General features: G+C 40.7%; 1 protein-coding gene across 1 annotated transcript; it reads right to left on the bottom strand.

Annotated features, from left to right (window-relative positions):
• Positions 1–82,611: 82,611 nt before the first annotated feature.
• Positions 82,612–252,147, bottom strand: DDX10 (DEAD-box helicase 10). Its single transcript, XM_033053165.2, has 18 exons — positions 251,933–252,147; positions 247,586–247,646; positions 247,216–247,346; positions 245,351–245,509; positions 244,784–244,904; positions 243,493–243,682; positions 241,412–241,538; positions 239,937–240,099; positions 238,679–238,763; positions 223,525–223,626; positions 214,876–214,963; positions 209,253–209,341; positions 202,213–202,693; positions 148,750–148,863; positions 146,422–146,583; positions 130,113–130,169; positions 93,319–93,452; positions 82,612–83,507 (listed from the first exon to the last, which is right to left on the bottom strand). Exons 1-18 carry the CDS (start codon positions 252,116–252,118, stop codon positions 83,318–83,320), a joined length of 2,640 nt encoding a protein of 879 aa, XP_032909056.1. The 5' UTR covers positions 252,119–252,147; the 3' UTR covers positions 82,612–83,317.
• Positions 252,148–282,513: the final 30,366 nt, after the last annotated feature.

The raw sequence follows: 282,513 nt of genomic DNA, 5'->3' as shown, positions 1-282,513 counted from the left end.
ATTCAGCAATTCTGGGGTGCTGAATTTTGCACTCTGCATTTTCCTTTCTCTGTGCTAGGTCAAGCAGCTGAAAGTAGGTTGTTGTGTTTGAAAATTCAAAACCTCAGTTATTTACCACTCTGCTGTGCAGGTTTCCATCCCTGGGAGCAACGCCTGAGAAAAGACACTGCACATCACGGAGTGTGGTGGGGCAGAAAAAAGCACTGTGTGAAAGGATCAGATTTTCCATGTGAGACATTTCATTTAATTCTGAGACAGACTTCACTCTGCAGGCCTCTTCCTAAGAGATCATTTTGTACATATAACAGAAGCCAAATTCCCCTTGTTTCTCCTGTATGTATGAGGTGCCCTGTAAAATAAATATCAGTTACACAGCAAATTGCCTTTACTATGCTGTGCACAACTTTTTTTTTCATCCAGTCAATTACCTGGCTTCATGTAGAGAAAATTAGCAATAGCATAATTTCCTCTGTCTCTCATGGACAGAATTATACTGTCATTTACATGTCAGACACCTGTGGGGTGCCCAGGAATGCTGTGAAGCTTTCAGTCTGTCTGTTCCCAAGCTTTTTGACCCAAGCACAGAGCTGCAGCCATTTTGCTCAGAAATAACATACCTCCCAAATGGTTACAGCCATCATTAACATATAATAAATAATGTTTAAATAAAAAATACTAATTTTATTCTCTCTATTCATAAAGCATAACTGCTCAGATTGAAGGTGATTATGTCAATAAACATTTTGGCACCTCTTCTGTGGGGAAAGGGTAAGAGAATTGGGATTGTTCAGCAAGGAGAAGAGGCTTTGGGGTGGTTTGATTTTGCCTTCCAGTGCCTGAAGAAGGTGACAAGAAATATGGAGAAAGACTGTTTCCAAGGGCATGTAGTGGCAGGACAAGGAGGGTAGGTCTAGATTAGACATTAGGAAGAAAATCTTGACTGTGAGGGTGATGAGGCATTAGGACAGGCTGTCCAGAGAAGCTGTGGATGCCCCATCCCTGGAAGTGTTCAAGGCCAAGTTGGATGGAGCTCTGAGCAGTGTCAGCTAGATAATCTTTCAGGTCCCTTCCAATGCAAGCTGTGCTGTGATTCTATGAAATAAAAACTCTGAGGGACAGCACAAGAGGGCTACTAGACATCAAACAAATCCATGGGAAGCAGATGTCATCAGCAAGATACTGAAAAAGACAATATAGGCTGATCAAAATGAGATTTGTGGATAAGCAGTGTGATAATGTGATCAGATGCACAAAATACTGAGGATTTTATGGGTTTTGCCTTGAATTTTTCTGAGAAAATCAGTCAGCAAGAAAATCAGTTTTCTCATGTATTAAAACGTGTACTTTTGCAGCCACCACAAAGCTGAAACCCCACTTAACTCTGAGATTTCCTCAGATGAGCGTAATATATGTCACACAGTCAAATTTCTAAGAAAAAAAAAATCTTAGCTTTATCCCCAAAGTAAGCAGTTTTGAGGAAGTCCTCTCCAGGAGTTTATACATACTGGAGGTGCATCTGCAGCCTGAGCCAGGTCTGTGCAAGGGCTGCTTGCTCCTGGAGTCCTGGTGTGCTTGCAGTGACAAGCACACACCCTGCAGGAGAGGGAGGTGACTGAATCAAGTGACAGGTATGCAGAAGGTGGTGCATGAATCTTCAGTCTAGAGAGATTCACAGAACATTGTTCCCAAAAATGGAAGAGCTTTTAGAAGCTTTTCAGCACTGAAGGCAATGGTAATTACAGTAGTTTCACGAATACAAGCCGCACGGATTATAAGCCGCACTTCCGGTGCCTCGACAATGTTGCTGTCTTTGTCAATAGATAAGCCGCACCCCGAATATTAGCCGCACTTTCATTCGTTGCGAGAATCCGTGCGCAGCTTTCACAAATTGGCCAATTAGTAACAGGATCGTGGCATAGCGGGCTTTACTGGCTCGGGGCGGGGCCAGGAAGGCTCGGCCCGCTCATGGTTGCCGACGGGGTCGGGTGGCCCAGCTCAGCGCCACGGCTCGGCGGGGCTGGCCGGGTGGTGCTGCCGCCACCGCCGGGCTCGCCGGCCACCCCGCGCTGCGTTTGCTAGCCCTGCCAGCAGGGCTGCCGCCGCCGCCAGGCTCGCCGGCCGCCCCCTCCCGTCTGCACCGCCGCCGCGTTTCCTCGCCCTGGCCGGCACTGTAGGCCCCCGCACCGCCGGGCTCCCCCACGCTGCTGACCCCGATTCTGCTGGGCTTCCCCCGCTGCCAGGCAGCCCCACCCGCCGGCCTTCCTGCTTCTGCCATGCTCCCCTGCACTGCTAGCCCCAGTTCTCCCGGGCTCCCCCGCCCTGCTGGCTCAGGCTCTGCCACCCGCCCCCCACACTGCTGGCCCCGCCTCTGCCAGGCTTTCCCACCTCTGCCGGGGCTGGCCGGGCTCCAGCTTGGCTTGGGGCTGCCGCGGGCTCTCACTTCCGTGTTGGCAGCTTTTAGAATTTTGTTAATGTATTAGCCGCCCCGGAATATTGGCCGCACTTCCGGGTTTCCACCAAAATTTTGGTCAAATTGGTGCGGCTTGTATTCGTGAAATTACTGTACATTCTTACCTCCAGCATGGTTTGGAAAGGTTCTGATTCTCTGCCTTGGGGTACAAGAGCAAATAAACTTGAATAATTCTGGTTTTCCTTTTTGGCATCACACACACTGGCTGCTCAGGACTCTTCACAGAAGGCCTACTGACTGACTCAGGAAGGACAGGAATCAGTGTTTTGTCTCCATAAAATATCCATGGTGGGTAAATATCACTGTCCATGTGCAGCAGATGTGCGATGTGAGGGCTGGCATAGCCCCATGGTAGTCAGCAAGGCTAGAGAAGGAAAGCAGAAACCCTCTCCAGTCAGGCCACGCTGGGGACTGCTGCCTGGTGCTGGGTACCAGTGTTCTCTCCTACTGCAGCCAGGCTGTCCCTAGCCCTTCCCCTTACCTGGCCACGGCTGGGGGGGTTGCACTTCTCCACCTTGGCTCTGACAAATGGCTGCTTGGTTTGGATGAGCAGGTCTGGCAGAAGCAGACCTTCCGCTTTGTGATTTGCACAGCAACTTCTTGAAAGCAAAACCACTTTGCAAATGAACTTTTTAAAGCCACAGTAACTTTTTTTTTTCACCCCTGACAATATTTTTAAAACCCAGAGCTTTTGCGATTTCACTGCACACACCAACCCTTAGCTCCCTCCCCCAAATACACAGATTTATGAGGAAGCACAGCAGCTGTTAAAATGTTATGCACAATTAGCAATAGTGGAAGCTTGTTTTCCACCATATTTCAAATCAATTGAGATACAGGACAGGGCAGATTTGGTTGTTAATAGCCTAGCTGCAGCACAAGGGGAAAAAAATGTTATCATTTCTTCAGGTAACTTTTTTTTTTTTAATTTGGTTTTGCTTTTTTGATAACCAGTGAAAATAAAATGTACACTCTATGGTCTCTGTAACCTAATGCCATTAGATAAACCAGTGGAGCATATTTTCATTATAAACTACTTTCAAAATCACACAGAAAGTGAACTCAATGACAGAAGGACAACAAAAGGATTAGAGTAAAGGAAAGGTTTTAGGACTTTTTAATTTCTCTTGAGGAGAGATTAATTGTATCAGAACCTTCTGGGCAGTGCTTCTGCTACAGGCGACACATGGAAAGAGGCACTGCTGGTAGGCAGCCTGCAGGCCACTTAGGATTTATTGCATAGGTCAAACCAGACTCTAAACACCAGGAGACTAATAGGGAGACAGCTCAGGTCTGTGCAGCACTGGTGTCTTGGTGTTGATTAGATTAATTCCTTAGTGTGTGGGCTGCTGATTTGAACCAAACTTTTTCCTAAGGTGGAAACCTGAAGAAAAAATTTTGTACACAGAGAAAAGGCAAGTGTCCCAAAGCAAAAGAGGAGGTCACAAGGTGTGAGCAGAGCGCAGATACAGAGGCTGCAGCCTCCCTGGATACTCATTCTATGTAATCAGGCAAGGGACTGTGTCATGTCCCAGAACTGGAGCACTGTTGACAACCAGTGGGATCCTTCTCCCCACCACACAGCTGGTGGATATCCCCATCACACCTTCCAGGGGATGCTGCAAGCTGAGCCATGGCCTGGGCTAGGGAGATCTAATGTACACACCTTGATGGCAGGGTAAACAGTTTAAGACAAGAAAACAAATTCCCTTCATACAGTAGACATCCACGCAAAGTACGAAGCATTTCCTGGTAATAAATATTTTTGCAATGTTTCAATTGCTGGTGAAACCAGAAGGAACTGGCGTTGTGTGAGGGTGCTTAGATATGGACAATGACTAGCAGAGGTTTCTGGGGTTTCTCCTAGCTAAAATTCCAGCAAAATCCCTGGAATCTCCATCATCACCAGCACTTGAAGGTAGCCACTGGGGCACCACATTGCCACAAAGCCATGCTGTTTAGGAGCACCTCTTGCATTTTCACGTTTTCATTTAATCCCACTGCAAAGAGCATTGAAGAGATGTGAAACATCTGTACAGCTCCCCAGCCCAAATGCATCACCACTTCACTGAGCAGCAGGGCTGGCCAGTGCCCAGGGAAGGGCCAAATTCACACAAATCCACAGGCAAAGCTCTGATGAAACACCCAGACTTTGTACTTGGAAACATGCAAATTAAAAGATCAATCTTATTTTTAAGTTTTTTCCTCCCATTGCCTCTCTGGAAAAGCTCTGAGTCTGTTGACAACTGTCACTTAATTTAGTTCAGTAATTGCATTGATGTTCATTTCCAACACTTGCAGCTTTTTGTGGCCATTGTTTGTTGCTGGCTTCACAGATGATTCTTTTTTTCTCTCATTCATCTTCTATCCTAGTTCTACTTCATAGTCACAGTCTGGCAGGATTTGTCTTTTCCAGACTCTGCCTTCACTCCCATCTTGTTTGTTATTATTTCACACCATCACAAATCCTGCATTTGCATTTTGCAGGCAATGAGATTGTTATGGATACCTGGCTTTGCTGCTCCACAGGCAGAACTTCATTTAACTGCTCTTCTCTCTTTCTGTTCTGCCATGCAGATGGAGGTTTTAAGACTGTCCTTCTAGACTTTATGACCATGAATAAGAAAACTCTAGTTTGAGTTTAGGATTACCATGGTGAGGGCTTTTTTACCTACCCCTTTGGATTCAGTTATCCTGGCAATTTTTGGCACATGTTAGTCAGTCTTTGCTGATGTTAATTGCTGTTTTGTTGGGATATGTTTAGAAGCACAGCATCCATTGAGAAATAGGGAAAATAGTGTCCTTTTGTAGCAGCAAGAAATGCAGACTGGGATCTAGTTTTTAACAAATATATTGCAGGGTGATCAAGCCATGGAGGCAGAAGTTCTGAGCTGCGTTGCTGTCTGTGACACAAATTGTATGGACAAGATTTTTCTCTAGTTATATCTTAAATATTCCACTTCAGATAGAAATGGTGCTGGCAGGATTATGATCTAGACTGTTAGTATTATCACACAGAAAACACCAGCATTATCACACTTCATATCGCCTGATTTATTCTTTACTGTGTCTTTCTTGTATTCTGACAGCAGCAGGCCAAATGTTTTAACATCCTCCCGTTCAGTCATTTGGGTTTATTTTACAAGAAGATCCGGTGATACACTCTACAACTTCACACCAAAGATGTGTAGAGGCTCTAGCCACATGATGCCCAGTCTGAGGCCAGAAATAAGTTGCCAGCTCTTTCATGCAGCACTTCTGTGGGTGCATGGAAATGCCCAGCTGATCCTCTGCTGTCTGTGCCTGTTCCATTCCCTCTAGGTCACACCTATCTCTGGGAATTTCCTGCTGTGACATGACCTCCCAGAAGCTCTACTGTCATGTTGGTGTGTGTGTGTGTGACAATTTTTGGTCACAAAGCAAGTGTGAAGGATGCAAGGCCTTTGATCTGAGCCCCTCTACCACAGCAGCCATGAGTGTCAGCGTGCCTTTTTGTCTGTGTGGGATCTCTCTGCACCAAGTAGAATGCTGAGCACCACCCCTTTTGGCTCTCATTGTTAAAGCTTTCCTGATCAGGAATTTAAAGCCTGAGGTCTGTGCTCAAATCTGGACCTGAAAGCAATGGTCCAAGGAATGAGAGTTTCACACTGTCCATAAGAATTATGTCCCCATGGAGATCACTTGCATTTGCATCTCCTCACCTTATCTGAAACTGCTTTCAGCTGCCTATTTCCTTCTGGCTTGTGCACCTTCTCCTCTACCCACTGCTGATAAAGTCAGCAAGTTTCCCCTCCTTATGCTGTGCCAGATGAAGTCACAGTTTACAAGCCTGCACTTATTCCAGAACTAAAGGACACTGGGGAATTTTTTGAATTAGAAAGAATATGCCTTTCCCAGGGTGTTATGAATCACCCTGAAGATATTTATCTTTGCCAATTGCCTTTGTGTATTTTGCCCTTTGACTTAGGATGGTGAGGAAAAAAATTCTCTGGGGTGAAATGAAAATAAATTGAAATAGTTCACAGATTTGTCTTTAACATAATCTTAACAAGATCTTGCTTTACAAAATTTCTAAAGAGTCTTTCCATTATTTGATAATTGCAATTATAGTATGGGGATTGATTAGTTGTAGAAAAATAATTATACACCAAATTAAAGCAAATTCAAATAGACTCAAACTGTTGGCACCCATTCCTGCTGTCTCCAACAGTAAGAATTAATTTGACCAGGATGGTTATATCACAAAAATGCTTGAGTTCAGATTAAAAAAACCATGTAATTTATTTTTTGGCATTGCAACAATGAATTTTCTTGAAAGACTTAATTGTGGGGCAGTGCTGACTTGGCAAAAGGCAACATGTGAGATATTTGATTGCAAAAATCAATAGCTAAAAATAAAGCAGAAATTGATAAAAATCCTCAGAAAGATCATTTGCCCCATTTGACAGAAATTGATAAATCCTCAGAAAGATCATTTGGCCTATTTGCATAGCTCAAAGATCTGCTGCTTAAATCTAGCAAGGCAGAGTGGACCTCAGGATGAAGCAGACTTCTCTTCAAACCCCTAGAACAGGCAATCTTTATTAAATGCATTGGCCCCCTAACACAGCAGTAGTTTTATGCAGGTGTGGCTCAGGGCTGGCACAAGAGATGTTCAATGCATTAGAATTTGAACAGGAAACGTGGTGTGATCAAAGTGTGCAGGAATCAAACAGAAAGATGCCAAAGAAATGTCAGTCAGACCACACACACCCCAATTCCAGCTGCAAACATATCCAGACTGCAGGAAGCCAGTGTCTTAAACAGTAGCCCCTCTGACTGTGTGAAGAACCTTCTATCAGTTATGTGCCACATCAAAGGACAGGAAAAGCACAAAGGTGAAATCCTTAACCCTCTCTCTTCTGCTTCCTGCCTTCAGCCATTATAAAGTACAATTCACTCTCACTGATATTTCCTGATACAATCACAGAGGTGCTGGGGGACAGAGCAGCCTGGGGACAGCTTACCCAACCTGTTGACACCCAGCAGCCATGCAGTGACAGGTGGCTCTGAGCTGCATGAGTTAAGTGACAAATACCCATTTTAGAGCTGGCACCTTTCAAAAGAAATCAGCATAAACCCCAGCACTGCAGTGCAATCCAAAGGAAGTTACACTCCGACTGCAAGGCAGAAACAGCTTAAAATAAAGCAGTGAAGTAATCTGCAGAGCTTGCCTGATGCAAACACCAGCAGTGGGCTTCACATGGAGAACCTAAACTCCTTCTCTCCTGCACAGAACCATGTGGCAGCAGCAGCTTTTTCCCCTTCCACCTTGCCATTTGCCACCAAACACCACTATTTGCTCACACTCATATCATAGTAAAGAAATTAAGAATAAGGCCCCAGGTGCTACTTTCCTTTCACACCTCCAACCCTCCTTCCAAATAAATATAGGCACACTTGAATCAAGGCTCTCTTTCTGTTAAATACCTTGGCAGAACTTGAAATACTCTCTTAGGAATATCCCTCTGTCTTACATTCTTCTCCTTCCATTATCAGATACAGGATCATGTAACAATGCTGCTACATCTTCCAGACCAATAAATTTTAAAGGACTTTGAGAGTAATGGGTGATTTGGCCCCAGTGACCTTGCTAAACTACAGACACATAAAGAACAGCAGTGACCAAAGCACCAACAGAACAAATGTATAATCACTACTTGCTACACTAAAACCAAATGTTATTTCAGCTCTGGTTTCAGCAATTAAAATAAATGATTAGAGAAATTAAAGAAGTATTCAAAGCTCAAATATGTTGTCAGACTTTGATCCAATTATTTTATTAGTTCATCACAAGCACAGCAAATAACACCTGCAAATTAGAACTACTCTGGATTGCTAGGTGCCAGCAGAAAAAAAATTTGCAGAGATACATTAACTTATTAAAGTATGCTATTAAATGTCAAGGAGAATATCATAAAAATGTTTAATTTATTGAATAACTGTATTTGCTGAAGGGCATCAACATGATAACATTAGCGTTTTACACAAATTTCATCCTGCAATATAGTAACTTTACCTCTAAAGCCTATTATAGCTCTATTCCCTAGGGCAGAGGCTGGAGAACTGCCATTTAATTGCCAGGGTTATAAATTAAAGGAGTGCTTGAGTCAGATGTCATCCAGAGCTTACAGACTGAGCAGAGTGGGTAGGAGATGCTGACAAGGAGCTTCCCAGTGGCTCTCGCAGCACTCCGAACATAATTAATCCTGCTGATCTTTTATGTGCATCTGCATTTGCTTTGTATTTAAATTAAATACAGCTGTGTGCACTGAGGTGGGCAAAGCCTGGAGAGCTAGGAAACTGAAAGCATGAAAGGAAAAAACAGTGATTTCTGGTTTTTTTGGCTATTGTTTAGCACATTGCAGAGGGAAATGTAAGTCTAACAGCTTACAGAGTGCTACAATTCCCCCAGGTGTTAAGAATTATGTTACAACCCAAAGCAGAGAATCATTTCTAGGAAATATGTGAAGACAGGATTGCTCAGCACATGGAAGTCAAAATCCTAATTGGGAGAAGTAAAATAGATCAAATTCCCTACTAATGACAGAAATCATCCTGGAATGTCAGTGCTGTGCCTTGTATCTACAGACAGGGAATAGTGACAAGCTGAAGACATTGGTTAGAGCCCATCAAATTCACCCACAGGAACCAGTTTATTCATATTCACCTGCCTGCTCCTATGATTTAAGCTGTTTGCTTGCATTTTTCACCAACATGTTTTGATAGATCAAAAAATAAAGGAAAAAAAGAGCACAGTATAGTCACTGCAGGCCAAATTTTATATTTACAGGTTACACTCAGAGAGGCAGTGTTAATAAACAACAGCATTGCTGCTGCAGATGTCACCTCACCTTTCCCTTTTTACTTACAATCTTGTCATAACATGAGGTTTTTCCCTTCTTTTTCCTAAAAGAGATAGTGTTTTAATCTAACAAAGTACTCAACCAGCAAGGTTAGGGATGGAAATCAAGGTTTGTCAGTGGTGAGTGTTGATCCTTGAATGAGACATCTGATGGCAAGGCCATTTGTTTCATTATGAAACCAGGTGATATAATAGCACCTAAGTCTGAAGCCAAGGACATCTACATTTACTTCCATTTGTTTCCACACACTTCCATGTGTGTTGGGTGCTGGTGGCCCAGTTCACCAGAGGAGCTCTGTTCCAGCCAGGCTGAAGGTTCCCTCAGAGCCGGTTATTCAATGCTGAGAGTGCATTACCAGCCAGAGCAATTTGCCATTTCTTTCCCATTGTGATAATTACAATCTTATGTCTGAGAGTCAAATACAAGATTTAAGAGCTTCCTTTCATTTAAGTTCACCTAGGCCACTTGCAGAAAACAGCCATAAATCAACACTACAAAAAAAGTCTGAATCATTCTGATGAGCAGTAACAAGTTATATGGATACATTTGAAATTCAGTATGGCTGGGGGAAAGCTGCCTCCACTTTCTACTAGGTTTGTGGGAAGTGGATGCAAAATAAAAACTGAACATACACATATTAACATGGACACAAACATAAAAACTATAATATATTTTAATTAATCCACATTTTAAAACAAACATCAAACACACCCTCAGTAATTAACCAAACTCACATAAGTGCTAAGGGCTATTTCCACAGAAGGTCTTTGTCACTGCCACATTCCTGTTTGCCACAGCTAGGCAGGAGACATTTGCAGTCAGGAGTAGCAAACACAGCCCTGAGCTCTCAAGCACCAGCAGAGGAGGTGGAGGAGACTCCAAGGGACTGCCACGAGCCAGCCCCTGACATTCTGAGTGGATAAATCCACCAAAGAGGAATGTTGCAGAGCACAAGTTATGGTATTTCTCTTCAGAGATGAGACTGCATCTCTGCAGCCTGAGTGATGTATGGGAGATGAGGTATCACAGCCTACAGACCCAAACTAAACTGTGGCAGTGACATTCCCTATGGGAAACCAGGGCAACAACTGGAGCACTGGCAACCAGGGACAATGTCCTTGTTGGTCTGAAGTATTCAAATCCTCATATTCCCTCACAGGAACCGCTCCAGACATTGTCCTGGGATAGCCCATTTCGAAATAATTGCATAAAGCCACCAGAGTGCTTAGGAGCCGATGTTCCATGTATGATACATCTCTGGTCACGTGGGAAAAAATGCAGGTTTGCGAAAATAAAAATCGAGGACTTTCGACACAGCCAAGAATAAAAATTAAGGCAAACAATGTTGATGCTTACACTTCCTGATGGCCAGGGTAAGCTAGCACATGGCCAGCTCTTCATTTCACCAATCCTAGGACAAAAAAAGACTGAAACCTTTCCCAGTGTTTTCATAATCTTGTAAAGCTTGCCAGGGGAGGATTTGATTTTCTGTGGGAGAACATCCTAAGTGACCTTTACAGGTAACTGTCTGAAGCCTAGGAAAATCCAGCCAGAATTTTTCCCAGGCTGGATGAGCCTTGCTCTCTGGCTCCTCAAGGATGAGGAACCCAAAACAAAAATTACACACCTGCAGCGTACGTGACGCTAGTCACAGAGTGTGTTTCTAAGAGGGTGTTCCTCCTCTGCCCAATGAATTGTCTCTAAATTGTTTTCCACAATGTATGCTATTTAAACCTATGAGATCCTTAAATGAATGCTCTTTCTTGCTCTTCAAAGAGTGCAATGGCATAATCAGCACAAAAATTTACTGAGAAATGTAAGTTATTTCCAAACATAGCGAACTAATTAGCTCAATAAGTAAAAACAAGATGCAAGCGAATACAATAATAGATAAAGGGTAAAGGCTGCAGTTTCAGTCAATAATTCAGAAACAGCAGTTATATTTCTTTCAGAAATTAAGCTAACCCAGGGAAACTAGGAAAAGATGAGGGAACCCTGTCCTCCTTCATGAAAGTCTGGAAAACCTTGGAGTATCCCAAAATATGCGAAGATACTGAAAGCTTCATTTTTCCCATAATAACTAGAGGATATAAATTGTGGGAAAACAATGGTGCAGACAGTTAGAAAATTGAAGTTTTTGCACTGTGGCAAAGAATCCTGGTCATATCAATCAAAGACAAAATCTAAACAGGAGGAAACCAGAAGGTGCTGAGGAAGCAAAATTGCCAGAAGGATGTAGCAGATGCTGAATGGAGTAGCACCAGTGTGCAGAGTTACCAGTGAGACAAAGATTTTGAAAATTTAGCCGTGATGCTGCTTAGTGGTGGGTAAATTGAATTTGGCTTATATGTGCTGATCAAAATTTTATTTTGTTGCAGGAGCTGGCAAGGATCACTCAAGTAAGCTCTGAGCTTGTGAATTTCCAACACACACTGTAGGATGCACACGCTACAGTCCCCCAGACACCCAAACCATGCTTCAGTAGTCCAGTCACAGCATTTCCCATCCTTATAGGCACTGGTTGGGAGGGACCTTAAAGATCATCTATTTACAACTTCCCTACCATGTGCAGAGTACACCATCCACTAGACCAGGATGCTCAAATCTCCCTCCAATCTGGCCTTGAACATTCCAGGAATGGGCATCCACAATGTCTCCTGAGCCCATGCAGATGTTTTGAGCAAACTGAGGGAAGTTACTCTGAATGGCTGGTAGCCAACATGCACTTTTTGTGGGCTCTGAAGCAGCCTTGATCGCCCTGATACAATCACCTGTGGTAGGAGAGGGTCTAACGTGCTCTAAAGCCTGCCCTATGCATCTCAGCTTCATCAGAGAGGCCAAGAGGGAGTAGGAGGGAACCTGGAGGGGGTGGATGGCACTGCTCTGCTGCCTCTGGCTCAGAGTCAGGGCAGCTGGCACATGAATGCAGAACAGCTGCTATAGGATGAATGCGTATGGATGTCTGCAAATGTGCACACAAGCGGGGTTTTACTTATAGGATGAAAGCTGTTGTGTTTCTCTTTATGACAAAAGGTTCTTCCACACACAAGGCTATTACTCTTCACTTGTTATTCACCATTTACCTATTTTAAAACTTTCAGTTCTCTAGTCAGGCCATAGACACACTGTGGTGTAACAGCTCAGTTATACCATATGAATAATGAATTTCTAAGGTTTACCAGACATCAGCACGTTCCTCCAGACTACCAACCACTTATAAATACCAACCACATTTGCAGAAATCCCTGCTGATTCAAAACCATTTTCAAATAGGAGCTGGCACATTCGTCAGATTTTGTATTCCCAGTAAATAATTTATTCAGCTTCAGCATCTGGCAAACAACAGAAGAGAGTACTAAAAAGTCAGCAAAACAAAAAAAGAACTGCAAAAAACTTTCTTTTTTCTTCCTTTTTTTTTTTTTTTTTTAAGCTGGAGATAAGATGAAGCAACCAAAGAGACTTTTGGTAGCCCAAAGATACTGTTACTTGCTGAAAGGTATTTGATTAACCAGCAACAATGATTTGCAATTCTATAGCATTTCTCACAAAATAACCACCACAGAGAATTTCAATGAGCTTCATCTCTGGGCTGGCCAGCAAACAAAAATGATGAACAGCTCAGTGGTGTTTTATCAGTCAAAGGAAGGGATGCAGCTGGCAGAAGCAGGTTTAATTTCTGATTGAGAGGAATGACAGAGTTGAAACCTGAATTGACATTTTACAGTGTTAGCTAGACAAGAGGCTGCACAACTATGTGAACTGTAGTCCATCCTCTATTTGTGCTCCCTTTCTCTCTGACCCATAAAAGTACAAAAGTACATGTAAAAGTTGCTAACATTTGCAATAAAAGCATCCTGGGCAAATCACTGAGGAATGGTTTTTGCTGCTCTCCATATTAGACAATGTGAACATTAGCTGTGAGCATTTTCAGAATTTTCCTTGGGACTGAAATAAATCAGGCTGAAAGAGGTTTAGAGGTCATCCAGCTCATCATGATGCACCAAGCAGGATTGGCTCTGTCTCTGCCTCTTGAAAGTCCCCAGTGATGAAGAACGGTAGCCTTCTCCAGAGTGCAGCAATCCACATGGGTAGCAAATGCAGCCTTACTTTCAGTTAAATGTCCCTTGTTGGAATTTTTGGTAATTTCTTCATCCTTGTAATGGATACGGATTACATTGACTGCCTTCAGTGCAGTTCTGACTTACATATTTGCAGATTATTTGGTCTCACTTCAGTGACTTCTCTAATTCCTTTTGTCCAACACAGTTCTTCCAGCCTTCAGTCAGAATTCATGAGTTTAGATTTCAGGCGTTTTATTACTCTCCCTTTCCTTCTTTGCAGCTGCTCCACTCTGAACTTGTAGAATGGTACTCGCAACAGGACACAGCGCTGTACCAGACATCTCAGTGGAGCAGTGCAAAGTTTTTCTTCATATGGCCTATGGCACTCTGTTTGTATGTCATTGTTTGGTGTGAGCTGTTTTCTTGTAGTTTCAAAAATATAATATTTTGCCACTCATTTAAGTTTAAATTAATATTGACTGACTGATTGATTGATTGATTGATTGATTACAGGAATGCAGCTTATTGGCATTCTTCACAACTTGCTTTTGCACCAGATCATTCTAATCTCTTTTTAGATAGAAATCCAGAAGTATACACCTAAGAATATATAGCCCAGACTCTCTCCCTCAATGCACAAAGTGATATTATAGAACTCTTTTATCAGATACACCTCAGCTGACATCATTAAAGGAACTTTTAAAGCACAGCAATCAGAAGAATTGAAATATTCAGCTTAGTGAGTTGCAGAAATCTGTATGCATAAACCTTGTGTACAGGAGCTACTGAAACACTGTTCACTGAAAGAACTGGAAGTCTGCTTAAGGAATGGAAGATTCGGACTGGCCTACAAGTGACAGCACAATATACTAGTGAGTAAAAAAATGGAACAAAAAATAACAGATAATATGATGGTGGAATCATGTAAGCTGGTAAAAGAGCAGGAACCATTCTGCTTTAATTATCCTCTCAGTCCAGCTGAAAAACAGTAGAAATTGCTATTTGAAAATAACCAGTAATTATTTTAAGTGAAAAAGTATGCATTGCCAATGTCCATTCCCTAAAATGGCAATTTGCAGACAAGGTAAAACAAAAAGTGAATTCACAGCAAATTTTCCAGGGTAGTAAAATATTAACTCAGCTTATTATAGACAAAAAAGAAAAAGCAATAGGCAATATCCTCACACTTCCAGTTCTGTTCTGTAATAAATGTCTTCCCAGGGAAGTGTATTAGCAAATTCTGTCGTGTAATCCCAGCAAACAGTCCTGATGTGAGAGTTTGCGGAGGTGCCAGTACAGCCCTGGCAGTGAGCTGCTGATGCCCTCGAGTGCTGCTTGCTGTGGTAGTGCCAGGGCACCGCAGGAGCCACTTGCATCTCATTGTTCGGGGTGTAGTGAGTGATGTAGAGTAATGAGACATGACACTGAATAAATTGATGGAATGAGATACAACAGGGAGAGTGGGACTGAGCCCTACAGACGAGACCTTTGTGTTGGTTAATCTGAACCTTTAATTTAATTAGATTTACATGCAATGACAGCAGGGCATGAGGGCACAGTCAATCTCTGAGCTGCTTTCTGGGAGACACTGCTCACCCAAGATAAAATAAAATGTATAAAGGTCTTTTATGTAGGGCATGCTGCAAGTTCCTTTATTACACTTTTTATTACTATTATATACATTGTTCCTAATAAATACAGGGACTCGCTCTGGGAAGCAGCAGAGGACAACCTTCAGCCTGGAAGCAAGCAAGAATATCACCTTGATTTGTCAGAGACACAGAAATAAAGATTTGATCCAATCATTTTAGCACCTAAAACAGACACTGGCATCTGGGTTCAAAAGAGTGATGAGCAGTTCCATCTGCACATCAGCCAGCGCAGACAGACCCTGGCTCTGCCTTGGGACAGTGGGGGCATTCACTGCCCATGCTCAGACCACAGGTGACCAGCAGCTACTAAAGGCAGCCCTTGCTACACAGAAGGCTGAAGTACTCCGCTCTGGTACTGTACTTCCAGCCCACACCAGGTACAGAAAGGTCTCACACAGGGTCACACATTACACTTGAGTACAGGGACTAAAACTCTGACAACTGTTCCTTATGTCCACTCCTTTTTCCTCGCACAAGGATAAGGTGTCTAGCTGCTATTGTGAATCATGTTGCAATTACCTTTTAACTTCTATTTAAAGAAAATGTTTTAAGCATTACAATAATGTAAATCCTTGCATTTTTCTGCAGAGCAAACAGACATTCTACCTGCACTGGTGGGAAATTGGAACAGCTCTGAGGCTGTCCCTACCTGGTACCTTCTGGAGCTGAAATTCAGCACATGAAGACTGAGCAGATACAGTACCATGCCTGCAAAGTGAAGGGTGAAAGGAGATGCAAACAAACAATTCTGGTTTAGCACCATATCTTGACTGAAGTAATGTCAGAAACATCCTTCTTAATTGATTCAGTCAAATCAGTCAAAAACCACGCACTGACATTGTCTTGATACAGAGTAGAAAAATAGCTTCTCTTCTGCTAATGCTGCTTTGTGGTCCAGGTTGGACCCAGACCTTGTATCCTACAATGACACATTGCCAGTGTGCTCACCCATATTCCTCTGAGGAGCAGCTTTGCCTTTCTACTGAGATGACTTTGGGGTGGAAGAGAATGGGACTTGTGAAGCCAGTGCAGAAAAAAGAGGGTGAAATTCAACACTATTCAGTGAAAGAGATCCTGGGACTCTAAGATAGGGGAAAAAATCAAGAAGAGGTCTTTGCCAGCACTTGGGAGGTGTTCACATCCAGTGTGTAGCTTCTTTCCTCACAGAGAAAGTGAGCACATGGTCTGTACATGAATCCAAACAGATGTGGAGCATTTGGATTTGATGTTTTAATTTGCATCTCTTCTTCATTTGCTCCTTACAATGCTCTTGAAACTACTGAACTGAGTCTGACAGGCTGGAATTTGGTCTTGCTAGTGGTGCATTTGAGCTTTTCAGCTCATACCTTTCGAACCTTCACAGACAAATGCCTGCTCTCCCTCCCAAGACACCCTGCATGCAAGGCTTGTACCAAAGCGTAGTGCCTCTGGAGCATTTGAGCAGAACCTGTTTGCAGAAATGTGTCAGCAGGCAAGATTCACAGCTCCCATGTTATCCTGCTAAAGCTGATTTCTGAACTGTGACACAGATTTCACATGAACAACACAAAAGAATATAACAGCCACAACCCCAGACCTTCCCATACCAAAGCAGGGTGGGTGAATTGCTCTTTTAATCTTTTCTGTGCACCCATCTCTACAGCAATCAGATATATTTTCTCCTTATTTTCTGATTTCACTTCAATTTATACAGAGTTTCTGCTCTTGCAAATCCCTGGACTTTGTATGTACTACTTTATTTCAGTTCATCAATCTCTGCTTAAATTTATAGTAGGTCTAGATCCCTTTGTAGCATTTATTATCTCCATTTATTCTCTGGTCTCAATAACACTGCTACTTTCATTATCCTGCAGCTTCCTCTCTCTTTAAGATCATTGAGGAAAATATTCAATGAAATTGGATCAAATAAAATCCCATACAAGCTTCTCAATAATTCAATCCATTTTGATTCATTAGAGCACACATTTTTATTTTCATATTATGCCATTATCTTCATAATAAAGTTAATCCAAACTACTTTTTAACTGCAAAAATCCAGAACATACTGCATGAAATTATTTAAATCCAAATATATTGCAATTATTGCTCATTTATTAACTAATTTTACAACTGCTTAAAAATGAAGGAGATTGTAAGACTTCTGCATTGTAAATCCAGGTAACTACTTGTTCATAGGTCTATTATTGTCTAAATGTTTCATGAAAGCAATTAAGTTCCCATTTTCTGCCAGGCCTGGTTTTATCACCAAACAGAGAGATCTAATTAGCATAGAGCAAGATAGATTCAATAATTTAGGAAGAATGTCATAACAAATCTTCATCACCCAGATTGCTATACCACACCCCTCACCAATGTCTCTGAGCACATCAGTAATAGGATCTGTTCATTCATGTTTAAATCACAAATGCAAATATGTCAGGATATTCACTGATGTTAATGCAAACTTGCAACCCTGTAAAGAAAAATCACAAAATAAGCAAGTGCAGAAAAAGCTTCTGCGTGAGCCAGAACACTCAAGCACATATGCAATAGTGTCATAAAAAAACCAAGTACCTGCTGCCGATGACAAAAGCAAAAAAGGAAAGAAAAAATAATTAGAAACCAAATGGCAAACAGACTTAATCAAGAGCCAGTGTAGTGTTGCAGAACATATGGTTGAAGTCTTCATTTCAGGCAAAATTGGAAGCATTCAGGCACCCTGATGTATTCTGCAAGAGTCCATCACTCAGAGATGTTCCCTGCTGCACTTCACAGGGGCCTCCCAAGGGCCTTCTCAGTCCAACTCATTTCAGCATCAGAGGCACCCCATTTCTTCTGCAATATGGGGCACCTCCCCACTGCCACATCAAGATGGCAAGAGAAGCATCCACTCCAGTGGCATCTCCCCAGCCCTGCTAGGGCAAGAGAAGTGGAGGTAGCAGCTGAGGCAACACATGCTTGGGGACTGAAAGTCTGGCTGGGGCAAAAGAGTGGAGCAGAGGGAGAGAAATAATTTTTCATGGTAAGAGAAATAACTTTGGTGTCAGAGAAATAACCTTTTACATGGTAATTAATATGTTCTGTTAATACAGTGATACATCCTGTTTATACACCATATCAAAATATTTTCATATCTTTGCTTTAAAATAGTTGTGAAACTTGGCCAGACCAAACATTTCTGTCATTCCCATAGATCTCCATCCTTCCTTCTGGTCAAGACAGGAACTGTACATCAAAAGAGGATTGAAGTTCAAAAGCTAGTGGAAATCTTGGGAAGTTGCACAGGCATCCAGGATTGAGCAGTTGAGGACTTCCCACAATCTAAGGAACAGGAGTAATCAGAAAGATGAGATGTGCATTTAGAACAATTTAACTTTCTGAAGACACTTTTTATTGATGACATGGATGAGAGTACTGAGCCTTTCATCAGTAAATTTGCAGATGACCCTCAGCTGGGAGCGTGTGTCAATCTATTTGAAGGTAGGAGGGCTTGCAGAGAGACCTGGAATGGTTGGATGGATGGGCAGAGTCCAATAAGATGAAGTTTAACAAGACCAAATGTTGAATCCTGCATTATGGCCAAAATAACCCCCTGCAGTGTTACAGGCTGGGGATGATGGCTGGACAGTGCCCAGGCAGAAAGGGACCTGGGGGTGCTGGTACAGCCGACTGAACATGAGCCAGCAGTGTGCCCTGGTGAAGGCCAACGGCATCCTGGCCTGTATCAGGAATAGTGGCCAGGAGGAGCAGGGAGGTCATTCTCCCCATGTACTTGGCACTGGTGAGGCCCCACCTCGAGTGCTGTGTCCAGTTCTACTACTACTGTTGCCTGTGGTGAAAGAGAATTGCACATTTGAATGTACTGTATTTTCACAACTGTAAGGCACACTTAAAATCCTAAAATTTGATCAAAACCCGGAAGTGCACCTTATAATCCAGTGCGCCTTATACATGAAAACAGTTTGAAAGTTTACCATTAACTGATACTGCGCTGCACCTTTCCCAAGCAAAAATGGGTTGAAGTGGATTTGCCTACGTTGTTTAGACTAGGGGATTGTTTGGGTGTGGCGATTTTGACGATTCGAGCATTTTTGACCACAATAAACCAATCAGAGAAAAGCTCTTGCCTACCTGGGGATGAAGGCGTTATTGAGGGGGGGTGTTAAAGGGGAGACGGACACATTTCCTTCATTCTACGCGCTTGCTGACCTCGACCCCAACTTTTCGCAGTATTAGTATGCTGTGAAATCAGAAGTCCTGTAAGTCCAAAGAGACTTCGAAATGGCTCCACAAAGGAGATTTGCTTACGAGGCAGATTTTAAATTGAAAGTGATCAACCATGCAAAAGAACATGGAAATTGAAACTGATGACTCTGATGATGAAGATACGGGTGATATGGGTTCAGGTTTGCTGGATGCCGCCATCACCCAATTGATGATTTCCGATACGGAGGATGAAGAGTTCAAAGGTTTAATGGAAGATGAATAGAGCCGACTGAAAAATAAAGCTGTTTAAAAGTTTAATAAAAGTGAGTGATTTTTCTCTGTATTTTTTTTCAGTGTTTTGATTCTTTTTAGGCTGCATTTCAAGGCTACACCCATCTGTGAAAAATGTTTGCAAATTGAGCACCTGCCATTACAGTTAATAATTTGTTTGTTTGCGAAAGTTGTGCGCAGATCAACGCTGCAAAAAAAAAAAAAAGTGCACCTTATAATCTGGTGCACCTTATATATGAAAATAGTTTGAAAATTTACTGTTAACTGATACTGCGCCTTATAATCTGGTGGGCCTTTTGGTCATGAAAATACTGTAAGTTTGACCTAGTGAGGTAATCATGGGTTGATACACATAAGACTGCAACTCTGGGATGAATTGAAGGAGAATTACCTGGTTCTGTGGCATTAAAGGAGAGAGCTGGAATATGTGCCATGCATTGACCATCGGATGCAGTACAGTGTCATGCATTTGCCTCTTGCTAGTGTTACAGGCCAGAGGCTTACTCAGCTTCCCAATAAATTAAACCAATGGGGCCTTTTGATGGCCTAAAGCATCTGTAGTCACTTAACCTTAGCATTAACTTCAGCAGTCCAGCTGCACCGAAAATAGAGATGGCTCCATAGAAGCAGAAGACCTTCTGCAGCATTTTCATTCCTGCCTGGGCTGTTTGAAGACCAAGATGCCATAAAGTAGCATGACCCAGAAAAAGAAACATGGGCTGGGTACAAATCACTCTGTGGATCCTTGCAGCTATAGGATCCAGTACTGCAGAAAGCGAAACTAGCTAAACATTATCATCAGTAAATAAACAGCCAAAATACCAGTGCAAGAGCCACAGCTCATTACCCCTGTAAATTGCTGCTCCAGAGAAATATCACAGAGTAAGCATAAAAATAACTGAGCATGGTTTTGCTGAGCTCACTCACTCGTATTGCCCCAGCACAGAGGAAAAAAAGGAAAAAACTCATCTACTTGCAAATCCTCTGCACAGAATCATGTTTACAGTACGTGACTTGCTTGTGACTGGAACCTACACAGAAATTCCAGCTTCTTAGCTGGATTTAGGTAGCAATACGATTTATGTTCAAGTGTATCAAGCAGCCATAGGAAAATAGATAAATCTTAATTTTTTTTTTTTCAGTTTAGATATATGGCCAGGTTCTTTACTGTGCACTCTCAAAAAGAGGATATAAAACAGAGGACAGATTTGCCAACTGGTTTTTCAGCAACACCTGTTGTTGAAAAATTTATTTGAGTCCAGTTGAGACAGATAATTTGACTAATCTTCCTCTCTTATTTTAGCACATCACATTTGACAGGACAAGACAAAATGGCCTTAAGATATGCCAGGGTAGGTTTAGATTAGATATTAGAATTTTTTTTCGTGGAAGGGGTTGTGAAGCATTGTGACAAACTTCCCAGGAAAGTGGTGGAGGTGTTAAAAAAATGTGTGTTAATAGCACCTGAGGCCATGATTTAATGGTGAATATGGTGGTTGTGTTCGATTGATGACTGGACTTGATGATCTTAAAGGTGTTTTCCAATATGAACAATTCTATGATTCTAAATTATGTTGGTACGAAGATGTGGAACTGAAAACCACTGAGGCAAATGTATGGATTTTTTTTCCCCAAGTATTTCTATATCCAGCCAATTTTCAGAATTCTGGGATGATTGGATTTATTTTCTTTGAAACAACCTAATCTCTGTAAGACCTCTGGTAATTTTTACAGGAAGATTCAGAGATCTATTTCTTATTTCTATGTTTCCTTGCTTATCTGAAAACAAGAGACTTCTTAATGATCATAAAGTGCCCTTCCAGACATAATGTAATAAAGACATCTCTCTTTCAGGAAAGGAGACACTTTTTCCTTTTCTCTTATCTAAATAGCCTCTCTAACATTTGTCTTTATTGAGTATTAGCTGCTCACAGTTGTCTCTCAGTTCATTTCTCTCTCTAAACTCTGGTTAGGTATGCCCTCTATAGCTTGGTTGCCATTTCAATCACAGGGCCCAGTGGGTATGTTATGTCAATACAGTGATATTTGCAGTCTCCTCTATCTGCATGTGTTTTATGGAACAATTTGATACCAACTGCACAAGTTAGGCCTCTGTGCCTTATGAATGTTTTATTCTCCATCACCCACCAAGTGACATAACTTTGGGATTACAGAATGAACATGTACAGACATTTTTGCTGTTCTTTTGCATTGCAATTCTAGTTGAACAAAGAGGAGTAATATTTCACTGACTACAGCAGCAAGAAAAGTTGTCTTTTGGAGAAGTGAGTTCAATTACTGGCACTGCCAAAGCAATTCTGTGGCTTTGTCTGCCCTGCCCAAGAGCATATGATGCAGAGGTTCTTGATTCACTGGTCCTCGATCGAGCTAATTCCTAAAGCAAACTTCCCAAATAACAATTGTCCTCTACTCCCAGACCTCTGCTGCACTGCTAGAGAAGCTCATGACATTGACCTTACAATGACTGTTACCTGAAGTCCCATAATTTCTAACTAATTCTGAACAATTGAGGGCAAACACTTCATCAAATACATATATGTAAGGCCAACATTTGCAAATTTTGGTGTGAGGTGGAACAGCAGTAAAGATACTTCCACAATGTCATTTAGAAGGGGTCAAGAGGAGCTGAATCTTCTCTAAAAACACAGAGTGTGACTAATGTGGACAAGTCACACTTGGGCCCTTAGCCAGATGCAGTAAGTCAATGGTAGGCTTCAAAATGCAGTTTAGTGAGCACTGGTGTGAGCAAGTCTTGTATCAGTAGTGCTATCTCTTTTTATTTTTTACACCTCATGAAAGACAGGGCTTCTCCAAAGCTTAATACTGCTCTGTTAATTAACTAATATGTGAGCAGATGTTAACTGCTTCAGAAGTGCCAAACATTTCTGCTGCTACTCACTTCAGAGTCAGATGTGTCTAGATAGGATTTTTTCAGAGCAATGGGCAGGGTTTGAGTGCTTAGAGGGGGAATTGTTACTGCCTTGAACTACAGCTGTGTGGTTAAATCTCCATACCTGGCTTCAAAAACTGCCCTCAAGGCAGGGCTGTATTCTGCCACTTCTGTGTATAGAAAAGACAACATTCACAGAGTGCTGCAGAGTATAGACCATAGCTAATCAACACTGCCTCATTAATCTCATCCAGCTGAGAAGAGGGACTGGTTTCTATCACATTTTCAAGTGATCATAGAATCACAGAATGATTTAGCTTGGAAAAGACCTCTAAGAACATTGAGTCCAACCATAAATCTGATACTGCCAGGTGCAACATCTACACGTTTTTTAAATACCTCCAGGGGTGTATCTCCACCACTTCCTTGGGCAGCCTATTCTTGTTCTTGACAACCTTTTCCATGAAGAAATTTTTTCCTAATGCCCAATCTAAACCTCTCCTGGCACAACTTCAGGTCATTTCCTCTCATCTTGTTACCTGGGAGAATAGACCAATCCCCCACCTGGCCACCCCCTCCTTTCAGGCAGCTGTAGAGTGATGAGGTCCCCCCTGAGCCTCCTTTTCTCCAGGCTGAACACCCCCAGCTCCCTCAGCTGCTCCTCACAGCACTTGTGCCCCAGACCCTTCCCCAGCTCCGTTGCCTTCTCTGGACACGCTCCAGCCCCTCAATGTCTTTCTTGCAGTGAGGGGCCCAGAACTGAGCACAGGATTGGAGCTGTGGCCTCAGCAGTGCCCAGCACAGGGGGAGGTCACTGCCCTGCTCCTGCTGGCCACACCACTGCTGTTGGCCTGCAGTAAAAGGGGACTAAAGACACAGAGTTTGAAAGTCTGTGTGTGACTGATGTAAGCTGAAGCCCCAGAATCAAATGCAAGTTACAGAAAAATGAAAATCTAAAGCTTACTGAATAGATGAAAGGAAGAAAACTTTCAAGCATCACACTAACAGGGCTGCATTTTGTAAATTGCTGTCAGTTTGGTCTGAAAGGATTAGGGCTGATTCCTCGCTTCAAGTGATGACAGTACTACAGAGCTACATTTTGTTGGCTGATTTCTGAAAAAAAGTCTTTCCCTCTAATCAAGCACTGCTGTAAACAGCAGTCTCTGACCTACCACTTCTACAGTTTGAATATGAATCTCCACACACGCATCTAAAATACCATGTGATATTTACCAAATTTCTCATTCTATTATAAAATGTTCTGCATGAAAAATGAAGAGCATCTAAATGACCAAGCAGGCAGTAACTTTGCACAAAGTGATTCTTTACAGCTCACTCATCCCTTGACTTCTGGTTGTGCTGCTGAGAGACAAAATGTCAGATGTGATCTTTGACAGGCAACTACCCAAAGTGCCCTGCAAAGTTTATAACTCCAGTGCAGAAAAGCTTTCAAATCAATGCAAGTCCCGCTGTTCCATCCCCACAGGCTATATACTTGCAGAATGTGATAAGCTAAGCAGCAGTAAATGCATTCAGGTTGAGATCTGCAATTAAAAGCCAGTTCATTTAAAAAGTACAGTAGTTGTAATATCATGACATGAGCTGTACCTCTTTCCAAAAGGAGAGATAAAAGCAAGTTCTAATTACAGTCTCCTTTTTCTTAAATATGCTATATCACTTTGTGGTAGTTGCACTGCTCAGAGTCCAAAAGGAGTACATGAATTCTGCCTAATAAAGTTTTCCCCTTGGATCTTTTTAGACTATGTTTGGGCTTCTGTAAAACCCCAGTTTGTAATTCAGGAACTGGCTGTGTATCACCACTCTCTCCATATCTTTGCTAAACACTTGTGCACCTTGTGATGATCCACACAGCCTGCAATAAATACAGAGGTGCATGAGGAACATTCCCAGGCCTAAAACACTATTGAACACTCCTGAATATAAGCAATTTCTGTTTACTCAAGGGTTCAATGCTAATTATTTTTATTTTATTTTTTTTTACTAACTGATCCAACCAAGGAGAGAAGAAAGAAAAGGAAAAATAAATAGTTTTCCAAACATTTTCAGGACTAAAATCAAAAAGTCTGTAATCCCTACTACAATACAAAAAAAAACCTATGAACAAACAAAAGAAAACCCAGATCACACTGAAGCACCTGTCAATTCCAGGGAGTAAAAAAGCTAATGCTGCATTTCACCCTCCTAACTCACAAACCAGCTGCCAAATTGACTCCCAGAGGCTGGTCCAGATATGGCATAAAAAAGAACCCTGACCAGTGGGGGCCCGTCAGTTCCCAGTCAAGACTCTCCCTAATCTGCCATCAGTCACAGAATAGGATTGTTATTATCCCAACTGCCAAAATGTTCTGGAACTCCTAAAGCTGTGTCCAGAGATTTTCAAAGTGTTTTTTATCCTGCTGCAAAATACAGATGAATGACCCTGCTGAGTTCCTCCTAGTAACATTTTCCCTTTAATCAGCAAAAGAAAGACAATGCTCAACTTAACTCTCTTTCTCCCAGTTTAAGAATCTGAAGTGGTTTTAGGAAATGTCACTCAGATATGTATTTGAAATCCAGGTGCAGAGGTGTTCAGGAAAGCTCAGTATGACCATGTTCAGGATCTCAAGACAGTACAATTTTTTTTTTATGAAGTGAACTTCACATTAATGAAATCTTAAGAGACATCCTGTGTTACCTAAAATAAAACATACCCAGCCTTCCACAACGCTAGGGAAGAGAAAGCTGTTTAGTACTCAATATTTTTATAACATCTGGACTAATAAAAGTCAGGCTTTAACTTAAATTTCTGGGATTTACTTTACATTACAGTAGAACCAAAATGTAATGGTTACTAACAAAACCCACAAGACAAGTCAGTTCTTGCCCTTAGGCAAGAAGAAAAGTTTTCATTTTAAAGAAACTTTGGAATTATTAGCATATAACTATTGGCTGTGTGCAAAGCTACTGGGAATCTGCTGTTGGAGGCAGAGACCTCTGTCAGGAGCACGAGGCATTGAGCTTTTCTGGTTGCTGCTTTATTTCCCAGTAGAATTTAATCCTTAAAGCTCTCTTTTGCCAAGCACCTGAACATCCAAATGACCACTTTTATATCCTCTTCCCCCATTCCCTCAATAGCCGCAGTTCCCTCAGCCTTGCCCTTCTAAGCCTAAATGGAGCTGATTGGGGCACAAAATCCCAGGTAAGCTTTATGAAAGAATAACAACACCACCACCAAGAATTCCTGATGGATGTCTGAAATAAATCGAAATGAAGTCTCTCCTGACCTCTAATACTTTGTGTTTGTCATGCTGCTCCTGAACTTGCAATCCTACAGTCAAATCCAGTCCTGATCAGACAGCATAGGTATTGGACTTACCTGACTTAAGCTCTCAGAAAGAGCACTAACCATACGCCACAGAGACACAGTCTGGTTCCACCTCACTGCTTTCTCAGAAATAGTTCCACCAAATCACCTGGATCTTCTTGCTCCAGTGACTCCCCATCCTTTCAGAAATTGCCATTGCTCATGGTGATCCAGCATTCCTTCCTGGACCCTGCAGGGTGCAGCCAAACAAGCTATAAGGCATCACAGATGTATCAGCACCCTGAAATAACCCTCTCCTACCTTTTTTGTTATCACCCAAACCAAATCCCTGAGGACCACAGTTCTTGCTCTGGATCACACTTCTCATATGCCAGGCTGCCTATTTCTTCCAAAGTTCTCCTGAGATGTCTCCAAGCCAATAATTAGAAATATTATTATTTTCAGCAATACCTCACCAAGAACTCAAAATTATCAGTTCTTCTGCAAACCTTACCCTAATTGTTGGCAGTCATCCCTATGAAGTAGTGCCAGGAAATGTTCCCAACCAGTGGAACTGAATCACCTGAACTGTTAATTCATTAGAATACTCTTTATATAGTTTTGCTCCAGGTCATCTAGAAAGTTCCCAAATATTCCCTGCTGCAGGAAATAGAATGGCTAAGAAGTAGAGTCAGCAACTGGCCCCAGGGTGAGAATTTAATGCCATGGAAAAGGCATCCCCTATTGGGACAAGTTCCAGGCATGTTTCATTTCTTTACACAGACATAACCCCAGGGTTTTCCACAGGAAAATAGATGAGATTCAAAAGTAAACATAATAGAAGCCATCTGGGGTAAAATAAAAGAGAGAGAAAAAGTGTTGGTGCTGAGATCCTCACCAGAAATACCATCCCTTTTCCATCTACAAAGGCATTTACCTGAGATCCCCCAGCATCATACTGTGAGAAGCAAGTTCACCACTAAGATGCAAACTATCTTAACTTGAAAATCAATGCCTTGAACTTCATCCAGACCCAAACTGAAAGCCAGGAAGGTTCAAGAGCATAAATGGTACCCCTGAGGAAAGCACAGCTGAGTCGGGAAGCAGCTGCTTCATTCCCCAGGCAGAGCACATTGCAAGGATTGAAACTCAGAGGGCACAGCCTGGATCACTGCAGCACTGCTTGCATCTTAAAAAAAAGTGATAATTCTGTGGATAAGAACAGGTAGGAAAATGGATGGGGCCTGTTCAGCTCTACATCAAGAACCACCAAGGACTCATCTTGTCTTCCATTTAGTGATTTTGGCTTTAACAGAGGAACTGACTCTCAGGTTTTGCTTCACTTATATGATTTGTTTTCTATTTTTGTCCACAAGAAATTTTAATTTCACCTAACTCAGGCTAAATATCAATCTGATCACTCTTTCCCCATAGGGAAGCCTTGGCTATCCCTTCCTCAAGGAAGAGAGGGGGTATGTCTGTTCCCAGCTTGCTGGTCAGAGCTTGTGCTTGATGAGCTGCTACAGTGATGGACAGTGGTCATTGGAGAGGTGTGAAAATAGACTGTGTCAGGCTGGGTGTCCAAACACAGGGCTAGTAGGCCCTCAGCTTTGTGCTGCCATGGTTGGGGGCTTAGCTGGCAAGCAGTAATTCTGCATCAACCCAGCAAACCCAAAAGCATGGTCTCCTCATTATCCTGAAGTATAAACGATGAATCATAACCCACATCACCTCACTACCTAAAGAAGCAAAATCAAACCTTTTTTTCTGCAATATTCGTGATGTCACTGTGGAACTCACAAGCACTGAACACTGTGAAGGCTGAAGGGCTGAGCAAGTTTGAGAATTCCAGGATTATCAGTCATTTGTGGCCATTAAACTTGGCAGTATACACAGCACCTTACCACACCATATGGACAGGACCATATCCAGAAAGTCCTGAACCAGAGTGCTGGGATCAGGGCTGTTACTTGAGGGCAGTGGTTATTCTTACCTCCTTCATCCAAGCAGGCACTGCTGGCTCTTGGTGGAGACAGTGTCCTGAGGCAGCAAGGCCAGTGCTTTGGAAACATCTGGGATGGGCTACTGTGTACATGGGAAGAGCCTGGTACAAAGGAGGACTAAGATTACCCACAAGAAGCAATAAGGATTACAGAGTGTAATCCAAACATTTTTCCATGAGGTGTTTAAGAAAGAGAGCAGCCCTTTCTCTCCTTGACCATTTGAAAGGCATCCAGGTGTCAGGTCCTTTGCTATGTAATAGCAAAAAAAGTCAATAGGTACAGACAATAAGCTGTTCAGAGATGGTCTTTCTTTCCTTGGAGCTGTGTGAATGTGCACTTACAGTAATTTCACGACTATAAGGTGCACCCTTTTGACTAAAATTTTCTCTCGAACCCGGAATTGCGCCTTATAGTCCGGTGCGCCTTATCTGATGTACAAAGTTGTGAAAGTTGCCGACTCCAGGGGGTGCGCCTTATAGTCCAGTGCGCCTTATGGTCGTGAAATTACTGTACTTAAAAATTAGAATTTTATCTGTGTTGAAACACTGCAACAAACTCAGTCCACTTTCCTGCTCCAAAGAGTAACTGATGAGGACTATTGGAATGGTGCAGAGCTGTACAGGGCTTGAGTTTTCTCAGTGAGATGAACAGCTAGGAGGTGCTTCACGAATGAAATGCCCATTGATTTCAGCCTCCTGACTCAGAATCCTCTGCAAGTGCAGTCAGCTCAACAGCCTGCTCTGCTGACTTGCTTGTGTCTTCCCCACAGGACACTTCAGCAGCCTTGCATGTGCCAGAGGGTCCTTCTGTGCCCAGCTTAGCCCAGCAACAGAAGAAGTGGCATGTGGACACAGGCTGCCAGAGAACACAGAGGTCTCACACTTTTGTTGAAGGGCACCATTCATATGGCTGATTATGACAGGACAAAAAATTGAGAAATGAAGAAGTATGCCTTGTCACAGAAGTAAGCTTGATACAGACCAGTGCTCACTAATAGTTAAAGATGATTACCCATCTAATTCCAGCACATCATATTTTATGACACCTAATTTTGACAATTACAGCAAGGAATGTAAAAAAGAAGTCTGACAGAAGGGGATGAGAATATTGCAGGTAAAATGAAGAATTAATCATTTTTACAGAATTAGCCCAGTTACTGCATGTTAACACTTCAGGCCCTGGTTTGATTAGCCAAAATTACATGCACTTAACCTCTTGTGATGCAAAAACAATTTCATTAACTTCTTACTAACAAAGCATGACAAATTCATTTAAGTAGGGAAATTAAAAGAGGAAAGACCATGTCTGCATCTAAGCTGGACAATCAGCTGCCTTCACCTAATCTACTATTTCCAGTTCCCTTTTAACCCAAAAGGTGTAAAATAAAATATTTCTCAGAATAAAATACTCTACTGAGACAAATGCTTTCTAGTTACCTAAGCTTGCTTAACCTGCCAGAGGACTGTGAGAGACACCTAGATCCAGTACCCACTGCAGTCAGTTTATGACCTTTCCTTGACTTCAGGAAGGCTTCAGGCAGAAGTTAATGTTCTTACTCAAAAAATATGGATCCTCTTGGGGAGAAGAAGGGCTACAGAAAAAGTCTTGAAAACAGAACTGAAAGAGAGCTATGCAGGGCTCTATGAGCTCTGAACTCTGGAGTGTTTTCTCTTACATATAAATAGTTTTTGGAGGGTATTTATCAGAATAAAAAAGCAGAATATCTGAAGGTTTTTGGTATCTTAAAGTCACAGCTGCTTACAAACAAACAAAAGAAAGGAAAGTAAAAATAAAAAAATAGCCATAATTGTTCCAACATTAACCTGAAAGAAGCAGAAACTTCCTTTTCACCCACGGTACCATCAGAATACACAACGTACCACAGTTGAAACAACTCTGATGATACCTTGCTAGGTTAATAACCAGAGCAGTAAGTATGAAAATAGTCTCAATAAGACGCTAAAGATGACAGACAGGCCTCCATTTTAGTTTGAGAAAACAGGAAATGATAGGGGACTGTCCTGGTTTGGAGGACAGGTGTCTGCTAAGAAAGGCAGGAGCTTCTCTTTGAAATGGAGAATGTAAACCCCCTCCCTCCAATTTATTATAATTTTGGAATTAAGGGGCTCTCAGGCAAAGATATGGGAACTAGGAATAACAGTCCTTTACTAGGAAAATTAAAATAGAAATACAATAGTACAAAGAACAAACCCCAAACCCTGACAAAGTCAGAGTACAACCTGACACCCCATCAGGCAGGGTGTTGGTAGCAGTCCCATTAAATGGTGGCTGCATCCTCCTGCAGTGACAGATGTGATTCAGTTGAAGCAGTGCTCCTGTACAAGGTGCAGTTTCCCTCCAGAGGTCCAGTGGTGATGTGGAGAAATCCGGTTTTCCTCTGGAGTCCAGTGGAAGAAGGGCTCCCTTCGTGTCCCAAAATCTCAGTTTTTATCTTGGTAAGAAAGGCTTGGGTCTTCCCCTTCCCAATGTGATGAAGTAATTTTATCAGTCACACAGTGGGACTCAATGGGCCATTAGCAGAAAATGACTCGCTGGAGGAAGGATGGGTTGTGAAAAGATAAAGAACAATACCCTGCCTGGTTTCAATGGATGGCCCATTAGCAGAATATCTGCCATGGAGATAAAGATCACTGCCCCACCTGGTCACAATACATGGTGATAGAATAGACACTTTTGGTCACACCCTATATTGCAACCCAAGACAGGGACAAAAGTATGTTTCCTGCAAACAAACAGGAAAGGTCACTTTCATTAGAGTTGACCATTAGCCACAAGTGTATCCAAATGCAATGTCGAGAATCCTTCAGGCCTGAAGGATAATCAAATTATTCTAAAAAATACAACAATATATGAAAGAAAATTCTCCTTATTAAGGTCTGCAATTGGATCTCTAACTGAAGGAAAACAGGGACAGCTGGAGGGTAATAGCAATCCTCTAAAACACAAGAGATAAGGAACATCTGCTAGCAGGGACCTGAGTGAAAAAAGACCTGTCTGTGAATGGACATAAAATATTAATATTCCCATATCTAAGTTCCTCTAGACAATGGAAGAAATAAAGAGCAGACCTTGAACAAGCAAGAGTTTTCCAACAGATCTCTGTTCTGTGAAATTTGAACCCATATTTCACAGCATGTCATGATTCACAGGATGCCTCTTCACTACTGCACTTCCCAAGAGGAAGCACAACACAGAGCCCTGGAGACTGTGACACCCCCAGTAGAAGGGACTAGATTTCAATGCAGTAATTTTCTGCTGGTTGCCTGCTAGCTTGTTTTTGTTTCCCTGTGTTATTTTATTTCTGCTTCTAATCTGTGTACATATTATAGTTAAGTGGCCAGATCAACAGGGACCTCAGCAAGGCACTGAACACACAAAAAAAAAGGCTAATGGACCCCTTGACACTTTGCTGATGCACATTTTGCATGTGTGGCATGTTTTCTCATGGTGGCTATCTTCCCTTGGAGAGGAACATAACTGGAACTTACAGCAATTTTAGCAACAGAATATATAAAGGAATAGAATTCTTCATGATAGATGTCTGCCACTGGCATCACACTGCATTAAACTGTTTCATAGCCACAACAAGCTTCATTTTGGAAGCAAGAGCTGTGCATTGTTTGGAAGGCTCTTCCTTGTCTGCTGTAATGATGGGGAGACACCTTTCCTGTTTTAGCTTGATTTTGCTCCTGGCCTCTTCAGTTCTCATGTGATTTTGTCTGTTTTCAGAATATCCTTGTTCTTCCCACCAGCATTTTCATAGACTGCAGTTGCATCACCTTCCAGCCCCCATTTAACCAAGCTAAACAAGAGAATTTCCTTTAGTTTTTTCTCATACAACGCTCTCTTCATTCTCATTACACACAGTAATTCTTCTCCTGACCTTTTCCAGTCCAAAGGCAGAGCTGCACAAATGGTCCAGACACACTCAGGACAAGACTTTGCAATGAATCTTACCATCTCTGCACTGGAAATAGGGGAATGTTCCCTCTTACATGCCTGCAGTACTGCTAGCATCACACTTGGATCACAAGTACACCAAGAAGTTTCCTCTGGAAAGGAAGCTCACTCCTCAGCTCACAGAACAGCTGGCTCAGGTGGCTCCTCCTTCCTGCAGTGCTAAGGGGCTCAGGCAGGACACACGAAGCAAAACCATTCTGTGAGAGGAATTAAGATGCACCCTGCATCTTAATGCTATATAGTAAGCTAAAATTGATGGCTGGGCATCAGACCTGTGTTATCTACCTGCAGCAAAGTCCACATTGCCAAATTTTTCTGAGTCCCTCTCTATTCAACCCGAGGTTTGATGCACATTCAAACCTGCTGACGTTTTTCTCCCAGCATGAGCTACTGAGCAATTTTAGAGATACTGACTAATTTTGAAGCCACACAGGGGAAGATTTACATGCTAGGTATGCTGCAAGAATTGCAGTGCAATGGTTCTGCCAGTAGAGAACAAAACCATAATAAAGCATTGATGTCTAGGTAAGCCAGCAAATACACCTAGAAGACATCAGCATCACAGCTGATGTAAGTCACATCCACAGACCTCCTCAGCACTTGCCTACAAACTGGTGAAAGTTTTATAACACTGCACGTGTCCTTCCCTTTGCAGTGTGATGGAGAACCTAATAGAACTTGTTGGCAGAAGTGTGAGTCATCAAAGATATGGGGAAGAGTGAAGCTTGGCTGCAGTGGGAATCGAGTGTTCCCTGGACAGGAACACCACCACACTCTGGTAGGCACAACAGGCCAAATGAACTGGAAGGGAGATTAGGCTCAATGTCAGACATCACATCAAACTCCCTGTGCTGCCTGCAAAACTCTGCTGCAGATGTGCAAACCTCTTCCCAGACTATTTGAGAGGAGGCAAAAGCCACTGTTTTTTGGCCAGATTCATCAGAGGGATGAATCTGAATGCATCAAAAGAACAAGGAAGAAAGGCCTGGTGTGTCTCAAGCACACTCAGCTGAGGAATCTGTCATCAAGAGCAAGGCTGGAAAATGCCTGGGACTGAGGGCGAGCAAGGAGAGCAGCTCCCAAAAGGAGCAGTGAGCCAGTGTCAGCAGCTCTCCAGCAGCTTCACTTCACAGGGGTTGCAGCAATGCTAAGCCAGTCTCAGGTGACAGAGAATATTTCATCAGCAGGTACCCAAAATGCTGTACAATGGACAACCCTGACACATAAGATATTTTCTTGTTCTAAAAAGAGAAGTGCACAAGCAGCAATACAGGAGCCAAAGCCAAATGATCAGCCAGGAGCAATTGTACTCATCAAATTTGTACTCATCATGAGAACTGTGAAGCAAGGGCTATAAGCAGCCACTATCATGAAGAGGAAGCCCTAGATGCTGCATGCTCTCTGGGCATTGATCAATACTCAAGCACCTGGGACTGCAGCTATTTATCTACTTATTTATTTTACAGCTTTACAAAATTGTTCTAAAGTGCCTCTCTTTGCCTTCTATTTCCCCACAGATGTTTCAATATAAATTATAGTAATTACGTATGGTGAAGAGAGTAATTTGCTTTAACAATTGTGTGAAGGGTAATTGCTATCAGCTTCATGAGATTTCTGTCCTGTCCAATTGTCCACATAGTTTGAATAATCTGTACATCATGGAAGTGTGGATGTAGAGAATATGCTCAAGGGATAAAATTTCCATGAAAGTTTTCTTCCATTTGACCTGGAGCTTTGGAACCAAGCTCTGGGGGAAATCGGAAAGAGGTGCTAGAAAATACTTTCTAGAGGCAGGCAACAATAGAGATAAAAAAACCCTGCAGCTTATCCTCATAACATTCTCACATAAGAGACAATCAACAGAGGCCAAAAATTTCTGTCTTCAACAAAAATGACAGGACAAGAAGAATTTTAGCTGAAATTTTCTTTCTAAGGCATGCAAGAGCACTTTCCAACACAACTTTCTGGAGCTGGAGTTTGAGATTTTTAGCAAGGCATTTGGAAAAGAACCTAAACCATTCATCTCCCATTCTAATGCGTTAAATGGTTCTCTAAAGAAAGATAAGAAAGGTTCAGTTTAAAGCTAAATAAAACACCTTTTATATTTTTAAAGCACTGTCTGCAGGCCTCTCACCCCATTGAGTCTCATCTGAGCAGCAATATTACAATACCTATGACTGATTCTGCTCAAGTTTCTGCTGTGGCTAAGCCAGTTAAAATACAGAAGAACTGTGTGTTCTTATGCATATGGGTTCCTCAATTTCTCTTTATCCTCACAATCCCTTTTTAGTGATGTCATACAGATGTGAGTTCAGAGATCAACAATTTCACTTCTTAGCATTCCCTTGTTCCTTAAGAAAACAGAAACTGGAGGAACCCAAATCTATATTTGAGTGTTCCTCACTAAGAAGTGTAACCACTTCATGAAGATATTACATTATAGCATTTGTTTTCCAATGATTTCTAGCAGTTGTTTTAAAAAGGTTAGATTTTGCTACCTTTTTTTTTTTTTGAGTTGTTATATTTTTGTCCCTGATGCCTGGAAAGTTGATAGCAAATGTGATTGCTCTGATATATAAATAATACCTTTTGACTTCAACTTTTCAGTTATTTATGGCAAGCATAAACCCAGCTATTATTGTGTGACCATGGCCTTTTGCAATAAATATTTCCTCTTTCTCTGTGGTGCTTAAATCTCCCCTTCATGCTCTGCATACATTTTTTAGATAAAACTTTCAGCCTACCATTCAGGATTGGCACTCTAAGACCCCTCTCATCCCTGTGACCCCTCTCTGCATTCTGAATCCATCTCCTATGGATCACTCAAGCACAGATCAGCTGAGGTGGGAAAGCTTCAGAGGTCAGCTAGTCCAATCCCCTGCTCAAAGTAGGGTCACCTAGACTGGGTTACTTAGACCCATGCCTGGGTTGGTTTTGAGTATCTTCAAGGATGGAAACTCCACAACCTCTCTGGGCAACCTTTTTCCGGCGCTCATCTCTACCACAGTAAAAAAATGTTTCTTCTCACATTTAGATGGAATTTTATGTTTCAGTTTGTGCCCATTGCCTCTTGTCTCATCACTAGGACACTGCTGAGAAAAGCCTGGGTCCATCTTCTTTAGTCCTCTCATCATGTATACACTGAATAAATCCCCCTGAGCTTTCTCATCCTCAGGCTGAACAGTCCCAGTTCTCTCTGCCTCTCCCCATGTATCAGACACTCCAATCATTTAACCATCTTCATGGTCTTCTACACACTTGCTCCATCATTCCCAGTATGTCTGTCTTGTGCTGGAGAGCCCAGAACTGGACACAGCACTCCAGGTGTCTGCTAAGGCTGAGCAGGAGGGAGGGATCAACACTTTGCTTAATACAGCCTGGGATGCTAGAGCTGGGATCAGTGTTTCTGGCATACCCCATGGAATGGCATTGATATTCCCCTACCACCATAACTGACAGCTAGCCTGGCTGAGCAGCCTTTTCCCAGATACGTGATTTTGGATACTTACAGCAACTCTGACCTGCTGATTCCTTCAGAAGCTTTTCCTCCTCTGTCATTTATAGCTGCTAAGATCCCAATTTGTAATAAAGGTTTTGTTACTAGGTAGCAAGTACCTGACCTTTCATTTTGTACTGTTAAATTTCAGTTCATTTCAATTAATGCGGTGTTCAAGGTCACCCAGTTCTTTCTGAAGATGGTTTGAGTATCTTACATTTATCCAACACATAGCCTTTCTCATTGTAAATTTTCATTACCTTTTAAAAGTCTGTCTAGTTGGAAAGCCTCTGAAGTATTACACTCTTTATTAATTTTCCTGCCCTTTTTTGAAACTTTTGTTATTTCTGCTCTGTCCTTCATCTTACCTGCAGTTATGCACCCTGGCAAAGCATCATCCCCCGATATCAAGAGGAATGCTTGGCACCACCCATTAATTTTCCATTCATAAAGAACAAGGTGCATGTTCCTTGCAGCAGGAATAACCTAGGTAGGTACTGCAGGCACTTCCAAAAATACCAACCAAGATCAAACCAAACTTTCAGTCTGGGCTGTTAAATCCACTTAAGAATCATTCTTGTGCTTCTGGTCTACTGTAAGTACAAAACTAAGGCAGGTAGCTGCTCCTTACATCTGAAATGCTAGCGTGGTTCTATCAATATAAGATGTAGCATTTAAGCTACATGCTGTGCTAGCCAGAGATCTTCACTGAGCTACAAATGATGACTGAGTGACTTCCTAAGGTCTTACAAATAAATCAGAGCCTAAAACCTCAATATACAGAATGGAAAGTGTTGTCTTCCATGGATATATTCTTGCTAATGGAATTGCAGCTGTGATTTCTTTACTCCCTTTGAGAACCTCTTCAATTGATTTAGACATTAGTATGTAGGACATGTACAGGCCAAATTTTAAAAAATTGAACTTTCTTAGCAAGGTGATGGTTAGATTATTTACCAAACTTAAAACCAATTCAAAACCTTTTAAAATCTTAATTATTTACAATTTAATTCTTAATTCTTGGGCAATAGCATGACTAGATACCAGATACCAGATAATGTGATAAATACCATATATTCTCTTTGGGAGTGGAGCCAAATGCAGGGAGAATTGTTAAAAGCAATACATTTTTAGAAATTGAGAAGATTATGGCATAGCCTTGGTCAACACAGTTTGCATGTGAGGCTTAAAGCACGCAATATGGTTTTGTCTCCTTAAAGTTATTTGTAGCTCTGTGGTCAACATGGGGAAGTCATCTTTCATGAAGTAGTTGATAGATGTACTTTTTTTCTCCACTTTTCCTTCTTCAGACTTTTTTTGAAAAATTGAAAAGCCTTTATTGTGAAAACACATTGAAGTATCAATGTGTGAAAACACACTTGAGTTTTGAATAGTTATCAATAAGCAGAGAGTAAATCAAGACTTCTAAATTCAAATTGGAAGGTATCAACCTTGAGAGACTTTTTAGGGGAAAGGAAAAAAAAAAAAAGATGAAGGGCAATATTTGCTTTGTTCTATGAAATCTGAAGACAGACACACTTTCCAGCACTTGAAACCTTGCAGTCTGTCCACACTGAAAACAACAGCTCTGTTACCCCTGCATGAGAACTCATCACACTTTGCCTTTTAGGTTACATTTCTGATGTTATTAATTTAGAGGGAACTCTGCACAATCAAGCAGCCTGTGAGCTTTAAACACTATCAGCCTTTACCAGGTGGCCAAGGGGCAGAGGCAAAGGGCTGGCTGGAAATTGTCTCTGCTCCACAGGGACTGGCCACCAGAGACCCTCCATTAACTTCCACACTAGGAAAAGTGATTAAAATGTGCAAGATGTGGTGAAATGAGGAGCAGCAAAGCTGTTCTTGTGTCAGCAGGCTCAGCACAGCCAGGCAGCAGTGTGCAGCTTGCCCCAGGTGGGGAGCAGAGAACACATCTGGCCTGTCAGCACTGCCCAGGGGGGAAGGAGGGTGCCAGGGAGAGAAAACTAGAGTGAAGAGGCTGAAGAGACATGGGAAACTAACTGAGGAAAAGTAAGGGAGGAAGGGTGCTCAGAGAACCTCCTGATCTGAGGGAAGACCTCCCTGGAAAGTCTTTATAAAGGCCACTTTTGGGGGAAAAACAACTAAACAAACAAAACTAAAGGAGAAAAGAATAAATGAGCTTGAAATTATCTGGTCACGTCTGTCAACACCCACATCCCTGCCCCAGCACCAGAAATACTGCAGATAGTCCCATTCTCAGCAAATGGGAGGTATAGGAGGTTGGTGGCCAGGCAAGGGAAAAACAAGGTCTGACATTTACCTTGGCATGTCATGAGAATGCACTTATGGGTGGCTACCACCCAGCAGCTGACACAAACATGATCACAAGTCATTTGTGGTGATCGTGTTTTTCAGATTTTTTTCTTGGTACAGACAGAAACACAGAATGGGTAAGGCTGGAAGGGGTGGCAGTGAGGTTATCTGGTCCAATCTCCCTGTTCAAGCAAGGTCATCCTAAAGTACATTGCATAGGATTGCATCCAAACAGCTCTTGACTGTCTCCATTGAGGGAGGATTCCACAAATTCTCTGGGTAATCTGTTCCAGTGTTCAGTCACCTGCAGTAGAGAAGTTCTTCCTCATGTTCAGCTGGAACTTCTGTGGATCAGTTTCTACCCATTCCCCCTTGTCCTATTGCTTGGCACCACTGGTAAGAGCCTGGCTCATCTCTTGGCCCCTCTCAGCCATCTCTTCTCAAGCTGAACAGCCTCAGCTCCCTCAGCTTTTCTTTATTAGAGGGATGCTCCAGTCCCTTCATCATCTTTGTAGCCCTCTGCTGGACCCACTCCATGCCTCTCTTGTCCTGAGGAGCCCAGATCTGGACACAGCACTCCAGATAAGCTGACAAGAGGTGAGGTCACCCGGTGATGTTCTAGCAGCACAAAAAAGCAGCACAATAAAGCCTGGAAGCGCTTGTCACAAAGTGCAGACAGCATGAGCTCGGAGCAGACTGCAGCAGAGAGCAGTTCAGTATGTAGAAAGCAGTCTTGGCCACCTTTTAGGAAATGAAGGAATTGGGGCAGATCCAACTCATGAGAACGTGACAAAAATACCAACTCCCTGAAAGAACTGAGAAAGGACACTACTGGGATAGCAGTGTCAAGTAGGGAAGAGGCAGTCGCCCTCACAGCAAATCTACTTTATCACAAAAACAGCACTTCAGTGACTGGCTTCACAAAGAGCTGCTGAAGCAAAATTGATCAAACAAAGCAAAGCATATCATGCTTGGACCAAAGAGGAACTATTTTCCTTTGACCCTGGAAGCCAGAAGTTTGATCAACATGTGCACAACACCACAGTAAAAATGGCTGCAACAGGTATCAAATCTCCTGGAAACGTCCTTTGGTGAAGTCTGGCTCCTTTACCAGCAAGATTTTGGTTCGTGGTCCCATAATTACAAAACAACATTAAAAAGGAGAATGAAAAAGTGTCTTGTAACAGATTCTTTCTCACATAATGCTAAAGAGGAGAGAGACATGAGAACAGAAATGCATGATATTGTAACAGTCAGCAAAAGCCATGAGAGGAAGATGATGAATATGATACAAGTGAACCGTGTTAAAAAAAGAGGTGTCATCAGGCCAGTCTGCACATGAACAGCAAGCTCCCTGCAACGTTTATGAATTTGAGGATGGAAAAGCAGTTCCATGTGAATAATGAGCATAGCTAAAATTGATTAATTGACTTCAGGAAATTTTAACTCTTAAGGAAACAATGAAAAATAAAATATTATAAGGAGTTTTTTTTATGCAAAAAACCCCTGCAATCCAACAACAACAAAGCCAACAATCAAACAAACAAACCCAAGAAGACACATACTTTTCTGACCCTACATAAATTCAGAAAACAGGACACATGTTTAGAATTTGCTGCATTTGTTTCAAAGTGCAAGAGACAGAATTGCAAGGAGCTGCTAATAATTTGTGTACTCCTCATGGAGTCTGGCAGAAATTGGCAACTGATTTGTTTGAGCATAGCAAAGCTCTGTGCAATGATAGATTATTATTACTGTCATTTTTTACCAAGTAATTCAGCTAAGCTTCACATTATCCAGAACGGCAGTGAATGACATAATATAATATTTGCCAAACCTCTGATGAGCTTGTTTTGAACACATCACAAGACACAAGACACTTCCAAGACTGCAGAGGGTCATGCTTCATACAGAAGTTGCAATCCATATCAAATGTATGCATGCCTAAGCAAAATCAGATGTAAAAAGCCAAGAACTAGAGTCCCAGAAGTGCCAGCCACAGGCTTCAAAATCTTCACACATGCTTGCTGAAGAAGATTTTGAACTGTGCTCATCTTCACTGGAACCAGCTGAGCACAAGGCTGTAGTGGGTACAGCCCCTTTCAGTTTTCCAAGGACCAGTACTGCCCATCAGAAACACTTAAATGTTGCCTACAGTCCCAAATTCCACTTCTACAGAGCTGTTGGCCAATGCCAGCTTGGAGGTCACCCAGCCACATTCATATGCTTAAAATTTCATGCCTCCCTTCTGACCAGACATGTCTTAATCATAGAAAGCACCATCTACCACCTCCCAGCGGGAGCAACTGCAATATTAATTGCACAAGCTGGAAATCATAGAATCATAGAATGGCTTGGGTTGGAAGGAGCTTTAAAGGTCATCTAGTTCCAACCCCACCTGCTGTGGACAGCACCTTTCACTACACCAGGTTGCTCAACGCCCCATCCAACCTGGCCTTGGATGCTTCCAGAAATGGGACATCCACAGCTTCTCTGGGCAACCTGTTCTAGTGCCTCACCATCCTCACGATAAAGAACTTCTTCCTAATATCTAATCTGACCCTACCTTCTTTCATTTTCAAGCCATTTCCCCTTGTCCTGTCACAACATGCTCTTGTAAATAGCCTCTCTCCATCTTTCTCATAGCCTCCCTTCAGGTACTGGAAGGCCACAGTTAGATCACCCTGAAGCCTTCTCTTTTGCAAATGAAGCTGCAGAGTCAAACCCACCTTGAAGAATAATATTTTAATTACGATGTTTTATGCTTCCATGGGCTGTGCTGTATCTGCAAAATTAATTCTAGATGAAGCTGATGTGGATTGGAAGATAGTGTTTGCTCTTGAAATTTGGATATATCTAGGCCAAAGCGAAGGCATAATAATGAGCAGGCTTAAGAGTCAGCAGAGAGAAGACCCCCATTAGCAGATGAATATCCATGCAAGGACCGATCACCCCTTGATCAGGCCTTTCCCACAGCTCAGCATATGAGCATATTACTGCACAGGTGTTATTGAGAAATGCCTAGCACAGGGGAAGTGATGGCATTTGTCAGTCTTTTGTCTATTTTCTTTAACAGAAGAAGCACCAGAAGTCAGTCATTTTCTGCCCTACTCGCTCTGCACCAGGTGTGGTGTGAAAGAGCAAGCAGCTTTCCTTATTTTGGTTACATAGCTATGAAAAGAGATTAGCTCAGGTGGTTAGAGCATGATGTTATTAATGCAAAGGTTGTGGGTTTGATCTCTATATGGGGGATTCACTTAAGAGTTGGACTAGATGATCTTTGTAGGTCCCTTCCAACTCAGAATATTCTATGATTCTGTGTTTCTTGTAACAAGCCCCCAGTTCTTCCAGGAGCATCAGGATCAAATTTGGTGTTGTTCTAAATGTGTGAGTAAAGACCAGAAAAGACAAAGAAAATAAAAATTAACCATGGGGAAAGGTTATCTCTCAAAGCTCCCCGAAAGGGTACATTATCCCTACACACATTTTGACAACAAACCCAAGTACAAACTCCAGTGAGTTTGTACATCATGGATAAATCATAGACTTGTTTGAGTTGTATGGGACCTTTAAAGATCCTCTAGTCCACTCCTCCTGCAATGTGCAGGGACACCTTCCACTAGAAGGTTTCTCAGAGCCCAGTCCAACCCAACCTTGAATGTTTCCAGTGGTGGGGCACCCCCACCACCTCTCTGGGCAACCTGTTCTAGTATTCCACCACTCTCGTTGTAAAAACATTTCTTCATAATATCTAGCCTGAATCTATGCACCTTTAGTTTAAAACCCCTTGTCCTAGCATACAGGCCCAGCTAAAAAGCTTGCCCCCATCTTTCTTATAAGCCCCCTTTAGGAACTGGAAGGCTGCTATGGGGTCTCCTCAGAGCTGTCTCTTCTCCAGGCTGAGCAACCCCAACTCTCAGCCTGTCTTCACAGGAAAGATGCTCTGGCTCTCTGGTCATCTTTGCAGTCTCCTCTGGACTCTGTCCAGCAGGTCCCTGTCCTCCCTGTGCTGGGCCCCCAGAGCTGGATGCAGCACTGCAGGTGGGGTCTCACAGAGCAGAGGGGCAGAATCCCCCCCTGACCCTGCTGCCCACGATTGGATGCAGCCCAGGACATGTTTGGCTTTCTGGGCTGAGAGTGCACACTGACAGCTCAGTTTTATCATGTCATCATTGAGGTACAGATTGTCAGAGCCAAACCAGCTATTACAAGGTTTATGGCAGTATTTATTACTGAATGAAAAATTTTAAAAATAAGAAGAAAAAAAAAATCTTCAAGTTGCCCCAGAGCAGAGGTAAGCTGTCACACATGCCTTTAAAAACAACCTCACAGAGTGCTCCACTTCAAAAGCTAGGCTTTCCTTGTAGCCTGTAGACACAACAGCAGAAGCAGTATGGGAAGGAGAATTGTACCAAAAGGAAGAGAGATCCAGTGGCCCAAAGATGCTGAAGCAAAACACCTGAACTGCCAACAGGAAGACTGTCTCAAAAAGAGCCTCCTTGCTGAAGATGAATAGTGATAACTACATGTATTTATCAGGTTACTCCTCTTTGAATAACTGAGCAGTGGGTGGGCACACATTTCATTAAAATGGCAAAGGCATTCGCCTACCATAAACCAAAAATATAAACATGAATATGAAAGGCCATGAATTATGCACTCTGCTGTCTTTGATCATCAGGTAGGGAGGAGAGCTTTAAAAATTACATTCAGGAATCAGCTCCCATTACCAGAACACCTCAACATCACAAGCATCAAGTAGGAGTTGATCTCATAGCTCAAAAACTGCTCAAAAACTGATCAAAAACTGATTTGTTGCTGGCCTTTACAGTAAATACTTGAAACATATCAAGTACCTGTAAGATGTGCACATTTCTCAGTAATCAGCTACGAAGAATAGCTTATCCATATCTATAGAAAAAAAACCCCTCCAAATTAACAAGTAAGTTTTGAGTTAATAAAAGAAAAATTATTTTGTATTTATTGATAAAGAAATAAGGAGACATAAAGACTACTGCCTGTTGGTAGTGATCTCAGTGCAGGAATCCTTCTACCACACAAAGCCATGCAGACCCCTGCTGGGATCCTCCTTTGTAAAGCAAAGAGTCAGGGTCTCATCTCTTGGGCCAGCCATTGCTCTAGCACCATAGGGTTTTTTTGTGCGGTCCATTCAGTGAGCACTGGGAGGCTTCTTCACAGTGGAAACGTGCCATTACACAGAAGTAGCTGCTTGTAGATGGGGAGGGAGGAAAAAACTGAATGTCACATAGCCTCTCACTTTAGTCATGTAGCTGAAGACCTGTGATTCCCCCATCACTCACTGAGGTGTTCCCTATGTACAGCCACACAGTTCCCAGGGGAATCCACTGTGTTGGCACTGCTCACACCACTGCTGCCCAGCTCCCTTCTCCCTCACTACTGCAAACTGGGATGACGGAGGAAGCCTGTGAGCTTCCAAGCACTAAAACATCCTGCAAAATCTGCTGAGTTCACTGAGAGCCATTTACTCAATAATTCACTTAATGCATCAGGTGGGCAAGAGAACCATACATCAGCTCCAGCTGTCAGCTTCCTGCACTGATTGTCCCCAGTGAGCTGCCAGGCTCCTGTGCTCCTTCTGTACTTGTCTGCAGGCTCTTGCATCGGGTCAGTCTCAGACCTGCACATGAGGGAACCATCAGTCACCTGAAAAGCAGCAAGGCTCTGACATTCACATAGAGACAGGCAATTTCAGTGAGCCAGCAACACAGACACGACTGCCTGTGCCCAGATAATTTAGAGTTGAGAAGGGCCTGCCTGCCAGTCTTGGTGCTGGGAAGCAGCTGCCAACTCCTCACTCATTTGGGGCTCTTTAGATGAAATGTTTAGATGTAGATGCAATGACCTGAATGAATGTTTTTCACCTTTATAAGCAGGCAGATCACCTTTAAATATAAGGTGAGAAACACCTTTTATTTTGTAACTCTGAGCTTTGAAGTGTTTTTCTTGTCTAGAACAGGAATCAGTGAGGGTTCAGGACAACCAGAAGCTTTCTAGAGAGGCAGTGCCCCAGACAGCATTGCACCCCATGGAGGGGAAATGCATCAGGCCTCACTGCCCAGCTCAGCTGCAGGACAGACTTGGTGCAGGAAGAGCCAAAGAATAGGAATTGCAGGGAGAACAGGCAGCTCAGGACAAATCACATTGCTTCTTGCATGCTCTGTGCACATGCCAGACATCACAGCTCTGCAGCTTGCTGGCTTCTGCCTGTGGTGAACAAGAAACCAAGTTTCCACAGGATGCTGCCAGGTCTTTTTCCAAATGATGCTCTGCCCTCTTCCCTCTCCAGACTTTGGAAAAAGTAGATGCAGGCAGCCCTGAGCACTGTGGTGGGTTTCAGGTAGGAGAGGAAAGGAGGAATAGCTGAGATGGCTCATTTCAGGGACCTGGCTGTTAGGAAAGGAGGACTCATTCAGTTCGTTCTTCTCGTTCTGGCAGTGTTGAGTCAGAAAGAGGTGTGTGGGCTCAGGGGATTTATGAGGGCAGTGCTTGCAGAGCTGGGAAGACAGCAGCCCACCAGAAATACAATGTCTGTTCATGGAAACTGGGTATGGTGAAAGACACGACAACTACATTTGCAGTTATTACTTGGAACAACAAAGAAGACAAAGGGCAAATAATGTCTTTATCTATACTTCTACCTATTGTGAATAAAACACTCCCACTTCTCACATCCCAACAGCAGAGCCCCCAGGCCTTCCATACAGCCTCTGTACCATTCTGCAAAGCTCTGCTCCTCAGGCAGAGCTGGCTTTGCTCCGCCCTGTGAAAGCTCTGCAGCCCAAGCAATGCCTGGGGTGTCCCTGACCATGCTTCTACAGGAAAACATTTTCCAGAAGAAAGGGCTGCCATACATGTGTGTGTCAGGAAGTGAGGGTGGAAGAGGAAGATCTTCTTTGAGGTTGTGCTTGATGGAAGCACATGGAAGAGATGGAGGAGAAAATGCCCTCTTTAGCTTCTCCCTCTTGCTATGCATGAACATGCCATCTGTCTCCACAGCCTGAGGAATGAGAGAGTAAGAAAACTCAGGGAGAAAAAACACAACTAGAGGAGATTTCTGAGCCTAAGAGCAGCACATTCAAGTGGACCAAATGGGAATAAGGGATTTTTAACATCTGGAAATATTTTAGATCACAGAAAGAACACCATAAAATGTCTACAGGTTAGAGAAAATAGAAAACAGGATGAAAGAAGTCACCCTATTCTTTAAAATTGAGACAACTGTTCATATGGTCCAGTTTGAGCACTTTCTTCATCAGCAAACTGTGCAGTCCAAAAATATAGATACATTCAAAACTGGCTGAAAAAGTGCAGAAGAAAAACGTATACAGGAGTTTTAATACAAAATGAACCATCTTTGGTTCTTTCTGTTCTTCAGCTACAGATTGCTGGATCTGGGGTCTTAGGGAGAGTATCACTGCATGTTTGACCTCTTCTCATGCTCTTGTTATTGATCAATGTCAGATCCAGGTCTTGATCTGAACAGAGCTTTGCCTGACCTTGCCCATCCCCAGCAGATCAGACAAGATCTTGGAAAATCCAGTATGTTCCTTTTTCTCCTCTTCCTCTTCTTTTTGCTCTAACCAAGGTAACTTTTCACCAGAATATACTTGGAAATGATAGATCAGTATGATGTAAATTTGGACAAAATGGCTGATTGATGTGCTTGTCAAATCCCAGGGGATTAACTCATTTGTGATAAATGTTAGGGAAACAACACAGGGTCTCAGATGAGAAAGCCAGGTCATTGCTCGAGACACAAGGTACAGCAGGTCTGTGACCATTCCACATCCAAAAGCAGCTCAAAAGCAGAGCACCATAGAGCAAAGCACAAATGTGAAATGACAAAGAAACCCCACCAACATTTTTGCAAAAGCCTGTTCAGAAGTGTGAGGGGAATGGGATGTGAGAGAGTCTCCACTTTCCTAATGCTAGCAAGCAGTTCTCCAATACATCTGCACTGGGCTAAATGCAGGGACTCTGTCTTTGAAATAGTAACTTATCTAATTAAAAAATGTTGGCTTCATTTGATACGATCTTTGCCCTGCTGCTCTGAAGGAGAAGCCAGCCTCATAAGCAAGTAGGCAAGGAACCTGCCACGTTCCCCCCAGGACACAGACAATGACTGCATTGGCATTGCTACCATGATCCCACAGCCTCGAGAGGGCTTCAGGGCTACAGGCAAGGTTTCACTGTGACAGTGACTGTGACTGATCTGGCACTAATGATGTGGAACACAGCAACAAAGTTCAGTGTCCATGGCAGAGAAAAATTTCAATACATACTCCACATCAGAAGCAAAGAAGAAGAAGACTATTAACTAAAAAGGAAGATATAACCCTTCTGCCCTTGACTGACAAAACTGCTGGATACACCCCTAGGCAACCACTTGGATATTGTCTTTGGAGCTGTTAATTTCCACAGGAAAAATTAATTCTGTTTACTCCTTTAAAATGCCATTATAAGTGTTAATTTGTACATCTCCTCAGCTGTATTTTCATCTGCACATTGCACTGAAAAGTCTCTACAACAATGGCATGAGCCTAATGACAGGAGACTATTAAATGAGGCAGCCCTCCATTGAATATAAACTTCCTTAAACAATTATTCCAACCCCACCAAACAAATTGGTCTCTTAGGGGAGAGTATGCTTTTGCTGAAAAGAAGGCCTGCCAGATGAATGCTCCAAGGCCCAGAGCTGCTCCACAGGCACACGGCAGGTGGATGATGTTGCTGTGTGCCTCTCGCCGTAGCCATGGCATGCAAACAACAATGCTGTCTCCCTACAGCACTGCACTGGTCTACCAGGAATTCCTCTGAGCCCCTTAGAAACAGTCATGTGATGTTGACACATCGGTGGAGGAATGAACTGCAATATCACTGCAAACTCAAATTCATTTAATTCGGTTCCACAGAAAAATTCAGCAAGGCTTTCCATAGTCATCACAGGCTGAGACAACACATCTCAATGTTCCTAAATAATGTGTTAAAACCAGAAGGGTTAGGTTTCCCTTTAGATTCTATGGTTCTTTTGTCAGTATTTAACATTACTGATCACAGCCCCTCTCTTTTCAACCATGGAACATGCACTGTAGGATTTTCACACAGCCTGTGCCACACACTGTGTCAAAGTTGTTGCAGGACAGAGAGCCTTCGTGTTTGGCAGGGTGCTCTTGTGAGATCCCTACAGCAGAGACATCAGCCCCTGGTGTGATGCCAGTTTTGCCCTGGGGGCTTTTAGCATGGCTGGAATGTACTCCATATCCTCCCTTTGTGCTCAAGGTGTGTTTCTGACAAACACACGTCAAGCATCAGCAGCTTCCTTAGGACAGGGCATTGAGAACCACTCAGGTAGCATGATGTGTTTTGATTCACCAGCCCTGTACCCAGGGTTACTAGTAGGGTTATCTTTTTTTCCCTGGTCCTAGTCATATCTTGTAACATCAAAGCCAAGATCACTTACCTTAGTTCCAGTGCCAGCCACTGCAGCCTTATGTTTTCTGATTTGCCTTCTCATTGGTCCTTTTACTTCAGCTCCGTGTGAGCAGGGTAATTCCATTAACTTTTCCTGTAAGATGATGAATTTTCATGCCACTGCAGCAACCTGTGAGAAGCATCCTTAACCAGTCCTTACCCCCAAGAGAAATGGTTATCATCTTGGACAACTGTGACCATTCTTCATTTCCTCATGAGGAGCACAACCAACCCAAACTCGTGCAGACATGACTGTCCTTCATCGATGTCATAACTAGAGTTTTCTACCCCGGTGATCTCCTCCAGTGTATTGGCATTTTTGTTCTGAGAATGTTAATAGGGGTCATCACCAGGCAATGGCACAGAGTCCAGAGACAGGTGTACGGAGATTGGGTCAACCCCATAACGTCAGTAAATCATTTTTCAGAACAGCAGTTTCTCCCTGGCCAACATCACTTCCTATTTATTATGACTTGCTCAGCCCAGAGGAACAGACAGCCACCTGGAGCCTCTTGGCTGTTTCTGGAGCTTATTACTGGATGCACATCAGAAACAGTTTAATCTCCTCAAAAAACAAGACCTAGGATTAATGTGGTGTGGTTTATTTTTAGGCTCCACTTTCCATCCAGAAGCCCTTGCCTGTAGTGACAGAAATTATGTACAAATCCTATTGGTGTCAGTGATCATATGTATGTGCACAGCCATGTTTTCAAATAAAATCAGTTTAAAAACTCCCGGGGCTGATTGTTTTCTTGGAGGGTAATTTTTCCCTGCATAATTGCATCTTCTCAATAAATGGCAGCAGGTTGATGCAAACAAGCCTTGCTGCCTCTAAGCTCTCGAGGTCCCTGCACTGTTGTCTCTGCAGGTCTATACATCCCAGGTTTTTCTGCAGAGGCCTCTAGTAACACACAATTTATTGATCTGCAAATAGCTTGGAAATTCAAATTACAACCATTGCACTGGGAAAAAAAAAAAAAACATGAAGTTCTTTTCAACTCCTGTGCTAAGAGAAAAATCGTGAAGTTTAGTAAGAGACAGGTACCTGCTGAAGCTTTCCTTCCTTTGTATTTGTTGAATATTATTTTCCACGCCATATTTCATCATGAGCAATGAGGGCTGATTTATGAAAACTGCAGAGAAGTTTGAATATTTTCTTGCCTTCCTGGGAAGTTCTGACATGGGCAGAATTTCTTGTTTTACTGAGGAGGTAAGGCCACAAGTAACCAAACAGAACAGGTGGAACTGGCCTTGTATTTGAGGGGTTGGGTAACCACAAAAATAGTCAGAAAAAAAAAAAGTCAGAGAATATCTGTGATAGATTATCCTCTTTTCCTTCCTTATTGGTAGGTTGCAAGAATATGCCATGTTGCTGAGCTGCCCAAATGCCTGCCATCATCTACACAACACCATGGGCAAGTCAATAAGTAATGCTCAGGTGCCCAGCCAGTTACATCTGCTCAGGGCTGTGCTGGTCCCAGAGGTCTGTCCAGGACAGAGTCCCTGCTGTGGCCCTCAACCAGAAAAATGAATATCTGAGCAGGAGAATGGAACATTGGTCAGGTGAACCTGAGGCTGTGGATGAGCTCCCATGGGAAGCAGGGACCATTACTATTTCACTTTGCAAAATGTGGCAAAATACACCCCCTTGTTTTTTGCCTTTTCTAGCATACAGCAAGACATATAATTAGACAAACCAGTCTCTTCTCCATTCCCCAAATCCATAATTTCTACACTGCAAACTGATCGAGAGATTGAGCAAACTTTATCCACCAGATATTATTGAGGCCTCATCAGGTGCTGCTGCCATGTTTCCAGGTGCTCTAGGAGGCCAGTGAAATACCTGAACCTACAGAGAACAAGGTACAACAGGCACCATGACCTTGGCTGTCATCACTTCGTATCACTTCATCATAAACTCAGTATTCTCCTTTAGAGAGAAATGTTTTAACATCGATTTGCAATATTGAGTTGTATTTATCTTGAAGGTCACAAAACAAATAAATCCAGGAAGATGGGTTGATACAGTATTAAGTTATCCTATTTGGAACCAGAGTAGAAACAGGAAAATCATTTCACTTGTATGTTGAAATAATACTTGCTGTCACAGTCTGGTTACTATTACCCTTCTTCCTGCTGCCAGAGCTCCCCTGGATGAAGAAGAGCTGGGACCATTACTCCACTCTGCTCCTCAAGAAGTAATCTGTAGATATCCCAGTGGTGATCTGCCAGCCTTCCCTTCACAGGAACATGCTCCTTGACTGATGACTTGGAGGGTCAATGAGTAGGCATAAGTGTGGGAAAGGATTCTGGGATTATTCTTGTCTGTGAGGCGGTAACATGCACCTTGCTTGTTAGAGGTTGTTAGAGCCTCTGAACCCCCTCTCCTACTTTGCTCTGTGTCCCACACAGATCCTACTTACGCATCAAAGACAGCAAAAATAGTGGTCATGACCTACATCTCCAGACCTCATGCTTTTTCATCCTCTTCAATTCATGTCTCGTTCCCTCCTGAGCAGGTGCCTCTAATCTTATTCTCTACTGCTGTCTGCATGTCCTGAGGCTCAGCTTCACTCCTGCACCTGCATCTCTCCACTGTCTTCTAAAGCCTTTTCTTCTAGATCAGTTGTTAATCTAAATTGTCCATTCCAAAATGGTGTGAATTTGAAATCAGGGAGGAACAGAGAAAGAAATAGAAAAAGAAGAAGGGGATATGTACAAGACCTGAGGCTCACCACATCCCCTTTCTGCTCATCTCCAAGCGCATGTTGCTTCCAGAGGCATTTGTTCTTTGCAGCTGATGGTTTCATTTTTTTTTGCATAAAGTGCCGTGCAGTATTATGGCATTTTGGAATTAATAATGAATAATGCAATCTCTCACCTTCCCACTGGAATAAAATCATCATTTGATTTGTGAATAATTTACTTGAACTCCCACTAAAAGACTTCTGTCAGAGATGGAACATATTTTTTTTAATTATTAGCAGTTCTTCCCATTAAAATAAATAAAACAATATGTTGACTTTCTAAATGACCTAGTGTTATTCAGAGACAAGTGCAGAGCAAGTTATTTGATGAGGCTGGTAATCACAAATAAATTAATCAAATTTTCTTCTTATAAATTATAAACATTTTCTAGAGAACACACCAGAAATATCTTAAATAAGAGCTTTAAGATCACAGAACAGCAAAGATTTATTTTCCTTCCCTCTGACATTTCCTGAAAAAGGTAACTTAGCAAAGGATCCAGATTCATTCCATGATAAGGTGAGTAGAAGTTTCTGGTTCATCTCAGCCAGTGTTGAGTGAGATGCAGAGTCCTCGTTCAGGCCACAGCAGCTGCAGCTGGACACCTCTGTGCCTTCCCTCTTCCTCCAAGGAAACTGCCAGGAATTTGCTGTTTGGACAGGACATGTGATTTCTTTTTTCTTCTCTTTTTCTTCTCTCAATAATATAAATTTAAGTTGTAAATCTTGTGTGATAAAATTCTCAATGCAGTAAGCAAGCTGTAGTTCGATCAGATGACTTCCAGCTGGAATCCACAAAGAAGTGGTGATAGAAAAGCTGCAAGTAACCAGAGACATTTAGGAGAACAGTGTGACAATATGTTTTACTTCTGATAAACTGAAGAAACAGTCTGAAATTAATATAAATTTATTCATGTCAGAAAATTTTTCCCAGATGCAGAAAGACTAATACTATTAAAAGATCTCCAGAAATTTACTGCCTAGCCCTATTGGTAGTGTTCTCATGAGGATGATGTTGAGATAGCAAGAAACAGCTACATAATCTGATCAGAGTTTTCATAAATTACCTGTTAAAAAAATACCTTAAAGTCTTCCCTGAACAGCAGAGGAAGGGCCGCTTGCCTCACTAGTTTTCATTCTCCTTCATCTTGTCGCAGAGTGCTATAAAATCTACAGTAATTAAGTTTAAGTACCTATAATCAAGGATCTTGAAGGAGGATATATGAGAGAGTATAAGCAGCAGTAACTCTGGTGCCACCAGTGTGACAGTCACAGGTGAAGAGGAGCCAGGAAAGAGGGCACAGAGCCACTGGCAGAAGGAAAATAAATTTCCATTGCTCCTCCTCTGCACCCCTGCAAAGTGACTCCCAACCCTGTGTCAGGCTCCAGGGCACTAAAGCCATGAAGGCAGCTTTGAAACTTGACTCAGAAAGATGGCTTCTCCTGAAAAAGGCCAAAACAGCAGTTTGTCCAGTGTGTGATCCTCCTAAAACCTAGTACGATCTCCAAATCCCTTGGACATCTGTTAAACAACAAACACATGCAGCAAAACACGCCTGCTCCTATCTCAGCCCCATCTCCAGTCATACAGAGTCTACTGCAAACAGAGCCAAGACCTTTTCCTCCCAAACACACAACAGCTTCTGGCTAGAGTGGTGAGCCAAAACAAATCACTTGGGGATAGGAAGTGCAGTAAATACACCAACACTTGGCTCATCTCACCAAACACTCACAGGGAGGGGATAAAGGTGGGATGGGTGGTCCTTGTGTACACTTGAAGCTTCTGATTGCCCTTCTGTCAAAGACATAGCTTTATGCAATTTTCATATTCAAACTCTTTCTTTTAACCCTCCAAAACTGATTGAGAAAAACATACATGTAATCCTGCTTCTAGGAAAAAGGCATTTTGTAGTCTCATCACAGCCAAAAAATCCATTTCAATTCAAAACCTACATGCAGCCAGGCAAGGGCTCCTAAAGGCTGGTTTGTTTTGTTCTTCCTTGGTCAAGTTCAGTCAGGAGACCTCTACACATGTGGCTCAGGCAGGAGTCTGTTGTCCCTGCCAGGGGCTGTTTTGACACCACCCACAACAGAGAGCTCTGAGTGCCCTGATCCCAGTCCCACTGCAGTGTGCTTTGCTTTGGTCCACAAGGTTATTTCCTGAAGCACAGCAGCCACATCTCCCCTCCTTACACAGACCCCATGTGCCACCCACCACTCCATGGGATGCTGGCAGCTGCCCCTGGCCTGCACCTCACCTGGGATTCCCTGGCTAAGGAATCCTCCATCTCTGCAGAGCTCCTCAGGACCCATGAGCTGCCTCTCCCTCTTCTGAACTTCTCTTGCAGCAACCAAGAGGTTAAAAATTTGTCATAGATGTGTGAAGAAGCAAACATCAAGATGGGTAGGATAGTTGCACAAATTTTTTTCCTCCAGAGGGGAAGGCTTGTTTGGAAGGGGTTAAGCCTTTCCTAAAATACCCAAGAGACTTAAAATATGACTTTCAAATCTTTATTAATCATATACTTTTCAAAGATTTTCAAAAAAATGTGCAAAAATATTTTTTCTCAGTGGTGACTTCTTCTCTGCCAAATCATAACAACATCACAAATAATTTCAACAGTCTGAAAGATCATTTTTTAAAGTAGAAGGTAATGTTTTTCATATGCTTATAACTTCCAAAGCAGTAGTTTATACACTCAAAGAAACACAGTTTAAACTAACAACCAGGTAATAATGGGTACTCAAGACCCTGTAAAACCAGAGTAGGATAGAAATTCAAGTGGCAGTCTTACTGCATCAATCAAATATTAGTGCTAGTGACCCTCTTTTTCCCAGAGGGCTTGACACTTCAGATTTGAAAAAGTTGATGAAAAGATCACAGAGATAAATCTGGAAATATATTTAAACTGTGGAAGAACAGCAATTTAAATTATGATAATATGACCTATTAAAGAAAGAAAGTAAAATTTCCCAATTGATTATGTTAAAAGTTCAATTCCACAAGGACTTGAAACACCAGTTATGTCTCAGTTTTGAGGAGGTGGAGAGAATATGGACCTTTTTTTCTCCCAGCTATTCCATGGCTATTTACAGAAGTGATCCTGTGGCTGACAACCTTCTCTGATTTTCAGACCCCTAAAATTTACAGCAGAGTGTCCCACTAAAGAAAACACAAACCTGGTCACAAGAGGCTTGCTTTCCCTGTTTACCTTTACTGATCTGTCAGGAATAGTTTGTGGGAATCAAGGCTTTAAGGAGAAGTAGTCCACCCCTGCTGAGGACAGATGCTGCTTGGATGCTGAAGCACTTTGCTGTCAGCTCTTGGCATGCTCCAAGCGTCACCTGCATTTGGATTTGCACTCCCATGCAGGCACAGGTCCTGGTGAGCCTGTGGGTGGGAGGAGAAGCTCATCACCAGCAGCTGTAATTAGCAGGATGCTTCACCCTTAATGGCAGGATTAGGCACCAGGGGCTGCTTTGCTACATAAGGAAAGATGCAGTAAAAGGGAATGGACCTGCCTGTGCTATAGCAGGACTGAACTGAAGGCCCATACTGCCAGATTTTCTCTAGACACTCATTCCTGCTCCCATAAATCAGGGTTTCTTTGGAGGGGGATGTCCAGCTGTCCTGTGCTTCCTCTGCTCCTGGCAGCTTGGCCCATCATTGGCACCTCCTCCTTCCCTTCACCCTCTGCTGATGGATGGGGCAAGGAGAGCAGAGCCAACAGCCCCAGGCAGCCTCTTTATCTCACCTGAGTGATTAGTTCTACTTCATATGAGCAGCTCAGTATTTCATTCTCTCCCCTGCACAAGGTAGCAGAGGCAGGGGGCAGGCAAGGGCCTGCCATGAGGGAACTGTGGGATTCAAGCCCTTAGGCACAGTGTCAGTTTGGCCCTTCTCCTCCCAAACTGCTAGTTGTTTTAGATGTTGTATTTGGGAGGTTTTAACATGAAGTCTAATTTTTATTTATTTGTTAAATTCCAAAACTTCTATAATACTCACGAACCAGAATTTTTACATTCTGGCCAGCAAAGTCATCCAAATCTTCTGCTGCAGGGACCAGGACAAGCAAAGTTACTTCACCACTGTTATTCTCATCCCTGATATTCACCTTCCCTTTTTATGATTTATGCATTTATAGCAGCACAGCACCACTGAGGACAGTGCACATCATATTCATTACTGACACAGGACATCATGCCAATTATTCTTCAGTTCTCTTTTACAAAGAACAGGTAGAAAGCAGAAGGTGTTACAATTCTCCTATCTTCACTTTCACAGCTTCCTGAAACGCTTTGTTTATTGTTGTCATTTTAAATGTTGCATGATTATCTAAGCACTAGAAAACCAGAACTGGAAGGTTACATAGACATTATACAAGCAACAAACTCATTAATTATTCAGACTAGGAAAGTTGTTCAAAACTTGTCCTTTAACATAATAAACGTGTAGAAGGCATGCCCCTGCTGGAAAGTGTCTATTTCCATAGCACTGGATATCAGCTCTGCCCTGTGTGCCCCCAAATTAAAGAAACATATCCATTGCCATATGACTAGAAATTACAAGAGTAGGCCTGTGCTGCAGAAAAGAGAAGGGTTATGCAAAGAATTAGATCAGTATGACTCATCCTGAACATTGGGTTTGAAGAATGTTAATAGTACTATTGAGTATAAAGCTGGCTGTTACAGTTAAGATTGCACTTGGAATTTCCATTATAAATCCTATTTTCGAGGGTTTATAACTTGGCTGTAGAATAAATTCAATCACAGCTAAAACTCAACACACAGAATCTCATCACTAGAAGCAAAAGGTTTTTTAGAGAAAAATCCTTCTGGTTGTTTGAGGTCAAGGGAAATGAAAAAAACAGTGGAATCATTAAGGGAGAGCTGAGGCTTTTCTGCCCTCCAGTAAATTACAAATGACCTCTGTATTTAAACTCAGGATTTCATAGGTCATTAATTAGGAACGGAGAGTGCTATCTCTAGGTGTATGGAAGTACAATTAATTAAAAACACTTGATCTGTTACCCTGAAATATCTACTGGGAGGCACATTCAACAACTTTTTCAAAGTTTCAGTATAAGTTTTGACATTCAGAGTACCAAATTTCAACACAGGCATTAACTAAAGAGCTTTCATCAATTTCTGAGCCACTAATGATACCACATATCAAGCATGGAGGTGCCTCCAAGTACATTTGGCAAAGTCATCCTGTTGGCATCAGGATGGATCCCACAGAGGCAGGCAAACGATCCAGACTTCACAAGTCAGCTCAGGTACATTCATGTGTCAAACTCTGTCTGCATCAGAAGTTTCCCCAGTCTTTCCTTGTAAGTTGATGTTGGGGTGTAATCCCAGCAGGAACCAAGCCTCACTTGCAGCCACTCACTTGCTCCCCCACCAGCAGGATCAGGGAGAAGATCAGGAGAGGAAAAGCAAGAAAAGTCATGGGTTGAAATAAAGACAGTTTAAAAGGGAAAGCAGAAGGCATGCATGCAAGCAAAACAAAACAAGGGATTAATTCAGCATTCCCATGGGCAGGCAAGTGTTCAGCCATCCTCGGGAGATGAGGGTCCCATCACATGCAATGGTTACCTGAGAAGACAAAAGCCATCACTCCAGACATCCCCCTCTTCCTCCTTCCCCCCAGTTTATACAGAGAGCCTGATGTCAGATGGTCTGGAATGTCCCTTTGGTCACTTGGGGTCACCTGTCCTGGCTATGTCCCCTCCCAACCTCTGATGCACCCCCAGCCCCCTCCCCAGTGTGGCAGTACAAAAGCAGAAAAGGCATTGGCTCTGGGTAAGCCCTGCTCAGGAATAACAAAAACATCTCTGTGTTACCAGCACTGCTCAGCACAAATCCAGAACACAGCCCCACACCAGCCACTGTGAAGGAAAATAACTCTACCCCAGCCAAAAGCAGCAGGTTTGACAAGACCTGCTCAGGTGGATAAGCAGTGATTTAAACATGATATGAAACAGCAGAATACATCCCAAGGAGGTCGCTTGCTCAAGCCACCACTTACCTGGACTCCTACTCCCTTCCCCCTCCCCTCATTTCCTGCAGCTGTTTAATAATAAGCATTTAAGCCATTTGTTAATAGTACATTTTCAGTTCCATAAGCACACATTTTCTCTACGTTAGTTGACAAAAGACCACCACTTCCACCAACCTCTATAAGATGCACCTTTCAGCTAGTCTTTCTCTGAGGTCTCTCAGTTTCTGCCCATCTTATGTGCAAGGAAAAGTGCAGGAATCCATTAAAAACCAAATATGTACCAGGTGAAGCTCAGGCCAACAGTGAGGAAAAACTCTGCACAAAGGGGTGGCATTAAATCAGAGAAGTCACTTGTGTATTCTTAAAAGCAGGATCATAGGAAATGTCTGAGGCTTCAAGCATTTCTAAAAAGATGGGAGGCTTGGGAAGAGCAGTGCTGGCAAGGTTGGAAGGGTGACACTGGTGCAGGATGTGGGACTGTGCAAGGAAGCCCAGGCCAGGTCTGGAACAGGCTTCCTACCAGGCAGTGATCAGTGGGGCTACCAAACAGCTCAGCAGCCCTGGCCTGTGGATGGGCTCACCCCAGGCTGGTCCTGCTTGCAGTGCAAAGCACTTTCCATGTGCCCCTGTACAAATGATCTACTCTGGAAAGAAAACAAAAAAGAAAAACTTTCACATCAGCATCGGGCTTGCCTTAGGTAAGCTACTTTCATTACAGATGAAGCTGTTTAATCATTCCGTCTCAGATCTTCAGTGTCAGCAGCAGTGGTTTGGAGGGTTAATTGCACTTTAATGATGTACAGTGCAACCTAATTGGAAGCTTCTAATTGAGTGTTTCTAAATGGAAGGAATTAATTGTATCGATGAAAATTTGATAGGGCTCTTGTCAGGTGTCCATCTAGATTGAAGGTATTTTCCCAAAGCTGCTGAGTTAATACATTTCTTAATTTCATTGAAGGAGATTTTGTTTCTTTAACTTTCCTCACCCACATATTTCTAGACTTGTCAAAACAATTGCACCTAAATATCAGAGCAACTCCTACAAGGACCCCCATTGCAGGCCCTTGAGACAAAATGTACAAACCTCCCCAACAGGGGCTCTGATCTTCAAATTCACAGTGCACTTTCTTCCTGATTTGTTCCCCTTCAGGTGAAATAAGCATTGGCTAATGAGCAATGCCTGCCATTGTCCACAGAACCACAGGGTCCAGGTGGTGGAAGTGGCTGCTTGGCCCCCAGCAGGGACAGTGCCAGGACCTGGAATGATTGGCATTTGGTGAGCTTCATCACAGCTCTGATTGTTCTCTCTGCTTGGATTTATTCCAAACCACTCAAGGTATATTTGGTTGCTTGGTTTCCCTCCCCCCCCCCCGCATTAAAACAGTGTTAAGGGATGTTCAGTGGGTTCTCCAACATACGGCAACATGGCAGAGCCAGTGCTTCCCTTCACCTCCTATTTGATGAGCAGTACTTCTGCCCATTCATCATGAAGCAGTGCAATAAAGCAGAAGGGTCCTACCCTGCAACATCAGAAGAGTCTATCTGAGAGAAACTTAATGATCCCTTTAAAAAACTGGTGATGAAGAAGACCTATGAGGGTTAGTTTATGGGAAAATTGAGGAGCTTACTGCAAAACTTGTATTGCTGGCAATACAGTGAAGGACTGCAGTACGCTCTCAGTGCATTTCAGACAATAAATACAGACAAGCAGAAAATATTTTTCCCTCAGTGTCTGTGCCAGTAAAAGATACTGGTTTAGGCATTTGCTGCACCCTCAAAACACAGGAACTGGGACCTTTGCAGCTTTTCTAAAATTTAAGAACAGTATGTCAAGGTCAGCCGTACAGTGCAACATGGACTTCAGAGCAAGGCAGAGAGGAGAGGGGAAAGCACTGCTGCCAAGGACGAGCAAGGGCTTGAGAGCAGCAGGTTCAGAAAATAACCCAGAGACCTGATTGCATCAGATGGACCAGATTGTGGTTTCAGCATTCAAGAGACAACACCGACAGCTGATCTGGGGCTGGGGAGGTGGAAAAGTGTCCAGGATGAACGGAGAACAGATGAAAAAATTGTTTTAGCTCAAAATCCAAGCACTCTGAGTGGGAAAAAATGTGTGTGAAATGCAGTGTTTAGGATTACAAATCCAATATCCTGACTCTTGACCAAGGACCAGCACCAGCAGCAACACTAGCACTGCCAGATGGAAGAAGAAAGGATTCAGATGGGGCCCCTGCTTCTCTAGAAATACCTTCCTTCAGTCCAAGGAGAGGGACGAAGAAGAGATCAGGTGTCTTTTTGCTCTGAAGGGAATTAAGGGTATTAGTAAATACTGAATAAAACGTAAAACAAGACTTCACAAAGTGACGGCAAAGTTAAGTCACCGGTCATCAGTAAGTAAAATAGATTCATGACCAAAACTGGGGTGAACTATTTCTGCTGATTTAGGATCACAGCCCATTATTTCTATAAGGTGGAATCAAGGCCTGGCAAATGCCTCATACACAATTGTTTTGACTCATGTAATAGCCCTCAAAGATATATACACAAGATATTATCAACAGAGAAGATAATTTGCTGAACAATCATGTCCCCATGTTACACAGATTCAAGTGACGAAGCAGAGAAAGACATCAGAGGCAGCGAAATGGACAGAAGTGTGCTTACGGGTGTTTAGGAACAAAACTGCCTTGTTTGCAGCTTCAGGAAACTGCTTCTCTTTCAAATTGGATGCTTTAATTGTGCTTGATGCATTTTGCAATTCTTCTAAGCAGAAAGATTTACAGTAATTTCACGACCATAAGGCGCACCGGACTATAAGGCGCACTTCCGGGTTCGGGGGAAAATTTTAGTCAAAAGGGTGCGCCTTATAGTCATGAAATTACTGTACTTTTTAAAAACGAACCTAAGAGATGGTTTCAAAGGACTTAAAAGACACATTGTTTTAAGGGTGAGCGAACAAAAATTAAAATGTTGAAAGTGTTACACCTAAAACTTCATGAAAGGAAGTCAGCCATCTGTTTAGCTGGTTGTGAAACAAAATATATTGCAATTGTATCTGCCATGATGAATCTATCTATTATAGAAGTTTAAAAGCATGTTACACTAGAAAAAACAAAATTATTTAAATTCATGCCAGCTGCCTGTTCAATGGCAGCTATATTCTGACGGGCTGCCCCCAGCATCCCTGCTGCCCTGCATGAATGCATGTGCCTTAATGATACGCAGGATAATACAGGAACAGGAAATTTCCTCCATAGTATTTAATTGCAAAAGGTTTTTTTAAACAGAAAACATCACTGTCCTTTTTCTATCTGTGAAGCTATTCCAAACAAGGGGAAGTAATATTTAATTAAGACTAATTCAAACCTATTTCCTATCTCCCAGTGGAAAAACCTTATCTATGAGGGCCCAGCTGCCAGGCTTGCTGAGAGGGGCATCCTCAGGGTGGTTCATGTCAAGCAGACATTGCATTAATGTATAAACCATTCATATAGCCAAGACAGGAACCCAAATCTCTCAAGTGAAAACACAGTGTCACTGGCATTCACTTGTGTGCTCTCTCATTCTGCGAGTTTTTCATGCAGAGGACAAAAATCCCTCATTGATGATGAAGATAAATAGACTGAATTTCATCAGGCAAGGTAAGTTTGGCCTTGGTCCTCTGCAGAACAGAAAGAGCATCTCTCTCATCCCACCTTCTGGGTTGTAAAATAAAGTAAAAAATTGATCTCTTCTCCTTTTATTTTTGCAGTACTAGCCTTCAGGAGTAGCTATCAACTGTAAATCCAGACTGATAAATGTGCTTCCCTTAGCTCTGAGAAAAGATCTAAGCCCCACAGAAGGCAACAATTTAAAACACATCCCCATCTGAAGGGACTTTTGTTAAGTGGCAAAGCTACTGCCTGTTGTGTGGTGCTGCCTCCTGCTCCTGCCCATCCATGCTTCAATCTTCCCCTGCACCCTGCAGAGAGACAGGACTCTGACCTGGGGCTCTGGAATGAACTGCCAAGACACAGAGAGTCAAACCACAAAACACTCCACAAAACATCATGGCACACAGGTCCTTTTGAGGACAGTGATTCCTGCCTCAAGGATCACACACACCACACCTCAGAGCATCAGCCCCACGAGACCTGGGTGCACCAAGGGCTGGGGACAGGACACCACTCTGACCAGCCAACCTGCAGGGCACAGCTGGGCTCCTGCACTCTGTGATTTGTCCCCCTGGGCTTTACCTCCTGCACACTGTGGCACTGATTCTTCAGTCAAACAGACCAAACTCTTCTACAAACACATCAGCATTCTAGTCACAGTACCACAAAGAATCAAAAGAGGAAAATTCTTAAAAATCTCTCCTTAGTCATATCTTCTCAAAATTCATTGCCTTCTCTATCACCTCAAGATCTTAAGCCCATAAAAGTGCATATGTGTAACAGAACCACAGAGTCTAACCTACTTCTCATTATAAAACTTGTCTTGTTTTGTCTTTTTTTTCACAATGTGTGATGCTCTCACCCCTCTTCACATATCTAGATTAGAGTGTAAGGTCTCTAGGACAGGGAATAGATATTGTTTGTTTGTTTGTTTTCACTCTGAAGGGACTAGCACATTTTTCTTTCTTTATAAATAAATAACAGACAATGAACTTCACCTCACATATCCTAACTGATAAAATTCCATATAGCTTTATAAAGACACTACAGAGTAAGCATTACAGTGTCTGGATCAAAACAGTAGTGAAAATACCAGTTTGACTAATCAATTTAAGCTGAGTTTGTGGAGGCATTCACTCAAATTTACTCATTCATTTTGTGGTAAAAAAGCCTTAATTATTATTGCCTGTAGATTACTCCAGCATCCTCTTTCTTTCTATCCTTGGATATTCTGCAATAATCAAGCACATTAAAAACATGCCAACTGGTTATTTCTAAGGCTGTACAAAAAATTGTTCTCACTGAAAAACTAGGTTTATACTGAAATCATGAATTTGCATGAAAAATCATTTGCATTTATAAAAACAAAGCTTTGATCAATATTCAATAAAAAAAACTGTGAATACATTGTGTACCTTGTGGGAATTCCTAAAGGTCTGAAGGGAAAAAGTCAGCAGATAGTCTCCTATGGGAGGCTTGTAGATTAAAGAGAGAACTTCACTGGCCACAAAACTCATTAGACAGATTTTAAATTCATTTCACATAGCATTGTACCAACATTTAAGTGTTTATTTAGGATCTAAATGGGGCAAAATGCACTCTTATATTGACTGTGAATATCCCAGCTTCTTTAACTTTATTTTGCTGTCCATCCACTGAGGACCTCTGTCTCTGAGAGGTTCCATCATGTTAGTTCACTTGCAGTCAGAGGTGATCTCTGTTTTCTCCTCATCCTGACTGATCTGCTCTATTCAGTCCAGCTGCAGCTGTGTCTACAGCTGAGCCTGCTGCAGCCCTGCTCAAGAGCTGCAGATGTTCTCTAGATCTTCCTGGGGTACACTGGCTGCATTGCCAGGAAATTCAGTAAAGTGGACTCAAACTGGCCAACAGAATTGACCCTGCCCTGGCACAGCAGCCTCTGTCGATCTTGTAAAAGCTCTGCCATGGAGCAGCACTGACTCAACCTCGTCCAGAGAGCACAATATACTTGCACAATAACATAACCCAACTCAGTAACATAACCCAGCCAAGTACAAACAACATAATGGAGCTAGTTGAAAATTTTGTTTGGTATTTTATGGCATTTTTTACCCATTTGATTTGCTCAGCCTGCCAGCAACTATAGGCAGCCTAAAACCATTAGAACAAGATGTTCTGGACACAATGTATAAGGCAGTAGAACAAGAGCAATTTATTCCATATCTAAACCAGGACAAATAACTCAGTGTAACATAGAGGAATAAGGAGAGACACATTTATAAGCAACCTGGGGCTCTCCTTTGCAAAGCCCTTTCTGCATTTACTTTGCCTGCATGTCACCCCACCTGAGGGCAGCCAGGCTTGTCCTGCCATCTAAGCGCTGGGTGTGGAGCAGAGAGTGGGGCTCATTCCCCTTTGCATTCCCACTTCCCACATCAGGCAGGGTCCCTGCAGCACCAGAGGGACAGGGACACTGGAGCAGAGAGCATGGTGCCTGCAGCCACAGCAGGAATGCCTGTGGCAGGCAGGAGAAGGCTTGCCTGCATCCTTCCGTGAAGACTGAGGGATCTGATGAAGGAAATCACAGCAGCACAGCTAATTGCACTAAAAGGGTGGAGTAGGAGAAATTGGAGTTGAGTTTATCTTGCATCCCCTGCCCAACACTTCAGGATAAGACCCTGAGCTTCACTTCACTACTCTGCCTGAGCATCACTTCTGGCTTATCCCGAGGATTTGCCAACCCACAAAACACATTGCACCAGACAGGAGAAACACAGCAGGACCTGGAGAGCAGAAGGATGGGGTATCAAAACCGATTCCTCAGGGGACTAGTCTGTCACTCCTAATTCCTCAACCATTTTAAAGTCTTGGTGTGACACTGGAATGCACCCAAGGCTCCTCAGGTTACAACTGCCTTCATCCTCTTTCACAGCATTTCAATTAAATGCAGGTGTATTAAAGAAAAAGGGAGTTTGACGTGGTTTTCAAAGGGCCCCTAATCTCACAGGAGTTATTGAAATGGAAAAGGTATTTTGAGTCATCTCTCCTTGTTTAATTGCCTAATCAGACAGATACTTTCATTGTCTGATTTGTGCCAACACTGAGATTGAACTTAAGATTCACATCTCATAACTCCTAATTTTATCACATTAGGACTCAAACATGTTACAGCAGCCCAGACCCTTTCCAAATCACAGCCCACAGGACTCCTTTATGAAGTGGGTTAAAAAAGACCTTTGATACTTTCCTAATAGATGGCCTTCATTATTTACAGATTTCAGAATGACAAAAAAGATTCACTACAGAGCTAAAGCAAGCTGACAGGCTACATTTGAGGTGCATTAATAGATGAGGAGTCATTGCAGTAAAATAGATTTTTAAATATTTCTGCTGCTGTACTCTTCAACATATTTTATAGCACATGGAGAATTTGCCACCCTCCTCTGCTGGAATTTTGATCATAGGGAGGGTGTCTCCTGGGGCAATTCCTTTTCCATGTGCTCCAGACTTGGTCTAGTGTTGAGGTATTTTAAAATAATTGTGAAGGGGAAAACAGGAATTTTGTGAAAATTTCTTTTCTTCTGATAGCTAACAAGGCAAGAACAAAGGGGGCCTTGCAGGACTATTTTGTATTGAAACCCAGAGTGTGTCACATCCAGTCACAACCCACTGCTCTTTTCATATGATACAATATGCTATCCAATGGACTGAGAGCAAATACTGAACCACAGGTCAGGGGACATTTTTCCTACTTTTTCTTTTTCCATCAGGAGTAAAATAAGCAAGGAAGCCACTGGCTGATTCTGTGCTACCAAGGGTTACCCATTTCTCTGGTCATTAGCTATAATTAACTGTGTAGTTATGCAGTTTGCTGTTTTATGCTTCCTGGCAGTCATTTTATCTGGAGCACAGGGTGCAAAGTGGGGAATTTAACTGCAGGGCCTTTTGTCAAACAACTGTCATTTCTTCCACATGCACAGTGTTTGGGATTTAGTAAGTCCTGATAAATGAACAGGCAATGAGATTTCTCTCCATGTCAACCAGAGAATAAATGTAACCACTGCCATCTCTTCTGGGGTTTATGCAGGAAAATTAGAGCTGGTAACTAAAAGTTGAAAAGGGATCTTTACTTCATTAGCAGCTGGAAACCGCAGCCAAAGTTTATGGGCCTCTGAGAGAGGTCCTCACCAAACAAATAAATAAACCTCAGTCTCCAATCATGCACAGCTTAGACAGGCCAGGGAACAGAAGGTAGACTGGGACCAGAAAGGGGATGGCAAATACTCTCCATTTCATTGTACCTCCATCAAACTCTCTGATTGGTCGTGTTGCGTTGATTTTTTGCTCATTAAAGATAAAGGATATAATTTTCATACATGTCCCTTTATCTAAGGCTCCCAAGTCCCATTTATAAAGGAGATTTTTGTGGCAGACAGCTTTTGTCCAGGTCACTGAGACACTTTGAACAATTTTACTCAGACACTTACTTAACCTAAGAAGTGCCACACTGACATTGCAGCCTTTCTCTACTTCGTGCTACCCCTGGCGCTCAGGTTTTGATGAGAGAAGACCAGGTTCATGTGCACAGCACCACAAGCACCACCACAGAAGTCCAGCTCAGAACTACTAACCACAGAGGAGAGCAGTCAAACCCTGCCTGGGGCCACAAGGGTTGGTGGTAACCTGGGCTGTGGAGGTCTGCAGCAAGGGCAGAAGTGATGCTCAGACAGCTCAGGTTCTTGCTGACCTTCCCTTGGCTTACTGGAGCAGGGCTCCTCTCACCTGGGGAGAACACTTCTCAGACAATACCTCCTCTGAAATGGCCTTTGCATTGTTTTTCCTGAACACCTGATTACTCCTGGTTACCCACCAGCACAGTAAAGAGCTGTATTAAGCCCCATTGCCTAATGCAGTTTTTAGTGCAACATGCTTATGGCTTTGCACCCTTCTACTCTCTTAAAGCCCAAAAGATACCAGGGCAGAGCACCAACACGAACCAAAAGATCCTATCAGGGCAAACAGACAAAGCTGACAAGGCACAAGCTGAATATCCCTGGAGTCCTTTTCCCTGCTTCTGTAGGAGAAATCAAGGGAACTCTTCCTCATCCATCCCCTTTGTACCATTACACACACAGCCTGGGGAGCATTTATGATGATCAGGAGGGGGACTGCTCCTGGCAGCTCTGCTCTGAAGGTGCAGAGTGGTCATTACTATCACAGGTAGATTCAGTGGGAACAAGGGGATAAAAGTACACATAGCCTCCTTTTCCTGCTGCTCCCCATGCCTCAGCAGTCCTCAGAGAGCTGCCCTGCACTGTGCTGTGCAGGAATCAAAAGAGCTATCTCGTTCTTAACCTACGTGCCACAGCTTGGCTCTTGCATACATCATGGTGTTATCTGTCTCCTTGTAAAAGGACAGATAACATCCTCCTCCAGCTCATCAGCATCACTGTGTCCCCAGATAAATTAGCTACAGCAGCCACTTCTAGTTTTCTCAAACAAATTAAGACTTTTTTTCCCTAAACTAGGCTACAGGAAGAACATGTACAACATAGGGACAGAGAGATTATGGGGTTCATTCTCAGGCGGTTTATTGCTGCTCTGCTCCAATGTCATTTCAAAGGATTTTCTCTCAATTTCTAACAACATGACAGTGATCAGAATCTCAATGTGTCCCAGTTCTCCTCCTGGACAAGGTCTATGAGTTTCTGTCCTAACCTCTGCTACATAAGAAAGATGATGCTTCACTCCTGTGATGATAAATTGTTCCTATAGAGCCACTCAGAGTTTGATCTTTAGAGTCAGAGCTGGCATTAATTTCCTCACATACAGAGCATGACCCTCACCCTTAGTTGTGCAAACATGAGATTTCTATTTAGTAAAATTGATGCAGTGGTTAAATATTTAAAATTCACTTCTAAATAAGGTTGCCCAAGCTTAGAAATTGCCACGCCTTCCGGTTAGTTCGATAGCATACGGAAATGCTCCTGGGTTAAATGGAGTGGTTTGTGTCACTAGGAACTAGATAAGTGAAATATTTATGGTTACTGTTATCCTGGAGAGCTGAGATCCCTGCCCACTGCACTGTTGTTGTGAGGTTTTTTCACCTCTCCATGTGCATGCTTTTGTCTGCTGCCTTTTCTTGAACAGTGAAGCTGGGCAATCTCCATCCTTGGAGATGACTGAAACTCAACTGGATTGAGCAACTTAACCTAACTGGAACTACTTCAAGAAAGGGATAGGACTAGATGATCTCCAGAGGCCCCTTTTAAATTAATCTGTGGTTTGTTCACAAGCATGTAGAACAAGAGTTACCCGTTCTTTAATTTGTCAACACTCAGCTAACTGGTCATTTATTGACCCCAAAGTCAGCTAGTTTTCTTTCCCTGACTAAATGTCGTGGGTGTAAGAACAGAAAGGTAAACCAAAGCGATTTTCAGGGAAGACACACCGCGCAGTACATGAAGCAAACATTACATATCAATAGTACTGAAATTAGAAACAATATGGCTCATAGAAGAAAGAAAATTATGGACTATGAAAATGGATTCCATCTGCAAAACCCAATAATTTTGTCGGACACATTACCTGCAGCAATAGACACTGTTCCCGGTTTTGTCAAAAGGCAAAACTTCCCCTGAGCCAGAACATCGGGTCAGCCCTGTGGAAAGTACTATGATTCGATCAGTAAAGGGCAATCTTCCTCCAGGTGAATGCTGAGCCACAAATGATGGAATGCTAAGAGTCCTGTATTATTGTTTCCACCTTTGCAGAACTGTCCTGTCTGTCCTTGTACTCAGATTGATTCACCTCAGCTAACTTCAGATATCTAAATTTAGTTACATGCTTGTCCAGGCTCTACCTGTACCAAATGGAGAGTAAAACACCATCAGATTCCTCCCTCAGCTTGGCTCCCATTGATGGTGCCTACCTCACCCTTCACTCTCCTTATTCCCACACTGGGTACAGAAGGTGTGTGCTCACCTTGCCCATTGTGTTTGCAGCCCCTGCACTGGCCATTTCTTGCCCAGTTTCTGTCTGGTACTCAGATGAGTATTTGTCCTTGTCTGGACAGGGCAGGTGCACAGCACTGCCATGACCACGAGCAGTGACCTGTCCCCCAGCACTGCCAGCTCTGTCAACCAACAACACAAACCCTAGGAGGGGCACCAGGAGACCCAGCGTGGTGAGCAGGCACATACCCAGCATCCCACAGCTTCTGGCCTGAACACTTCTGCTGTAGAAGTGACACCTAGCTAAAGCTTTACTGGCAAAAGCACTGGCCTAATTCTATTTTATGTTCAATGACTTTGCTCCTAAAAGAAAAAAAAATGAAATGCTGGAGTGGAAGACATTGTGGTGTTCAGCCTGAAATTATGCTTTATCAGAAATTCCCTGCACAGTGCCAGAAATGTGTGATCTGCACTTTGAATAAATATTTAACACCTAAAATGGGGAGTCCAACTTTGATCAGGGACCACACTTGGGAATAAATTGTCATTGCTTTTAAATTGCTGCAGTTTAGCTATAGCAGGTTATATACAGCAGTTATATAAAGCTATATACAAGGAACAGTTTCTATGCCACCACACCAGGAGCAGAGTATGAGTTATACAACACTTAAACTGAGACACTCTGTCCAAGGGAAACCATATTGTTCACTCTGGGATTTCACACTGGACATTTATACCCTGGGTAAGAAAATGGATTTTCATGAAAATACATATTTATTGTTACAATTCAAACAGAACATAGAAATGTGCAAAGTATTTTTAAAGTAAAATTAGAATTGAATTGCCTTAACTGTTCTGTTTCTCTGAAAAAATCCAAACCCATTCATGGTATTATGGGGTTTCAAATGTTCTAATTAATCCACTGCTTTTAATTGAGGATATGCCAAAGTAGCCATAGTGTCTGTTATTTAAAGAGCATTGGAAACTGGTAATGAATACATCACGATCACTAACTCTGGTCCTTTCATGGCAGTAACTCCCCAAAAAGGCTGCTTTCAAACTCTGTTACACATGTGTGAAAATAACCAGTGGGAGGGACAAAACAACTGTGATGTTGCATCAAAACAACTGTGTTCTGCATCACAGAACTCCTGCGTGTGCTGGCAGTCTAACCTACTAACCTGCCCCAGCAACATTTCTCCTGGAAAACTTAAAGGAGGAGAGAAAGAAATGAGTAAACATACTTCCTTCTCTTCTAACAGAAAGCAGATACTAGCTGAATGTGCCATTTCAAAGGGAAAAAAAGTCACTTCCCATTGAAGTTTGTACCTGCAAGCGCTTTGCCAGACCCTTTCACCCCCCTCCAACTCAGCACTGCAGAGAACTGGAGGAGCTTGTGATTCTGTCCATCATTCCCATGCCTTTAACACAGCCAGTAACTGGAAATATCAAAGGTGATGTCCTATCACTTTAATCACATACCAGGCCTTTATCAGATAGGAGAAATACATCCTGCCTGGCTAAGGAGGCAGGCGCAGATCCAGAAAGGTTTTTAGCTCCTACCCCTCACCAGAAGCAACAACCTACAGGTACCTGCAGGCTCCCACGGTCCAGCAAGGCTCATGTTTTCTAAGTCTTCCATACCATAGCTCACTTGCCCTTAAGCCACAGCCCGGGTGAGGCGGAGAGCAGCACATGGAAGCTCCATCCACATGCACAAAAAGGCAGCTTGCATGTTACAGCTTTACCAGGCATAGATGCTGTCCAATGTGTTTTACCTGTTGCAAGGTGAAGGATTTAAGTCTGGCTCTTCCCTGGTGTTTGTAGCAGCCATTTCATGTTCATGGGATCTCATTATCCAGTGTGAGAAGCCAGCCTGGTGAGCCTGGAGCTGCTCCCTGGCAAGCACCCTCTGCATGCTTTCAGCCACACCAGACCTGTCACAGGATTTATTAGAGTATGGCCTGCCTGCCCCACTGCAAACAGGCTTTCACAAACATGACTGCCTGAAGCAGGCTCAGTCTATCTGTGGCTCATTTGGATCTGATCCTCTGATCCGTTAAGCTTCACTCTTCAGGGAGTGCCAGGGCACGGTTGATGCCTAGCAGCTCTGGCGTGACAGAAACCTCTCAAGACATCTCCAGCAAGGGAGATGGAGGCAGGATTTAGTCACACCTGCCCCCATTCCAGGGACAGAACCCCACAGCACCCAAGGCCACCTCACTGGGACTGAGGTGACCCTGCTCACCTGCAGGCTCTCCTCTGGGAGAGGGTTCCTGTGAGTCCTATCAGCCAAGGAGGATGGAGCCATTTGGGCATGCCACTGGTAACACATTCCAGCTCAGGAACTACAGGCATAAGAGGAGGTCCCAGATCTCAGAGGAGACCTGTCACCCCCCTTGCTGAGGCTGAAAAGCTTTTCATCTCCAGGCTGGAAAGGAGGAAAACCCACAGGTTACTCACACCAGGAGCTTGTCAAAGCTGGATGGCTGTAAGTCTGTGCTCACGGTAACATGGGAAGCCATTTGGAAAGGATTGATAATATCGGCTTCAGGAAGATTTACCAAAAGAGAGCATTGCCAGGAAAAAAAACCATAAGTTTAGTTTCACAAACAAATTCCTTGCCCAGACTAATAGAACCAAAATCTTTTCTTAATGGCTTTTTGCTGTTGGGCAGAAACAGGAAATCTTCCTGTAAATATTGAGGAGATTCTCTCTCCTCTTTCAGCTGCTCAGCTGTCAGGGTGATGAGATTACATGTGAGAGGGAGAAGAGGTTAAGTATTAGCAGCAAGGAGCAATGTCTGAGGAAGATGCTGCAGTGATCTGTTCAGAGTATGGGACTGATGCCAGTGGTCAGTGATGCCCTGTGCAAGACAGTTCTGCTCTTTCAGACTCCCTCCCCAACAGTAACTCCTGGAGGCACAACTGGAATTTATCAAAATCAAGAGAGCTACAGCAGAAGCAACCCTGAAACAAAGATAAGCTCAGCTCCTAGGAAGGTAACCAAGCTTGCAGGAGCCAGCAAGCACTTCCTTTGGTGCCTGCTGAGCACTGGGGTGTGACCTTATTAGAGCAGTAAGAGATGCAGAAAATCTCAGTGAGCCTGGATTTACCTGGTCAGGTAAGCTGACTGGAAACTGAGACACTCATCCATGCAGGTACTCCAGTCTGCTCCAAGTGCTGTTTGCCCACAGCGCAGGAGCAAGGCACGGTGGTACAAAGGGGAATGAAGGAATCCCAGCAAAGCTGGGGTGGTTCCCAGCACAGGCGGGTCCCAGGGAGCAGAGGCAGCGAGGGCAGTGGCCAGGGTGCTGCGGGCAGTGGCCAGGATGCTGCGGGCAGGCGCTGGCAGCTGGGCAGAGGCAGCTGCTGCACAGGCAGAGCTCCAGCGACTGCAGACATTGACAGAGTTCTGCAGAGCACAAAGCTCGTCCGAAGGCAGGTGGAGAGAAATGAGAACAGGAATCAATTACAGAAAAACAGATAGAGCTCATACCTGCCACAAATGAAAGAAAATTGAAAAACAGTCACAGCCTTCAATAGTAATAAAAAGAAAATGGTTTGGTCTCTGGATGAGAGGCTGAGAGCAGACCTTGCAGAAGCACACAAGGATAAGGCAGGGCTGCTTTGCAGGAGAACGAACATGCTGTAGGTAAAGCTCACCTGCAATTTTCAATGAAATCTTTTAACCTTGTCATCAAGAGCACCTCCCCTCTAGAGAAATCAAATAAAAGCTCCAACATAATAAATTGAAAATACAGGGAATTCTTTGCTAGAGTCATCCAAAGCAATGGAGGAAATTTAATAATTCTTCATATAGCAAATTGGGAGGCAGATATATAAAAGATCAGTCAGCACAAAATTAGTGTTTGGATCCATCTGATGAGGTTCAGATGTCTACACCTGAGCTAGTCATCCCAGGTGTTCTGTGTGTTCACTGGTGAGTTTTCATGGCAACAAGTTCCTCATGCCATTCCCTCTTTCCCTCCCCTGTGACCAGTGCAAAGCATACGCATAGAGGAGATTACATATATGAGTTATGGGAAAAAAAAATAGATGTTTTATTTTATAAGGTGAGAACCATGATCAAACCAGAGAAGCTGCCCTGTAAGATACCATGAGTGGAAGAGTTTAGGTTTCCTGATTCACTTGTGCTTACTTGTGGGACTTTAATAACCCCTTCTGCAGAGTTTCCAGACAAGGCTGCACATGGCACATGCACACACATGTGTCTGTGCTGGTTAGAGGGTGATTGACACTGAGTAATTGAAGTGCTGCAACCTCTCTCCAGATACTTCACTGGCTGATAGATAGACAGAGAGGTGTGTGTGCGTGACAGAGCACAGAGTGATTACACACATCTAGGTCTTCACTTTCGCTGGTCTCTGCTTCTCAGCAGTTTCCTCGAGTTGTCTATGTCTGCAGCCAAGGTTTAATCACTGTTAAATCACACCATATGACTTGTGTATTGGAGCACTTTGTCAACATCAAAAATAAATATTATTCCCCCAAGGAATCCAGCTGGCCTCTAATTAGCTTTCAGAATATATCAATTAAAGTATAATGTGCTGTCCAGTGATGAAAGCCTCTGTCTCACCAGCTTCTGGAAGATCAATACAACTGTATTGTATGAAATATCCACCAATTAATTTTCCTGGCAAATGAATCAATATCGTAAATTTTAATGGGACCAGTCATCAAATAAATATTATCAGTCCTTGAAGAAGTCCCAAAACTGAACAGTATCACTTGTATACATTCAAGAAATATTTTTCTTTCTGGTACTTATTATTGAAGAAAAATTACATTTGTCTTAGCAGCAGCAAAAGGACTAATGTAGATAATCACTGTCCTGAGCTTTAATCTATGCAATACATGGCAAAGCTGTCTATTTTTTTAAGAAACTCTCTTCCAGTGCTACTTTGGTGCCAAAGAGATCTGTATGTAATACCAGGGGGAAAAAAAGGAAAATTACAAAAGTTTGCATCTGCCCACAATCCCTTCACATCTGCCCCACTTCCCTACAGAAGCAACCTACTTCTGATAAGAGACTTGCCATTAAAGTTCACTTCTTCAGAATTCCATGTATTTCATGGTCATCTGAGCAGCATCTGAAACTCCTTGAGGCCAGGTTTGCTGCATGTGCACTTCATTTTGAGGCTCACCTGGGTCTGTTCCAGGTGTCTTTTCCTGTCATAGTGAGCATGAGCTCCAGCACAGGAGAGCCTTGCTCTCAGAATGACACTGTGCAGGGCATGCAATTAGGGATCAGCCAGGAGGTTGTTGCCCCATAAAAAATATCTCACAGAAATGTTTCTACCACTAAAGGAAAATCCTGGAAAAATCTCTCATCATCCCCAAAAATGGATCACGAGCCAGCTCAGCTAAACTGACTCAAAACACTACAGCAGTGAGTTGGCTGTGTCAGGGCCTGTTATCACCTGCTATGAAGTACTTGTCAAACCAAAAGAAAAGTGGAGACAACAGCAGATTTCTCATATTTCTGGTAAGAACACATTTGCATTACTGCTAGCAATGAAGAATCATTAGTGTGAAGTGTTTGAATACATGCTGAGAAACAGCAGCAAGTGCACAGGCAGGGCAGTAACATCACAGATCACAGGAATCAGACTGCTACAAAGTGTGCAAATCCCAGCATCCATTACAGGACATCCCCTTTCCCCATCTCTCCTTACTCCCTGGTCATCTGTTCTTCTGCCAATTTGTTTTGATTTCAGTCCCTTCCTCTCCTGCATGGAAGACCCCAGGTATTTTCTCATGTTTCACATTAATAAACTGACCAGAAAAACCCATGTCTGGTCTAAACTGACACAGCTCCTTTTGGGGTGATGATGGTGGTAGACACCAGCTATGCTTCTGGATGAAAAAGAAACAACACAGAAGTCTCTTGGTCCAGGCAAACAGGATTTATTCCCTTGTCAATCTTTTCAAATTCCTTCCTTTGCAGCCCGTTCCTCAGAGGTTGGAAATTCCCCTCTGGGGACATGGCCACCAGTGCCACCTACCTTGCAGCTTTCATCAAGGTGGAGAATGAGCCCAGAAACAGCCTGACTGGATTAATATTTTCTGTTTGGCAGAGTCTCTCTGTGTTTAATGGATCAAAATTAAGACCAGCAGCAGAATGGGGATCAGGATGGGTTTTTCACATCTGAGCTCAGGTTTTTCAAAGGCAAAATCAATCCCTTGTCTCACTCCAAGAGTTTCTGCATCCTTGTCTTGCCAGGCACCAGCTTCAATGACAAACCTGCTGTTTGCTCAAGGAAAGAAAGAAAAATGAACTTGGAGTGATCTCAAGATCTACGTTCAACTCTAATGTAGGCTACTACTGCCTACAGAAGCTTCAGAGCAAGGTGCTGCTATGAATGTTTTCATATCATGAGCTAGTCTGCTTCATAAACAAAGAAACTTTGTTTTCTATCCTGAATGTGAGGCACCTTTGAATAGCTTCTCATTTTTAACATTACAATGAGTTATAACCCCTTCGTGACTCCAGGTAATTGCTTTCCAGGTTGAATTGCATATGTATCAAGTTTAAGTTCCTGAAAGAGTAAAAAATACAGAAACTGCTCCTAAACAAAAGGTACAGGCTGATAAACTTAACCAGTCGACTTCACAGTTGTGTTTCCAAGGCAGTTATGGTCAATGTGTGCCAGAAAACAGCCAAGTACTTTTCCCTCATTTAAAAACTCTTTTCCCACCAAATTCAGAAAATTATTTTGACAGGTCACCAATAAGTGATGAGAAAGGAATCAATGGTGTCCCTACTGATTTACAGGATGTTTTGGCACACATATTGCAAGGCATTGAGACTCTTCAAAGATTTCAGCATACAGCTTGACCTGAGCTCCTAATTCATTTACACAGCAAATGTTTCCTTCCCAATAGCCCTCAAACAGCCTATCACAACCTGGCGGCTGCTGCTGCTCAGATCAATGTATTAAACTGAGAAGGGTTATTCAAGCAGAATTTGGTTTATAAAGCAAAATTCGTGTAATGAAAGCTGAAATCCCGCTCTCTCCTCCATCTGGGCCTTCCCACCATTGCTGACACAGCTGAACCTCTGCCAAGAAAACAAAATCAGCTCCCCAAAGCTGCCCCCTAGACAGCCTCACTGACAGTTTTTTCACTAAAATGTTTTGGCTAAATATAGATCCTTGAAGGCAGCTCCAACCAGTAAGTGCTGCTCCCCGTGAGCACAGGTGACAGGTCACAAGCTGGGAGATAATTTCTATGGAGCTGTGGTCAAAAGTGAGGCCTTATTTTCAGTAACATCAGCCCTGAGGCCACCTCTGCTCTTTACAAACCAGCAGGAATGTTATCACCGACCTTGAGGCACAGAAAGTACATTTCAGAGGGACCTAGTCCCTTTCAGATGCTTCAAGCAGTAGTTAAAGCACTATTTAAAAACAGAGAGTTCCTCCTTCCTCTGCAGTTTCAAACAAGGGTAGTAGGCTGGTGCCAGCACTTCTCAGGCACCATGTGCCCAAGAGGGAGTTACCAGCAGACTCTCCCAAGGCAACAAACCTGATGTCTCCTTTTGGAACAAAAGCCAGAGGCACCTGCAGGATGTGCACCTAAAAAACCCCTGCACGAAGACCTGTGTTCTCTTCCAGCTCAGCAGTCACTTGGGGACAACAGCCCTGCTCATATGATCCTGAAAACCCTGAGCAGAGACCGTGCACTTTCAGTAGCCACAGCTGAATCCCAGATTGGCAAATAGCAGCTGAAACACCTATTTTTAATTGAAATGAGTCATGATAGATTTTCATTAGTGTTCATACTAAGGTTGCTTTCAAAGGGCAATCATACATTAATCTAATCATGATCATGGTTTTCTTAATGATGTAGCAACTCAAACATATTTAATGAAATGAAAACTTTCTCTTCTTTCTCCAAGTGAGTCGCTGCTCATTTCCATTCTCTGTAATCTTTCTCACACTGTGCATAACATCAGCCTCTTAAGACTGCAGATAATTTTCTTAAGGCTTGTCCAGGAGTCTCAGTGTCCATGCAGGGCACCACTTGTCCAACAGCACCTGTTGCACCAGGGATACACTGTGGAGTTGCAAAATAAATGCAGGATGTTATCTTAACATTTCTCACAATGGACCAGAGATCAGTCAAGGACAGTGGTCCTGCTGGAGGGACACTGCATGGAAGGGAGCACATCTGCTCCTCTGCTCATTAGCTGTAGCTTCACTGAATCTTACACACTTTCAGATGGCACATGATGGGCAATAGCAAGAGCTGGCAGTGACCAGGTGACACATTTCTCACTTCAAGCACAGATGAACCATGATGAGCCTGCAAGGTTTTATGTAGTTATAAATTGAAAACACAGATAGCCAAAGCTCAGTAACTCTCCACAGCCAGCCAATTAACCCTGTGCAGACAGACCATGAGCTGCCTGGAGACTGATCCTGTCACTGAAGCATGCAAGGACTAAGGTGGGGGAAGATTTGCTTCTGGTGAAAGGAGAATTCACGACCCTGACCTGAGAGGCAGCAATCCCACATTTCAGAAAAGGTCATCCTTGCACAGGCACACATATACAGGGGCACCGCAGAGGTTTGCAGCATCATCCTCTGCCCTGCACAGCTCCAGTCATCCTCAGAGGGACCCCTCAGCCTGGCTTTGGTGGTTGCACTTGCACAGGGACACAGCAGTTGCTCAGGGAACAAATCCAGATGGCCAAGAGGAGTCAGGGCAGTGGGAAGCATGCAGGGGAGAGTGGACAGGCAGCCACCAGCCCCTCACCAGGGAGGACCATAGGCAATTTTTTGGGCTGTCACTGAGCAGATATTTCCTGTCAAATGTGTGGTAATGCTCAGTAACACACAACAGGTTAGAAAATGAAGAGGTAGGGGGCTGAGAAGAGGGCAGGGAGCATTTTAAATGACTTAACATAGGGGATCAAACACTGAGCTTTGCATTTCCCTAATAAAACGCTCAGCAGTGATTTTGTGGTGCTGCTTATTCCTGCAGAATCTGTGGCTGCTGCAGCCACATACATTAACTGAACACAGAATGAATGCTAACATCTCTGCAGAGCTAAATAGACAAGCTCATATTTTCACTTAGTGGAGAAAAACTGCCCCTTTTGATGCTTTATGACTTGACTGACAGAAAGGAAATTTCAGTGTCTGTGCAGGCAAACAGGAATAGATGGGGAAAATGATGAATATTTACAATACAGAGGAGACTATTTAGGTGAGATATTGAATATTATCCAACAGAAATGTGAGTGGAATTGTTGTTAAATGTATAAAATCTTATATTACCACAGAGGGAGTTGTATTTTGAAAATTCAAAATTATAATTCTGAATAGTTAAAGCAATGAAAGAACTTATAATAAGTATAGTCTTACAGGATGGCATAGCTGGCCAATCACACTCATCAAAAAAACAGAGAGGATTTGATTGAATTTTGGAAAAGACTAAATGACTGTATTGGCACTGGTCACCATGGCAGCCCTGTGTGACAATGGCACAGTCCTGTCCCCCATGGCTGCACCCACAGCTACAGCCACCCCAGAGCAGGCAATCCCTGATAGCCAGGAGAGGAATGTCCCCATGGCCAAACCTATTCAAGCCATCTCTGCAGCCCAGTCAGGTTTCTGCAGGCAGAGACAGTGGCCACCTCCCACCCCATCTCCCTGTTTCCAGCTTCGCTCTCCTTGGTGTTTCCTTACTCTTTGTCCCACCAAGGGTCTCCAAGTGCTTGAGATTTTTCTGTGCTGTTTGTCTGTGTGTGGATCCCATATTGCTGCCAACACCACTGGCAGGAGCTTGGGCATCTTCCTGAAGCAATGCTCCTGCCAAGGTCCCACCACAGTGGGACTGTGGCAGCTGCTAAGTCCCGGGCAGAGCAGGTTGGCAGCAGGCTGAAGGTGGCCAAGATCTGCACTCCTTTGCTTCCACATCAAAGGGAGGATTGAAACTACAACCTCAGATGCTTGGCAGCAAAAAAGAGAGCTGAATGCAGAATTTTACCCTCCCTTGATTCTATTTAGCAAGTTTGTGGAGGAGAACTGTTCTTTTCGCCAAGGGAAGTCTGCATCACTAACAGATTGGCATTGTTTATGCTGAAATAGGCTGCTGAAGAAGCAAATCAGTTTGCAAAAAAATGTATCAGCATCTACAAGAAACAACAGAAAGAGTAAATGGGCCTAATTAGTCATTTGACAAGGAACTGGATTAGCGTGTTCTTACATATATTTAAGAAATACAAGCTCTTAATCCTACCTAGTGCACTTTATTCCTTGTGCTGGATAATTCTTCTTTATAAAGAGCACTCTTTGAACAGCTGTGTGGGTCAAAGACCGTCTCTCCCAGCAGCCACAGCCACTGAGCAGATGCTGGACACGAGCTTAGCCTGAGGGATGGCAGCAGTGGAACTTTCCCCTGCACATCAAGCTTCCCCTGCATGCTGGTCCTTTGCAATCCACTTCACTCCCTCTCTGCTAGGCATTGCAGTAGAAAAACAAATTTATAGGTAAAAAAATAAAGCTGTCAGTGAGAGGCATGCAAAAAAAGCTGCTGGGCCAGCCCCTGACAGCTGACATCCTCATGTCACCTCATCACTGCCTTACGCTGTAACACACAGGTTTGCCAAGGGACATCAGCCAGAGCACTGTGCTGCTGCCTGGGACTGCTTCTCCCCTGTGATAGGCAAGGAAAGGTTTTGGCAAGAGAATGACAAAGCCAAGCTTGGTAGCTCCCTACAATGTTCTTTTGAATGTTCTCATTTTCTTGAGGGAGGATGGAGAGATTCACAAAGGAGAAGTCCAAAAATAGTCAGATAAAGAGAAGCATCATTCTTTAACTCTCAGGAGGACAAAAAGGGCTCGTGTGCGCTGCCCTGTGCATTCCAAACAGTGTCAGAGTGAAGTAGGATGATTGCTGTTCACTGTAACCTCACTGCTAATTCAACATTCTGATTCTCAGCCATGTCCCAGCTCTTCACCAATCAACCAGTCCCACAGGTCAGGACTACCAAGGACAAACTTAGCAGCATCCATGCAGAAATTGTGCCATTTATCATGACCAGGGATTTGAGAGCAGGACAGCTGGTTTCCTTTTGGAAACAGGGTCCATCTGCAAGCTGACCTGCCATCATTTGAGTGTGTGATACTAAGTGGGATGGCACCAAATCATTGATTTAACTCCAAGCATTTCTCTGCTTTCTCTGCAAACACTAATGAGCATTTCAGTCAAATCAATTAGGTTAGGTTTTCACAGACACTCTGGGTGTTTGCCATAAGAAAAAAACCACTAAATTTTTGGGAAACAGCCTCAGGGTAACACTGACATGGGAAATCACATCTCCCAACTGGATGATTATCCACTTTCTGGTGGCAACAAGTGTCTCCATTGCAAAGGTCCTCGTGGCAGTCTCTTCCCACCCACGAGGAGCTCTTATTGGCAAGCCAGGACACCAGTTTGAAGCACACTGGCAAGTTCCTGTGTGCAACAGAGTGTACTGGAGTAGGCCCTCCTCTTTGCTAGGGGAAAGGATTCACATTAGTATCTACTTTAGAAGTGGAAAAAGTCCTCTGAAAACCAAATTCCACAAAGGACTGGCGGCCTCTTCAAATAGATAAGAACTGTACTCAGGGTTATGGCATAAAAGCCTGTAACCTGCTGAAGTGTGATTTGTTAAGACATAGCCTGTAACCTGCTCAAGTGTGATTTCTTAAGACATTTGTGACGACTCAAATTTGTGAGCTCAAATTAGTTCCCAAGCCATATTCATTAGCTTTCAATGAATTCATGGGATAAAAACAAGTTGCATTTCAGTACAAATCAAATGCATTTGGTGGGAAGGGTTACATGAGTAAGGCCATTAACCATTCAGACCAGAGGAACTGTTTCACTTCCTCAGGAAGTGCAGCACAATGTATATATGATGGATTTGCAAAAAACTGAGCTATTTTCCATTTCACCTTAAGTGTGATAAGTTCAAGCACATCAACATGCTTAACAGCAAGTTCAATTTACAGCAAGTTCAATTTACAGCCTGTGCTTACACACTGCTTTTTTTGGAGAAGCTTAGGTTTAGCATCAGAGGGACAAGCTGTGCATGACAGAGAGGACTCCTTTAGTCCCAGAGAGGCCATAGCCATGAATATTATCTTCCTCCACGACCCCATACGTGTTTAGAAGAACAATGCTCATTAGTTTCCTCTTAATGCAGCTGAAATCTCAGTACAGCTACGTCTCAGCTCGAAAGGATTTCAAAAACTGTTCAACAAAACTAATTCAGTTTAATTAAACTTATCTACATTTTATAGACAAAGCACATCTCAGACAATGTGCAAAACTTACAGATAGCATTGACCCAAGAGATTCCACTCCTGGGTAAAGCTGCTAGCTGATATCCCAGTGTAATTTAAGCAATCATTTTTACATGACTGAATCTGATGAATCGTTTTCTTTGTGAAAAATGGCTTCTGGCCAGACAGGGACAAAAATAGGCAATGAACAATGCATTCTTGGAACAGATCAACTTCTCTCTACTGATTTAATCGTAGCAATACCTCCTAACAGACCTGAAAAGAATGTTCTTCTGCATTAGGCTTTCTAATTCCTTGATGGTTTTGACTGACTGATTTGCCTTTGAAGTTGGAGGAGCATTTCATTATAAAAGTCTGCACTACTTTATTATAAAATGTCCACATAGTATAAACTAATGCCTTGATAGCAATTTTTACGACTTACAAAGATGATGGCAATGGATTTTTCTGGCATCTAGTTCCACCTTTAAAGATAAAATTTGCAGATCCTTCTGAGAATAAACCATCAGTTTGGAAGAATAAGACTAAAAGCAGAGCAGCTACAAACACCAGAGAAGAGAGCAATATAACAAACAAATCTAATTAAATGTGGTCCAAAAGTAAAGGTAATAGTCTTTTCTCGCTAGAATTGTTTATTGCAAATTGTATGTTTCTTGGAGCTACCTTAACTGAGCTCTGGATCTTGTAGCTTGAAGCACGCTGGGTGCAAGGTTTGGCTCCACTCTGCACAGGGTCCCTGTCAAATTAACAACAGAAGTGGCTGCTGCACAAGTGTTACTGTCCTTCAGCTGCCTGTCACCAGCCTTCTGCCCAATTCCCAAAATGGGCAGCATAAGGAGTCATCTCTTCCAGGACAGAACCAACAAGCTTATTTTAAACCTCAGGTTATTTGCCACAGGAAGGTTACAGCTGGGGCAGTGACCTGCAGCATAAAAGCAGTAACACCCTGAGCTACAGTGGCCATTTCTGCAGCAGCTGCAGCCTACCACAGCTCAGCATCCTCGCTCCAAGGCATGCTCCATCTCTCACAGGATATAAGCATCAATCAGGTCAAACTAGAGAGCAGCACGATAAAGAAAAATACCCATTAGCAGCCTTCACTAAGAGACATTTTCTTCTCGTATTTAGTATCAGTTTAGTCATATATATCCAGGATTACAGGAACCCACAGGGTCACTTCAGTATCTTCAGATCTTGTACTATGTTTTATAGTCTGAATTGAATGTTCTCTACCACAGTTCTCTGTTTTTTAATGTTTTGCTTCAGGCATTTCTCTCTCTTTATGAGTACGGCTGGATGGCAGCTCACACCAATCAATGGTGCAGCTGAACTCAGTAGCAGGAGGAATTATTTTTTACTTCTATCCATACAATATTTAAGGAAAAATGTCCATTTAAAATGTTAAATATTAATTTGCAATTCCTTATGTTAGAGCCTAAATTTCTTATACTCTTCACACGATTTAATGTGCAGCATCAATAAGGCCTTTACAAAGTGAACACTGAACAGAAACGTCTATGATGCTGAGGTTAACACTACCTCTGCTATGACACATTTTATGTGCCTCATGAAAATACTGCAAGCTGAATATCTTCAGTAGGTAGCACATCTAGTGTCAGTCTATTTAACTGATCCAAAAAATCCAAACTCTTCGATGCTCTCCCAACTTTTACCTGACCTCCAGTTTTTCATCCAAAGAGGCTTCAAACAAATTGTAATAAATTATCTGGCAAACAAATGTCATCATTTTTTTGCACACAACAAAGAGAAAAAATGGATTCTGAATAAAAGCTGACTTAACTATGCCATTACATAAATGCCTAATGTATATCTTAGAATTAATTAGCTACATGTAATAGAGCTTAATGCTATACCCAGCTATAAATCAACACATTAGAACCATTCTAGCAGCAGGAAATCAACGACTATTAATATAATATACAAATGCAAACTGATCTGAAAATGCATTATCTAAAACAAGACTTCCTGCTTGGCAGTTTGGGCCAATGGCCTTGGAAAATACTCAGCACCTTCCTCAGACTCTTCCACCCCTCCTGAAGGAGTGTCCAAAGGGGATTTTCCATAAGCTGCAACTTACAGGGGTGAAGAAGCCTGAAACCCACCCCAGCAGACTGCAACACCTGAAGGTTACGATTCTGCCACAGAAGGCAGCTCCAATGCCAAGTGGGAGGCTGCTCTTGGTAAACCGCAAGTGATTTAGGAGTTGTAGATCAACTAAAGTTATCAAGGAAGTATTTGGCTATAATTTCCCTGCTTCCACTTCTCCTGTGTAAAGCTGGGACTATAATGCCTATGAAGTATAACCTTGCAGAGGCTTGGGATTTATCCTGATGCTACAGGGGCACACCTGGCACCAGGAGAAAAGGAGACAGATGATGGGTGGCATGCCCAGCCAGCCCTGCTCTACCTGCCCATTAGCCCCAGACACTCATGCAAGGTCTTTTGGTATCAGATTGAGAGGTCCCTGGGTGTGAATTGAAACAAGCTCCCTGGAAAACACCCTTCAGTCACATTAGTCTTGAGATTGATATTTGTTTTGTCTATTTGTGCTTCTTTTCTTAGACCAGAAAAACACTGCTAAGAGCAGGGCTGGTGAGGAGCCCCTTAAAGCAGACCTACAGCTGACATGATAACCCAGAACCACAGCTGCTTCCCAAAAATGCTGAATGCTGGATTTTTTGTCTTACTATTTCTAGCATATGCAGCAGTTATCTGTTCTTACATACAGTCGTGGCAGGGAGCCTCTGCCTTAAGCCCCTTCCCTCTTCTTTTCCACATGGCTTCATTCTTTATATACACACCATACCCTCAAGGACGGACACATTTGAAGTAGATGGGCAAACTTCGTAAGGATTCAAGAAGTGCTGGCTTTGTATCAAACAACACAAAGACATTAGAAACTTCACTATCCAAAAATAATAAAGGCACTTGAACAATTATTTTAATGCAGATAATTAAAAAATCATCACAAGAAGTGCCTCAGAATCCTTCCAACATGTATAATTTAATTTTTAGTCTTTTAGTCTTACTGTTCAGTAGGTAAGAACATTTCTGTCTCACTTCAGTATAGAAATAAGAATATTCTAGTCAGAAACAGTAAGTCTTTTGGTTTTTTACTTGCCTGCCTCAACAACTACTGTTCATGCTTCTTAGAGCAAAGCTTTGATTTGAGAGACATCAGGTGCTGTAAGAGAACCCTACCAAGCACACTATTAATCTGTGAATATCTCAAAGAAATACACACCACTGTATATATTGTCACCCATATCCAGATCATCTTTGAGCAGCTTTCTGCTGGTGGAGCTCTCTGCACTGCAGTTTTCTGCCTTCCTCCACAGCTACAGGAGCAGGAGCTCTGCTATCCCAGCACAGATAGATAGTTGCTAAGGCTGCTCATTACATTCACTGCAGCCATTCACAGGATGGCACATGGGACACGTGCACCAGTCACAGCAGCCCCACAGCAGATCCTTCTTCATTAACAGATTCATCAGTGATGCTGGTCCCAGATCACAACACTTTCCAGGCCTGCTGTGGCACTGTAGACTAAACAAACACTGTGCATCAGCTGCCAAGCAGGTCCCATCTTTCATGTTTAGCTGTTTGTGAAACTCAGTCATTTCTTCTTATTCCACATTGTCAGGAAGGAACAGATGGCAGATGTGCTCTGCCTATAATAGTTTTTATGATACCGTGCCTGCTGGCAGAACAGTGGAAGAAACATTTGGAGGCAAGAATTTACAGTATATTTTCAGTTTTGGGTAACTGAGCTAAAGGACAGCATAGAGTATAGGGAGAGGAATAAAGGGTTGTACTGAATAGGTGATGATAGATTCCTATGACAAAAAAATTGATACTGACAAAAAAGGAGTATTTAATATGTTCATATGGAAAGACCAAACAGATACAACTATGAGACAATGTGTTCTCATTCATATGGGATTCAAATACAAGACTGTTTTAGCTTCTAGAAGTTGTTTTCTGAATTGCCTAACACCAGCGACAGAATCATAACAAAAATTATACCTGACGGATAAATACATGCTTTCATAACAAAGCTGAAAGACACCATTAAGTTTACATCAAGGCTCTAGAATTTTTTATTAAAATATTCTTAAAACAGATGCCTTATACATAGAAGAAAGTACATACTTTATTTTTAAGTAATATGATCTGAGCTGCCAACAGTATTTCTTCCTTAAAAATTTTAGTACACATATATCTTCCAAAATAACAAACCTGGCATAGTCAAAAAAGGAATATCCTGTTCTCATTTAAAGCAAGATGAAAATAAAAGAAGGTAATTGTTTCAAAACTTGGAGATTTAAATTATGAACATGCTACTGCAAAATGATACCTGGGGATTTAGGTTGAAAAGTTCATTTAGAAAGCCTTGTAAATCAAACTAAATGTTGCCTATAACCTCTGAGCCAATCTAAGGCAATCCCATTGCACGTGGAACTCATTTATCTACATTCACTGGTACCCAGCTGCCCAGATGCCAAACTCATTTTGTGTAAACTACTGACAAAATTGTGGAAATGTCCCAGAGTAGAAAACCTGCAGAAAAATAATTAGTTGTGACTGTTGAGCAGATGCAGTACAAGCTCTTCATCCTCTGCCAGAGAAAGCCCAGTGTCTAATGGCAAACAGGGGTCCTCCTCTTGGCTGAATTGCATCTTCTTTCTTTTCAGTGGCATTTCTTCCACTGTGGTACTGTTGTTATAGCTTCTCTTCTTTCTTCCCATCTTCTCCTCAAGTTCACTGCAGAAAAAAATCAATTAGTCTTTTTAACAACTGTGGTAATCAATATCATCATGTAATCTAACAATTCCTTTTAAACATGGCAAATTTGTGTCAAGATAAGAGCAAACAAAATTACAATTCAGAAGGGTGAAGCAATGGGAGCTGATGAACTTGGAATATCTAAATTAGAGCTGCTCTCAGACCGAGGTGGTGGTGGATGTTCTGCTGTCTAAATTGATTATAGTGTATCAGGATATTGCTATAAGTCTTATCTAATATTTGCTGCCTAATACAGCAACAGACAACTTGACAAAACTGATTTAGCAATGTGTCAGAGGACCCTGATATGAATTCAAGATCTTGCCTATGATAAATATGCACCAAAAATAAAAATACAAGAACTGTTTTTTCACTGGCAAATACGACACTTAATACAATTTTGATCTGGGACTATCTCATTCGATCACTCTTTCCCCTTCTTTCAAACATTTCCCTTGGAAGCTACTAAACACCTCTTTGCCATGAGAGGAATAGGAAAAGCCCAAACCCAGTAATTTTCCCTGGTGAATTCCTATTTCTTCTGCTGTTTTTTCTTTTATTTTTGTTTTTAAGACTTGAATGAACTGCCTTTTGCAGCCTTCAATTTAGATGAAACAGCTGCCAATCTGTTTTATCACCCTGGCTTCTACCACATGGCCACATGACAACAATGGGAGGAAAGACAGAGCTTTCATGTATCTTAGTGTGTTTTTTGTCCAAAACATAGAAAAAATGCTATAAATCTTATCTAAGTCTAACACAATCTAATAAAATCTATTCTAAGATATATCTGTGAACCACATTATGGAGAGCTGGTTGTTGTATGCTGTAGAGTAGAATTCATACCCCAAACCCAGTAAAATCTAAACCCCCACACCCCAAACTGTACCATACAAACAAGCTAACTGGAATAAAACAGCATTCTCAGCTTTTCATGTTTGTATTTTTAAAAATATAACAAAAATAGAAATGGAACTTAAAAACTGAGTTAAGGCTTTTCTAAAAAGTTGGTTAAATTCAGATTTTCAATTAAAATTCATCAAATTTCTACTCAGAAAATTCAGTTTACTTACAAAAAATGTTTCAACAAGAATTTTTTCATATCCATCATTTTCATAATTGCTTAAGTGTAAATGTAATATGCTTGTGAAATGTTCCGTTCAGAAATACTGTTTAGACACTTCACAATTAGAAACAGCTGTTACAATAAATAGCTCTAATTGAGGAATACTGTTCTTAGAATCAACACAGCAAAGGAACCCAGTGCCCAATTCAACCCACCTCCAGTTGCTCACCTTATTTTTTCCATTAATAGAATTAGTTAACAGTCTGTGAAATGCTGGTTTCACCACTCACTGGAAACCAGCCTAACCCAAACACTAACCCCAAACATGGCAGTTTTCAGCAAGTTCCCAAATGCTCTCTGAGAGGGATGAGCAGCACAATGCAGCTTGTACACTGCGCTTCCTGGCTGCCCCTCTATAGAGATGAAGGAATTACTACAGGAGATCTGACAGGCTTGTGCTGGTGGGCTGCAACAAGTATGACTTGTCTCCCTCTCTGGTCCATCCCACCTTTCATAGAACAACCTCCTGCCTACTCATTACAGCCCAGAGGAGGGAGGGAAATCCTCGAGAAACACCCTGTGTTTCCACATTAAGGCAAATTAAATACTCTGCCTTTATATTGTTCTTCCCTGCCTACCCAAGAGAAACATAGTGAAGAAATGTGGTCTAGTGAAAGGTGTCCTTGCCCATGGCAGGGACTGTTGGACCTAGACGATCCAGAAGACCCCTTCCAACCAAAAATATTCAGTGATTCCATTAATAGATAATAACTGCTCCAAATACTCACTCTTCCTATAATTCACAGGATATAGCAACTTTGCTGGCTTTGAGCTGTCATTTGCATGGGGGTGGCTCTTCAGGGCTCTCTACCAACATTTTTTAAATTCCTTTTCAGGGGAGAGGATGCTCATATTTCTTCTCTCTGTAGTGCTTAAGGTATTCCATAAATGCTGGAGCTATACTGACAGTATATGAAAATATACTGAAGCATAAAGAATTCTCACTTTTCCTAGTGGACAGTGTGGGTCTGGGCTGGAGTCTCATGGTGTTCACTTTGATCAGGACAGACTGTAGGGGCTCACTTTAAAAGCACAAGAAAGGCCTCATTAAGTAAAAGTATTTTAGCTTGTTTGCAAAAGAGCCAATTATTTCCAGTCTTTGAACGGACTCTGAAGCCCAGTTTGCATTCATAATTGACTAATGCTTCATCTAGGACATTAGTTAAAAACATCTCAGCAATTAAAACACTGCAGAAACCTCACAAGCTATGCATTTATACCTACAAGCCATGAAATAGCAGACTTTAAACACCAAAAATTATAATTACTTTCAGAGTTTCAGAGGCCCATAGGCCTATATATCTATAAGGTAAAATATTTAAATATAAAACACATTCAGAAGGAACTAAACTGTGAGATTCCTCAATTTTTTTCCACAAACAAAAGCACATCAACACAATTATGATTAATTTTCATCATAAGTTTTGTGGGATGATTCTGCTGAGTCAAACTGCTTCTTACTATTACTGATGGATTGTGTAACTTGATCAGCAGTGTAAACAAAAGATGCATCTACACACAGGCAAGTGTATTTTCACATTAATTTGACCCCAGCTGGGCTGTGAACTGGAAAGGTGAATAAAGAGGAATATAAAACACAGGAAGCAGCAGCAGCAAAACCAACAAGCAATGAAGGGAGCTAAATAGTTGCGTTTTCATGATGCACAAAAAGTAGATGCAAAACAGTATTTGATAACAACAGCTTCAGAAGGTAAACAGAGAATCACGGGAAATGTATGAATAAGATGTTCCTAATTTTGAGATGCAGAAGCAAGACAGACTGATTATCCACAGAACGATTTGGGTTAAAAGGCACCTTTGAAGAACAGCAAGTCCAACCCCCATCCCTGTTCCTCCAGGATGGATTTTCACTGGTTTGGGTGGTGTGGAAAAGGGCTGTACTACTCTGAAGGAGCAGTAGGAGAGTTGTAGCTTTTACAAAAGGTGATAGTGGCAATTTTAAAAGGGAGATGAAGAATGTGTGGTATCATCATGCCCAGAGATACCCTGTGCTCATTCAGGGCACTTTTCCTTAGCTGTATGGACAGGAAGCTCTTTGGAGGAGTTGTAACATGCATAACTCTCAGCTCTACAAATGAAAGGAGTGTGCAAAAGCAGCTATATGGGAATATACTTCTGCACTTACTGTCAAATTAATTCCTCCTCAGTCTCCATTAACTGAAGGCCTGTCACCCTGAAGAGCCAGTATTTTTATCATTTCCCATGGACATAAATGGCCTCTCATTCCTCACAAACACACAAACTGATGTACTACCAGCTAATGTTCACGAATAGCCAAAACGAAGTTCTGCTAAGGCAAATTATTTTCTAGCAGAATAACTCAGTTAGAAAGTAATTCCCAATTCAGATCCAAACCAAGACCTGTGCATCCTTTTGTTCTTTTACTAATATAATTTCAAAAGTGGCACATGCATCTGGTTTACAATTCCTTCCTTTTACCATCTGGTGAAATTTAGCTTTTCAGCAGCCTGAACAATCTATGCTCTCTGAGGCTGCCTAATGAAAGGAATTACTTTGTGTTTACACAGGTGAGGAGCTACCAACAGCCAACTTATGAACAGGCACAGTAATTTCTGTGGCCACCATTTGCACAGCTGTAACACCTATGCTGTCATTTGGTAGATAGTATTTATTATTCAAACATTAAAGTATAGTTTATGAATCCTGTCCCTAAAACAAACTCCAGAATATCTGAATATAGTCTGGGAAACAGGATCCAACTATGACCCTGATAGCTATACAGCAAGAAACTCTAATTTTAAGCTACTGCAAAATAAACTCACATGTATGTTTTCAGGTAATAACAGGGAAAAATAGAAATCATTAATTGTAAGTATTTATCTCTCCTCTGGGCTTTAAGCAATGTCTTAACAAGCTGTAAGGTTTAGATTTTAAATGCTTGAGAATCAGCCACTTGAAATGTGCAGTCATACAGCCAAGTAGCTGTTAAACAACATGGTCCTGGCAAGATCTCTAGACAGGCACTTATCAGAGAATGCTTTGGAGTATAGGTTTACCAGCATTCCTCTGGAAACAAACGCCCCTGCCACTGAACTACAGGCCATGAGTCAAGTTTTCAGGCTACAATAAAGCACACAAGCTCTTTCCCAAAGAAATGCACAGGAATAATGAATGAATCTGCAAGTAAAATACAGTTCAGAAAAGTTAAGAATAATTTATCCCATAAATATTGGCATTTTGCTAATCAAACATGCTGGGTCCAAAACTTTTTCCATGTAAAAATTTTAATTCAGAAGGCCACGGCAGCAATCCTAATGAAGATTAATTACTGCAGTCCCTTCCATAAAGCTCAGTGCAGCTTCTTCCTTACTTGCTGTCAGAATGCTACAGCACATAAAAATGGTAATTAAAATACATTGTGCTATGTTTTTTTCTAGACCTGGACAGGCTGGATCAATGGGCCAAGGCCACCTCTAGGAGGTTCAACAAGGCCAAGTGCCAGGTCCTGCACTTGAGTCACAATGACCCCAGGCAGTGCTACAGGCTGGGGGCAGTAGCTGGAAAGCTGCCTGGCAGAAAAGTACCTGGGAGTGCTGGTCAACAGTGACTAAGCATGATCCAGGGTGTGACCAAGAAGGCCAATGTCATCCTGGCCTGGATCAGCAATGGTGTGGCCAGCAGGAGCAGGGCAGTGACCTCCCCCTGTGCTGGGCACTGCTGAGGCCACAGCTCCAATCCTGTGCTCGGTTCTGGGCCCCTCAATGCAAGAAAGACATTGAGGGGCTGGAGCGTGTCCAGAGAAGGCAACGGAGCTGGGGAAGGGTCTGGGGCGCAAGTGCTGTGAGGGGCAGCTGAGGGAGCTGGGGGTGTTCAGCCTGGAGAAAAGGAGGCTCAGGGGGGACCTCATCACTCTACAGCTGCCTGATGGGAGGGGGTGGCCAGGTGGGGAGGGGGTTGTCCAGGTAACAAGTCACAGAGACAAGAGGAAGTGGCCTCAAGTTGTACCAGTAGAAGTTTAGATTGAATAATGGGAAATATTTCTTCACCAAAAAGGTTGCTGTAAAGCCCTGGAACAGCTTTCCCAGGCAGGTGATGAAGTCACCATTCCTGGAGGTATAAGGACATGGTTTAGTGGGGCTTGGCAGTGCTGGGTTAACACTCTGATGTTAAAGGTCCTTTTCACCCTAAATGATTCTATGATTCCCTTACTGGCCATTCCACTGATATAAATCAAAACACCTTTAAAATGGAATACATAAGCCTCTATCAAGAGCAATTCAATACCTCAATGTCCAATTTTGCAGCTAATCAGAATGATCAAGGCTTCTAAACTGCGACCTTTAATAATGTCTCTCCTATGGTGCTTTTCTGGCCATCACAACATTAAGTCCTGCCCTTCGCAAAGATATGACCTGAATAATCCATTTTAGAAGAAGCACCATGATTTGCTGATAAATCGTCTCAAAAGACAATGTAATGTCAACCTTATCAAGAATGACCTAAAACCTAGTAGGTCAACATCAGCATCCTGCTGTAAGAAACTGCAATTTGTCTATAATTTTCATAAATAAAGGAAGGCACACAACAGTAGCACTGACTACTAACTTGCACACTTGTCACCTGGTGATGTCCATGAAGTGACAAACAAAGCAGTACCAGAACTAAGATATTTGCCCTCATATCCAAATTCTTCTTCATACTGATCTAGAAGTTAATGTGATCAGTCACACCCATTAAAGATTTAAAGAAGATAATGATGAGGTCAAACGGAACTTTGTTCTTCCTCAACATTTTTATTTAAAGAGGTTGAGGAATTAGAAATACCAAAAACTCAATCTGACTGCAAAATGAATATTTAAGAAATCCAGCTGCTTTTCCTTTCACCCTGTTCTATATTCTTAGATTTTTCACCTCATTAACAATTTACATTTGATAGCCTTAAACCAAATATGATGAATGTTGCTAGATATACAAAAATTAATCTCATATTACATGCTTGAAGTCATTAATTACTCTGCTTGTAGAGGTATGGCTGGAAGGGAATTTTTATGCTAAGGCAAATTTAACTCCTGATTTGTACAGCTCCCCTAGTTAAAAAAAAAAACTGTGGGAGGACAGAGAGAAAATTAACAATGGTTTTGAATTCTGAAACCATGGACAGAGGGTCTATTTTTAAAGACTCTTGAAGGAAGACACCCTAGGTCTCACACTTAGTATGAATTATCCCTTCTAGAAGCATTCTTCCCCCCTTAAAGTAAGAAGCAGCGAGAATACCTTAATACATTTCTATTTTAATCCAACTCTTTGAGCAAAATCTCTGGATTTTGGAAATATAAAACAGAATAGAGTTGTGTTTTCTAATCTCAAAGCCCAATTTTACTGTCTGCTACTCTCAGTTGATTTGTTTTTGTTACATTCATCACGTCAATATTTCCCAGCCTCAAATGCAACTCATCACACAATTCAATAGCAATTCTAAGAGAGCTGCATGAGGCATGAGTGTTGATTTAACAGTCTCAAATTAATTTCCTTCACTGTGTCTTGCTCTTTCTCAAAAGCCTGCTCAAAAGCTCAGAGCACCTCACCAGACATACTTACACTGAGCATCAAAGCTGACTTTGGAGCAGCTGCAAACAGCGTTTATATTTCTAAGAGTGCCTGAGCAGGGTGTGTTGGAAGGCCAGCACCATTGATGACTCCAGTGACAGTGCAGCACGTGATGGATAATCCTGTGCTGGCCATGGCCTGCCCAGGGAGTATCAGTCATGTTGTTACAGGCTAAATGGATTTGGCCACAGTGCAGGCACCAGTATTGGCGCGTGATTTTCCACAACTACTGCGACTTCAGATGGTGCCAGCTAAAGCTCTTCTGGGCAATGTCTCAGCATTTTGGTGCAGTAGGACAGGCCAAGGACTGTTTCCACTAAGCAGTGTTGATGAAACCACATTTCTTCAACATGTGTGGTGGTCTGTTCTCCAGCCCCAAAGGCAGTTTTGATGCTCAATGTAGGTATGTCTAGAGATACTCTAAAGGAAATCTCCACAGTTTCCTTTAGTGCATATTCTTTCTTTCCTAATCTACTCCACAGGAAGGGAAAATGACCAAAGACCTTAACTTTCTTTGAGTACTTTTTCTCCTTAAGAGCACATTACCTGACTCTAGGGGGGCCAGATCAGACACTGATCCAACAAAAGTCTGCACTTACTACCACTGCCAAAAATCTGTCCATCTCTGTCAACTTTTATTCTTAAAGCACAGCTAATCTTGAGTCTAGTTGACATTCTGAGGAAAGGATCAATACAAAATGTGACGTATGAATACACACTCCCCCTTGCACAAAGAAGGAGCGATTTACTGCTGCTCAGAAAAAGCAGATGCTTTTCCCCATCCTTGTCAGTTCTATTGACATTCACTGGTGAATAGGCTCCAGGGGACATGGCCACCAGCCTGTTAACTTAGGGCTATCTAGTCCTTAAATACATGTCCCACACCCAGTCCTGCATACTGACTCCACAACACGAAGCGACACACGGGTAAGGACAATCTAGCCCCTAGGATTCACCCAATTCAGATGAGAAAAGCAAGAGCTTTATGAACATAGACATCTATGCTCCCATCTAAGTGTCAAGATCATCCTTATCAATCTGTTACGTGATACATTGTTTGTCAGAAACACAAATGGCCTTCTTGTTGCAGTGAACCACAGAGGACCTCATGTGGTATCCCTCCATCTTTCCACAGTATGCAGGTCTTCTAGGTTACAATGTAAAGATATGCCCAAAAGTATCTATTCTATCACCATCTGCTGAAACCAGGTAGGGCAGTGATTCTTATCTCTGCGGGAGATATCCTCTGCTAATGGGCCATCTGTTAAAAAACAGATGGGGCATTGTTCTTTATCTTTCCCACCCTTCCTCCAGGAAGATATCTTCTGTTAATGGGCCATTGAGTCTCACTGCATGACTGGTAAAATTATATCATCCCACTGGGAGATGCTCCACCCAGGGAGGGGAGCCAAACATTTCCTACCTAGATAAAAACTGAGATTTGAAACACCAAAGCAGCCCTTACCCACTGGTTTCCAGAGAACAAGAGCTACCAGACCTTTCCTACAGGATCACTACTTCAAAAAGACCTCTTCATCTGTACTGCTACCACCAGGCTAACTAGTGGGGTGTGAGGCTGTATTCTGATTCTGTCAGCAGTTTTGTTTTGTACTATTGCATGCATTTTACTTTTTTTCCCCATATTAAATTGTGTTTCTGACTTGGAGACTCTCACTGGTTTTGCTTTCAAAAACATTACAGTAGGCATCAACTACAGATCCTCATTCCCACTCTGTGCTTTTCTATTAAACTACATGAAACAAATTCTTCTGGTTCATACAATTATAAACACTGTTTTGAATTAATTTATTATTATATATTTACTTCATCTCAGAGTCCACTTCACTTGAGCCTTGAAGAGTCCGAACAACACTGACTCTTAGAACTTATCAAGTTTTACCTGGCACAAATTTATTTAATACATCACAGGGATCATCAAATCCTTAAATTATTTCAACATTTTTTCTACCCTGAAATGTGACAGAAGAAAAATGCATGTCTGAAACAGGACAGACCCACCACTGGCAAAGGCTGAGCCCGTCAGTGATAGTGGGAATGCATCTGGGATAGCATAGTTAAGAAGAGGAGAAAAAAACTGCGCAAGGAGGTGCTAGAGCAGAGACTCCCCCACAGCCCATGGTGCAGACCATGGTGAGGCAGCTGTGCCCCTGCAGCCCATGGAGCCCCAGAAGGCTGTGATCCCTTGGGAAGCCCATGCTAGAGCAGATTTCTGACAGGACCTGTGGCCCCCTGGAGAGAGGAATCCACACTGGAGCACATTCACATTTGCTGGCAGGACTTGAGTGCACACTGGAGGAACCTGTTCCTGAATGACTGTATGCATGGAATTGACCCACACTGGCATAGTTCATGAAGAATTGCAGCCCACAGGAAAGAGTTGAAGAAGACTGTGGAAGAAGTCCCCTGTGGGAGAGATCTCACATGGGAGCAGGGAAAGGATCCTCCCTTGAAGAGAATGGAGTGGCAGAAACAACACATGATGAACTGGCTGCAACCTCCATTCCCCATCCTTCTCTGATGATGAGGATGAGGATATAGAAAAAAATTGTAAGCTAATCCTGGCAAGAAGACAGATGTGGAGAGAAGATGTTTTAAGATTTGGGTTTATTTCTCATTACCCTACTGTCATGTGATTGGTAATAAATAAATTCATTTTTTTCACAAGTCAAGTCTGTTTCACCCATGACTGTAGCTGGTGAGGAATCTCTCCTGGTGTTATCTCAACCCCTGAGCTGTTCACTACATTTTCTCTCCCCTCCTCAGGTAAGGTCAGTGATAGAGTGGCTTTGGTGGGCACTGGGCATCCAGAGAGGGTTTTGCATGTGAAACAGTCTCACCAAGATCCTTTCAATACTGACTCAAGAAATCATTCTTCTACAACTTCACAAAAGAAAATAATAGCCTTTAGCTCAGGCTTCCGTTCAAGCACTTTACATACAAACTTAAATGTCAAATAGTAAGTCCCATGAGAACTGCAAGATGAATTCCTAAGATGTAAACAAAACAGTTTATAAAAACCATAATTTTAAAATCAACATGGAAGATGGTGCATACCTATAGTTGTCTTCACTTTCTGAATCTTGCTCTACATCAGAGTCCTTGTATTTATCAGGATCTGGGAGAGTGCTTGGATCAAACTCGTCTTCACTTCCACTGTGAGCAAGAAAGGCCACTGTTTCCTCTTCAGCCTGTGAGGTGACAAACGGAGAGTTACAAGACAAGCAAACAAGTCCATGTTACTTGTCAGAACCCTATTAACAGAGAGGCTGTAACAAAAACGACTGCCCCCAAATGCAGTCAAACACCACCAGTATTACAGCCAGGAAAAGAGAATAATTTCTGTCATCATCAGTGCTCTCCTCCAAGGTTGACGAAACATTATTAAAAAAGGAAGCACAAGGATTTATGTTCAAATTCTACTTTCCAATATTGTAATCTTAAATCTACAAAATCTAGGAGAGATGTGGGCAGCAACTAATCAAAAGCCATCTGAGAGCAAGTGTCTAAGTAATATGCAGCTTTACTGTTCCTCAGAAACACACTGGCAAAGAGATACTCACATGTGGACACATAAATCACTGCTGTAGGTGAATTTAATGAAATAGTCTGATTTAAAACTCATCTGGGTGTCCTTGCAGTTAAAAACCAAAAAGCTGCTTAAGCTGAATTAACTACTCTAAGGGAGTTTAAACCATCCTCCGCAAGAGATAGATGTTCTTCAGGAATCTTCCCAGATCTCCTCACTCCTCCCCTCTGGGACTCAGCTTCCCTCTGTCCCCACAGCACATCTCAGGATAGGCTGATGGCATTGGCAAATTTCCCCAGGGTGTGGTAGTGCCTCACTAATTCCTTAACAAAGAGAGCCCAGAAGATGCTGCTCCATAAAAGTACTGGATAATATAAAAAAGCTGACTAATTTCACAGATACAGGTTCTGCTCCACTCAATCCTGAACTGATGGCACCACTTTTGTGAATTTTTGCTAGTAGGCACAAAGAAACTAGCTAGAGTGGAAGCCACATACAACTGTATATGCACACAGAAATGAAGACAGAAAGCTTATAAGCATTTCTAAGCAATGTGAACCCTAGATCCATGCATATTTATGCTGGAAAGCAAGAACAAATTCCAAGAAATTATAATTAAAGACATTGCTACCTTTTGTTTATATATCTAATCAACATGTGCACAGCTGAGTTTCTAAAACAGTACTCATTTAAATGATCTTTCATTCTATTAATAACTGCACATCATTATATATTTAAAGTTAATTTTTGTTTTGATTTTTCACCATTTCTATCACCAAGTTTTTAAAGAACAGTCTTTATGTGCACATACCTTCCTGCAATAAAAATAAATTTAACAGAAAAAGCCAAACAGAAACCATATCAATGGTCTCTTTTATATCTGCATATAGATTGAGTGAAAGGCAATGAGTTGGTGAAGGGTAAGATTAGTCACCACTACAAGAGTTCATTCTTGCTTGATCAGTGACACTTCTGCAGTGTACTGAAAGCAAGTAGAAGAAAGGGACAAAAGCCAGATTTGCAATCAGAAGGCAGAGGAAAACATACTGAACACACATTTTGTTCTTTACTACAGTAATTTCACGATTGTAAGCCACACCTGATTATAAGCTGCACTTCCGGGTGTCGGCAACGTTTCGTTCTCTGTCCATATATAAGCCGCAACGGATTATAAACCGCACTTTCATTCACAGTGAGGATCCGTGTGCAACTTTCACAAAGTTGCCAATTAGTAACAGAATCGCGGGATCGCGGGGTTTACTGGCTCGGCTCGGGGCCGAGCAGGTTCGGTCCTGCTGCCCCGCCGCCGAGGCTGGGTGGACTCTGGCTCGACTTGGGGCTGCTACAGGCTCGCACTTCTGGGTTGGTAAATTTCTGAACTTCACCCATATTTTGGCCGCACCTGATTATAAGCTGCACTTCCGGGTTCAACCCAAAATTTTAGTCAAAATGGTGCAGCTTATAATCGTGAAATTACTGTACTTTAAATACCAGTAAAAGTAATTATATAGCTGGGTGTATAAAATGACTAAAAGGATTGCCAGATTTTTCAGCACTGTAAGCTTCCCAAGGTAACAATCACCAACACAAAAGCATGTTGATTCTCAGGCTCACAAGAAAGTTGGTTTTGGTTTTGCAGAGTTCTTGCTCAGAAAAAAAATCTTCAATCTCATCTCTCTTAGTACAATATTACAGAGCACTACTAATGCCACAGAAAACTATTTTGAAGGTCACCTTTTTGCTAATGATTTTTTTTATTTGAAAATCATTCTGCATTAAATTATAGCTTATTTAAATTTCTTACAACATTAAATATTTGCACTTTACTTGTCCTTCCAATTGAACCAATTCTTTCGGTACAGATGGTGCATACCAATCTTATATTGAAAAAGAGAAGTAGCATTCAAAGCTACTGTATGGAACAATGTATTTTTTAATACGTATGTGTGACACCATGCAACAGAGTTCTGTAATACTAACATTTATTGGCAGTCATCTTTTAAAACTTGGGCTGTTCATTCATATTCTCCATTATGACACACAGACCAAACCCTCCCTTTAATTACACATCCATTTCATTTTTCTCCAGCAGAAAATATGCAGAGAAGTGTTAAATATAATGCTTGCTATAGCAAAAGAAATAATTGGCAAAGAGGCCTCTCTCACTCATCACGAATCATGAGGTTGTATTTCTTATAAGTATCACTGCTTACATATTCATTAAAATATTTCCAAGACCCTGAAAATGTTAAGAACCTGAGCAGGAACATTTATCATCCACAGCTGAACAACAGAAACTCATTACTCTTCCTCTTTCACTTCGAATTTTTATCAGCCAGTTAGAAAGAAGAAATCTTGTGACTTCACATTTCTCACTACAAGAGCTGGAGAAAAGAAGTAAAATCATAGTTCAAAATGACATGTGCAAAAGTTCTTCAGACACAACTAGGATGCAATTTACAGACTCAGGACAAGATTTGTCCTAAGGCAATTGCCATCAAAAGAAATAAGAAAAGATTTTGATGGTTTGTACTTTATGTCTAAGGCTGGCTACAATGGAGCACAGACTTTGGAGTGTGTATTTATTGTGAAGCCCGGCTGTGGAAGGAAACTTGCCATGCTTGAAATCAAAGACATCAAATCAGGCTGGCCACGAGAACTGAATTGGGTGGCAATCATCTTTTTACTCAGCTCAGGGATGACAAGTTCTCTCTTTGTACTACACCAGCCCATGTATTTTGTAATTCTAGTTCCACAGAAACTTGCACAAAGACTTTCAGTTTGAACATGACACTGAGATGCAAACATTTTTGCATTCACACAGTCTACCTCTGTAGAAGAGAGTCTTCTTATGCAAACTCAACAGTTTAGAAAAATTCAGCAAAATTTCTGCGTTGGAAGTTTTAGAAACCTTGCTGCCTTCAACATTCCACATTGTACCAAGTCAACAATCACATTGGATGTTACTGCGGTCATTTTGAAAACATGCACCCCTTGACAGAGACAGGACAGGCTCCTCTAGAGCTTTTGCCATGTTTATCAACAGAATACCTCCAATTCAACTTCTGTCTTTGTTACAAGATGTAATGACAACATCCTCTCCTCTCCTCTTAAAGAGGTCTGAGTAGTTGATGGAACTCAGGCAAATGAGTTAGGCTGGCTAAAAGAAACTTAAAATGAAGAAACTTATGTACCTCAGACACCAAGGGACTTGAATGTTCAAAAAAACCTAAAATGATATCTCATTTCTACCCGGCAATAGGAAGTCAGGTGGCAATTATCTGACTATAATCATCAGAAGAATAAAAGGAGAACCAAAAAAACACCATGAAAACCTGTACATAGAAAAATATTGTATCTACCAAGATTTCATTTCTAAAATATGTATTTATTACAGTATTTAATTTATATCTAATTTAATAAGATTTTTTTCCCTCCAATTAAATTGTCTAGAGTTGCACTTTGATGCCTTAAGCAATTTATTAGTTTCTAGCAACCAGGTTGAGAGGGCAGAAATAATTGCTTAGGCACTATCAGTTCTGTCCATAGTATGTTACAAAGCACAGTGAGAAAATATTTTCAATTAGCTGGAAACAAAACTCCTAAGGTTTGTTTATGATTTGATCACATTTATTTTGAGTCCATCACACACAATACTCAGTTCTTTTTGAGCTATGCCACCCTTTAGTTTTTGCTGCTATGGTCTCTCCCAGTAAGTGGTGCCTGTGATTGTAATGTTAAGAAAAGGTAAGTTCTAAATATTGCTAGGAGATTACGCAACACAGGTACACAACTTTTAAAAGTTTAGCATATTATGGCTCATATAAGAGGACATTTAAAATAAAATACCTTGTAAGATCTGACAGCATTCTAAATTTTCCTAATTTTCTTCTTTTGACAATTATTTTGTAGATGAAAACAGGAGTTGCTTTGGCATCATGTTTATGATGGAAGCCATTTATATATACAGAAAGGTTTTATAGCATTTCCTTTAAAACATCTTACTCTAGATTCACCTGATCATCTCGCAGGTTTTGGTTTTTTTAATAGCCTGTACCCCAACCTAACATACTGTCCCCAGCTGACGAATGATTGCTCTGATATTTCATCATCTACATTGCCCCACAGCAATTCTGGCAGTTTAAAAATGGAACACAACCTTTGACGTTGCTAGGGTGTTGATCCAACAGTTGCTTTGACGATCAACACAAAAGCCTTAGCCTGTACTGAAAACTGAGAGCCAGTGGAGCAAACTACATGCAGACTGACACACACAGCGCTGTCCAAGCCATGCCAAAACTCACAGCTCCCCTCTATGCCATCTAAAGTGCATCAGTGTTCCATGGCTCTGGCCAGAAAGGTCAGTAGCCAAAAACTGGGGAAACCAAGGTTCCAGGTTAGTCAGCCAGACACGATCCTTGCACTAAGATGACCTCACTGATCTTTGGGCTCTGGAAGGAGTCGGTCATAGTTCTTGGTTTTTACACCACTTCAGGGAATTTCATTCTTGGTTTCCACTAGAAGGGACAGATAACTCCTTGCTTCATCTTTATTCATTCACCATTCTCGATCACTAGCAGCCACATCAAGGTTCAATTTCATGCAGTCATTTTTTACTTCCTTTAAGACATCCGAGATCTCAAACAATGCAATATGCCTCGTTTAGCCAGCAGAACCTTACTTCTACCAGCACTCTCACATAATGCGCATGAGAATACTTAATATTCTTTCTTGGCTTTCCTAAATGCCCCACATTTTATGGTCAGTGAATGGGTAAGCCTGTGTTCCAAACCAGCATTGATGCATATATTCTGACATTTAAATTTCTGTGTAACCACAGCAAAGCAATTTGTGCTGGAAATGGCTCCTGCTACAAACACAGTTCAGAAATACGGAAAACACAAAACTCACAGAAATTGGTAATAAGTTCTAAAGCTACTCAAAGAGCTTTTGTTTTAACATATTTGGATTTCAATTATAATGGATATGTCTTACAATTCTCCTTTTCTAATTTGTTCTTCTACAACCCATGCAGAATACTTATCGCAAAGACAAGTTTATTCAAGTTGTTATTAGCCACAATTATCAATGTGATTTTAGCAATAGGGAAGACTAGTATCAGGATAAAACAACTATACCGTTACCTTAAATGCAATTAATGCTACACACAAGAAAATAAAACAGAAAAGAAACTAAGTTACTAGGTAGGTAGCACTAGGAAAAACAAAACACAACAAAACAAAACAACAAAACAACAACAACAACAAAAATCCCAAAACCCACAAACCAAAAAACCCATCAAAATCCCAACTAAAAAACTACAGTGCAGAACAATGTCTTTGAACTTATACTCTCAACACATAACCCTTGGACTGTCTTTACACTCCTCCTTTCTCTCCACTTTGAGGTTCACAGCAGTCATGGCTGTCAGTTCAAGTACAGAAAGTAATTCCCTGAAGTACTAACTGTGTTCAAACATTTCACCACATCCGTCTTCTCCAGGGAACCTTGGCATATGTCCACAGAGACGGTGCCTACATGAGAGAATCTTCTCTGTATCACTTTGCAGCACTTTTGCACAAGCCTGAGGGGAGCTGCATCCCTGCTGTGACACAGCAGTGTCCCACCACCACCACTGCTCTCAGCAGAGACTGCAGGCGGAGATCACTCTTTGCTTAGTGATGGGCATTTTTCAAAAAGGAACAGATCAACAGCAGCACTGACATGAAATAATCAGAAGGGAAGCCTTTTAAGTCACGTAATTCTGTAAACTGGTTAGTTCTGCTCTTTTCTTGGAACAACTGATTTGTATTCAGTACACAACAAAGAGCTACAGTGGCATTAAGTGCTTGTCCAACGACATGATTTTTATGTTTTCACTGTACTGCTTAAGTCACGTACTCTAAATGCTTGTACAAAATACGCATATAAAACAGCATATTTACAGGGAGAAAAATATGAATCAAATTAATTCCAGGCAGTGCAAGTTATTTTAACTCCTTCTAGTGGTTCAACATGAACTGAGGAAAAGGAACAGAAAAGGCATTGCTGCTCATGGCAGTGACTCAATTGCTTTTTGTGAGAACAAGACCTTGTGTGCCTTTGTTCCAGACCTATGTAGCAGCTGCAAGAGTTTCATATTTCTTCAAATTTCAAAACAAATAACCAGTAAATCAGAAAGCACTGGCTGATCCTGCAGAATTACAGGGTCATTTATTATTGTTTTTGTTGCTGTTGAATTAACCTTTTTAAGCCATGAATCTCTTTCTACAAAATTTTGCAAAAGACAACTGCTGCACAAAAAGTATAAGGGCTAAGTAGAAGCCACAAGAGAACAGAAGAATCCAGACTGATGAATGACAAGGAAGCAAGCTGCCTGGGGAAGGTTTGAGCCACAGACACAGCAGAGAGACCTGCCCTCTGGTATTTCCAAAAGCATTGCTGCAAAGGGGAACCTGAATGAGGAAACTGAAAAAGATTCTGAGGTAGACTGGCAGCCATCCACCAGTAGACAGAAAATTATAATATCCCCTATAACAATCTTATCTACATGAAAAAATATGACAGGCATGTCTTAGAAATGACAAGTATTGAAGAACATGAAAGATTTATGTGAGGCAAGATCTTTTAGGCCAACTAATTGAAAGAAACAAATTTTCAGGTCTAAAATAATGTAAAGCTACTTCCAAGCAAAATATCCAACCCAAATTAAGATTAATTGCTGAGGTAGTTTTACTCGAGGAATTGAGTAAAATGTAATAATGTATGTGCAGGAGGCTTGGGGAATGCTGGTACAGGGAGAGCCTAGAGGAGAACCTTCAGGAAGAAGAGAGCACATTTGCCATGTGTGGTAAATGAAAGGACAAATGGACAATTAGGAAGAATTTAGATAAGCACCAGAAAGTGACCATGGCAATGCTTAAGGGATAGGCTGAAGTGAAAGTGGTGATACACAGAGTGACCGTGAAAGAAAGTAGCCAAGCAGCTCCAACTTTTTTCTTGAGTATTGCCTAATCCATGAATTCCATCAGCTAAGATTTTAATTTAGGCAGAAAGGTACAGTTGGAGGAGAGAGACTGAAATAAGCCTCCTCAGTACAGACATGAATTTGTATTTTTCTTCATGAGTAAGAGGAAGGAAAAGAGCAAAAGGCTGTGCAAAACATCATCACAGAAGGAGACTGAAGGTTGTAGGATTGCAGAAACTACAAAGGAGGAGCTATTAGAGAAGAGAGACACCAGAACAGAGTGTGGTCACATTTGCAAACCCCCTAAAACTGGAGTGGATATGGAAAGGCCAAGTGAATGATTAACAAGTGAGAGGAAGGCTAATTAATGTTTATTGCGTAGAACTGAAACATGGCTACATTACAAATGAATAGAAGGGCATGAAAAAATGTGGCAGCTCAAGAAGTACAAAAGACCAGTGTGGAAGTGGGAATCAAAGACAAACAGGGAAGAATTGTAAGGCAAAAGTGAGAGGGCCTAAAAGAGGATGACTCCCAAGAGAAGATTTGATGGAGGTGACAGTGATGGCAAGTGGAGCCAAGGGGGAGAAAAGAGTTGTCTAAACCTATTTTAAAAATGGAAGAGAGTAAGAAATGGGGAGAGTAACAAGGTATGAGAATGGCACAAGAGCTAACTGCAAAGGATGTAGAAAAACATCCTTTGGATGCCAAGAGGAAGAACAGTCCCAAGCACAGAAGAATGAAATCAACAGCAAGAGAACTAGAAAATGCATGGTGGAATACACAAAGGCACCTCTTCTCTTTGCCAAAGCCGTGAATGTTGCACCAAATTATACAGGAGTGTACATGGGCTCAAAAAGTATGTAGGTAATACATAACAAAATACACCAAGCATACATAATAAAATATACCAAGGCATGGTAAGTAAGAGCAGTGCCAGTAGCCCTGGAAGTCTCTCAGCTTCAGAACTCTTCAGCCACAGAGAGGTAATGATCACAATTTAAAAATCACTCTACAGGTATGCCTGCAAATTTCCCTTCAAACCAACCAAAACATCTGACAGAGAGAAGGGAAGCAGGTCACCCTCATTTCATGGAAGCTATTATTTTTTCCACTGCTGTTCTGTATTCTATCAGTCTTTGAGGGTTTCTCATACAAATACAACAGCTTATTAAAACAAATTTGGTGAAGATGACTATCTCATTCTCAGCAAAAACTAAAATGTTCGGAATAATGCAGTGAGGGGAAAATTGAAAGCTGAGGCAATTTTCCATCAAAAGCCTGTGCCTAATTATATCCTATGCAATGAATGGCTTGCTGAAGAACCTAAACAGTGCTATCTCAAACAGTCTTTGGGTTTTGTACTGCTGCCAAAAAGTTCTACCCTATTTCCAGTGACTGAGTAACAACTCTTGGATTCAGTAGGAAATACAAGTGGTATACAAATACTCATCTGTAGATGTAATTAACGCACTACAGACTTCTAATAGAATTCTTGCTGCTACCCAAAAGTCCTCACTTGAAGCAAATCAGTTTCTAACTTGCTGCAAGCATTGAAGGCATCTATACAAATTTTAACCTAGGAAATTGCAATTTTCAACTCATGTAGCTTATTACAACCTAGAGTTTTTGTGTGCTTGCCTGTTCATTTCAACAACATCTAAAAAATCTTTATACTGCATAAATAATGTATCATATCCATAACAACAGGATGCAGTACGCTGTATGATTGATTACCTTGGCATTTAGCTCCTGTGGGGACAGCTTTTGTGAAACATGGCTCTATCTAACTCTCTGAAAATTACATTTTGGTAAAACTGTCTGAATGATCAAACTTAGGTATGGTTAGACAATGTTATTATCATTGCACAGGCAGGTAAAAACTTGCACTTTTCATACTGTACTAAAGCAATGCTACTTTACATCAATTTCTCAGGGAACCAGAGAGAGCAACATCCAGAGATCAATTTAAATCAGTGACTTGAATCACAAATTATAAATCCCATTAAAATCAGGAAACTTCTAATTCCCACACTGTGTTACACATGTAATCACTGCTACTCTTTTTTGGTTTTTTTAATGCCAGTATTCTGGGGCACAGTTGTTTTACACTGGACTTAACACAAAATGTGTACACACTATTTTATGCTAATTATTTAAAGTCCTAGTTTTCCCTTTTATATTAGCAAATGATAAAAGAGCCATCACTTTCTTGCCAAGTGATTATTACTCATTTTTTAATCATGGTTAGTGTCAAGCTGGCTTCTATTCCACCTGAAATGGAAACTGATTCCAACCAGAATTTTAACTATTCTCTAAAATATGTATATTATATACATATTATTTAAAAGTTACTAATTAAATAGGACCATCTTAAATACAGCAGATATATGTAGGCAAAACTACGTTGATCCCAGCAGTTGCTGTATTGTAAGTTTAATTATTATGTATGCATTCTCTGCTGTGAGCAAAATTTACTGTTTCTAAGCATTGTATCTTATGAGATTTTGGTACAGCTAAAAGATTCAAACCTAATTTATATTCACTAGCTGAAAGAACATGGTTAGAATAAACAAAGATAACCAGTTCCTCAAATCCTAATATGTTTTTCAACATTTAATGGCACCTTGAATTTAAATTATAAAATATATCCAATAAATAATTTCAGAACCAGGAAAGGATACAAGTTGTTATGAAAGAGCAATTAATTTCCCCTGTTAATGACTATTCTCTAAACCACATCTCTATCTGAAACCTAATCAGCAACTTTATTTCTTGAATAATATTTTAGATTATTCTAGTAAATTTTTCCATAGGTAATTTCTTAATACTTTTATTTTAGCCACCATTTTTAAGTTCTCAAAAACTAAAGGATGTACCTAAAAAATTGAAATATGCATTTTAATAACTCTTTTTGTTATTGCTATTGAGCTGATGATTTTTATCTATCATGTTATTAATAAATATAAGGCTTTTTCCCATTCCCCCAAATATTTGCAACATCTATAGAGCATGTGAAGGAAAGGGAGACAAGAAGGATAGATACTAATCTCTCTGATTTGCAAATAGATCATAACATGCTTAGAAAGCTGTCAGGAGAAGTAATTTTAGCCTAACTTTACCACTAATTCTGAACTCCAGTGTGAACAGCTCAGTTGCTCTCCTGACTTTCTGGTGTTACACAATCTGCTTTGCAAATACCATTTGCCATCCATCAGGAAGAACTGGGGACAGGAACAGCAAACTGAACCAGCAGCCACTGGTTTGAGTGTAGACACACTACCACATATTGCCCTACTGGGCTGTTTCACCTCTGGCAGAAACAAATACTTAAACTTGGCATTAATACTTAATCTTGGTCAGACCAGGTTTCCTGTGGCCACATTAATTTTTCCTTGAGACCCACCCTCAAGAATCAATTAGCAGTCATTGGTCCTTAGGATTTCAAACTTAATGAAAATCTGAAGGGAGCAACCATAACACACCCCAAAAATAGAAATTACGTTCCAATGCTACTTTCTCTGCTAGATGTGGTGGATGATTTAGATTTGCATAATTCTTCAATTCTTGACCTAATATGAAAACTGACACTTTTTTTCCTTAGAAACCTTTTGCATCTGTTATGTTAAATAAAGACAATCAAACAAAAGAAATGTGACTTTTAAACTGATTTCAGAGACATTGCAGTATTTCGTCATTGAGAAATGGTGGGCCCTAAGTGCCTGGTTCTCTTTGCACAGTCACACATCTTTGCAAGGGGAACATTTTATTTTTAAAGCAGGATTTTTGCTTTCTTCAGGACTACAAGTCTTCGCCACAGCCAAGTGCTGGATTTCAGCATAATGGAGTCACTAAAATTATTTCTGCCTCAGAAGAGCAACCTGATTATAAAATCCAATTATGATTTGATTGCATCCACAAACCTATCTCCTCACGCATGTATCTTAAATGGTTTATACTTATTTTTTAAGTTCTTGCAAATTCACAAAATTTTGAGGATAAAATTTAATGATCTATTGAAAATAAATAAATAATTTGTTATATCACATTTACTTGGCATACAACATTAGCACAGAGAACATTTGCTAGAGGTACTGTTAACTGAATATCCTTGTTACATTATGCATGACTTCCCAAAGCACTGAGTACATAATATCCATCATGAAATTCAGAATATATAACTAAATTTGGAAAGAAGTATATTCAGACCTACGATCAGCATTCTGACATCTCTAGTTATGAGTTTTAATTAAACTTGCTTTTGTATTAAGTCTATTTTTATTAAATAAGTACAGAATCCAGCTTTATACATTATGTATAAGTAAAAAAATATTAAAAAGTAATTTGTAGATGCCTTTTCTTAAAGGTGGAATTCAAGTCACTGTTCCATAACTTCTCTTCACAGTTGTGATGAAGAGGTACCACTACTGAAGTTTCTCTGAGAGCTTCAGCACCTTGCTGGCATTCCATTTTAGCACCTCAAATAATACTTCCAGTGACAAAAAGCTGTCAAATTACATCAATGGGTAACAGAGGGCACGGATTATTTGTAATTTTTTTCCCCCCCACGAAACAAATTAACAAAAACAAAACCCAAAAACATTCTTGGACATCTCTGATACACCAGACTAACCACTCCATCTAACAGAAAACCACTGGGTTTTGCAGCAAATCTATCCAGTATTGTCCCTCTAAATATTCCGCTCATAACATGAACTGCTTTAAATTAGTCTCAAGCAAGAAATGAAACTAGAATTAACTCGGATGACACATCACCAAAACCAAATACTTCTCTAACAAGAAAAGCACAGCTTAAAGGATTCAGTATTTTGTGTTCCAGGAAACCTATGAGAATGATGTACTGACACTGTGACACAAAAGAGGGGTGGGGTTGTGATTGGTATGTTCTGGGTTTTTTACCATGGTAGTATTTTCTTCAAAGGTTTCTCCTTCTACATTTATAGGAAATAGTTCTTATTAATAGAACCCTATACCACAACATTCTCATTTTGACCTGAATAAATAACTGTTCAGAAAAGTCCAAACTAAAATTCCTTGGAATCAGCACATTCGTATTTACAAATTTTACATTATTCCTCTCATATCAATCAAATGCACAAGCACAGATTAACTGGCTAATGTATTAAGGAGAAGCTGAAAGTAACTATCTCTTGGAAAACCAGCTTTATCGGAAGAGCAGAAAGCTGCTTTCCTGCTGGAGAGAAACAAAGAGTTATCCAAGAGAAGAAACTGAGGACTTCAGATTTATCTGAGCAATTTTATTGCATTTCCTGGAATTCAGACAGATAGAATGCAGCACTTGTTAAAGTTTTGGTACTAATTCTGCACAAATGATGCTTTAAACTGCAATTTTTTTAGTATCTCTGAAGCAATCTGCACTAGAAGAAAATTCTGATTTTGCATGTGCCCTTCAATATGTGTAAAAATTTCTTGTTTTTCAGACCATTTTGCTAGGCATAGTCATGTATTGGTACAAGGAAATTCCAAAATTTTTGTATGTTTCAAGTTGGGTAAACAAGCATCTTGAACAGATGACAGTCAGAGACAAACAAATATAAAACACTTACTAAAAGTTTTCAAGAAGCCAAGATTTTGTGCAGAAAATAATCTGAAGAATGAGTCAAACTCTTCCTAGTAATATTTGATTATTTATTTCCTACAACAGACAGACTGTGAGCACATGCTGACAAAATGCTGGATATACATAAACAGCACAAAGCAAGTAAAATGGTTTAAAGATGTGTTCTGTTAAATTGAGAACTACCATAAAATAATTAACATAAGAATAAATGCAAATATTGGAAAGTTATTTTCGTTCTAGCTTTGCTGTTCGTGTTTCATTGCTAAAACGTTAAATCCATTTTAAATGTTAAACTTTAAATCCAGACATGGGATGCACAGTATTTTCAAGTTCAATTAATTTTATTTTGCAAATGTGAAATACTTAGAATTTCAATATAGAATTTTCTTGGAAAGAATTTTGGACAAGCAATTTGTCAAATTTGTTCTTATTTTTCTATTCCTCCTCATCTTTTCCATCTACTCAATGCTTTTGATACATGGCTGTAGTCACATTCCCTGTGTTAAAGAACACTTATTTGAAAATGAAGATGCATCAAATTATATACTGTAGCTTTTGGAAAGAATAAGAAGTGAAAAACAATAAACCTTCTGCATGCTAAATACAGTCAGTGATTACACAACATACAAGAATTGCTGTGCCAAAACATTCTTGATGCTGCTCCACTGTCACCTCTGAATTTGAACAAATGTGCCTCATTAAGATGAGGCAGAATAAAGACAAACCTGAAATGGAAGTTTCTCAAAGTGTTTCACTTGCAGGCATCTTATTTATGACTCTTCTTTCCAAAACAGGTAGAATGGTAAGAATCAATGCATTGCATATATTGAAGTAAGTCTGAAGAGGTTTCAGTCTTAAAATCCTGCTTTCTCCAAGAGGAATAGAATAGTTACAGTAAATTCACGATTATAAGGCGCACTGAGTATAAGCCGCACTTCTGGGTGTCGGCAACTTTTTGTTCTTTGTCCATACATAAGCCGCACCTGATTATAAGCCGCATGTTACAATACAGAGTGTGATAAAAGGTATCTGTTCTATCACCATCTGTTGAGGGTGGGGGCAGTGATCCTTATCTCAACGGCAGATATTCTGCTAATGGGCCATCCATTGAAACCAGGCAGGGCATTGTTCTTTATCTTTTCACAACCCATCCTTCCTCCAGCCAGTCATTTTCTGCTAATGGCCATTGAGTCCCACTGTGTGACTGATAAAATTACTGCATCCCATTGGGAAGGGGAAGAGCCAAGCCTTTCTTACCAAGATAAAAACTGAGATTTTGGGACACGAAGGGAGCCCTTCTTCAACTGGACTCCAGAGGAAAACCGGACTTCTCCACATCATCACTGGACCTCTGGAGAGAAACTGCACCTTCTACAGGAGCACTGCTTCAACTGAATCACATCTGTCACTGCAGGAGGATGCAGCCACCATTTAATGGGACTGCTACCAACACCCTGCCTGACGGGGTGTCAGGTTGTACTCTGACTTTGTCAGGGTTTGGAGTTTGTTCCTTTGTAGTACTGTATTTCTATTTTAATTTCCCTAGAAAAGAACTGTTATTCCTAATTCCCGTATCTTTGCCTGAAAGCCCCTTGATTTCAAAATTATAATAATTTGGAGGGAGGGGGTTTACATTCTCCATTTCAAAGTCTCCATTTCCTGCCTTTCTCAGCAGACACCTGTCCTCCAAACTAAAACAGCAACTTTTCATTCTTTGTCCATATATACGCTGCACCTGATTATAAGCCACACTTTGGTTCTGACCAAAATTTTAGTCAAAATGGTGCGGTTTATAATCGTGAAATTACTGTAAATTAATAGTCTAAAGAGAATAATTACACAGATGGGTAATACTGCCATTTTAGAAAAAAAATAAGAGTCATTATGGTACATTTGTACAAAATGTAGTGGACAGCAGTTAATTCTGGAACCTTTCCAAAACGGAGAGGATGCTGATTTTTTTTTTTTTTTTCTGAAAGGTGTTTTGAGCACAGGTATCATGCCGTCCTATGTATATGTTCAATTCCCTGTACCCTATCCATATTGCGACTCAATATATGTGTGTGTGTATGTTTGTATACATATACATACACATATTTTAGAGAAGAATATTATATATGCATTTGCATTCCTTCACGATGTGCGCTCACAGCCCAGAAAGCCAAAGGTGTCCTGGGCTGCATCCAATGGCGGGCAGCAGGGTCAGGGAGGAGATTCTGCCCCTCTGCTCTGTGAGATCCCACCTGCAGTGCTGCATCCAGCTCTGGGGGCCCAGCACAGAGAGCACAGGGACCTGCTGGAGAGAGTCCAGAGGAAGAACACCTGGATGATCAGAGGGATGGAGAACCTCTCTTAAGAAGACAGGCTGAGAGAATTGGGATTGTTCAGCCTGGGAAAGAGAAGGCTTTGGGAAACCTTTGCAGTCTTTCAGTATCTGAAAGGGGCCCACAATAGCTGAAGAGGAACTTTTGACAAGAGCACGCAGTACAGGGGACAATGGCTTCAAACTGAAAGAAGGTAGATTTCGATTACATATTAGGAAAAAATTTCTTACTGTGAGGGTAGTGATGCACTGGAACAGATTTCCCAGAGAAGCTGTGAATGCCTCATCCCTGGAAGTGTTCAAGGCCAGGCTGCATGGCACTCACAGCAACCTGGTCTAGTGAAAATGTCCTGCCCATGGCAGGGGGGTTTGGAATTGGAAGATCTAGAAGGGCTCATCCAACTTCAGCCATTCTGTGACATGCTTTTTCAGCAGGTCATACATGTTTGCGAAAGAGATTTAATGCTCATTTTTTTCTCATTTTCAAAAACAAAAAATGAAATGGAATTGTCCAATGCAGGTATGCCTTCACAAGTTGAGATTGCTAGAATTGCATCAGGCATTAGAGAGAGGGTCAAGACAGGTTCAGACTATTCAAAAAATGACAGCCTAAGAACAGCAGACAAGTTCCTCACAGATGCCATACAGAAGCCTGACCTTCCCTCTGCACATTGACCTGAAGAATTTTTCTGATGTTAAAGAAAAATAACTGGCTAAGAAAGGGTGACCTGCTTTTAAACTGACCTCTTTCATGCTTTTGTAGCTTCAACAAAAATTTCACTAGCCTCTACTAAATTATCATTACTAATTTGCTTGCCCATTCAACAATAATAATGTTAGCATCTGACATTTTCAAGATTTCTTTATTGCTTTTAATTAATTGGTCTATAATTTTTAAAAAATCAACTACTTTCTGTTTAATCTGTTAATAAGAGCAGTGATTTACTACATAATGCTTGAGGTATTTAGAGAACATCTGCATAGTTACACCAATTAGATGTTTTCTTACAGTCAGGTAGTTGCATTTAATGAAAGTATATAAAAGAAAATCCAATATGCTACACAGATCAGTTCAATGAACTCACACATAGGAAACAAAACTATTTATTATCCATTCCAATTTGAATCAGCATGCCTACTTCTCCAAAAGTACTTCCAATCAGAGTAAAGCATGATTTTCAACAAAAAAATTATCTTTTCATAGAAAGTTTTACCTTATCTGCTTTCTTGACACTACTGCACAGCCTAACACTCCTATGGAGATGGTCAGTAGCAGTCTTAAGTCACAAGATTAGCTCAGTATCTACCAACTCATTCTTAATTAAATGAACTGACCATCTCTCCATCAGTACTCAACATTCACAATGTAAGCCATGAGCAGAAAGTAGCCAATTTCCAGTTAGGATTGGTTCAGGAGAAATAGGCATATTTGCTGCAATCTGCAGGTTTTAAGGTGCTAAAATGGAGATATCACCTAGGATGTACTTCTTCTTGCTTTGTGACTATTCAGGTAGTATTGTTTTGTGTGTAGAATTAGTCTATATTTGTCTATAGTGCCCTACCTTTAATCCTTACCTAGATGATGGTCAAAAGAAGACTAGGCTCAATTGTTCTTAACTAATTACCCGAATAATGACTGGCTTTTACAATAAATCCTAATTATAAATGTTAATTCATAGAGTGTGGGCTTATTCACTTGAATACTTGCAGGCATCTTCAGGATCAAATTTCTCATGGCTTTGTCAGAAGCTGGTTTAGATTTAGCACATTTTTTTCTAAACAGATAGGCCAGTTCCATAAAATAAAGGTACCACTTTAATGGAAACAACATTTACACTGTCTTGTTGAAAGAAAACAATGAGCTATAGTCCTAAAAATCAATGTTCAATCTGACAAATATGATGGGCTACTACAAATGTGCTAAATTAAAAAACAAAAAAAACCAAAAAAAACCCCCAAAAACAAAACAAAACAAAACAAACCCAAAAAACCCAAAAAAACCCACAAGGCTGCTTTTTTTCATTTCATCTCCTTGCTATGAGATGGGAATAAACCTATAAATCTGCATTACAAAACCCATCTGAAATATGGGACAGGCTGTGCTTCCAATCATTCTATCCTTTAAAGCACTTTGGACAGAGGAGACCTGTGCTCCTCCATTGTTTAAATGTTTCTGGCTGCACACTAATTAAAATTAAATTTAAATCTCCCTTATTAAATGGTCTGTGATTTAAGACTCAAAAATATTATTTAAAATACAAGGAAATTGTACTTTATCTTAAGAAATCTTAATCTTTTGTCAGCCACCTTGTGACCTAGTCAGGGGTGTCGGGTTCAAGCTTCTCTGCTAGGAAGTCCATTGTGTCTCACTGAAGAGGTAGCTACAAGAATCAGCTGAAATATTATTTAATTTATAATGTCGTAAAACTCCAAGAAATATACTACTGAGCAGGTTTTTTATGAACACCTCATATAAGAAAAATAATTTAACAACTGTTACCAGCATACAACTATTTTAGTAGTTATAATTAATGAAGTTGCCATGACAGCATACACAAAAACCAGTCTAATTTGTTAAAAAATTATTCAGGACAACATTTGGATGACTGGAGGCCAGAGCAACACCTTCAACAAAATGCTTTTGCATCAAGCCACTTGCTCAACAACTATGTTTTCTCTTTATTTCTACCAGGTGCTACCCTGCAGACTGATGGTTGTGCATTCTTTTCAACAGGAGCTGAATTTAAATAGGGAAGGTCACAACCATAGAAGAAATAAACCCTTTCAAAGTGCTAGAGCTTTTAACATCAACAAAAAAATCATCTACCAGTACACAAAAATAATGCCAGCATTAACCATTTCAACTTTTTTCTTGTCTGATTTTACATGTGTGTGTGTGTGTGTGTATATGTGTATGTATGTAATGGTAAAAGTGAAAAATTACAACACCTACTCTCTACTCCAAGCATGATTTCAGGTAATTGAAATTAAAGTACAGAATATCTGATGCAATGAGCTGTAATTTTTAGTTGAACTCTGATACCACTGAAACAGCGAGTATCACATCCAGAACAAGAATATTTATAAGCAGTACCATGGCAGAAATGCCACTACATCAAAAACATCTTTATCTTTTACTATGCAGAAACAATTCAATTGCTTGAAACAAAATCTAGACAGCACCAAAGTTCAACTAATGTAGGAATGGAAGGCGCAGGCAGGCACTCCGTAACAGCCTTGCTGCCACACGCTAAAACACTTAACAAAACTTTACTAGGGAAACCTCAGATCCTGCACAAATATGAAAAAACACAACTATGAAATGCCTCAGAAAGATTTTTCCTAGTTTTCATGAAACCTAAGAATTTGTAAAGGGACATTTTCAGAGGGTGCTGTTCCTCTAATTACAGAGTAAAACAAAAAAAACCCCTCAATCCTCATGGTTCAGATAGAAAGAAACAGATATATATATATTGTGACAGGTTGAATTCTGAACCCAAGAGTAAAATGTACCCCCTGAGGTATGTCTAAAAGACTTGAAGTTCTCCTCAGCAATCCATTCCAACTTCAGTTTCAAGAGGAAGCAGAAAGTCACAAGCAAAATTTAACACTGAAATGTATCATTACTGTATTAGTGTGAAAGATAAACAAATCAACTTGCTTTTAACTTTAGTCCTAACTTAATGACCTGATCATGGGAGACAAACCAATATATCTCAGCCTGATTCTTTTAAATGAATTTTTTGATGCAGTTTTTGATAGCCTCTCTAACCACTTGACCTTGGAAACACATGCCACCGGTATGAATCATTTAAATTATTTTTTAAGACCATTTTCAGCTAATAAATCAGTATTTTTGTTCAAAGACAGCTGTATTACTACTATTATGCCACTTTAAAATATTTTTTCTACAAGAACATATAATACAAGAAGATCTTCATTTGGAAAAAACCCACCCTGCTACCGTCCAAATTAATATTTTCTACTTCTTTCTGTAAAATTACATTTTATCATCAGATATTTAAAAAAAGTCAAACTATATTCAAGTTCACCTTTCAAAAATGCATTTAAAAAGAGTTTCCATTAAGTCAAGGCCTTACCTCCACTAGTGTTGTGATAAAATTTTTTATTTTAAATAGCTTTCAAAGCTACAAGATAGGACAGATGAACTGATAATAGATAATCTTACATAGTAGATAGGCAATGGCCAAAAATGAAAAAAAATTCAGTTGTTCCTGATGACTATAAGGAATACTCCTATGTAATCTATCCCACTGCCTTTTAAAAACCATTCCCAGAAAATACAACTCACAAGGATGCTTCACAAACAAAAAGAAAGCACCAAAATTTCAAGTGGTCAAGGTCTCCCTGAAGAGTTTCAAACAATCCTCTTCCAGAGGACGAGTTCAGAATGGTTTAGACAAAACAGCAAAATGTAAGTTACAGCTTCTATCTTCTCCTTCCTAGGTACTGCAGAAAATGACTCTCCAGAGTTGAGATTTTTTTAAGCATCACTTTCTACACTTTGCAATTTGACTCTCCAAATGAGGCTAAAATCTATTACTGAGCTTGAGTATCATTTTTTCTATTTTGCTGTAATGACACTATGATGAACAAACTTTACTGCCACAATTCAGGGAATAGTGCCATAAAAACACTGGTAGTCAATTAATGAAAAGCTAAGAAGGCTATACAATATTCTAACTTGAAAGGATTAACACATTTACAAAAACACTTCCTGTTTTCAAGAAGTCACCATAATCTGTATTTACACTTCTAATTGTAATCTGCACACGTCTGACAGTTTGTATGGTTCATTGCCAAATAACTGACAAAGCTGTTGAAATTCTGATGCCCTCTGTAACAGCATGGCCTGGAAAACACCTTTGGAAATACCTCTCAACAGGAAGATTATGTTACCAGCAAGATACCAGAGAGCAGGGGAAACCTGACTAGCCTACAGTTACTGGAAGAAAAGCTTGGTACCATCATCACATCATGTATACATTGCCATTTCTTTTTAACTCCATCTTTCTACTTCTTCTCTTTTTAAAAGCCCTTCAGATAAGAGAGGGGAAGGACTGCCAAGAAAGCAAGCAACTAGCATGACAAGTGGGAAAACTTGCTCAAATCTCGGCTCCAGCCCCAAGTAAGAAATAAAGTCTAAGGAATTCACTCAGTATGTCCCACTGCTCTTGCCTGCACATACGAACAGAAGTACAGTAAATTCACGAATACAAGCCGCACTGAGTATAAGCCGCATCTCTGGGTGTTGGCAAATATTTCGGTTTTTGTCCATAGATAAGCCGCACACGAATATAAGCCGCTCTGTCGTTCGCAGCGAGGACCCGCGTGCAATTAGTAACAGAACCGCGGGAGGGCGGGGTTTACTGGCTGAGCTAAGGCTGTGCAGGCTCGGCCCGCTAGGGGCCGCTGACGGGGCCAGGTGGCCCAGCCCGGTGCTGCCGCTCAGGGCTGGCCGCCGCTGCCACTGGGCTCGGTCACCCCGGGTCGGCGCTGCCCCGTGGTGGCAGGCAGGGACGGAGCTTCCCCTGCTCCTACGGCAGCGGCGGCGGGCGGGGACGGAGCTTTCCCGCGCCCGTGGCGCCGGCGGCGGGCGCGGACAAAGCACCCCGCCTCCTCCCCGAGCCGCAGCAATGGCTGCGCGGGGCTCCCGTCAGCTCCCCGAGCCGCGGCAATGGCGGCGCGCACTTCCCCCCCCTTCCCCGGGCCGCGGTAATGGCGGCGCGCACTTGCCCCCACCTCCCTGGGTCGCGGCAATGGCTGCACAGGGCTCCCGTTGGCTCCCGGAGCAGCGGCAACGGCAGTGCCCCCCCCCCACCTCTCCTCCCCGGGCCGCGGCAACGGCGGTCCCCCCCCCCTCCCCCCTCCCCTGGGCTGCGGCAGAGAAGGGAAGAAGAGAGCTCTCCTGCCTCTCTCCCCGCCCCCCGTGCTGCCTGCAGGGAGCCAGGGCAACACGGTAACACTGTAACAATCGCGAAATGCCGGCTTTTACTGGCAGGTGCTTGGCTCGGCACTCTGGCTGGCACGTCTGGGGTTGTAAATGTCAGAAAATTATTCACATATTAGCCGCCCCTGACTATTAGCCGCACTTCCGGGTTTCCACCAAAATTTTTGTCAAATTGCTGCGGCTTGTATTCGTGAAATTACTGTAAATCCTGACTACAGGCTGCTGTGAGGAAAAACACACTGAAAGATCATGAGGCACTTAGTAGTAGCTACAATGTCAGCAAAATTTAGACAGTCTAACATACTAGACAACAATTTATTAACTTGTCAGGGTAGTATGCAAGGAAAAGCTTTTCAGAATTCAAGGTTAAACAGCAATTTAAAAATTCAGTCCACAAAGATTTACATAACACTATTTTAAATAACACTTGCATTTACCAGCAATGAGTGTTCTAGAAATACCTTCACTTAGAGTTATGGAAGACTCATATGGTTTAGAAGCTCCTTACAGTAAGGAAGCTGTTCTAAGGCCAGCTTAGAAAACATGACTAGAATTACAGAGGATATTTCCTGCTCCTTCACTAAGTTAGATGGTTGCTGGTATTGCAATACAGTAGTAGTTTATCACCAGCCTTTGAATCAATTTTCCAATAGGCAATTTGTTATCTTTGCTTACAATATTAAAGTGCATGTATTTTAATTACAGTAAAATCACATCTGTAGTGGTTGATGGGCAAAGAGACTTCTGTGCTGACATCTTCAGCATTTTACAGCTGCCTAAAAGCAAAAACATACTGAAAATATTTCCACTGAATGATGAGGATAACAGATTAATAGCTCTAGCAGCTATAGATCTACCTGATGTTTCAAGCCAGCAATTAAGAGCCAGGAAGAGAGTAAAAGTTTCTGGAAAGATGCTGTATAGTTTTCTTTCATAGTGATTTGCATTAGGGTAAAAATATTAGGGCAAGTAGCTCATTCTTTTTAATACTGTTTATTACACTATCTCATTCTAGTATTGAACTTGTGCCTCAAATACCTGAAGAATGCTTCAGATAAAAAGTGTCTTTCTGAGGACAGTACTATATTAAGACAACTTCAAACATGCTAAGCATCTTACTGCCAAAGGTAATTTTAGACATCAGTATGCAGAGGGACAAAGCACAAGTCCTACTTAACATCACCACAAAGCAGAATAAACAAACAAGCAATTTGCTTTGAGGTCTATGTGATATACACTAAAAATTATAGAACTGCAGAGCAATTTATGTACAACAGATTTTTCACTATAGCTAAATCATCTTTGTCCAATAGCACACAATTAAAATATACTCTCCTTTTTTGGAATACTTCCAGACTTACTGGAAGAAGTTTCCTATAGTGAAACTGTTGTGGATTACCTAGGGCTGGAAGTGTTCAAGGCAAAGTTGGATGCAGCTCTGAGCAACCTGGTCTAGTAGAAGGTGTCTCTGCCCATGGCAGAGCTCTGACTATCAAGATGCAGAACTGAACAAGATTTTTCTGATTCCTCCTGCTAACATAAAAAGCTAAAAATCAGAAGCAGAAACAGAATCCTTTAACACAGAAATCTATCCTTATATTCATAGATTTTAAGATGGAAAGCCTCTAGAATATTATAGGTCTCAGTTGGCTATAAAATGATCCTTACATTAAGTCAATACCTGCTTGTTGAGACAGATCAGAGCCTTGGATTATGCAGTATTTTTTGTATCTAATATTCTTTTAACGAGTGCAGTGATAATTATACATCTTTTAGGCAGTTTTACAAAGGGATATCCTTCCAGAAGCCTAGAATACTTTGATGCTACTGTGAATGCTCTTAGTGACAGAAAAAAAACCCCAAGCACTTCTATACATGCAGGCTGTATTAATCTTTTTAATGCTCTTTATGTTCCTACCAAGAAGCCTTCTAGGAGTTTAATTCACTCAGTGTCTGACAGTCAAATGCAATAAGCAATTTGTAAAATTACAGAATCTGTAAAAATCTGAAAACAATTTCAACTGAAGACTGGGTTTGAAATGCAATGCCTAATGAATTACACAGGGAATTGTCTTTCAAATGCCTTTCAAAACAAACAATACAGGAGATTTTCTTTAGCACCTGAAACTAATCTCATTGATTTGTAGTAATGAATTAAGTATGTCAATTCATTTTAAGCAGAGCAAATTAACAGAATTCATATTTCAGCTGGTGAATCAGATATCTGCACTAATCTTTTACTCTTTGTCTACATTTAGGTGTACTCTGAATTTTTTTCAGTATCACTGGCATTATTAATTATGAGGAGAGAGAGATTAAAAAACAGTTCAGGATGAACTACAGCAGGAACTTACAATGATCCCCCACTGACTACCCAGAAAGTACTTTCAAACCCATGGCAGTCAGAGCAGCCCAGTCTTAGAAGAGCAATGGCTGTCTAGCTTTTAATGAATAAACACATTTGTACAGTGAAGCCAGCATCCTGCAAAGTATGGTCCCAAGTTTACTCCTCACCTATGTCCATATGGCAGCTCTGAAAAAGGGAAATCAAATAAAGAACCTGTCTTTCTGCCAAGGTACTGACAAACTGCAACAATTCACTAGCAACAGAGGGAACTGGATGGAATTCACCCACAAATATCCTCACTAGAAAATTCCTTTTTGTGATGCAATGGTATGACACCAAAAGTCCTTTAACCAACTGCATCATGCAGTTGAATATTTCTGATAAGCTTCTAAGTAAACTACCTTCAAAGTTAATAAATAATTTGTCTTTCTGTCTTGAGTCTGAAACAGTGATCTGGTCCTTCTGTCATGGGGCAAATCCAAACAGCCTGGCCATATCAACCAATTTTAAAGATATGGCAGTTTTATACAGACTGCAAAACAAATCTTAAATGCATGTTTTTCAGCATGACACTTTTTGATTTTCTGTGAACTCTGAGACACAGTCTGACCTAACAAATATAGCAAACCTAACTGACAGAATTCAGCACAAATGTGTTGCTTGTAAGACCAATCATACAGCTTCCTAACCTCTATTTTTACCTCGTCTTATTTTAGTTCTTTCTTTGCTTTACATCTGTCAACTGGGGCCCTGTCTTGGATTTGCATGACAAGGTTTTGGTAACAGGGGAAGCTACAGCAGGGGCTTCTGAGACAAGCCAGCAGAAGTTCCTCTGATGATCGAGAGAGCCAATGACAGGCAGCTCCAGGACAGATCCACCACTGGAGAAAATCAAGCCCATCAGCAATGGTGGTAGTACATCTGGGATAACATATTTAAAAGAAGGAAGAAAAACAGCACAGCTGCATCTTTAGAGGAGTGAGAAAATGTGAGAGAAACAGCCCTGCAGACACAAGAGCACAGGATAGGGAGGAAGTGCCCTGATGCCAGAGCAGAGATTTTCTTCCATTCCATGGAGCAGACCATGGTGAGTCCACCTGCAGCCCATGGAGCTCCATAGGGGAGCAGAGATCCACCCTGTGGGAAGCCCACAAGCCAGTAGGCTCCTGGAAGATCTAGCAGGGTTCTTCGGCCTTGGAATGTGGTCAAATAACTCAAACAATGCCCTGTTTTGCAAGCTATCAGTGGTGGGCTGAGAGGGGTTTGGTGTTGAATTATGCTAAAACCAGTCTGTCTCACTAACCCCAAACTAAAACCCTGATAGTGAGCCAAAGACTTGGTAAGTAAGTCCCTAAGATGACCTGAAGACATATGACTGGCAGTCAATCACCTTACACTGTAACAGTCCAGTTCACTTTTACATATTAGGCTCTTTTAACATATTCCTTTTTGGAGTGTGTGTACGAAGTTCCCTTCTCTGAAGTGGGAATGTCCCTTCACAGATACTCCTCCAGGCTGAGTAAAAGAGATCTGTCCAGAACTGTAGGTATGGCAAGTTGCATCAAGCTCTATTTAATAACTGTTTCTTTTTGCCAGCTTTAATATAATTCCTTCAACATAGTGTAGTATACTATACTATACTATACTATACTATACTATACTATACTATACTATACGGTACTAGTAGCTTTTATACGGTGTGGTAAATAATTCTGATTAAAATCTTTTATCTAATCATTTGTCATAATAAATAATTAATTTTACATAAATATATCTGATTTGCCAGCTTTCATCCTGAAGGACAAAGTTACTTAAAGAGCTGACAGTTTGGGGTTAAGATCAGATCCAGCCTCACTGAGGCTTCTCTCTGAGGAATTCAGAAAGGAAAGGAGTCCTCTCTGTACCTCGTGACTCAGTGGGATGGCTTCTCTAATAAATTTTGTCTGAAGCTCCCCCTCTCACCCATGACAAGACCTGTGGCCCCATGGAGGGAGGAGCCCACACTGGAGCAGGTTTGCTGCCAGGACTTGCGATTCACCCTGTAGAAGGGACCCACATGGGATCACTTTGTGAGGAACTGCAGCCTAGGGGAAGGACTCATGCTGGAGAAGTCCATGGAGGACTGTCTTCCCTAGAAAGAAGCCCATGCTGGAGCAGGGGAAGAGTGTCATTCTGCTAAGGAGGAAGGAGCAACAGAGTAAAGGTGTGATGAACTGACCACAGCCACATTAACTGCCCACTCATCCTGCCTGAGGTAGAGAACTCAGGATTGAAGTTGAGCCCAGGAAGTTGGGAGAGGTGAGGAGGTATTTAACGATGTTTTAATTTTCTCATTATCCTACTTTGATTTGCTTGGTTTTGAATTGAATTAATTCATAAACAAAAAGCTTCGGCTTTATTCATAGACTTATGCTGCACAGGTACCTAGGAAGGATGAGTTTCATAAATTTTATGCATTTCTTAAGTTAGTAAATACCTTGAATAGCTATCATGACCCTTAGCACTACTTTTGTAGGTACGTAATGTGGTAGAATATTAGGTGATGGGAAATTAAAAACGCTAATAACTTTTGGCATTTTAACAGTATATGAACTGGCAAAGAAAATGGACTGAGTGTGCCATTTATTATGAAACTTAATGATCTTTATGAGCTTTCACCTTAAATAGCCACTCAAGTACATCATGTAAATGTACATTTACTGTGACTGCAATTAATCAATCACCTTCCCTTGCCCCCCCAGAATTTTTCTTGCTGAAAATTTCAAAGTCTTGGCAGATTGTCCAAAAAGAATGAAGAGAGGAGAGTAATATACTTGTATAAACCAGGTCTAATCCTATTACATACTGCTGACTGCCTTACTGACATATGCTCAACTTACCTTTTTATCAGTCTTAACTGCTTTGCAACGCTCCTTATAAGAAAATTCTACTTATTTGTAAGTATTTTTCATAAAGTATGAGGAAGGATCCGTTGCCAAATACCAAAATTCCCACCATGGCAAACTGTGAGAAAGGAAGCAATCCCTTATACACATGCAGCTCCAGCTGTAGGAATGCATCTACACTCTGGGCAAACCTGAGACCTATAAAAGTGGTGTCTTCATAACAACACTCCAGGACCCCCACCACAGAGAAGACCAGAAGAAAAAGGGCTAGGATGCTGGAGGACTTATCTCTCTTTCTCTTCACTCCCACCCCCTCCACTCCTCCCTGTACCTCACATTTACTGTGAAATAAAATCTGTACTCTTTGGCATATGGTCTTGTTTGCACCTTCATTTGGACAGAGGTGTCTTTTAATACTTGAATCCTAGCAACAGCTCAGCAAAATATTACCAGTATATATTCATCTGAAGGAATGTCAGAAAAATATGACACCTTACTGTATGAAGAAAACAAAACAAACAAAAAAACCCCTTCAAAACTTCTCTCTAAAAATACTGAGCAATTTCCTAAGGCTTTTCTACTAGATGATGCTATTATCTTTCTTCCTGTTATTCCCCTTTGCTTCTGCCCTTGGTTTCCCCACAGCAGAAAGTAACCAAACAGAAGCAATAGCAGCTTGAACTGAGCTCCTTCAAAAGAAACAGAAAACAGGATAAGAAAACAGCAAGAGATAAGAAACCTTCAAGCCCACGAAAAAATTCATGAAAGACCAGAGGGAAAAACAAAACAAAACAAAATAAAAAGAGTGTAAGGAAACGTTAGGTCTTAAAGAAAAGAAACTTTGAGGGGAGCAACACCCAAAGACCCAGGTCCTAATGGACTCCATACACAAAATGGAGCTTCCTTTGGGGGAAGTATGGGCTTACCAGATTTCCATGAGGTGTTAAACAACCACGTGTTAGTTACTAGCTTGGCATTTCTTATTAACAAACTGCTTGGTTTATCAATGTTGATAGCGTGAAAGAACAGAAAACTTATTAAAATGTCTGCACACTTGGTAAAACAAGGGATATTGCAGTATTCCTGATCTAGTATATTTGCAAGGGAGGACAGACAAAACACTAAATCTTTAAAAACTCTGGAAAAAAATACATATGAGAGAACAACCAAGAGCTTTTTCTTTCTCTTTTAATGCTCACATAAGATTCAACATAAAGCAAGTGGTATCCTGGTGACTGCATGACCCCAGAGCATTCTGAAAAAACAGCCATCAGAAGAATTTTAACATGTTGGTAACTTCAGCATTATCAGTCAGAAAGCAGATAATGGTTTTCTGATTGCACAAATCAATTTTCATCACTAGTAGCAATTACGACTGCTATAGCAGACTGTGTACAATACTGCAAGAAACACATTTCAAGAATATAAACGGGAAGGGTTGCTGAGAAAACAGAACTGCTTAATTTAAAACTAAATACCACTGCTTGCTTCTGCATGAGGATGTCATCAAAACACATCTGAGAGATTACCCCTACTCATCAGCCAATTAACACATTCTTAAATTCACATCTGAGATACGGAGCAAAGTAGAACTCCTGCATCTGAAGTCTATAATCTAAGGAAGTTTTAAACACGTAGGGAAAGCTGCAAAGTAGCTCAGAGCACTACCAGAACAAACCAAGGTGCAAAATAAACAAACCCGAACAATCTGATTCAACATACTTGTGAAATGCAATCATCTGCACAATATTTATACAGATAGAATTGAGGAATGTGAATACATCTGGCTTTTCCCAACAGAACAGGAAAACAGACCTCTCAATCCAGAGAAAATACCCACTTCCTAAATAAAAGCTGTGTGTGAAAGCTGCTGTAAACCTAAAGTCATTATGTCTGCCTTGGCTGGAGTTTCCCGCTTCTCAAGGATTATGAGAAGAGGTGAAGATCTCCAGAAGTTCAGTTCCAGGCAATTCTTCTGTACTGTATTGATTATGGCATCAAAAGACTGTGGTGAGCCATAGGCAAGAAGACCTCCACACTAATAAACAACTTGCTGCTCCACACATGTATGCAACACAGCAAATCAGCTTGGAGTAACAGCTTTAAATTTTGTGCTTTAGAGGGAGAGAAATTTCAAATACTGGTTATTAAACACTATCAATGACTATCATAGAGCAGATATACAAATGAAGTATCATTAAAATTAATTTAATATAGTGCTCTATTTACTAAGATGAAAATGCTCAAAGAAAGGTTTATAACATTTTAGAACAGCATTATTATTATTTTCTTCTTTTCATAATGGTGGATCTGCTGCTCCAGCACTGTCTTTTTGTCTCTTACTCCCTGGCCAGAGTCAGGGAGGCGCAAATCAATCTTCCATGTTACACTCAGACAGAGACTCTTGAGGAGGTGTTAAATCAATGAAGAAACTGAACAAGAAATTTTGGAAGTCAGGAAGAAATGATGCCGCGATGCATGACTAGAAGGGTTCTTGAATTGCTTTCCCAGTGCTCCACCACACTGCCATATGCAGGCAGGAACCTGATGGTGCAATCCTGCTCCTAACATCCACGGAGACAGGCAAAGAGTAAGAAGAATCAGAGTAATACACACCCCCTTTGCTCTAAAGAGGGATGTATCTGGAACAGTGACTCAAGTAAACACTCAGTTCTTTGCTGAGCCACATCCAAGAGCTTGAGTGGAATGATGCCAAAGCATTCCTCAATTCTACAACTACCAAGAGTTATTTGGAACTCTACAATACAAATAAATGATTAATAAGTCATGAGGAAGAGTGAAATGCATACTTAATCAGTTTGCAATTTTCACAGCCTAAACTTTCAATAAGAAAACCTGAGCATTTCTTTTCCCCACAAAATGCCAAAATAATGTTGACTCTGAAATAAATAAAACTGTGTAGTCTTCAACACATTGAAAGCTCTAAAGCTCAGCAGTTGTCCCCAAAACCCATACTACAAAGCTATCAAACTTACAGTAATTTCACAATTACAAGCTGCACCATTTTGACCAAAGTTTTGATGGAAACCCGGAAGTGCGGTTAGTACTCCAGGGCGGCTAATATATTAACAAAAATGTGATATCTGCCCTTACCTGGTACCATGCCGGTCCTGTCCCGAGCAAAAATGGTTTGAAATCCATGGTTTCCCGTTGTTCCGACGATGAACCAATCAGAGAACAGCTTATTGCCTGCCTGTGGATGGCGGCGTTACTGAGGGGCAGGGGTTGTTATTGGGGTGAGTTACCTCGGCGAGTTACCTCGGCAGTTCGATAAAAGTGTGTGATATTTCTCTCTACTTTTTAAAGTGTTTTCAGTCTTGTGCAGCTGTGCGGCTGGCCGTGCTTGCGCGGATCAGGGGAAGGGAGGGGAGGGGCCGGGCCGGATGAGCGGGGTGGCTGTGTTGGTTGCTCGCCCACGTGGCTCAGTGGCTGTTTAAAGGCAATGCGGATCCGTTGGGAATGCTTGCAAAATGACCACGCTATTGTTTGTGTCTTTTTCGGCTTGTAAATAAAACTTGCAGGGAACGGTGCCGCAGGTATGGTCTGTGTCTTTTTTCACTTGAAAACAATGTTTCCCAGGTCGGCAGTAAGCCAGTAAGCCCCAGCGATCCGCGATTGTGTTACTAAATGACGACTTTGTGAAAGTTCACCGCGAACAAAAGTGCGGCTAATATTTGGGTGTGGCTTTTTTATTGACAACGACATCAATGTTGCCAACACACCGGAAATGCGGTTTATACTCTGTGCGGCTTGTAATCATGAAATTACTGTACATAGACATTCTAAAAAAAAAAAAAAAAAAGGTTTTCCTGAACAACAATAAATTAAACAGCAATATTCCTGGAGTCCACAGGAGAAATTTCATCAATATTGCCCTAGAAATTTTAAACAATCATTTACAATCAAGACAATAACATTAGTGCTCCCTAACATGACAGAAATACTTACTCTGTTCTTAAAAATTCGCATTACATCTTTCATCAAAAGCTTCCTGCAACCCACCAATATTAAAAAACCCCAAACATTTGAAGAAAAAGAAGCTTCTTCTCTTCACCATAAATGTGCAAGTGAACACAAGAAGGAATAAGGTACAGGTATATTAGACATGGTAATAAAGATGCACTTGTGTTGTTCCACTATGCATCCACCTCATCCCAGCAGACCTTCAGGGAATAAGAGAGTATTTGCAAGGTCCACAGTCCCTCTACTATGCTTCTGTGCCAGGCCCATGAATCACCTCAGTGACTGGTAAAACATCAGCTTTTGGCATGTAGAGCAGCAAACTCTCATCACATACCACATATGATTAAAAATAACAGTTGTGAACATTATACTCACAAAATTCAATTGCTATAGCCATGGTCAATTAGTTTAAATGGTCAATCTGATAAATATGTTTGAAATCCTCAGTGTGCTGTTGGCTGCAATGAAAAGGTTTACAGAAGCACGGGTAATTGGTAAATCAATCCATCAGAATCCTTACTTGTAACTTGCTCAGGGTCACAAGACCAAAATATTGGTTTAATCATATAAATTCTTAATTGCAGAAAATACAGGACTTATTACAGCTTTACTTAAAGCAATTCAATTCTTATATTAACTGGAATCAATATGTTATTTTTCAAAAAGCAAAATGCAGGTAACATTTCCATACAGTCACATAATACCCGTTTTGAAATATCGATTTAAAATATTGTAGAATACTTTGATTTTAAAAAATGTTTCAGCATACAAGTAGTTCAGAATCAGGAATTCATTTTCCATTTCACGACTTGACTTTGAAATGAAATTACTAAATTAGTAGCTTAAGATGTTGATATCCCAAATTACTCTGTTTATTCACAGAGCTTCTCAAGGAAATTCAAAACACTCAAACCTTGCATTGAATAAATAAAGCTACTTACAGCTTTTGGATATGCACATAGAACACAAGAGTTAACAGACCAAAACTACTTCTAAACTAAGGTTAATGAGATTGCTTTAAGAAAGAAGTTTGACTTATTAAAAGGGATCAAAGTGACATGGTAATCTCAGTTGTAAGCTCCCCACACTAAACATAATGGAAGTTTTTGTAGATTAACATTACCTAATTTTTTCCTGTTCTTTGTGGTTTTCAGAATCAGAAATAATTTTTGATGAAGAATAATTTTATTTTAAGTCCTTTGCATTGATTGTCAAACAGCAGAGACAAGATATAGCCTGTCCTGAGGCTACACCAGCACAACACAACTCTCTCCTCCTTAAGAACAACAAACTCCACAATCCAAACATCCTCCAGACCATCAGAACAATCTGAAACCCTGCTTCAGGCTCCAGAAGTAACAGGGAGCTAAAGTAATGCCTCCTCAACACCATGCCTGAGAGAGTAATGAGAAGTGATCCAGAACAATGCATCTTTACCACTAACCACCAGTTATCAGGCATCCCATGAGACTTCCACAAAAATGCTCAGTGACCCGAGTGCTCAAGGGGATTTGGGAATTTGGATTCACAGATCAAATTCTTCCTTCGCTGCTGTAAACCCCCTTTCCACACCGTGGAAATTAGTGTTCGTATTCACAGTGAATCCAGTGTCTCCAGCCTAAGCACAAGCCATGGGCTAGATCTCAAGAAAAGGGAAATTCAAGGCAGAAACAGAGGTAATATAAACTCAGCAACTACACGAATTATCCACAATGGATGAAGAATTTTCACAATATTCTGAAGTGCATATTTCTATAAGTAGATTATCAGCTACCCTACAAATCAATGGATTTGACTTCCCCTTTCCTGTTTAAATTTTCCCACATGGTGCAAAGGTTTCTTGAGCTACATTTGGCAAGTCTATCTTAAATTCCATGGGGGTGCTGAGATTAAAACAAAATGGTGGGTTTAAGCATTTTTCTGGTTAAAATCTCAATAGAGTATGGTACAAGGCACAGAAAAGAGAATGCTACACTGAGCATTAAAGCTTGCAGTCATGTGTTTTAGGCAGGGATCAATGCCTGAATCTGCCATATGTAAAAGTATGTGTCCCCTGCTCACCTGCATGTATTTTGTGGATGTGCTCACATAAATTCTTTCATAACAGTAGAAAGATTCATTGCGACTCTGAAAAATCCTAAATTATATATAGTATATATTTTGTAAAATCTCATATGCAAGCACTAATTCCTGTGGGAATAAAAAAATATATTAGGGAGAGAACAGGAGAGAAAGGGAGGAGAGACGCTAAAGCATATTTATTATCCTGCTGTTGTGGCTGATCTTTTAATGTTCTACAATTATTCAGCAAGCATTCATTCCCAAGAAAAAGCACCCCTGACAACCAAGCTCTTGGATTTCTTCCACAAGTCAGTTTTGAAGCTAGGTAAGAATACCCATCCTCAATTATGTCCAGTGAAAATAGGAAAAAAAATCTCAGTAAGGAATATGTGCTCAAGCTGTATTTCTCTAAGTTTTCAGCAGGCTACACTTTTCATATGGACCTTGGATAAACAGCTTTTGCTCTGCTAGTCAGAGCTTTTGCAGGTTTTTGTTTTGCTTTGGACACCAGCATGGTGTAACTGCTAGGACTGCCAAAACCTGAATCAATGCACCAAACTGTCATGACTGAGCAAGTTTTACCTCCTGACACTGCTTACAGATGACATCCAAATTATTTCTAGCAGATAGCAACTAATGCCTTCTTTTAGGGACTAGTTACCACTTCTTCCATAATGCTGGGAGCTGATAATTGAGGATGACTAGCACATCAATGCTGGGTAGGGAACAGCACTTTCTCCTGACTCCTGCTCTGCTCCCCCCACTTGAAACACAGACCTGTTTATCTGCTCCCAGAAAACTAGTTTCCTAGAAAAACAATTTCCTTTAAAAGAAGAGAAATCAAAATCTTCCTCACTTCATAATTCTCAACATATCAGTAGTGCTCTAAGGCATCAGGGTAGCAAATAAAGGAGAAATACAGTCCTGTTTAGCTTCATTGCAGCTAACACTTGCTATCAGGGCAAGGACTTTTAAATACTGGTTGAAACCTGAAAGTCCTTTATGCAGATTAAGAAATCAGTATGAGGAGATTCTAGCATAAAAAGTGGAAAGCCACGAGCACAGACTGTCCTGCTTGGGGCCAGGGTCTGGCTTCATGGAGTAAAACCCAGCTCCTGTCCTGGGGCAGCTGTCACCACTGCTGCTGCTCAGTGCTTTACTTCTTGCTCAAAAAAATACTTCTTGCCTAATTTTCTCCAGACTATCTTCAAACAAAGAGCATCAAAATTTGTTTGAGGGCTTGAGGGCTGTAATTTAATTAGTACTAAGTGAGGACAAAGTATGTGCTTCTTTCATCTTAAAGTACTGCATTTGTAAATATCACATCAAATTCTCATAAAATGGGAGACAATTAAACATCTTAGGATCAAAAAAATACCAAAACCCTAAATTTCCAGTTTTTCTTCAATAAGAATATATGAGAAGACTTTTTATCTGTTTTCACACAGCCCCTTGCATGAAAATTTAATTAATGGTCATAAATCCCTAGAAATACTTTCTCCAAGGCATCTTTTAAGAGTCTTCACTTTTTACTCAGTTTATTTATTGCATGGAGATTTATCCAAGGTGGAGTCAATAACACTGCAGCTACCTACTCATCTCCTGCTCAGGCACACTCAGCAGAGCGTGCCAGAATTTGGTTAGTCAACTCCAGTTACAGCAAGCCTGGCCTGTCCCAGCACAATAAAAGCTGAGCAAAATCTTCCCTGCAATTGCTCCTGCGGCACCTGAGGAAAAGGGAGGACATCCTTCTCTCCCATGATTTTTCTATTATTTTTTTTTTCATAAGCCCACAAAGAACTATTATTTAATACTAATAATGGGAAAGTAAATTTCTGTTTTGATCATGTCAGACCCTGTGGCTGTGTACTAGCGAAAGACATCCTATAATACAGCAAAATAATACTTTATAACCCAGGGACTTTGTAACCTGAGGGACACATTTAATAAAAGAAACAAGAGGATAAAGCAGATAGATGTGCAAAATAAATTATGAACACAGCTGCTCTGAAGTGACTGGCTACTCACAATTGTTGATCTAGTCCTTTTCTCCAGTTGCTAAACTGGATTAACATGGCTAAAAATACCTTTTCTACTTTTTTGGCTCTCCTTATTGCTTTCCCTTTCATGAAAACATTACTAATTACCAAAGGAGTAATGTATGGCAGAGTAAGTGGGTCACAAGCTCTATTATGAAAGCAGTACTGAAAATATTTTTTTGAACTCCTTATTTAGGGAGCGTATATTTTCTAAACTGGTTCCAATAGTTTCAGTATTTTACTGTTTCGTCCTTCTTTACTCCCCTGGGTATAGTAGGAGCTGCTTGGAGCTGCTAGGAGTCATATATAGTAGGAGTCATATTCCACACAGATTATGGAGAACTTCAACTACTATGGCTTCACGTCTAGATCCTGTGAAGCAGGCAGTGCTTTTAATTAATTCCTCAGACACCCAGCAGACAGAAACTGGCACCTTTATCTACTGTCTACTGCTCCCTTCCACTTCCAGGCGTGAACAGCCCAGGTCCAAGCTGGCAGCCTTTCCCAGTGGAAGCATTTTCCCTGAAATGAGCCACACTGAAAATGACAGGACTTGGCTGCACAGAGCTCTGGCAAGAACAGCCTCTAAACAATAGAAAAAGTCCAAGAGTTTTCATCAAGGAGACATGTCAGCTCCTGAGGCTTGCACCTTCTTGCAGAGAGTGAGCTAAGTGCTTCAGGAATAAAATGAAGCCAAAGCAATAGCAGGTTTGCACAGCTGAAAGAGAGTACTCTCTGAAAGAGAGCATGTGCCAGTCTCACACCACACTAGCACTAGAGTAAATCAGCTTTCCAAGTGCAAGTGCTGCACAGAAGGGAGGCGGAGGTGCATAAAATTGTAGCCTTGGGGCTAAGGCTCCACATCTATCCCATACCATGCCCACAGACACACAGTCCCTCCCACACACAAATCATTCCTCAACAGGGATCAAGTTCATTCACTTTCCAATAGCACTGATGGATTCATTTGCCTGGCCAAGAACAGGATAGATGTACATCAGCAACCAGATCACTTTGAAAGAAATGGATTTTTTTCCACAGCTGCTCAATAACATTTTAGTCCTTAAAAAGAGGCAAAATTAACAAGCAGTATTCATGAATGTGATACAGCCTGATTTGATCAATGTTTTCTCCATTTATTAAGATGTTTGTTAATTATTCATTCCATAATTTTCCTAAAATGCTTGCTAAATACATCAAAAAGTATGCATCTTTATACATTCAATTACAGGCAGAAAATTTCTATTGCTTGATTGGGGAGTCATGATGCCAACAGCTCTCATAGCTTGCCATCTTTGAAGGCAGAATCATACTTAAAACTTAGCAGTAACTAGGCTTTTCATCTGAAACTGTAATTACTTTCCACTTCAGAGTTACATAATGAAGCATCTTCCTATCCTTAAGCCTCCCAGAGCACAGCCAGCTTGCAAAAATTGGACAAAGAACATTATTGATTTTCTCAAGGGAGTAAGATATTTGCCGACTGTCAAGAAGAAACTGTAACCATTCGTGTGTAGCACAAGTAGATGCAGTGTCACACATCACCATGTCCATATTCCAGAAAATCACTGCAGCTGAATGAAACCTCAGTTTATTGCAAACCAAGCAACAATAAAAACCAGAACAGCCTCTAAGAAATTAGTAACGTACACATGAAGAAAAGGATAACACAGGTTTTGTTTGGGTTAATGAGAGGAAGGAATGAACTTCAATGTAAATACTTGCTATTTTTTTAAAAGTTCAGCAGAAAAAGGTTGGAGTGAGATTTGGTACACAAAAAAATAATCTCACTGCCTGCTAATTAAAAACATGACCCGAGTCAGAGGAAAAAAATGGCATCAGTACTTCAGCTAAAATTACAACTCACCTGATATACATAAATTAAGAGCATGAAATTCCAAAAGGATTCCACACATTTTATGTGTTTATACACACACAAACATATATAGTCATGCCTTATCAGAATCCTTCTAACACCAAGTTATTACAACCACATCAGAGCAAGGGAGTAAGACCAGCAAACAGAAAATGCCTTCAAAGAGAAGTTAATCACAACACTGCTTATTAAATAAAGGCATGAAACAATTTAAAAACTGTTTCAAATCTCAACCAGTAGCTCGATCAAAACAACAAAATCCCTTACCTGTGCATTCTTATTCCTGGCTTCTCTCCTTGCTGCTTTTTCTTTTAGCCTCTTCTCCTGAAATAAACAAGATGCACAGTTTTAAAGCAAACACCTGCATTGTTGGTTTTTTTAAATATTTTAAGATTAATGTTGATCCATTCAGGTATTTTTAATGCATATGTTAGACTGGTGGTATTTACCCTACATGTTATTGAAAACAAAAAATGAAAGATCTGAATGAGATACTAGTCATTCTTCTTGCTCTTAAAAGAAATCATAAAACTACAAGAATGATTGAAGTTCATATTTTATCAAGACTTATTACTTTTAAAGGAATAATGCAGCTGAGTAATTTAACAGAGTATTTGTTTGTAAAATAAAGTAGTTAAAATGATACTAAGAGATCCGATTTTTCTTATTTCTCAGTGACTTAAAATGAAATCTAATCCGCTTAACAAACTAAAACACAAATTTTCCTGACTTCAGAATTGCTAAAGTAACTGGGGAGTGAAAGCTAAAACATCTTCTCCCTTTCAAATCTCCATTACCAACAAACACTTTACAAAAGCATTTGCTTAGTAATTGCATTGATTCAGAAACCATAACAAAGTTCTTTTAACCAAAAAGATTCTGCTACAGGAAAATTATCTAAATGCAGTGATAAAACTCATCCAAAGCTGCCTGCTAGATCTGTCTGCATATAGAAGTGCCCAAGATACTTAAATCAAATGACATTTATGGCTGCTTTTTTGTTTATTCTTACACCAACTGAAGTATTATCTCTAATTTATACTGTCAGGTCCTTGCAATTGAACATCCTTTAAATTCTTTATTTCACGAGGAAAGGACAGAAATTCAGATGAGAGCACATCCTCTAGAAAAGCCCATGGCTCCCTCTTCTTGTCTTAGTGATGCTGATGACGGTATTGAAACTGTTTAACGCTAACATAAAAATGTTTCTGAAATTCAACTCAGTTTCTCTGAGCAATATAGGCCATCCTGGCATCAGCACATTTCGAGTTGAGTCCACATAAAAAGAGACATTAACATCAGTCCAGGATCAGCACTTCAGCACAGAGAAGGTTGAAGAGCAGTTACGTATCAGTTCACTCATGGGAGTAAGAAGAAAGCTACAGCTTCAGCAGTCCTGGTGTCATTTCATCACAATGATGCTGCCAAAACATTCTGGTAGGTATCACACAAAGCTGTCTGGAAAAGCAGTGTTTGACTGCAGACATGGGAAAAGGAGAACACAGCTATCAAGCTTTTCAAAATTGGTGTCTAAATTCAGGGGCTTTTGAGACATTTGCCAGCTATGTGACATTTTCTATTCTCCCAATTGCCCAAACTACAGAAGTTTTAGCTTCTTTTCAAATCCCTTTCTGCGTAAGTCAACCTCTTCTCTCCAAAATGAAATAATTCCCCAGTGCTTTGTGCAGAGCTGTCTGACTCAAACAACTCAAAATATGCAGAGTTACATGCCAGGGCCTTAAATGCATGCTGTGAAACAAACAAAAACAAAACAAAACAAAACAAAACAAAAAAAAAACCCAAAAAAAAAAAAAGACCCACCCAAACCAAAAAACACACTACTATAGACAGATCCAGCACAGTTGTCTTATTATTTCTGATACGTTTAGTATAAAAAAGGAAAAAACATTACATTTAATGCCATGAATGCATCATTTGCATCATTTGGGACAACAAAAGCCACCAGGACCAAGTATCAGGTACTGTCTGGTCTACATGTAGCTCTTCCCACAAAGTAGACCTATGCATCGTGGTCATAACATGATCATCCATGTTATGATTCCTTCTCTCCCAAGTCAAATTTATATAAGTTTCTGATTACTTTTACTTATGATTTTCTAATGATTTACTTAAGCTTTCCATTTCCTCCACTTTAAATGGTTTTGCTGCATATTCTCCACTCTTTGGGGTAGCCATTGGGGTTCTCTCATTTTTCTGCTAAAACTGTGATAATATTCAAAGTTTACCCCTCAAAAACAGAAAGAATACAGCTAGAAAGTAATACACCATATGTTGCAACGCAGTTTTTGACTTGGACAGCTTGCAAAATTTTGGATAGAAAAATTCAGATATAAAAATTCTATGGTGTATGAAATGTCAGTGTTTTAACTACAGCTACAGGCTTGAGCGAATATAGCAGCAAAGTTCCTGCTCAAGGGATTTATAACAGAGCACTGAGAAGACAGCTATGAAAGCAGAAGATTGACATAAGGACACAAAACAGGAGTACACAGACAGCATTATATACTTTAGTCTCTAAAGAATGGTGAAGACACAAAAAATTCTGAAGTTAATAGGTCCAGAGACTGAAACAAGGAGCACAAGAGAAAAACAAGACAGAGAAGCAATCACCAAGAGATGCTGTCAAGACCTCCTTTTTTTTCCCAAAGCAGGGAGGAGAGAGGGTTTGGATCCTTGTCAATGAAAAACAAAAGCAGATTTTGCAGAGTGCATGTATGTTGGCACTGAGCTAGAGCTAGAAGGACATTTCAGAAGTCAATGTTCTAATCAGGTCTGCTTCTGCTGCTTGACACTAACACTCTAAACAACACTGGGCATTCACAGGATCATTCCTACTGGAAAGGGCATCAGGGGGTCTCTGGTCAAACCTCCTGCTCACAGAAGAATCAGCTCTGAGGTGAGGTCATGCTGCACAGGGTCTAGTCCAGTCATGTCAAAATCCCAAGGCTGGAGACTGCACATCATCTCTGGTCAGCCTGTGCCACAGCCTGGCTGTTCTCCCACAGAAAAATTCCCCATAAATCCATGCTGAATCTCTTGTTTTAACTTATGGCCATAAGAGAATTTGGTCTGTTTAATTTGTGACGTGTTAATTTACTAATCGGAGCACTCAAGTGAAAAACCATGTAGAAATTTCAGTGTATTCCACACACATATTCACAAACCAGGTTCTGCTCTGATAAAAATATATAAATACAACTCACTATATATCTAATTTCCACAAACCCACAGTGGAATGGTTAGTATTATTCTTTTCATTTAGTTCTTCCTTAATAGTATTATACAGCTCAGAGACCTTCTTGGTCAGCTTTTAAAACTCACTGCAAATTAACTTTTTTCTTCACACTTACAAAGCTACTTAAAAAGGATGGCTACAACCTCAGTAATCAAAGGGATGAAAATTTTTAGTCATTATCATGTAATATGGCTAAATCACTTGGTTTTAAAGAAGAGCTGCAAACCTTCTACCTTTTCTGAACTGGAATTGACAATAGAAACAAAAGGAGCTCCTAAAAGGAGCCCAAACCATGGATAAAGCCATGTCTAATATATGGAAGAGCTACTCACTGTTCTTAACTGTGAAGTTAAGAAGTCTGCCACTGGCATCTTTTCACATTTAATTTCCCCCTCCTTCTACTGTTGGGTTTTAAAACAAAAATTCATGCCCCATTTAATTCTTAAAACTCCAACACACTTAAATAAACATCCTAACACTTGCATTCCATGTTCTCGACTTGAGATAAAAAATAATGAATAGTAGCATGGCAGCTCTTCTAGCTGGTGAGGTCAGAAATATGTGAAAGACACATAAATAGAGAGCTTAAACCCCAAAGTTTTAGTTATAAAAATTAAGTCCAGCAATTTTGAGACTTCTTGCCTCCCAAAGGACATCCCCTCTTCCTTGGACTCCCTTCTTTCTACATTTAAGAGTTCATTTTACTTTGTACAGAGGGTTTACTGCAATATTAAAAAATACAGCATTTATTTCTTTATTTCTATTATGAACAGTTTTGTTTCATATAGTAATTTTCCTTTTAGTTTTTTTTATGTGTAAAAATTTTGTGCAATAAAAGTCTCCTTTCTTCTAAAGAATTTATGCATAGGTCAGATTTACATTCAGTAAATTATTTTAGTTGGTGATAAGGTGCAGCTTTTCCACCCTAAAATTTCACTGACCTCTTCTATTTCCTTACCTGAAGGCAAACAAAAGTTCCACTCAAGACAACTAATGCATATTACAGCATATTTAGCTCCAATAGCATTAAAAAAGCCTATGGCAAATCTATTTCCTGTAAAAATTTCATGCTTATCTGAGTCCTCTGGAGTATTTTTATTTAAATACTCAAGAACTCCCTCAGGTTTTGATCCACCATTTTAGCACTAGATTTTTAATAACTATTCCTTTACATACTGATGCCATATTTTGGAGGTACCAACCCACACTATTTAACTGCTGAGGTAATTGTCTACCACACACCAGATCTTTGCAGGTGACCAAGTTCTGGAACAAATCACTCCATTGTCTGGAAAAACCTGTCTATCATTTGCAAATACATATTGATCAATACTGGAACCTGATACCATGTCTTGATACCTGACTATGTCTTGTTATTTTATTGGGACACAGCTAAATTCAGTCAGTGGTGCAGGAGAACACAGAGTTGCTCAAAAGTTCACAGCAGCTCTCATACAGTAGGATTGCCATAGCCAAGAGCTGGTCTCCACCAAAATTTTGAAGCACAAATGCACTCTAAAAACTGACTTAATAAACATGTTTCTCACATTTTTCTTCTCCAAGATTTCACACCAAGCTTGAATTGTTTACATGCTCATGGCCATCACTACATTTATATTGCTATGTAGTTTAATATTTCTCCTTACAGAGACTAGAAAACCATCAACATGCATGCATTTCTTCAACTACCAAAACAAACTTACATTCCTAGCTCAAAGATAAAACTGAATCAACTTATTAGTATTTATTTGAATATTATTTTTTTTAAATATCTGGAAATTAAGTATAAAATTGGTTGCTATTAAATAAACAAGTCTTAGTATCTTCAGGAAAAAAAGTTGTGAATTTTTTTTTAATCTCAATATCTGGTTTTAGAAACCTATTAAATAATCTCTTCAAGCAACAAACTATATAAACATAATGATATAGGCCTCATCTGTAAAGTTGATATTTACTTTAAAGGCAGGGAAACTGAAATACCTACTAATCACCAATTTAAGGCAACACAGAGTAGGCATCAAAGACACGTGAAAAACAGCATAGGGACAATCTCAAACATTAAACGAGCACTGGAAAAAGTCCTAGATGCAGTGGCAAAAAGGCATTCTCATTAAAAAGAAGAAAACAGGAGCTAGCAAAAACTGATCTTTCAAAGGACATTCTTGGAACAAAACCAACACAGGAAACCAGTGGACAAAGATCAAAACTCTTCCTTTCCCACTTAGACCTGAACACACTGACTATGTTTTAAGGATAGAGAAGTTTTTTAAAGCTTTTAAGTGAGTTGGTTTAAACATGTGCACTCACAGCCCAGAGAGCCAAACATGTCCTGGGCTGCATGAATCTGCTGGAGTGAGTCCAGAAGAGGGACAACAGGATGATCAGAGGGATGGAGCTCCTTTCCTAAAAAGACAGGCTGAGACAATTGGGATTGTTCAGCCTGGAGAAGGCTCTGGAGAGACTTAATTGTGGCTTTGCAGTAAGTCAGCTGGAAAGGAACTTTTTACAATGGCATGTATTGGGCAAGACAAGGGGTGAAGGTTTGACACTGTGACTTAGATTAGTTTAGATTAAACATCACAAAGAAATTCTTTATTGTGGAGTGGTGACACTGAACCTACATGTACACAAACACATACAATGAGAGACAAAGGTAACACTAATTCAAAATACAGCTTCAACAGAATCATATGTTGAATGAAGTTGGTTAACACTGTTTAAAAGTAATGTTTAAAGCTCTGAACTAAAATCTTAACAACAATCAATGGAAATTACACTGCAAACCATGGTAATACATTCTAGAGAAAAGTAGAGGAACATGGCCAATGATGCCCTTTATCTCATTTTGTGGCTGCTTTAGGTTTTGAATGGATGATGCCATTTAAGAGTGGAAAATTCATTACCTGTAGAGATCACAGGCTCTTGAGCTGTCTTAACACAGCCATCCATAAGGAAACAACCAGCTCAAACACCAGGTCTAAGACAAGGCATTAAAACCCGCACGTATCTGTGCCCGATCATGCAGGTGCCCAGCAGTAGGGAGATCCTCATCAAGCAAAGGGTGCTCCTGTCAGAAGCTGCAAGGTTGCCTCACAGAGCCTGACAGACAGAGGTCAGTGTTTTGGGCAGCTGTTCAACTACGTCCTCCAGCAGAACAAGCAGCCTGGCTTGGAAGCTCCCTTACAGCACTAGGGCTGGTAAAGGCTCACTTAGTTATGACTAAACTACTTACAGCCTCCACCCACAGCTGTGTCTTCCTGGCATTCATTTGATTAGTGTGTACACAAACCAGGGTTCAAGCCTGGTGCTAGTAACGCCAAGGTTGTGGGTTCAATTGACATATGGGCCATTCACTTCAGAGTTGGATTCAATAGTCCTCGTGGGTTCCTTTCAAATCAGAATATTCTGTCACCTGTGATCTCATTTTCTTATTTTTCACACCAGTAAGATGAGGTCAAGAACTCTGATTTTGCTGCAATACTCTTAGAAAACATCCAAGGACACTTCAAGCTCTAAGAGTAGCCCATTCAGCTGTTGAAGTGAAAGATAAACAAGCAAGCCCTTGCCTTCACTGGCACTAGAGGGAGACCAGATGGATGCTGCTGCTAAGGTTGAAACGGGATGCTTGTCAACCCACTTCTCAATGTCCATCCCCCTTATCTTAATAGCTGTGCATCTGGAGCATAACAGCAGCACTGCCTGCACACAAAAGCTATGGCAGGGCTCAGATAGGCTTTCTAACAAAGTAATACTTTGATTTATTTTACACATCTCTCCATTTATACCTTTCTGTGCTGTTCAGCTGAGTGCTCCTCTCAGCAGTAACCTCCTCCCCTTTTTATTTTGCTCCTATGCTGGCATATTCTTTACATGAGAGAATTTTATCATTCTTACTCAGCACCACATTAAACCAAGTGTACGCATGGTAATCTGACAAATTCCATCTCAAAGTGCAGGACTATTCAGGTGCTTTACTTAATAAAGAGCATAATACTGCACTGCAATTTTTTTACCCCTTCAGATTACTTCCTTGGAAATATGATGCAGCCGTTCCTCAGAATTAATCTAATGGCTGATTTCAAACTAAAAATACTGTTTTTCATGGGAGCATTTATCTTCAACCATCTTGAATGTCTTGTGTTATATAACATCTATTTATAAAATAAAGAAAATTCCTGGGGAGTCTTTTCCATTTCTTGAGCATGTTATATGGTATTCAATGATTTATTACAACGCACTACAACTTTTAGAACTATTTTATAAAACTATAAACCAAACATGTTTAAATCATAACTACTCTGTCATCAACAGAAATCACTTGCAAAAGCAGGGAGGTGGAGCCTAGAGTTCCATTTGGAATAGGGCTGCCAGAGGAAGAAGTCCTAAGGTGCTCTCCCCCGAGAGTTTTCCCACCTGAGCCACAGCTCAGTCAAGGCATAGGGTGAGGATTGTGGCAGGGACCAGAGGTTGGAGAGAGATAAAGGCTAAATAGCATGTGACACCAGGAAGCAAACCCCAAGGAATGCAGTGCAGCATGAGATAAACCAGTGGTAGGGATGCCCTGAATGTAGAAATGAGCTATTTGTAATTTTGTAATGATATCCTGTTACAACTGAGACAAAGACAAGGAGGAGAAAAAATAATACAGTAATAAAGTGAATAGAAATACAGTTGCCCTAAATGAGCAGTAAGAAGCAGAAGATGTGAACTCATAAGTCACTGACAGAAGAACACTAAAGGAACCACACAAGCACAACCTTGGAAAGGTCCACACAGAACTTTGTAACTGATAAGAAAAAGAGAAAACAGGTTAGCTATGTTTATCAGCCTCATGGGAAAGAGGAAACTTAAAATGGAATATTTGAAAGGCACTATGAGACTGAGCAGAAAGACCAGTACATGGAAAAACCCAAGGTCAGTGACTACACAAGGGCCCTATGATGTAAGGATGAAATTAGACAAATTTAGGGTCCACTCTATTATTTAATGTATTGATGAATGTGCTTATCGGTCAAAGGAGGGAGATCTTAGTCCTGCTGGTAAACATAAGCCCTTACCAGCCAACAAGAAGGAAGCTTGTGCTGCCTGTGCTGTGCACATTCATGTGAGTGCATGTTCTCTTGTCTCTGTGGACATCCACAGAGTGTCTTGTGTGTGCCCCTCTGTGCAGTACATGTGCAGGGGGCTCATTCTGCAGCCTGGAACAGCAGCAGCCTTCATCAAACACTCCTGCAGACAAAACCACCTGAGTTTGAACCCAAGGGATTTGGCTTCCCTTACCAGTCTGCAATCTCCCATTTTCAAAAATGAATTTTAATCAGAATTCAAAATTCTCTTCATGAAACTAAAACCTATTTATTTGATAGTCCTTACATAAAGTCTGGTACAAAGAATCTTCTCTTTCAGCCTTGGAAACAGTTAACAGAGTAATAATATTTGGGAGGGCAAACACACAAAGGGTAAAACATCGCTGCATTTCCTCCTCATTAAAATTATCCACTGTGCCACTAACAAATGCACTTAGGGTGCGGGAGACAAACCAAAGAGAGGTATTCTGTTTCAGCATAGTTTCTAAAATAATTCTGTATTTTCTGCTGAATTAGGAACAGCATAAGCAAAACTTTGAGAATGTACATAAATACAAAAACTTCAAGTGGTACAAATCGAGATCATTGCAGTGGCACAGGGGCCACAAAATATCTCCAGATTCCTTTGAGCAACATCAGTATCCCCAGAAGATTGTGCAAGCAGTCTCAAAAATAGGAAGTATATATTACATTTAAAATACAGACTTGTGGTACAGTGCAGTACCTTCTGAAAGGTCCCCTGTCACCTGCAGTCTGAGTAATTTCTCTATAAATATATTTGTTTAAGTTCTAGGGAGGTACAGAACTACTGCATCTTGCAGTATCAGACCCCTGAAGACAGTCTCAGCTTGATTGCTAATAATACTGCCCAAATAAAATTGTATTTTAAAAATTATTCCGAGCCTTCTTCTCACATTTATCGTTCAAAATTCCCAACATATCTTACTCCTGGGAAAGAGAAGTAAGAAATAAGGTTTCTATTCATTTTTCCTTCAGCATCAATGGGCATTTTTCTGAGCTTGAGTTAGTATAGAGAAAGAGAGGTAATTAAGAAGTGACATGAATCCCTCTCTGTCACTATTTTCTTCCTAACAACACTGCATTTTCAGCTGAAAACTTGAAAAATGGAGTGCCAAAACATGTTCTGAATAGTTTATTCACTTTTCCCTTTATTGATGTTTATAACATTTTACACATTTCAAATGGCTGTCATTAAATAGCCATTAATGCAGAATTCTTTTCACATCATCTTCATCAGTGTTGCTGTCCTACCCTTGTGCTCAACCACTAAAACTCACTTTGCTTCCAAAACTTCAGTAAGCATTAATCACACGACAATTATATCTCAGAGTTTTATTTACTTTCATCCAGTGGATTTTTAGTTCTTCCGTATTCGCAGAGGAAGGAGAGGATAATAAAATGTGAGACTCATGAAGGAAACCTAATTACAGTAGTTTCACGAATACAAGCCGCACGGATTATAAGCCGCACCCCCGGTGCCTCGACAATGTTGCTGTCTTTGTCAATAGATAAGCCGCACCCCGAATATTAGCCGCACTTTCGTTCGTCGCGAGAATCCGTGCGCAGCTTTCACAAATCGGCCAATTAGTAACAGGATCGCGGCATAGAGGGCTTTACTGGCTCGGGGCGGGGCCAGGAAGGCTCGGCCCGCTCATGGTTGCTAACGAGGCCGGCCGGGTGGTGCTGCAGCCGCCGCCGGGCTCACTGGCCCCCCTCTCCCGTCAGCACCGCCTCGCCGCTGCGTTTACGTACTCGCCCTGCCGGCGGACCAGCCACTGCCGCCGCTGGCAGGCATGCCGGCCGCCTCGCCGCTGCGTTGTTTACGTACTCGCCCTGCCGGTGGGCCAGCCACTGCCGCCGCTGGCAGGCATGCCGGCCGCCTCGCCGCTGCGTTGTTTACGTACTCGCCCTGCCGGCGGGCCAGCCACTGCCGCCGCTGGCAGGCATGCCGGCCGCCTCGCCGCTGCGTTGTTTACGTACTCGCCCTGCCGGCGGGCCAGCCACTGCCGCCGCTGGCAGGCATGCCGGCCGCCTCGCCGCTGCGTTGTTTACATACTCGCCCTGCTGGTGGGCCAGCCACTGCCGCCGCCGCCGGGCTCGCTGGCCCCCCTCTCCCGTCAGCACCGCCCCGCTGCCGCGTTCCCTAGCCCTGCCGGCGGGCTGCCGCCGCCTGGCTCGCCGGCCGCGCCGCGCCGCGTTCCCTAGCCCTGCCCGCCGCCGCCCGGCTCGCCGGCCGCGCCGCGGTCCCTAGCCCTGCCGGCGGGCTGCCGCCGCCCGGCTCGCCGGCCGCGCCGCGTTCCCTAGCCCTGCCCGCCGCCGCCCGGTTCGCCGGCCGCGCCGCGTTCCCTAGCCCTGCCGGCGGGCTGCCGCCGCCCGGCTCGCCGGCCGCGCCGCGCCGCGTTCCCTAGCCCTGCCGGCGGGCTGCCGCCACCGCCGCCCGGCTCGCCGGCCGCGCCGCGCCGCGTTCCCTAGCCCTGCCCGCCGCCGCCCGGCTCGCCGGCCGCGCCGCGTTCCCTAGCCCTGCCGGCGGGCTGCCGCCGCCCGGCTCGCCGGCCGCGCCGCGTTTCCTAGCCCTGCCCGCCGCCGCCCGGCTCGCCGGCCGCGCCGCGTTCCCTAGCCCTGCCGGCGGGCTGCCGCCGCCGCCGCCCGGCTCGCCGGCCGCGCCGCGCCGCGTTCCCTAGCCCTGCCGGCGGGCTGCCGCCGCCGGGCTCGCCGGCCGCCCCCTCCCATCTGCACCGCCGCCGTGTTTCCTCGCCCTGGCCGGCACTGCAGGCCCCCGCACCGCCGGGCTCCCCCATGCTGCTGGCCCCGATTCTGCTGGGCTTCCCCCGCTGCCAGGCAGCCCCACCCGCCGGCCTTCCTGCTTCTGCCATGCTCCCCTGCACTGCTAGCCCCAGTTCTCCCGGGCTCCCCCGCCCTACTGACCCGGCTCTGCCGCCCCCCTGCCCTGCCCTGCTGGCTCAGGCTCTGCCGCCCGCCCCCCACACTGCTGGCCCCACCTCTGCCAGGCTTTCCCACCTCTGCCGGGGCCGGCCGGGCTCCAGCTTGGCTTGGGGCTGCCGCGGGCTCTCACTTCCGTGTTGGCAGCTTTTAGAATTTTGTTAATGTATTAGCCGCCCCGGAATATTAGCCGCACTTCCGGGTTTCCACCAAAATTTTGGTCAAATTGGTGCGGCTTGTATTCGTGAAATTACTGTATAGTGTAGATGCTTTGCAAGTTGCCACAAGCCTTAAGGCGCTGCAACAGACAACTCTTCTAATCTGAGCATCTCATGAATGCATCAAAACAATTTCTGATCATACAGGAAACTGTGCTCATTTAAATTACATTCACAAATAGATTTAAAAGCAATGGCCTATCGATACTTTCTGAATAGTTTTGTTCTTCATCAGAAACAGTTTTGCAAGCAAAGTTCATAATATGTTTAAGTGACATGTTCTCCTTAAAAAAAATAAAAGTTATTTTGGAGATGTTTTGATTTTAAGAAGTTCACTTTTTTTCCCTCAGAGACCTCTAATCTTCAAGATTATACTGCAGAAACTATAAGAAAGGGATTCTAAATAGAAAATTACCTATAAAATTACAAGCTTTATGAAAACACTGGGTTTTTTACATCCACTCATTACGTAAATCAAAACCTGAACCCAACTGTCAGATAAAAAAACCCAGATGAAATAACATCTGCATTTATAGCCTTCTGTAAATTGTTTTGTTATTGTAAGTTGATTTCAAAGCCAATGCAGAGACTTCAAGAATTAACACACATTCAGCTTAAGGGGACTTTATGATTACATGTACATAACCATGTATCAGACTGCTACATTTGATTTACACAGAATGAAAATGCATTTGTCTCTAGTGGTCTGCTGTTAATAACTTTAATAAACATAGCATGTTTCAAAATTTGATTTAAAGAGAAGAAAAAAAAAAAAAGACTGCCACACACCAGGAGACAACACCAGGTATCAGCTGCAGCAGAGAAGAAAGGAATTAAGAAGAGGAAATATGAATCAAGATATATTTGAAACTTTATGTAAGCGAAGAAAGAATGTAAGTTAGTAAGAATGTATGTATGTAAGTAAGAAGAAAGTTAAGTTGATGAAAACATTAGGCAAAGATAAAAAATTAAGCAAAAGCAGAAAGGAAAGATTCAGCCATTGAAGGAGAATTTAGCAGTAGAGGCAGAAAAACCAGAAACAGAGTTGTCACATCTGATATTGGAACATGTCAAATAGACAAAGTTCCTCAGCAGTCTGCTTGTAGGAAGGAAATTTAAACAAAGATGGGAATTAAACAATTAGCATTACTGCAGAAAGGACAGATCAGATAACACTTCATGTTACGACATGATGTATTTTGGCTCATAGTGAAGCATAGAGGATTTTAAAAGAAGCAATGACAGTCACAAGTGATGGATTTAAGACTTTGTATAAAGAGTTCTGCTGAATGCCAGCAAAGGGATATATAAGATGGGATTAAAGTATGTGACTAAAAAGTTCCTCTTTCAATGACACAAGAAAGGGCACCAAGACATCCACAACATCCAAAGTCATGAAAACAAAGTTGCCTAGTCTTTTTACTGCTTTCATATCCTTTACTGGTAACACACTTGAATATTCATCTTTTAGGTTTCACCCTCTCCCTCCAAATAATGGTAAGAAATAACTTGCACCATTTGCCTGTCAGGTTTAGATAAACAAACAAACTTTTAATAGAAAATTCAGACAATCATCAGGTACCTGATCTGGCATAGTTCTTCTTCTTTCATATCACTGAGATGTAAGCCAAAGATTCAAACTCAATGAATATCTGCTGCTGAGCAATTATCTTTTGGGAAGGGAAACCTTATGAGGTGGGAGAATTTATAAATACCATTAAATACCATTGAGAAGTCACTGTGAAAATGGTCATGTAACTCATTTACTGTGACGAAGTTCAAATTTTCCCCTGGCATTCTTTTGTTAATGAAGGACAGATGGCTCGTCCCATCAACAACACAAAAAATTCCAAAAACATTAGTGAAGAAACAATGGCTGAAATGGCTAAAATAATGTTTATCTATGACACTTATCTATGATTTCTGAATTATGCCATAGAACTTCCCCCTACAGTGTGACATTTACAAATTACACATTTTCTGGCAATGAAAAAATTAAGTAGCAACTTCTCCACCTAGTAACTATAGCTTCTTCATGAATCACTAGAAGAAGGACCAGCTTAAGATGACCCAAGAGAAAGGAAGCATGCCTGGCTCTCCTTGGATGAGACAAAAGAGCAAGGCTCAGCATATCTTCCTATAATTACTACTACAGCTGTTTCCTAATCAGCAGCAGTTGACTGTCAAGAATCCCAAACATAAATGGATTACTTAATAACAAGGCAGAGAAAGACAATCAGCCTTACCTTATATAGCTTATATTAATTAATACATGAAATGAATTGGTATCCTGAATGCCTTTTGTAGTGAAGAGAGAGCTTCATCTTTAAGCACAAGGTTAGTGAGACAACAGGAAAGCAAATGAGGTTCTACCAGAGTAAAACCTATCACCTTCCTGCCCCTTCTTTCATTGCAAGTTTCATCTCATTGAAATTTGGATGTTAGGGCTCTAAACTATAAGACTATTTCAAAAATTAAATGACAATCAGGTTACTGAATACTTCATTATGTACAGAGAATTTATATATGAAGTATTTTTCACCTCACTGTAGTTTCAAATAAAGAATCTGAACAATATCAGATGTGTGTCAGTCATACAATGACTGAATGGTAGCCCTTACAACTAGACAACAATTTCAAACAGAGGTCTTTTTTTTTCATCTATTTCCTTCTTTTTTATATACTATCATTTACTTCATTTCATAAAGGATAATAGGTAGAGTGTGAAAAACACTCATGCACTAATCTTCAAGAAGCTTCACATATGACATTTGCCATAATTACAAAAAAAGCCCCATAACATTGATGTGGCCAGGCGATTAATTTTGTCTGATTCAGTTTTGAAAAGAGGTATTCTCTTTTCATAGTATCTCCACAGCTGAAATATTTTTCTTCAACGCAGGGAAACATCTGTTTAACATCATTTGTTCTCCTCAGCACTATAATGTGTTAACAGACCAAGAGATGAAGTATTGCATCATCCACGTCTGATGTCAAACCTACAACAGCGTTACTGGAAGCATATGCATTGCTAGTGAATAACAGATTGATTGCAGAGTCACAGATTCAGTCTCTCCTTCCTTGTTCATTAAGTACATCCTTGAAATCTGATGGCATTGACTATTATTTCACTTAGAGCACAGAAAACATTATTTCTTTTCACCTCTTTAGCAACCATTTGCTAAAGATGAGGTGAGATTTTTAGTATTTGTCAAATGACTGCAACAGGACTAGAGGAACAGACTTTCAAATCACAGTAATTTCACGATTACAAGCCGCACTGACTATAAGCTGCATCGCCGGGTGTTGACAAACATTTCATTCTTTGTCCATACACAAGCTGCGCCCAATTATAAGTCGCTCTGTCATTCCCAGCAAGGACCCGCGTGCAACAAAGTTGCCAAATAGTAACAGAATCGTGGCATGGCAGGGTTTACTGGCTCAGCTCGGGCCATGAGGGCTCTGGGCTGCCGACGGGGTCGGGCAGCCCATCTCGGAGCTGCTGCTTGGCGGGGTCACTCGGGGCTGGCCGCTGCCAGGCTCGCTCGCCCCAGCCCGGCGCTGCGCCACAGTAGCAGGGAGGCACGGAGCCCGCCGGCACCTGCAGCAGTGGTGGGAGGCAGGGATGGAGCCTGCTCACACCCATGGCGGCGGTGGCAGGAGGGGAAGGAGCCCACTGGCACCCACGGCGGCAGCACGCGGGGACGGGAGCCCTCCTCCGCCCCCTGAGCCGCGGGGCCAGCAGGAGGGAGGTCCCCAGCCTCTCTCCGGGCTGTGCTGCCTGAAGGAGGCTCGAGCTCCCCCGCCTTCCCCCAGGCGCTGCCGGCACTGAGCCAACTCCACCTGCAGCGCAACAGAGTAACCAATTTGTAACAATCGCGTAAATCCAGGGTTTTACTGGCAGGTGCTCGACTTGGCAGTTTGCTCTGACTTGGTTTGCACTTCACATATTAGCCGTTCCTGAGTGGAAGTCACATTCCCGGTGTGGGAGCAAAATTTTGGTCAAAATGGTGTGGCTTGTAATCGTGAAATTACTGTAAATGTGTGACGCATGCTTTCGCATTAGCTAGGATGCTTCATATCCAAAACATAACTTGAAGATTTCACAAATTCCTTCCAAATTATTTTGTTCAAATTCAAACCCTCACAAACACTGGAAGAACTTGCACTAGTTACTAACAATCAGTGGAAGTCAAACAGAATTAAGTCAGTATTTACAGAGCAGGGCAATAAAACAATGCTTTTTAACACTGGAAATTTGAAGCTTTGTGTATAAATCAGGCCTTTAACAACATGTAGTCCTGGGATCTTAGATGTATCCATTATCTGGAGAATGCCATATCCATCTCACAATCACTAACAGAATGACCCTTGAGCTCAAAGACATACAGCTGTCTATATGACAGGTACACAGCAAGGTCAGAAAACCTTGCTTTGGCCCATAACAAGTAACAGAGAAGCAGTTGGAAAACTTGTGGTCTGCAACTTAAAGGTTTTTAAACACCGGAGAGAAGCCAGACTGCAGATACTCTTTCAAGTCACAACCAAAACCATATCATGTAGTTTGAGTAATTTGTTAAGTAAATTCCGATAGCCCTAACAACAATGACACAAAAAGCAAACACTGGTCTAGCTGAAATGCAATACTAAATGTTGAACAAACGGTAGTCTAAAGACATTTCAGAGATACTCTTTCACTGCCAACAGGTTTTAGAGCACATATGCCTAATAATACTTTCTTTTGGTGAAACAAACCCTTCCAGTGAACACTGCTTAAAAATAAAAATATACTCTTAGTAAATTCACCAAATTTTAAAGTTGTAAATAAAACTCCACTGTAATCAACACTGAATGGTGAATAAGGCTTTGTGGTATCCAGCTACTTACATTAAAACAGTCTTCCTATGAGGAGTGTAGTCCTAAAGAAAACTGAAGAATTTAAATGAACTTGTATTACACGCTTATTTCACAATGTATTTAAGTATTTCTCTTCACTGAGCAATCCACAGCACAGTGTTTCTGTACTTCAGTAACTGAGGTAGAAATCAACTTACCCTATGTTTTTCCTTTACTTTCTTCCTGTATTCTTCTTTGTCAAATTTGTCTTCTTCACGCAGTATTTCTTTCGCTTTATCTAGGTTGATACCACTGGCATCATCATCTTCATCTGCTTGCGCCAAATTGGATTTTTGCACAGGTGGCCACTGCTGCACTAACTGAATTAGAGATGCCAGCAAGAAAAATAATGGTTAGAATAATTTTTTCCATATCACACTTTTGGTGCCCTAAATATTCCAATACATTATTTTTCCAGACTAGATAAAAAGGTCATCTGCAAAGCAAAAAACTTAACAAGTCTTATTTAACATCACATTCAGTTAAAAATTACTATTTTAAGTAGTGTCTCTATTATATCACGTTACTATTTGGTGAATTCACTTGAATCTAGTCCCTTATTTTGTCCTCTTTCCTGATCAGAACAAGTAATTTCTAATCCTGCTAGTTATCTGGGGAGAAAAAACTACTTGCCCTCAAGAAATGACTCTCAGAAAAAAAGTGTGAGTAAATCTAAACAGTACTTTTCATGTAAACAATCAACACTCCAATATATTAAACAAGACAAAATTAGACAAGCCTTTATTCCAGAGTACATAAAAAAAGGCCTGCAGATCCATGTTTTGAGGAAAGCAAGGAGAACAGACATGGAAGGGTTTTTTGATTATTGTACTAAGACTGTACTGGAAATGTTTGATGATTTCTGCTGATGAAGTGTTTGATGGACGACACACTGAACACATCCAGCTTCCCTTAAATATCTGAAACTCTAAATGCAAGACAAAGACTACACATTCACGAAAAAATATCCCTATCTATCTTACGACCTAGTAGCTTATACCTCGTGGTATGAGCACACACCATCAAGGGAAAAATCTTTGCAAAATCATTTTTGCTCATGGATTGGTAGAGTACTACCACTTGAAAGGAAAGTACAAGGCAGAAAATATAGAATGTTTTTCAGTACAAGTGCGAAACCAAACACATTTAGGACTCCCTAATGCACACAGGCTGTTTATTTAACAGGTACAGATAAATCCAACCCATTCTTTTCACATCCTTTTGTAAAATTGAGTTTGTGTAGTTGTATTTTCTAGGAAGATACATTTTTATGTGGAATAGAACAGTAAAATTCCAAAGCACTATTTTACATAGCTCAGAAAAAAAGAGCAAGGACAACATCCATAGATGCAAATTTTGTGTTTCCTTAAATGTCACCCATTTTCTATTGTATTGCTTTTCAAATTAACATCTTTGTGATTATTTTTCTCTCCATCCTTGCTCCTTTTTGCTTCACTGCATAGATAAAATTCATATGTAAATGTTTTAGGTAAGTTGAGACAACAGCTTCTGAATGTCTAAAAATATCTGACATTGTAGTTTTCAGTCAATGGGGCAACCTCTAAAACCTTTTACATTCTGTCTAATGGTAGTAATTATGTATATGGCTATACTCCCCTCACCTGCAATATAAAATGCTTTATTTAGTCAGAAAAAAAGCAAATTATATACTTGTAAAGGTCACCTCTCTTTCAGTTTATGCCTTACTGAAATTACTATAAAGAAAGGGGGAAAAAAAAGCTCTACTTTTTATCTTAGTGCTGGAACAGGAAAAACAACATGCACAGCATGTGAAGCTGTGAAATCAAATGACAGAAAAGTTCATGGAATGTGGACACATGCTAGTGAAGTTATTTCCGCAGGGAAACCCTAGAATGACTAGCATCCACAATCGTTCCTTTCAGTATAAAGTCATTAAATTTTTCCATTGTTCTATTAAAAGAGCAAATCAAGTAACTGGCAAATTTCCAAGCATTGCTATGTCAGTTCCAGTAGATCAAAATTTGGTACTTCCCTAGCTTTTCTAACAAAAATTTTAATCTAGAAATAGTGAATGCTGGGAAGAAAACCAGGGTCTTTTTTTAATTCAAGTACATTAACTCAAGACTTTGGGGAGCTTTGGCAAACAGTTACAGGAAAATTGGTTTACATTTCTGTAAGAAAAAAAGCCATGCTCTTGATTCCACCTGAAATTGAAGATAATAGGCAGAAAAGAGATACAGTTCTGTACATCCACTTACAGCTCTCATACAAGTATCTTACAAATACAAAGATGAGAAAAGGTCAGTGCTCAACATTTCTCTTTTTCCCAATGGAACAGAATTCTAAATGGAAGCTGAACTATTTAGCAAAATGTAAGCCAATTACAAATACCACACATTTTTTAGAAGCATGTCTTTTTATACAGATATAAAGTACATTTTTGACTTCACAAAAACTGCAACTTCAATTCTCACCAAAATACAATTACTTTTAAGGGATCTTACCTCTCCTTCTTCAGTAAAAACTATTTTTGTGTTAACTTTAAATTTCTTCTTCAAGATTTTTTTGGCTTCTTGGGTCTTAGTTGTTTTTTTCTTCATCTTTGATTTTGACGTGGTCTGCATAAAAGAAAGTAAGTTTTCTTATTTTTACTAGTCATAGAGTATATACTTCAAACCTTCTTAAAAGTAATTTGATGTATTAAAATTTAATTCCTAAAACATGAGTAAGACTAATTTCCAGTAAAAATCAGCCAGCAAACCTTTTCATAAAAGCATTTTAAGCAGGTCGTATTATCAGAAATTAATTTACTCGGATAAAAATTCAGCATAATTTAAATCCTGTCAGCGCCAGGAGATCTGGCTCATTCAAATCTCACCAACCTTTTAGGGACAAGGACACTATATTTACCAGCTTATGCTGGTAGCAAGCCTCACTGCACAAGAAACACAGTATAAGCGACTCGAAGACATTAACTACAACTGATCAGATACCAATTTCATCTCACTTGTCATCACATTGTCCCCAGGCACTGCAGTAAACCAGTTTTAGCTATCTGTGTGTCAATGAATGCCACAAGTGGTCATGCAAGAATACTCCCACTTCATAACTTTTGTCTCTTGCAGAACATCCAGGAGGCGTTTACCAAACCTAGTATGAAGCGCTATTTAAATATCACAGAAGTTACTAGCATCATAAAAGAAAGTAGTGAAAAAAGTGGTGAAGACACCAGAGCAACTAATGAATGAATCCACAGAACCCATGAAATCCATGATGGCCCATCTAAGTTTCCCCAAGAAACTCATCTGGCGGTAACATCATGGAATTAAAGCATGTGGAGATTGACCACCCCCAACTCTTCTTCCAAGAACTCTCCTTTCAAGAACAAAGGCTGAATGTGTTCCAGCATCTACTGGGGCACAATACACAGAAGACATTTTAAGCATGAACTGACATTGCAAAATCTATTTTGAAGCAGAAAAATATTCTGAAGGAAATACATGGAGACTCCATAGGAGAAGGCCCACAACTCATTCATCATCCCATAAAGACTGCAATCTCTCCACTACTCAGGAAAAAGTGCCTGAAAAACAGTCACTAAACTGTCTAAACTTCTAATAAATAACAGAAAGCAGTGAAAGCAACCAGAACGAAAAAGGAAAAACTGAACTTTTTCTCACTTCCATTTTTAATTTTGGTCATTTTAATCAGTTTTCATGTTCTATACAAAATCCACTATAAAAGGAAGCAAAAAAACATTAACTCAGAAAGTCACTGTCATTATGGTCAGCACACTAATGCACTGAAATATGAACTATAAAAGAGAAAAATTACAGTCCTTCTAACAGAAAAAATGGCTTGTGACAGCTACTGTGCTGTGATATCAAGTAATGACCATATCTATTATAGAAAATAGTAACTGTAGCAGCGCTTTTGTCCTCAGTATTGTCAAACTATTTTCACAGCTACCACTGGTTAGGTACATCTATAACAGCACAGAAAACTGCACTACTCCCTCATTACTGCTGCTTATCCTACAAACAAAAACTGTTTCAAGATCTGCATCAGCATAAAACTCTTACCTCAAAATACAGATAGACTACTTAGTAGAACAACAGGAGCTGTTTAGAGGAAGAATTTAAAGAGAGATACACTTCAAGGTAGTGAGATAATACTATTCACTACCACAGTATTTTCTTCCAGCAGCTGTTTTCTGTTTTCTTTTTTTATTAAACAGTCTTTTACTTCTGCACTACCAATATTATTGATACTAACATAATATGCTACTATAAAAAAAATTACCATCAGATTGAAACAGGTACACCAGTAGTTTGCAAAATTATATTTAACTGTGAATTTCAGCTGTTTACATTTCTTGGTTTAAAAAGGGTTTTCCCAGCTAAGGAGCACAAATATCCAGAGAGCTGTCTTTACATGAACACATAAGCAACATTCCCAGTTGTACTTTGCTCCCCGTCCTTCGTCTGAGTTTGATACTGCTGAGTTGCATTGGAAAAAACGGGATAGTACAAAATTTCCAAAGAAACAGAAGGAACAAGAGCAGGAGAAGAAAAAAATGGGTAGCTAAATTCCCTCACTATAGATTCAAAAAAGCATAGTGTAAGATCAGTGGGAGAATCTGGCAGATTTATAATATTGCTTGTGCACCATTACACAAAGGGATCAAAATTTTAAAAAACCTGCAGAAAAAAAGCATGAGTATAAAACACTACACACTCTCTAGATAATTAAACTGTGTTTTTTTTATTAGAATACTGCATTGGGTTTGCACGGCCAGCTTTTGGTACCAGGGGGCTCCAGGGGTGGCTTCTGTGAGAAGCTGCCAGAAGCTTTCCCCACGTCCAGCAGGGTCAATGCCAGCTGGCTCCAAGATGAACATGCTGCTGGCCAAGGCTGGGTCCATCAGAAATGATGGTAAAGCCTCTGTGATAACATATTTAGGAAGAGGAAAAAAAGAAATTATGGTACAGATGTAACTGCAGCCAGGGAACAGCATGGTGAGAACACGTGAGAGGAACAGCCCTGCAGACACCAAGGTCAGTGCAGAAAGGAGGGGCAGGAGGTGCTCCAGGTGCCAGAGCTGAGATTCCCCTGCAGCCCCTGGGGCAGCCCATGGGGAGGCAGCTGTGCCCCTGCAGCCCCTGGAGGACCATGGGGACACAGAGATCCACCTGGAGCCCAAGGAGGAGATCCACACCAGAGCAGGGGGATGCCTGACACAGAGATCCACACCAGAGCAGGGGATGCCTGACACAGAGATCCACCTGGAGCCCAAGGAGGAGATCCACACCAGAGCAGGAGATGCCTGACTCAGAGATCCACCTGGAGCCCAAGGAGGAGATCCACACCAGAGCAGGGGATGTCTGACAGAGGGCTGTGACCCCAAGAGAGGCCCATGCTGGAACAGGCTCAGCATGACCTGCAGGCCCATGGAGAGAGGAGGCCAGGCTGGAGCAGGTTTCCTGGTAGGTCTGTGACCCATGGTGGAGCAGCCTGTTCTTGAAGGACTGACCCACACTGCAGGAGTTCACAGAGAACTTTGCCCATGGGATGGATTCACATTGGACAAGCTCATGGAGAACCGTCTCCCAAGGGAGGGACTCCACACTGGAGCAAGAGAAGGACTCCTTTCCCTAAGCAGTGGCAGTAACAATTGATGAACTGACCACAATCCCCATTCCCTATCTCCCTGTGCCACTGGGGAGGAGGAGGTAAGGCTGAGAATAAGGGGTGCAGGGAACGTGTTTCAAAGGTCTGGTTTTACTACTCATTATCCTGCTCTGATTTTTTAACAGTAACTTCAATTAATATCTCTAACTGAAGTCTGTTTTGCCTGTGATATTTGTTGAGCAATCTCTCCTGGTCCTTATCTCTACCCATGAACCCTTCATTTTATTTTCTCTCCCCTGTCCAGCTGTAGAAGAGTGTGACAGAGAGGCTTTGGTGGGTGCCAGGCATCCAGTCAGGGTCAACCCACTACACTGGTAGTTTAGCTTTCTGAGCACACTTCAAAGATGATGGCTATCAAGGCTCCTTCAGCTTCGGAGACAGTCCTCTGACTGACTCACAGCTTAAGACCAGATGGGCTCAGATATCCAAACATTTTTATCACAGACATAGACACAATTTTCCAAACTATATGACTCCAATATTCAGCAGTAGAAGAAGGGATCTTTGGTGTGTTAGGGCAGTGATTTCTGACATAGCTTCCCTGTTCCAAGAGGGGGCGTACATAGTCCAAGGTGAGAGTCAGGCAGATCAGCCATGCAGTGTACAGAGTCCTGGGGCTACCGTGAGGTCCCATACAGGCTGTTTTGGTACCCTTCTGGGGATCTCTCTCTCATTTTTCTGGAGTCCCTACATAATCCTAAAGTGTCTCTTCTGTCACTTAACCTCTTCCTCATGTGTCACAGTACCATCTTTCAGTGGATCTATTCCCCACATTCCAAGAGCCTATTGCCCTACTTCCTGCCTTAGTGATTGCTGCTTTATATCAAACATACCTGTGCCAGATGTTTCTCCTTAAGTCTTGATGCAGGATGAGTTGTTCAAATCCATCTCAGCTCATGGTCTCCATGATCCATGACACCCTGTGACCCCGCCCCCACCCAAATTTCTAATATTACTGCCTGTCTTTCCTTTGACCTCACATTTGAACAGCTATGTTGAAACATCAATTTCCCATCTAACAGGAGTCTGATTCGTCTATTTTAAAAGTGAAACACCACTGGATACGAGACCTCAGGCTTCCCTAATCTCCAGTGCTATCCCCTGGTTCCCTGTGTTTTCAAGCCATTGTGCTTACTCATTTTTCATCTTTTAATTCTAGGAGATACCTGAGCATGGACAAGCAGCAGGCTGACATTTTCTATGGCTTCATCTCTTTGCTTCACAGAGTTCACCACAGCAGCAGATACCACCAACTGCTGGAGGTTGCCAGAAGATCCCCTCCATCTGTTAACCTTAAGTTCTGCAGAGAATACAAAGGTAGCAGAAGTCATGACTCCTTCCTGCCCATAAACAGCTGGAATCTGGGGTCACAGGCTTTGCAGGCAGAAGCACCATCACATCAGCAGATATAAGTGAATAGAAGGTTTCTGCTGACAACTAGACCCTGGTCCTAGTGCCAGAGCAAGCCAAAGGCCTGGGGATTTTAAAGTGAGCTGAGAAGGCACAGCTGCTATCCACACTGATCAGCTCACTGCAGGTCCTGATCAACTACTATTTACCTCAGTAAATCCCTTCCTAAAGCTGAATTATTCCATCAGATAAGCCACTGATCCAAACAAAACAGCATGGGTGATCTGGGCACAGGCTTTACCTGTTGCTGTTAAGATACCAAAGGAATTCTGCATTTGAACTCAGGTTGCTAACAGCCATTTAAGCACCAGCTGGTGCACACATCCCCCTCTGTCAATAAGAAGAGGCTACCTGCTGCTCATCAGCAAGTACATTTTGCCCTATGCCCAATACAACAGGACTTTAAATCCCATCTTTTCTTCTATAAAGATGTGGCAATAGTTAAACCGATCAAACAAGACCAGAGCAATAATTAGCCTTTTTAAAACGATATATAACACTTAAACATTTTAAATTAAGAGACACTCAGGTTTATTAAAAAATCCATAAAATGTAGGATCAGCTGCAGGGTTGGGGGATTTTCTACTGTTACTAATCTAAAGCCAAAATTTCTTTTTCCTTTTGTACATACCAGATGGCTTGCTGGATTATTTAATGAGTAACAATAAAAACTAGCTCTTAGAAGCACAGCAAATTCAAATATTTTGATATAGAATCAGTAACAATACAGCTAATATGCAAGTTCTTTTCTATTTTTCTCAAGAAGGAGTGGGCTTTTGATTTCTGACTTAAAACATCTATATTCTTAAGCCAAATCAAAACCAAAATGTTTTCTAAATTGAGATATTGACAAGTTTAAGAAATAAGATTTACTATTTTCCCAATTAAAATACTTTTTCTGAAGAGATAGGGCACAGGTGTCAATAAACTTTGCTTTTGTAATATGTAATATTTTTTCTTATTAATACAATTTTAAAGTCAACAGACAGCATGTAATCCTCAGTAACTCAGGATCAAACAGCAATACCTTACCATAACCAGGACAAAACACATGTGCTTTGATCTTTGGAGTGTTACTCATTATCATCTTAGAGCTACTTTACTTCTAACTATAATTTTCTTTTAAATTTCAACACCATACATCTTTGAAAGCAAGCACAGAATTCTCACTGCAAAAGCTGTCTTAAGACAGGACTACATTACTGTGGCAGGGTAAAATGTAAGTAGGAAAAAAAAAAAGTTAGAATTAATTCTCCAGTCCCGTAAGCTAAAACATGCATTACTGCATTTCTAGAGGGTTTGTGGGCTTTTCTTCTCCCACTTGCTTGTATTATACAATTCTTAGGAAGAATGCTGCTGTACTTGGAAGTATTTTCCAGTCTCTCCCAACATTATTACATTACTTTACCAAGAATTTAACAGCAACTGCCTCTGAGAAACAAAAATCAATGTGGGACTCAATTTCAGAGACTTGTTTTGTATTTCTTCAAGAAACTGTCCACAAGAGGAGAAAGTATTATCACATTTGCAGAATCATCAAGCACATCAGTCCCTCTGCTGAGCTACCGTGTTCAGACTTGGATTTCATTCCCCACCACAGGCTTGTGTCTGGGATTGCAATACAGGATGTGTTTAAAAGTATCTATTCTATCACCATCTGTTGTAACCAGGTGGGGGCAGTGATCCTTATCTCCATGGGAGATACTCTGCTAATGGGGCCATCCACTGAAACTAGGTGGGGCATTGTTCTTTATCTTTGCAATCCCCATCCTTCCTCCAGCGAGTCATTTTCTGCTAATGGCCCATTGAGTCCCACTGTGTGACTGATAAAATTACTGCATCCCATTGGAAGTTGCTCCAGCCAGGGGGAAGAGCCCAACATTTCTTACCAAGATAAAAACAGAGGCTTTGGGACACTAAGGGAGCCCCTTTCTCCACTGGACTCCAGAGGAAAACTGGACTTTTCCACGTCACTGCTGGACCTCTGGAGGGAAACTGCACCTTCTACAGGATCACTGCTTCAACTGAGCCACATCTGTCACTGCAGGAGGATGCAGCCACCATTGAATGGGACTGCTACCAACACCCTGCCTGACAGGGTGTCAGGTGTACTCTGACTTTGTCAGTGTTTGGGGTTTGTTCCTTGTAGCACTGTATTTCTATTTTAATTTCCCTAGCAAAAGAACTGTTATTCTTAATTCCCATATCTTTGCCTAAGAGCCCCTTAATTTCAAAATCATAAAAAATTATAAAAAATTATTAAAATTTGGAGGGAGGGGGTTTACATTCTCCATTTCAAAGAGAGTCTCCGGCCTTTCTTAGCAGACACCTGTCCTCCAAAACAGGACAGCTTGCAGACTGAAGCTACCAAACCTTAGACAAAGAAACAGTCCTCTTCATGCCATGGAAAGCACAGAGATGGTTTTCATCCAGCAGGCACCACAGAACTTTGAAAATACTAACTATCCTCTAGTCACTAATCTAAAGCAGCCTAACCACAAAGCATTACCTCTCAACTCCACAAACTTACTTCCCAAATTTAGACTACAAGGCTTTGATTACCTACAATGGAGAGGAGCTTAGAGGGAAGTTTTCACTTCTGAAAAAGATCTAAAATATGACAGAAGAAGCAGCGAGCTACAAACTTCACTCCTCACACAAAATTACTGAAGATAAGGCAGAAAACATCAAGAGAAGCAAAACAGTCAGACTTTGAAGTCCTGTCCTATTTACTTCAAGCACCTACAAAATGCTAAACACCAAAAAGCTTCCTCTTGATAATACAATTTGATTCCTATTGAGTATAGAAAACCAAAGAGACAGAAATCCTAGGATGGGGTGTGACCACAAGGGGATACAAGGATGCTGCTTTTCTTCATAATCTGTGGTAGTTAGGCAATCTTTATTTTGATTTCCAGTCCACTTCTCTAAATAACTGCTCTTTTGGTCCTTCCTCATTTCTGCCGACTGCACACGAATCATGACTGACTTTGCACTGTTGTGAACATCAGAACAAGCTAAAGTCACTGAGAAGCAGCAGGACAAAGCTACTTCCACAAAAGAACTCCCTCAATCTGCCCTAGGAAAACAAACTTCTTTAGTCAGGCTGTGTTGTTGCTCTACTTTTTATGTAATACAAGTGTGGCTAATTTTGCGTTGGTGAAGCATTCTAAGTTTTTAACTATTTAATTAAATGTTAAAAATTCGGAAGCTTAAATTCACAGACACAATCCAAACAATCTGCATAGTACTGGTATACATCACTGAGGACAGCTTTCACCACAGCAGTTGAGAAAATCTGGAAATAGGTAGACATACTCAAAAGAAAAAAACAACACTCCTTACATGTTTTCTATTTGCTTCTCTATGAACTCTTTATAGTACAATAATCAAGTATGAAGATCAACATCATCTTCAATTTTTCAAGCAGTGGCTTAAATTAAAAGGATGGCTTGATGAGGGTCTTTCTGGTTTGGACTGTTTTGTCTTCAGGGTGTTTGTGTGTATTATTTCAGTTTTTTTCAACTAGTATCATGCAAGATTTCAAGCAAGATACTGGAAAAGCAAGAAGCTGAAGTTATTGGTTGGTAATTCTTTACATAATATCACAGTTTGATCAGGGAAATTGTAGACAACTAAATTACTTACTACATCTATTGATTATTTCCTTTCTAAACCTAGTGAAATAATGTTGATTCTAAGGAGACCATTTTATAGGAAAGAAAAACTTGCATCAAGAACTGCATATGGCTTTTATAGTAACAGTTATGAAGGAAAGATACAGGTTGGTATTCAAAAGAAAACAAAAGAAACACTCTTAGCATAAAGAAGAGCATAGACAAGAATCATTTCAAAATCACAGCAACAGGACAAACAAAACTAGTGTAAATAACAAAACATTCTAATAACCACTACTCAGTATTGTTAACTGCATGTCATGACTTAACCCCAGCCAGCAACAAACCACAATGCAGCCACTCACTCGCTCCCTCTGCATCAAGATGGGGGAGAAAAGCAAGAAGTATAAAAATGAAAAAGCTCCTGGGTTGAGATAAAGACAATTTAATAGCTAAAGCAAAGGCTGTGCATGTAAGCAAAGCAAACACAGGAATTCATTAACCACTTCCCATGGGCAGGCAGATGTTCAGCCATCTCCAGGAGAACAGGGCTCCACTACACCTAATGGTAACTTGGGAAGACGAACACCATCACTCCAAATGTCCCAACATCTTCCTTCTCCCCCCAGCCTGATACGCTGAGCATGGTGTCATAAGGTCTGGAATGTCCCTTGGATCAGCTGGGGCCAGCTGTCCAGGCTGTGTCCCCTCCCACCCCCTGGAGGACCATCAGCCTCCTCACTGGTGGGGTGGGGTGAGGAGCAGAAAAGCCTTGGCTTTGTGAAAGCCCTGCTCGGCAGTAATGAGAACATCCCTGTGTTACCAACAGTTTCCAGCACAAAACCCAAACACAGCCCCATACTCAGTACTATGAAGAAAACTAACTCTATCCCAGCCAAAACCAGCACATCACATTATGGACAAAGACCACAAGACCAGTAGCTCACCACACTACTGCGTTCCAGTTAAAATTGCCTTTCAGATCAAAGAAAGAGACAGGGATGAAATAAACCACAGCAAAGGCAGACCTGATCTATGGCAATTTTGATTAGCACAAGGGATTACATCTGAATTCGAGTTTCATTACAGTTTTGTGTTTGGGTGCAAGAGTTTGGTGAGAATAGATTTCTTATTACACAGTATACCACTATTCTCAAAAATAGATTAAATTAAGCCAGGAAAGTTGAAAATAACTAAATTTAAGATTAAAATTTCAGTGTTCAACATAAAATGCAGGAGGTGGGATCAGAAAACCTTGCCACTTGCTAAAAAAACTGAATTTTCTGCAATATATTTACATTATGAGCTTGGCAGTGTGTTTAGACAGGAATTTGCTACAATTCCTTCTATTTTAAAAGGTATTTATTTAGGAGACTGGTTTTACTTGTATATAGACTATGACAGAAAAAAAGAAGGAGAAATAGGCAACAGTAAATAGGTCCCTGTCCAGTATTTATCTCCAACCACAGACAAGAGCCAAGCTTAAGTACACAAATCTTTATTAAATGGTTCTTCAGTGATAAATATTACTCCCATTTCTGACACCACATAGCAGCATTTCTCTAGAATACTTCTAAAACACCTAAAACAGCTAAAATTATTTCTCACTGAATTGCTACACTTCTCTTAGGAATGAATGCATGCCCCCTGTGATACAGGACTGTTAATTCCAGCAGCTGGTATCAAGACTTAAAAACAGGAGTTTTGGCAAACGATAAACAGAGATGGAGGATGAAGTTTCTCTAACAAGTAGGTAAAAAGAGAAAAGATTCTTTTTAAAGTGCTGCTATTGCAACATTTACTGTAATTTACTGAACTTATTTTGTCAATTATGACTTAAAATCATAACTATTTAAACAATGGCAAAGACGCCATTTTCTACAAAAACTATTCTTTCAGGATATAGGGGATTCCATCAGTAGCTCTGCACTCCCAAATATGAATTTACATAAGAGAAAGGAATTTTTTAAATCTACACACTCCGATACTTCTGCATTCATTTTAAGAAGTTTAATTCTGCTTTAACCATTTCCTCTTGCTTCTTTAGAAGTACTTTAGGAAATGCTTCAGTACAGTTCCTAATCCTGAAGCACAATTCCTGCATCCTTACAGCAGCATTTAACAACTACAAAATTTAAACCAAATCCTGAAAAAGCATTTTCTGAAGTTCATTTTCATCCCTACATTCATGAGAAAACTTTCACACTTTCATATTCTATACTGAATAATAGAATGTTAATGTTTTACCCTGATATAAAATCCCAGAATACCAGAAGGAACCATGAATGAGTAGCATTGCACAATCAATTTTTCATGCTTTTTTTCTTCCCTATCTTTCCCTCTCCCTCTGCTTTTTAATTTTTATTTTTATATTACATATTTCCAACTCCTCCACAGAACAGGAAATGCTTTGGTGAAAAGCCAAGCTCCCCCCAGCCCACAAAACAAACATTTGATTCACAGACTATAAATTATGTAATTGTAAACACAACCCTATCTTGTATATGCCAACAAACAGTTTTTGTCATTCATCTGCAAAACCACTGCAGCTCATTTTTCAAATCTTAAAGTATAAGACTATTATGCAAGAAAAACACGATAAAAAAAACTCCAACCCTAAATTTATTATTACACAATCTAACATGAAAAAATTCAATACTTCAGAAATTTGTGAGTTAAAATAATTAGATAATATCTCACTCTGAAAGATACATCTATTTAATGCTCTAGAACACAGAACTAGTTATTGCATTCGGCTGAAAACCTCCATTATCTGGGAGCATAAGCAGCAACAACATCCCTCTCTAAAGCATTAGCCCTTTAGCAACACAAGTCCATCACTTCTCATGCAGCTTATTTAAGTGAGGTCTAATAGAGAACACAGAACTATTCACATATTTCTAGGCAAAAACTAAATTAAGTTATAATCAAGTATGCATGACTAAATGAAGATAAAGACATTCCCGAATACTGTAATTCAAAACCAACACATTAACAGCTTTTGTTAAGTTTCAGCATCTGGGTTGGCAAAAAAATGTATTTCCAAAGAAGCACATACAAGTCAGGATATTCTAATAACTCAGAATGCCTCAAACTGTAAATATCAAAGAAGTACACAATAATGATTAATCCCACTAATAACTGCAGTGCCAGATCAAAACAGAAAATGCCTTCATTCCACTCCTCTCTGCCATTACAAGGTATGCACCCTTACAACAATATCTTCTTGACAAAATCCAACAGAAACACACAGAACCCAACAAATTCTTCAGGACTTCTACAGCCAAGAGAAATAGATGCTACATCAATTAACAAGCAAATCCCATTATTTTGTTGACTGCTATTTTTCCTCCCAATTCCAGAGCTTCCATTCTTGCACACAAGAAAACGCTGTCATGAAGATGCTATTTCCAGTACAACTTGAGAAATTAGAAGAGCATGATCATGTATTTGATATTGGCCCAAATTACAAATTACTTCAAACCTAGGCCTCTCCTGTCTGTCACTTCTAAAAAAAGTCCTAAATCAAACAAAACCACACTCAACCCAAATACCATACCACATTAAGGTGCAGCTGAGGAGCTAAGAAAATCTGCACCTTCTTTGCAACGTTTGTTCTATTATGGATCTCCAACAACAGTGATGTCAAGATATTTTCTCAGTTTTCAGCAGGTGAAAGGTTCTGTTTATTCATCCCCCATTAATATTTCACACGAAAGGCCCACACTCAAAGGGGGAGTGAGAGGAGACAAGTAGGAAAGGAAAGGGAAGGGAAGGCTGCCCTTCCCTAAAAGATGAAAAGAATCCTTAAGTCCTGAGGTGTGCTGAGTACAAACCATGTTCCAGACCTTATAAATTTTCAGTTTTGCAGAAAATTGCTCCTTCTCTCAAAGGCCACACTCCATATCTTACTGCAAGACAGTTAAATTGAAATATTTCGAGAAACGTATTCACTGGATGGTAGAGCCAGAAGGCAATGCCAAGCTGACATTTAATGAACTTATTAATTTAGGTCTTTTTTAGTTAAATAAAGATCGTTACTTTTAATGTGACTATTTTCTAGGAGTTAGGACACAGTTATTCTAAGGAAAAAGAGGAAAAAACTACTTTTCTGCATAATCATTAAGGCAGCCAAGGCTTAAATAAATGTCAAAACATAATTAAAATTATGGCTTAAAAATACTCTGCAGAAGAAAGTTAGATCAAAAGGTGGGATGAGAAGACCAAACTTTCCTGCTGTTTTTCTTTAAGGCTGAATACATTTTATTATGTGTGATGAGCATGACCTTCCTTTCTTCCCAGAAAGCCACAGGCCCAGCCCCAGGAACACAGCAGCAACCAAGGCTAAAGCTTCTCAAAACATTCTGTTTGCTACATTCTCCTGATCTGTCATCAGAAGGTAACAAAACATTACACTGCAAAGATAATATATTTATCTCAACTCCCTCTCTCCCTCCTCTTGCACAAGCTAAAACCACAACCTATGCCCATTTAATTGCCACCCACAAAAAAATTCTCCACAGGCTATGACTGCAAATAGTGAATACTGCAGATGTTTTGAGAAAAAGCCCTAACTTGGTTTTGTTCATTTGACCAGTGTATATTTTTCAGCAGTAATTAGTGTGATAACCACCCCTGTCTTTAAGAGAGCTTTTTTCTCTCTTGATTGAGCCAGATGGTACATTTTCCTTCCCTTCCCCTTCAGAAGGTGATGCTCCTCTCTGTGCACAGGAGCAGACACAAGTGAAGCCATTCCCCTGCCTCTGCCCAGGTACAGCACTACTGCAGAGAGCAAGAAGAGACAACACTGGTTGGTGGTCTGAGAGGGTTTATCTTTGAGACGAGGCTTGGTTGAATTTTGCCCCCAAAAAAGGAGTGCAGAGCCCAAGTGCACCAGGGTTTCTCCAGTAACCCCATAGAAAACAAAGGGAACCAGAGGAAAGAAAACATCAGCTGAGGGAGTTGCTCAGTGCTGCCAAGGTACCCGAGAAGAACAGGGCTGGTTTCTCTCAACCAAATGTCAATCAAGGATAATCTGAAAAGACAAAAGTTCTTCACAACTAAAGGCTGATGCAGAAACCACAATAATAACCAGGAAAGATATTTCAAATCTGTTACTTCTCCCCTTTAAAAAAAGTTGCGTATTTTGACTTCTTTTTCCATGTATTCAACACAGACTTAAAATGCTGCCAGAATTGGTCCTGCAGTTCTTCTACACAACTCCACAGCTTCCCTTCACTAGCACTGGTTCTCATCCAAAGAGAAAAGCTGCTGCTCCAAGGATTTAGAACTGGTAGAAAGCTGGCTCTAAGACTAGAATGGCAAAGGTAATTGAGCTTCCAGCAAACAGGATATCAAAACTGTCCACTCATTTGGAAGGGAAAAAATTAGTGCATTTCCCCCCAGTTTAGGCATTAAATGATCAGGTAATGCCCATTAACACAGAATCTTCTATCAGTCGTGTGATTTTATTTTTTTTTAATGAATCTTTCTTAATGGAAGTAACAGATGATTTAGAAGTGGAAACAGCAATAATTACAAGAAATGGTGAAGGGTAAGGAAATCAGGCTACTCCAGACCATGACCGGCCCTCAGACTGAACTCAAAAGAATGCAAAGCAGAAAAGCAGGTTTTAGAGGAATGATGGACTACAGAAATGAAATGACAATTGGAATAAGGAATATCTTACCGCACAAGAATGCCAAAGGCAATTCTGTGAAGAAAAAAAAAATTCTTGACTCTTTAGACAAAGGCAATGTAACAAGAGTAATTACAGTAATTTCACGACTATAAGGCGCACCCTTATGACTAAAATTTTTCCCTAAACCCGGAAGTGCGCCTTATAGTCCGGTGCGCCTTATCTGATCTACAAAGTTGCAAAATTTTCCACCCCGGAAGTGAGAGCCGCGAGGGGGGGCGGCGCCGCGGGAGCGCCGAGTAGCCATGGTGGGGCAGCCGCGGGCAGTCCCAGGCACAGGGAGCAGCGCGGGCTGGAAGGCAGAGGGCGGCCCCGGGCAGCCCCAGGCATGGGGAGCAGCGCGGGCTGGAAGGCGGGGCGTGGCCCCGGGCAGCCCCGGGCACAGGGAGCAGCGTGGACTGGAAGGCGGGGCGTGGCCCCGGGCAGCCCCGGGCACAGGGAGCAGTGCGGGCTGGAAGGCGGGGGACGGCCCCCGGCGGCTCCGGGCACAGGGAGCAGCGTGGACTGGAAGGCGGGGCGTGGCCCCGGGCAGCCCCAGGCACAGGGAGCAGCGTGGACTGGAAGGCGGGGCGTGGCCCCGGGCAGCCCCGGGCACGGGGAGCAGCGTGGACTGGAAGGCGGGGCGTGGCCCCGGGCAGGCCCGGGCACGGGGAGCAGTGCGGGCTGGAAGGCAGGGGGCGGCCCTGGGTGCCCCAGGTACCGGGAGCAGCGCGGGCAGGGAGGTGTTACTACTTTGTAACTTTGTTGTGCGCAGCGGCCTGAGCCGACGGGACCACAGTGCTGGGGGCAGCGGCGCCACAGTTGATAGGGGCAGGCGCAGCCAGCGGGGCTGCGGTGCTGGCGGCAGCGGCGCCACAGCTGATAGGGGCCGACGGGACCACAGTGCTGGGGGCAGCGGCGCCACAGCTGATAGGGGCAGGCGCAGCCAGCGGGGCTGCGGTGCTGGCGGCAGCGGGGCCACAGGCCGATAGGGGCCGACGGGACCACAGTGCTGGGGGCAGCGGCGCCACAGCTGATAGGGGCAGGCGCAGCCAGCGGGGCTGCGGTGCTGGCGGCAGCGGGGCCACAGGCCGATAGGGGCCGACGGGACCACAGTGCTGGGGGCAGCGGCGCCACAGCTGATAGGGGCAGGCGCAGCCAGCGGGGCTGCGGTGCTGGCGGCAGCGGCGCCACAGCTGATAGGGGCCGACGGGACCACAGTGCTGGGGGCAGCGGCGCCACAGCTGATAGGGGCAGGCGCAGCCAGCGGGGCTGCGGTGCTGGCGGCAGCGGGGCCACAGGCCGATAGGGGCCGATGGGACCGCAGTGCTGGGGGCAGCGGCGCCACAGCTATAGGGGCAGGCGCAGCCAGCGGGGCTGCGGTGCTGGAGGCAGCGGGGCCACAGCCCAATAGGGGCCGACGGGGCCGCAGTGCGCCGAGCCGAGCGAGGGATGGGAGGCAGGGCAGTGGCGGCGCGGGGCAAGCCCGCCGACATGGGGGCACCCGGAGCACCAGGGAACTCTGGAGCAGCGGGGCCCTGGGGACGCCGCACGGAGCGGCGGAGGGCTTTCTCCGGCCCCGGGGACGCCACACGGAGCGGCGGCGGGCATTTTCCGGCCCCGGGGACACCGCACGGAGCGGCGGCGGGCATTTTCTGGCCCCGGGGACGCCGCACGGAATGGCGGATACAGGCAGGCCCGGGGGCCAATGGCTGCCGGGTTGGGGCGGGGCCTTGGCCAGCAACCACGCGGGGGGAGCTGGGGGCGGAGCCTCGCTAAAAAAAAAAAAAAAAAAAAAAAAAAAAAAAAAAAAAAAGTGCGCCTTATAGTCCGGTGCGCCTTATCTGATCTGCAAAGTTGCAAAATTTACCGGCTCCCGGGGGGTGCGCCTTATAGTCCGGTGCGCCTTATGGTCGTGAAATTACTGTAATTTAACTTTCTGTGGAACATTTAATAGAATCCATGCTAAAAAGTAATTGCTAATGCTTAAAAAATGGCCAAGGAGAGTTAAGAGAGGTCAAGGATTAGAACTGCTATAGTGACTACAGTGATCTGTGTTGAAAGCCAAATTATAATAGCACTGGGGTGGTACTGATTCTCCTCAGTCAGGTCCATGGTTCCTGCTCTGTGTGCACCCCTAGTTTCTCAGGCCAGGTCAAAATTAATTAGTTCATGACAGCTGTTCTGAAAGTGGAACAAACATCTGTCATTAATAATACACAATGTAATGTCTTAACATTTAAGGCAGTCGTTTACAGTAATTTCACTACTATAAGGCACACCCTTTTGACTAAAATTTTCCCCCAAACCCGGAAGTGCGCCTTATAGTCCGATGCGCCTTATATAATGGACAAAGTTGCGAAATTTGCCAACCCGGAAGTGTGATCCGCAATGGGGGGGCGGTGCTGCAGGAGCGCTGATTCGCGAGGGGGGGCGGGAGCGGGCGGTCGCAGCCAGCAGGAGCCGTGCAGGGAGAGAGCGGAGCGGTGCCGGCCCTGTACGTGCTGCACGGGGAGAGAGGGAGCAGGTGGCCACAGAAGCCGTGAGTCACGGCCACCCCGAGCCAACCCAGACCACGGGCAGCCTTGAGCCGCCCTGGACCGCAGCGAGTCACAGCCGCCCTGAGCTGTGCCTCGCCAGCCGGGGCCGCAGGCAGGCAGGAGTGCCGAGGCTCACGGCATGGTGAGAGCACCTGGGGCTGCATTTAAAGGCAACGCCAATCTGTGAAAAATGTTTGCAAATTGAGCACCTGCCAGTAAACCCTGCGATTGCGCGATCCCTTTACTATTTCATTACTTTGTTGCGCGCGGCGCATCTCCTCGCTGCACAAAAAAAGTGCGCCTTATAGTCCAGTGGGCCTTATATAATGCACAAAGTTGCGAAATTTGCGGGCTCCCGGAGGTGCGCCTTATAGTCCAGTGCACCTTATGGTCGTGAAATTACTGTAATTGCACTATAGTACTGAATCTCTCCTCCTGAGCTGCATGTGCAACTTTGCTACCAGCTTTTAGGAAAACTCATGTTCTGGTTATCCTGTCTGAGCCATAATGCTCATATTTTAAAGATCCTTGGAAGAAAGTCAAGCTAAAATCAAATTAGTACTTATTTCTAGAGGAACACATTGGACTTCAGAGATGTTGAGAAATTAACATAATCTACTTGTTATAGTTATCTCATCATCATAAATTAACTTTGTATAACATTACACACTCTTCTTCTCCCTTAAATTTAACTGCACTTGTTTTGAATAAATGTGGATTTTATATTCTGAACATACAGAAAAATAAGTCTACAGGGATAACACATGAACAAATGCCTTGTTAGCTATTCACCAAAATATATAGCTTAGACCTAGCTATTTCTTGTGTTTACTGAAAATCCACAAAAATTTAACAGTGAAGTTTCACAAACCAGAGACAATGGAAATGCGTCACTGATTTTAGCAAAAAATGCTCTGAACCCACCAAAGGGAAGACACGTGGGACTGATCAGTCATCCTTATCTCTTCCTCACTGCAACACCAAGGCCAGCACTGCAGGAAAGTTGCATGAAAGCACAAGCTAAAAGAATAGGAACAGCATTATGACTGGAGCTCTAAGCACCAGAACATTCACACTAAAAGGTTCAACACCTGGAGATGGAAGGTATTTCTGTCATCCAAAGGGATGTCCTTAGTCTTCCCACTGAGAGCACAGCAAACTGTTGTGAAATCCATTGCAGGACACACTGTGTACCAAGGTCAAGAGGTGGACCAATCCAATTTAAGCAACACAAACTAAACAACACATTCCCATTCCTGAAGTATTTTTATGAGTGCTGACAAATAAGCTGCAAGTTGCTCATTTTCAGGCTTAATTCCCATCCTTGCAATTCACAGAACATGGTCTCCCAAGAAATTTCTCTAAATTAAGAAATCTCTGTTGAAAGATTATCTCTTGGCTGGACTTCACTTCTGTACCACCAAAGAATTATCCCATTTGAGCCTTAGCTAAGCTCCTGGGCACACACACAAATTCCTACATTGCCTTAAGTGAAGAAGTAAGCTGGAGCCACCACGCACACCAAAATAACAGCCTGAAGCCTGCAATATAGAAGGGACACAGCAGCTTATGCTGGGGCACTGCAATGAAATCATGAACCTCACCCCAGTCTGCATTACCCTCATTCTCACTCCAGCAAGATGGAAAAGCTCACCTTGGTCACCTGGAACAGCTCCACACACACAACTTCAAGTAAACTGGTGTAGTGAAAAACCACGAGTTTGAAAAAGAAAATTGAAATGGACACAAGTAAAGGAAGAAAAAGATATGTTTAGGACTATGAATCTTGTCATCACTACTTTAAAAATATGGAGTGTTGCTGACATGTCTCCATTAAAAATAAATTTAGATAGCTAGTTTAAGAAATAAGGGAAACACTAATCTAGGCAACAGTTTCTGAAGCAGTTTCAGGGAATGCATGGGTCATGTGTAGCAGATGACATTTGTTCAGTTAAGAACAATGTGCCTGAAACTCAGGATTTCTAGGATGGTGAGAACTATTTCCCATTTTAACAGCAAGTATTTTCACCTTGTGCCAAGAGCCACCCAGCGAGCACAGCTGGAGGAAACCCAAATGCCACTTCAGTTACCCAGAATGTCAAGGTAGCTGGAGAGAGTTTTAACAGCACAGCAAAAGTTAGGAAAAGCAAGAAAACCAAGAATAGCAGATCGACTGCCTATGTGGAAACTGGATTTTAAACATGTACATTCACACTGACACATCTTATTCTAGATTAAACAAAAACATCCTCTTAAAACCTTTCAGCAGAAAAAAAGATTCTACATAAGAAACACTCCTGAGTGGGAAAATAACCATGCACTTCACATTGCTCATAATCTTTTGCCATTCAAAACAGTAATCCAATATGGAACCAAATAAAGACCTAACAGAGCAATTGTGATCCCTTTTCTCCAGAGCAAGTATTTTCTCAAACTCTGTAACAGTGACAATGTAACAGAATACAGTAGTTGCAGAAAGACCAGTTTGTAAGAACACACAAATTTACCTTCACAAGCCACTCAATTTAAAAGTACAAAGTACATTACTTTGAGATCATGCTTTTCTTCACATGCATTTCATGCAGAGATTGATTTCCAAGATGATAAAAGTTCATATATATGTATATATATATAGGGAAGTAATTTTTCCTACTAAATCTACAGAAACAGGTTATCCCTTTGTATTGCTGCATTTGATTACTTGGATTTTTCTCAAAAGAGAGAAGATACTGAAAAGATATTACTTGCTCATAACTCTTGTAGGGGAAAAACTTCTGAAATGCTTTCACAAGCACTTTTTACAGTGCTTCCATGCTTGAACAATATAGCTTTTTATGTTGCAGTAACTTTTTATCAAGCATTCAATAGATTTTATTCCTGTAGTCATTTACAGAAATGTGGGTAAGATTCTTTTTATCTATCATTTTCAACTGCTCTGAGGAAAAAACATAAAAAAGCATATCCAAGTTTAGGCTAACACAGACAGAATATGAGAGACCATATGGATAAAATGTCTTCTGTTTCAGTCTAGTGTGGAACTCTCTCTTATGCTTTGTCTAACATGGCGCTTTCCTTACAGTTAAGGGTATTTGACCAATTTGCGCATAAGTGAAAAAAAAGCTGCAGAGGGTATTCAGTGGTCAATAACCAGGAGAAGACAAGAAGCCTGATAAGAAGTTCACACTACATTGAAACAGCCAGTTTCTTCCAAGGACATAACCATAATACATTTTTTATCTGTTTAGCAGCTTGCAGAGGATAACTGCTATAATTTATTATCTTACTTATCTACTTTGCTGTTTAGAACATCAGTAGGTTTCAGTATTTAGTAGAGCTATGGGAAAAGTAATGAGTCAGCTATGGGCCATCAGTGCAAAGAGATCAATATCTTACCTAGAATAAAACAGGAATGTTTAGTAATCAAAACTACCTATTACACAGATCCAGCCCAGCAGTAAGTATTTCTCCTCCATAAATTTTATACCTACATTTATTACAGGCAAAACAAATTATTAATATTCTAAGCCATCTGCTTATTTATTTACACTGCTTTAATAAAATCTGTCTTCTGATAATTTCCACTCTCACTGCTTAAAACAGAATATGTGCAACAAAATTTTTAAAAAAGTAAAAAATAAAAACCACCCAGAAAGCTGCGTTTTTTTAAAAGAAAAAAAAAAAAAAAAAAGAAAAAAAAAGAAAAAAAAAGAGACAAATATTCCTCTTCCTCCTGGGAAAAAATAACTATGAAAATGATGGAAGATATTTCCCATTGAAAAGCATCTTGACTTCGAATATTCCAATTGAAAATGTGACCACACTTCCCAGAGCACAAATAAACCCCTTTTCCATGAACATTTGCTTAATTAGGCTTTATTCTTCATATTTTCATGGACTGCTCAATTGCAGGGACTGTGGTCCAGACAGATCCCATTTTTTTAATATTTCTGAAATTTAGAGCTATTAAGTTCTTCACTTGCAAAACTGTGGCACTCAATTTTCCAAAGGAGCCACCATGAGTTTGTTTTCTAGTATGTGATTTACAAAAATCATCACAAGGATGTTAAAATTCTGTAAGGATAGTATGGTTTCCAATTGCATGGGCGGTTTGAGAAATAAACTCAATTTTAATGGGAATCAGACATGAGACTTCCAAACTTTTTGAAAATCTTATCTGGAAAACAACTACATTTCTAAAAAGGTAAGAAATAGAAGGAAAAAAAATATTCTTCTTCTTCCAAAGGTGAACTTGCAAAAAAAAAAAAAAAAAAAAATCCTACTTAGAATTTGAAGATCTGCAACACAAAACTGTTTCCATCATTACTATGACTATGTTCCAGCTTCAGGTCACAGTGCACCTCCAGCTACAAACAACTCTTACTGATGTAAGCCAAGACAAAACCACAGGGGTGAGCAGTGGACTGACCAGCAGGACCCTGCATGATAGTTCTGAATTCTGCCATCTGGATTATTTACTATGAGGTCAGTTTAGCCCAAAACATTACCAGGAGATTTCAGATCAGATCTTGTAAAAAACTGCAATCATGTCCCTTCCACATCTAAGGGGTCACTGATTCACCAATCCTTTTGGCTAAATGTTTTCTGTAGCAGAAGTTTAACAGCTATACAGCAAACTGCTTCATTAGTGGGTTGGCCCATTTACTCCATATAATCCAGCAGACAGCCACTGTTCCATGTTAGTTTTCAGCTGCAAAGGAGCTGTTTTTACTTAGAAGATACAATTTATAATGCACTACAAATACCAACAGGGCCAACATATTACATGGATCTCCTTCTTCCTCCAAACATTCTATGGAGCAAGGAGCAGTAATCCTGTAGAGAGCAGAACTCCACAGACTTAAGTGCTTTTCTTAACTAAGTGAAGAATATGAGACACTCTCAAACAAAGCAAATAGGAAGAGCAGAGAAGCACCCAAGGAAACAAAGGAAAACTATTTTCTCCTTACTACCTGTGCAAACCAAGAGGGTGATTTTAAGCAGGAGGAAAAAACACCAGGGGCCTTGAGTCAACTCTTGAAATCACTGAATCCTAGAATCACAAAATAGTTTGAGTTGGAAGGATCTTAAAAGGTTTATCTTGTCCAATCTCCCTGAAATAAGCAGGAACTTTCCCCTTCATCAGATTGCTCAGAGCCCCAACCAGCCTGACCTTGAAAGTTTACAGGAATGAGGCATCTACCAAGTCTCCAGGTAACCTATTCAAGTGTTTTACCACATTCATTGTAAAAATGTTCTTCTTTGTATTTAATCTAAAGCATTTTCTTTCTTCTCCACTACAGGAGTAACCTTGGATGACTGGCCTACACAAGAGAAAATGGTAATTATCCTTATGGTCAGTCTTGAAGATGTGCTGTATCAATTTTCCCTTGGATCCCCTCAAAGTGCACCAGCTCCTTGTTAAACACTTTATTCCCTAGGAACCTTCATACTCTTTACACGCCCTCTGCTAGTGTATCCTCACAATGAAAAGGTAGTGTGATGCTGGCTTGCAACATCAGTGGTATTTCAAACAGTAGAATTTACCAGCAGCAGTTTTTCCACACAACTATCTTGATTCCTAACTATTTTTGTACCTTTCAGATTCCAAATCAAGCATTCCTTGGGTAAATTGAGTTAAATTAACCTACCAAGGCTTAAAGGATAATTTAGGCAAGAAAATCTAAATACTGGATAGATTTAAAACAAATTCACATGAGTACTCCAATTCAGGTAAAACTTGGGAACACCACATATAAGAGGAAAGTGCTCTTGTTTATGTTTATGCAAGATTGGAAAAAATATTACTTAATTATTACCAGAGATCAACATTCACTGATACCCCCTTACCCACTGTTATTCCAGTAAGATCCCAAGCACCCACAAATCACGGTGTTGAACGCAGATGAAAGCTGAGGAACAATTCTCTGTCACTATAATAATAATACTATTTACCAACCATTACTGATCAGGTATATAACTATACGTGGACGTGCACTGCTGCATCCTTAAGGAAAAATGAAAAAATAGTGCACTACAACAAAAAAATGGTATTACAACATTTCTCTCTGTAGCCGGGCAGATGGTAAATGGCAACTGCAGCTTATTACAACCCCCATAATTGTCTTCATCACCTTGTGTCTTCCCGTATGTCTTTTGCACCCACCTGTTTTCTCACCTTAAACCAGCAGCTCTGCTACAGTATATATGTAGCATCTTAAGTGCCTAGTACAACAAAGTCCCAGCCTTTAATTAGAGATTTTATAATCTATGCTAAACAAAATACAGATCACATTTAATCAGGACTGTGCATAGAGCATTTAAAATGTACATTACTAACATCCACAAATCACGCATTCTAATTTTTTTATTTAGTTGGTAATGAAATAGGTATTTAGTGCTCACTTGCCTTCAAATGCAAATCTTTCATATTACATTGTAGAAGAGGAACTACTAATCTAAAGAATTCAAGATAGACTATTGTTTTCATTGTCTTGCCTCTTCACTTCCTTCAAGGACACTTAGTTTGCCTCTTTCCATAAACATCAGGGATTAGTGTTGGTCGACAGAAAAAACTGAGGAATCAGTAACTAGAATGTATTTTGGAGCTGAAATGTTTCACTACGTTCTACTGGACTCAGTCCAGAAGGGACAGAAGATTCCCTTAGCCCATAAGATACAAAAATCTCCAATGCCACAGTAATGGAAGGCTCAGGGAAGTACGAGGGGTTTATTTTTATCCTGTTGCTTCCTCATTGCCAGTGTCGCAATTAGAGTAAGCGCTCATCGCCCACAGTTTCTCCACTGCTATTTGGCAGTAGTTGCAGTCTGCAGAGAAAATTCTCATTTACTGTGCCACTGGGTGAACACCTCTGTAAAGCAGTGTATCTCCTTTGTGTCCCAACCATCTTACTGTTTACAAGCCCTCATTAGTCGTGTCCTGGATGCTGTGCTATATAAGAAAACACAACATCAAATGTTGAACTTTTATGTCCAGATCAGACACTGCCTCGCTGCTGAGCCATTACCAAATCACTCTGCTAAAATATCACTCTGTATTAGTGAAATACATGGCTAAGACAGATGAAAGCAAGCAACAGATCTCATAGAAAGCGTTTGATCAGTTGTTTTAATAAGCAGTTAAAAAGGAAACCGCAAGTGTTAAGCCTTTCTATCAGTCTTTTTTCCAAATACAAACTGCTAACCTCTGACTGAGGCAGAGTCAATGCTTAAAAATTCATTACTGTCTTTGCCTGTACATCATTTAATGAAAGTTAAGATAGTAGGGCTATTTACTCTAATACCTTAGATTTCTTTCAAATTATATCTGCAAAGCTGTTTTTATTCTGACTGCAAATTTAATATCCTATTATCTCCCTTCTCTGTAAATTTCTATTAAAGCAATAAATACTTCAGATATACCTAAGCTTAAAAATTCTACGATATTGTTTCTTCTGGAGCCTCCAGCAATGTATTTCCTCGATAAATAGAAATTTTAGTAAGTTTTTCATTGACCCAAAATATTTCTGAAAAATAATATATTCATGAAGGAAGAAATGCAAATTTCAGCAAATGGAGGTTACATAAGACAGTAAATAAAAAGCACAGCAGACAAATAGCAGCTTCTGAGAATAAAAGCCATCTAAAAAAACAAAACAACTAAAAAGCATTAATCTTAACAAGCAACTTCTGAAATTTCTTTTCATTCTCTAAAAGTCAATTTAGCCCAAAACATTTCATGCATTTGCTTGTTTGCTACTTCTATGTATACTATTTATAGTGTTATTATTTCTCAGAATCAGGACTTTTTAAATTCTTTTAAGCAGGAGTTTACTCCAGTGAAACAGGGAAAAGATAAAAAGTCATAGGAGAAATGAAAAATTAAAAGGAAATAAAATCAATTTAATAAAGTCCAATCAGAAAGAGAAAAAAATTAAGATGCAGCACCACAGAGCAGTAGAGCAGCTCAGAAGATAGCAAACCAACTTCCACAGGCAGGAAATGTGACAAGAAGAGAAAAAAGGAAAAAATCCTTTTTTCAAAAGCAACACAGTAGTACAGAGCTAAACCATAATGCAGTCTTTACTGAAAGACTTTCCAGTATTATATACAGGAAGGTTATTTAAAAAACCAAAAGCTATGCTGGAGGCAAACAAATGGGCAAACAAATGTGAGAGGCACCCAAAAGGTTAAAGATACATCAATTGAGACAAATACACAGAGTATAAGGAGACACACCAGAGGAGAGAAAAACAGAAAGTTAAATTTCTTTCTTTATTCATTTGCAACACAGAGATTCGTGATCTGTTAAAAGCAGATTTGAATGTTTGTGTCTGTGTGTACCACCAACGATAAAGATGCTTGTTAGTTTATAGCAAGTACAATGGTAGTCTCCCATGGTTTTATTTGCATAGTCTGAGAAATGTTTATCACAAGTACTAAGGGATTATAATTTTCCTACTGAATGTTATTTTCTTGTTATTTGGGGTTTTTTTTTGCTATCCTTTGCCATTAATGGACAAAAATGTCTGATATTAAACACACCTTTAAAAAAATCTCATTTTCTGTTCCCCAGATGCTATAGAAAGCTCAAAGGAAAAGCAAGACATACTCTTGTTGAAATATGCTAAGAAATAAGATCCAAATAAAAACAGAACTAAAATCTGTAAGTTTGCAATTTGGGAAAGCAGTTTTTTGGGAACTGCAAATACTACCCACAGAGTTAAATATGGCCTTGGAGATGGCATTTCATTCTTTCCAAGAATGAGTCTCTCAGGACATACCTACACTTCCCACATGTGGATTATTAGTGTCACAAACTGCAGCACCTACTGCCTTGGATACTCTGAGCATGAAAAATTCAAGCCCCAAAAGGGCTGGCTGAGAAATTAACTGGAGACCAGCTGGAGGGCAGATCAGCTTCATTAGGGAAGATGGCTTACCAGCGAGTGTGAAATTCTTAAAAATATAAATCTAAGAAAAACCGAGCCTGTAGGACTAGAGTTTCCTGAATAAATAACCATTACAAGACAACTTACTGGGAATCCTGCAAGTCGCAGAAACAGGGATCCAAGTGAGAAAATAACATCATACAGGTTGGCTAACAGGACTGAAATCAAACTGATTCCTATGACTGCGCACACAGTACAAACAGTAATAGTGAAGTTGTTATGCAGGAAGAATATAGGATTACAGAATATCAGAATGTGCTTTCAGCATAATACAGCATAGTCACAACAGAGTCCAGGAAAAACAGAGCAACTATCACCAGCTGACTCAGTGGGATGAAAGGATCTGAAATTACATTTGGTGAAAATGGAAACAAAAGACATAAAAATACAAAGCAGGACAAGACTCAACACAGGTTGACCAAAGATGCCAGTCCAAACCGATACTCTTTAGCTATCAAAGAAATTGTTTTAAGAACAGAAATACTTTCATTTAATGAAGTTTTTGATACAACACCGCACGGAAAATCACTATTTAAATTGAAGAGACACTGGTGTAATCTACCCACGAGTCATCTAACTGTACTGAAGGTAGCACAGAGGTGTTACTGCAAGCTTAAGAGGAGGACTGTAGAGGAGGTTACACATTCCTTAAGCACAGCCTAAAAAGCCTTGTAGGTGGCACATGCAAACGACAGCATAAGTAGCCCATGACTGAACCTCCTGAAACAGCATCAGCACCTGACATTGTGTGATTTGAGACTCCCCAGATATAATGTTAGAGAAATAAGAAAAAGCCAGTAATCATCCATGGAAAGGTATGGAAACCTGAACAGTTGGAGGGAAGAATGAACTGCTGACAAAATGAAGTTCTACCAGCTTATTTGCAGTAGAAAGGCACAAAAAAGTGGAAAACTGTACAAGGTGAGGAGCTGAACCTGCCTGGCAGGTTGATGCCCATCTTCAGCCTTTCACCTGGGAATTACCTGCCTCCAGGTAGGATTATTTGCCTCCCGTCTTGCTCAGTGAACTCCAGCTAAGAGGCTTTGCACAGCCTGGCTTTTCCTAGCACAGCTGAGCACCCTCTTGCAGCTGCTTCCCTAAGAGGAGGCAGCATCTGCATCCCACTGGCCTGCAGCAACACTGCCCACTATACACATCCATCACTCCAGCAACTGAAATATCAGTCCTGTTACTGCTCTTCAAAATTCAAATTACTTGCTTTTGCACAAAGACTGTGTTATAACTATATTTGATGAAAAACAAGCTCAGAGAGGCAGCAGCAGCTGGAAAGACCAGGAAAAAACATTATAGGATGAAAAACTGCAGTATAAGAGGGCAGACCCCCTCATACATTGATAAAGTGTTAATTTATATGAGTGAAAGACACTTTTCACAAAGTGGGTTGTTAACAGGAACTGCCAAGAATTTCAGTTGCATTCCCAAGAAATTTTGAAGCAAGGGTGAATAACTGGGTTAGAAAAATCTGTCAACAAACTTACTGAAAAGAGTCACAGTGAAACAGAATTTGAAAACAGAATGAGGTACTGAATAACAGAAAACACAAATTAATGCAGAAAAATGGCTATATGGCACTGTTCACACACTAATGAACTTTATACTACCTATACCACCCCTTAAAGATCTCAAATCACTGTGCATAATTTTTCAAACATGAGCTAACCACTGATGTGTAATCAAAAAGGAAAACAAATCAAGAACAAAACCCAAAACTAGCCAATATCTTTAATCATGATACACTGCATTCTTATATCTACATCTGCTCCTATCATCTTGCCTCAGAGACAGGGACATTTTGCAAGAGATAGAGAATAAAGCAACACAGATAATCAGCAGTATGGAGCAACTTAAGTACAGAGCAACCATAAACAAATACTACATATTAAACAGATCACAGGGATCAGGGTAAGATTATAAATCCTCTAAAACACACTCACACAACATAGAATCAAACAATATGCCTCTAAAATTTAAAGAGTAAATAAGAAATTTAAGTTACTTAGATTTAAAAATAAAGCCTGCACAGAAACAGGTAGATGTAATTTACACATAAAATAAAAAAAATTATATTGCAAAGCAGAAAAGAGAGATGATGTTGCTTCCATACGAAAACATAGAAACCTGAATCCTGAAAGCTGAGTCCATTCCAAGACTGTATTCCTAAAAAGAATTTTCAGGATGATAAAAATATTTTAGATTGCAACAGCCCATAACAAATATGCTGCAAACACATCAACTTCAACCAAAACACAGGAAACCAAAAGAAGAAGTGATATGAAGAAAAGAAGTTTGAAGGACAGTTTAGTGATGAATAAGGTGACAGAGAATTCAGTGTGACCTTGCAGAGCAGAAATAACAGCTACATTCAGGAAGAGAGATAAGGATATGAAGACTTGACAGACACAGTATTGTTTCAACACAGATCTGATACCAGAATCTTCTTGCCTTCTAGCTGTATTCTAGAAATATACCCTTTTTGTACAGTAAATTTAATTTGTAAAACTATTAAATTCAAACTATGCTATTTTCAAAACTGTATCAGATAGCTAGTAACATTTAAAATGTTTTGTCACTGTCCAGAACCAGAGATTTGATTTCTACCTTCCCTTTGGTGATGTGGCTATATTTCAAGGAGAGAAGTGATATCATCTGCTCTATCTTCCCTGGAAAACCTGTGGTAGAATTTAGTGTTAAAGAAGACCTTAAGTGTTGTGTTGTCTGGAGCTAGTGGTTGCAGAAACTCTTCCTGGATTTTTCCCCAATCACCAGCAATGACAAGTAGTCCTGTGTAAAAGATCAAATGCTTGACCCTACTTGATAGTTTTATTTGATCCTAATAAATCCTCAAGTAGGATACTGAAAACCAACTGCTTAGCTCTCAGAATCCCATTACTGGCCAACCTTGTAGATGATTGCCATTTGGCTGCTAGCACCAGACAGTGTCAGCTATGCTCTTGGAAAGTCACACACACAGTTGGAGAAGTCATCATTTCATATCGCTGTGAATGCTTAAGTTTCATGAAATACACTGGTGTGGATTGTTCAAAGTTAACTGCATACTGTAAGCCCCACTTCTGGATTGTTGCTGAGCATGCTGTGAAATAATTTTTCAGTTGTCATCCCAGTCTTTTGTTTAAAGAGCTTTGAAGAACAGAATTTCAACTGAATATCTAATAGGAGCTTTGGGTATTCAAATTACACATTTGAAGACTCATAAGCAAATTAGAGCAAACAATTATAAATCCTTGTCTCCTTTAAAGCAGAAGTCACATTTCAGTAGCATCTCATATCAAAAATGAGAACTGCATTACTACCTGCATAAACATGCAGTGAAAAGACACTGACCTTGTAAGAGAGAACAGTATGCTTACAAGACACCATATCCCACTGCTTGAAGTAATCTCATAAGGCAAGGACTAATGAAGAAATTCCCCCAAAGCCTGTCTAAGCACAGTGCACTCCTTTGTTTGCAGGGAAGGGAAGACAACTTGGTCCTGGGGAAGGCAGTTAAAACACAAGGCTGAAGAGGACAACATTCAGAGTTGGTTTCAGTGCAAGGACATTATCAAGTGTACGCTGTCAATCAGTGATACCAGGACATCTCTCCATCCTGAATGCCTTCCTTAACCACTGCCAGGACTCTGCTGCTTACAGACAGTAACCATATCAGACTACTGGCATACAAATTGTTCACTGTAAGTATGTGCACACATATTTGTGGGCATCCATATACACTCATATATATACTTATCTAATTAATACTCTGCTAAGAATGAAGGAAGTTGATAAGGTACATCATGACATTTAGCACTGAATAAACATCAGTGATAAACAGTAAAATGAAGAGAGGACAAAAACAAAAAAAAGTATGTACTAAAAAAAGTATGGCCTAAAGTAAACAAACAAAAAACAAACAAACAAACAAATATATACCATCAGCACTACAGAGTGTGTCTGGTATCATTCCTATCTATTATATTTTGGTGACCACATTACAGCAGTCTCATAGCACATGAAATGAGTTCAATTTGGATGAAACAAGACTTTCAGATGCCCTTAGGAGGGCACCTCAGATGCTCTGACTGCCTATGGGCAGGAATAGACTAGATCAGCCCGAGAGTTAGACCCCAAGTGTGGTGCAAACATGGAGTTCACACTGCAGATCCACTCTTAATGCATTACATTGCTTGCCTCTGCAGCCACAGACACAGATTATTTTGTTCTTCCACTATCAGGAAGAAATAAGACAACAGATTTCACAGATTTTTAATGTCTTCCCAGTTCATATGTCCCCACTTGTCCCCTGACAGCGCCAGCTTGGTATGCAGTCTTTGGCAGAACACAGCCCACCTACGTGCTGTCACATATAGGAGAAAGTGTTAACATAGTGATCTATATTTTAGTGGAAACAATCACTTAAGGGCTGGAGACCACTGAAAGCATCATACACTATTTGCTAGCCAAATTCATGCACACACCAAAAAAAGCCTTGCAACCTGCTGACAAAGTTTATTCTTCCAACTGCAACACTAGTTCCCACAAAACTAATCCATAATCACTCGGCTCATCACAAAATCCACCCCATGCACATCAACTAGGACTCCTGAAGTATGGAGTATCAGACACCAAATAGAATAGACTCAGAGGAGATCCTATTCTTTGGAGAACCAAAGACAATACACTAGAGACAGAATTTATTCATACATCAATAGGCTGCCCAGGGAGGTCATGGAGTGTTCCTCTCTGAAGACATGAGACATTCCAAACACACCTGGATGTGTTCCTGTGTACCCTGTTCTAGATGACCCTGCCTTGGCAGAGGGAACTAGATGATCTCCAGAGGTCTCTTCCAACCTTAACAATTCTGTGATGCATGAAACACATTGGTGTTGCTGAGGTGCCCTGACAGAAAGACTGATAGTGATATACCTAGAATTAACCAAACTATGTTAGGGCTGACCTCGTTAGATCTCAATTAAACAGGTTCCCTACACAGTAGATAATTCCCAAGAAAACAAAGCAATCCTGGAATAGGTAGAGAGCAAGCACAAATGCTCAAAAATGGTCTTAAGGGCTAGATTTTTAAAGATGACATTTTTCCTAATACAAAGTGAGAAGAGCATTTCAAGTTATTAGAATTCCTGATGTGTTTTTTATAGGCAGAGTGTGCTTTATCAGACTCCTACTCTTCCATTTATATTTTGCCTATATAAAACACATCACATAGTGAGAAAAAAATAATTCAAATTAAATATTTTGAAGCTTAATCGGATTACACATGAGCATCCTGTAATGGAGAACAGTCGGGCAAGCACTGGCCTCCAGAATCTAGTTATAAAATCAGTATCTCAGAAAGATCCCTTAGCTTTCATTTTATATATATATATATTTATGTACATATATATAAAAAATACACACACACTAATGTGTGTTTGTATATATACATAGGAATGTAAAAAATACACACATACAAATGTATGGATTTCAGTACTAATAATCTCCTCTTGACAAAATAAAACAGCACGAATAAGAACCACCCATCTCTCTTTTAAATTCATTAAAAGCTCCAGACCAAACAGGGAAAACCAAGAATGTATATCAGAAAATCCACAGTTTTTCCTTCAGCTTAGAGTCTTTTTAAATATCAATAACTTCTATCCAAAAAATTTCTTTGTAATGAAAGTACATTTTCATCTAATTAAGAAAACATAACAACTAGTTTTAAGTTTCATTTTGTAAGTTTAACTTCCAACCATTTATTTTAACATCAGCTAGGTTTCCTACATTTATGAGTGGAAAGGTCCCAAATTAAACACATATTACACCACTCAGGCAGCAACTTGCTTACAATGACTCAAGTTCAGGGGATGCAAACTAGCATTTCCTTTCACTTATGCAAAAGATTTTTCTTAAATACTTAAATACTTCCCATTCATGTCTCTAGGTTCATTACTGGGGAGGGTTAAAAACGAGAATGGCATTTTAAGACAGTAGTTCTTGGTCTGCAATGAACTTGAGGGTCTGGGAATTTCTCTAATGACCCACCCTGGTTCTATCATTTAAATTCTATTAAAATAAAGGTATCATTTACAGGAACAGAAATTTCAGTAGGTGCTCTGAAAATACAATCAAACCTGTGTGATCTACAGTAGCTCTGAGTATCTCTCTAAAGCACTGAAGTACCTCTTGAAAAACTCCTCAGAACAAATACAGCACCACTTAGAAAGCACAATTTGCTTTCAAAGTTAAGTATAGTATAAGGCTCTTGACTTGGTTCTTAAGTTTGTTGACTCAACACAGGGACAGGTAAGTGTTCTACAGAATCAACACACCACTGACCCAGCAAAACACTAATTGTTCTAATTATTCTATGGAGTAAAGGAGATCAAAGCAGACTAAGTCACACTGTTTAAGATCAACAAAGGGAAGACTCACAATAAGAAGAACGAAAAATGTCTGTTTTAATGGTATACCATTCCTTCAAGTAAATCAGTAGGCAAAATTAATCTCATGGATTTGATCATAAGTACTTAATGTTTTTTCTAACCACCCTTCTACAGTCATGTGCGCCGCTGTACAGAACAAGCAAATCATTCCGGCTTGGTGTTGAAACCCATGAAGTCTCAGGAAATCCTAAGAAAATCCCATCATTTTTTAAAAATTTCATTAGCACAAAAATATTTCAAAACACTGTATTAAAAAAGAATAAAGTATGTACAGGTATGAAAACTCTTTTAAAAAGTGTCAAATTTACCTTACAGATCCTTTTAATTAACCAGCTTCAAAATAACTTTGAAATTTAACTACTCCTGTCCTTCCTTAACCTCTTTCAAAGAGCAGAAGTAATTTCTTTTGGTGTTTTCATTAAAAAATACAACATTTTCTACTCTATATTAGAGGCAGACAAATAATTCAGAAGGCTTTGGGCGGACTTTTTTTTTTAAATATACTTACTGCCTCCCCCCAGTCTCCTGCTGACAGCACAGCCATGGGAAAAATGACAACCTGAATAATCGAAACTCTGGTCCCTAACTTTTAGCTCCACAATCTCAACTCCAGCATTTGCACCTATATCAAAGCCAGTATGAATTTCTACTAGAAACTGGACACTAAGCCAAGAAAAAAAGAGCAACTCTGTAATCCTAAAACCCACCCCAGAACCCATCTGAAAACAGCAGTAATATTTGCTTTTTGCCTGCATCTCTGCAAGAGAGGAGATGAAGGATTAAACAACTGCAGAGCAAGCCTTTGTTGTCAGGCTTGCTCACTTTTTCATATCAGACCCCTAATGGCTGGGGACAGTGGCATCTCAGCTTAGGACAGTCTGAGGTTGGTTGTGCTGGTGCCATGTTCATGTCACAATAATGTACACAGCACTTCAATCATAGGCTTGAGAATTTTTGCCAAGTGTAACCATATAGTTTATGGCTTATCAAAGTGTACTGCTTTATCCTGAAGTGCCAGACCAGAAATCAGAAGCTGACTGCTGAGCATCCAGCAGTGATGGCTGTGCTGCAACCCGAAGTCATCGCACTGAAACAGCAGATGCTGGGTGCCCTCACTACATTTTTGGATACTCCTGATGCTCCTCAGTGTACATACCGGTCCATCAGGAGTATTACCAACCTGCCACATAACCACATCAAAAAGAGAATCACTAAGGACTTCAAAAAATCATGTGGTCCCACCTTTCAAGGGAAAGGGAGACAACATGATATTAGCACACTCTCCAGCCACCTCTTGAAAATATCCATTAGTGGGGGACATTGTTCCAGGGACTGCTTGACCACCAAACTGATTGTTCTCAAAATACTCACTTTTAAAAATATTTTACCTTGATACTGTACAGCCCTGAGAAGTCCAACAGAGATCAAGCAAGTGCTTAAAAGAATGACAGCCTTTATCCTAACAATGCTTCCATTTAAGACAGCAGATGCTTCCAATGCTATCCTTAAATGCTTCCATTTAAGACAGCAGGCAAATCTTAGCTGGGCTGGCACACTGGCAGAGTCTAGAGCTCCTCCTGCTGCCAAGAATTTCCACACTGGAACCAAAGCAGTCTCAAATGACAAACTACAATCCTATTGACTGCATTGCAACATCTAATCAAAGCTGCTGGCTTTACTGGCACAGAACTGAAAACCTGCTGCAACAATAAGCTGATCTGTTAGTTCTGGGCATACGAGCACCACATTTTTAAACCAGAAAGTACTGAACAAATATACATTGTACTTGCTAAAGATTTCTGTGACCCTTGTGCAAATATTTCACAATGTATGAAAAGACCAAAGATAACTGTAGTTTGAACCACTTTAATAATGTCAATACCTAGTACTACTGTTTCATAATACCTTTCAAAAAAGCTTTCACTAATTTAAGTTTCAAGAAATTGTCAAAAGTCTAAGAAGTTATGTACACTTGCAGGCTGGATAAGCACGTAAAATATATCACTGAATATATCAATAAAACTACCCCCAAATGCTGAGTTCTAATTTTCCATTTGCCATTTTAATTACATAGCCTTAATAAAATAATAGTCTCAAACCCTAGGAACACAATCCAGTGTTGACTTTGAATAACAGTTTGACTAGTCTGCAAATTAAAATCTGCCTTTTAAGCTATGACAAATATTTTTTTAGAATAATGAAGGGGCTTAATACAGCACAAATCTTCTCTTTTCTTCTCTAGACCTCACTTTTCTACACCAGTCAACATTTTTCAAAACTACTTGTACCAAAAACGCTTTTACACATTTATGTAAAGAGACCACAAAAATTGAACATTTGTTCCTGAAATGTCCTAGACAAATATTTAAGCTACATTTGGAGCCCACATTGGCATTCCCATAATCCAGGATACACTAATTTTCCATCTCAGAACAGAGAGGGTGGATTTTGATATACTTATTCCATAACTACGTACCAACAAATGATTTCTACTTTTGGGAGACAGAATCACACTGAAACTTTGGCCAACCATACCACTGTGTCACCCTCCTGAACGGTAAGGTAACACAACGTGAGGACTTGTATAGAGAAAACCTAAATGAGAAACTAAAAACAATGCTATAAAGATTCAAAGTAAAGTTTACCTTTGTCTTTTCATACACTTTTACCAAATCAAGTTACTCTACAAGTCCCTTTTTAAATAGACAGCACAGAGAAGCTTTCTGTTTTACAAGGATGATGTAGTGAACTTTTTCAATCTACCACTCCAAGAAACATAGACCACAAAAGCATTTTTTCCTCCACACGAATTTGAGTAGCTCCAATAAATGTTTGTTGTGAAACAGATTTAAACAAGTCAGTGCAAATACCATATGTTCAATTTCATTGTGATTCATTTTGGCTCGTTTCATGCAGAAAAACAAGCATCTGTATACATTTAGCTTAAAACAGATAGTCACATAGAATTTTTACTGTGCTCATTAATCTCTTTCCACCTGCATTTAAATTTCTGAAATGACCTTATTCTTCGAATAATTGTACTGGCATAGCTTGTTTTTTCAATTCACTTCAGACAACATATAATACTGGAGACTCACTACTCACAGAAGGACTCACATTTTCTGTATCTTCCTGACCCTGCTGTGGCACAGCCACAAACCATTCCATCTTTTCCTTTCACTGGAACCTTTCTCAGTATCTAATTTTTAAATGGATCAACTGTCAGCAATGAAAACAGCATTAGAAATTATTGTTATTCCCCTTGAGAATACCACTTAATAGGTTTATGCAAATTCTGTACCTTTTATTTACTGCCCTAAACAAATCTAAAGGGAACAGGTTGTCAGTAGCAGCTTTGTTCCCCAGTCACACGCTCAGCCCACTCATTAGGGGTGGCTGAGCACTGCATTTAGATTGTCATTCAAGAAATAATAAAGGATCTCTTGGGACATATTGCCAAGACAAGTATACTCATGGAACCTTCAGGAACTACAAAATTAAAAACTCAATTATTTCCTAAAAATCTGAACATGCAAAGTGCTTTAAAACTTTTGGGTTATTTGAAGTACATCTACATATTCAAGTGAATGCAAGGAAGTGCTGCTTCAAACTGACTGCTACCACAGCCATTGAGAAGCACTTCAGAAGTGAGAATAATCACATTTTTGGTATCACTGTATTCAGATATCCCCTTTAAACTTTCCTGTTTCAGATGCAAGTACCAATTCTATTTCAAAATCATGGGTCACAGCCAAATTAGCTGAACAAGGCTAAGATGGAAGTTAATGCACCAAGAATAAACCTTCTGAGAAAGTCCTGAGTCCTTTATGGGCAGTTGACACTTTGGAGAGAGGAGCTTTCAAATTTCAAGCACTCACGTACAAGCATACTTTGCTTGAGTGCTAAAGATTCTAGCAAAAGTCAGTGCACATGCAGCAGTCTGTGAGTCTCACTGTTTCAGCATTTGAGATCAGACTGGTTTTCCAATTTACAAGTATTCCAGTTGCCAAGACGAAGGTATTCTTTTTATTTGCTATATAAGTCGCAGTACTGCAGCCTTTGTCACAGAGCTGATTTACAAACCTGATTTATAGAGCCACAGAATCATTTAGGTTGAAAAACACCTTGAACATTGAGTACAACCATTAACCCAGTCCTGGTAGGTCCACCACTAAACAATGTCCCCAAGTGCCACATCGAGACATCTTTTAAATACCTCCAGGGATGGTGACTCCACCATTTGCTTGAACAGCCTGTTAAAATGCTTAACAACCCTTCACAGGAAGAAGTTTTTCCTAATATCTAATCTAATCCTCCAGCGGTGCAATTTGAGGCCATTTCCTCTTGTCCATGGGCAGGACACCTTTCACTAGACCAGATTGTTCAGAGCCCCACTCAGCCCGGCCTTGAACACATCCCAGGATGGGGTAGCCAAAACTTCTCTGGAAAACCTATTCCACTGTCCCACCACCCTGAGGGTAAAGATTTTCTTCCTAATATCTAATCTAAGCCTACCCTCCTTCAGTCTGAATCCTTTCCCCCTTGTCCTGTCACTACAAGCTCTTGTGAATAGTCTCTTTTCAGCTTTCTTTTAGGCCTCCTTTATGTACTAGAAGGCCACAGTAAGGGCATCCCATGCCCTCTCTTCTCCAAGCTGAGCAAACCCAGCTCTCTCAGCCTTTCCTCACAGGAAAGGTGCTTCATCCCTCTAAACATCCATGAATGCACTTACAGAAATAACCAACCAAGCATTAGCACATACATGAAATACTTTACAAAAGGGCCAGATGGATTTGCTGACCTGCTCTAGGCCACTAAAGACCTTTAACACTTCCTAAAGCAAACTGACTCTCCTTCTCAAGCAGTTACCTTTTTTCACCTCTATGTCCACCCAAACAATTTCATCCACCTTAACCTGTGTATCACAATGCCTTTGAAAACACTGAACAAAGTAATAATCTCTTTTGTAGCTTCAAGAACTGAACGGTCCATCTCCCAAAAAACCACACTTAATTCAATGCAGCACTTGGATGCACTCAGTCTGCCAACACCTCTGTGGAGCATAAGGGATGCTGCTGTTGCCTCAGTGTTTCCTCATTCTGCAATGAATAACCATTTAAAAATAAATAAATTTGTGCACTTTCCCCCCACCCCAGATATTACCTAAAATTGTCTCTACAGTTGTCTACAACTTGTCACTCTGCCTACAGCAGTCAGCTGTCAAATCCAGGTCTGGGACAGCTGGCACATCACTCTGACTACACAGCTGGGATTAGCAACACTTCTTGATTTGAAGCTCAAGAGGGAGTTCTTGGATTTTGTTGTTGTTTGTTTGAAGATTCTTTCAGCTAAAGTTCTAAGTGCTTTCATCAACAACTCATCTATCAGAATAACCTAATTAGTCTAGACCCAATATTTAGAAGTGATGCCTGCAGTGTATGCAGCTAGCCATCAAAGCTTTCCAATACAAGCACAACCCATTCAGATCTTAGAATTCATCTATTCATTAACAATTTGGGGGAGTGCCAACTCAATATTAAAAGTGACAGATGTTCATAAAGTAATGTCTAACAACTGCAGCAGATTTCTGATAGAACAGAAAGTAGATTTTCACTAGCTTAACTGCCATTAGCATGTCCAACACAAAGTAAGGAATACAATAAAAAGGTGAAGTATTAACAATTCACACATTTTAAATTAGCTCATGTCCCCAAAGAACTAAAGATTTCTAATTACCACTGGTAAGCTCCCACTTCTGTTTGAACATGAGTATGGTTTTGCCCTCTCTCTTGAAGTCTGTTATTCTTATGTACTTCTTCTTACATCACTACTGTATTTTGGTTGAGCAATCCCTTCTCTGAAATTTGCCCAGAACAAAACAAAACAACTTAAATCTCTTCCCTCCCTGTGAGTAATTAGAGCTAATGCTTAGCAACAGTTAGGTGATTTCTGCTGCTCTTGGCATACAGTCAGCATCTGCAGAAGTTCCAGCTACTAACAAAACCACATACACTGAAGGAAATCACATTGGTTGAATGACCCAAAAGGGGTAACTTGAATTTCTTCAAGTCTAGCTACTCACTACTATATACAGCCATATTCTCCACTTCTCAGTGTACAGCTGAAGGTAAGGTGGATTGCTTATGTTACAATAATTTCTGCAGAGTGGTTCAGGAATTCCTACCACTGATCAGAATGAACAGAAAACCTTCACATTCAGCCTTGCTTATGTACAAAAATGAGCTCAATATGGTATCAGTGCGCTCTCTTTCCTGAAAAGCTGATGACGAACATTCAGACTAAATACAAAACTTGCAAAATCCACAGATTTATCTTTCTGCACAAAGAAGACTGACTGGTGAGAAATTCTCCCTCCCATGTCAGCTAATTCCTGCATTTGTGATGGAGTCAGCACTAACAAAAACAACATAAAGGAAGTATGAGAGAAGGGAACACAAAGTGAGGCACAGCTCGTGTACAAAAATACGTTTATTCTACAACCATCAGCAAGAGCAGTTTAGCGCTATCTATCAGCCCCTTGTCTGAACACAGGAGAACAGCAGAAGTTTGTCTCAGAACAGTGAATCTGTCATAAATCATTGATTTAGGCAGAGCTGAAAGATTTCAGAGAACTCCAAAGATAAAACCTAAAGCTTTCCCTTGTTATATACAGAAATAGTAAATAAAAAAGGTAAGTTTAAAAAGCCTGAATGCAAGTTCAAACTCACATTATAGGTTATCATGAGACCTAAGCTTTCACCTTCAGCAGTTTTCTGTCATTTTGCAAAGGCAAAGACCCAGCTCAAAAATACCAGACATTAAAGTACACAGAAGTGCTCAATGAATTTTAAGTAACCTATGTGTAAACAAAAAAAAAGTTATTTTTATACAGTATAGAAATTGAGCTCATAGAATTTGCTCAGAGTAAACAAACCAAATAGAAGAAAACAAACAAGTTACAGCTTTATAGTTAGAAAAAAACTGGTTTCTCCCATCACTTTAAATGTCCTTAACCACAATGTAAGCTCTCATGACTGAAGAACTTGAGTCACTGTACATTAATATAACATTCAAACACAGAGCCATACTTGTGAAAACTTCAAGTCACCCTTATCTTAACAACTAGTTTATTCTTATATTGAACCATCTCATAAAACGTTCTCAAGGTAAACCCTGGCCAGTGACATCTATAAAGACAGTATCGAGCTCTGAAAGCTTCGCACCTCTTTCCAAATGTATTTACAGCTTTCAGTAACATATGGCACTTTTTGTGTGAATCACAAATGCCTGCCCACCACATTTCAAGGAGGATGAAAGTCTAAGGGAATTGATGAAAAGTGTAAGAGAATTAAGAATATAAAGTTTGGGTTCACTCCTGAAACAGATTTAGTAGTTGTGGCTTTCGGAAACTCAATACTCACTATTTCACTGATTTTGTGGCAACATTTTTAGCCTAGCGTGCTGCTTTTGACTGGAGTAGAATTAATTTTTTCTACAGTAGGTAGCATAGAGTTATTTTTTGGATTTGTATTGGCAACAGTGTTGGTAACACAGGGATGTTTTAGTTACTGCTGAGCAGAGTTTGAAGAGAGTTAAGCCTTTCCTGTCTCTCACCACACACCGGCAGGGAGAGGGTTTGGGAGTTGGGAGGGGAAACAGCCAGGACAGCCAGGACAGCTGACCCCAAGTGACCAAAGTTATATTCCAAACCAGAGAGGATCATGTTCAGCATATAAAGCTGAGAGACCAAGAAGGAAGAGGGGACATTTGCAGTGATGGTCTTTGTCTTCCCAAGTCACTGGTATGCATCATGGAGCCCTGCTCTCCTGGAGATGGCTGAACAACTACCTGCCCCTGGGGAGCAGTAGATAAATTCCTTGGTTTGCTTTACTTGCAAGCACACTTTTGCTTTACCTGTTAAACTATCTTCTATCTCAACACAGGAGGTTTTTTCACTTTTACTCTTCTAATTCTCTCCCCAATTCCACCATGGTGGAGTGAGCAAATGGATATGAGATGTTTAGCTGCCAGCTGGGGTTAAACCATAAAATCAATAACTCACTTTTAAAAGTCAGAATAGTTAATATAAGCATTAGCCTCCCAAATATGTACTGAACATCCACATGAATTTATATTTAGTCTTGCTATAAATACTTTAATGTACATTTGAGTCCTCCTGCTGCAAAAATGAGAACAAATTTAGTTGGGAGCATTTCTTTTAGAAGCACTGCATTGCCCAGATGATTAATGGAAAAGAAGAGCTAACGATTCTTTAGTTGTAAAATCTTTAGACAGAGTTATATGTACAGATAAATTGGATTTGCTAATTTTTTATTTCACCTAGCTTCCTTATTACCCTCAGACTTGAGAGAGGAAGCAGCAGTACAAGTACTAATCCTCCACTTTAAATGTTCAACTCTTTGCCGTTGATGCCCCTTTATTTTACAGGGTGCTACCTTCAGAGTTACCATACAACCCATCAGGACTCAGGTAACCAAGTCACCTCTTCCGGAGAGAAGGAATGCTGCAGCATTTTGTAGCTGAAAAAAGCTAAAGCAGCAGACAGAGATGACACACAAGGAAGCAGAGATGTCTCCTGTCAGGGAGCTCGACCCCTTTATGCCAGTTTCAGCCCTTACAGCCCCAGCCCCAAGGCAGCAGCCTCAAGTCACTGGGCAAAGCCCCAGCCCTGCTCACTGGAGGCTCCCAGGACAGCACAGCTCCTGCCTCCCACTACTTGCTATCAATTTGGTAGCCAGTATCCTGCACAAGCAGGAAATGTGCCCTTTTTTAGATTCCCTCCTAAAGTCCAGACAAGCAGAAAATCATAACATAAAATAAAATCTCTTCCAATGTACTTCACATCCTTTCTTCACGAAAACATCTGAGGAATTGCCTGGCTCTGTAGATATTACAGTCCTGAAGTTCCAACACCAGAGAATATAATGCAAGGCAAAGGAAATCAGAGATGCCTGAACTGACACATAAGCCAGGAATTCATCTAGCTGAAGGCTCACAGAAGCAGGACAAGTGCAATCAGTTTTCAACTACATCAACTCCCTCCTATCCCAACACCAGCACAGTGTGGATGCCAGGACAGCTCTATCCATTTCGGAGACCACAGCACTCATGCTACATTAAGTTGAGCATGTAACAACAGCATAATCTGAAATATCTTTCAACTATTATTTCACTAACTAAAAAAAAACCAAGAAAACAACACGCTAACACTTATATTTCAATGCGATGCTTGTGCTTGATAAAAGACTGAAGCTAAAATTACAATCCATTTCTCCTATGTTTTTCCACTAGAAGAATTTAATGTTTCTCATACCACTATTTACTGGTTAGACTCTTTTCGATTTACCAAGTAAATATTCCATTATAACCATCTTGGTTTTAATCATTAACAGCTATTCTACGTTACATCATTAAATGTTTAGAAGAGTATTATTGCTGCTAAGTGCCTCAAAAGTGTTCAAAGGAAAAATAAAATATTAATGTTATTTTTCCAAGTGTAACAGAAGATTAGCAGTAACAGAGAAATTTCAAGATTCATTATCTTCAATGACCCACTGAAAAATTAATCTATACTAAAAAGAATAAAATACTTCTTGAAAATGTAGAGAAGTCAAAGTAATTTATGTTTTAAATTTCCCATGTTAAAAAGGAATTGTGAAAGTAGAGCCACAAGAACAAAACTGGTTAATGAAAACGTAACATTTCCTTGGCTTACAGTAAATGCTGCTCTTGCAACCAAAGAAAGAAAAATTACCTGCAGATGTGGTACATAATTTTTTTCTCTTTCTTTTAAGGTTTGCCTTGTTAAGATAATTATAATACTTGAACCAGTAAGGAGCAGAAATTTGACTCAAGTTCACTCAGTCAAAACATAGAAGCTTCAACTCCCACACCACCCGTTCTACACCTAAGGAACTATAGGAGGCCTTACAAATTACTTTTGCTAACATTCAGCAACAAATAGTCCATAAGCTAGAAGCTGCCTTAATTTGCATTTGCACACTGCATTTTCAATTTATATCATGTCATTCACCTCCTCCATAACATTATCACTTTTTCTTCTCACATTCTTCTCTGTGCTAAAATCTCTCTTGCAGACCAAAGGAGTATTTGCTAGAATAACTTTACTCTCTGCTGCCGTCCTCTTATTATGTCCCCTGTTGTCTTTATTCTTCAATGCCATATCCACCTCTTCAATACAACATTAATAAATGAGTTAAAATCACTGGAAAAAGTAACTAGCTGTGGTGGATTTTTCATCTCTTAATCTCTCCAGATCGAAAAAGGATGCCTTTTGAAAGCGCAAAATTCAGTTTTTGCATTCAATACAGGAGTGATTTGAGTAGCACAACATGGTTATAATATCCAGGGAAGTCAGACCAGATGACCACTTCCCTTCACATCTATAAAATGCAACTACTGTAGCACTAAAAAGCTGTAGAAAAAGAAACCACGTATTAGTACAGCAGTCAATATTCAAAACCATGGTAGTGAGCAACACACAAACATATTTTCAAATATCAATGCAAAAGAGGTGGGATAAAATTTTATGAAATGTGATCTTAAGAGATACAGGAACTTGCAGACAATATCCTGTGGGCTCCCCAAGGGTCAGGTTTAAAGACACCTCATGGATTTGTCACACCCATACAAAACTACTGCCTTTCAGCTCAGATTTCTCACCTTATTCTCCTTTCTCCCTTCAATCCCCTCTTGACATGAGTCCCAATAGCTTCTGTGACAGCTACATACAAAGCTTTCCTTCACAATGTGCCTCCATCTTCAAACACTGCTTCTAAACTGGTCTAAGGGCTACATGTGCTAGAAACGCCCACTCAAAATTTGTGTCCCAAAGCTGGAGATTAGTATTTCTTTTCAATCCACTGATCAAAATACACTTTGCATCAACACTCACTAATCTACCATAGCCTACTACTGATAGCACCTTCTGATTTCTGCTACTGGTTCTTATTCTCCTGTTACCACACGAACTCATTACACCATATAACATACATCTAAATATACTCCCAATGGTACACTTATTTTTAAAAAGTTTCATCTTCTTGTGACCAACATAAAAATGAACAGATGGACAAGAATCTATTTGTACTTTTCAGACAACATTATTGGGGAAAATATTGGCACAACAGTTAGAGAAAGCAACAAATTATTTTAGCCCACAGCTGTCAAATAACAAATAAAACCTTTAGTATTTTATCTGAGACTAACATTCTTCCACAAATGCCAATTAAAACACCTTGAAAATAACAACCAAAATTTTAACTTTATTCTGCAATTATTCTTCCCATATACGTGTCAAGTGAGTCTCAAATTTGAACCTGAAGTGGAAAGCTCAAGAAGCAGGACATGAGAAAATGCAGTGAAGACCTGTCTTGCAAATTCAGTATTCATCTGTGAGCCAGGACATGTAAACTTTCATGGAATTCCTTCAAAGTTGCTCTCTTCCCATGCGCAATCTCACACCAAGGAGACATCACAGGAAATGACAGCAACAGTTCACATATTTAGCAGAAATTACGTGATTCCAAACTGAGGAAATACCCATTTCTCCAAGCCCACATCAGTGAGTTCCTGTGGCTGGAATTAACATAATGAACATGTGCTTATTCCTTTACAAGTATGTAAATAGCTATGGCTGAAGTACATTTTGGTATTCAGTGCATCTCAATGCAAACAAGCACCAGATGCAGCTGCTAATATACATTTTAGTATTATCAGCTGATTCTTCTCTTCCCTTCCATTAAAAAAAAAAAAAAAAAAAAAACAACCACCACAATCTTGGGACTAACACTGGGGTTTGTGACCCCACCAGAAGGACCCCTGCTTTGCATTGTGCAAATTGTGCATAATGCAATGCAAAGTAGCCAAATGCAAGAATATCACCCAGAAGTACAGACACAAAACTCAGACTAGCATTGCATGTGTTTGCAAGGGAGGAACAGTGACTGCAAAAACAGTATTTTTCCCAAAAGTAAGAGGTATATGCATTACACACACATGCATACAGACCTATGGAGAAAGACACATACTGTCATTTTATGCTCTGCAAGATGTGGTCTCTGTTGTGAAGCTGGTGGAAAGCTGTTACCACACAGCTGGTGTTTTGCGACTCTCCCACTCTGACTAAGAGTCAACAAAAACAACACATCAACTAATATTAATTTTTCTCAATATGGAAATTATGGAAATAAGAAAGACACTTTCAGCAACTCCAGCTTAAAATTAACAGTGTCAGTTCTACCTACTGTTTTATATGGGTATTGTCTTGTGTTCCCTTCCCAGAGAACTCATAGCATTGCTCAAGTACCTGAAACCCTCCTCTTCTACTCTGCTAGCAGGTAAAACTAATTTCAAAAACCACAATACTAGTGGTTTCATGGCTTGACACTGGCTTTTTTTTCCTCCAGTGGCCCACATGCACAGCTTCTCTGCAAGAAGCACAGTCAATATTACCACAGAAAAATACCATGAATGACAATTTTTAAAAATGTTTTGTGGTCTTGCTCACATAGGGGACAAATCTGAGGGAAATTATACTGTCATTTAGCTCCTTAAAAAGTTACCTGTGTCATTTTATTTTCCCACTGAACGCCACCCATCTGTATGCTTTTCTGAGGGATTTACTTATGCACCTCATTTTCTTCAGGCATGTTTGCCAGCCATTCTCTTTTCAAGCACAACCCTGCTACTTCACAGAGGTCTATACAGAACACGTGGGCCATAAAGAACAGGCAAAGCAGTTTATCTTGATCCAGTGAGAATCAGCTAGATGAAGATTTCTAGCACACACGTAGTTCAGACAACAGAGAGAAACCACTCTGCACTAAAATATGTGGAAAAATACCACAGGAACAGTGGGGTAATGAAGAATGAGAAGACCTCTAAGAATTCCCCACCAGGCTAGCCCAAAGACATTTATATTTAATTTGTTTTATACTGAAATAAAACTAGAGGCTGCAGTCTTAATTGGTTTAATTTCCTTTCACTCATTCAAAGTAATGCTCCTTTCAGAGCATTTTATCCCCAGAGGATAGAGCTGTTGCTTTATCCAAGATGGGGAGCAGAGTCCAGGCTGCAGAAGGTGAGAGACTCCATCCCAGTTGGGATGCCAACAATACAACTCCTCACAGCTGGGACAAACCACAGTCTCATGGAAACATGGAATATCTGCTCCATTCAACCAAGCAGATCTCCCAGCTCCTGGTCAGTCAACTGGTTGCTATTCCGAAACAGCAGACACATTCCTTCTTTTCAAATAGCCATTAAATTACTATCTGCAGAATGCTAGTGATACTGTAATGAATTACCCCAGGACTAACTTTGGTTAACAGCTGATGAATGATCAGCTACAAATTTTATTCTCAAATTATCAAACGATGCCATCCGAAAATTACACAGCGCAGACACAAATTTAGAAATGTGCTTCAAAATGTTGTTTAAAATTTGCATGGGTAGTTTGTTAAGCAATGCTCACAGTAGCAGATGTCTGTATCAGAGAGGCCACTATAAAATAAAGAGTAATTCTCAAAATTTTAACTTTGCTGACAGATAGTCGGAAAAGTCCAGATACACATTGAATTCTTTGTCTGCATTATTTCTATTTCAGGAAGCAGCATTCCCTTTAAAAATTAGTGTTGTATAGTTTCTAGTAGCATTTCATAATTTTACCATTCAACTTCTAGAACACTTATTCAAAATTATGTCATAGTTATAAATATTTGCAATGCCATCACTCAGCAACCAGGTACTAATGATTTTAAAGGAAACTGTGACTTTTAATAATTTACAAATCCTACAGATTCAGAGAATATTGATTAAAACTAGGCAGATTTAATGCAGAGTATTTTGCTCATTCACCCTTATCTACAAAACTGCTGCAATATATTAAACAAGGCTATAAATCAGCTCTAAAGAACAATTAAAACTGAGGGTATTACTGCAGGCTTGAATAACCTACTAAAGTATTAAATTAATAAGATTTTAGTGAATTGTTTCAAGTCATACAAGTCCTACTCTAATATTTCTCAATATACAAGACCATGCATCTCTCTCAGTCATTTTAGGTCTATTTAACTGAGAGATAAAGCACACACCTCATTTCAGCATGAATTTGCACCAGATGCTGAAACCTGAGCATGTAAGTTAATAGTCCAGCCTGCTCAGAGCACACAGTACAGCATGAATCATCAATAACCAGGAAAGGTTACAGAAGAGTTGGAAGGGACTCTCAAGCATCAGAGTCTAACTCCTGACCCTGCACAGGACCATACCCAGGAGTCATACCTTGTGCTTGAGAGTGTTGTCCAAACACTTCTTGAGCTCTGCCAGGCTGGTGCTGTGACCCCTGCCCTGGGGACCCTGTTCTAGTGCCCAAACACCCTCTGGGTGAAGAACCTTTTCCCCAATATCCAACCTAAACCTCCCCTGACACAGCTCAGACCATTCCCTGAGGTCCTGTCACTGTCACCACAGAGAAGAGATCAGTGCCTGCCCCTCCTCTTCCCCTCTCAAGGAGGCTGCAGACTGCAGTGGGGTCTGTCCTCAGTCCCCTCTCCTCCAGGCTGAACAGACCAGGCGACCTCAGCCACTCCTCATATGGTTTCCCCTCCAGGCCCTTCACCATCCTTGCTGCCCTCCTTTGGACACTTTGTTGTTTAATGTCTCCTTCATACTGTGGCACCCAAAACTGCCCCCAGCACTGGAGGTGAGGCTGCCCCAGCTCAGAGCAGAGCAGGACAATCCCCTCCCTTGCCCAGCTGGTCATGCTGTGCCTGATGCCCCCCAGCACAGGGTTGGCTCTCCTGGCTCCAGGACACTGCTGCCTCATGTCCAACTTGCCATTGACCAGGACCCTCAGGTCCCTTTGTGCAGCACTGCTCTCCAGCATCTCATTCCCTGGTCTGTCCATACATCCAGGGCTGAACCATCCCAGGTGCAGAATCAAGCCATTTCCCTTGTGGAACTTTATATAGTTGGTGATTGCCCAGTCCTCTCATTTGTTGAGGTCTCTCTGACCAGGAGGGAGTCAGCAGCTCCTCCCAGTTTTGTACCATCTGGGAACTTGCTTAGTATACCTTCCTTAGTATACCAGTCCAGGTTCAAAATTCAGATAGTTACACAAAAGTTTTAAAGTACTTCAGTGAAGTCAGCCACAGAAACACGCTGCCAACCTCCTCTCCTTAGGGCAGTAAATGATACGGTATGTCAGCAGGTCCTGCAGAGTGAAGGCAACTTGTGAGGCTGCTTCAGGTGGCACATGGAATTAAGAAGTTTATCTCATGGCTTCAGTAGCTGAAACAAAAAGGTGGCACTGCCGAGCTCAGAAGTGTGTTAGAGCAGCTACTAACTTGTCAACATCCCTTGCTCTAGACGGCAAGAAGTACATTTCAGCCAGCTGGAAAAGCCACTGACTTGTGAACAACTCCCACCAGACCTGGGGAAGCTTTTCCTGGGTCAAATCAGACTCCTTTCAAATATCTTTAATATAAATGTTCAAAGTAGGTTTCCAGCTCATCTACCATCTTTCTACACCTGATTCCTATTTACAAGAGTAACAAACACCAAGCGGATGGATTGTGGTACCATTATCCACAATGGTTCAAAAGCATCCTAGCATGTCAAATTTTCCACAGAAGCAAAGCCCATCACATGAGAGTTATGTATTCCATAGCCTATGATACAGGAAGCTAATATCTGTGACAAGAGCAGATATATCAAATTCAATTCAAAAATATTCATAAAAACCCCATCTTTTTATCCAGGTTTCCAACATGATTAAAATATTTAGGATGACAGTCTTGAACAGATACCCTTTAAGGGATATACAGCAGCCATTTATTTCAAATTCAGAGACTTCTAATTGTAGATTTTAATTAACCTAACTATCACAGGGATTAGCATAAATACCTGGAGTGCTGCCTTATAGGTATGAGAAACCTAAAACCTTCCAATGATTTTTTCACAAACTACAGAAGCTCTTAGTAAGCTCGTAAAAATGCAATTGAAATTGAAATCTTTAGAGGGAAATTTGAAGATGAAGAAAGAAATGAAGAAAGCCTAAACCAAGGACTGATCTACAAAGCAGGAGTTTATTGTAGTTAATGGGTTTTTACAAGGGACTGCTTGAGAAGCCTCTGTTGCACAGTTTAATCTAGCAAGCAAGTCATGAGTGTTCTACTCAAAAATAGTAGAGTTGGAGAATGAACTTCTCTGCAAATCAAAAAAGTAAAAGTTGTCCAAGAAGACAAGTAAATGGATTTGGTCTGTCCGTTATATAGCTCACAGAAGCAATTCTCAGTAACAGGACTTCTAAAATGTAAAAGTGGACATCATAAACATCCTTAAAAAAACAAGTTTTAGTTGTATTGAAGTTACTGAAATTGCTTTGAAAGAAAATGTGATTTCTTTAAATTTTTCTATTCACATAATGTGTTCTGTGATGGCTGCTCTGCGTAAAGAGGCTTGAGGTACCATCAGCAGGTTTCATCTCCATTCATAGCTGATAATTTTTTCTAATACTGCAATCTTGAAGCACTTCAGCTAATATCTAAATGCAGGCCTAATTCATTTGTATGCAAATATTTTGTTCTTCATATAAATTCTTACTTACTGCAATTCAACTGGAAATACGTAAACACTCTATTACTGGGCTGAGAACCTGAAGCACTTAATTTTTTAGGGAAGGAGATTTTATGGTGTGTAATGCATCACAGTATTGACTTTTATTTAACTTACAAATAAGTAACTTCTCTATTTTCTCTGCCAGACTGCTCACTTTGTAACATTCTCCAAGGAATAATGCTCTCTTTAGAGCCAGTGGGCTGCCCAGAGCAGCTTTCTTCTCTTGGACACAACACACTGCTACACCAGGAGCAAAGCAGGCTACCCCTAAGGGAAATGCCAGAGCCAGCCAGCCAGCCAGCTTGCTTTCTTGCTTCTTCCATCCTTTGGTTATTTTTTATCTTGCTGTCCTCTGAAAAGCTTCAAGGAGACAAAGTCAACTGTTTCAAATATAATAATACGAAAGCACAAGAATAATAGCTAGTAAGAGGTGGTGAGAAGAACAAGAAGATGTTTTATGCCAAAAAAGCAGTATATAAACATAAGAGTGGTGAAAGTTTCTCAGAATACTTAACAGGAGGAAAGAAATCCCATTCAGAGAGAAAAGACAATGTAAGAGAAGTGATCCAGATAAATCACATCTCCAATTAATTTTGATTTCTGTGTAGTGTAACAGACTTTCTTCTCAACATCACTGAAGAAAATTCCCATGAACTATGTTCTCATTTTGGTGCATACTAAATGATGTTTCCTTGATCAATGTAATGTACAAAGTCCACATTACAAGGTGCTACCACTCTCTGCTTCTTGGTATAGACTTACCCATCATTGCTAGTTGGAGGAGATTTATCATTGTCTCTTCCTTCCTGCTTTCATCAGTATGTACATATCCAGGTCATAATATGTCAGTTTACAGTGTTTGTTTTATGTGTTTGAGAAGTTAGGAAAATTTCACCATATTTAATAATAATGGGTTGCAAGGCAAGCCAGGCAGCCCAGACAGAATCACAGCATATAGATATATATTCCTTCCATAGCCACAATATTCAAACAGCAGGCTCTTCAAGAGCCAGACTAAGTCCAAGGAATCCGCCAGTACTATTCAGGGCAGCCCCTGGTATGTTTTTGCTTGTTACAGTGTTTCAAGCAGTGATTGTTGAATACACTTGAGAAGTTTTAGGAGTCCATAAAACAAGGGATGGGGGAGCAAGGGAGGAAGCCAGAGCAATTCTAGGAACTCAGTAATATAGTATTTTCTGCTCTAAAACAGAAAATTCAAGAGCAGAAGAGAAGTCTGGCAGTATGCAATATGTTTGACAAGTTGACTAAAATTAATGTATAAACAAAACCAAGATAAAGTATTTTAGGTTTAATCTTAGTTCTTGAAATAAATAATGATAAAAGTTGAAGATGTATAGCCTTTGAATTGCCAAATGCAAAAAGCAATTTCATAAAATTAGCACTAGAAACAAAGTTTGCAACCAGGGAGTACTTACAGTCTTTGCAACATCAATACTACTAATACTGTTAAATGCACTTTAAAAGAATCATTTCCATAATGTTAACACAACAGCTAAATACTGCCTATCTGCTAATGGCTCTGTGTATATAGCTGATCTTCTTTTTATGCATAAGAACACTGTACTTATCTAAATAAGTCCCATGAGTTAGACCACCAGCTAAAAATCCTGACATATCAAAGAAAAATTCATAAATAGAGTAGCGAGTGATAATCCCCTTAAAAAAATTAGCTGGGAAGCTCAAAATAAAATTGCAGTATCTGCCAAGGTCTTTCACCTTATCCAAGGTTTCTCCTTTTATACAGCAATACAGAAAACAGATTTTTCTTTCATATGCATTGAGACAAAATGACAAAGTACACATACAGTCAAGGGACAAACACCAAGAAAGGGAAAGAAGGAAACTGAGCACAAGTCACACTGCTAGAAGGATTAACACTGGATGTGTCACACTTCACATCATAGCCTCTTCTACAGTTAGGCTGGGTACCATGCACATTCATCAAAAATAAACTGTTCTGCAAAAATCCCCAAATCCCCTTCTAGTCCATCATCAATTTAAATAACCCCTGCTCTTTTTGACCAGTTCCTTTCCCTTGGTACAAAGATGGATGAGCCAACCCCACCTGTAACCAAAGGTCAGGGCACTACATCATCCCAGAGGATACTCAGAGCCAGCCTAACACTTCCCCTTGCTCCTTCTTCCACTGGAGAGACTAGGGTAGAGACAAGGATGAGGAAGCAACGGTGTCTCTAAAAAACAGCAATTCAAAAACTGAAACTAAACCTAATGTTTTCATTTACAAAAAATGTCCTGGAGCTCAATAATCACAGTAGGACTGCTTTGCTGTCGACAAGAAGCCTAGAGCAAAAATAGTGAAATTGCACAATCAATTATAAACATTAAAAGCATAAATGCAAATTTAATTCAATCTTCGTGGGCATATTCACAAACTCCCAATTAAATGACCACATAAGTGTTTGCAAAGGACTCCTATCTTATTTAGCGCACAGAACAGACTTTCTAAAAAATCCTCCTAACTAATGCAGCTGAGTATACATACACTCTATGTTCATACACCTAAACTCTCTGCAGCCTTTTCTAATATTAATTAATGCACTGCCTCATCCTAGAAATGCAAATTGGTTCCTGAGTCCTTCCTAGAAGGACACTGCAACACACAGCACCAGGAAAACTGCATTCACACTGCTCAGTGTTTCTCACATCCCAGAATAATAATGCCTTAAATGTGAACTCATCCATCTTAATGCAATAATAATCACTTCAAAACTTCTATCCAGAAAATAAAGAAATGGGAAAAAATATATAAACTGTTGCACATTACCAATTTTATCTTAACAATCAGAAAATGAGGTGCTGAGTTCTGTCAAATAAAAAATGCACAATGCCCAAATCTTTTCATGTAATTTCTACTATGTTGCATTTCTATAAGAAATCCTTAAAAGTTAATATGGTTAGTGACAGAAACCTTTATTCTCTTATTCTTACTAGAAATAGAATCCTTACATTTAAAGCATTCCTCAATTTATCAATAATTTTCACAGCATCATATTGTAATGAACCCTCACACTACTGTATGCATTGCCCAAGTTAAGCAGAGTACGCTCTGCATTTTGACTTTCTAAAAACACATATTTCACTACCATAGGCATTTCTGCAGGAGTTTAAATATAATTAAACTTCTTAATGACACAGATCTTCAAAGTTTTCATTTTTTTTTTCTCAGTTGCTTAGAAAAGAAATTTAGTATTTTGTTATTATGTCCCCATGTGCAAGAGCTTTTAGGTGATGCAAGGTCTTCTTCACTTGCACACCAAATATGAACTAATAACCCTTACAGCAGTTATTCCACATTGTGGAATCACAGAAAATAATGCCCGAATTGCCTGAACATAAACTAACTTATAAATGTTTCATGCTGGAAAACTCTTAGAAGGTTACCCAGTGTGGTTATAAATTACTTTCTAAATCACTTGTACTTTTCATAAAATTTCTTCTGTTCATTCTTTTACCTCAAAGTTTAACCTTTTACCAATTCCTGAACAAAACCTTCCAGTTTATTAAAAACAGCATGAAATTGTCTGTGTATTTTGGGATGCATAATTGTAGAAGCAATAAGAAAATTGTGAGATGATCATTCTTTAAATAAGGCACAGATGTTTTACTCCACTTTGCTTTGAAAGCACAAAGTTATTTTCCAGTCAAAACTAAAATTTATTAATATAGGCTACTGCCAGGCAGTGGCCATGCCTGGGCAGAACCATTCAGGCTTAGAATAACAGGAACAGAAAGTTAACTCAGTTTCCACAGCTCTCAGATGAGATTGCACTCTGTGTCAGCCTCCTCACAGTAGAGAGGAGAGTGCAGGCAGCAGTCAGATTACTGTACAACTGCTCATCTTTGACAATGACAGCTGATAAAACTAGTTCATAGTTCATTACATACTAAACGAAAGATGCTGCTTATTAATGCAGCTAGTAGGCTGATTAGCTTCAAGGTCATGGTAAGTGCCCTGTGTTGTTAGGTAACAGGCCAGAAAAACAACGATTTAAAATACCAGTTGGAAAAATAAATACTTTGCTTAACAGGAGGCTCCCCTAGAGCACATCTAAGTTCTGAAGAACACCTTGCCAAACCAGATGGTTATTTAGTTTGTATCTTCTTACTACAGAAATACGGTTGCTAAATAGCAAAGGATACACAAAAAAAAATATCCCAATGTGCACATAACGAATCTGCTTTACAGAAACTATTAAATTAATTTTTAAATCCACCAAAACTCCCCTTACTGTAACACTGTATTTAAAGATTAAAAGAAAGAAGTATTTCTCAGAACACCAAGGACAAAGAAATCAAAATTATAAAGTTACTCGCCAAGTAAATGAGAGATTTACATTAATACTTTCAATAAACTTTCAAAACCATGCTTTACAAGAGACACGTGCACTTCCTCTCTCTCTTTGATACTGGCTCAATTCTTAATAGCAATGGTCCTGTTGAAAGTGAAAGTCATTGTTTGAAGGTTACATTCTTGTAAAGATTATTCTGCTATGATTTCTGTCGGGAAGTGGCTCATTGTGTATTGCAGTTCAGCTCCCAGTGCTATAAACCGTGGTTCAGCATCAAAATTATGACTGAAAGTGGCAGCTATTTAGAGAGGTACACGCAAATCAGGAAGAGATAAGAATTAAAACTGTCAAAATTTCCCAGGTTGGAGTCACATTATTCATAAATTAAAGCGAGAACAAGGATATTCGGTTTGCAAGTAAAACTACACTAACTGCATAAAATGATAAAAGCTAAGTCACACCACTTCTGGGGGTATTTATAACCTCTGATACACATGTACAACATGTCCAACTTCAAGTGAGTATTCTGCTAAGAGCACAATTTCCTCTTTTCCTCTCCTCCTTCCTTGGAGCAAGTCCAATAAAAAATGATTAAGATTCATGAGCCGTACTATAAAGCGCACTTACCGGTGCTGGATTATCTTTAGCTTCCACACCAAAAACATCCCGTTGTTTCACCGTCAGCAAATCAAGACCTTCAGTATCATCCTCGTCATCATCTTCAAAGAACTGCATGGAGTCTGAGTTTGGTACCCTGTTAGGTACATGAACTTCTTCCTCCTCCTCCTCAGACAGCTCTTTAGATTCATCCTCAGACTCACCACTCTCCTCAGCGCTTCCACTGGAAGTGGAACATTCCTCAGTTTCTTTTCTTCTTTCCTCAGTTTCTTTTCTTCTCTGCTTTTCCTTTGTTTTGTTAACAGATGTTTTTGCATTGAAATTAGTTCCGCATTTCTCCACTGTTTCCTCGTTTACCAAGGTGAGGGTATTCTCGTTTTGCTCTGTCTCCTCCAAGTGGTCTGTCCCACTGGCTGCCTCATTCGCACACAGTTGCTTCCGAACTCTCTGAAGGAATCTCACACGAGGTGCCATTGCAAGACCAAGTGATCTAAAACATGGAATTGACCAAATAAATTTAAAAGGCAGATATACAAAATTTGACTCAATTAGAAGCCCTCACTGTGTGGATTGCTGTTTGGGGTTGTGATAAAGAAAAATTCTTCCAACAAATAAAGTTTATTTTTAATGTAAAAATTTTGGTTTAGTGTTTCTGATAATTCTGCACTGTTCCACATGCAATTAACAGCAATAACAAAGCAAATAGAATTTTACAAAAAAGGATCAAAGGAAGTTTTTATCCAGTGTATTTTGCACATTTATTGACAGTGCAGAGGATAACACTGTTGGGAACTGAAACTGGAGCAACTAGCAATCTTAGACCTGTTTTACTGTTTGACAGCAAACACTAATTAGCTTCGCAATGAAATGATGTGTTAAAGTTTGGCCTATTGATTAACTGTAATGGAAATAACCAAACAGCGGATGTAATGCTTCACTGCAGCAGCTGGAAGCCATTCAAACCTGGAATTGGACCTTAACATCACGCACAGTAAAACACACATCAAGAGATTGCTGCATTCAATCTCTTCAGCAAGGGATCAAAAATCAAATCCTTTGCAAGAGAAACACTTTTTTGCTTTTCCAGATTTCACATTATTCTACATAAAATATTGCTGTCAAGTGTTGACAAAGCAATGCAAGCAGCAATACTGTATGGCAACTATACAATCAGTGTTCACTTTTCTTTCTCAAGCACAAGGTACACAGGATTGAAAACTCTGATTTTATCAGAGCTTTTCTTCTACATCTCCAGAGTTAGTATCAAAGCTCAGGAATACACATGCATAGAAAAGTCTGACAAGCTGAAAAACTATTCTCTGCTCAGCAAAAGTTACAAAACAGAAAGAGCAGCCCATGATGTGGACAAGACTTCACACCATAGATTTTTTTCCACTCAAATATGAAATTCCACTTGCCAGACTGCGGTACCACACTGATGTCTTACTTTAATAATTGAATAAAATTAATTGTCAGTTAGTCTTGGCAATTTTTTCTACACTGCTTAGCAAGCCTATCAAAAAATAGCAGTGCTATTAGAATTCAAATTAATTCTAAAAGAATACAGACCTCATGCAGAAGGGAGAGAGAAGGCCAAATTTATTTGGTAAGACAGTAATAGTAGATAAGTTTAGAAAAAATGTATGAAACAATCCCCCAGTACTTCTAATTGCATAACTTCTCCGAGAAATGTCAGTGTTTTGGCTCATTATTGCCTCTTTTTCATAGTATATTGCAAATGGAGAAAAATCTGGGACAATCAATCTGGACACTCTACTACTGCTAAAATCTTCCCCATATTTTAAGATTATCAGTTTCTTTAGAAACTATTTCTTAATTATTCACCAAATCTACAGTTCAGCCATACTGAAACAACTCAAATGTATGAACGAGCCTTTCTTCTCATAAACTATAAGGTATTATTAGTTCTCAATAATTCATTAGATGCCACTCAGACCACAATCCTACTATGACTGAAATTGAAGCTATCTTTTTATTTTAGTGCTACTATTTCACACACTCATCTGGAATAAGAAATGTGCAGGGTTTTCTGATAAAGACAGACAGAAATCAGTTAAGTTATTTAGTGAGATTTCATAAATCCTAACAGACAACACTAAAAACACACTAACATCATAATGTAGTCTTCAGATCACGGTAGCCTTTAAATGTCAACAAGAAGTCAGCTAACAAAACCAAACAATCCTGTTTCATATTTGGGTGTGAAATGCAATGACTTCTTAAGAACAAGCTCTTCTAGAAAGACATTTGAAATCAGCAATACTGAAAACAAGGTAGTGTTGTGCTGTTATAAATCTAAGTACAGCTGACAGTTCTATTCCTCAAGTGAAACCAAGGTGGCCAGACATCAGCATTGCCTAATACTGATTAGGAAATCACAGAAGTAACTAAACAAATTATGTATAAAGCTCAAGCACCTTTGTTAATGTAGTATCAAGTTCACAAGGACTTTCAAAAAATCAGTTAAAAGAGCAAAACTGCAAAGAAATAACACTGTACAGCTTTAAGGAGCTTTCACTTTTGTTTCTAGTGAATAATGACGATCAAACATTTAAATTAATTTTAAAAATGTTAATTAATGTAACAGACTTAAAATACTGCCTCTTCTGACGTTTGTTAATTGTGCTTATAGAAAGATCTGGAGTGTGTTTATATTGACTTGGTAACTTTACTTTGCCTCTGCTGAGATGACAGAATAACTGGACATCTCTCAACTCTTTAGAATGACTGAACCTTACACACTCAAAGCAAAATCTATCCTTGCAAAAAAAAGAAATATAAGACCAGTAAAATCTTTACATTTTAAAGTGTGACAAATGCTCTTAATTTGCTCATAGAAGATTACTAGGCCTTTTTAAAAGATGAGCCAGTTGTAAAGAATCTGAGGTCACGTCTGCTGAACTGCTGCACAACAATTTTATACAAGTTACTGATCCAGTCTAGTATTAACAGAGCACATTTACTAAATATAGACATATTCCATTAGTGAACTACTTCAAAATTATTTGAACACAAAAACACAGCACAGATTACTTCTACCGTAGAACAGGTTCAGACAAAGATTTGAAATAGGTTGAGAAAGGTTAAATATTCCCAGAAGCTATTTCAAGAGAAGAAATACGTATTACTTGCCTAGCAATACATGCTACATCCACATTTAACATTTTAAATGTTATCAGAAGCTAGGATGAGCAACCATTTGAAAACAGGAGAAATCCCATCAACTGAAAAGACACAAATCTGAACTAACAGGCTTTCCAGATGGTCTGATTAATAACCAAAATGAACAGAGAAATTGCATTTGCTGTGCTGTTTACCAGCCAGTTTTATTCCTGTCCATTGAGGAGCTCAAATGTCTGACACTCTATTAGTGATAAGGAGGGCCAAGTTATTCAAGACTTTACAGGAGAAGGAGAACAAACAGGATGCCATGGTTACCATCTAGCAATTCAGAAGACCAAGATGTAGTCTTCCTTACAAAAGGAAAAGTAACCTCCGCACTGCAGTTCCAAACCCTGGTGGTGCTCTTTGGTACCTGAGCCACCCTGACACCTGCTCAGAGGTCAACACAGCAGATCACAACAAACAAGGTTTTCTAGAGTGCATTAAAAACCCTTTCTCCAAGTTAGCTCACTTAGCCAACTCTGATAGGCACTCTACTGGAACTGCTACTCATGCATATGCAAGCAGATTCACTTCTAAGGTGAGTGAAGGTCAATAGCCAGCTTGGCTGCAGAGTGAGAAAAGATAACTCAAGATCCTAGAAGAAATGAGGATGATGACTAAGAGAATAATGACCCTGGACTTTGAAAGAGGAGACTGCAGCTTCTTCAGAAAGCTGTATGGCATAAGTTTACAGAAGCAGTTACAGAAGATCAGGAAGGGACAGCTGGATCTCAGGTGGCTGAGGGAGAGCTCCATGAAGAACACCCAAACTCTGCAAATACGGCAGGGAGTGCTGGGGTCTGTATGAGCAATAACATATGAGGATGACACAAGGCAACAACATGAAAAATAGCAAGTCTGGTTACAGATGCATGAAGACTGGAAACAACAGGGGGAAAGTAATTAGGTGCCATCTTTTTACTTAGGAGATTAGCATGTAGAAAAGTAAGTATAAGGACAGCCAGAAGGAGGGCCAAGAAGCAACAAAGGGATGACAAGATGTGCAAAGCCTTCAATTCCCTGCCTGAGGACGGGACAGACAGCCCTGAGTGAGGTAACAAATGAAACCTTCTGCCCTGACCATGCAGTAAGGATAAGGCCAGGGGTGGGGATCAGAGTGCAGCAGATGCTGTCTCTGTTTAGTTAAAGGACAGACATGTGGACAGATGGATCATGTATTCTGCTATTGCCCATTTCAGTCCTGACAGCACCTGCAACTACCTACTACTTTTTAATACTGATCTGCAAGCAACACTTGCAAAACTATCTGGGTACTAAGGAGTGTGTTTCTGACATTTTCCCAATAATTTGGCTTCAACTTGTTTTATTTATTCTCTATGTACTGATACAGGGAGAAACAGTAAAATATGCTGCATTTCTCTGGAAAGACATGACGACAGTCACAAAGGAAATTAACTTTCCTGGCAGCCCCTTAGAACTGTATTTAACCTGTCCATCCAGCACACCTACCTGTTAAGATCTGCCCCTGGAGATGGAGAGCAGTGTGTATATATACACATATATATATACGCATGCGTGTGTGTGCGTATGTGTGTGTATCAGCAGTCAGCAACAAAGTGCCTAAGAAAATATTTCAAAACACTGCCTCCTCTCCAGGAGACCAGACTAAGTAATTATTCCTTTTCACCCTGATGTTTGTTTACATTTTCTTATGTTTTCAAAGCTGTCCTTTGCAATCAAAAGACAAATTTCTCTTTTTAATGCAAGTATTGAGCTTCTCCTTCATCAGATTTAAAGGCTGCCTATGTTAACACAAGGCCTACACAAGTCTTCCTCCAGCAAATTATTCTTGATAGCAACTTATAATGAGAGAATACTGGAGAGAATAATAATGAACCATAGTTTAAAGGTGAACAATCACTAGAATAGGTATGTGTGTGTGTATGCACACATTTCTTATATATTTTGCTTTATATGTATTTTATATATATATATATCTGTGATCTTATGTAACATATAAAAATGAAAAAGACTTGCTTTTCTGCAGACTCAATCAACAGAATTTAAGAGAATCTTAGTGCACAGACATGCCAAGCAGGAGAGCAACAGGGAATGTGGGCAACAGCCTGCAACGCAAACCTGACAGGGGCATTAAGCAACCTATTTTCTCTGCAGGATTTTTGGTGGAGTAACATCTATCAAGCTAGCAGCAAATCTCCATGGAAAGGCTAAAGTACTTTTCAGAAAATGCACACAGAAGGTAAAAGGAAGGATTCTCATTTCAGGTTTTGCCATAAGTTTGTGTGCAGAACAGAAACCAAGGTTAGTTCAGGATGCAAAATTCAAACATACCAGACTTTGAGGGATTTTGATATAAATGAAGATGACTAATCCGTGTATCAGTGGCTGTGCACTGAACTGAAAGCTAGGGAACTGTTGGGTGTATTTAGGTAGACTAGAAGTCTGGAGAGCAGGGAAGAAGAGTGCCAACAAACTAGAACAGAATCTCCAAATTATCTCCCAGATTTATTATCTTCTGACTTTTTTATTATACTGCCACATATTTCACAGCCTTGACTAAACCTCTCCTACTGTCTCCAAACAATTGACCCGTTTCTTGCATTTTAATACAGAAATGACATTAGTAGCTTTCCAAAGCTGGGACTCAGAATTATTTTGAGGAAGGTCCAAATCCTGGCACAGACCTGAGAAGAACAGAACTGCATGCTGCTTCATGTACAGATACTAGATGGCACACCATGCTGAAATCCAGAAAGCGGCACTGGAATTCTGAAAATTCAGCATTGCCACCATCTGTTAGTCTGTTTCTTATGCTGGTTGAATTTGTGTGGCTATCCCTCTTAGCCTTAATCTTCTGCTGCTATTCCTTACGTTCATAGCACAGTAAGACCTACAACAGATTTTAAAGACGCTGACAAACTACACAAGAGAAGGGGCAGGCATTGCATGGAGCAAAAATTTGAGCTTATGCTAGTTCTCCTTTTTCAAAATGTCTCAGTCCATGAAGATAAACAGCATTTCTAATAATAGGTTTATATATCTTAAAAAAACGTAATCATGTTAATGGCAGCACAGCACAGAAAGACCAGGTGTTCCAAAGCCTAGTAATTTGTCACATTTTAGTTCATTATGCCACATGCTGGGAAGTTAGCCTTCTCTATGAAATTCCACACATATCAAATTAATTTACTATGAACCTTTGAACACCTTCCTGCTCCCTTACGACTACCTTATGTCCCACGAGATTTCAAAAACGTCACGTCTTAAAACAATTTCAAGGGGCTGTCATCTGTAAAGTCAACCTGTCAAAATTAATTTCCCTCCCATACAAAATATGGAATGATTCACATATATGTACAAAAATAGACATAGTAAAATAGATGCTTTTCAGTCTAGTGCAGATGCTTCATCTTTACCAAACGCACTGAATCTTCTGAAAAGTAATTGATGGGCAAGGAGAAATGTCCAACTTGCACTCAAAGAGACTGCAATACAACATCTTTAGATAGTTCAATTTCTTTTTAAATAATACACTTTACAGGTAGGTATTTAGCTATGAGACTGAAGGGTAAATGTGGGGGGAGGGGGGAAACAACAAAACATTATTCTCTATCCTTTTACTTAAGAAGTTATGTCTCGTAGTGTATATAGCAAATGTACCTTCTGCTCTAAATTATTTCTCTGTTCAGCTATATATTGCTTTTACACATAATTTCCCTCTAGAATGCTCTTTGAAAATATGCAAAAGCTCAGGATGAAGATGAAACTACACTAGAAGACTAGAAGTCTGATTCCATGTGTTAACACAATCAAAACAGCTATTTAAAGACTGCAAAACTTCTCACTATACAGCTTTCGTATTTTAAGTTGACCATACTTACAGGGCGTACTCTGCTAGAGGCAATTTGAAAACATCGAATACTTCCTTGTTCTTCATTAAGTAAACTGAACGCAAGTAGGATACAAAACACTGAAAGAAAAATGAAAGTATTTAACAAAAAAGACACCATTCAATTACCAACAAAAGAAACAAAGATATAGTTGCTCTAAACACAAAGCAGAATTTCACTATTAGGTGGTCTAACACTGATTTCAGACTGAAATTCTTTATAAAATACTCATCAGACAAAACTTCTCACTGCTACAGAAGTGATGCAACTTCAAGTATTCAAATATTTCATTACATTCACACTGGCTGAATTGACTGAATTTCCCAACAGTATGCCATGTTTTCCTAGAATGAAAATATGACAAATTAGTCCTAAGGAAACATCACTGGTTTGATTTGATTTTTTTTTTTTCTCCTAGTTTTTCTGAATGTTGCTATGCTATCAGTTAGTTTTTGATATCTAAATTATGTGGAACTTAGAAAAGATTTTGTTGCTATCAATCTGAGGTGTCCTGACTTAATCTTAGCCAGAAGCAGGAAGTTATCAACTCAATATAGCTGCCTTTCACTGTGGTCTAAGATGATTCATATTACCTTGCATTTACCATCAGCTCATCACATGCACACAGTCAATGAACGCAACTCAGCTGCCCAAGACAAATTCATTGTGCAATACCTACTAAGACCAGTCCAAGGTTGAAGTATCAATTAATCACAGACTTTGTGAAAAAAAATTGGAAGCACTGCATAAAAGAATAAGTTAATCTTGCAATGCATTTTCCTGCAGACCTTCCCAAAAGGAAAGATTCTTACTCTTCTTTTACATAGTCTAGTTCTACATAGCAGCAGCAGCATAAATACTGAAATATTTTAAGCATCAGAAAAGATCCTTGGATTTCTGTTGTTGATAACCTTATTTCTAACACATGCCAGAACTCCTACCATGAGGCTGAAACCATCATATGCTAATAACAACAGCAAGTTATGCTCACAGAGTTACATTCAAGCATCCTATAATCATCACACCCTTGCTCTGTTATGTACAGGCAACTATTTGAGAAAACTACTGCATTAATAATTCATGTGGAATTTAAAACACAAAAATGTATTTCTTGTTAACCTCAGATAGAGAAGGAAACGCCTAACAGTCAGGAGCATTGATGTCTGATGCAGACTCTTTAAATACTTGTAAGAGAAAATGCACTTTCAAAGGTGAAAAGAAAGCTAGGACAGTCAATTAAGCAATGTTATAAACTCACACTTTTCTCTTGAGTAAACTGAAATAAAAACTATTGATTGTAAGGTATCCAGAGCTAAGAGATACACTTTGCAAGCTCTTCATTACTTCACTGTAAATTTTCATTTGCTGTGTTTTTCCTAATGCTGAAGGTTTTCCTTCCTGATTATGTCTTTCAATTAATTTTAGCCATAGAAAGTGTGAGATAAATTCATTCAGCTGCTACCAAGATTGAGATGTGGAATAAAGCACTTCTTGGTTCGCATTGAATTATTAACCATTTTACAAAGGTAATTAGAATGTTTAGGAAAAGGCTTCAAATTTGACAGATCTCATTAATCTATTGTTGTCTAGCAAGTGACAAAAATCTATAAAAGTCTCTTTTTTCTCTGCAGTGACAGATGGAAAAAAAGTAGGTTAAAAAAGAAGTATCCTTCCTGCGAATCTAAGATTTGCAGATCTGAATATCTACATGAGTCACTGCTTGCTACAGGGTTGAAATCTAATTATGTCTGTTGGATAACTGACAAAGTCATCCACTTACCTTACTAGCATAAATTTGTACACATAGGCTAGAAATTAACGAACTATAAAGGGCAGAAGGAACACACCTTTTCATGCTTTTCAAGCCCTACAATAACTAAGAATGAAACACAAAACATATGCATACAAGAGTTGCTTTACTTTACAAGAAGAGAAATCAAGCTATTTACGTCGATTTTTTAATTTGATTTCAGTGTGTTCACTTCAACCTCTGTCATTGCAGTTCAATTTTATTCAGTTATAAGGGAGAACAAGTTTGGTTTTAGTCAGTCTGCACTTTCTCCCAGCTATTTTACAATTGCTGTTGTCCCCTGCCGTATCTGCTGTTTGATACCATGTCCAAGGCTTTTTTTAAATAACTGAACATTACAAAAATATTATATACATTAACTTCTATGAAAAACATTATGGTTGGGCATTATTAACATATTACAGTTCAATAGTAGCTACAGGTCTCCAAAAGCACTGGAGATTATTGTAGAAGTACTGGAAACACATAAGGAAAAACTATCATGCTCTATGAATTTATTACCCCTAAATTTTGATTTACTGATCTATTTCCTGGATAACTGTAGTAAATATTAAAATGCACACAACTCAATTGATGTTCTGTTTTGACAGTAATTCAAAAGTAACAGGATGTGGCTGGAATCTCGGGCTGTAATACCCTGCACATCCCTTTGGGAGTGATGAAGAATTTAATGGACAGACATCACTTCAGTGCCACACTAACATTTGAACTAGCAAGAAAAACAGATTCTTTTTTTAAACTGTTTTCCAGAACTGGCTTAACTGACATATTAAATATTAAAATTACAAGAAATGCCAAAAGGCAGCATCAGTCCATGAGAAGAACTGCAAAGGTTTCAAAGGAGCCCCAATCTGATTCAAACTGTCTTTCCAAGCAATAGCAGGGGAACTGTGTCCTACCAAATGAACCATTTAGTTTGTTGAAGCAATTAGCAATCAAGAACTTTCTATTCTCAAGCAAAGTAAAAGCACCTTGAAGTAAATCAACAAGCTTAGAGGACACAGTAATTTAGGCCTGATGCCCTGTACACCTGGTGGTAGAGTACCATCCTATCTGAACTTCTGTGCATAGCTGTGCTGTTTCACTGCTATCTCATCCATTCAGGATGGGTATTTATTTCTCACACTACAAATGCCAAGAACTTGGTGGCTTGCAACAGACAGGCTAGACAAAATAACACCCATGCCTCTGAGGAATCCAGCACTTCAGATAAGGATCCAAGCTCAGGACTTCATTTGCATTAATTTTATTGTTTTATTCACACTGACATGTAAGATTACTTGGGCACATTTGCATAAGTATGTCTGAACACTCATAGTTAAACCCTATTAAGGAGGGACGCTTCTGTGATAAACCACTTGTCCATACTTCAAGCTTCTCAAAAAATGAATGTATTTACAGCTTGCCTGCAAGAATGACACTTCTCTGCTACCTATAAATTAAAAACTGCAACAAAAATGGCCTGAAAGGGAAATTATATGGCAATTAAAATCTTTCAAAACTAATTTGAGTTTGTATCTGCAATACTGACAGACAGCCCATGTTTGATTTTATTCTTGGGCTATTTTGAAACTTTATCATTTTCTTCTGCTCAATTCGGAATGATCCTTCTCTGCCTTTTAAGAGATCTTAAAAAGCCAAAGGCAGAAACAGAGGTTTGTTGGTGTTTTCATCCCAAGAAAGATGATGCTAGATTCCTCCAACTCTCATCCTCCCCCAGCCAGCTGCTCTGTCATTTCTGACATAAACTGGTGTAACTGTAACTTCCTGTGGCAGCTGGAGGTGAATGTGACACATCACCAGTGCCTCTGATTTGTGCAGTGCCAGGATGAAGCTTACACTGAAATTCCACACTGCTTCAAGTAATGCTTTATGCACTACAAAAACCTGGAATACCTAAACGCCAAAAATAGTTTTTAAAAGCATTCCCTTGGAACATTGCCTTAGACATTTTATTCACAAAGCTCCCACTGAGCTCCTCAGGCACTTTGATTTAAATGTCCTTGTTTAGGAAAGTAAGACTGGCATTCCTCTGACTCACTAAGCGTCCCTGCTGCAGGCCTCCAAGATAGGTCACATAACATAGCCCACCTGTGCAGCACAAAGAAACCACCATTCATCCATCCATCCCAAAGGGGTTTTAAGGTATCTGTGCCAGGAGGCATTGCAGAAGTGCTTATTCTACCCTATCAGCTATAAATGAAAGTTCAGGCAGACTCACAGAGGACATCTATAACTAGGTGAGATGAATCTCACCTAGAGTTTTAAATATTTTGACTTGATTCATTTTACATCCCAGTTCAACAGAAAGCTTAAAACTTTTGGTTTCTCTAAGTTTTCACAATCCTCTTTTCATTTTACTCTACCACTCAGGTTTACCAGTATACCTTCAAGTGTCATTAATGCCCACGCTAACTCATACAAATAAAAAGTTATTAACACTAATCCAGAATCTCTGAAATCATGTACTTCTCAGGCTTTGGCATTTCTGGATTTCTCACCACGTGGCCTTTGGTTGTACTCTTTTAACTTGACCTACATATATAAGAAAATATTACATGAAAGATTTGCCTATTATCCTTCCAACTATGTTTCCCTGCACCTCAATTTGAGCTTTTGATTTCATACAGTTTTGAAGAGGCTTTATACAACTATAGAATTCACAGGCTAATAATATACACAGTTAAACAAAAACAAAACAAAACCCCAACAGAACCAACCAGACTCAGAAAAACAACATGTTGCAATGCTTCAATAAAACAAGTAGTAAGCTCTATTCCAAAGAGTTCAGGGCCTAAAAATATTATAAAACCAGGGAAAAGTCAGCAAACATGCTTAGTGATGGCAAGAGGCAGCGCAATGTCCAAAAATGTTTCACAGGCTACCTTTCACGGAAAGTGTCTTCTAAAACCAAGTTGATTCTCATCCAGGAACCTACTTAGTTATTTGAAGTTTCCCTACTTCCCCAAACCTGGCAAACACGTGGTGAAATTCACCTATTGTCCATGGAGTCTCCCAGCATTAATCAGCACAGCAAAGAAATCCCATTCATAAACCCATTCACATAATTCTCCTTCTTACCCAGAAGAGCTATTATAAGCTATTCTGCTGCTCATTTAAATCCATACAAAAGTTACAATGCTTTATTCAATGCACTGGATTTTACTCTGAGAAAGGACAAATTGTCACATATATTCAATGTGACATATACGACAATATATGACAATAAAAATTGATCAAGGTGGGTATGTTGAGGCCTACATGGTTTCATATTCCTAACTTTTCAAGTCAAGTAATGTGATCTGCTATTTTTAAGTAACCTCTTTTATCAGTAACATTATTTTGAAATTTTCTGTATCAGCTTTCCAAGAAAGTCAGAGTAGTTGAAGTTGAGAAGAAACATCAGAGACCATCTAGTCCAAGCACCTGCTCAAACCAAGGTCAGCTTAGGCAGGCTGCTCAGGAAGGAACCCATTTTTTAATAACCAGCATTTGGAGACTGCACAGCCTTGCTGTTCTAGTGTTCAACCATTCACACAAGAAAGGGTTTTTCTGTGTTTAAATGGAGCTTTTCATACAGAAATCTGTGCCTGTTGCCTCCTCTCCTCTCACTGGGCATCACTCAGAAGACTCTGGTTCTCTCTTAATTTATGTTTCTCTCCTAATACAGGAGATTCTCTAAATGCTTAATTATCTCTGGTGGTTCTTCAGCTCCAAACACTGCTTCTAGGGCATGTCTGAGCCACTCAGTTATTCAAACAGCACTTCCAGTCCCCAAGAACTATAGTGTAGCAGATGACTTACCCTTTGAGCTTTCTCTTTTAACTCCTGATCTTGAGCTAAGAATGCTTGCATCCTCTTTTGGATGTCTGTAAGTTTTTCTGGATTAATTCTAATTAAACAAAAAAAAAACAAACAAACAAAAAAAACCCTTTCATTATTAGAACATACCAAAATAAGCACCTATTAGGTTCTCAGAAGCATCTTCACATCTTTTGCATTGTTTTAATATGCACAGAGCTATAAGGACTGAACAGCACAGAATAGAACCATATTAAGGGTGAAGATCACCTCAAACAAATAACGCAGAAAAGACAAATAGCAGCTGTTTTATTCCATTTTCACGGAAGATGGTGAAATTTCTTCCAAAGCAAAGCAGAAATCAACAGAAAAAAACTTCTTGATTTTATAAAAATATTGCAAAAATGCAGAAACACCATAATGAATTATAGTACTACTTTATATCGAAATAAAAGTCTTCATAAGGAAATTGCCAGCACTTTTAAAAGCTTAAGTAAGATTCATTGTGCCAGGAATACTGAAATTTAAGTACAGTAGTTTCACGAATACAAGCCGCACGGATTATAAGTCGCACCCCCGGTGCCTCGACAATGTTGCTGTCTTTCTCAATAGATAAGCCGCACCCCGAATATTAGCCGCACTTTCGTTCGTTGCGAGAATCCGTGCGCAGCTTTCACAAATTGGCCAATTAGTAACAGGATCGCGGCATAGCGGGCTTTACTGGCTCGGGGCGGGGCCAGGCAGGCTCGGCCCGCTCATGGTTGCCGACGGGGCCGGGTGGCCCAGCTCAGCGCCACGGCTCGGCGGGGCTGGCCGGGTGGTGCTGCCGCCGCCGCCGGGCTCGCTGGCCCCCCTCTCCCGTCAGCACCGCCCCGCTGCCGCGTTCGCTCGCCCGGCTGGCAGGGCTGCCGCCGCCGGGCTCGCCGTCCGCCCCGCTGCCGCTTTCGCTCGCCCCGCGCCGCGCCTCGCGAGCGCCGCGCCCGCCCCGCGGCGCTTTCGCGGCTCGCGGCGGCGCTTTCGCGGCTCGCGGTTCGCGGCTCGCGGCGGCGCTTTCGCGGCTCGCGGTTCGCGGCTCGCGGCTCGCGGCTCGCGGTTCGCGGTTCGCGGCTCGCGGCTCGCCGTTCGCGGCTCGCGGCTCGCCGTTCGCGGCTCGCGGCGGCGCTTTCGCGGCTCGCGGCTCGCCGTTCGCGGCTCGCCGTTCGCGGTTCGCGGTTCGCGGCTCGCGGCTCGCCGTTCGCGGCTCGCGGCGGCGCTTTCGCGAGCGCCGCTTTCGCTCGCCCCGCCGGCAGGGCTGCCGCCGCCGCCGCCACCAGGCTCGCCGGCCGCCCCCTCCCGTCTGCACCGCCGCCGCGTTTCCTCGCCCTGGCCGGCACTGCAGGCCCCCGCACCGCCGGGCTCCCCCACGCTGCTGGCCCCGATTATGCTGGGCTTCCCCCGCTGCCAGGCAGCCCCACCCGCCGGCCTTCCTGCTTCTGCCATGCTCCCCTGCGCTGCTAGCCCCAGTTCTCCCGGGCTCCCCCGCCCTGCTGGCTCAGGCTCTGCCGCCCGCCCCCGACACTGCTGGCCCCGCCTCTGCCAGGCTTTCCCACCTCTGCCGGGGCCGGCCAGGCTCCAGCTTGGCTTGGGGCTGCCACGGGCTCTCACTTCCGTGTTGGCAGCTTTTAGAATTTTGTTAATAGATTAGCCGCCCCGGAATATTAGCCGCACTTCCGGGTTTCCACCAAAATTTTGGTCAAATTGGTGCGGCTTGTATTCGTGAAATTACTGTACTTCTTAGAAAGAATAGCCAAGTGAGCAATAATAAAGGACATTGAGATTAAACAGATTTAAGAGTCTATCAAGTAAATAAAGAATACTGACTGCACTACAGAAATTGCCATTAAACCTACTAAAAAGATATAGAGGTCCTCTCCTAGATTCTGAATTTCTAAACTTATTCCAGTGATGCCCACACTATAGCAAGTTTATTTGCCCAGATCTCTTCTCATCTACTTTTGAGCTGCTACTGCCACCCCAGTGTATCATACAGCCTAGCAAACATGGTGGGAGGTTATTCTTACTAGATATGAAATCAGATATCAAACTTAATCCCCTTACAATTTCCATTTCTTCATTCTGTTCAGATACAGCCAGGGGAAAACTACAGTGTACACAAGCACTATTAGCTACAGTTTTAGTGGAAAACCAGAAAACATGAGTTCCAGTTTCCAGACAGCATAGAATTGGCTCTAAAAATGTAAAGGCATAGGACAGAAAAAAACCAAGCACGAAAAATTGAGTGGGGGACAAACTGACCAACAAATCTTTGAAAGATAATGATACAAAAAGAAGGGATAGCATGAGTTATAAAAAAATTAATATGAACACCAGCAGTAAGACAGTCCAAAAAAGTGTTGTTGGATTGCTGCTAAGTTATGGGAAAGCTATTAAGAGATGACCTCAAAGCCCTTAAATTAACCAGTGCCTTTTTTCCTTGTCTCCACTCAAAGTGGTAGCTGCAATCAGACAGTTAACAGCTACAGCACAGTGCAAGCTCACACCAGAATCACAAATCATGGGAGACCAAGCACTCCAATAAATCAGCTGGGTCAAAAGAAATTTGCTCCATAGCAACTAGAGAAAGTAAAAGCACTTGGAGTCACAGTTAAGAACTCATCTGAGATGAAGGAAATAAAATCCTCTCAGGCCATGTAAATACAGTGCTCATAGTCAAAGGGGGCAAAAAGGAAGTAAAACAATTAACTTTTTCTTGATCCAAAAATAAAGAATATTATTTGTAAGGACCTAAAGAAAATAAGCAAATACACAACACCTAACACAGCTTAGTCAGAAGCAAAATATGATTCATCAGTTTAATTATCGTCCATAGCAGCATTAACAGGTTTTAAGAATGGGCAAGAAACAACAGATGTCGTATTTGGTGTCAGGAAAGCATCTGGCAGCTGTACATTCTCATAAAACAGGGAAAGATGGTCTTTGTGAAATCTTTAAGTAATGCAAAAATGGCCTTGGAGCACTACTCAAAGAGTAGCTGAGACTGCCAATTACTCCCTGCTGCCACTGTCAAACTCAAAATGCTTACGAAGTTCCAATTTTCACCTGAACATGCTATTACTCATTATTTTCTATGACTTGATTGTTGTAGGAATATGATTCATTATTTATAAGAGACTATATGTCATTGAGGCTCCAAGCATAAGACAACAATTCTAGACAATATACAGCAACATTTTGTAGACTGCATATAAATTTTGAGTAATTTGATTGAAATTTGCAAGAAAAGGGTTTGAAAAAGACAAACCCACAAGATATTTCACTTTTAAAAGCATGGCTAGATATTGTGGTATAAATCTAAGCAATGTCATCTAAGAACATGGTACCCCAGGCACATTTTGAGCTTATGTGTTTGTTAAATTTGCAGCACTATCAAAAAAAGAGTAGCAGTACTGAATTCTCTCTTCTCCAACCCCACATCACGACAATCACCCACTATCATCTTCTTCTCATGCTGAGATTTAAAAAATGAAAGAGCTGGCCACTGTTAAATTGGATTTTGGTTTTAATGAGTTTGCATGTTATTCTTCTTGAACAAATAAAACTCTTTACAATAAATTGTATACATGTGACTATTAGGAGAAGTAAACCTAAAAAGCCAAACACTAAAATGAATTATCTTAACTTATAAGCTTGCCTAAATGGCTAAGAACCAGTGAGCTAAAACCAGCTATGCAAAGGCTAGAAGAGGATTTTATAACCTTGTCTGCCATTTAAGCAGGCTGGTTATTTCTAAGTCTGTGATCATGTATCTTACCTCTAAGGAGCAGTACAACTTTCTCAAGCCATGGTTTTGCCTACCAGTTGCATAAATGGCCACACTTGACTGTGCCATGATGCAAACATGAACCCAGCTTGCTTGACCTTATGATTTAATCAGACAGGAATCTCCAAATTTCCTGGTTGATACACAGTTTGATCTCGTCTCATTTTCCCTGGTTTTAATACTAGGATACAAGCACTATTTTAACTAGACATTGTCTTTTCCCCACTCTTCTCCGAAACAGAATTTAAGCAAAAGAGATCAACAACCACCTAAAAGATCCTGTTGCCCTGATGTTCCATATCCCACCCAGCTTCCAAGTAGCAGCACAGCAGGTTTTGCGCCGTGCTCTCAGTCTGGAACGTGGCTCTCCATAGTCACACTTAGACTACCTGAAGGCTGGAGGGAGGGGGAAGGCTGGCACCCAAGGAAGGCTCACCCAGCAGATCACACACAGGTGTACACCAATGGATTGTCTTACAGTAACCATGGCAACTGGGAGGCAGTGAGTTTTAACAGATCCCCTATATTAATACTACCAACATGTGGAATACACATCCAAGTATTATCCACTGTGAGAAAGAAAAAAGAGGGAAAAAAACGTTATTGCTGTTTTCCTCAAAAAACACCTTTTTCAGCCGTAGTATTAAAGAAAGCGATATTGCATCATGTTTATCTATACACTAGCAATTCCTTTGGTAAAATTTTCCAGACACAAAATCTGTTATGGTAACCCTTGAGGAAGCAGCTCTTAACTTTTTACCCAACAACGTTGGATGCAACAAAGTAACTTCAAAATACTATCAAAAATAATTTAAGTTTACAGCTTGCATGGAAAACTTGGAGATTACAGACTCCTGTAAAAAATGTACATACCGTTTATTACTTTCAGAGTATCTTTTTGCCATATTTGAATGCTCTAAGATATTATATTTATTACTGCATATTTTGCACATTCTCTTGCTCTGTTTGAACAATGAAGAAGTTATGTACTGTTAAAAGCACTACCTGTAAACTGGAAGCTTGTGCTGATTAGTATGGACTAGTTTACTGAAAACCTCTACAGGCAGCTTAGATCTAACACTGAAAATTAAGGAAAGAGCCTAAACCCTAGACTTCTGAACAGGTATTGAGGAAAACAGAAAAGTTCTTCCTTTCTCTACTTTCAAATTATGGAACTGTTTTAGAAGGTCTGTCTATATAAAATATAAAACATTAAAAATAGTTTGCAAATCAAAAAATACAAAATAAGAAAAGTAACAGAGTTCTTATGAACACTATACCAGACAACAGATTAATAAGAACAGTAAAGCAAACTCTTGAATAGACAACAATGCTTTAGAAACAAGCCTTTGAAGAAAAGCTTTCAGAGCGAATTCCAGAAACTTGAAGAGTTAAACTCTGCTAGCAGTGAGCAATGTTCATTATCTTCTAATTCCCCAAGTTAGAATTCTTAAGAATCTATACCTAGGTGAGTAAGCACAAACAACAACAAGGAGAAGGCTTCACCACAAGGCCTAAACATGATCCATGGGTTCATGCAACTTCTTGAACAATTTATAAACTGACAAAATACACTGGGGTTGTATTGACTGGGAAACTGGCTGGAAGTAAACAGCATGAGAAAATTTGTAGTTAAAGGCTTCTTGAATTCAATTGGTTTGCAATCAACAAGCAATTACAAGAATAACTTTTTAAGGATTTTAGTTAGCCTCTTACAAGGACAGTGCTAAATCTTTTAAATCTTAACCCATTAGGCAGACAATTCTAAGTAAAAGCATTCGTCTTCATTAGGATGTTATAAATTCTATTCATTTGTTTTGCAGATTGAAAAACTGAATCTTGAGGTAGACTGTTAAAATATATTATCAAGCAAAATCCCTGACTTTTCTAATAATGATTCCAATTAAGAATATTACTTAAATGCATTTATAATACATATGTCATAATGGCTTGTACAAGAATGAAAATTTGGAGTATTATAAAAAAAAAAATATATATATATATAATATATATATTTTTCCATTAAAGTAACACCAGGTTAACAACAGTACATTAAGAGATGCAGCCATTTATGTCTCTCCAGAGACCCACCAAACTTGGATTATAAATATGATATGCATTTATTGGGGGTAAAATATTTGTCCTATTAAAATTGGATAATTATCCCAGTACAAAAACTTGGATTTCTATTTATACGGATAAATATAGGCTAAAGAGGTTTTTTACCACTTCCTTTGATAAACTGTTCAAACAATTAACACCATTACTTGCAAGTTAAAAGCTTAGCTGACAAAAAAATAATGTGCATGAGATCAGACATTTATTTACTGGATATAAAAGATAAATAACTTGAAAATAACTACCATTTTAAGAAGGAAAAATATGAAGTTTGAAAAGAGGGAATTTACTGCAGTGGTTTTACAAGAGATCCTTTTAAAATACTGTGATGCTTAAGGGAAAATAAAATATCAGACTTCAGTTTCTTTACTGATTTCCACATTCAGTTGGTGAGGTTTTGTTTGGGTTTGTCATTAAGTAGTTGCTGGACTGCATTCTAGTCCTTACTTCACTGTTTTCAAAAACTGATACATGTGTTTGACCAGAAGAGGTGCATTTATTTCATCAGCTGTTGTGTACTCAGTTTGTTAGACAGAAATAGCAGTCACAAGTACAATTCAGAAATACTTAAAAAACAAAAAAAATAACTAAACCGTAAATCCTTAAATCCACCAAGTGCTATATGCATTGTTTCTATTCTCTCAAGAAATGCCCACCTGTAAATTTTGAGTAAAGATTAAGCAGTGAGATGCAAAGAGCCACTTAAAGTTTCAACCTAATTTGGTTTCTTCTCAAAAACAATTGTTCTACAGAGAAATTCAGTACAGTTAATTATTTTCTTTGCTTAGATATCTGTATCTTCACATGCAAACCACAGCTTTTCAAAGTAAAACTTTTACTCATACCCACTCACACAGAAACTTATATTTTCTACCTTATCATCTGTTGGGGGTTGGGGGAGGTTTAGAAATTTCTCCCATTATTATGTTAAGCTGGTCAGGGTGGCTCCCCTTTAGCTGTTAAGTGCTCAAGACAAAGGGATGGCTGGGCTGGTTCGATTGCGGAAGGGGTTTGAGGGGTAGGAGGTGGATGGGCGAGGGCTGCTTTGTCCTTCCGGGGGTGGGGGGACACTTGCTCTCTCCAGCCCAAACTTGGGGAGAGAGGTTGCTTTTCTCCGTGGTGGGACCAGGCCCCTGCACTCCAACTGCTAAAGCTTCCTGCTTCTGAGAACAGCGCTGAGAACTGGGACGCCCACAGTGAGCGGAGTTCTTTCCTGCACCCTTCTCCCACCTGGGACGGCGCTGCCGCCTCGCTCCCCTGCTCCTGCAGCAGCCTCGATTGAGAGGCTGCCCTGCCCTGCTCCATCAGGACTGTGCAGAGGAGGAGGGCATCTGTGACTGGAAAAAGGGACCGAGACTGAGTTTCATTCTGTTCTGCCACTGATTTTTTTTTTCTTTTTTTTTTTTTCATAGCTGATGTTGTTTTTGTTTGTCTTGTAGATATATCAGTAAAGAACTGTTATTCCAAACCCATACCTTTTGCCTGAGAGTTCCTTAATTTCCAAATTATAGTAAACTGGGAGGGAGGGAATTTTTCACTATTCATTTTTTTAAAAAAAAAACCCTCTCGCCTTTTTCTTTTTCTGGCAATACTGTCCCTTTAAACCAGGACATCATAATTCTCTGATTTCTTATATCTCTGCTGTACATTTTGGCACAGTATGAGCTGAACTTTTTAAGTGTTAAAAATGGAGTCAGGGTCATATCACATCATCTAGCTTGTTTTCAATTCTTCTTCCACATTTCCTTCCTTTCCATCTTTTTTGTCTTTTAATTCAACATCAGACTGACAGGCTCAAAAAACAGTAAACTCCTTCCTACCTATAGCTGCTATATAAGAAACGGCCATCAATTCTTTCAGTGGAGGTCTTTTTTTTCTAGATCTAATTTTTACAGTTAGGGTTTTTGTGTTTCCTACATATCCATTACCCTGCATTTAAAAATGCTTACATATCCATTACTCTTCCATTTAAAATGGAAGCATGCTTTTTTATTTTCACCTGGTAATGTCATATGCTTCTGCCACTCCTTCAAAGTCAGTTCTATTTGTACAGATATGATAGCTCCTTACAGGTTTCCCTTGGAACCCTCTTTTTAGTATGTAAAATTACCATCTTTTACTTCCTGTCCTTCAACTAACTGATTCAGAGAGGTCATGACAAATTGGAGAAATAGTCCAGAACTAAAGAAAAAACAGATAAGAGAAACAAAAATAACAGCAATAAAAACATATACGAACAAATTAAAGAAATTGTAATTGTTTAATCTGCAAAAGAGAAAGAGTAAAATATCATGTTCAATTACATAAAAAGTAGCTGCAGAGAGTAAGAGAATACATCACTTTCCATATATTCTTGGCACAAGACAAAAGAAATATTTCATTTAAATTACTTACAAGTCTTATCAGACACTTGAAGAAAAAGTGTTAATGGTAGTTACTGTTGAGTATGGACAAGGTCTCTTTGGGAAACCCTGAATATATTAACTGGCATCTGATAAGAATGATTTGTGCAGCTCATCCTGCCTTTGGGAATAGCAATAAAATAGGTAACCTCTCAAGGTCTTCTCCTTCTACAACACTACCAAAAGTAATTAATTTCTCTGATTTGTCCAGTTCCAGGCAATTAAGGCACTTTATCAAGATTCTCATAGACCCATCACACATTACTCTTGAAGAAAGAACGTTGAATAACAGACAGGCCATTAGCCACTTACTTGATTTCACTGATAGGTACTTTCCTCTGTGTCAACTGTTCCACCATGCCTTTTTCTTCTGAAGGAAGCAATACTAACAAAGCTTCACCACCTTCTTTGTACCTGATCAAAAGGGAAAAAAAAGAAAGAACCCTCACTCAAACATGAAAAAATTACTGTTTTTGCTGATGTTTTCAACAGCCAATGAGAATTTACATTTGATTCCTTATAAGCAATCCAAAGAACAGACAAAACCTCTCACTTAACAAAGGGAAAAAAAGAGGCAAACCAGTTAACTTGCCAATATCCCTGCTTAAGCTGATTTCAAAACTACACCTACAGTTCTAAACATCTAGGGCTAAGACATGGATTCAGATCAGTGAAATTTTTCTTCCCTCAGTTTGAAGTGTTAGTGGCAAACAAATGGCACTTGATCAAAGTGACTTTGATTACAGTACTAGAAAATCCAGCTACTTGCATTCACCATTTGCCAATAGGTAAGGTTTAACACTTGGTAAAAACTGATTCTCTTTGCATATCCTGCAAGCCAAAGACAGGGAAAGGTCGAAAGGGTAAATGCCTTGGTCTCAAATAACTCCCTCCTTACATGTTCGGTAAAGGCTAACAGGTCACAGGGACATCACCAAAAGAAAAGCATAAAAACAGGAGCCCTTTCATTTACAGAAGCAGTTTCCAGGTGCAAAAGAAAAGATACAATCAGACTGATCCCATAAGAACTTACCTAGCATTTACTCTTCAGTATACTTAACAGCTGTATCAAATGTAGATGAGCTGGTAATTACTCAAGATACATGGTTAGCAAAGACATTATAAAATCAGCTAATTTATGCTTAAAGCATCTTCATGATCATTTTCTCTTTGTGCAAGAAAATATCAGTTCCTGCTTTTGGCACATTTACTGACTTCAGGACTTCCACTTAGAAAGAAGTACCCAATAGCATCAGCAAACAAACAACACAATGGGTTTAAGTTCTGCTGAAGAAGTGGTTAATGATGAGCTTGCATGCACTAAGTCTGTATCTATTGTAGCACATACACTGTTTCCTTCATATTTAGAAATAGTTCTTAAGAGTACAGATTGATAGGAAAATACTGCACAGTCCTTAATTACAAAGAAAAAAAGATTCCAATTGAATTTTAGAAATATGCCAGAATTGGACAGAATTCGACTCATAACCAACTGATGAGAGCAATGTGTAGGACAAAGCAAAACAAGAGTGGTGAGCTGCTCTGTAGAGCAGCTTTCATTTCTCCTCTTTAGGGACACCAGGGAGTGCAGAAGGATATTGTCAGGCACACCAAACAAGAATCCTACCATTAACTGATAAAGATCATTTCTAGTGGAATACAGGGAGCCCACATTTCTCCAAGGATAAACAGTTATCACTTGGCAAAAACAGTACTGCAGAATTGTTTGAAAACTATAAACACTATCTGTCACAGCACAGTAAGCAATGCAAGTAGCAACAAAATCTGCAGTTAAAACAGTCTGACAGCTTTTATTATAGCTCTCTGCTTTCATTTGATGAATTGAAAAATCACAACAAAATGCTCTTTGATGCCTAGGACTTTTTTTTCCCCAATGCTATATATGACGGGTTTGGATACCAACTTCTAAAGATAATCTAAAAACGTCTAGTAATGTTTTCATCATGAAATTTTAAGCTTAACCTTCCAGATTTTGAAGTATTACATAGAAATAAAATTGATATAATAGAAGAATCTCTGTTACATACCAACATCATGTAAATGTACCGACTATACATTGATTGATAAGAGTACTTTGGTATCATACAAAAACTATACTGATTTAATTCCATTTCATTATTAGACCTAAAAGCTTCTTAATACAAAAATACCAGCTTGTACAATCTTTCCAAAGAAGAGTTCTAAAGCAATGCAGATGTTTGGCTAAAGGCAATTTATTATCTTTACCAAGGATGTTGTCACTGCTGACCAAACATCCCATGAATGTTTGCACCCTTTATACAATAATTAAGGTTGGGAATAACTTGCTTACATAGACCAAATGTACCTTTTACAAAAGTTCTATATACTTCAACCCAACCAAATTACAAGGTGGGTGCCCGTCGGACACTGCCACTACCTGAACAAGCAGTGAAATCCTGGAAAGCCACTGAACCTTCAAGGACTTTGCATTTTATTGTAAAAACTGATGATCATATTACCAAGACAGCCAATTATTCATCAGAAGAGCCTGGGCTCTCAGAGAATTGTTGTAAAGAAGAATGAAAATATTCTCTTTTATCTACCAGACAGGAAGACAGAGATAATATTGCTGCCAATACCAGTCTCACCAATTTAGAGTACAGAATAACAGAGTTCTGCTTTTCTCTCCAAAGCAAATGATATGAAAGGAAAGGACTCCAACAAGGGCTACATGAATGATCTGGTATCTGCAAAAAATGTCTGTTAAATCTCTTAACAATCTTTGTCATTTGTCAAGGAGAGTCCTGATTGTACTATATAAAGCCATACAAATGATGTTTTCAGATTCCTTACAGTTACCCAAAGGCATGGATTTTGTGTAGTTTTGTTGCTTGTGGTATTTCTTATCCCAGAGTGCCTGACTGGGCATTATTAAATTGTTTCTTTATCATATCTTTTATTCAGTGTGCAAAACACTGTGAAAGAGAAGTGACAGTAGAAATCACAGAAGAAATACTCATCAAAGGCCAGAGAGTGCAGATATCCTCTCTATAAGCCACAAAACCAAAATCTGCAACGATACAGCACAGGAAAAATCATTCTATGCTTGTTTTGTTTTTATAGCTTTTCAGCAGTATCCATGAGGTCACTCTGAAACAGGATGTAGGACCAGATAAAACTTCACTCTGACCCTTAAAAGCTGGTTTTGTGTTATTAGTGCTAAACTCGTTGTATGTTGAGTCAGTAATTGTTTCAGAAAGTAAAAATCCTAAAGGCACATTCCACAGGTAATTCACCAAAAGAGCCAAGCATTATATCTGATATCTATGGGCATCAACTATTTCAATGTTTACTTTAAGTCTGGCAAAGCCTTTATGTAGACAAAGTAGTATTACAGCTAAGTAAAGAAACAATCACATTAAAATACAGATAAAGAAAAGAGAGGTCCCATACTGTCTCATCTTTTGCCATATATTAAGAATTTTAAAAGCAACATAAATATTTCTCAGAGCTATGCCTTCAGAAACTCAAAAGGACTGAAAGACATGTGGTAACTATTAATGCAGTGCAGTCCTTTTCCATACATGTTTTGGAAACATTCTCTTTTAAATGCCAATAGTTCAAAAATATTTGAAGTTAAGGAGGAACTTTGCCCATTTTATACCACAACCGTGACTTAATTAATTAAAACAAACAGCTCAAAAACAACACTGTTCTTCAGAGCTAAACACGAAAATGAAAACATTACAGAATTGATAAAGCTAAAAATTATCTTAAATACCATCTGGGAAGATTGGTATCTGTTCAGAGGATGTTTAGTTGAAGAAAGCAAAATGCAGCCTATGAAAAAGGAAATTCAGTTGGCAGAGTATTATTTTATTTCTCAAAAAAAACCCCAACAACAAAAAAACCAAAAAACAAACCACCCTCATAATATGCTAATCAGAAAAATACGGTGTTAAAAGATAATCTCAAGAAGAGAGGCTTCAGTGAAAAATTTAAGTTTTCTCTCTGTATATTTCATACTAAAAGCTTCCATGCTGGCAAACATAGGAAAGGACAAGTTTCTAAAAACTGGCATAAACAGTTTGTTTCCATTATAGTGTCTAAAACACAAGAGAAAAGAACACCCCTTATTTTCCTACAGGAACCTTGGTTACTATAATTCTTCAGCAGGAGGACTACTTCTGCAGATGAGACAATATTAGAAGTATTCCCTGTTCTTGCTAATTGCAGCCTTCAAGTTGTCCAGCATCACCAAAACCAAGTATCTGTCCTAAAATGCTAATTTACTCTGGTGATTTATTATTCAATAAGTATGCACTTTGACTCTGCTGAAGAAGAGCAAATTAAAAACCTGAAAGTAATCAAACTTTCTTGGACTGTGTAGGAATTGATTATATCCTGTCATCTCCTCAAGGTGACCAAGAAACCAGAGAAGGGACTCATCTTCGCACTGTGATCTTAACAGTCTCTAAGAGTACAAGATATGATTTATTCCAAGTCCATGGAAAACTGCATCTTATTTGGGGGAAAAAAAAAATCACTTCTAGTTCATATCTGCCTTATTTTCTAGAGTATACTGACTTCAATACTTTTGAAAAAGGCAAACAACCTCTCTGCAACTCAATCACAACTTACAAGCAGGAAGCTGTGAAAATCGTCATTAGTGCTATAAAGCAAAGGGTTATATTTACAGTGACTGCAGATGAGAAAAGGAAAGATGCCTACAATCAAGAGCAAGTGCCAAAGGCAAACAAAAATGAAGTGGGATAAATTACTTAGGACAATGTGGTAGCGGCTAATTACAAGTAGAGAAAAATGGTTTTAAAATGTTCAGAACACCATTTCCTCAGCAAAGAAACACAAAGGATTGCCAAATAGCTCCACTTGATTAAAAAAAACACACCCCAAAAAAACCCAGAAAACACGTTAAAATTAAGAGGATGGTTTATGCACCATGACAGACTCTATCTTAAACTTGTGCTAAAAATCACCCTGAGCCAACAGCTGGTAATCAAACATGAAGAAATAGAATGGTAATAGTCCAGTGAAGACAGGAAGAGGAAAAAAATTGGTTTTCATGCAGGCCAAATAGACACTCAATTATTGCCTCATTTTAACCTATCTTAACCCACCCTTGATCAGATCCAGTCAACAGCTGCATACATCCCAAGGCAATACTACTAAAGCAAACAACGTTACCTTATCACAAAGGCAATAAATTAAAGCCTACTGTGGTTGTTAATCAATTCCACCTGGCCATGCAGCTAGAGTTGAGCTTGTTCTAAGTACAGTAATTTCACTACTATAAGGCGCACCCTTATGACTAAAATTTTTCCCTAAACCCGGAAGTGCGCCTTATAGTCCGGTGCGCCTTATCTGATCTACAAAGTTGCGAAATTTGCCACCCCGGAAGTGAGAGCCGCGAGGGGGGGCGGCGCCACGGGAGCACGGAGTAGCCATGGTGGGGCAGCCCCGGGCAGCCCCAGGCACGGGGAGCAGCACGGGCTGGAAGGCAGAGGGCGGCCCCGGGCAGCCCCAGGCACGGGGAGCAGCGCAGGCTGGAAGGCAGGGGGCGGCCCCAGGCGGCCCTAGGCACAGGGAGCAGCGCGGGCAGGAAGGCGGGGGGCGGCCCCAGGCACAGGGAGCAGCGCGGGCTGGAAGGCGGGGGGCGGCCCCGGGCAGTCCCAGGCACGGGGAGCAGCGCGGGCTGGAAGGTGGGGGGCGGCCCCGGGCAGCCCCAGGCACGGGGAGCAGCACGGGCTGGAAGGCAGGGGACGGCCCCGGGCAGTCCCAGGCACGGGGAGCAGCGCGGGCTGGAAGGCAGGGGACGGCCCCGGGCAGCCCCAGGCACGGGGAGCAGCGCGGGCTGGAAGGAGGGGGGCGGCCCCAGGCGGCCCTAGGCACAGGGAGCAGCAAGGGCAAGAAGGCAGGGGGCAGCCCTGGGTGCCCCAGGCACCGGGAGCAGCGCGGGCAGGGAGGAGTTACTACTTTGTTACTTTGTTGTGCGCGGCGGCCTGAGCTGAGGGGCCACAGCACGATAGGGGCCGACGGGACCGCAGTGCTGGGGGCAGCGGCGCCACAGCTGATAGGGGCAGGCGCGGCCAGCGGGGCTGCGGTGCTGGAGGCAGCAGGGACACAGCCCGATGGGGGACGACGGGGCCGCAGTGCGCCGAGCCGAGCAAGGGATGGGAGGCAGGGCTGTTGGCACCGGCAAGCCGAGCGAGGGATGGGCAGCAGGGCTGCTCCGCGGAGCCGCGAGGGGGAACAGCATGGTGCCACAACGGAACAGCAAGGCGGAACGGCATGGCAGTGGAGCCGATCTGAGCGAGGGACAGGTGGCAGGGCAGCGGCACCACCAAGCCGAAACAAGGGACAGGCAGCATGGCGGCGGCGCCGCCGAGCCGAGGGAGGGACGGGCAGCAGGGCGGCCGTGCCACCGAGCCGAGCAAGGGACAGGTGGCACAAGCAGGAGCACCAAGCCGAGCGAGGGACAGGTGGCATGGCGGCGGCGCCGCCGAGCCGAGCGAGCGACGGGCGGCAGCGCCACCGAGCCGAGCAAGGGGACAGGCAGCATGGTGGTGGCCCCAAGCCCAGTGAGGGACAGATGGCATGGCAGGAGCGCCGAGCCGAGCGAGGGAACGGCACGGCAGCTTCGTGGAGCCACGAGGGGGAACAGCACCATGGCAGAACGGAGCCGCAAGGGGGAGGCGGGCCCGCGGCTGCGCCGAGCCGTGCCAGCCGGCGCTGGGGGCGGGCGGGAGTGCCAGGGCCCACTGCACGGGGAGGGCACCTGGGGCTGCCTTTGAAAGCCTACACCGATGTGAAAAATATTTCCAAATTGAGCCCCTGCCAGTAAACTCCACGATCGCGGGTTTTCGTTACTAATTCGTTACTTTGTTGCGTGCGGCACAGATCTTCGCGGCAAAAAAAAAGTGCGCCATATAGTCCGGTGCGCCTTATCTGATCTACAAAGTTGCAAAATGTGCCAGCTCCCGGGGGGTGCGCCTTATAGTCCGGTGCGCCTTATGGTCGTGAAATTACTGTACATTCATAGCACTGCTACATCCTTGCCATGACCAATAGCATAACATATGGTTCAGTCAAATGGACCACATTTCAACTGTCAGGGACATGAGCTGGTGGTCATAACAGAATAAAATAGGATTGGGAACCATTCAGGCACGGGTGCTCTGCTGTAAAAGCAAATATCCAGTTGGAAAAAAAGTTATGGAAAGGGAACTGTAAGGATAAGGTGCATGCATATGCAGACCTTATAGGAAATGTTATACAGGTTGTCTTGAACAGATGCATTACAACATGTTTCCCTAACATTTGTATTTCAGAAGACGTAATTTGATGCCAAATTTCCAGACTTAAAGGCAGTATTTCTGCTTTGTTTGGCAAGAAAAAATAATCTATTTTAAAAACTGGCAAAAGGAGAAAACTGTGATGATGAGATAATCATAAAATTTGGGGGAGGAGGGTTGCAGATATAAAGATACTTGCATAACAGTTTCCTGAATTGGAATATTTCCCATTACAGAAAATGCAATATACAGGAAGTGATGATGTTTTTGAAGGCATTTACCACACATGAACATGCAGGAACCATAAGTATATTTTTTTTAATACTTTGGACGTCACACATTTACAACTATACACAAAACTTTTATTTTGTAGGGATTTTTAATCTCTAACTTGAATTGGACTTTACCTGGTTGACTTGATAAAAGATCTAATTTTAGCCTAACTGGGCCAGCATGGTTAGTATAAACATATGCTGTCATCTCATCTGTCAAAAGGCATAGAAGAATGTAAGGTATCACTGCAAAATTTATACCAAAGTCTATTCCCAAAAGTACGGCATCCAAGCCAACAAGACACCTTCAGATACTTTAGTGTTGCAGAAACTCTCCAAAGTAAATCCTTTCAGAGAAAGGAAATCAGACATCAGGGAAGCCAGATCAATTGCTCAACTTCATCTTTTTCATCCAGATCAAACCTGCTAGAGATTTACCAAAAGCAAGAGACTGCTCTCCTCAAAACATTAAGGTCAATAAGTCAAGCATTTGGAATAGCATTAAAACCAATCCAAATAAATGTGCCTGATTTTGCATGTGCATGATGATACACTCTAGTTATGTACTTTCACTACTATTTTAAGTATGTATGTTTATCATACATACTTGCAAAACTATAAGTACAAAAATATTGAGTAATTAGTTCCACTGTGAAGCCATGTTATTCTCTATGTGAGTCAATCATTTATTGACTACACACCATTCACACCCTTCAAAGAACAGAAATAATCTGGAGCACTTGATTTTGCAAAAATAACGTTCTTTAAATCTTTGCACATAATTTCAGTTTCCATAAAGACTTGAGAACAAGATGATTTCCTCATGTGGAAAAACTAGTGAGCAAAATACAAAAAGCAACACAGACTCCTGAGAAAATAGAGAAAATATTTGCCCCTGCAAAGACTGAAAGAAATGGCAGTGAATTATTAGCTAATAACCTATCAATCATGTTTAATATAATATGGATTAGGAAAAAAGTTAGAGTAAGTCAAGTTCTACTATTTCCAGCATGCAATTTATATTTAATTTTTAAACTATTTTCAATTTTTTTATAAAACAACTACAGTAGTGAAGAAAAAATTCTATTGATGCAGGCATTTGTCTCTGCTGCACTTTTCTGTGTAATGCAACAATATAAGACATCTATAAAATATATCCAAAACATATCAGAATGGATAGTTTTATTCTGAGCAGATCCATTTCAATCTGATACACATAACAAATAAATCTGTTCACTCACATGCTATCCTTTACCAAAGAGAAACTAATATCCATATCTACCCCTAAGGGCTTCTAAAGAAATACAATAATTCATATTTTGCTTTAAAACTCAACTATTAAATTTGACTGTATAAGGTACTATTTCTAAACATATTTCTTAAACAAAGTATCAGTTTTATGTCTCCAATACCAGGCTCAATTCAGGCAAAACTTGTTTTTCCAACTATAATACCTTCTGGTCCTCGTGACATAATGAGGACTGGTGAAATCTAAGCTTCAAACCAGAAAACCATTCTTTTTCCAGGCCCAGGAGAAGTTTTATCTACCATTTATCATAACTTCTACACTGCCGGGTTTCTTTCATAATATGGTAATTTGCTGTTCTGCTTTTTTAAATGACAAATGAGCACAGAAAATAAATGCATATTGGAATTTCTATCCCATCTACATGATCAATGGCCTCTTTTTGTAATATGCATTTCTCTTTAAAACAACAAATCTTTAACAAGAGATCTATGTGCACTGCAATCTGAAACTGTGCTGTACCATCTACAGCAAGTCCTACCAAAGCAGCCCAATAAAAATTACAGGAGAGTCTTGACTAGTCACAGCTGACCCAGCACAGCAGACAGCCAGTGTTCACTGCTGAGTCCTCGATTCACCCAGGAAAAAAGAGCTTCTTCCCATGGGTTCTGAACAGTCTGACATCCCACAGAGCATTTAAACAACAAAATGTTAACTGGCTTGATTTTTTGGTTTTGCTTTAGATTATTTCTAATGCTTCGTTCACTTCTATTTCTCTATTGCATAGACCATAGTTCAGTATCCCCAAAAAATTATCAGTAAATTTTGCTATGAAGTCAGAGGTTGATTCAGTTTATTCTTTCTTTTCCACTGACTATTTAAAATCCTTTTTCTGTCTAGAAAGTAGCCCATTTATACCTACTGGCGAGTTCAGAGAACCATCTCGGTTCTACTCTTAACCACAGAACCACAATCCCCTTCATTCTGTCATACTGGGTCAATGTCCCTGCTTGCCAGTTTTGGTCACAAGACATAATGGACAAGAGGCATTATTGGTTTTTATGGCTCACCAATCTTATCAAGTTAGTCTTAGAATAAACTGGTTTCAAAATGCCTTGGGAGATTGTTGACTCCTCCAGCCTACACTGGAAGCAATTCATTCCCCACAGCACAGCAGCTGTGTCCACTGTGCTGAGTTAAAATACACGTGCTTATTTATTTTGTTATTCCAGTTTACAGCATAGCTTCACCTCAGCAGGTAATAACCTTAATCGTTCAGTGCACAGGAACATTCCTACTGTTCCATTAGGAAGAGAATTCTAGCTGATAACACAGTGCCAGTCAGTACAACTGCAGCACCAGAGGCCACTGTCAAGAATGTAGCTAGGATACAGTGGTTAATTTTAGAGAACTTAATAAAGTGAATTCCAAGTTAAATGTGGTGTCAACAATGTCTTGTGACCTCCACCGGCAGCTATTTTTGCTTAACCTGGGTTAGGATGATGACTTGACTGCAATATAATATGAGATGGTCTTAATACAGCATTTATTTTTAAAGCACATAAAAAGTCCTTCAGTGGGTCTTAAAAACAGAAAAATCAAAACAAGTAGTTGTTATTCTTGGCTGTCCTGATAATTCAGGACCCAAGAACATATCCCTGAAATATTTTTCCCGATTAAAAAAAGAAATAAAAATCAAGCTTCCAGCATTGAAAAAGGTACTGTTAAGTCACTCGCATTTTCAAATGCTTTATCACCACATCACTCTTAAGGCTGATTAGTCTCAGTTTCACACATATAATGTTCAATTACTTAAGGAGAGCCCTGATGAGCATTAATGAGCTTCAAAGCTTAGACTACATGACAGAATAAAACCATTCTACAACCTGCTCCTTTCACCTGTCCATAATTTGACAGATCTGTGTGTCCTCCATCACTCATAAAGCATCAAAAAACACATTCTTCTTAAAAGCCTTTAGTCATACCTCCTTGCATCTAAGCACCATACCAGCCACTACAAAAATGACAGGTAACAGAGTATTCTGCTTTGGGAAGATGGAGTTTTATTATTCCATTTGTTTTCAGAAATATAATTTACTAAAAGCAAAGAAGCATGCCTGTATGCACACTGTGCTTAATGACAACAACAAAATTACAATTACTCTCCTAAATCAGTTTAAGCACCTAAGAAACTTAACCAGCTAGGTTGGTTTAAATATCATCAGAAGTCTGAGCCAGTCAGACCTAAATATTATATAGTTCTGGACATATCCCAGATAAAAACTGCAGAACAAAAAATATTTTCTCTGTTTAGCATTCCAGTGTCAGTGTCTTTAAAAAAAAGACTCATGACAGAAAAATCACTAAACTCAAGCAGCAGTTTTTAATAGCCATATCTGAAGAAAAAAAAAAAAAAAATTAAGTGGAGAGATTAATGTAATGCCAGGAAAGAAAGAAATTAATTACTGAGACTTGCCAGGATACAGGTACATCCAAAATTGAAGGCATTTATGCATGAATAAAAAGATAAAATCAACTTTTTGGTGTCCTGTCTCACCAATGCAATGATGACTGAAGAAAAATATCCCTGTACACTTTTTTAATGCCATACAACTTAGACATTATGTTTGGAAAAACAGTTTGGGAAAAAAAGTGAGCATCAGGGTGCTTCAAAAATTATTATGTTCTGCTGTCCCCTAGTGGTACTGTAGCTTGTTCCACAAAATTCATCAAACTGTAGACTTCATAGGTTACAGAATAGAAAGCGTCAACAGAAATTAAAAGCCAGAAGAAATTAGTTTTGCAGGCAATTGCTACAAGCAGCTTTTATTTTGAGCTTTTGAAACTAAATCTCACAGGAAACACTGCAATCTAGTCTTTTAAACCACTGACTTTTCTAAGAAACTGTGTGGCAAAAATAACACCGAAAGTATTTACTGGACTGCCCATGATATTGTCAGTATTTTAGAAATTCTGTCAGTGAACTATTTAAGACTTTGAAAGCAACTGGAAGAAACAGCTTCCAGTCACTCCAACTATAGCATGCATACGTTTCAAGTTTATTTTAAAAAACCCCACTCAATATATTTCAATTCTACTATAAAGTAAAAGCATTACTGGACTGCACCCAGATTTTCTTGATCTTCCTTTACCATAAATCAAAAATGCAGGAGTTGCAATTTATGTTCTTCAGCGAGTTAAAATGCAAATTAAATGTTTCTTAGGGAACACAGTGCCCTTATCCACTTAAAAATAAACTGTTACCTCTTATCTTAGATCAAGCTTTGCAAAATCTTAAGACATATGTGGGAACACATCCATGACTGTTAGTCAAAGGTTTTCGAGCCCCTTCCCCAACATAATTTCTCCCCTTTCATATTTACTTTCATATCACAAAATAATCTGACTTCAAAAGTAAACAGTATTTGGCACCCCAGTTTTAATTACAGTTTAACACAGCCCTTTAATTAGATGAGATATTTAATTTAGCTTTCATTCTATGCAATTATATTCTCATAACCCATGAAAATTTGTAATTATCTCTAACCTCATTGATGAGGACTACTAAATTGTAGTTCAGTTCATTTTTATCAAGTTTCTAGAAGAAACACAAGCTTCTCCTATGAACTGTAGCTATTGAAAACAAGTGAAACTTCCTACTCAACACTCAGATTTTAATGAGAAGTACATTCTCAATTACTCACATCAAAAACTGCATTAGCATATTTACTTATTGCACAGTATTTACTTAAAATTATTAGACATTTCCCTTGGTTTATTTTCAAAGTTTATTTCATGCTATTAAGTTTCCTAAACAAATTTCCTTCCAGGACTTTTTTACCTTATGGATGGAGACAGCCTGCATGTTTCTTCAAAATGAATGCCCAATACAGGCAGAACCTGATGATCTTTGTATCAGATTAGGAAACAGAATATACCCATGAAGCTTTTCCTACAGAAGGAATTTGCTTTCACTGTCAGCCAACACCTCCAGCTCACACAATTTGCTTAGATGTACAGTAATTTCATGATTATAAGCCGCACCATTTTGACTAAAATTTTAGTCTGAACCCAAAGTGCGGCCTATACTCAGGTGCGGCTTATATATGGACAAAGAACAAAAAGTTACTGTTTTAGTTTGGAGGACAGGTGTCTGCTGAGAAAGGCAGGAACTTCTCTTTGAAATGGAGAATGTAAACCCCCTCCCTTCAAATTATTATAATTTAGAAATCAAGGGGTTTTCAGGCAAAAATATGGGAATTAGGAATAACAGTTGTTTTCTAGGGAAATTAAAATAGAAATACAGTACTACAAAGAAACAAACTCCAAACCCTGACAAAGTCAGAGTACAACCTGACACCCCGTCAGGCAGGGTGTTGGTAGCAGTCCCATTAAATGGTGATTGCAGTCGTCCTGCAGTGACAGATGTGGCTCAGCTGGAACAGTGCTCCTGTAGAAGGTGCAGTTTCCCTCTGGAGGTCCAGTGGTGATGTGGAGGAATCCGGTTTTCCTCTGGAGTCCAGTGGAGAAAGGGGTTCCCTTAGTGTCCCAAAACCTCTGTTTTATCTTGGTAAGAAATGTTGGGCTGTTCCCCCTGGCTGGAGCAACTTCCAATGGGATGCAGTAATTTTATCAGTCCCACAGTGGGACTCAATGGCCATTAGCAGAAAATGACTGGCTGGAGGAAGGATGGGTCATGAAAAGATAAAGAACAATGCCCTGCCTGGTTTCAAAGGATGGCCCATTAGCAGAATATCTGCCGTGGAGATAAGGATCAGTGCCCCCACCCTCAACAGATGGTGATAGAATAGATACCTTTTATCACACTCTGTAGTGTAATGTGCGGCTTATAATCAGGTGCGGCTTATGTATGGACAAAGAATGAAAAGTTGCTGGCACCTGGAAATGCGGCTTATAGTCAGTGCGGTTTATAATTGTGAAATTACTGTACTCCCAATTTCCCTAAGGCCACCTTACTTTAACATAGAAGGAAATTTTATCTACACCCCAGTAAGGCATCCAGCACAGCCCACAGCCCCTGAGACAGACACTCTGCCCCAATTTTCTGCCTAAATCTGTCCTTGGAGCAATCACAGAAGTCTGTACTTAAGAGGCCACAGAAGACAGACCCTGAAGGTTGCCAGGCTAAAGTCCTCTCAGAGCAACATTTGAATAAAAGCATTCTGACAAAGGGGAGTTGTTTGTCTTTGCACCTCTTTAGAGCTGTTTCCCCAAGATAAACTTACAATTGCTCTTCTTAGCTCCTAATGAGAACTGGGAAAAGGCCTGAGGATTACAGCTCCAGGGAGGTGCTGTAACTGAGTGACACTGCTCACAAAGAGCTCAACCAGTATTCCAAACACTGCCAATTAAACACTGCCAAATACATTGTTTTCCTTCCATGATGACAGTATGCCAAGAAGACAAAATTACAAGCCTTCTGTGGAAGCCACAGGACTTAAAAAAAAAGGAAGACGAAAAAGCAAATATTACAGATTTCTAACCAAGCCTATGTTTTTCTCTCAATTGGTATGCAGAAGATTACATCTAAACTTTAAATTAGCAAAATAGTTATGTGTTTTATCTAATTATATACAACATTCACTGACTTTGTTCACTGACAGGTTTTTTTCAAAATCATTTAAAAATTCATCATTCCCTTCTGCTGTAGAAGATCAGAAAACAGAGAGCACAGAGACAGAATGGGGCAGAAATGTTACCAATTATAATGAAAACATGGCTAAAACGTCAACATTTTCAGGAAGTGCTGGAAGTGCACTCTCATTGCCACCAAAATTTACAGCCTTCTGATACAGGAAAACAGATCTCAAATTCTTATAGCGTTGAAATCCTATCGTAAGCAACTGCTCTGTCATTAGGTTAGACAACTGCCTATATTGCAAGCTCTACCACAAACAAGTTAAAATTAGAGACAAGATATAATGCTAGCTCTTACATTTTATCCTTCAGATAATTGCATGAAGTTTTTGATCTCCTGAATTATACGCAGTAACAGCTTCTGTTTCACTTAAAAATCTACTTCAGAGATGAAGGACCTCGTTTTCAACAGTGTATCTGGGTAACTCCCATCATAAAGGCTTAGCCACAAATATTTTAACTAAAGCTGTGCTTAAGAATATAATTCCACAAAAGACTTAGAAATTCCACAAAATACTTAACCTGTATTTAATATTTGATTCCTTCCTCCCAAATTAAAATAAGGAAGAAATATTTCCATTTTTCTGAAGAGTCTTCAGTGACACAAAGAAATTGGATCCACAGTCTTAAACCTTATTTACCTATAAATGTCAGTGGCAAAACAAGCTTTTCCACCCACAAACACATTCAATTCATCCTTTGAGGTAATCCTGCCAAGGGAAAAAGGATTTTTATTTCCTCACTATTAATCTTCCCTAATCAGATGGAACAATCAGGGATATTTTTGGCTGCTGTTACAAGTCTCTGAAGCTCACTAAGAAATTATTAAATTAAATAATTACACTTAACTAATCAAATGGGGCTTTTAGTGATAACAGCCTTTTTCTTTCTAATTTATATCTTAATTTTTTTTCAAGTGAGTCTTTAGCCAATGATGTGTCCCTACAGTGATGTCATTTTAAACATTGAAATACTAATGAAAAGTGAAAACAAACCTGGCTGTTCTTCCCACTCTGTGGATGTATGTGTTTGCATCTTCTGGACAATCAAACTGAATGACCCAATTCACTGCTGGAAAATCTGTGTTAAAAAAAATACATCAAATAAGTTCACTGGACTCAAAACTCTCCTATTCAAGAGCATTAATTCCTGTAAGAACCATCACTTGGACCCATTAACAGAGGTGCAACCTCTGAAATAAAAATAAAATAGATGCATGTATTAGCATACATAAACAATCATTCTCTTCATAAAAAAAAGTTAAATTTATTTGTGTGTTCATTTCCTAAATTATGACAGTGCAATGAATGGAACATAATTTCACACTTGACAAGAACAGACATGCTTTGTATTACATAGATGATAAAACACCCTATGGTTAACAATTATATAACAATATCTGACCCACTTTTCACCCTCACTGTTAATATCCTACACCACTGAGGTCTGAAGTTAGCTGTGCTAAGACTGTCTCACTTCAGCTGACACATACACAAACACCACAGCCCCTCTCAAAGATGGGACTGGGTGACCAAGGCTGACAAAAGTCAGCCTTGATTGTGAATGATATTAATAATAAGCATTTTCTAACTACTGCACTTCATTCAACAGCAGCATGCTTTGGTGTTGCTTCCAAAACCAAATCTGCAGCTATACTGTATTCCAGATTTACACCCATACTCTAAACCAAACTAACCATACCCAAATTAGATGGTCACTGGTGAAATTTCAGCAGTACGGAAGGTACGAGAATGAGTTTTCATTCCGACTTCAGTTTTTAGAGCACCTTTTTTCTTTTTGTAGCACTGTGATAAAACCTCACATTTTGGACAACAGTGTTTGTTATCTCAAAGAATGACTGGACTGCTAAAAAGTCTTGTGCTGTATTTAAATACCACCAAAAACTGAAAGAAAAAAAAATTCTCTTTACTCTCATTTATTTTTCTGTCTCTTTATCACTACAGTCCTACAATGCCACTCTTATATCAGACATTAAAATTTCAGGTTTCCATTTCCACATACCGGTAGGCTAGCAATTTTTCATCTCCTTTGGAATAACCCACAGGATACAAGCATATCAGAAATACTTAAAACTGCTGGATATGTAAAGAAACAGCAGAACTCGAAGAAGCATCTCTATTTTGAGCTCCTAAGCAAACTACAGCTTCATTTTTCAAAAACTGGGTCAGTCTTCAGAGTACAGAGTCTGTTAAAGCCTCAAGAGGTTTAGGAGTTGCTCCTGTGAGTACCTACCCAGGCCACGAGCTGCGATATCTGTAGCGAAAAGCACTGCTGCCTTTTTCCGAACAAAACAAGTGTAGACTTCCATTCTCTTCATCTGCTGCTGCTTGCCATGGAGTGCCAGGACAGGAAGACCAGGCTGAAGCTTACAGAACACTCTGAACAGATACTGAACCTACCCAACAAATCAGGGAGGAAAAGAATTACCATGCACTGTTGAACACGTTAAGATCATATAAAGTGTATATAGCAACTGACATGGTACATCAAATAAAATAAACTTTTCTCCACATCAGAGAAAAAAGATGTTGAGACTTTGTTACACAACCAGGTACTAAAAGACAAAAGCAACTGTGGCAAAAGATTGCCACACCTTTTGGGGGCATTTCCTAAAGGAAACCAGAGTAGGTAACAGCAAGAACAACTTGGGACATGAGCACTTATTAGACTGTATGCAAAGGACCAAAGTATGAAAAGTCCATCAAAAGCACTTCTTTTAGACAGTACTGGAGAGGGTGTAGTGTTTCATACTTGCAACTCAAATCAGTCTACAATCTCCATTTACTATTTCCAGTTTCAACAGATTCTCTTATAAAACCAGCCTGTTTACTCTTACCTACAGTACCCATGATGCAGCATTATTTTACAGCAGGCAGCTACCTAGCATCTTTTTAAGAAAGCAGTTACATGAACTGTATATACTGCATGAACAACTGCATCTCCAAGAATTTCTGTACAACTAAGCCAACCACTTCAGTGTACTCATCAGTCAACTGCAGAAACACAAACTATTGCAACCTCTTGCACAGATGAAAGAACTGCAATGAGTATTTGCTATTCATTGCATGACTATTATTTAGGCCATCGTAAAATGATCTATTATTGTAAAATACTGGCCTTGTATTATACTAGCAAGTAATACCTGCACTGTAAAATACTTGAGGTACAAATACCTGTGCCAGACACGTGCAAATAACTTCAACAGAATGGTCCCAGGACACTCACACAAGCAGGTATTTGAAGGATTACTTGATTACTTGCTATGTAAGAAAAACCTTTGTCTGTACTATTACTTACTATTTCACAATCTCACCTTCTCAAACAGGCAGATTTAAAAGTTTGTAAGGAAAGCAAGTACAGTTACTGAAATACTTTGTAAGCTAACTATGAAATATGTCAAAAGACAGAACTGAAATAGCTGGGTCTTTCTGACATTAGCTTTTAGCATTCATTTTTAACAGCAGACCACAAAAATGGCTGAGAACACTCAGGTCTCCAGAACCTTCCTCCATTGAGCCTGGGGCACTGAACTGCCTCAAAGCCAGGCGATTAATGACATGTAGTAGTAGATGATGGTTTGTTCCTCCAATTTCTTGTTGCAAATTACTCCACAATCTCACCACTCCGATGCCTTGACAGCTATATGGATATCTTCATTTTGTTACTTTTAAAATTCTGGGGTGGAAGGAGGGATTAAAAAACCATACCTCTTTACAGCTTGCAAAAAACACAATGCTCTTCTTTTTCAAATGAGTTCTCAGGAAAGAGTATAACATGTTTACTTTTTGTTGAAGCTCACAGACAACATAGTTCTGATCCAAAGTTGCTGGGGTACTAAAAAAGCAAACAGCAACAAAACAAAACAAAAGTACATTTAGACAAATCACAGAAATGTCTCACCTTTATTTTAAGCCAGGATTGTCTTATACATACTCAGAAAAAGGAGAAAAGCAATCAGGCTGGAAAGCTCTCCCACTCTGAGAAACAAGTCTTAGACATTTCATTTGAAAGCTACATCAATTCCCTTATTAAAAGCCAGTGGGGAGGGACAGATGACTTTTGACGTTACCTCTAAATTCATTTATTCCAGCAAGGCAAACTCGTTCCCCGTCTAAGTAGCGACATTCAAATTCCCTTGGCTTAAAATGCAATTTTGTCTATTAGTCCTATTAAAGCATCATTTGTGCTTAAGGCAATGTCAAAGCAGAGTCTAATCACGCACAAAAAGAGAGCGTTGATGTATTTCTACTGATTACAGAGTGACTTTCTAAGGCTCTGAATTGTCATCTCAACTCACATTTCTGTTCTTAAAAGCAGAAATAAATTAACAAAAAAAATTCTTTGGGATATTTGCCCTTGAAACACATCTAAATGCTAATCTCTTACAGTCCCCCTACTACACCCTAAACAGACCGTGGGTATTCAAAATTACTTTCTAAAGGTGGTCACTTGGGAGGATAATATTACAAGAGACTCCTCCAGTTTTTATTCTGTTACTTAATTTGAATTACACTGCAGCACTTTTTGCTTTCTAAGTATTTCAGAGGAAATTGCATTTATAAGGCAATAACCTAAGGCAGTAAATTCTAAAACAAATTAATACTTTCCTCTTTTTAATTTGGTTTGTTAGCTAATTGCATTCTCCCAAATATTCAAAAAAATTAAATGCACTTTAAAATAGACTTCATTGATCATGGGAGATCTGTGAAATAGTCACCAAAATGAAGACTACATACAAGGCTTTTACATTCTCTTCTGCTAAGAGGGTATTAAGCACACAATTTTTTCTTGCAATCATATTTATGGGAGATGCCTTTTATAGTACTACTCATTAAAACAAGGTAGTTGCAGTACAATACAGATATAATCAAATCAAATAGTAAAAAACTTCTTCAAGATTTAATGTGGTTCTGCCACGCACTTTCCTGATGATTTCTTGTTTGCTCCCAGGAAAGCCATTTTTATCTCTGTGCTTCACCTTTCTCCTGCATCTTACGTATGGAAATATATGCATATTTCATAGAAGAGCAGAAAAAGAATCATCCATGCTCATAAGTAATTTGACACTCAGATGATCAAGCCCACAGAAATGGAAAATAACATTCTTCATTTGGATTTCAAAAGAAAATTATGTGCCAAAAAGCAACAATCACTTAGTGATACATTAAATTTTTTGAGCATGGCACACACTTCCCTTCCAGCAAAGGACTTCTGTCCTACTCCAAACTGTAGGGCAGGAACAAATTCATTTTGTGCACACAGAATCAGAGCCCTAAACACCCACACAGAATGCAGCACATCAGGAAGCCTGGGAGTTACCACACGAACTAACACCACATGCTTTCTTTGGGGCACCTAATACTGAATACACAAGCAACACTGTCACTGTACACACAGTCAAACTGTATTTGTGGTGGTTTTGCACAGTAAGTACACACATGTGGGAAGCAAGGAAGCTGAACAACAAAAAGGAATTATTCAGAGCTGAGTGCTGCTAGACTCAGACACTGGCTAAAATCCACTCTGCAGCTTAGCTACTGGAGAAAAAATTTCTAGCTGGAGAATCTGCCTGAGGAGTCCAGACAAGCACAGGTTCAGCCCCCTGTAGTAATACAATCAGAACTATTATTTGGAAATAATTCCTTGCTTTCAGGAAGGCACATGGCAGGATCAGACACTGATCCAGTGACAGATGCACACTCTGATTCAGGGAACTGTCTGATAAGCATTAAATAGGATCACTATCTAACCCTGCCCAGGCGGGAAAAAAAAAAAAATCCCACCATACCTGAATTTGGCTTTCTCATGAACCCAAACATATTCCGGATCTTTCAGACTCAGTCGTGCAAGATCCTTCACAGATTTCGTTTGTGTTGCAGAAAAAAGCAAGGTCTGCCGTTTCTTAGGTAGATTTTCTATGATTGCATTCATTGTATCAGCAAATCCCATGTCTAGAATTCTGTCAGCTTCATCAAGAACTGGAATGAAAGATAAATTTGAGAAAAAAATCTGGTCTTAGATTTAGCTATTAAAAAACTCTACATTAAACCCATATAGCACAAAATTCTATCTGTATTTAAAATGCAGAGATTAAATTAACTACTGTACATGACAGAAATCTCTTTAGATATCCCTGTACTTCATAAAAAATGTTTTTAAAAACACCTGCAACAGAAATCATAGCATAATCTATGCACTACAGCCCTCAGTTTCACATGCAGAAGCAAAAAGATCAGCATGGCAAGTAAACAGTTTGGCAATTTGCAAACAGACTCCCTGTCCTATTACTGAAATAAAAGCACAGAATGTAAAACAGTGCTGTAGTACTTGTGACAGAGCAAAACACTCTCCTGTACCTAAGCTGAATTTACCATTGAAGTACAGGGTATAAACCAAGGAACACAGACACAAAGCTTTAAAAGAGCCTATATTTAATGCAATTCTTGTCTAACTGCCATGAATTGTACTAAGTGTAGCAAGCATAATTTCATATTTTATCAGGTTCATTAGCTTCTTAATTGCTTCCAAGTTCCTCCAGCTATGCTAAAGATTATGCAGTTGTTACTAGCACGCAAATCTTTTCGTTACACTGAAAATTTTTGTTCAAGCTGGAAGGATGAAAACAAACAATGTTAACAATGCAAACAAAAGAATGAAAGGAGCAGAAATCAATCTTAAAACACAAAGAAAAACGTTTTCCAGAACTGGCCCAAAATACACACACTGCAGTGGATATCCTATATAGCTAGTTCATTATCATGTCAGGAAAGGCACAAGAGACATTAGCATTAGTAAAGACAAATGTAAAAGATTTTATGGGACACTACATTGAGGTTTGGGTTCCTTACTAAATCCCCTGCTTGGTCTTATCATCCTAAGGAAGGCATGCTCAGGAACTGCTTCAAAGACAGTGCACACATGAAAGGGGTTTTGCCGTTTTCTAATTTATTTTGAACATGCGCAAGTTTAAATGCCATTTCATCTACATACCATGACGAGAATATGCAAGGAAAGGTTGCACACAATTATGAGTTGTTACAATATATTCCATAGTACTTTCAAATACTTTAAAAACTTACTCAACATTTGCAGATCAGAAGCATAAAAATAGGAAGTTTCATCCATGTGTTGTAAGAGCCGTCCTGGAGTGCAAATTAGCATATTTATGTGGTGAATTCTTTCTGACTCTTCTTTCAGATCCTGAAACGGAGTTAATCTAAGTTAGCTCTAGTAGACTAGAAGTCCAGTACCAGACACAGTCAGGCCAGTTTAACCTACTAGCAGCTTTCAGAAAGAATAGTCAAGGAGCAGCCTTTCCTCTTCCCACAGATATGTCACCATTTCTTCAGTATGCCCACACCTGTGTCTTGAGGAAAAAGTATTTCAGAGTAATCTAAATTAACAGGATAGTCCTGGAAGGCTAGACAGGAAGATCCATCCAGTCTTGGACACTGAAAAGATTTTAAATATGCTTCAAAAAGCTTAAAAAGACACAGAATGCACACAAGAAAATGAGTGGCTCACTGATAAGTTCCCACTAAATACTCTCCTCGATTTTTCGAGCCCAGGGTTCCCTTCCTAAACTAGCACTTGATACAGCACTCAACTATGCTTCCCTACAGCAAACTCCAAGAGAAGACACACACCTTTCCTCCAATAATGAGGCCAGCTGAGAACTCATGATTCTTCCCCACTTTACGCAGAACCTTGAAGGTTTGATACGCCAGTTCCCGGGTAGGTGATATTATCAAAACCCCCAGGCCATCAGCTGAAGTCCACTGCTGGCGATAGAGGAGTTCCAAAGCCTGAAAGAGATCACCACGTTATCGCCACAAAAATCTCAGGGGGAAAATGTACAACAAATTGGAAACAAAATGTGTCATTTAAAAAGAAACATTAATTAAAACAATGATGTGAAGATGCAGTGCGCATTTTACATAGTTTGATGATATATAAATTCTAACTAACAGTAACAATACTTCCTGTAGCAAAATTCTCCAGTACTGACCAATGACAGACAGGAATGGGTGGAAAATCATAAACATTTCACTGCACAATTAATCCTACTCTGTTAAATTCTGGAAATTAGGCCATTTACATGATAACAAGCATCAGTGTAGAAAAATACGAAAAATTTCCTACTCATAAGGTTTTGTGGGTACCAGGAACAGAATGAGTACCTGGAAGAATGTTAATTGTTGAAGCTTTAATTCTGGTTTATAGACTTGAAGCAGTATTAGCCACACACTACACACAGAGCATTCCAACTAAAGTTGCCATACACTTCACACCAGGATTACTCCTCCTCTTATGAATTCATATTACAGAAACACTGTATTAGTCAGGTAATCCTAACACAAGGACTTGACAGGCATGAATATCTGAGGCCTTCTGAAATACTGAGAGCTGGTAAGTATACTTGCAAAATTACAGTAATTTCACGACTATAAGGCGCACCAGATTATAAGGCGCACTTCCAGGTTTCGATCAAAATTTTAGTTAAAAGGGTGTGTCTTATAGTCGTGAAATTACTGTATTTTTTTTCCACTCATCAGCTCTTCGGCTCCTCCCTTAGCCCTCTTCTTTAAAACTGTTTCAAAAAATGTTTGTAAAACAAAGTACTTCTACTCTTAGATTAAATAGAGTAATCTAACTTGTTTCTCAAATTCACAAGACTTTTTTCATTCTCTACCAAGATTTTTTTTTAAAGCAGCATAAAGCATAAATCTTCTTTACTAGAGAGAGTATTCAAAGCACCTACTACTATTCTTACAGTTACTGAACATAATAGGCTCCAAAGAAATTTACATGTACAAAAATGCAAGCAATGTTTAACACAGAGCAACTCCATTAAAAGAAAAATGTATCCCCTTTGGAGTTTGTATCCACTTATATGTACACCTTAAGCACATGTCTCAATTATGCCTTCAAACTGAAGAAATGAAATGCAGATCGTGATGCTTTGAGTAAAACTGTCAGACATCCATTACAGGGCTTTTCATCCCACTTTTCTGCTTGCACCTAGCAGTGATTTCTCAGGAGTCAGCAGGAAGTCCACAATCACTAAGGTTAACTTTGTTATATAAGGTCCAAACTGTACCATTTTAAAGGAGTGAAAAACAGTCATGTAAAAAAATCCAAGGAACTAAAAATCCACCATTCTGTTTCATACATCTCGTTTTCAAATGCCAGAAAAGTTGGACAACTAGATTTGCACCAGGAAAGCATTCTTAAGAGAAAAACAAAGCACTTCCTAAATCACACAGGGTCTTCTAATGTAAGAATCAAAATGAAACTTTTAAGTCACAGACTATTCCTAGCACAAAAAAATACAATTCCTTCAGAAGCTCAAGGAGTTTTATTCAATTCCTAAGTATCATGACTTTCCCGAAACACTCAAATCAGTTGAATTTTAACTTTTCTGTCAGGATCCAATAATGTAAGCTGACTGACATCAATATTTCACAGATAACTTGGTTTGAGTAGAAATAGAAGGATGTAAATTACTTACTGGAACAATAAAAGCCAATGTTTTGCCCGACCCAGTCTTTGCAGCTCCAAGTACATCTTTCCCTTGTAAAGCCAAACCTATGGTTTGCCTCTGTATCTCTGTTACCACACGATACTGAGCTTCCTGCAGTCCTAGTATTTGAAGGGAAGAGAAGAGAGAGTGTGGGAGGGGAAAAGCAACAAAAAAAAAGAAGAAAGAAAAAATATATTTAATTTTGTCTGGCCCATGACTGCATTGCTGTGCTTAGAAAATGCTGTACATGGCAATACTCACCTAAAACTTAGGTTTTTTTTTTTAAATGTTCAGATTCAGATAAACAATGTATTCCCTTTTACTTATATTATTTCCCAAAGAAAGGTTCTATACTCACCTTTAAGGGTTTTCTTTGACAACGGAAAATCTGAAAATCTTTGGATTTCACTTGCATTTATCTGAAACAAAATAATTTTAATCAATGCTTAGAATCCAACCATAAGAGAGGAATTGAATAGCATTCTACAAGTTGGTGTTAACATAAATATGTAGGAGTTCAGTATGACCCGATTCAAGTTAGCTAGTCAAGCAATCTTTAGTAGCCTGAGCTAATCTAAACCATTGATTTACCATAAACTATTCCATGAGTAACAATATACTTGAATAAAGCAAGTTAATAGCACAATTTAAAGCTCAGATCATCATGAAATCACAGAGCAATTTAGACTGAAGAGGATCTCGGGAGGCCCCTGGTCTCCACCTTACTAGAGCACAGATGTCCTTTTCAGATCTGTATTTTCACATCCCAGCAAGGATCTACTGGGAATATATGCTCATCCTCACTGCAGGGTGTATTTGGGCACCCAAAGCTGCAGCAATATTACATCTACCTGACTGGGAAGACTTCTCCTATGTCCTCAAGGTCACCAGATTCATCAACCTCTAGCACTTCAGTGTATTTAATTTTCCAGAGCTGTCCTACAGGGTTAAAAAAACAAATACTAAAATAGTAGTTCATTGTCCTGACACCTACTAACTTAGTTCTCTGTATGCACCCATATTTGAGAGCTGTTAATTACACACACAGAGTCCCCAGAAAAATGTGTTTTGAGTCCATGGGTTTGCTCAATGATTTACAAAGATGAGGTGTCAAGTAGAGCTCTTGGAAGAAATGTAGTATTTTCAAGGCTGTTCTAGCATATGAGAAGAGCTTTCACTGGCAAAGTTCACAACTAATAGTAGCAAGACAAAAAACACTCACAAAACTGAAGGAAAAAAATAGAGACTAATGTATTTATAAAGCCCGAAAAAAAGGTAGACTATACATCTTTGAATGCATGCTGACTAAAATCTGTAAAATGAGATTTCTAAATGTCAAACTTGGAGCTTACAACTCATGCATTTTTAATAGGTATTGTTTACCTCTAACAAGCTCCTGAACAGAAATCTCCCAAATCAGGGACAAAGCAAAATAGTATTCAGATTCCCCTAACATCTTGTGCTAACAATTCCAGAGAAGGTTTCAGGTAAAGACCTACTGAGCTGTCAGATCAGCCTTGTATCTCCTTGAAGTACCAAGCCTTTTACAGCCTCTGTCTGTTATAGAAAACTGAGAGGTTACAGCAGTTTAAAGCATCTAAATTACAACAGCACTCTTTGCAGCCTAGTTATCTCCAGTAAAATCAACACAAGTAACTTGATACATGAATTTCACCTCTATAAATAAAAGGTAAAAACAGGTAAAAGGTAATAATGCCCTTATTAAAACCTGGTTTTGACACATTTCAAGGCAAAGCTCTTGCAAGGTAGATTTCAAGTTTTCACTGTGTCCTAACTGAGCAATTAAACTCCAAACATTATTCTGGAGGAGGGAAAAATCCTACCAGAATCACCACAAAAAGAGGTCTTTTTTTGACTTTCACAAATTGGAATTCTTCACAAGTACTTCCAAATTCAGTTGGTAATTCTCAGTCTTAGTATTTTGTATGCTAAATATTTACCACTCAGTGATGTATAGTTTCTGGTTGATTTCAGCTGAGAGACTATGCATAGAAAAACAGTAGCCCTACAGGAGGGAAAAGTATTTACTAACTTAAAAAAAGAATTCATGCAATCGATTATGTGCAACTAAAGGATAGATTTTAACAGGTGTGATACATCAAATGGGTCATTGCAGCAATCTGAAATCGTTCTAGATAATTTAAGTATTTCAGTAGTCAACTTCTTTTTAACTCTAGATGACTCAGAACGGATGTAGTAATCAAAAAAGATGACAAATATTGTTCCATTCTTCTACCTTAAACTTCTCTAAATCAATTTAAAAATCGTTACATGCATAAGCCTAGCTCTTTCAAAGATGTACAAGGAAAAAAGTGAGAACAGTATTAAAAGAGCAAGAAAGGTTGGGAAAGGGCATGTCACAAAGCTTCCTGTATTATTTCTCTGCCCTACATACTTCCAGGAGCTGAATAATGTTACGTTGCAGCACCCTTAAACTCCGAAGGTACTGGTATATTTTAAAGTCGTGTCCAAATGGAAGGCATAAGAAGGACTGATGTCTAAGGTAGATCGGATAGTCCTATTCCACTTCTACATGCACTCGTGGAAAACACCAACTTGTACTTTGTTTCCCTGTCCAAAGTTACCAGCTCTGCCATCTGCTTGGGAACCTTGTAACTGTGAGCTCTCTCTGAGCACCTCCATACGAGAGCAGCCAGCTCATTTCAAATACTTTAAATGCTATTCTGATCTAACTCAACTAATTTGAAATTGAGCAGACTAAAAAGGATTTTTCATAAACAGCTCCCCAGCACATCAGCTAGGCTGCTAATGCTTTTCATGAGCACAACTGTTTGGAAAAGACCATGTCCATCAGTGGCCTGACAGTAAGGCAACAGAGTCACTGAACGAACAGAAAACAGCTATCTCTGAATACACAACACAGAAAATGGTCCCATGATATGGACACATTGAAATTAAATTTCACACTTTCCATCTATGCTGCTACACACTTGTCATCACATGTCAATAAATGAAAAAAAAAGTCCAGAACAAAGTATAGTGGTTGGGTCTTCATCATTAATTTTGTCTTGTTTATCCACCGCAGTCACTCTCACACGTGAAATTATGGACAGGAGGTCAAGCAGGATTATCTTGCATCCATCAGCCATTCTACCACTATTCCATGCACACGTAAATCTAACCCACAGGCACAGAGACCTCAGCCACTGCTCTTCACAGAAAGGAGCTTACCAAAGAGCTTTCTACTTCCCTTGTCCCTAAGGGATCTGCATCATGCAGAACTCACTGGAGACCCCTGAAGATCCAAGCCCATGGCACTTCTTCACAATTCCCACTCCCACTTTAACCAGTTCCAAGGTAATATGGAAGAAACATTGGAGACCCAGAGGAAAACCTTGTCAGGGATCAGAAAAGAATCTCTGAAGGACTGAAGACAAAGTTAAGTGAGCATTCAACCATATGTTCATAGGCAAGAGAATCCTGGAGCAAACGGACAGCAAAACCCCAGCATAGGTTAGACCAAGAGCTCCCAGAACTATCCTAATACAAGCATACGTTTATTCTTTCTTAATTCTGATGAAAACATGCCTGAACATTACACGCCTCTTTTCTTTAGCATCTAAAAACACACACAAACACAACCCTCCACTATGCAATCCCTACCTATGCTGCCCCAAGCTGCACAGTGAATCAGAACAATTGCCCATGCCCAGAACATATGCATGTGCAGTCCACTAGAGACACGGAAACGTGCACAGACATTCACATCGCCAAGGCTAGGAGTAGAGGAACATGCCATTTGCTTTGAAACAGCAAAGCAAATTATCCAATGAAGCTCAAGAACACTAAGTTACCGAATCCTTACTAATGGAGCTAACATGACCTCTTTATGGTAACAGTTGTGTTTCTTTCTATACCTCTTGTCATTACTTTCTGCTCAAACTACAACCACCAAGAAGTCATTACATGAGCTGTGCCGATGCTGCATAACCAAGTACAACTGCCCTGCAGACTCAGCAAAAGCTGGCAGGAGGCAGAGCAGCATCACAGGCAGCACACACCTGACCCGTTATTCACAATTACAGCGCTTTCCACTGATCAGCGTGATTCTAAAGCCGACTATCTCCCGCAGGAATTCACGGGGATCTGGGTGTCAAAACCAACACCATTCACTTCATTCAAGGCCTCGCATTCAAAGCCCTATTTCCTGACTTGAGGCTAAACAACATATTCATTCATAGTGATGCTTTGCCTGCCGTGCGTCTTCCGTGGTGTCCTACCTCCAACATGGAGATACCCACGTTGCCTGGTGAAAAGGGCCAAGTGCCCCGGTTACAGCCTTTCCCACCACCTGCTTCAGCCTCCTCCTCCTCCTCGCTGCCCTCCTAGCCATAAACTCGCCCGCCCGAGTGTCCCAATCTCCCCGGCTCCACAGCCTGCCCAGTGACCCCCACCAAAACCCCTGGAATTGCAGCTACCGGCCCCTGCTCCTCTGCCTGGGGAAAAAGAACAGAGCATCATCCCTACCTCGTGGCACTAAAAGAGCAGTGCCACCCAACACACCTCTTACCTACAGACACCACCAACAGCCCTGCACACCAGGGGAGCTCCCCACCCCTGTCCAGGACCCACACACAGACACCGTCCCTCCTTCTCCTCCCCGTTCTATCCACACACGAGGAGAGGAACCGCTTTTCCATAGCCCCTCGCTGCCCGGCCGTACCTCGGGGTAGCGCTGCACCAGGCGGCCGATGTTCTCCCGCTCCACCTGCCACTCGGGCCGCTTCCTCTCCTTGCGCTGCAGCCGCAGCCTCTTCGTCCGCCGCGTGTATTTCTTCTTCCACCGCTCGAAGCTGCGCACGGCGTCCATGGAGGCCGCTGCGGCCCCAGCTCCGCCGGGCCGGCCCATGCTGCTCCGCCGCCCCGCGTGGGTCGCGCTTGGGGCGGGGCCGGGCGCAGCCGGAGCGCGTCACTCGGGCCGCGCCGCCGGGAGGGCCCGGCCTGGCTCGGCCCGCCCCTGCCCGGCCTGGCTCTGCCCGCCCCGGCCCGCCCCTGCCCGGCCTGGCTCGGCCCGCCCCTGCCCGGCCTGGCCCTGCCCTCCCCGGCCCGCCCCGGCCTGGCCCGGCCCGCCCCGGCCCGCCCGGCCCGCCCCTTGGCTCGGCCGGCGCCACGGTGGGGAGGTTGTACCAGTGTTTAAACGAAGTCGCGGTTTGTGGAGTATAACCCAGGAAAAGGAGTTCGTGCCGTAGCAAGGAACATACGCTGTGATAGAGATTATAAAACGAAAAGAAAAAAAAAAAAATAAAGCCTTGATAGGAAAGGGGTGTGTGCTTAGTGCTAGCATAAATTTTGTTCTCAACAGTGTGGTGGTGTGGCGGAATCATGGAACCGTAGGATGGATTTGGTTGGAAACGACCTTAAAGATTATCCAGTTGCAGCCCCTCTGCCGTGGGCAGGGGCACGGTTCACTAGACCAGGTTGTTCAAAGCCCCTTCCAACCTGGCCTTGGCATGCAGGGATTCCAGGGATGCAGCATCCACAGCTTCTCTGGGCAGCCTGTTTCAGAGCCTCACTGCACTGACAGTGAAGAATTTCTTCCAAATGTCTAATATAAACTCTTTTAGTTTGAATCCATTCCTTCTTCTTTTATCACTACCTGCTCTTGTGAAAATTCCCTCTCCAGCTTTCTTGTAGGACTCCCTGCCAGGTACTGGAAGGCTACAACTAGGTAACCCCAGAGCCTTCTCTTTTCCAGGCTGAACAATTCCAATTCTCTCAGCCTTTCCTCACTGGAGAGGTTCTCTGTCCCTCTGATCATCCTGCTGTCCCTCCTCTGGACTCTCTCCAGCAGGTCCCTGTGCTCCCTGTGCTGGGCCCCCAGAGCTGGATGCAGCACTGCAGGTGGGGTCTCACAGAGCAGAGGGGCAGAATCCCTTCCCTGGCCCTGCTGCCCGCCATTGGATGCAGGCCAGGCTTTCTGGGCTGGGAGTGCACATTGACAGCTCATGTCCATCCTCTCACCCGCCAGCATCACCAAGTCCTTCTCAGCAGGGCTGCTCCTCATGTGATTCCAGCCTGTGTTCATACTGGGAGTTGCCCAGACCCATGTGGAGTACCTTGCACTTGATGCACTTAAACCTCGTGAAAGTCCCACAGACCCAGATCTCAAGCTTATCCAGGTCCCTCTGGCATCCCACCCCTCAAGTGTGTCCGGCACACTGCTCAGCTTGGTGTCATAATGCCCTTTTAGATAGTGGAAGGCTGCTATAAGGTCTCCCTGGAGCCTTCTCTTCTCCAGGCTAAACAGCTGTCTCAGCCTGTCTTCACAGGAGAGGTGCTCTATCACTCTGATCATCTTTCATGGCCTCCTCTGGACTCATTCCAACAGGTCTGTGTCTTTCTTGTACTGAGGACCTCAGAAACTGGAATCAGGAGGAAGAGATCTGTGGCAAGGCTGTTAATGCTTTATTTGCTCATCCGTTACAGGGAAAAACTGACAAATTTGGAAAAATCAAAACTCAGTTGAAAGACATAGAGCGGGGCTTGTGTTTAAGGTGCTGGGTTTAAGCTCTGGCATGTGCTTTGACCCTTCATAATACAGCTCGAGTCCGTCTTAATGGCCTTGACTCAGGGCCTTGAACTATGCGAAGGGTTGGCAGAAAGTCACAGAGAAAACTGCAAACAGACAGCATTGTTTTACAGTGCATGGTGTAAGGCTGGTGTCTATAAATAGAAGCACATATCTCTTAACAAACTAGATTTAACCAATGTGCAGATTTGTTTTACACTATCTTTACATTCACCAATTTTTAACCCCTCCTAGTGGGAAGGTCTGCATTGCTCTGCAGTTTTTCAGTGGTCAGAAACAATTCGCTGAGTCAGTTTTAGCACTTGGTCAGCACCCAGAATTAAAAACAAAAACAGGCTGTGGCATTATTGTGCCACATCAGGAAGAGAAAATTACAAACATATTTATGCAATGGTATAAGACGGAAGTAAACACGTTGATGAGGGGAGCAGTGAAAGACTCCCAAAATAATTGCTGTCTCTGATGAGGGTTTGGAATTCCAGAAAGCCAAGGGAAAAGGGAGTGTCTCTTAATTAGCTCCACTTTTGCCATATATATGTTGAGTGTATCACTGAAAGACGTTTTCCCTCCTCCCTGAGATCAGGGAAACCTATGATCATAGAAATGTTTGGTTTCCCTTTAAAAATCCATGAAGTTACTAATTTCAGGAGGGAATGGAAAAATTTCCCTTAAATATGCCCCAGGGAGATCTCTCCTCCCGGGTACAGCTTTGAACGCAATGGTTTTTTCTAGGGGTTCATTGCTGTGCAGATGAATAAGTAAGTATACAGAAGGTTTTTTTCTTGAAACAAAAATGGTTTTGTCCAAAACTACATAATAAAAAGCTGCTTGCAGGAGATGCCGATCCACCTTGAAGACTTTGAGGGATGGCTCATGTTTCCCACATTTACAGCACATTACCTTGACATACAAAACAAAGTCCCAGTCGAGCACAGTCGGACTGTCATAGGGCTCAGCTACCAGTTTAAGCATTTTATGTGTGCCTGTAATAGAAAAACAAACAAACAAAAACCCTCCTCTGCAGAGTTCCTGCTGTCGCAGCACTGGAGTAAGTTTACTCTTTTCCTAAGTAAATGTACAGTAAAAGTGTTGTGTTTGAACATGCTCATGTCTTTGCTCACCTGGTCTGTGTTTTGCCTGCAGGGCTCATCTGTTTCATAACAACACAGCAGCAGTGGTCTGTGAGTCATGACAGACATAAATCCTCAATGAAAAAAAAAAAAGGGAAAATAATATCTTATTCTCCTATTTCTAAAACAACTTTTTATGCTGCTGTCATAAATGCTTTGGAAAGCATCTGAAAAGCATGAACACATGCTGATGCTTTTTAATAATTAATTTGCTCATTAGCCAAGAGGTCCATATACCAGGAAAGGAAAACAGAAAGTCAAAAGGGCCTTGTCCTGTGTCCCACAATACAAGGTAAAATGCTGGATGGAGCTCCAGGCTGGAGGTCTGGGAGCCTGAAAGGGCTCTGGAACCGCTATTCTAATTCCTCTGGTGTCCTCTCACCCTGAGGGGCTTGCCTGAGAAACAGCCAGGGGTTTATAAAAGTTTCCCTTTTATAAAATTCTACCTTTTGAAATTTATAATAAGACATTTAAAATTTCAGTTGTCTTGTAATAGTACTATCCCTAAAACTGGCAAAATCAGAGGCCCTTCTGAGAGAGATTGTGAGAGAGAGATGATAAATGATTAAAATAAATTATTCAAACACAGTTGTTTTCTTGTAATTTGAAGAAATGAAGAGAGTATAGCTGTAACAATAAAAGTAACGAGGCCCTCTACGTGATCACAGAGAAGAAGGCAACAATTTTTCACTTTAAACAAGACCTATTTCAGGAACAGTCATTCTCCATAGATTTCGCTTTCATGCATACTCAATCTTTCCTACCCATAAGCAGGAACATCTGTGTGATTTGATAGATTTGATATGGTGAGGAGGACAAAGGGCACCAAGTATCAAGGTCAGAGCCCTGAGGGCACTCATAGACCTTAATGGTCCTGACCAGCCTCACCTCGGTCCTCCTCCCACACCCTGGCACAGCTCCACCCTGTAGCCTCAGGCCCTCTCTGAGTTATGTCATGTTGGTCCCTAGCTCAGCCAGAGCAATGCCTGTCCTTGGCCGTAGACCCCACTGGCTAGGACCCAGAGCTGCAGAATGACTTCCTAGCTTGCCTCACTCCTGCTTTGTCGCTGTGGACATGTCCAGTCATCAATGACTGTATCTGACCCTGATTATAGCCACCAGACTTCATCCTGATCCTCATCCTGTCCCTGACCAGGCAGTTGATTTTTCCAGCTTGACCTTGGACCTGCTTCAGATGTGTTTGATGAGTTGGACTCCTGGTTGACCACAGCTGCCACCTGTGAGCATGCTCTGCTCCCTCGCTCAGGGGCTATGTTACCAGGCTGAGATCCTGGCTTTGCAGAGCAGCCAGTCCTTGCTGTGCCCTGACAATCATGCCCTTGTCACTTTGTCTGAGCTCATCCTGAATGGTGACAATGGTTTGCCATCTCTTGTATCCTTCATGTTCTCTCTTGAGAAAACCTCAGGGCCAAACTGAGTTGTATCACACTGCTATAGCTCTGTGTTTCATGGGGCTTTCTTCACACAAAGGATTTAGAACAGTTGGCCTGACACCCAAATCTTGCCAATTCTCCATTCTTACCTATGTTCATTCTTGCATTTCATAGTTGGTTGTAATCTGTTGACTTGTTGCAAGTGCACCACTCCCTGCACTCCTGCTCTCCCATTTCTTCTTGTGTCTCATGCAGCCACATAGACTCTCATTCACATACCACATACCCCAGTTAAACATTTCCTCTGCAAATCTCTACAGGAATTTAAGATAAGTAAAGGTTGATTTTATTTGATAGTTTTTTTTTAATTATCACTGTATGTGTTTAAGTTAAACTTTGGCATTCACATTAAATCCTTGATTGTTTTATACTAACCTGCTTACTTTCCATTTTTCCACAAAACTTTGATCATGTGCCTAACGAAGTAGTCAGCAAATCAGAGGAAGTGACCCCAGAAGGACCATTTGTCAGCAAAATACCACTAGAGCCCTTCTCAATAAAACAACCACTTGCTAGGAGAATTTCCTCAATGGCTCTCAACACCCTTATCTTCCAAATCTTACTTGCAGTGCTTCAGGAGATGTGAGAGAAAGCATGTGAGAATATTCTGCCTGTCTCTGAATGAGACATCCACAGTGAAAGGATAGATCTTCAATGTAATATTTGCAATACTACGATTTAGCTTCAGAACAGTTTGGAGAAAGTATGGAAATGGCAGTCATATTTATAAGTTATTTTTAACAAAGTTAATGTTCCTATCAGACATTATTATGAAATTTTATCGGTCCAAAGAATGTACAATATGACACAGAAAAATTATAATCTCACTTGAAAAAAGAAAAATTCTTTTTAAATGAGCCTCACTAGGCTTGATGGACAGAATGGTTCAGAGAAAAAATGGGTGGCAGAGAAGATGTCAGGGTCCTGAGGTCACTATTACACTTTATTGTCCCTGCTAAGCCTCCCCAGGGTCTCTCTCTAATCCTGCCCATGGTCTCAGGACTCCATTTCAGCTTAGCCAAGAGGTATTAGTCTGAGTACTGCAAGCTGAGAAAAAAAAAATCAATGCTCTCAGTTTATAAACAGAAATTTCAATACTCTCATGCAGACACAGGGTAAGCAACTCTAAAAACGAGTCACAGTAGGTGTTTGGGATGGAGAGCAATGAATTAAAGAGATGGGATGGAGGGGAAAAAAAAATTTAGAACACCCATAGAATTGGTTTTTCCTGTATTGGGTGGTCCTGTAATAAAGGCTGCTAAGAAATTATATGTCTGAAATTGGAAGTTACACTGGATTTTCAAAAACACAGTAGAAACACTATTTCAATAGTTCCTGATCTGACAAATGGGTTAGTTGTGGTGGATAAACAATCAGTTGTTACCAAGAATATTGTGTGGTGTAATTAAGAGTTTGTATTTTCCTCTTAGTAATGAACTGCTGTTTCCCAACAACTAAACAAATATGAATTTGCAGATGCATTTCTTCTTGGGGAATTGCTAAAACAAAAATGCTTTTACCAAGCATATAAATTACAGGAATTTGGGTTTTACGTAGACACTCCAAAAGCTCAGGATGCCATAACTAGAATGGCATAAACACATTTCTCCTGAAATGCCAGAGAACTTTTTGCTTTCTGGAGGACTTCTGATATTCATGATTTAGTCTGCAGGGCCCATAGAATGAGCTTTTTGCCAATGAAAGCCCAGCTGAACATTGGGAGAGCTGTGATGCAAACTCTGACCAACAAGAGCAATTCCATAGACAAGAAGAAAAACTTTCACTCAGATTGTCAGACAAGATAACCTATAAAACAGAAAGTAATTTTAAAAATTAATAACTTACTGTGTCATACTTTCAGTCTTTAAATTAAATCATCTGCCTCTTCAAAACTATATATGGATTTCTTTCAATAAAGACATAAGATTAATGTTAAATACAAAATCAAAACATTTTTCCTTTAAGTCAACAAAAATGTTTTTATTGAAAATTATAAGCATGGCCAATCTTGCAAGAAGTATATGATGGGATTTGCTGGAACTTGTTTGGGCTCACAGAGCTGTTGAACACGCCCAGGCTTCCCAGGCCCCATCACTTCACCCCTTTCCACAGTTTGCCCTGCAGCACCTCACACTTCTTCGGGCTCTTGGTGCCAGCCCACGGTGATGTCTGAGTGTCTCTGAGCCACTAGGGGCCGTGACAGACCTGGAGAAATAAAAATGAGTAATAAACGGGGATCATAACAGACACACCACCCTGAGAAGGACCATTAAATAATCAAGGCTACCCTTTCATGACAGTCGGGATCTCTGTAGAGTCCCAGGGCACAGGCAGTTATTCCAGTACAGGGAGCTCCATAAACATGCGTTTAATCTTGAACATACTCGACAGTTCTTTCACAACTGAGCTGATTTCCTGATGAGATACAGACTTGACAAATTAAATTACGAAAGACAAATTACCCTTTCAGATGATCACACATTTTGGAATGTGGTGCTACTGAAGCTTAATATAAAACTTACATGCTTAAATGCTGTCCTTTAATTATAAAAGCACTCTGTAGGAAAAAAAGCATTTTCATTTAGCACAGTTCTTGGTCTTTTTGTATTTCAAAATAATTTCAGGAGACAATTAATGTATTGTTTTTCCCAGATCTTTAGCATAGTACAATATATTTGGTTTGTCACATATGTAAAAAAAGGCACAGCACCTTTATGCAACAGGCACTTATGCCTTGTTATCCTTGTTTTTATGTGCTTGATTATTCTTGCATTTGGAGAAAGAGTCATAGTTTATTATTTTGATCCTCTAGTCTATTCACCGGGTATATTGCTCAACTCTGAAGTGTACATTTCCTTCCTATTTATGATCATTTAATAACATCTATTTTTGGGACTGAGAAGTGTTGGCCACCCAGTCTACCCTATCTACTGCACGTTTCTGGCTGTAGAAGTTAAATTTGTTTCAAATGTTTAGACTCATTAGACTGATGTTTCATAGTGATGGGTCATGAGACAAATTTGAGGGAGGAGACCTAGACTGGGAGTCAGTCACAGAGAGGCAGTGTGGGAAGGCAAAAGAACACTGAAGATAAACTACCCTCGTAGTGCCTATTTATGCTGCCAGAGGTGAGACTGGACCTATGCCCATGTCCCTACCGCTCAACCATTGCTGCTGACAGTCCCTATACTTGTAGGAGTCCTGTGCAGGGCTGTATGGACAACAGCTGCATGAACTGTAAAGTTGTCAAACCAAATTCATCCCTAAAGTAACTGTGAAGTCTCATAAAAAATAAATTTATCTTCATGTTTCATTATTTCAGTAGCATCAGATTTCTCAAGTAGAAGGGGCTGTCAGGTGAAAAGGATACTGTCACTATAGCATGAGTAGCCACGTGACCTCCAAACTCCAGGGGGATCGCAGCATTCTAAAAACTGGAGACAGAAAAGCTTCTGTGTTCAATCTCCGAATCTTCACAATCACAAATGCAAGGAAAGGGTAGAAGGGCTTCTTTCAGGGTGTGGGGATGATGTTGTGCAGATTTGTCTACAGTTCCCCACCGAAGACCAGTCCATGATGATGGAGCAAAGACATGTGCCTGAATAGCTGGATTTCTAAATCTTACAAGAACATTTCTGTACTTCCTCTGGTTGTAAGAACATGGAAGAAGCAAAACCAGAAACAATGTTAAGAAAAACAACATTTTTCATAGGAGATTATGGCTACTTTTGTTTGGCAAATGAACCTGATAGTTAAAGTTTCTTAACAATCAAATCTGAGGTGTGGGATTCAGCTCCAGATCATAGATATACGTATATATAGGCATCTGAATGGAGGAGCTTGGTTCAATTGCTTACTTGCCATCTGAGGTGCTGTAAGGCATCCTTCCTGCGCTCCAGCTGCTTCTCCAGAAGCGCACAGATCTCCCATATATCCCATGTTATATCTGCCAGCCTTGTGCTTCTGTACAGTGTTCTGTAGAACATTGAATGCTTATGTTCAATCCCACTGGAAACTGTAGAGCTATTTAAATCATTTTCAGGCATCTGAGTCCCCCCAAGAGTCCATTAACTGTATTGACTGGATTTCCACTCACTATAATGGGAACATGACATGTAGACAGGACATTAAAGTGCCTACAAGCTGGAACTGACTGTCCCCTATCCCTCCCCAAAGAGTTTAATGTTTGTCAAATGTGAAGACTCAATAAGAGGCATGTGAAGATACGGACATAAAAAGCTAGCTTCACTGAGCTTCTCAGCAGTTAAGTGTTCCTGTTTCACTTCACTTAGCAATCCTTTAAATCACCATCAATAATTACACTCAGAAAACAAGTTGTTTCAGCAAATGTGGTTGATTCACATGCAAACTTTAAGCCTAAACAAATCTAACAGATCATCAGTGGCTACTTTTTGGATCCAGTGCAGAAAATGTTCAGTATTCTTTAATGAAATTAGCATCTCTGTTTCAGGCTTAAATTAGACAGGTTCAACAACTCATAAAAACAAACACAAAACCCATAGAATCCTACAGAGGTTTGGCTCCTGCCACATTCAAGAGCTTGAGAGTCACAGCCACCCAGTCTAAGCTAACAGGCTCTGCCACTCAGTAAGGTTTGGCAGAAAAATCTTCCTACTGCAGAGCTCAGATTCATGGCTTCCCGAGGAGACATGGCTTGGCCTTGGACCTTGGATCACCACAAACTTGTGTGTCTGGTGGTCACTGGCACTGGCTGAGCTGGGTGACCACCACAGGACCTGCTCTGCTTGCCCTGCTCAGGCACTGTGGCATTGTGCCTTGCCAGGGAGGACACTGTCCTCGCCTGCCTCACTCCCACTCTGCACTCCTGGCTCACTGTTCCACAGTATGTTCTGTGGTGCCAAAGGAATTTCTGTGAAGACTGTAGAATAACTAGCTACATAATAAAACATCAATTAAAACTCAATGTAATTAAAGGGGAAATTACACATGAGGAAAACTGTTCCAATTTTATATGTACCAATGATGGCTGCCTAGTTGATTTTTTACTACTCATAAAATTTGGGTGTTACAATGGAACTGTTTCTATCATAAGATTCTTATTTAGGCATTCTTTATTTGTCCAGCTATCCTGTGAGGCACAAATAGGAATGGCTTAAAGCAAAAGCAACAAAGGCCCCAGTGCTATTGCTCTGTACCATTCCACCATGTGTATGAGTGTTGTGCAGCTGGACAGTAGAGATTTAATGGTGACAGTGTTCAACTTTCTGTCCCAGACTGCAAACAGGCTGTGAAGAATTTATAGTGCTGTGCCACCCAGTAAATTTCAAAGGTAGTACACCGTGCTCTGGCTTTCCCTGTCTGGCACAAAGAAAAACTGCATACATTCATTCACATCAGTCTCTATAGGTCAGTTTGCGGTTTCCAAAGCACCCAGTCTTGTGACATCAGGGAAACAGCAGCACTTTCACTGCACGGAAAGGGTAAATGAAGCAGAAAACATCTGAGTAGCTTATCCTCTCTGAGAAGAAGCCCCAGAATACTTGCTTCCTTTTAAATACAGCAATGCAAATACTGTGAAATCTTGAAATCTAGTCCTCGTTGGAGTTTTGCTGTAGATGTACACAAGGCTTAGGTTTTATTCTGATTGCAATGCTCCAGACATGGGAAGAAGGTATCTCCTTTTAGGGATAAATAAAACTGTAACGAGCACATCTAATCACATTGAGTGTTCACAGAAGCACATCCTGGCAAGAATGATTTCTTTCACCTGGCATTGACTCTCTGCTTGGGATAGTATGGACAGGTTCAGAAGGAAACAATATGGATTCAAATTTGGATTGGCAAAAAGCTTCTGTTTTTTTTCCTGTCATTTATTATTGTTATTCTGTTTCATTGTTAATCTGTGCTTACTTCATGTAGGGCTGCAAAAAATGGGTAACAGAATATGTATCAGCATAATATGGCATATTATGCTATTGAATGAGATACAAAGATAACAAGAGACATGCTTGAAAAGAAACCAGAAACCAGAGGAGAAGAGCCAGGATACACACTGAGGGATTGCAGTTTAAATTTAGGAAAAAGGAAGAGACATTTGAGTTACTATTTATGTTCTTACAGAAAAGAATAAAAATGTCACTTTGCCTTAATGTTGAACTGTTTTGAACACTGCAGAGCAAGAGAACTTGGTGTACTAAGAATCAAGACCAATACCTTTAACTTACTGACAATAATTTATGTGTTTGTTTTGCTTTGTTTTCCCTTCAGTCACCTCTCAAAAGCCATAACAACCAAAAGTGCCCATTCATCACCTTCTCTTTGATCTTCGCTCTTGATAACAACTATTTTGCATCTTCATTCAAATCACTCCACCCCATTCCTTGCAGTAATATTAAAGAGAAACTTCCTGTTACTGGATGCCTTTCTACAATAAATCCAATTATTGCTGCTCCAGGGAGAGGTTCCTTTGGCAACAAATGCAGCAAGAAAAGCATTTTGGTGTTATAGATGGATTTTTTAAAGCTGTTCTGAGTTCTTAAGATTCTGAGGCAGGCAAGGCAACTGCTATATGTTGGAATATGCAGATAACTGCATTTTCTAAGATCCTCCAAGATCCTTCTACAGGATGAAAACATTCTGTGTCAGTTCTTAGACAGTATGGATTGGAAAAATGTGCTTTGCAAAACAAAGACCTTGGAGATACATTGCAATGAAGGACACGAACATCAATCAAATTTTGAAAAATGTAGTGAAAAATAAACCCCTGAAAAACATGCTCTTTCTAGACAGCCAGAAAATCCTTTGTAAATCATAGAATCACAGTCACAGCATAAGCTGAGTTGGAAGGAACCCAAAGCATCAAGTCCAATGCTGGTCCTGCACAGCATTACCATGCATCTCAGAGTGTTGTCCAAACACTTGAGCTCTGCCAGGCTGGTGCTGTGACCCCTGCCCTGGGGACCCTGTTCCAGTGCCCAAACACCCTCTGGGTGAAGAACCTTTCCCCAATATCCAACCTAAACCTCCCCTGACACAGTTCAGGCCATTCTCTCAGGTCCTGTCACTGTCACCAAAGAGAAGAGATCAGTGCCTGCCCCTCCTCTTCCCCTCACAAGGAATTTGTAGAATGCAATGAGGTCTCCCCTCAGTCTCCTCCAGACTGAATAGACCAAGTGACCTCAGCCATTCCTTATCCAGCTTCTCCTCAAGGCCCTTCACCACTTTCATTTCCCTCCTTTGGACACTCTCCAAAATTAATTTAAGTTTAATGTCTTTCTTATGCTGTGGCACCCAAAGCTGCCCCCAGCACTGGAGGTGAGGCTGCCCCAGCTCAGAGCAGAGCAGGACAATCCCCTCCCTTGCCCAGCTGGCCATGCTGTTCTGATACACCCCAGGACAGGGCTGGCCCTCCTGGCTGCCAGGGCACTGCTGCCTCATGTCCAACTTGGCATTGACCAGGACCCCCAGGTCCCTTTGTGCAGCACTGCTCTCCAGCATCTCATTCCCCAGTCAGTCCTTACATCCAGGGCTGAACCATCCCAGGTGCAGAACATGGCAGCTGCCCTTGCCAAACTTCATCTGGCTGGTGATTGCCCAGCCCTCTGATTTGTCGAGGTCTCTCTGCACAGCCTCCCTGCCTTGGAGGGAGTCAACAGCTCCTACCAGTTAATCCTGTGATAAACACAGTAAATTGCATCTCTAAAGGAATTACAGGCTAGCCATATTCTGAACTATGAAATCACACCTCTGCTGCACAAAGCATGTATCCAGGGAGTTCAGGCAAATGGTTCCTTGCAGTGGCTGGTCTCAAACCCTCCCTGCTTGCACACAAAATGATGGGATTCAATGCATTTCCCTGATTTTTGGCAGCCGGGCCTCACATTACAAGGGAGTGTGGAGGAGCATGGGCTGACAGTGACTCTTCTTCCAGGGAAGCAGCTGTACTCAGAGTATTAAAACTCTTGTGAACAGCTAAGTTTACTATGAGCTGCAGATTTTTAAAGGTTTCCACTGTATATTTATGACCATTTCTGTTGTCTCCAGCAGGTTAAATGTGCAAGGAGGTTTCACAGTGTATTACTTTTGAAGTATCTCAATAGCCTCATTTGACATTCCTGTGTTGGGTTAACTTCTTCCTGTTTTAGAGAGAGAAGCTGCCCTGGAAACCCTGAAGCTTAATCTCCTTGCACATTCTGAGCTCTAGGATTAACCTTAACAAGTTGCAAATTTTGCTCCAATAATAATTTAGATTTACTTCAAAATAAATTCCTTAGGTTTACTTTATGATTTTCTTCAGAAACAGAAAACCATTATCTGAACATAAGTTCATGTTTTATTATCCTGATCACTTAGCCACATCATTTTTCCTCTGCAGGATGTAAATATAGAAACAAGTAAAAAAAATTAAAAAGAAATTTCAAAAAGTAAAAAGAAAAAAAACCAAAAAGGTGGCAGAAGAGATTATCACAAGAGTTTTTCAGTGCACAGTAAACACATAAAAGCTGTGTTTGTCATATACATCTGCATGCCTTTGCAAACCTCTCTTCTGACTAAAGGTCTGATTTTGGGACTTATAAAGAGATGAGAACTGGTAATATATACATTCCTTTCTTCTCTTGAGTTTCAACATAAGCAAAACCAAATTTTTCTTTCTTAGATAATGGATCCTTCAAACGCAGTGGCATATACTGGTTTGTTTTTAAATAATTTTACAATTATTTTTGCACTTACTTAGTTATCTGTAATTTTTATATTCCAAGAGTTTCACATTACAGCAATAAAGTTGCTCTGTGTTTTCTAAGATACCACAGTAGTTTTTTTCTCTCATTTGTCACTTATCCAGAGCATAGCTACATACTAGGATATGTAGATTGACATGTAGAAGTTCTACATCTGTTGAAATATCATAATTCATGGATGTTTACATGGATACCTGCCTTGATGTCCCATTTGGTGAGATAAATTTATTTCATTAGTATTCTGCAAAGGCTTCTATGTGTAATGGTGACAGAGAAACAAACTCTTCCTACAGATACACATAAACATTAAGGAAAAAAACGCACTAGCAATTTGACTCAAAGAACACTGAATAAATCCAGTAATATTCAGGGAACTGAGGACTAGACAGAGGATAAGAAAAATCTTCAATAGCTCCATTGCCTTGTACTTTGAAGAATAGTTTAGGTTGTCACCACATGAATATAATACACTGGTATTGTTATTAACAATGCTTGCAATTGACAGTCACTTTGCACCAGAACAAGATCTTCTTTCATAAAGTTACTAACAAACTATAGATAGTAAGCATATGGTTAAGTAGATCTCCATTTAACAAGCTACTCAGCCAGTTTGCAAATACTTCAATGCACATAAATTGCTTTTATCGTTAACTCAGGTAGTTAGAGAGTATTCAGGATTATTTTCTTGGATCATTTTCACTGGAAGGAAAACAATTGCTTTATCTCCACATATCCTGATCGTGCAAATCATCTACTCAAACTCCTGTTTCTTAAATACAGTAATGATACACAACAGCAGGAGGGTAACCTCCACATTTAGAAGCCTAAGCTCTTTTTCCAGATAGGTCTGAGTTAAAAATTTTTGATCCATGTTGAATTGCAACTATAGACTTTACTGGTGTATTCTTGTAGTGGAATATAGACATGAAAACAATTTGATGTTGACTATTTTATATTAAATGAGAAATATGTCATTCTAAGGGAGCAATAACAGAGAATTATATGTCATTAAGTAATATGAATCAAAAATCCAATAAAAGATTTGAAGTGGGCTGTAAACCAGTGATGAAGACTTGTTCTTTCTTTTGGGTTGCCCTTCAGGTCACCATGAGGTCTCCAGTGCTCTTTCTAATCTCCTGATTGCTTTCACACACCTACACTGTGTCGTTCTCATGCAACCATATCAATTCCCTCTCCCTATTCTAAGAGTCACTCTGGTCTCATCATCCACTAGAGTGGAGCTGAAGCTTCACACAACTAGGTCAATACTTTACCTTCATGACACAAATTTATGACCCAGCCAAAAGTATTTTCCCAGTTCAAAGTTATTCCAAGCATGTTGCTGGCTCAATCACACACTAGGTAGGCTTTGTCACATTATGTCACATTAGGCACTGTCTCTCTGTGCAAGTGATATCTGCAGGTGTCTCATCCTTTTCATCAGTTTCCCTGACCCTCCCTCCTAGTCACTGATGCTGGGTCTGGATGCTGCAAGTTCCAGTTCAAAATTTTGCTTTAACATCAGTCTACGCTTAGTTGGCATCTTCCTAATCTCTTACTCAATCTGTCCACACATTTGCCTTCCTCATAGCCTGTTTTGTTCCACCCTCAGCCCTCACTGTTCCTTCCACCCTCACCTTGCTCCTGCAAGGTATCACCACAGCCCACGCTGGAGCCATAATTAGGCTTCCCAGGTAAGAAGGTCATTTTGTAGGTCCTTTCCTGGTTCTCTCTTTTGTAATTTTCTGGGCAGGGAGCCAGGACCTGGGCATTTTGCCAGCACACATGCTGCTCTTCCACCCCACCCTGGCCCTGGTGTTCCTGCCTAGCTCACCTCTGGAGCCATGCCGGGGCCGCACCCCTCGCTACACCCTGGCTGTGGAGCCACTCCTGCTCCTGACCACAGCACCTCTGTGGCTCTGCCTGGGAAGCCATGCCCACGACTGGGCTCCTCCACACACCCTTGGCTCTGTGCTTCCCTGCCAGCTTCCTCCATGCATTTTCCCAGCAGTGGAACACAGCTCAGGGTATAGCTTGATACACTGGATTTTGGATGCAAACAGAACAGAAACACAGATACCTTTACAAATCACTCTGCTTGAGACGAGGAAAGAACACGGGCTGCATCAGTCAGACATCAACAAGTGATGGATTTTTAATAGATGTGTAGGTTTACAGTGATACACATCCCCAGACATATCAGGCTCCCCATAGGTATGTCTGCTGGCACAGGGGCTCCTCTCCTCTCACAACAGCAGCTCTTGCAGCAGCAGAACATGGTCAGCCCTTGCACTGGGTCTGGCTGGGATGAATTTAACTTTCTTCATAGCCTACTGTGCTTGCTCTTTGGGACTGAGGCAGTGTTAGTAACACCAGAGTTTTGGATGTTGCTGATCAGTGTTTGTACAGCCCCAGGGTTGCATTTTTCAGTTTTGTGGGGATTTTTTGCCTCTATTCTGCCTCACCAGCAAATAATCTGGGGGTACACAGGAAGCTGGGAGGGGACACAACCAGGACAGATGACCCAGACTGATGGCATTTTCCATGCCATAAAACATTGTGCTCAACTGTGAAATCAATGGGAAAGAGAAATATTTGTGGTTAAAGCATTTGTCATCACAAGTAACTGTTATGTGTGCTGAGCTCCTGCTTCCCAGGAAGTAGCTGGACACCTTCTGCCAATGGAAAGTAGTGAAATAATTTCTTATTCCACAAATAGATTTTCTTCACCTATTAAACTCTTTATCTCAATCCAGGTTTTCACCTTTTGCACTTCCAAGTCTCTACCTCATTCCTCTTCAGAGAAATGAGCAAGAAATTAGGTCTAGGTTTGAGGTCAGCCACTACAGCACACAAACTACTTTTGCCTTGGCTGACAAAAGTCTTTTTGTTGTCCTGAATGAATACAGATCTGTTCTTTGCCATCAGGGCTAATGGAAAACAGGTACACGTGTCCCCATCAGGACATGGAGGAAGAACTGGTTTCACCTCTCACCTTGAATGAGAAGGTGTTTGAATGGAAAAGTATTTCTGGTACTCTGACTTAATCATGCATGGCAAGTGTTAATTGCAAAGGCAAATAATTTTTTTTTCCTCCTTTTTGAGCATCTTCTACCAAGCATCGCAGTGCCAAGGAAATTAAGGAGAGAGGAAAATTTTTTGCTGTTCTGGGTAGCAGGACTCAGCTCCTCCTTAGAAACTGTCTGCTTTTACATTACCAAGCTTCTCATTCCCATCCCCTAGACAGCATATCCAGCTCCTAACAAGATCATGAAATTAAAGATCACACAAAATGTAGATACTTTTACCAGAGGCTGTCCATATAGGGGAGAGAAGTTAAGGGTGGTAGACAGCTCCTAACTGCCTCCATATTAATTATTTGTCCTGCTGCTGGCAGCTGCTGCTGTTGTTGAGTAATAGTGTGTCACTAAGGTAATACAACATGTCACTTTTCACTGTGCTATAGCACTTAGATATTCTGCCAGATTATGGTAGTCAATTCTGTAAGTGCCATTTTCTATTTCGTGGGGCAGCAACTGATCCCCAAGCTGTCAGATGTCCCAGTGTTGCAAAATGTGGCATATATAAAATTTTGTTGAGAAAGTACAGTAATTTCACAATTACAAGCTGCACCTGATTATAAGCTGCAGCTCCGGGTGTCGGCAATGTTTAGGTTTTTGTCTATAAATAAGCCGCACCAGATTATTCACCGCACTTTAGTTCGCAGCGAGGATCCACGTGCAACATTCACAAAGTTGCCAATTAGTAACAGAATCGCAGGATCACGGGGTTTACTGGCTCAGCCCTGCTCGGAGTGACCGCCAGGGAGCGGCCCCGGCCCTGCTTGCCGCTGCCACCAGGAAGCGGGGGTGCGGCGTCCCCGGCCACTGCTGCCAGGAAGAGGGAGAGTGGCGTGCCTGGCCACTGCCACTGGGAAGCGGGGACACAGCGTACCCGGCTGCTGCCGCTGCCGCACTTGCTGGGGCCACAGAGTGCCGCCGCACCCCCGCAGGGCTGCAGAGCGCCGCCGTGCCCCCCGGGACGGGGCAGCGCTGCCGCTGCGCTACCACTGCCCCACTGCCCGGGGCTGGGCGGGCTCCAGCTTGATTCGGAGCTGTTGAGGGCTCGGAGTTCTGGGTTGGGAAATTTCCAAAATTTGTTCATATATTGGCCGCTCCTGATTGTAAGCCACACTTCCGGGTTGGGAGCAAAACTTTAGTCAAAATGGTGCGGCTTATAATCGTGAAATTACTGTATGTTCTTTGATGTTTGATTTTTGTGTAATTTTAAGCCTAATCAACAAGAAATTAAATTTAGTCCATGAAACAGATAGCAGCTAACAGGCTGTAAGGGATGTCTGGGTGTTAAAAGGACAAATTAGTTGCTGGTAAGGCTGCATGGTTAAGGTTTAGGGCTTGACAAGCTTCAATGATCTCAGATCCAGGAGGAGGTTACTAAAGCATGGGAAAAAGAGTGTACACCGATAGTGGACACCAAGAATGCAGAATCTGTGGGCCACCAGGAAATTTAGCAGAATGGACAAGATAAAGGGAAAAATTAATACAGCCAACTCAGCAACTGTGCTGAATCAGCCTCAGCTGGGGAAAGGTGACTCTGGTAGTGGCAGACTGACCATGACTCAGGGCCCACTTCCTCCCAAAGCCCTCAACTCAGGAGAAGAGAATGACTGAGAATCATTAACCAATGGAAGATTAGCACCACTATATAAGGATCTCTGGGCTGCCATGGGTCTGGTATACAAGGGCCTGCAGGGTAGGCAAGTCATTGCAAATTAGCCCATGAGAGCAGATAGAATTTCCATTCTGTGTATGGCACAAAATCATTATTGTGCAATCCCACTGATTTGGTAATGTCTGTTGCCATGTCAACCCTGTGGCAACTTTTCCACCATCAAACCCAGACAAGTACATAAATGTTATTGTTTACTAAACATGTACATCTCATAAATCCCTTTCCCTTTAAAGCCAAGCCATTACTAAGGCTGTGCCATCTTGGTTCTGTATTTTTCTTTTGCTCTTAAGAAAGAGGCTTCTATGTAGATCTTGTAAGCTTGTAACTAAAACAAGAAGTTAAAACTGGTTAAGTTACTTTGACATCTCTTGTGACATCAAAATTACTTTTACTAGCATTTTTTGGCTTGTAATTAAAGAAATCAGACTCATTCTATTTTTACAGTGTTATAAAACTTGTGTGTGATTCTTTAATCTGATGAAATAGACCAGTATAAGCCAAAATTCATGGATGGTATTACAGGAAAATGAGAACAAATATAAATTCTTCAGCATGTCAGTGGTCGCTGTACCAGAAAATGCTGCAGTTATATCAATATAACTTGACTATATACTTGAATATAATTAGAATTTATATGTGTATGTGTGTGTGTGCGTGCATGTTTTTAGCTTCTAATGCCTTCCCTGTGGAGTACTGATACAATTTCTCAGTTTTTCATTATTCCTCATGAACAAATGAGTAATGGATTTCATATCATGGTCACTTTTTAATTCACAGAAACTTCACGTACTTTTCAGTATGAAATACAAAGTCTGTATGGTCCATTTAAAACGTGATAATTTGCAAGAAAACTACCAACATAGTTACTTCAATTGGAGCAGGAAAAACTTCTTAATTCTGCATCCCTTCAGGACCCAGGGTTTTACTCAGTCTGCACCAAATGATTTTAAATACAGGTTGACACAATTAGAACAATTCAAGCACAGATTTACCCAGAAGGAGAGTACCACAAAGGGACTGAAGTTACTCTGCTAACATTACAAGCTGTCATCTCCAGTGCTCCCCACTGAAGAGCTCTGCAGAGCACACAGTTCTCCCTTACAGGGTTACACAGACCAACTATTCATCAGTGGCTGGATTAGGTGCCACAATAAAGGTAGCCAGGATGTTGTGTGGATGAAAGCTGGGAATGGAACAGCAGAGCTAGTTTACAGCAGAGCTGCTTGTTTAGCAGAAAATCTCATACCACAAGAATGGGGTAGGCTAAATAAAAGAAAAAGCATTCAATTTTGCATCATTGTTTCTAATGTATTGAAGTTGCTCCTATTTCCCCACCTACTTAGATTCTCTTCATCTACTGCCAGGTGCACTGGACAGAGTCCTTTGCTTTCAGCCCCTCTGTACTGATCCAGTTCTTTGAATTTAATCCTGTTATTAATGTGCAGAGTTGCTACTTCAGTTTTTAATATGTTTAAAATCCTTCCAAGTTGGCCTCTTTTGCCTTTGCATCAGGGTTGCCAAACAAGGGTTGTCTGGGGAATGTGTAACACACAGCTCTCAGCAAAGAGCCAAAGCAAGGCAGCCTCCTCTCCTTCATCCAGCTCCTGGTAATATTCTGTCTTCTCAATCATGTGTTACTCAGAAGCAGATTTACAGGTAGAAATAGAAACTGAATTAGATAATAGATGTGTAGTGTTTAACTCCAGGGTTTGTAAATCTCACTCAGGTGCTAGCTCCTTCCTTTCACAGAGTTCCGTCCCTCTCCTTCTCTAAGACCTCCTCTGTAGCACTTAGACATTAAATCAATGAATTGTGAAGCCAGTTATCATTTATCATGAATTTATCAAGGAGAAAAGAGAACACAAATCTTCTGGCTTCATCTGTCCCAGCAAAGGCCCCTGTGTTACATGTCACAGTCACAGGTAATGCCTGCCCACTGTTTCCTCAGGTCCCCACATTAAGACCAGGACTGGAACCACACCCTGGCTACATAATAAATTTTCAATGGTTTCATTTGGATAGCCATTCATTTCCATCTCTGATAGCAGAGCCCAAAAATTTCTATCAGATTTTCCAGCTACACCTTCATTGCTCTCCATGTTATAAATAGTACAATAAGCCTGTTGTTACCTGAGGTCCAGCATTGAGGAGCTCTGCAAAAGTGACAAGTGCAAACCAAGTTTCAGAGGTTCACTTAAACAGAATGATAACATCCTGCTGGACTTTATTTAATATATTCCAGATATTAATTAAAGAGCTAATAATCCTGTGGGAGGGAAAAACATATGTATTTCCTGATGCTACTTGAATTAGAATTATTAAAGACAGTTATCACTAAGGATTTATCTATATTGCTTACATATTTAATTTACAAGATGGAAGAGATAAAACTAATTTACAAAAAAATCCTGTTCAAAATATAACCTGTATTTATAGAATATCATTTCTCATTAAGCATTGGGTATCCATTTCTCCTTGAATTTAATTAAGTATACTTGATGAGAGAGTAAACAGCAGTAATTGACAAGACTCATTAAATTCCCCTTAAAACATACAGCTATGGACTTCAGTGGGAGTTAAACCAAACCCTAAATTAAGAGCCAGATTGCTTCAAGATTAAAACAACTTGTTTCAAAGCCTGGGGACAGTTTGTTCAATTTTATACTGTATTGGTATTCTTCTTTTATTAAGTGCACAAACAGGTGGGATGAGATTCCTCTCACCTAACTTTGGATGTATACAGTTTACAATTTGGAGCTAGTCATGCCAGACTCCTTTTATACTCAGTGAAGAGAAACAGCCTCTTTTAAGGCATGATTCATCTGACCTATTTAAATGTCTACTTTAGAATGAGATAAATTGTGTTCTATAACCATTTGCTCTTCTTCATTGAAAATAAAAGTAATTAGGCTAATTCATTTAAAGGGAGCTGTCTGCAGCACAAGTGTTTACATTTAGTAAAATGATTACTTTCTTTGGCAGGTGAAGGTATTTAGACTCATCATCAATGTATGTAGATGAGGATAAGCTAGGCAGTGGGACTGAAGTACAGATGTATATTTTACCTGGTCTTTCAGATGGAACTTAATTGCTGTACACAAAGCAAGGATAAAATGTTTTTTATTCAATAGTACTCTTTATTCTTCTCATCTGCTATATTTGTAACTGACCAACATCAAAAGTAACTGATATTTGAAAGAAGGATGTGAATGAGCTACTCCTTCCCCTCCACTGTTTCATGGTACAATTTATATTAATTTCCCCTGGCATATTCACAGAGGCATTGTGATTTAGCTATATCATAGTTGCTCTATCTTGTTCTCCAAGACAGAACATGTAAAGCCAGAGTTTTCTCTGGGACATTAATAATTGTACTTGTTTCAGGGCTTAAACAGAGTATGATATGGTTTTAGTTCAAAAAAAGTTTTACTAAAGATATAATTAAGATTTTTCTGTTATGCAACTGCATTATAGATTATGAGACTTTTTTATTATTTTTATTATTTTATTATTTTAATTTTCTTAATTAAATGAAAATTGAACTAATAATCTTTGTAAAATTTAATACCTTTCTTCTCCACCCAGCACTGGTAATCATTAAATTCTAAGGACACTAATCACGATTGCTGGTAGTGACTCTCTCTGATAATCTGGTTATTAGTCTCTAGTAAAAGATGACCTGATATATATGATGAAACAAAAAAACTTCCTCACGATGGATTACATTTACATCTTGCAGTCAGCACACAGAAGCACTTTCTGTCTCTGATAATTTTTGTTTTGAGGAGTTAAATGTGACATATATGCCATAAACCACTTGGAATCACAGAAGCATGAAGTAATCTAAATGGACTCTGGGACTCTGTCAGGTTGAATCCCCTGTCAAAGCTGGGCTAACTCTGATGTTAGATGCTCAGTGCTTTCCCCAGTTTTACACATCTGCAACTTTCCTAGGCAAACTGTTACAGTGTTGGATCAGCCATGATTCCACCATTGGAAGTGTTCAAGATCAGGCAGGGTGAGGTTTTGAGCAATTTGATTGAGTGAATAATGTCTCTGTCCATGGCTGGGGGAGATGGGCCAAATGATTTTTAAAAGTCCCTTTCGACCCAAACAAATCCAAGATTTTTTTTTTAATAATAATGTTGAATTAGAATTTTTTCATGGAATTTTATGTCCATTATTACTTGTCCTTTTGTGTTGGACCTCCAAGGAGATCTGTAATTATCCACTAAAAAGTTGTACACAAGTAAATTTTCTTAAGCTTTTATTCAGACTGAACAAACTCATTTACCTCACCTCTACTTATGCGTCACAGGCTAAGGCCCTCTGGTCAGCTTTATGCTCCTCTATAGACTTGTCCCCACGTACTGGTGTTTCTTGTATTTGGGAGTCAGAAATTTGACACAATGTTCCAGATGCAGCCTCTTGAGTTCCCAAGAAGTCACTTTCCCTGGCCTGCTGACCACACTCTTAACAATGTAGCCCAGCATGCATTAGGCTTTGTTGCTGCGAGGGCACATTGCTGGCTGATATTTGGGCTGTTCACCATGCCCCCAGCTCCTTTCCCAAAAGACTCTCTTCTAGCCTGTCAATTATACAGTGGTATTGTATCACAGAGCTTTACATGAGGCTTTACATGCCTTTTTTTAACTGGCTTTTTTGTTTGGTTGCTTTTTTTTATTTCCCTTTTTGAACATCAAAAAAGTTTCTGTCAGGCTATTTCTCTAGCCTGTTGAGATGCCCCTGAATAACTGCCCTGCCCTCCAGCAGGCCATCTTTTCCCCACCATTTAATGAGGATGCATTCCATTTCATCATTCAGGTCATTAGTGAAGAAGTTAAATACCACCAGGGTCACAATCTAATGCAGAAGAATACCACTCCTAACTGGCTACCAGTTATTCAGCTACTAACCAGAATTCTCCAAGCCTGATGGTCCAACCATTGTTTCATCAACCTCACAGGCAATCCGCCTTGTCCGCGTCTCTCAAACATGGTTACAAAGATACAGCCAAACATGGTCTTGACAGTCTTGCTAAAGTCAAAATAGCCAATATCAATTGCTTGCTTTTCATCCCCAAGGCAGTCATCATTGAAGGCAGACAGGTATCTGTGGTAAAGCCATGCTGGCTGCTCTAAAATTGTATTAGAGTTTTGGAGGTTTTTTGTGAAAAAACAATTATATCACCCTACACAGCTGTAGAAGTTCCAGGAACTATAGTTGGCATGATGCTGTGCTGCTTTAACCCCATCCAACAAGAAAGCTGACTCCCTGAGGCACAGAATCAGAAGAGTAAAAGTGAAAAATCTTGTGGGTTAAGATAAAAACAGTTTAATGGGATAGAAGAGGAAGTAAATAACCATAGTGTTAATTACCACAATAACAGGAATTAAAATGTACAAAACAAGTGAAACACAATGCAGCTGCTCACCACTTGCCAAGTGATGCCCAGCCATTTCCCAAGAGTAGTCCCTGGCCAGCTTTTGCCCTAATTTAGATACAGCATGATGTCATGTGGTATTGAATATCCCTTTGGTCATTAGGGTCAGCTGCCCTAGTTCTTTCTCCTCCCAACTTCTTGTGCCCCCTCCAGCCTTCTTGCTGGCAGGGCATGAGAAGCTGAAAAGTCCTTGACTTGGTAGAAACACTGCTTAGAAGCCTAAAGACATTAATGTGTCATCATACTAAATTCAAAGCACAAGATACCAGTTACTAAAAAGAAAATTATCTATCCATCCCAGCCAAAACCAGGCCAGATGCAGCAGTCAGATGTGGGCTACTTTTATGTAACAGCACATGCAGAGGGAAGCACAGGGACATTTGAGAATGTCTTCACTGTCATATGAGATTTGACTTGAATTTGCATGCCTTGCCTATGTTTTTCATGTTCTGGTTCACATAAAACTGAATCTAGCATAAGCATGAAAGCTGGCTTGATAAGAAATTAATGTACAACTACAGAAGTTTTGAGTTTGGATTTAACTCCTGAAAGAAGTTTGGATACAAAAATGCACAGGTCATGTGAATTGGTCTACTCCCAATCCTATAAAGCTGTCCCATCATACAGAGCAGCCTCATAGCTTCACCTGTATGCCCTCATATCTTGACACCACTCTGCTTCAACTCTGGCACGTTTTTAGCTGCTGGTGGTGACCTGCAAAATTTTTAAGACTCTGACAATGAAGAACAGTTTGGTATCATGAGGGGATCTGGTGGCTCTTAAGGTTGCAACTTCCAGCAGTAAATATCAAAAAACTATTTGAGGACAGCCACTTCAAAAAAATCTCATGGCAGCTGGTCATGATCACATTAGCACAACAGCTGACCAGAAGGCATAAAAGAAGAGGCATCCTCAGGAACTTCTTACCTAGGACAAGGAGCCCTCCACAGCCATGTGAAACACATATTCCTCACTGCAGCCATGGGTCTGGAATCCAGAATGTTGACCCCTCATTCTTGTACTTGAAGAAACGCCAAATTCCTTTCCAGCATTTGTATAACACATAGAAATATAGAATATGTAGAACTCCATATTCTAATTCCCTCATTTACTGAGAGTAAATATGAATTTATAATCAGAACATATATGAAGTCTATGTTCATATGGTATAGGAATATGTAATATGATCTACATTCCATGCTCATTCCATATTCATATATAAGCTGTAAGAAAACAATGGAGTTTTTTCCTTTTCTAATAAATTCCAATATTTGGGTTCCTTTTCTGATGTTTTCACAAGTTATGCATGTCATAAAGTCCTTGAATACAAATGGTAATAGTCAACTCAGAGTCCATTGCTTACTGGTGAAAGCTGCTTGTATGTGAAGCCAGGATTTTTTCTCACTGTATTTCTTAGTCATTCAGTCTTACAAAAGCCTCTTGTGGTCCCCCACAGTATGCCTTTGTCCTTATTATTACACTGAATGTCTTCATATCACAAACTTTCCCACCACATCAGCAAACTTGCTCACCTCACTGCTCATTTCTTTTCCAGGTCACCTGAGTGTGCACAGAGCTTTGAGAAAATCAGTGGTTACCAGTGGTTGTGACCAGTTGTTACCACTGACCTTCCACTATAATAAGTAACCTGTCCTCTTACCCTCTATTTCCCTAGCTGTAACCTGTTATTGACCCATAAAATGACTTTTTATTTAATCTCATAAACTACTAAGTTTCCTTGGAAGCTGCTGATGATGGTGCTATGAAATGTCGTCAAAAGTACAAGCAGATTACATCAGCTTGGTTTTTTCCAAATATTTGCTGCCATCCTTCAAAAAGAGCATTGTCAAGTAGTAGTTTTGTTTTTGAAAGTCATACTGAGTCTTCCATAGTGCTTCTTTTATATAGCAGTCATTGATCAGCCTTACAGACTCCCTGATGAGCTTCTTGATGTGCTGAAGAAGGGTTTAGTCCCTGCTTAGAGATCTTCAGCAAGTGGTTCCTCTGAGCTATTTTTTTTTTTCATTCTTTTTTAATATGTTATCAGCCAGGATTTGTGAATTTTTCTATTTTTCTCATTTGGATATGACTACAGTGTTTTAAAGGTTGCCTTCTTGCTTCTGATGACATCTCTTCCTTATTGTTTAGTCATGCCTGGTTCTTTCTACCTTTACTCAAGCCTGTCTTAATAAGTTGCATGCACTGGCATATGATCTAAATATATTAAATTCATAATTCTGTCGTGTCCCAGGTATTGGCCTCTGGTGATTATGTTTATGCACATGAGTTAAGGAGGAAAAGAAGGTTACCTAGTTTCTGCCAAGAGAGCAGATGTTATATGCAGTACTAGTCAACCTATGGCTCTGACAGTCAGGACATCAGACCTATAATAAAGCAGAAGCCCTGCATAATTTCAACCAAACATGTTTGCCCTCCCATTCCAAGCAGTGGTTTTATACTCCAGAGCTGTAAAGATGGCAATCTGCTTCATCTGCCTCTTTGGGCCACAGCCATCTGCAGCAACACCCTACAAGCCAAATCCGTCTTGCCCTGTGAGGGATCTCTTCTCTCTTCTCTTCTCTTCTCTTCTCTTCTCTTCTCTTCTCTTCTCTTCTCTTCTCTTCTCTTCTCTTCTCTTCTCTTCTCTTCTCTTCTCTTCTCTTCTCTTCTCTTCTCTTCTCTTCTCTTCTCTTCTCTTCTCTTCTCTTCTCTTCTCTTCTCTTCTCTTCTCTTCTCTTCTCTTCTCTTCTCTTCTCTTCTCTTCTCTTCTCTTCTCTTCTCTTCTCTCTAGAAAAAGTGCAGTCCCAGTGAGTATTACAAATGAAATTAATGATTAACTGAATTCTAAAAATAAGGGGGGAAGAAGAACAGATAGTCATAAGGAAAAAGCAAAACAAAGGGGTGTAATGGATTCATTTTCCAAAGCAGCCCCAAGTACACAGTGTCATGAAGTTTCAGGGTCAGACTGCAGCCACCATTTCAGACATCTCTCTCATGACCACCTTTCCTTGCTGCTATGCAAAGCTAATATGCTTTAGGAACATCACTCTTACCCTTCTTCTGGTAGGCAAAAACCAGATCATATTTTGCTATGATGTCCTTATGTCATTCAAGGGATCAACAAGTCTATTTCAGCAGAAACAACCCTGCACAGGAAACAAATTGAGGAGTCCATATTGGCAATGTATGGGGTAGGAAGGCCTTGGAGCAAGAGGCAGCAGCAGCAAGCAGTACTTGTAAGGTGGGGAAATGTGCTGTGTGGGCAGAACAGTCTAAAAGTGGGGAAGGGAGCAGCCCACACTCCAGGGATGGGGAGGAAAAAAGAAGCAGGTGAATGACAGACTCAGCAAGAGGAAGTGCTTGAGGAGATTGTGAAAAGGAGCAGTCTGCAGCCACACAGGCTGCAAGATGTGACTTGGGAACACAGTGTACCTTGGAGACTGGCTGTCCCTGTGTGAGCAGATCTGCTGCCTGTGGCATTTACAGGGGGATCAGTGATGGTCTGCACCCCACAGCCTGCTCACCCTGCTCTTGGCTCCCTCCTTGCCTCACAGGAGGCTGTATAGCACACAAACAGCTACACAAACACAAACAGCATTTGGATGTTGATGTCCAGGCAATCTTCAAAGTGCACCACTCCACAGCTGAAATGCCTGAATGAAAGTCCAAAGCTCTTTTAAAGTGAGAGCTGAGGGCCCAGTGAAAGATCCTGGAGGACACCCACTGCTTATTGGAGATGCTGACCTGTGGCAGTGGGAACCATACACTGCAAGACTGAAACTCAGATGGATCTCAAGATGTTAGCACACATCAATAAATAATGACTATTGGAATAAGAGGAGGTATAAACAATGGGCTTGCTAAACAGAGGAGGGGCACTGTTTCTGCCCTTAGCATGATCCAAGTATTTTTCACCTAGCCTAGTGTTAGAAATGTTTATTTCAAAAACGATAAGCAGATTTAGAATATTTGAAATTAAAGACGCTTCATATTTATTCTTTGCCTTGTCATGAAGCCTTTCTCACTTAATGCAGGGAGTTAATTAAACCAGCCTTCACTAATCTGGCTGACAATTTAGATAGTAATTAGTGCAACAGGAACAGACAAGACCTTACAGTTCTTTCAAGCCTCAAGGCTGATACAAGCCTCAAGGCCAATTGCTACAAGATTTAACCAACCCTTCTGCACATTCCTCCCAATTCCCTAGGTACAGACCAACCTTTAGAATCAACGCTTCTGTCTTTCCAGAGCCCTACACCTTGAATTCCTCCACTGAAAACAAATGGAGTTAGCAATACCCATTAGGACAGCAGTATTTGTGAAATGCAATTTTTGAAGAATCTGCCCTATAATTAAGGTATGTGTGTCAGCATCCTCTTTAGTGGCATGGGCAATTAACATTACTAATGATGTCTCATGTCTCCAGCCTCTCATATGCTATTTTGGCCCTCTGTTTCAGGTTTTTAAACCGGAAAACACTACTTCTTTACTTATTTACAACACTACTTATTTACTTATTTATTTACTTCTGTGTCTTCCTGGAACAACAGTTAGCTAAAAAAAACATGGAAAAATTTTAAAGCATGTATCTTATCTTTGGTCTATGGAGCAGAAATTAAAGCACATAAGGTGCTAGAGACTCTAAATACTGGAATACAGGCAGTGTTTTCTTGCCATCATGGACCCATATATGGAGAAGAGGTAAACTATAAGTGAGGTGGAGTAATGAAAAGACATTTGGAAAAGTGGTTATTTTTCACAAAATAAATTTCTGGTAAAAGACTCCATAGATAGGAGCTGTTTCTAGTCCTGGTCCCACACACATTTTGTAATGCTCACGACATACCAAAGATGCTGTGTAAAAGGAAGGTCTTATTATACAAATGGCTATGCCCAAATCACTAAATATTCTGGACAAAAGTCATTGAAATAATTATCATTGTGAAGTCCTGAAGCATCCTTCTAAAGCCATTAGTGTATGTACTTGTCACTCTTCTAAATAATTCCATTGCTTTGTACACAACAAAAAACATTTTTCGTATCACCTGAAAGACTATACATTGCTTAACATTAAATGAACATCCTGTTCCTGTTCCCCTCTGCACTAAAAGTATGCCAACAAATATTTTAATGATGGGAAGAAAAATGCACCAATTAACGTGATTTCTAGAAATTAGGAAAAATAATGACAGGAACTTAGAAATATAAGTCTATTTTTGACTTACATGCAGGATAGATACAATTATAGTCACCAAATTTGTGAGAAAATATCACACTTTATTTGTAAGAACTGTAATACATAATTTCCTTTGCAAAACCCTAAGAAAAGGCACAGCCTTCCTATGTATTCTGTATGTATGCATTTATTTTTCACCATAGAATCACAGAATGGTTTGGTTTGGAAGGGACTTTTAAAGGTCATTTAGTCCAATCCCCTGCAAGGAACAGGGACATCTTGTAAGTTTGCACAAGAAGTTAAAAGACCACAACTCCCCAATAAGATTAAACGTTTTTAAATCAAGCGTGGGCATTGATGAGCTTCATTGCAATGGATGTACAGAAAAAAAATGTTACCATGTTCTGCCCCAGCTCTGGGAGCAGATCCAGCATGAAGCAGAAAGCACAGTGAGCAATTGCTTCCCATATCCTGCAGGTGCCAATCAGAAAGGGAGAGTGATGTCTAATTCACTGCCTGGGAGAGTCCCTGGGAGAGTTCCATCCACTCAGCTTCTGCTGGTGAAAGAGTCACTCTGTTGTGCTCAGTGCAACAGAATGGGAAGGACAGGACATTTAGAGGGAAGTTCTCCTAGTGCACCAGGGACAGCTGTGGCCCTTGCACCTTTAGAAACAACCTAGAAATGCTTGGACTTTACCCAGACGCATCTCTACTATTAAAAATTCACTGTCTTTTCTCTTTTGGAGACACACCCTCTCCACATCATAATTCTTCATAGTTCACTTTTTTACATTTTCATCAATTGTCTCACAGCCTTGCTTTTGCTGTTTGGTTACCAGGAATCAGGTAAGTTTCTCTTTGGGTCACACAAATGATGCCAGAAGCTCTGCCAAAACAAACGACTTCCTACAGCCTATTATTCCTGCTGTGCTCTAAGGCCCTTATTTCCACTTGCACCATTCAAGTCCCTAGTGAGGAAACATCCTCCCACAGCCCCACGTCAGCCTGCTGCAGGGTGGGAAGGTGGCTGCGTGCATCACAGCCCAATTCCTGTTGCACACCTGCCTTCCCCACCGATCGCTTTGCCATAACAAAAACTGTGTTTTCTTTCACAGAATCAGAGAATAGTCAGGGTTTGGAAGGGGTCTTAAAGGGACAGGGCAGGGACACCTCCCATTAGATGAGGTTGCTCAAGGCCTTGTCCAACCTGGCCTTGAACGGTGCCAGGACTGGGGCATCCACAACCACCCTAAGCAACCTGTTCCAGTACCTCACCACTCTCACTGTAAAAAATATTCTTCTTGATATCTAGCCTAAATTTCACCTCTTTCAGTTTGTACCTATTACTCCTTGTCCTACCACTGCAGTTCCTAAGGAAGGGTCTCTCCTCTCTGGCTTCCCTCTAGGCCCCTTCATATATTGAAACAAGGTCTCCACAACAAATCTTCTCTTCTGGGCTGAAGAGCCCAAACTTTCTCAGCCTGAAATAATTCAGCGTAATTTTCCTTCTCCATCTGCAAGTTCAGCCCTGAATAAAGTTCTTCTTCAATGGAAAAATTTCAAAGGACATATTACAAAGTTTTCAACTAATACAGCAAACTACGTTGGAGAAACACAGCAATTCTTGTTGCTCCCACCAACACAGGGTTGAGCTACATTAGAGCTGTTAGAATGGAATCAGAATGAAACTGCTTCCGAGATGTGATCGTAACTCCCAGCTCAAGAACAAGAATAGCTCTCCACTATTTCTTCAGGACAGCTTTAAGGAGAGTAAATAGGAAATACTGTCCGGTTGCTCCCTCGTGGAAAAGTTGCCGCTCTGTATCCACTCGGCGAAACTGCGGGCTCCCGCAGCGGAGCGGCTCCACGGAGCGGCTGCCGGGGCCGCCCTGGGGTGCCGCGGGGAGCCGGGCAGAGCCGCGGCGGGGCTTGCCGGGCGGGAACCGCGCCGTCAGCGCCACGGGGAACCGCATCGGCCTCCCCGAGCCGGGCAGCGCCAAAGCAAACACCGCGCCGAGCGCTCAGGCATCACCCGACCCG

This window comes from Catharus ustulatus, chromosome 2 (genome assembly GCF_009819885.2).
Source record: "Catharus ustulatus isolate bCatUst1 chromosome 2, bCatUst1.pri.v2, whole genome shotgun sequence".
Taxonomy (NCBI): Eukaryota; Metazoa; Chordata; class Aves; order Passeriformes; family Turdidae; genus Catharus; species Catharus ustulatus.
Note: the sequence above shows the minus strand (reverse complement) of the source record. Positions and strands in the feature narration are given on the sequence as shown.

Bases quoted from the DNA above. Each gene is read 5' to 3' on its own strand.
- DDX10 (XM_033053165.2), bottom strand. From the start codon at position 252,118: ATGGGCCGGCCCGGCGGAGCTGGGGCCGCAGCGGCCTCCATGGACGCC. The intron at 244,905-245,350 runs GTGTGTGTCTTC...ACTCCGTTTCAG, and splicing joins GCCTCATTATTGGAGGAAAG to GATCTGAAAGAAGAGTCAGA. The intron at 130,170-146,421 runs GTAAGTTGATTT...TGTTTATTTCAG, and splicing joins AAGTAAAGGAAAAACATAGG to GAGAAGAGGCTAAAAGAAAA.